This window comes from Pongo pygmaeus, chromosome 13 (assembly GCF_028885625.2).
Source record: "Pongo pygmaeus isolate AG05252 chromosome 13, NHGRI_mPonPyg2-v2.0_pri, whole genome shotgun sequence".
Lineage (NCBI taxonomy): Eukaryota > Metazoa > Chordata > Mammalia > Primates > Hominidae > Pongo > Pongo pygmaeus.
Window position 1 is genome coordinate 123723187 of NC_072386.2, and position 269023 is coordinate 123992209.

General features: G+C 51.8%; 7 protein-coding genes, 1 long non-coding RNA gene, 1 other non-coding gene and 2 pseudogenes across 19 annotated transcripts; 4 read left to right on the forward strand and 7 right to left on the reverse strand.

The window, feature by feature from the left end:
* Positions 1-26566: 26566 nt before the first annotated feature.
* Positions 26567-28885, reverse strand: LOC129044115 (uncharacterized). The gene is made up of 2 exons (XR_008504607.2): positions 28566-28885; positions 26567-26846 (listed from the first exon to the last, which is right to left on the reverse strand). It is a non-coding gene; the product is annotated as an uncharacterized LOC129044115 (long non-coding RNA).
* Positions 28886-29086: 201 nt separating this feature from the next.
* Positions 29087-57638, forward strand: GTF3C5 (general transcription factor IIIC subunit 5). Of its 2 annotated transcripts, none has more exons than XM_054501859.2 (11): positions 29087-29577; positions 40866-41085; positions 42506-42704; positions 49645-49840; positions 50926-51030; positions 52959-53073; positions 53539-53619; positions 53842-53939; positions 55149-55231; positions 55901-56043; positions 56949-57638. In XM_054501859.2, the coding sequence occupies exons 1-11, from the start codon at positions 29398-29400 to the stop codon at positions 57113-57115; spliced, it is 1587 nt and encodes a 528-aa protein (XP_054357834.1). In that variant the 5' UTR covers positions 29087-29397; the 3' UTR covers positions 57116-57638. The 2 variants fall into 2 exon arrangements, with proteins under 2 accessions (XP_054357834.1, XP_063506062.1); XM_063649992.1 differs by having other exon boundaries at positions 29121-29323.
* A 119-nt stretch (positions 57639-57757) lies between these two features.
* Positions 57758-71094, forward strand: LOC129044441 (bile salt-activated lipase). Of its 3 annotated transcripts, XM_063649991.1 has the most exons (12): positions 57758-60711; positions 60860-61209; positions 63568-63718; positions 63804-63926; positions 64204-64401; positions 65725-65855; positions 66033-66140; positions 66306-66423; positions 67881-68067; positions 68265-68468; positions 69670-69867; positions 70198-71094. In XM_063649991.1, exons 2-12 carry the CDS (start codon positions 61144-61146, stop codon positions 71003-71005), a joined length of 2292 nt encoding a protein of 763 aa, XP_063506061.1. In that variant the 5' UTR covers positions 57758-60711; positions 60860-61143; the 3' UTR covers positions 71006-71094. The 3 variants fall into 3 exon arrangements, with proteins under 3 accessions (XP_063506061.1, XP_063506060.1, XP_054358330.2); XM_054502355.2 differs by lacking the exon at positions 57758-60711 and having other exon boundaries at positions 60730-60966; XM_063649990.1 differs by lacking the exons at positions 57758-60711; positions 69670-69867 and having other exon boundaries at positions 60728-60966.
* LOC129043551 (uncharacterized) lies at positions 59646-60521 on the reverse strand (annotated as a pseudogene).
* A 9453-nt stretch (positions 71095-80547) lies between the features above and the next one.
* On the reverse strand, positions 80548-81414 carry LOC134737943 (uncharacterized). Its single transcript, XM_063650140.1, is given in 5 exon segments — positions 80548-80665; positions 80738-80766; positions 80768-80889; positions 80892-81193; positions 81392-81414. Coding segments are annotated over 5 exon segments (594 nt in total).
* LOC129043552 (bile salt-activated lipase-like) lies at positions 81413-86431 on the forward strand. Its single transcript, XM_054500202.1, has 7 exons — positions 81413-81437; positions 81590-81696; positions 81837-81939; positions 83785-83971; positions 84169-84372; positions 85571-85771; positions 86101-86431. The coding sequence occupies exons 1-7, from the start codon at positions 81413-81415 to the stop codon at positions 86429-86431; spliced, it is 1158 nt and encodes a 385-aa protein (XP_054356177.1).
* Positions 86432-92417: 5986 nt separating this feature from the next.
* Positions 92418-92518, forward strand: LOC129044810 (small nucleolar RNA U13). The gene has a single exon (XR_008504800.1). It is a non-coding gene; the product is annotated as a small nucleolar RNA U13 (small nucleolar RNA).
* Positions 92519-97159: 4641 nt separating this feature from the next.
* RALGDS (ral guanine nucleotide dissociation stimulator) lies at positions 97160-152409 on the reverse strand. Of its 7 annotated transcripts, none has more exons than XM_054501430.2 (18): positions 152161-152409; positions 115662-115772; positions 113934-114127; positions 113280-113375; positions 112309-112502; positions 111641-112053; positions 110702-110917; positions 110262-110365; positions 109549-109633; positions 107982-108050; positions 107465-107551; positions 106948-106980; positions 106501-106622; positions 106198-106293; positions 105661-105862; positions 105243-105485; positions 103286-103400; positions 97160-98215 (listed from the first exon to the last, which is right to left on the reverse strand). In XM_054501430.2, exons 1-18 carry the CDS (start codon positions 152176-152178, stop codon positions 98040-98042), a joined length of 2574 nt encoding a protein of 857 aa, XP_054357405.1. In that variant the 5' UTR covers positions 152179-152409; the 3' UTR covers positions 97160-98039. The 7 variants fall into 7 exon arrangements, 6 of the variants coding, with proteins under 6 accessions (XP_054357405.1, XP_063506063.1, XP_054357404.1 ...); XM_063649993.1 differs by having other exon boundaries at positions 113280-113339; positions 152161-152240; XM_054501429.2 differs by lacking the exon at positions 152161-152409 and adding an exon at positions 134287-134492 and having other exon boundaries at positions 113280-113339.
* Positions 152410-156387: 3978 nt separating this feature from the next.
* GBGT1 (globoside alpha-1,3-N-acetylgalactosaminyltransferase 1 (FORS blood group)) lies at positions 156388-165607 on the reverse strand. Of its 2 annotated transcripts, XM_054501432.1 has the most exons (6): positions 165512-165607; positions 164828-164893; positions 159235-159285; positions 159121-159156; positions 158398-158532; positions 156843-157448 (listed from the first exon to the last, which is right to left on the reverse strand). In XM_054501432.1, the coding sequence occupies exons 1-6, from the start codon at positions 165580-165582 to the stop codon at positions 156923-156925; spliced, it is 885 nt and encodes a 294-aa protein (XP_054357407.1). In that variant the 5' UTR covers positions 165583-165607; the 3' UTR covers positions 156843-156922. The 2 variants fall into 2 exon arrangements, with proteins under 2 accessions (XP_054357406.1, XP_054357407.1); XM_054501431.1 differs by lacking the exons at positions 164828-164893; positions 165512-165607 and having other exon boundaries at positions 156388-157467; positions 159235-159324.
* Positions 165608-212762: 47155 nt separating this feature from the next.
* OBP2B (odorant binding protein 2B) lies at positions 212763-239238 on the reverse strand. The gene is made up of 5 exons (XM_054501310.1): positions 239216-239238; positions 214706-214934; positions 214044-214177; positions 213707-213777; positions 212763-212875 (listed from the first exon to the last, which is right to left on the reverse strand). Exons 2-5 carry the CDS (start codon positions 214775-214777, stop codon positions 212763-212765), a joined length of 390 nt encoding a protein of 129 aa, XP_054357285.1. The 5' UTR covers positions 214778-214934; positions 239216-239238.
* On the reverse strand, positions 237994-244848 carry LOC129043936 (lipocalin-1-like; annotated as a pseudogene).
* Positions 244849-269023: the final 24175 nt, after the last annotated feature.

Genomic DNA, 269023 nt, shown 5'->3' on the forward strand with positions numbered 1-269023 from the left:
GTCTGAGAGTGAGCAGGAGAGCAGGCAGGGGGGCAAGGACCCAGGAGACCAGGAGGAAGAAGAGCAGGAGGAGAAGGGAAAGCTGGGAGGCCCCACGCCCACCGTGAGGTCTGGAGGTCCGACAAGTGCTTCGTGATGTTCAAGGAAAAGTTGCACATGAAGCGACGCCTCCCAGCCCTAAGCGCAGCCACAGGGCAGCCTGGGCCTCAGCCGTGCACAGCCACCTGGCGGGGGGAGGCAGGTGCTGGCATCCACAGGGTTATCTTTGGGGGGTGGATTTTTAAGTCCTTTTGTTTGTTTGTTTGTTTTTGTTTTGTTGAGATGGAGCCTCACTCTGTCACCCAGGCTGGAGTGCAATGGTGTGATCTTGGCTCACTGCAGCCTCCACCTCCTGGGTTCAAGCGATTCTCCTGCCTCAGCCTCCCTGAGTAGCTGGGATTACAGGTGCCCACTGACATGCCCGGCTAATTTTTATACTTTTAGTAGAGATGGGGTTTCACTGTGTTGGTCAGGCTGGTCTCAAACTCCTAACCTCAAGTGGTCCACCTGCCTCGGCCTCCCAAAGTGCTGGGATTACAGATATGAGCCACCGCACCCGCCTAAGTCCCTTTTATATACATATATACAGTTTTCCGTGGTTTCTATAACAACAATGTTTTGGGGGAGGGTGTGGGGAAAGAAAGGTGATTTGTTCATTTGTTTTAAGAGGCAGAGAAGGAAAAGGCATTCCTACCAAGGATCTCTGGCCTGGTGGGAACGGTCCCAGCCCAGGATCAGTCTGTAGGTGCCCACCTCTGCCAGCGTGGGGTGCAAACAGGGGGCCATGCCAGTGTCTGCAGAGCCAGCAGTGTGTCCCCTGGAGTCATGTATGAGAGACTGCACCCAGGACCCTCACAGAGGCACAAAGACCACCCTGACAGGTCAGAAATCTTTCATTCATCAACTCTTATATCTATCAAGTGCTTGCCACAGGTGGTGAGGATCGGGCCGAAGGGAAAACAGACAAAATCCCTGCCCTCTTGGAGCTCAGTGGGGATGCAGAGACTAAACAAAGCCAGGAGAAACAGAATGCAGAGAAGCCGGGCGTGGTGGCTCATGCCTGTAATCCCTGCACTTGGGAAGCAGAAGGGGGAGGATCACCTGAGGTCAGGAGTTCGAGACCAGCCTGACCAACATGGTGAAAACCCATATCTATTAAAAATACAAAAATTAGGCCAGGTGCGATGGCTCACACCTGTCATCCCAGCACTTTGGGAGGCTGAGGCAGGCGGATCACTTGAGGTAGGGAGTTCGAGACCAGCCTGACCAACATGGAGAAACCCTGTCTCTACTAAAAATACAAAATTAGCTGGGCATGGTGCTGCATGCCTGTAATCCCAGCTACTCAGGAGGCTGAGGCGGGAGAATCACTTGAACCCAGGAGGCAGAGGTTGCAGTGAGCTGAGATCGTGCCACTGCCATCCAGCCTGGGTGATAGAGTGAGACTCTGTCTCAAAAAAAAAAAAAAAAAAAAAAGAAGGGTGTGGGGGTGTTGATAACGTGGAGATCCCCAAGTTAGATGGGTGGCCAGAGAGACCTCATTAAGAAGCACTGAGTTTCCTCGCACAAGAGAGGGGGTTGTGGAAGGACAGCCCTGGATGGAGTCAGGAGACCGAGGGATGTCACTCTGCTTGGCTGGATGGCTTTGGTCAGACACTGCCCTCTGGGCCTCAGTTTCTTTTTCTTTTCTTTCTTTCTTTAAAATTTTTTGTTTGTTTGTTTGTTTGTTGAGAGAGGGTCTCACTCTGTCACCCAGGCTGGAGTGCAGGGGCATGATCACAGCTCACTGCAGCCTCAACCTCCTGGGCTCAAGTGATCCTCCCACCTCAGCCTCCCGAGTAACTGGGAGTACAGGCATGTGCCACAATAACCAGCTAATTTTTGTATTAGACGGGGTTTAGCCGTGTTGCCAGCCTGGGCTCATACTCCTGGGCTCAAGCAATCCACCCACTTCAGCCTCTCAAAGTGCTGGGATTACAGGTGTGAGCCACTTCGCTCAGCCAGTTTCTTTTTCTTTTTTTGTGCAGACAAAGTCTCACTGTGTTGCCCAGACTTGTCTTGAACTCCTGGCTTCAAGCCATCCTGCTGCCTTGGCTTCTGGAATAGCTGGGACCACAGGTACTCACCACCACTCCAGGCTAATTTTGTACTTTTTGTAGTGATGAGGTCTCACTCTGTTGCCTAGTTAGTCCTGGCTTCAAACGATCCTCCTGCCTTGGCCTCCTGTAGACACCTCTTGGCTCCCAACCTCTGCTCTTTCTGTCCCCTCTACCCAAGCGGCTCTTTTCCTCCTACCGCTTTGCTCAGCTCTCTCCTAACTGTCCTGGGCCCAGCTCAAGCCTCATCTCCTCCGGATGCCTTCCCAGGCAGTTCTCTTCCCTCTGACACGTCTGTGGCACGATCACAGCACTTTCCTGTGAATGCTGTGAATGGCTCAGGGTGCGGGGTAGGCACACAATAAATGTAGTTGTTATTTCATTGCCAAAAGCTCTGACCTTGGAGCCCAGGTTCTGGGCTGGACCTGCAGGGCCCCAGGTCCTCCCAGTCTGGGGTTAGGGAGCAGGTGGGGAGCAGGTGGGCCCCCCCATGCTGTGATGAGCTGAATCCTGCTGCACTCCTCGGCTGTCCCTGCCGACAGCTGGAGCTACAGACGCCAGGCTGAAGCCCAGAGCTATTTCTGCCAAGGGTGACTTGGAACTTCCTCCCGGATCTCTTAAAAATAGAGGGGTTATCGTGGCCGTCAGGCCCCTTCCTCCACATGGGGAACTCGAACATGATTTCTGGGGAAGGCCTAAGCCCCAGGCCTCTCTCAGCCCAGCAAGGACTTATCTCTGAGCTCAGCTGGGCAGCAGGAAGGGAGCAAAGCGACCACCGTGGGCAGCTCTTCCTGCCCCAGGAGCCCCTTTTGGGAGCAGCAAGGGATGTGGCCACTGACTCAGGGGTGTCAATCACCCCTCTTCCCCGGAGCTGCGGTTGCCCACCGGACTCTGAGGGGAATCAGAAATCAGTCGGGTAGAGAGCATCCTGAGGAAGCCTCAGGCACCGTCCGGCCTGGCCTTTGTGCTCCAAGCCCTCCCCCTGCGCCCAGCACGACCCCATCTCTGTACACTACCATGAGATCACTGGTGGACAGCTGTCTCTACCGTATGGCCAGCCCCAGCAGAGGCTGAGGGTCAGGCACCTGGAGGTCAGGCTGGGGTCTACCACTCCCAGCAGCTGGGTCCTCTCTGCAACAGAGGGCATTCCTGGGGGCCAGCCCAGCTCCTCTGGGGATTTCTTCCCACTTTGCAGACCCCAGACTTAGTGCCAATAGAAGACCACTTCTCGCAGGGTACAAAGTCTGTTCGACAAGTATTTGCTGGGCGTCCACTCTGGGCAGGGCCCTGGCAAGACCCAGGAGAGGAGACGCTGTGGGGGGTCTGGAGGCCCAAGGGGGTCACTAAGCCCAGCCCTGGGGGTAAGGGAAGTCTTATGAGGGAAGTCGGCATTTGCAAGACAAAAAGAATTGGATCTGTTGGAAGTGCAGAGGGCTGCCCCAAGCCAAGAAAACAGTGGGGCGCAAAGCCCTAGGGGAGACAAGAGGCCTCCCCTGCCCCCAGCTCTTGCCCAACGTGTGAGGGACCAGTGCTCTAGCCAGCGCCTTCTCAGGGCCTCAGGAGGCCAGTGTGCAAAGCAAGGGAGAACTAGTGGGGTCCTGGGGGCTATCCTGTTGGGGCTTGGCAGCCAGCCACATGCATCTTTGGTCATTGCCACGGTCACGGTCCCTGCCTTCCCATCCCTGCTGGCTCGTAGGATGCCTATGGGGCTTGCCTGGCACCCCCGGCCCTCCTCTGCACTCCTCAGGAAGGAAGGTTCAGGATCCTCCCCAGGGCAGCTCTTCAGAAGCCTACAATCTTAGCTGGAAACCGTCACGGTTAAGGGTTTCCTCCCGGCGGCTCCCCAGCACCCCTCAGCCCGGCCTGAGACTTATCACTGCCCCCCAGCTGGTGCCCCCCTCCTCCTCCAACCACCTCACCCCGGGTGATTCAGCAAATCTTCCCTCCATGAGGGGAAAAACAAGAGTGAAAAATCACAATGTCAGATTACAAAGCCCTAACTGTAGGGCAGGCCCCTGGCAGGGAGATAAGGGTCTCATTCTCCACCCTCAAAGCCTCTCTGGCAGATAAACCTCCTAGAGCAGTATGGGCTGCACTGCTGCAGGTGTGGGGTGGGGAGGCCTGGCCTCACGGAAGTCTGGTCAGGGGACACAGGGCCCTGCCAGGAGCTGAGGGCCCACAGCTCGGCCACTGTGCAGAGCTGGCCAAAGAGGAAGTGCCACGGCCAGCATTGATGTTGCCATCCCAACAACTGCCTTGGAGGGAAAAGGAGAAGGGCAGGGCCTTCTCAGAAAGTTCGATGACAGGATGCCCCACAAATGCCCTCCACCCTGGGGTGTCCCTCTGCCAGCTCAGCCTGCAAACCATGATCCCCCGTAGGACTGCAGCCCAGCTGTGTTGCAGAAGTAAAGGTGTCTGCCCCCGTGAAGCCAGCCCAGAGGAGGGAGGAGCTGGGATGCCATTCCTGGGAGGGGGGCCTCCTCTGGGGAGGCCTGGGTGGACTTGAAGGCAGCTCAGCCTCATCTGCCCTAGAGACCTTGCCAGGAGAAATCCTGGGTCTCCGGGCCAGGAGATCTGCTAGGCTGGGAGACCTGCCCTGGGAGCCACTTGTCAGAAGGGGACCCTGTGATCCTGGGGATGAGGCTGGCGGTAGGAGGGGGGGCGGTCACTAGGCTTCCTCTACTGGTGGAGGAGAATAAAATGATGGATTTGGAGCTGAACTCTGTGCTGGGCCCTGGTGCTCTAAGCAAGTCATTTCTCTACTTTTTAGCCCCGTATGCTGTCTGTAAAGTGAGATAAGAAAACCCACCCACAGGGCTGTCCTGGGGAGTCCAGGTGCATGCCAAGCAGGAGTGGCACAGGTCCTGGTCTCTGTTTCCCAAGGTTGGGGACCAGCATCTGGCTGGAATGGGGGTGGCTTTGGGATGAGTGCCTGCACAGCTCTTGGTGTCCAGGGCCAAGGGTCCAGCTGCCCAGCATTCTAAAGACTCTCCTTTGTCTGGGGAAGCTCTCTGAGGTCATTTCCCACAATACCATGGGATGGCTGCAGTGGGCTAGGGAAAGGAGGGTGTGCAGCAGGCACATAAACTTTCTAGAGTAGTGTGGGTTGCACCACTGCAGGCATGAGATGGGGCACCCCAGTGTCACAAAAGTCCAATCAGGGGACATATGGTCCTGCCAGGAGCTGAGGGCCCAGAGCTTGGCCACCGTGCAGAGAGCTGGGCGAAGAGGAAGCGCCGCAGCCAGTGGACTTGGTTCCACTCAGCTGCAAAAGGAAGAGAGCTGGTCAAGACGACGTCTGCAGTCCCTTCACTATAGAATTTTGCAAAATACAAACTGCTCAGTGGGTGTGTAGTTGGCCCAAGGTACTCCACCAAAGAGGTACCAAAAGCTGGTGGACTTCAAAGCAGCATCATCCCCAGCAGCCAAAAGGTGGGCACCCCAAGTGTCCATCCACAGATGATGGATAAACAAAACGTGGCCTGTCCATGCTAGGAAATATGACTTGGCCATCAAACGGAATGGAGCTCTGACACATGCCACACGTGGACCTTGAGGACATCATGCTGAATGAAACAGGTCAGTCACAAAAGGACAAGCACAGGATGATTCCACTTATATGAGGTCCCTAGAGTAGTCAAATTCATCGAAAGTAGAATGGTGGCTGGCAGGATCTGAGGGAGGGGAATGGGGAGTTAGTGTCTAATGGGTACAGAGCTTCAGTTTGGGAAAAGTTCTGGTGATGGCTGGTGGTGATGATTGCACAACAATGTGAATGTACCCAATGCCACTGAACTGTACACTTAGAAATAGTTAAGAAGGTAAAATTTATTAAGTATATTTTGGTAACCCCCCACCCCCACCCCCCGCCAAAAAATAAAAAGCCAGTGTGCACAGTGGTCTCTGCTGAATGAAGACTTGAAAACCAGAGCCCAGCCCTAAACAGCCCATGCATAGTCCAGGCAGAGAAACAGAGCAGGTAATGCCCCCTCAACTGATGGCAGACGGGCCAGGGAGCCCTGCTCTGGGCTGGAGCAGGGAGGCACCTTCAGGGTTGTGGGAGATCTGCAGGGAGAGCCACTTCTCCCTAGGGGTGGGTGTCTGAGCAACAGCACCAGAATCCCAGCGACCTTCTCTCCTTCCTCCTCCCAGACTGGCTTTGCCTGCCTCTGAGGCTCTGGGAATGCTGTTCCCTCCACTTGAAAGGCAGTTTCCTCACTTCACCAATTCTTTATCTTCGTCATCCCAAACCCAACCCACATGCACCCCACAAGAAAACCTCCCCTTGCCAGTTATAGACTCAAATCCCCCAGAAATTCTGCCCTCTGATGTTGGTCATAATTGTCATGAGATAGCTATTTGTGTCATTGTGTGACACGTTCTATGAAATTCTCCATTGCTTCCCCAGTACTCGTTAAGGAAATGCTTTTTGTCGGATGGATAGATGGATGGTTGGGTGAGTGGATGGATGGATGAAGGATGGATGGATGGATGGATGGATGGATAGATGGGTGGATGGGTGGATGGATGGATGGTGAATGTGTGGATGGATGGATGGATGGATGGATGAACAGATGGGTGGATGGATGGATGGTTGAATGGACAGATGGATGGACGGATGGAGAGATGGATGGATGGATGGATGGATGGTTGAATGGACAGATGGATGGACGGATGGACAGATGGATGGATGGATGGATGGATGGATGGATGGGTGGATGGATGGATGGATGGTGGGTGGGTGGGTGGATGGATGGTGGATGGGTGGATGGATGGACAATGGGTGGATGGATAGGCAAGCAAACTGAAGGTTCTACCCACCCAAAGGGGCCAATGCATGGAGTGCCTAGGCCTGGACAACAGGGTGCAAGTGTACGTGTGAATGGGTGCTTTCGAGTCTTTTGCCTAGAACCATGAATTACAGTTCAGGACCACTGTCAGTCCTACCTAATACTGTGTGGACTGTGGACCTGTCTGAGAACGGCTTCCTGGATCTAGAACTTTGGCTGAAGGACAGCACTCACCATATCCTGGGAGGACGAGCTCTCAATCTGATCTGATCTGATTGGCTTGGAGGACCCATCCCAGATGGCACCATCCATCTGTGCCTAGCACTTGCTGTGACCTGGGCTGGCACTAGCTGAGCACTTCCCATAGAATAGCAAGAGCTACTTTTCCCTGTTTTACAGACATGGAAACTGAGGCACACACTTGTCCAAGGTTTGACTGAACTTTAAAGGACCTCTTCCCCAAGGATCTTTAATGCCAAGGTAAATCCTTCCCAAGGAATCAAGGGGTCAGTGCTGGACCTGTGGCCCACTCTCCTCTGCAGACCCCCTAAAACAGATAGCAAGTTCCCCGTGTGGTGCTCTGGGCCGGCGTGGAGGGGCCAGGAAGGGATGGGCCTGGAGCAGGAGAGCAGTTTGGAGAATGCCAGCCCTGGGGCCCTTCCGTCCCTCTCCACCTCCCTCCTCCTGCTCCTTTGCTCCTCTTCCCTCCCTCTCCCTCCCCATCTCTTCCCTCCCCTCCTCTCTCTCCCTCCTTTTCTCCCCATCTCCCTTGCCTTCTCCTCCTCCCTCTCCCCTTTTCCGACTCTTCCTAGCTGCAGGTGGGGTTGTGGCCCTGGCTGAGACTCTTGAATGACTTAGTGATTCTTTCCTCCCAGTATCTTGCGTTCTTCCTGGACCTAGGGGTGGGGGGCACTGCCACTGGCCAGGGGAGGGGACTGCGGGGCACGCGTGGGACTCCCTGGCTCAGTCCTCGGTTCTCTCCTCCATTTACGGGTTAGCTCACTCAGCAGCATTGATTTGGTGCCAGGCGCTGGGGAAGCGGGGTCCAAAGAGACCCCCGACCCTGCTCAGCAATGAGGGCAGTAGGTGTGCTGCATGGAGGGGCCTCTTCAAGTGGGGGCAGAAACCCCTTCCCAGAGGTCACCCAGAACCAAAAGGGGAGCAGGAAGGAAAGGCATGGAGGTCCTGGGGAGGCCCTGGCATCGCAGGGCCAGGAATTTGGGGGTAGGGGCAAAGTGGGAGTGGTTGGGAGAAGACAGGGGTGGGAGCAGTGGGACCCACTCCCACAGTCTCTGTTAGAGCTTTGGGTTTCTGCCCCAGAGCAGTGGGATCCGATTTGCATTTTTGGAGGAGAAGCATCCCTGGTGTCCTGGTGGCCAGGGAAGTCAGGAGCCCTGCAAGGTGACTGGAGCCCTACAACTCAGGGGGTAGGGGTTGCAAAGGCCAGCCAGGCAGCCCCCTCAAGATGGAACTGCTCACGGGTCTAGGGAACCAAGGTGGGCCACCGCTGGAGGGTGGCCTGTGTCCTCTGAGGCCCCTGTGGTCCCAACACAGGCAGGTCTCCTGGTGGGAGAGACAGAAATGGTTGTGGCTCCAATGGGGAACAATGTAGTAATGTCTAACTAAATCACAGAGGCACACACCCTTTGGCCCAACAATACCTTACAGACGCCTAGCCCATGTGTACACACTACAGTGATTCACCACAAGCGTTTGTTTTTGGGAAAGGTTGGAAACAACCTAAGTACCCATTAAAGAGGGTTGCGTAAATAAATCATGGTCCAGCCACACAGGGGAATACTGTCCATCTGTTCAAAGAAATGAGGAAGTACTTTCTGAATTGATGGAGAGTAATTTCCATGATATATTGCCAAGTGAAAAAAGGAAGGTAGGAAGGGAATGTATAGCAAGGCACCACTGGTGGTCAACGAATTGATAGTTGGCTGTAATAGATGAAGGAGTCATATTATAATCTCTGGGGAAGCCAGTAAAAGCATGTGCAACAATTTATTACAGGGGAAGTTGAATAATAAAACCCATTTGTGAGTTAGTTGTTTGCTTTTTAAAAAGGGGATGGAGAATATATATATATATATATATATAATTTTGTTTATAACACTGTAGATTGTCTCCAGAGAGATAAACAAGAAACCGATGACATTGATCACCTCCAGAGAAAAGGTGATCTCAGTGTCTGGGGGAAAGGAGTGGGAGGGAGACTTTTCACTGAGTGCCTTTTTGTGTCCTTTGAATTTTGAACCACGTGCGTGTAGTTACCCATCCCCTTAATAGAGAAGTCTAAGTGGATGTGGGAGATGCCTTAGACGGCTGTTCCCAGTGGTGAAGTGGAGGCTGTTCCCAGTGGTGTGAGTTGAACTAGGGTGATGGATGGATGGGTGGAGAAGATGGATTTCTGATGAATTTAAGAGACAGAGTGAACTGATGTGGCAGCGGATGAATGAGGGGCAAGTGGGGAATCCAGGATGACACCCACGTTTCCGGTGCTGCCATTCCTGAGAAAGAGAATCCTGCAGGAGGGAGTCATGGGAAGAGATCTGCGAAGACACGGGAAGAGATCTGCGAAGATACAGGATGAGTTCAGTTTAAGCATCATTTGGTTTTTTTTTCCCCCTTTGACTGTCCAGGATTCTGCCATCTCCCCTTTGGATAAATTTCCCCGTGAGGATGTGGTCTTAGAGAATGGACAGTTCCCGGTGTGGCCCCTGCCTGTTGGAGTAAGTCCTGAGCTTAGATGCTTCCTTGGTCATGCTCTAGCAGGGAGTCCCATAACCTAAGCCCTACCCATTCTTGTCCATTCTAGGAGTTTCGATGTTCAATAAGTGATGCAAAGAACCCACTCACCCTCCAGAGCCCCTCAGGTCCCCCGTCTGCCCCATTGGTGGGGTGACTCACTAAAAAGGAACCTGGGAATTCTTTGGGGTGATTGAAATATTCTGTGTCATGATTGACATGGTGACTACGTTTATATAGTTGTAAAGTCATCAGACTATACACTTAAACTGGGTGTATTTTATTGCATATAAATTATACCTCAATAAAGCTGATTTAAAAGTATAACACAGGCTGCGTGTGGTAGCTCGCACCTGTAATCTCAGCACTTTGGGAAGCCAAGGTTGTAGGATCACTGGAGGCTAGAAGTTCAAGGCCAGCCTGGGCAACATAGTGAGACCCCATCTCTACAAAAAATAAAAATAAAAAATAAAATGGCCAAGTGTGGTGACATGTACCTGTAGTCTCAGCTACTCGGGAAGCTGAGGTGGGAGGTCGAAGGCTCAAAGCTTGAGACCAGGAGGTCGAGGCTGCAGTGAGTGCTACTGCACTCCAGACCTTGTCTCAAAAAAAAAAAAAAAAAAAAGGAAAAAGTAATAATAAATACACACATACATGTATGACGTGATAACAACAGAACAAAAGGCAAGAGGCAAAGAAGCATTCAAATGTGTCTTTACATTGTTATGGAAGTAGTAGAAGTACTAATTTGTATTTGACTTTACTAGATCAAGGATTCACATTGTAATCCCCAGGGTAACCAATAAAAGTATATACAACTATTTATTAGAGGAAAAATTAAATAACAAAATATAAGTATTATTGAAGAAGGAAAAGGAAGGAAAACCATATAGAACAGATAGAACAAATAGAAAACAGTAATGTGAAAGCTTTAAACACAAATATATTAGTATTACATTAAATATAAAAAGATTAAATATTCCAGCTAAAAGACAGAGGATCTTAGAAAGGAGAAACAACTATATGCTGCCTATAAGAGATAGACTTAAAATATAAGAATACAGTGACCGGGTGTGGTGGCTCACACCTGTAATCCCAGCACTTAGGGAGGTCAAGGAGGGTGGATCACCTAAGATCAGGAGTTCAACACAAGCCTGGCCAACATGGTAAAACCTCATCTCTACTAAAAATACAAAAATTAGCCAGGCATGGTGGCTCGCCTGTAGTCCCAGCTACTTTGGAGGCAGAGGCATGAGAATCACTTGAACCTGGGAGGCGGAGGTTGCAGTGAGCTGAGATCACGCCACTACACTCCAGCAACAGAGTGACACTCGGTCTCAAAAAAAAAAAAAGATAAAGAAAGATTCAAAGTGAAAAGATGGAAGATGGAAAAAGATATATACCACGAAAACACTAACCAAAATAAATGTCTTACAGCTATATTAACATCACACAATTTAGACTTTACTAGAGATAAAGAAGAACATTTCATAATGAGTAAAAGGCCACTTACCAGGAATATATAACATTTCTAAATTTATATGTGCATAATAACATGACCTCAAATATATACAAAACAAAACTGACAAAACTAAAAGGAGAAATAGGCAAATTCACAATCACAGTGGGAAATTTTAACACATCTCTCACAGAACAAGCAGACCGAAAAACAAAAGCAAACAAATAAAACAAATTAAGAAGAATATAGAACATTGTACCTGATGCTTTCAAAAGTACACAGAACACTTAACCAGATTGACCATCTGCTGGGCCACAAAGCAAACCCCAGTAAATTTCAAATAATGGAATCATGCAGAATAAGTTCTCTGATCATGGTGGAACTAAGCCAGAAGTCAACAACAAAAAGGTTATTTTAAAATCCCCAATTTTTGGACACTAAGCAATAGACTTTAAATAACCCATGGGTCCAGTGGCTCATGCCTATAATCCCAGCACTTTGGGAGGCCGAGGTAGGCAGATCATGAGGTCAGGAGTTTGAGATCAGCCTGACCAACACGGTGAAACCCCGTCTCTACTAAAAATACAAAAATTAGCCAGATGTGGTGGCATGTGCCTGTAATCCCAGCTACTCAGGAGGCTGAGGCAGGAGAATCGCTTGAATCCGGGAGGCGGATGTTGCAGTGAGCTGAAATTGAGCCACTGCACTCCAGCCTGGGCAACAGAGCGAGACTCTGTCTCAAAAAACAAAACAAAACAAAAAAACTGATGAGCGTGGCAGTGCACACCTGTAGTCCCAGCTACTCGAGAGACTGAGGTGGAAAGATTGCTTGAGCCCAAGAGGTTAAGGCTGCAGTGAGCCCTGACTGCACCGCTGCACTCCAGCCTGGGTGACAGAGTGAGACCCTGTCTCATTAAAAAAAAAAAAAAAAAAATTCCATGATAATGATAATCAGGCTGGGTGCGCCAGTGGCTCACGCCTATAATCGTAGCACTTTGGGAGGCCGAGGCGGGTGGAGTGCCTGAGCTCAGGAGTTCAAGAATCAGCCTGGGCAACATGGTGAAACCCCGTCTATACTAAAAATACACAAAAAATTAGCTGAGCATGGTGGCACACGCCTGTAGCCCCAGCTACTCGGGAGGCTGAGGCACGAGAGTCACTTGAACCCGGGAGGTAGAGGTTTCAGTGAGCTGGGATCACACCACTGCACTCCAGCCTGGGCAACAGAGTGAGACTCTATCTCAAAAAAATAAAAAAAAATTAACAAATAGTAATAATAATCAAAAATCACAATGGATTTCTCTTTATTTTCAACTGAAGAGAAGAGAGAGAAAGAGAGAGAATGAGGATATTGAAAATTGTGAAAGACAAATTCTCCCACTAAAACAATGAAAAAACTAAGAATGAACTAAAACTCTAAAGCTTCTAGAATAAAATGTCGACTATCTTTATGAATTTAGAGATAGGAAAATATTTTTAGTACAACATAAAAGGAACCATAAACCATAAAAGAAAAAAATATATGTTTAAGCTAAACATATTCTTAAGTATGTTTTAGCCATGTCAAAGCTAACAACTTCTACTCATCAGCAGGCAGCATTAAGAATGTGAACAGCCAAGCCACGTTCTGAGAAAACTTTCCCACTACATACAACTGACGAAGGACTTAAATCTAGAATACAGAAAGAACTCCTAAATTAAAATACAATAAACTTTATTTTACTAAAACACTAACTTGATTTAAAAATAGGCAAAAACTGACTGGACCCAGTGGCTCACGCCTGTAATCCCAGCACTTTGGGAGGCTGAGGCGGGTGGATCACTTGAGGTCAGGAGTTTGAGACCAGCCTGGCCAACATGGTGAAACCCCATCTCTACTAAAAATACAAAAATTAGTCGAGTGTGGTGTTGGGTGCCTGTAATCCTAGCTACTCGGGAGGCTGAGGCAGGAGAATTGCCTGAATTTAGGTGGAGGAGGTTGCAGTGAGCTGAGATCAAGCCATTGCACTCTAGCCTGGGTGACAGAGTGAGACTCAGTCTCAAAAAAAAAAAAAAAGCAAAAACCACTTTGGAAGCCTGAGGCAGGAGAATACCTTGAAGCCAGGAGTTTGAGACCAGCCTGGCCAACATGGTGAAACCCCATTTCTACTAAAAATACAAAAATTAGTCGAGCGTGGTGTTGGGTGCCTGTAATCCTAGCTACTCAGGAGGCTGAGGCAGGAGAATTGCCTGAATTTAGGTGGAGGAGGTTGCAGTGAGCTGAGATCAAGCCATTGCACTCTAGCCTGGGTGACAGAGTGAGACTCAGTCTCAAAAAAAAAAAAAAAAAAAAAAAAGCAAAAACCACTTTGGAAGCCTGAGGCAGGAGAATACCTTGAAGCCAGGAGTTTGAGACCAGCCTGGCCAACATGGTGAAACCCCATCTCTACTAAAAATACAAAAATTAGTCAAGCGTGGTGTTGGGTGCCTGTAATCCTAGCTACTCGGGAGGCTGAGGCAGGAGAATTGCCTGAATTTAGGTGGAGGAGGTTGCAGTGAGCCGAGATCAAGCCATTGCACTCTAGCCTGGGTGACAGAGTGAGACTCAGTCTCAAAAAAAAAAAAAAAAAAAAAAAAAGCAAAAACCACTTTGGAAGCCTGAGGCAGGAGAATACCTTGAAGCCAGGAGTCTGAGACCAGCCTGGGCAACATGGCAAGACCCTATCTCTAGAAAAAAAAATTTGAATTATCTGGGTGTGGTGGTGCATGCCTATGGTCCCAGCTACTTGAGAGGTTGAAGCTAGAGGATTGCTTGAGCCCAGGAGGTGGAGGCTGCTGTGAGTCATGATCGCACCACTGCAATCCATCCTGGGCAGCAGAGTGAGACCCTGTCTTAAATTTAAAAAAGCAAAAAGGCTTGAACAGACATTTCACAAAGCAAGTTATTTAAATGGCCAAAAAGCGTGTTAAAAGATGCTCAATAACATCATTAGTCAGGGAAAAATGTAAATTTAAGACACAATGAGATATGACTGCAACCTATTAGTACAGCTAACATAATACTAAGTGTTGTTGAAGATGTGGAGCAACTGGAAGTCTCAAACACTGTTGGGATGAATGTAAAATGGTACAACTGCTAAAGAAAAGAGGTCATCAGTTTCTTATACAGTTCAGCACACACTCTCCATGGGACTTAGCTGTTCCATCCCCAGGTGTCTAGCCAAGATGAACATTCATATCCATAGACATGGCTTGTACAGGAATGTTCATCACAGCTGTATTTGTCATGGTGGAAAACTAGAAACCACGTAATCTGGTTACACAGGCTGCGTTACAACTTATCCCCAAAATACAGTGGCTTGAAGCAATAGTGAATATTTATTCTCTCTCATAGTTTCTATAGATCAGATAATCAGACATGGCACAGAAGCAATAGCTTCTTTCTCTTCTGTAATGTCTGAGACCTCAGCTACAAGACTCAAAGGCAGGCAGTTGGAAGCATCTGAATGTCCTTTCATTCACATGTCTGGCATTGGATGTTGGCCCTTGGCTTGAGAGACTGGCTGTGGCTGTCATCTAGAACACTTGGTCTCTCCGTGTGGCCTAGGTTTTGTCACAAAATGGTGGCTGGGTTCCAAGGGCAAGCATCCCCAGAGAGGCCATGTTGCCTTTTATGATCCAGCCTTGAAAGTTGTGTAGCATCCTTTCTGCCACATTCTATTGGCTGAGGCAGTTGCAAAGGTTCACCCAGGTTCCAGGGGAGGGAATATAGACCACCACCTCAAAATGGAGGATTGTTGGACATCACATTGTAAAAAGACCATGGCAGATGGGATATTCATTGGGCAGCCACCGCTGGGAAATGCAATCCACCACACCACCAAATGGCCATCAATAGGAGAATGGATGTTATGGACTGCATGTTTACATCCCTCCAAAATTCATATGTTAAAACCGTAACTCCCAATAGGATGATAGTAGAAGGTGGGGCTTGGAAGGCGATTAGGTCATGAGGCTGGAGCCCTCATGATGAGATGAGTGTTGTTATAAGAAGACACCAGAGAGGCGGAGTGGCAGTGAGCTGATATCGGGCCACTGCACTCTGGCCTGGGCAACAGGGGGAGACCCTGTCTCAAAACAAACAAACAAACAAATAAATAAAAATAAGAAGATACCAGAGAGAGCTGGCCTCCTCTCTCTGCTCTCTGCCATGTGAGGATACAATGAGAAAATGGCTGTTTGCAAAGCATGAAAAGCACCCTCAATGGACACTGGATCTGCCAGCACTCTGATCTTACACTTGAAAAGTGTCTCCAGAACTATGAAAAGTAAATGTGACTGAAGCTGCCCAGTCTGTGGTGTTTTATTATAGCAGCCTGAACTAAGACAATGAAGAACCAAATGTTGGCATAGCACGTTTATCCAGCAGGATACTGGCCAATAATATGAAAGAACAACTCGATACACACCATATAAATGAATCTCAAAACCATTATGTTGAACAAAAGAAGCCAGACAGAACAGATATGGAGTATAATTCCAGCCAAACTGTCATATATGGTGATAGAAATCAAACAGTGGTTGGGTCTGACAGCAATGGAGATATTGATTGGAAAGAGGCATGAGATGTTCTGGAATGATAGCAGTGTTTTTCTTCTTGATCTGGGAAATGGCCCCACGTATATGTATTAATTCACAGGTAAAAATTCATGAAGGGCCGGGCGCAGTGGCTTATGCCTGTAATCCCAGCACTTTAGGAGGCCAAGGCGGGCAGATCACCTGAGGTCAGAAGTTTGAGACAAGCCTGGCCAACATGGTGAAACCCTGTCTCTACTAAAAATACAAAAATTAGTCAGGCGTGGTGGCATGTGCCTATAGTCCCAGCTACTCAGGAGGCTGAGACAGGAGAATCACTCGAACCCGGGAGGCAGAGGTTACAGTGAGCCGAGATCGCACTATTGCACTCCAGCCTGGGTGACCGAGCAAAACTCCGTCTCAAAACAAACAAACAAACAAAATTCATGAAGGTGTACATTTAAGATTTGTGCATTTTACTACAAATAAATTATACCTCAATGGAGTACTATAAAAAGGTCATAAGAGAATATTATGAATAACTTTATCTCAATAGATTTGCAAATTTAGATGAAATTGAATAATCCCTAATAAAACATAACTTACCAAAGCTGACACAATAAGAATTGGAAAATCTGAGTAGTCCTTGATCTGAATCTGTAATTTAAGACTTTCTCACAAACCTCCTTCCCATTCCCAACATTTAAAAAAAGAAATCATGTACAAAAACAAAAATTAAAAAAGACAAAATAAAAAAAGAAAAGAAAGATAACAAGTCATGTACAAATTTACACAAAGAGAATGGAAAAAGAGAGAACACTTTTCAATTTATTGTATAAAGCTAACATAAACCTTGCTATACAAAACTGGCAAGGACTTTACAAGAAAGAAAAATTATAGGCTAGTCTCTCTGGAAGACCTCTAAAGGTGAATATACTACACAGGCACACCTGGTTTTATGATGCTCTATTTTATGCAATTTTCAGATATTTCTTTTTTCTTTTTTTTTTTTGAGATGGAGTCTTGCTCTCTCGCCCAAGCTGGAGTGCAATGGCACGATCTCGGCTCACTGCAACTTCCGCCTCCTGGGTTCAAGTGATTCTCCTGCCTCAGCCACCTGAGTAGCTGGGATTACAGGTGTGCACCACCGTGCTTGGCTAATTTTTGTTGGCCAGGCTGGTCTCGAACTCCTGACCTCAGGTGATCTGCCTGCCTCGGCCTCCCAAAGTGCTGAAATTACAGGCGTGAGCCACCACACCCAGCCTGATTTTTTTTTTTTTTAAACAAATTGAAGGTTTGTGGCAACCCTGGGTCCAGCAAGACTATTGGCTTCATTTTCTTAACAGTGTATGTTCACTTCATGTCTCTGTGTCACAACATTTCAAATGTTTTCATTATTATATGTGTTATGGTGATCTGTGATCAGTGACCTTGGATGTTATCATGGTAATTGTTTTGGGGTACCTCAAACTGCACCCATATAACAGCAAACTTAATCAATAAATGTAGTGTGTGTTCTGACTGCTGCACTGACTGGCCATTTCCCCATCTCTCTCCCTCTCCACAGGCTTCCCTCCCACCTGAGACACAAAATACTGAAATTAGACTGATCAGTGACCCTACAATGGCCTCTAAGTGTCCAAGTGAAAGGAAGGGTCCCAGGTCTCTCCCTTTAAATCAAAATCCAGGAAGGATAGTGAGGAATGTTGGCATGAGGAAGGCAGGTTGGAAGCCAAGGCAACCCAAAGCTAGACCTCTTGTGCCAGTCAGGGTGTGAATGCAAAGGAAAAGTTCTTGAAAGAAATTAAAAGTGCTACTCCAGTGAACACACAAATGATAAGAAAGCAAAAAAGTCTTATTGCTGATATGGCTAAGGTTTGAGTGTTTCAGATAGAAGATCAAACCAGCCACAACATTCCCTTAAGCCAAAACCTAATCCAGAGCAAGGCCCTAACTCTCTTTAATTCTAGGAAGGATGAGAAAGGTGAGGAAGCTGCAGAAGAAAAGTTGGAACCTAGCAGAGATTGGTTCATGAGGTTTAAGGAAAGAAGCCATCTCCACAACACAAAAGTACAAGGTGAGCTGGGCGTGGTGGCTCGTGCCTGTAATTCCAGCACTTTGGGAGGCCGAGGCGGGCGGATCACCTGAGGTCGGGAGTTCGAGATCAGCCTAACATGGTGAAACTTCGTCTCTACTAAAAATACAAAATTAGCCTGGTGTGGTGGCACATGCCTGTAATCCCAGCTACCTGGGAGGTTGTGGCAGGAGAATCACTTGAACCTGGGAGGTGCAGGTTGCAGTGAGCCGAGATTGCACCATTATATTCCAGCCTGGGCAACAAGAGCGAGACTCCATCTCAAAAAAAAAAAGTACAAAGTGAAGCTACAAGTGCTGATGGAGAAGCTGCAGCAAGTTATCCAGAAGATCTAGCTAACAGCACCGATGAAAGCGGCTACACTAAACAACAGATTTTCAGTGTAGATGGAACAGCCTTCTATTGGAACAAGATGCCACCTAGGACTTTCCTAGCTAGAGAGAAAAGGTCAATGCCTGGCTTCAAAGCTTCAAACGACAGGCTGACTTTTGTTAGGGGTTCATGCAGCTGCTGACATTCGGTTGAAGCCAGTGCTCATTTACCATTCCAAAAATCCTAGGACCCTTAAGAATTATGCTAAATCAGCCGGGTGCGGTGGCTCATGCCTGTAATCCCAGCACTTTGGGAGGCTGAGTTGGGCAGACTGCTTGAGCCCAGGAGTTCAAGACCAGCCTGGGCAAGATGGCGAAACCCATCTCTACAAAAATTACAAAAATTAGCCAGGCATGGTGGTGCATGCCTGTGAAACTCCCAGCTACTCAGGAGAATGAGGTGGGAGGATCACCGGAGCCCGGGAGGTGGAGGGTGCAGTCTGTGCCACTGAACCCCAGCCTGGGCCACAGAGCAAGACCCTGTGAAAAAAACAAAAGAAAAGAATGATGCTAAATCTACTCTGCCCATGCTCTAGAAATGGAAGAACAAATCCTGGATGATAGTGTGTCTGTTTGTAGCATGGTTTACTGAATATTTTAAGCTCTTTGTTGAGAGCTGCTGCTCAGAAAAAAAAAAGATTTTTTTCAAAATATTACAGTACAGTTCAATGACACTGAATACATCCATATTGCTGTGCAACCATCACCATATGACTTTTTTTTTTTTTTGAGATGGAGTCTCGCTCTGTTGCCCAGGCTGGAGTGCAGTGGCGTGATCTTGGCTCACTGCAAACTCCGCCTCCCGGGTTCAAGCAATTCTCTTGCTCAGCCTCCTGAGTAGCTGGGATTACAGGTGTATGCCACCACGCCTGGCTAATTTTTGTATTTTTAGTAGAGATGGGGTTTCACCATGCTGGCCAGGCTGGTCTCAAACTCCTGACCTCAAGTGATCCACCTGCCTCGGCCTCCCAGAGTGCTGGGATTACAGGTGTGAGCCACTGCACGTGGCATGGCCCTATTTTTAAAAATTTTTAGAGACAAGATCTCTCTATGTTGCCCAGGCTGGTCTTGAACTCCTGGGCTCAAGCAACCCTCCTGTCTCAGCCTCCCAAAGTGTTGGGATTACAGGCATGAGCCACAATGCCTGACCAGGTAAATCTATTTTTAATATTTTGACGCTGGGCACGGTGGCTCACGCCTGTAATCCCAGCACTTTGGGAGGCTAAGTTAGGTGGATCACCTGAGGTCAGCAGTTGGAAACCAGCCTGGCCAACATGGTGAAACCCCATCTCTACTAAAAATACAAAAATTAGCCAGGCATGCAGCCTGTAGTCCCAGCTACTTGGGAGGCTGAGGCAGGAGAATCACTTGAACTTGGGAGGCAGAGGCTGCAGTGAGCCGAGCTCATGCCATTGTACTCCAGCCTGGGTGACAGAGGGAGACTCTGTCTCAAAAATAAATAAATAATAGTAATATTTTGAGAAACTGCCATACTGTTTCCACAGTGGCTGCACCATTTTACCATTTTACCATTCTTCTTTTCATGTTTTACACATCTGCTGTTTGGTGAAATTTTCTACAGAGTAGCTTTTAACTCTGAGCACTATACTTCCTTTGATCCTGGACTGCATGTCAAAACATTAGTAAACTGTCACAGAAAGTAGTAATAATGTGTATTCCTGGAAGCCATTTCTATATGGGATGACCGGTGATAACTACTAAATTGAAATGACTGCAAGTCACACATGCGATTCATTCAAACCAAACTAAATGCATTCCCAATTCAACTTCCCCTTAGTCAAATTCCCCAAATGCCTGTGACTGCTCCAGTGTCTCCCAACACCAGGGGACATGTGATAGAGGGCAGGTCCCATGGAAAGAGACAGCAGGCTGGGCGTGGTGGCTTATGCCTGTAACCCCAGAACTTTGGGAGACGGAGGTGGGCAGATCACCTGAGGTCAGGAGTTCGAGATGAGCCTGGCCAACATGGTGAAACCCCGTCTCTACTAAAAATACAAAAATTATCCAGATGTGTGTGGTGGTATGCCTGTAGTCCCAGCTACTAGGGAGGCTGAGTCAGGAGAATCACTTGAACTCAGGAGGTGGAGTTTGCAGTGAGCTGAGATGGCGCCACTGCACTCCAGCCTGGGCAACAGAGCAAGACTCTGTCTCACAAAAAAAAAAAAAAAAAAGAGAAAGAAAGAAAAGAAAAGAAAGAGACAGCGGTTTAAATTGCGGTTAAAATCTTGTGTTTTCAGTTTTTATAAAAACATGCCTATGTGAATACAATGATACGGGACCTACCAGGGCCTTCAAAAAGTGCATGCAGTTGAGGGAATCGGATGCTTAAATTGTATTAGCTTTATTATAAATTTCCCTCTGCCTGGTACATTTTTAAAAATATTTATTTTAGGAATATAACTCTTTATGAACAGACTTTGAAATTCAGTACTATATGTACGTAATTTAATTTTGCTTCAGAATGACAAGTTGGTTAAAAGGGAGAATATACTTTGGAACAGTTTGTCCCACTTGGAAATAAAAAGAAAATTGTGAAATATCTGCATAAACCCCATCCCCAGGTCCCCATCATTTGCCACCCAGTGTTGGAACCGTGTGGGAGTATTCTTGGACCTGGATGTGGGTGTGTGTATGGTCTCTGATCGGGAGCAGGCTGGTGAGCCCTGGCCCAGCATACAGCTTCCATGAGGCTCTAAGCTCCCCAAGCTGGGGCGTGGCTACTTCGCCCTTTCTTCCAGGTTGTCATGGGCACTGATGGTCACCAGGTGGCGATGTTGCCTAGGAGGACGCTCTGTTGCCATCTCGTGGCCAAAATTCAACACTACACCCTTCCTCCCGCTCAGGGTGCAGGTATCAGCTCCAGACCAGGGAATACTAAATAAATACCCACTGTGTGCTTCACAGACTGACCTCGCATCCCAGGAAGGAATATTCAGATTCTGGGACCCGAAGAAAACTTTTTTTTTGAGGTGGAGTCTCGCTCTGTTGCCCAGGCTAGAGTGCAGTGGCACAATCTCAGTTCACTGCAGCCTCCACCTCCCGAGTTCAAGCGATTCTCCTGCGCCTCAGCCTCTCCAGTAGCTGAGACTACAGGCGCCCGCCACCACGCCCGGCTAATTTTTTTTTTTTTTTTTAGTAGAGATGGGGTTTCACTAGGCTGGCCAGGCTGGTCTTGAACTCCTGGCCTCCAGTGATCCGCCTTCCTCAGCTTCCCAAAGGGCTGGGATTACAGGCGTGAGCCATTATGCTCCAGTGCAAAGAAAACATTTTTGAAAGCCCTCCTTGTCTTCAGTTAGTAGAGGATCAATATCCCCCCACCCAGGCCCCCCCATCACAGAAGGGCATCCCCAGACAGTATTAAGTATTCAAGGCCCCAGACAGAAGTCAGGTGTGGGGGTTGTGGGGTGGCCAGAGTGTCAGGCCCCCCACCGCACGGGATTTGGCCCTGTCAATCAGCCAGTAGCCCCTTTTTTGCCTTGGGACACCTCAGCAGACAGGACAGCTGTGTGATGTTCCCCATGTCTACAATCAGGGAGCAGGAGTGGGGCTTCAGCTGGATGCTGGGGCAACTGAGGGCTGGACCTGGCAAATCCTTAGTGCTTGAGCTGGGACCATAGGTGGCAGGGCACAGGGGCACCGGCCACCCCCTAACTTCCACACCACATGCCCCTGCTGCTCCCAGGGAGGATGTGAGCCTGTGTGGACCTAGTTGAGAACTCACTCTGTGACTTCCGGGGATCTGGAGGCAGCGGCTGGGGTCGGCAGGGCCCACTGCAGGGAAACGGTTAAAATGCACTGGGCTTCGTTTTTCCCGGAAGCCCTCATTACCTGGTATTACCTTAGGTGTGGATTTCCTTTATTCGCCTGCTGTCTGTCTCTGCCAATCAAATGTGAGCTCCGTGAGGGCGGAGGGTGGCGGTCCTCTCGGCTTCATCATCGGAGCCCAGCACAGGATCCAGCACATCGCCAGGAGCATTTGGTAAATGGATGTCTGAATGGCTGCTGTGAAGTGACCGTTCTTAGTTCAGACTACTAGAACAAAAATGTCATAGACTGGGGGGCTTAAACAACAGAAATTTATTTCTCACAGTTCTGGAGGCTGGGAAGTCTCAGGTCAAGGTGCGGGCAGATCCGGGGTCTGGCGACGGTCCTCTTCCTGGCTGGCAGGCAACCGCCTTCTTGCTGTGACCTCACACAGCAGAGTGGAGTGAGCATGCACTCTTGTCTCCTCTATGAAGGCACTAATCCTGCCATGAGGGCTGCACACTTGTGACCTCATCGCCTCCCAAGGCAGCAATTCCTAATACCAGCTCAGGGAGTTAAGAGTTTTAACATATAATCTGGAGAGTGGGTGGGGACAACACTTGCTGCAATTCAGCCACCCAGGCTGGGCTGCGACATTTACACCATGTGCCCCCAGCGATGGTCAGTACCTCAAAGAGGACCCCCAGCCTGGAAATGGGTGGTGGTCTCTGGCCCCATAGGAGGGGTAAGGAATGAAGCGGGGAGGCCTGATTTATAGTGTGAGCTCCAGTAACTTAAGAAGAAAACCTGACCTGCTTATGCCAGAAAATGTTATGACTCGGCCCAGCGCAGTGGCTCACGCCTGTAATCCCAGCATTTTGGGAGGCCGAGTTGGGTGGATCATGGGGTCAGGAGTTCGAGACCAGTCTGGCCAACATGGTGAAACCCTGTGTCTACTAAAAATACAAAAATTAGCCGGGTGAGGTGGCATGGTCCTGTAGTCCCAGCTACTTGGGAGGCTGAGGCAGGAGAATTGCTTGAACCTGGGAGGTGGTGGTTGCAGTGAGCCAAGATCATACCACTGTCCTCCAGCCTGGGCAACAGAGCAACTCCATCCCAAAAAGGAAAAAAAAAAAAAAAAGAAAATGTTATGACCCAAAAATGAATTCTGGAAATGCTCTGGAAATTCAAGGACTCCCTGATCTGTATTCATCTCCTAAGGTGGCTGTGAGAAATTGCCACACACTGGGTGGCTGAAAACACAACACAAATGTGATTTTCAGAGTTCTGGAGGCCAGCAGTCCGGTAGCAAGGTGACAGTAAGATCCCATTCCCCACCCCGCCCCCAACTCAGATCATGGGAAATTAAACATTTAAGCCGAAAAAATGTTCAAACCAAGCAGGGTAGTGCCCACGAACAGAAGTGAGGCCCAACGGGCGAAGCGGACTCATCCTCCCTCCTCGTGCCAACAGCAGCTCAGAGCTTCTCAATGGCAAAGCTTCTGCCAGGTCCTTGGCTAAGGCCAAGATTCAGCCTAAAACCCAAACCATCCCAGAGGGGGCCAGCTCCTCTGTCCCTTCAGCAGGAGGGTCCCTGAGTCTGGAAAGAGGAGCTCAGCTCCAAGGGGTGATGATGGAAGATGCACCCTTCTGTGTCTCATGCCAGGGGTCCCCACCTGTGGGCAGCAAGCCACCCAGGTGCCGAGGCAAGAGACCAAGGGCACAAGCTGTTCCAGTATAATAAAATATATAAAATAACAAGAGTTATACTACATATAGATCATAGATATGATTATATGTAAGTATCACTAATCATTAGTTTGTAGTAATTACACTTTATTCAACTATTATAATAATCCTCGCTCTACAATCATAACCTAGGAAAAGCCAGGCCATACAGAGATAGGAGCTGAAGGGACATGGGGAGAAGTGACCAGAAGACAAGAGTGTGAGCCTTCTGTCACACCTGGACAGGGCCACCAGAGGGCTCCTTGGTCTAGCGGTAACGCCAGCGTCTGGGAAGACGCCCGTTGCCAAGCAGACCGTGGTCTAGCGGTACCATCAGTGCCAAGCAAAAGCACCCGCTACTTAGCAGACCGGGAAAGGGAGTCTCCCTTTCCCTGGGGGAGTTTAGAGAAGACTCTACTCCATCACCTCTTGTTGAGGGCCTCACCCGCCCGCAGTTATCTGGAGGCCTAACCGTCTCCCTGTGATGCTGTGCTTCAGTGGTCACGCCCCTGGTCCGCTTTCATGTTTCATCCTGTATACCTGGCTCTGCCTTCTAGCTAGCAGTAGCAAAATTAGTGAAAGTACTAAAAGTATCTGATATGCAGAAATAATGGTGTAAGCTGTCTCCTCCCTCTCTCTCTCTCCACCTCAGCTGCCAAATAGGGAAGGGCCCCCTGTCCAGTGGACACATGACTCACGTGACCTTACCTATCATTGGAGATGACTCACACTCCTTACCCTGCCCCCTTGTCTTGTATGCAATAAATAACAGCGCAGGCTGGCATTCGGGGCCACTACCAGTCTCCATATCTTGGTGGTAGTGGTCCCCTGGGCCCAACTGTCTTTTCTTTTATCTCTCTGTCTTGTGTCTTTATTTCTACGATCTCTCGTCTCCGCACAAGGGGAGAAAAACCCACAGACCCTGTAGGGCTGGTCCCTACATCCACCCTTTCCCTGAGCAACAAACGCTGGTTGCAGCACCCAAGCATCCTTCAGGAGCTCCAAATCTCTCCCGTGTGGAAGTGGCACATAGAGGCTGCTCCCCACCCCCCAGTGTGCCCAATCCGCCCATAGGAGGTGGCTAGAGCTGTAGTGCCCTTCTGTCCAGTGGGATGAAATCTGCCACCCCACAGTGGGGCAAGATGCGAGAAGGATGCCGCGTTAGTCTGTTTTCTGCTGTTATAACAGAATATCCCAGACTGGGTAATTCCTACAGGAAAAACATTTATTTCTTGTAGTTCTGGAAGCTGGGAAGTTCAAGGACACGGTGCCAGCATCTGCTAAGGGTCTTTGCATTCTTGCTGTGCCATAACATGGTGGAGGGTACACATGCAAGAGGGCAGGAGAGAGAGAGCCGGAGAAAGCTTGCCTCTATAACAAAGAGATAAGCAACTCACTCCCACAACAGCGACACTAATCCATGCATGAGGGCAGAGCCAACATTAATTTATTCATGAGGGCAGACAAATTAAGTTTCCAACACATGAAATTTGGGGGACATTTTCAAACCATAGCATATGCCCTGAATCCAGGCAGAGAAAGTGTCCCCTCAGTGCACAAATATTGTCACAGCTGCCTGCTCTGAATGCTGCAAGGTTTTGGAGAACGTTAAAGCTACTTTTTTTTTTTTTTGAGTTGGAGTCTCACTCTGTCACTCAGGCTGGAGTGCAGTTGCATGATCTCCGCTCACTGCAACCTCCGCCTCCTGGGGTCGAGTCTCCTGCCTCAGCCTCCTGAGTAGCTGGGATTACAGGCATGTGCTAGCACACGTGGCTAATTTTTGTATTTTTAGTAGAGACAGGGTTTCACTATGTTGGCCAGGCTGGTCTTGAACTCCTGATCTCAAGTGATCCACCCGCCTCAGCCTCCCAAAGTGCTGGGATTACAGGCATGAGCCACCGCTCCCAGCCAAAGCTACTTTTTAACTGGGTTCCTGATCTTTCTTGGCCTGTCTCTGCTCCCAGCCTGGCATTACTGCTCCTGCCTCTGACCTCCTGCTTTGGCTCTCAGGCAAGACCAAGTCTAATCTCAAAAAGCTTGGTCTGATGCCCTGGGGTTAGTCCCTTGTCTTCCCCTCACACCCAGCCCCTCTCCTCACTTCCTGTGCACTAAGGGACACTCCTCGTCTGACAAGCCTTGGTTTAGTGTCCCCATGACCATGCCCTGACCTGGGGCTCGAATGAAGGCTCAAATAAGTCAAGTGGCCTCATTCAGTTGTTCAGTAAATACTTTCTGAGCACCTGCTCTGTGCTCAGCCCCATGCAAGGCAGTGGTGACAGTGGGAAGACACTGGTGAATGAGACAGACGTGGTCCCTGTCCTCAGAAAGTTGCCACTCGAGTGGAAAAGAAAAGAAGAAAAAAAATAATAGTGCTTCCGGCTCCATGACGCAGTGGGTTGGGGGCCCCGGGCAGCGAGGATGGCACCAAACTAGTGTTTTGGGGTCAGGGAGGATTTACCAGGCAAAGTGAAGTCTAAGGCAACAACCTAAAGGAAAGGAGTAGTTAGCCAGGTGGTGGGCCAGGGATGCTGGGGAGTCACTGGAGGCGGGGACAGACTGCGATCTCATTCTAGAAAGATCACTCTTGCTTCAGTAAGGAGGAAAAATAGAGCAGACAAACTAGAGGGTCACTGGATTGCAGGGTGGGCTCACTAAGGTTCCAGGTGGTTTGGAATCAGCTTTCCAAGTTCAGAAACTCAATCTCTTCAATACCCAGAGGTGGGAGTGCCATATTTAGCAAATTAAAAAATCACCTAGCTAAATATGAATCTCAGATAACACATATTTAGTATAAATATGCCCAAAATATTGCATGAATTCAAATTTAACTGTGTTCAATATTTTATTGGCCAACTCTACCAACAGTGACCAAGTCTTCATGACTGTCTTACGTGCACCAAACTCACAGGGATCTGATGTAAATACACCAATTTATTGATTTACAATTGCAGGCAAGGTTAAAATATACATGTTATTCAGATTCTCCTTTCTGGAAAATGAAACAATCAGAAGATTGGTGAACATGGAATGAGGACAAAAGGACACAAGGAAGTTTGAAAGGAAATTTCATCTCAAGGCATGGTAAATTCTTGAGAATCATCCTGGCCTCCCTACAGAGAATCCTCTTTGGTGGCAAAAAGTGCAGGTCCCTGCTGGAGAGGGCAGGTCAGGGACCACCGGGTCCTCGCGTGCAGCTCCCTGTGGAAATACGTGGTTCTTCTAGCTCAACCATCATCTGCTGGTGGTTGATTTCCCACCGTACTCTCAGGAGGCATTCTTTCAAAGCTTTGGGGCTCCTAACCCAGCCTTCCAATTACAATACAATTACAATACAATATATTTCACATTGAGGTTACACTTTAGAATGTATTCAGTGGGCTGAATTCATGCAGCTATTTATTCTGCCTTGTTAAACCCATCGAGAGCAATCAGGTACTCTTCTGATTAAGAAATCACTGGCTGGGCACGGTGGCTCACGCCTCTAATCCCAGCATTTTGGGAGGCCGAGGTGGGCAGATCATGTCAGGAGATCGAGACCATCCTGGCCAACATGGTGAAACCCCATCTCTACTAAAAATACAAAAATTAGCTGGGCGTGGTGGCGCATGCCTATAATCCCAGCTACTCGGGAGGCTGAGGCAGGAGAATCGCTTGTACCAGGGAGTTGGAGGTTGCAGTGAGCCGAGATTGTGCTGCTGCATTCTAGCCTGGTGACAGAGTGAGGCTCCGTCTCAAAACAACAAAAAGAAATGACTTTAGGCAACATAGTGAGACCCTGTTGCCACACACACACAAATACAAAATTAGTTGGGTATGGTGGTGCACGTCTGTAGTCCCAACTACTCAGGAGGCTGAGGCAGGAGGATCACTTGAGCCCAGGAGTTCGGGGCTGCAGTGAACCATGATCACACCACTACACTCCAGCCTGGGTGACAGAGGGAGATCGTGTCTTTCAAAAAAAAAAAAAAATCACTTCAGAAACTTGGGGTACCCATAAAGGGGTCACTTGCTCTTACTAATTTCTAGCTGTAATGCAAGTGGCATGATCATAGCTCACTGCAGCCTCCAACTTCAGGGCTCAAAGGATCCTCCTGCCTCAGCCTCTTCAGTAGTTGGGACTACTGGCATGAGCCACCATGGCCGGCTAATTTTGTATTTTTTGGTAGAAATGGGGTCTTCTCATGTTGCCCAGGCTGGCCTCCAACTCCTGGGCTCAAGTGATCCTCTCGCCTCAGCCTCCCAAAGTGCTGGGATTACAGGCGTGAGCCACTGTGCTGGGCCATGATTCTCATCTCCCAATATTCTCAAACCCAGTCCCTTCATCTCTCGACTGGATTATGCAGTCTCGGAGCTGGTTTATCTGAACTCACTTTCGCCCCCTTTGATCTATTCTCCACACAACAGCCAGAGAGGTCTTTTACATGCATGAATGGGATCACTGCTCCGCATAAAACCCTTCAAGGGGCCGGGCGCGGTGGCTCACGCCTGTAATCCCAGGACTTGGGGAGGCCGAGGCAGGCGGATCATTTGAGGTCAGGAGTTCGAGAACAGCCTGGCCAACATGGTGAAACCTCGTCTCTACTAAAAACACAAAAATTAACCGGGCATGGTGGCAGGCGCCTGTAATCCCAGCTACTCGGGAGGCTGAGGCACGAGAATAGCTTGAACCCGAGGCGGAGGTTGCAGTGAGCCGAGAAAGCGCCACTGCACTCTAGCCTGGGCGACACAGCGAGATTCCTTCTCAAAAAAAGAAACCTTCAGAGGCTCTCCACGGCACTGGGAAGCAGCCAGCCAGACGGGTGGACTCTTTTCGTGGGTGCGGGTCTCTGACCTCGGTCGGCCTCGGACCTCATCTCCTCCCTGTTTGAGGGGCCACACTCCTCGCTCCGGGGCTTCGCAGCAGCCCTGGACGCCTACCGGACAGACGCTGTTCTCCCCCACTGGGTCTTGAGTAGGGCTCAGCACACAGTAGGCGCTTAATGTCTGCCTGCCTAACAGACGAACGCCGGATGCCCGCGTTCGGCCCCGAGCCGGCGCTTCGGGGCTTTCTATGGAGGCGGGACGATGGTTACAGCACAGTTCCCCGGCGCTCGCCTTTTCCACATCCAGCTCCGCGAGGCCCCCCACAAGCGCCGTTAGAAACCTAGTCCCGAGGGGGCTGCAGGAGCTCGGGAGAAGAAGCGCCAACACCGACAGAATACCAGGCCGACCAGATCCGGAGATCAATTCTCAGCCGGGACCTTTTCCCACCCAAGCAGGCTGGCCGGAAGTCTGCCTCTGGCCCGCCCCCGAGCTATCATTGGGTGTAATACCCAGAAGAGGGCCGGGACGTGGTCAACTCTAGTTCTTTATTGGTTAAAACGTATGAAGCTGGAGGAGAAGGTGGGACCTAGCTTCCTCCGGACTTCTCATTGGCTCAAAAAATTCCCTCGGCCCTCGGATTCTCATTGGCTGAAGTCGAGGGAGGTTGGTGTCTTTTTATCCTCCGGATCCCTCGCTGGCTAGTAAGAGAGACTGGTGCTTGCCCCGCCCGGTGGACTAACCCGCTTCATTTTAAATAAAAAGTCGAGGACACGGCGGTCGTTTTCCCGAAGCCATGGGGCCTCCCATGGGCCATTTGCTCCCTGGAGGCCCTAGAGTCTTGCTGAGCCCGGGGAGTTAGGATGACGCGAGCGGTGAGGGAGCCCGGAACGATTTCTTCGCGGAACAATTGAGGCGAGGCCTTTAGGAGCACTTTGTGGGACGGACCATGGCGGGCCCTGCCAGACGCGCAGGGATGGCGGCGGAGGCGGCCGATCTGGGGCTGGGGGCCGCCGTCCCCGTGGAGCTGAGGCGGGAGCGACGCATGGTGTGCGTGGAGTACCCGGGCGTGGTGCGTGATGTGGCTAAGATGCTGCCGACTCTGGGCGGCGAGGAAGGCGTCTCCCGGGTAAGGGGCTGGGAATCTCCGTGTTGGAATAAGAGCTCGGAGTCGCAAAGAAAACCAGCACCCAAAGGATTTCTCAGCAAGGGAAATTTAGTAAATTTACTTATGCAGAAGGGTGTTGCTCGCTCTTCTGGCCGCTGCAAGAGAGCCAACAGAACAAAGGAGGGAAGGGTTTTTGTTTTTGTTTTTTCGTTTGTTTTTCAGGCGGAGTTTCGTTCTTGTTTCCCAGGCTGGAGTGCAGTGGCGCGATTTTGGCTCACCGCAACCTCCGCCTCCCGGGTTCAAGTGATTCTCCTGCCTCAGCCTCCAGAGTAGCTGGGATTACAGGCGCGTGCCACCACGCCCGGCTAATTTTGTATTTTTAGTAGAGACGGGGTTTCACCATGTTGGTCAGACTTGTTGGAAATAAATTTTGGTGCCGCAAAGAAGAATCAGCACTCTGGCAAAAAGTTTTCTCAGCAAAGCAAATTTGCTTCTATAGAAGGGTGCATCCTGCAGATGGAGCAATGGCGAGAGCACACCGACAAGGGAGGGGGAGGGGTTCTTATCTCTTACACAGCTAGTTTCTACTGCTGTGTCTTTCCCATATTGGCTAGGTTTGGACCGCACAGTCTAAGCTAATTCCGATTGGTTATTTCAAAGAGGACAGGGGCACAGGCCTGAGTGGCGGGGTGAGTAGTTTCGGTGGGAAAGATGGTTACAGAGCAGGTGACTCAGGATGACTAAGGACAGAGCAGGTGATAGAAGCTAGGAAGGGGTTGTTTACTGAAACTAGGGGCAAGGAGGCGCAGAGAACGAGGGGTTAAACTTTAAAATGGAGAACAAAGAACAGGGAAGCTGAACATACTGACATATTGGTTCTTTGAAATGGAACTCATAACTCATTGTATTTATTAATTTTCCCCCTCTTGAATTTAAAGGAAGGTAACAGGCTAAAATCTTTGAAGTGGAATTTACTGTGGCCTTCAGGCTGGTCTCGAACTCCTGAGCTCAGGTGATCCACCCGTCTTGGCCTCCCAAAGTGCTGCGATTATAGGCGTGAGCCACCGCACCCAGCCTGGAATGGGTTTTTATCCCTAACGCAGTCAGTCCGTTTTTGTGTCCTGTCCCTACTGGTTAGAGTTGGACCACACAATCCAAGCTCATCTCAATTGGCTATTTCAAACAGAACAGGGGTGTGGGACGAGCGGGAAGAGCGATTTCGGTGGGAAGAATAGTTTCGGCGGGAAGGGCAGTTAAACAGAGCGGGTAACTAAGGGCAAGGAGGCACAAAGAACAAGGAAGTTAGACTTTGAAGATGGAGAACAAAGAACAAGGGAGTTGAACAAGCTGAACCTTTGAAGAAGAATTCACTGTATCGAACAGTTTCCCCCTCTTGATTTTTATACTTCTTTCTCTTCAAACTTTTTTAGCATGTCTCGACTTTGCTGTTCTTGGTTTTCTGAAAGTAGAAGTTTGTCTGAATAAGGCGGGGGGAAATTGGAGGTTGTAGTGAGAGGTGTCTCCGTAAGTCTTTGTATTAACCCTCAGGCACAGGGTATGATACAACATCCTATGAGAATAAACACGTTTATTACAATGGCAAGGGACATAAGGATAGAGGATATAAGTCCTTTCCACCTGCCGAACAATCTTCCCATTAGATCAGTGAAGGGATCGTTTATCCCAGAATTTTAAGCTAGCTCATTGGATAAAGCAGTAAGACCTTGCAGTGCCTTTGTTATGGTTCCGTCAGGAGCAGTATTACTTGGGATAAAAGTACAACATTGGGTTCCAAGCATGACACAAACGCCACCCCTCTCTGCTAGTATCATTTCTAATGCTATTCTATTTTCCCAAGCCATTTGACTGGTGGGTCCTAGTTGTGTAGCTGTTCCTTTGATAGCATTCCTAGTATAATTAACAAATTGTTGCTGGTTGTAATTGATGTAATTTATCCAATCTACATTTTTATTTATAGTTAACCACCAGAAAAACATAGACTCAAATCCCGCAGCTATTTGATTACGAGCCTTTAAATTCATCAGGTACCCCTCGGGGAACTCCAATGGCATCTGTATAAACATGAGGGTCAAAGGAACCACAGGGGGCATCTCTTACTCTACGGTGCCTTGTTTTTACTTCTTCTGGTTGATGAAATGCCAGATTGAAAGGGATGGCCAATGGGATCAGAGCACAAGTACCACTCCCGTTACGTGGCAGAGTATCCAGTAATGGTCCACCACAATGCCACCATACATCTGCTCAGGATGAATGACTAGAGGCAGATTCATGGGTAAGCTCTTGGAAGGGCTTAAGCTCACTGCATCCTGTTAGGTCCCCAAGGAATGCCAAATTTTCCCTGTCACAAGAGACACAAAGTAAAATTGGCATTGGGAGATGGAAGCTGGATAGCCCTCGGGCTGACCCGCAGGGTGTTGAACCTCAGGGAACAGCAGAGAGAGAGCTTGGCACGATTTATCACCCCAGGCTGTGGGGTCCTGGAAAAGAGCTACCATATAGCCCATGCCCGCTCGGCTGGAGGACCATCCAAGTGGAAAGGGGACAGTCTGGGCCTGTGGTCTACCATGTGCGCAAGTGTAACAATCACTTTTCTTTAAAGTGCGGACGGAATATTTAATCCGTTCCATCCAGGCATTTGCATCTCAGTATCCTGTTTCAATTGCTAGAGTTTGCTTTAGGTCTCTTACTTCTACAACTGCTACTTTGGCTGGGTCGTTGTGGAGACGGGAGGGGAACACTGGGCCTGATATGTCTGGGGAGAGCGTTGGGTCCCATACGTTCCCTGGACTCTGGGTCTGGGTTTCTTCATTGTTTTTAACCGCCGATGGTCCAGTCAACCTTAGAGAGAGGGTTCCTGTGGGATCCCGTCCTGTAACATCTGCTCCTAACCCATACCGTCCGAACACAGAGGGTTCTTGGGCCATGGTTTGGGGATTATCTGTAATTAGCAATAAGGGGTTACACTGCGGTGGCTTACAATTTGGTGGAGTGGAACCATGGATAAGTTAGAGTTTTTGTTTGAGTTTCCACAACTTATTTAAAGGACGGAGGTTGGCTGTCCACCTCCCATGTTGATTGGTCCACCAAACATTTGCCCAGTCACCACAGGGGCCCTTTTAGGCTCCATACTTATACTTGTTTGACTGTCTGCAATATGGACATAGATACTTACCTACATTGGATAGCTGCCTTTGAGCTTGTTCGTATCTGCACGGGTAAGAACAAGGGTCGAACTGAAGGGTCAAGGGATGGTTAGCCTGAGTCACATTGATGACAAGATGACTTTCTGTTGGAAGGAAAAGGAAAAATAAACAAGTGATTGTTAAGCCCTTTTTAGGGTTAGTTTGGTAGGGGTGGGTCCCGGGGTGACAGCCCATTTTTCCCTGTCTGTGGACATTACTCCTTTCACCTGCGTGTAGTGTGCCCATCCCTTTTCAGCCGTTGGGATCGCTGTTTCAGTAGTTAAGAGTACCAGATAAGGCCCTTCCCAAGCTGGTTCAAGTTTTCCATCCTTCCAGCTTTTGATGAGAACGTGATCCCCAGGCTGATGCTGGTGTGCTGGAAACTCTAGGGCTGGCGTCTGTGTTAAGAGGCCTTTAGTCCTGAGGGAAGAAAAAGTGGAGGATAGACCAAGTTTATAGTTTTTAAGAAACTGATCTTTGTTTCAAACGTAGCAATGTCAGCAATGGAGTGTAGATAAGGCAACCCATATAGCATTTCATAAGGGGATAAGCCAACGTCTTTCCAAGGGGCAGTTCGGATTCTTAACAAGGCAATGGGAAGGCATTTAGTCCATGGCAACCGAGTCTCTAAGACTAATTTGGTTAAGTGACTCTTCAGAGTTTGGTTCATTCTCTCCACTCTTCCTGATGAAGGTGGGTGCCAGGGAGCATGGTATTCCCCTGCTATGTCTAGTACTTGGGCCAGTTTCTTGATGACATGTGCAGTGAAATGAGTCCCATTATCTGAATCAATATTTTCTACTAATCTATTAAAACTGGGTATAATATTCTCAGTCAATGTTTTAATTACATTATTAGCAGTTGCACTTGAAAAGGGAATAGGTTCCCTCCAGTGCGTAAGGTGATCTACTATCACTAATAAGTACTTTAGGCAGCCGATTGGGGGCATTTTGGTGTAATCAATTTGGACACTTTGGGACGGTCTTAACCCTGGACTCCTTTCCCCAAGGAGTGGTTTTCTTAGGGTCTGCTTATTAGTCTTTTTGCATATTAGACAACTATCTATAACTTGTCTTTCCAGAGTATAAATTCCTATACATCCCTAAACCCTGAGAACTGCATCACAAATGGCTTGGGGTCCCCAATGAATTCCTTGATGCAGCTGAGATAAGACTTCTCTCATGAGGGGTTTGGATAACATTTCTCTTTGGTCTGGTAACACCCATTTCCCTTCGGAATTCTCTTTGGCCCCTATTTTTATTAATTTCTCTTTTTCAGTGGAAGAGAAGATGGGAACTGCGGTCGGGGGAGGAAGACAAGGGGTTAGGTGAAAAGTGAGCGTTTTGGAGGAAATGGTAGCTTGTTTGGCTATTTGATCTGTGAGGTTATTCCCTCGACTTTCTGGTGTCCTGGGACATGGACAGTAGCTATTTCTTCTGGCAGCTGGAGGTTACCTAATACTTGGGTGATTAATTCCTTGTGGACAAGGTCTTGGCCTTTGCTATTAATGAGACCTTGTTCGGTCCAAATTTTTCCAAAGGTATGAGCTAGCCCGAAGGCATACTTGGAATCAGAATAAATAGTTCCTTCTTGGTTTTGCAAGTGCTTTAAGGCTTGATTCATTGCAAACAATTCACGTTTGGGCGGACCAATGATTGGGCAGCCTTCCTGACCGTCCTTCTGCAAGGGCTTCCCCGTGGACTACTGAATATCCGTAGACTACTGAATATCCGTAGACTACTGAATATCCGTGGACTACTGAATATCCGTGGACTACTGAATATCCGTAGACTACTGAATATCCGTAGACTACTGAATATCTGTGGACTACTGAATATCCGTGGACTACTGAATATCCGTAGACTACTGAATATCCGTAGACTACTGAATATCCGTGGACTACTGAATATCCGTGGACTGCTGAATATCCGTGGACTACTGAATATCCGTGGACTACTGAATATCCGTAGACTAGTGAATATCCGTAGACTACTGAATATCCGTAGACTACTGAATATCCGTTACGTCTTTTTCCTTCAGTTACCCGGGAAGAGCCATCTATAAATAAGTGCCGCCCTGTTGGAAAGGGGTCTCCCTTACATCGGCCTCAATCTAAACACTCATGCTCAGGTCCTTTTAGATTTGGATTCCCTGTTAGGAAACCTGCTGGGTTAAGTGAGTTATCAGTAATCATCTCTCTAATAGGATAGCTTCATACTTTAAAATTTTTGAGTCAGTGAGCCATCTCCCTGCTTTCTGGTTTAAGATAGTTCTAACTTGATGAGGCGTGCTCACAACTAACTTTAAAATTTTTGAGTCAGTAAGCCATCTCCCTGCTTTCTGGTTTAAGATAGTTCTAACTTGATGAGGCGTGCTCACAACTAAATCTCCCCCAAAGGTCAGCTTTCTGCTTTCTTCAGTTAACAAAGCGGTAGCCACGATGGATTGAATACATTCAAGCCATCCACAGGTTACTGGATCTAAAACTTTCGACAGGAAGGCCACAGGTTGCCGGTGACCCCCATGTTCTTGAGTAAGTACTCCTAAAGCTACCCCCTTGTTTACATTAATGAAAAGGATAGATGGCTTTTCTAGGGAAGGCAGGGCTAGGACGGGGCAGTTATAAGCATATGTTTTAGTTCTTCAACCTGGTGGATTTCTTCAGAGGTCCACAGAAGAGGGTCAGGCTTTTCTTGGGCAAGCTTTAGGTATAAAGGTTTTGTTTTTAGGGCATATGAGTCAATCCGTAAGCAGCAATATCCAACCAATCCTAGGAATGTTATGAGTTCCTGCTTAGTTTTAGGCAAAAGTAAGAAAGACACGATCCCTTCAACGCGTTCAGTCCCTATCCTTCGTTTGCCCTTACTTAACAAGTGTCCTAGGTATTTAACTTCTGGCTGTACGAATTGAAGCTTTCCATTTGAAACCCCGTAACCCTTTTCCTTGCAAATGGTTAAGGAGGTGGACGGAGAGGGCAGCTATCCGTTCTATAGCTTCACCAGATACCAGCAAGTCATCCACATATTGGAGCAGGCATGTGTTTTGGGGTAGAAATTTGTTCTAGAACTTGTTCTAGAATCTGACCGAAGAGGTTAGAGGAGTCTGTGAAGTCTTGGGGGAGAACTGTCGGTCGATACCGTTGCTTCCGTCCAGAATGGGGACCTTCCTATTCGAAAGCAAAAATGTCTCGGCTGTCCTCAGCCAAGGGGCATGCCCAAAAAGCATCCTTTAAATATATTACTGTAAACCACTGATGGTCATATGGAATTTTGCTGAGGAGGGTGTAAGGATTAGGGACAACAGGGTGAGTAGTCTGGAATATCTGGCTGATGGCCCAGAGGTCTTGCACTAGTCAGTATAACCCATCTGACTTTCTCACAGGCAGTATTGGGATAAGGGGACACACAGGGTTCAAGGAGCCCGTCCCTAATGAGACTCTCAATGATAGGTTTTAGGCCTATTCTGCCTTCTAAAGGGATGGGATATTGCTTCCTTCTTACTATTTCCCCCCGGGGTTTTTAACTTTATATGTATGGTAGGGGGGTGGGACTTGGAGTCTTCCCCGATTCCCTTCCCTTGACCAGAGATCGGGATGAATGTATTTTTCTTCATGGTGATAAGTAGGTTTAATGAGGTGAGGAATCCTTCTGGGCTAACATATAAACCTATACCTAACTTTAAGTCTCTTCCTAACAGGTTAGTTCCTGCTTCAGGGATTAGCAGAAATTTAACGTGGGCTGATCGATTTTTATATTTGACCTCTGTCTTCTAAGATTTTTGCTCTAAATCCTTCTCCCTTTACCCCTGAAACAAAAAGCTCTTCTGAGGAGCAGCTGATGCTAGATGGAAGGGAACAAACAGAAGAGCGAGCAGCACCCTTCTGCAGAAGTAAACTTAGCAAATTTACTTCTTCAGAAGAAGGGTGCTGCTCGCTCTTCTGGCCGCTAGAGCACACCGAACAAAGGAGGGAAGGTTTCTGTGTCTTGCCCCACTGGCTGGAGTTGGACCGCACAATCTAAGCTGATCTTGATTGGCTATTTCAAATAGAACAGGGATGTGGGTTACAGTGGCTGGACGAGCGGTTTCGCCAGGAAGAATAGTTTTGGCGGGAAGGGCAGTTACAGAGCAGGTAACTAAGGGCAAGGAGGCACAAAGAACAAGGAAGTTAGACTTTGAAGATGGAGAACAAGGAACAAGGGAGTTGAACCAAGCTGAACCTTTGAAGAGGAACTCACTATGTCTAATATCCAGGACACCAAGAGAGGGATGGAGTCGCTGGATGGCGGCCGAAGGGGCAAGTCTACCCGGGTGTGTGGTTTCCTTGGCAACGGAGAGTGTGGTGGACTCTGGGTGGCCAATGGGCAGGGGTTTGGTATTTGTAATTGCCAGGAATGGCCTTTTTTTCCCCAGGGAACAGAGGGGAAGGGACTGTGGGGGAGACCCCTGGGAGCTTTTTTTTTCTTTTTTTTTTCTTTTTTGAGATGGAGTCTGGCTCTGTCGCCCAGGCTGGAATGCAGTGGCGCAATCTCGGCTCACTGTAACCTCCGCCTCCCGAATTCAAGCAGTTCTCCTGCCTCAGCCTCCTGAGTAGCTGGGATTATAGACACCCGCCACCACGCCCGGCTAATTTTTGTTTTTTTTTTTTTTTAGTAGAGTCGGGGTTTTGCCATGTTGTCCAGGCTGGTCTCAAACTCCTGACCTCAGGTGATCTGCCCGGCTCGGCCTCCCAAAGTGCTGGGATTACAGGCGTGAGCCACTGCACCCAGCTCCTAGGGGCTTTTTTTCATTCCATCCACAAATGTGAGCCACGGCCTGGGCACTGGCGCCAGGAATGCAACTGCGCAGCCCCACAGGGTGTGTTGCGCTGCTGTATCCTCGTTACATGGGGTAGAAAACTGAGGCACGGGGAGATGAAGCTCTGTTGACTTACCTGAGAGGGATAGACTGTTATGTTGTTAGGGTTAGAGGTAATGATGGTTGACATCTTATTCTGTACCACGTGCGGCTCTAGGTGCCTTATTTACAGTCCGTTCTCTTTAGAACCCTACCAGCTAGGAACTGGCAGTGTCTATTTTACGAGGGAAGGAACTTGTTCAAGGTAACACAGCAAGTGGGGCAGCTGGAGGATGCTCTCTGTAAGTTCTTTACGTGTACCAGAACTTGAAGTGTCTCTTTAGAGAAGTTTTCCCTGATCGCCCTAACTAAAGTGGCCACTGGCAATTATCTGCCTACGCATCCTGTTAATTCCAATCTGAAAATGTCTTAAAATGTTTATTCTGACAAAGGCTTATAAATATAAAACATTTAGGAAAAAAAATTTACTGTCTCTCGACCTCTTGGCCCTAAGACTATCAACTCCATGAGAGTGGGGACTTCTTCTATTCACTTCTGTATTTCTTGATTTTTATTTTTTTATTTTTTGAGACAGGGTTTCATTCTGTCACCAAGGCTGCAGTGCAGTGGAGCAATCATGGCTCACTGCAGCCTCAGCCTCCTAGGCTTGGGTGATCTTCTCACCTCACCCTGCCAGGTAGCTGGGACTATAGGCATGCACCACCACGCCCAGCTAGTTTTTGGTATTTTTTGTAGAGACGAGGTCTCCCTAAGTTGCCCAGGATGGTCTCGAACTCCTGGGCTCAAGTGATCCACCCGCCTTGGCTTCCCAAAGGGCTGGAATACATGCATATGAATCTGCTGGGATCTTGCTAAATGAGCCACCATGCCTGGCCCAGTTCTCTGTTCCTAACATCCATAACAGTGCCTAGTTCTGTAAATACTTGTCAAATGCATGATTGAGTCTTTACAGCATTCTAGTGAGTTAGATGCCATTTTTATTCACATTTTTCAGATAAAGACACAAGAAAGTTTAGGTCAGACCTCTACATGGTACAAGGGGATTTGAACTCGTGCTTTGCTCTAGAGTCTGAACTTTTACCTGCTGCTTCCTCATCCTTTACGAATATGGAAAAGCCCTGAATTCATTAAGCACGGGCTGCCAGTATAGCCCCAGTTAATCACGTTTTCTTCTTTTTATTATTCACTTGATTTATGGCTTTGACAGAATCCTTACTCTCGCTAACCTCGGGGATTATCTGTACCAGCTACAGTGTGAGCACTTTGGGAAGGGACCTTCCTTACCCATTCACTCTACTCATGTTTCTTGAGCACCTCCCCTGTGCCAGGCCTACGTTTGCCTTCATTCCCACCCCATCAGGACTCAGAGGTGTGTGTTTCATGAGGAGGAGATTCCTGAGGACCAAGTCTTCTTCATTCTCTCCCGAGATAGTTCCTGATCACTTCCTAAGGGCCAGACCCTGTCTTGGGTGTTGGGAGCCAGCTCACCAGCACGTAGGTGACCTTGTCCCAGTTCACGTTGTTGGTGCTTTCATATGCACACATCCAATGCTCGTTGTGACCCAGCATCGGGCAAGTATTCATTCATATGTAAGTGGCACATATTGAATGTCTGCCATGAGTTAGGTACCAGGAGCTGTGCTTTATACATTTTTAATCATAACAATTGTATGACATAGATGCTATTCTTGGGGTTTTTAAGGAGAGGGGCCCAAAAGGGTGTTGGTATTCAGTTTCGTGTGCTTGGAAAGCTAGAGGTAACAGCAAGTCAGAGCCCAAATGGTTGTTACTGATTGATTTAATCTCATTTGGACCTCTAAAGATTTGCACATGAGACTGAATACCAAGATCCTTTATGGTGGGTAGTTGTTACAGTAGGTAGCCCTAGACAAGCCACTCCACCCCACACCAAGCCTGAGTTACCTCCAAGATTGTGGGCGGCAAGCCACCCAGGTGCCAAGGCAAGAGACCAAGGGCATGAGCTGTTCCAGTATAATAAAATATATGAAACAACAAGAGTTATACTAGATCTAGATCATAGACATGATTATATATGAATATCATTAATCACTAGTTTGTAGCAATTACTCTTTATTCCAGTATTATAATAATCCTCGCTCTATAATCATAACCTAAGAAAAACCAGGCCATACAGAGACAGGAGCTGAAGGGGCATGGTGAGGAGTGACCAGAAGACAAGAGTGTGAGCCTTCTGTTATGCCCGGACAGGGCCACCAGAGGGCTCCTTGGTCTAGTGGTAACGCCAGCATCTGGGAAGATGCCCGTTGCCAAGCGGACCGTTGGTCTAGTGGTAGCGTCAAGGAAAAACACCCGCTACTTAGCAGACCGGAAAAGGGAGTCTCCCTTTCCTTGGAGGAGTTTAGAGAAGACTCTACTCCTCCACCTCTTGTGGAGGGCCTGACATCAGTCAGGCCTGCCCGCAGTTATCCGGAGGCCTAACCGTCTCCCTGTGATGCTGTGCTTCAGTGGTCACGCTCCTAGTCCGCCTTCATGTTCCATCCTGTACACCTGACTCTGCCTTTTAGATAGCAGTAGTCAATTAGTGAAAGTACTGAAAGTCTCTGATATGCGGAAATAATGGCGTAAGCGGTCTCTCTCTCTCCCTCTCTCTCTCTGTCTTTGCCTCGGCTGCCAGGCAGGGAAGGGCCCCCTGTCCAGTGGACACGTGACCCACGTGACCTTACCTATCATTGGAGATGACTCACACTCTTTACCCTGCCCCTTTTGCTTTGTATCCAGTAAATAACAATGCAGCCAGACATTTGGGGCCACTACTGGTCTCCGTATCTTGGTGGTAGTGGTCCCCCGGGCCCAGCTGTCTTTTCTTTTATCTCTTTGTCTTGTGTCTTTATTTCTACAATCTCTTGTCTCCACACATGGGGAGAAAAACCCACCGACCCTGTGGGGCTGGTCTCTACAAAGATAAGGGTGATAGTATCTCCCCTCAAGTGTTGCCAGAAGGACCAACTAATGCCCCATACCGAGCAGGCACTTGATGGATGATGGCATTTACTTAGAAGGAAGGAGACGATTCTCATTTTTTCCACCAGATAAAAACTAAGATACACGGGTTTAAAAAATGGGCCTTTTGGGAATTAAGAGCCCAGAATGAAACGTGAGCCTCCTGGCCTTTCCTGGATCACCGTCAGGCTTTTATTGAGAGAGGAGCAGCTCCCCACTGGCTGCTTGGCTTGTCACTGCTTCACTCTGTCTCCTTTGGCCTTGCCACAGATCTACGCAGACCCCACCAAGAGGCTGGAGCTGTACTTCCGGCCCAAGGACCCATACTGCCACCCAGTGTGCGCCAACCGCTTCAGTACCAGCAGCCTGCTGCTCCGCATCAGGAAGAAAACGAGGCGGCAGAAAGGGGTGCTGGGCACTGAGGCCCACTCTGAGGTCACATTTGACATGGAGATCCTTGGCATCATCTCCACCATTTACAAATTTCAGGGTAACTGAAATCTACTCTTGCAATGTCTGGTTATTTCAGGGCCGGCCATCCCAGCTGCCTGCAGGAGCTGTGTGGGTCATCTGCACCAGTGGAGGGGGCCAGGATATGCCCAGGGGCTGTGGGGACACAGCAGGGCACAGGCCCCATCCAGGAGGCAGCCTTTCTTCCCTCCAGCCAACAGTTCCCCAGAGACTGCAGGTTCATTGCTGCCCAATCTTCAGCATTCTTAAGCTAGAAATCTCCTAATTTTTAATGAAACCATTGTGTGGGACCAAATAAAACTGGTCAATAGACCTCCAGTCTTTCCCCCACCACAGTGTTTTGAACCTTCTCTTGTCTCGGTTGCTGTTGGTCTTGCCCTCCTAGCTCCCGAAGCCCCTTGGGACCTCCTCCTCCTCTGAACTCTCAGCAGGTTGAACGTCCCTCGTGGAGCCCTCAATCAGGTTTGCCACCTACCAGGAACCCCAGTGAGGAAGCAATAAGGCAAGGGAGGGAGACGGGTGAGAAAGACAGACTCTGGCATTGTGCCTGCCTGAGCCCTGCCGGTTTCTTTGGGAGGTGGCTTGGCTTCCCTGAGTCTCAGTGTCCTTGTCTGTGCAGTGCGGGCTACAGAGCCTGTGTTCCTTAGGCCCTCATGAAGATTCCGGGAGGCAATGCCTGTGAATGGGCCAGCTTCTGGCCCACAGGAGGTGCCTGGCATATTACTAACAAGCCTTAGAGATGGCTGAGTTACAGCAGCAGTTCTAGGCAGAATCTGAAGAGTATAAAGATTGAGAAGGGCAAAGAGGAGTAGAAAGAAAAGAGGGGAAGAAGAAAGTGAAATGAAGGAGAAGCAGGACCTGGGGTCCCACGGGTTGGACATTTTTAATGGCAGTCATTCTGGTGGGTCATGGTATTCACCAAAGAGGGCTGTTCTTTCTGGGACAAGGTTTCCCGAGTGATTCATAAAACATAACACCTTGTATTTTTCATCGAATTGAACCAGCACCTTGCTGCTCAGTGTATGTCTCTGGACTGGCAGCATCAACCTCACCTGGGAGCTTGGTGGAAATGCACCATGTCAGAACCTGCATTTAGCAAGATCCTGGCAGATTCATATGCACGTTACTAGGTTGGTGCAAAGGTAATTGCAGTTTTTACCGTTAAAAGTAACATCCATCTAAGAAGCACTGACCTGGACTCCATCCTCACCTATAACGTAGCTCTCCACCTCCCCAAAATAATTTTTATGTAAGTGACTTAGACTGCATCGAGCCAACTTTGCAGAAGCATTTGGGAAGGGTGTGTTTTCCTGCCACCCTCACCCTGCACCCTCCCCCACATGGCCCACTCAGCACCTCCCCAAGCAGATGTGGGTGTCAGTGTGGCAGCTGCCCATTCCTGGACTCAATGTCTGCCATCTGCCCACCTCTCTTTCTAGGGATGTCTGACTTCCAGTACTTGGCTGTGCATACGGAAGCAGGCGGCAAGCATACGTCAATGTATGACAAGGTGCTCATGCTCCGGCCCGAGAAGGAGGCCTTTTTCCACCAGGAGCTGCCGCTCTACATCCCCCCGCCCATCTTCTCCCGGCTGGATGCCCCGGTGGACTACTACTACCGACCAGAGACCCAGCACCGGTAAGGTCCTCCTCCATGCAGCCTCGGTTCTCCATCCTGAAAATGGGATGGGCCAGGCACGGAGGCTCACGCACTGGGTGTGGTGGTGCACACCTGTAATTCCAGCTACTCGGGAGGCTGAGGCTGGAGAATCACTTGAACCCAGGAGGTGGAGGTTGCAGTGAGCCAAGATCGTGTCACTGCACTCCAGCCCGGGTGACAGAGTGAGACTTTGTCTCTAAAAAAAAAAAAAGAAAATGGGATGACAATAGTACCTACACAACAGAGGTATTGGGATTGAATTTAAAAAGCGTGTGCAGTTCTCAGCACAGGGTTGAGTACAGAACAGGGCCTTAGTAAGCGGTGGCCTGTGTGATCACCAGGTTGGCCTCACTCCCGAGGACAGTGCAAAGAACGTGACTGTGGGACACGTGGGTTCCTGCTGAGAAATGTCCTTTGGCTTAATCACCTGGTCATTGCTGACCAGCCAGTCTCTGGACCTTGCTGTCACTAGTAATGACACTACCTAAGCAAGCCGCCTGGGAATGTCCCACTCTCTGACCCCAGCTCCTTCCTACCTCCTTTGCTCCCCATGGCCTCACCGTCCCTGTCCCTGGCAGAGATTTCACAGCCTCTATCATCTGTCCCTGCCCTGCCCTCCTCTCTTTGCCACACTCACCTGCCAAGCCTTGGCCCTACTTCACCCCTGCTGTTTACCCTTTCCTGGTCTGCCCTGTGTGGCTGGAGGTCGCTTCAGAGAACCCCTGACCCTGCCCATCACCCAGTGCCATCCTTCTCAAGGCATCTGTGACTCTACACAGCTCTCGCCTACTCTGTACTTGGTTATGGACCACGTCCCCTCCGGAACACGGTGCCTCTCCTGAGGACAGGCGCTCACTCTCTCTCATCAGTAGTGGGTTTCTCCTACACCGAGAGCTATGAAAAGCCACATGGACGTGACTCATAGTGCACCCACCGCCACCCCCCGCCACCCACCACACCTCCGTGTGCACAGCCTGCCCAAGCCCACATGCAATTCAGATGAAATGAATTCTGTAACTCAGACGTTCTTGACATAATTAGAGACCTCAGCGGCTGTTGGAAAGGCAGGCCTAGGCATTGTCAGATGTAGTCAAATTGTCAAATGCCATACATTGACATTAAAGAATAGGATTTTCTTTATATAAAATCCAAGATTGAATACCGTGAAAACAAAATGAAGAAAACAACTTTGAAAATACCCAACTGGGGATGAATAACATTGACCAGCCACACTGCCAGTTATTTCACGTCCCTGTGCAGCAGCGCTGTGAGTGCATCTCACCCCAGCCTGGGAGCAATTCCCCAGGGTTCCTGACACCCCCATCGTACACATGAGGAAGCCGAGACATGGGGTCAGCGCCAGGTCCCACCGGCAGCACCACCCCGGGGTCTCCCACTCTGCAGGCTTTGCTCGTGGCCCAGTGCCACAGTGTCCTGATTTTTGTATGCTCTACTTTCTAAAATTACATACAAAAAGACAACATGGAAAAAAACTTTGCATTGTAATGGATGCTCCCCAGAAGTAGCGACTTGCCTGCTTCGGTCTGTCATAGCCCCGGTGCCCAGAACAGAGCCTGGCCTGTGAGAGGTACTCAGCAAGTGTCCATGGGCCCCACACAGATTTAGGGGAGCAAGATTACTGCGAACAGATTAGCAAAATGAAAAGGTCTTTTTTTTTTTTTTTTTTTTTCTTTTTGAAAGGCGGAGTCTTGCTCTGTCCACCCAGGCTGGAGTGCAGTGGCACGATCTTGGCTCACTGCAACCTCTGCTTCCTGGGTTAAAACAATTCTCCTACCTCAGCCTCCTGAGTAGTTGGGACTGCAGGCGCCCACCAGTACGCCCAGCTTATTTTTGTATTTTTAGTAGAAATGAGGTTTCACCATATTGGCCAGGCTGGTCTCGAACTCCTGGCCTCCAGTGATCCGCCCACCTCAGCCTCCCAAAGTGCTGGGATTACAGGCGTGAGCCACAGCGCCCAGCCCGAAAAGGACTTTGAAAACTGGGCCAGAGGTGATGGTGTTTGTCGAATAATTGTTCCATAGCATGTTTTAAGCTTCCAAAAATGCAGCCCTCAAGAGAATGGGCTTGGGCCTAGTGTAGTGGCTCACACCTGTAATTCCAGTGATTTGAGAAGCCAAACTAGGAGGATCACTTGAGGCCAAAAGTTTGAGACCAGCCTGGGCAATATAGCAAGACTCTGTCTCTACAAGAAAAACTAAAAAGGTTAGCTGGGCATGGTGGCGTGCCCCTGTATAGCCCTAGCTACTCGGGAGGCTGAGGTGGAAAGATGGGTTGAGCCCAGGATTTTGAGGCTGCAGTGAATATGATCACACCACTGCACTCCAGCCTGGGTGACAGAGCAAAACCCTGTCTCAATAAACAAAACAAAAAACAAACAGAAGAAAGAGCGGACTGTGTGGACTGATGGGACCCATGCCCAGATGCCTCCCTTGCTCTGTGAGAAAGGCAGGTGCAAGACCAGGTTCTGTGGAATAGAAGTAAATGGTGGTGTGATAACAGAAGCCTAGAAAAGTCTGGAAGATTTGGGGCTCAGAGCAGTTTTCTTTGAAGGGGTAGGAGGGCTTTCTCATTCCTCATTATGTGTTTCCTTTATGTCCTGACTGAGCAACCGTGGTGGCCCAGGGCACTCCCTGGAGCCTGGTGTCCATGGACAACACAGCAGCTGGGGTGCAGTGCAGGGGCAGGGAGCTAGACGGAGCATGAGTACATGGCTGGGAGCCTTAAAGGAGATCATGGGGAGTGGGCCACACTGGTGGAAGGCAGTGGGCCGGGGCTACAGGTGGCAGCGAGGGCCCTCAGAGGAGCTGACATCTGGAGCTGAGACAGAGCCAGCCAGGGGAAGATCCAGGGAGAACTTTCCAGACCAGGGGATTGGCGCATGCAAAGGAAGGCTGGGGAGGCTGCTGTGCCCCAGAGCAGGTGAGCCAGGGAATGGAGGTGGGGAGTGAAGACCAGTGCCTAGGCTTCATCCTCAAGAGAGAGCGTGTTATTCTCTGCCTCCAGAAAAGCATTGCAGAAAGGTTCAAACACACCTCAAAGTGGAGAGAATCGAATTGTCTAGTGGCCCCCACGTGCCCATCAGGAGTGTCCAGTGAGCAACATTCTGCTCCCCTCCACCCCCAGTGGCACAGTGCTGCCTTCAGAAACAAGCAGTGCGGATCTCCGACAGGGAAGACTCGTGTTTCAGACAGATCTGCAATACCAGTCTCCTACCCAACAGCATTAACAGCACTCCCCAACATCACCCACAGCCAGTCCTTGTTCACTTTTTCCCGATTGTCTCAAAAGCCACTCAGGAGCCAAACAGGGGCCACACATGTTGCTTTTGGTTGCTATCCCCTAGTCTGTAACATCCTCTACCACCACCACCCCCTACTTTTTTCTGATTGTAAGAATAAATTGTACCTGTTAGAAAAAAACAAAACATTGTGGGAATGTATTAACTAAAAAGAATCAAGTCACTTTGCCTCCCTGCAGAAAACTGTTGCACATAGAATGATACCATTTTCTGTAAGTATATTGTACTCATTTTTTTTTTATTTTTGGAGACGGAATTTCCCTCTTGTCGCCCAGGCTGGAATGCAGTGGCGCGATCTCGGCTCACTGCAACCTCTGCCTCCCAGGTTCAAGTGATTCTCCTGCCTCAGCCTCCCGAGTAGCTGGGATTACAGGTGCGCACCTTCATGCCCAGCTACCTTTTGTATTCTTAGTAGAGACGGGGTTTCACCATGTTGACCAGGCTGGTCTCAAACTCCTGACCTCAGATGATCCGCCTGCCTCAGCCTCCCAGAGTGCTGGGATTACAGGCGTGAGCCACCGCACCCAGCCTATTTTTTAAAGTTACTTATTGGCCAGGCATAGTGGCTCATGCCTGTAATTCCAGCACTTTGAGAGGCTGAGGTGGGAGGATTGCTTGAGCCCAGAAGTTTGAGAACAGCCTGAGCAACATAGTGAGACCCTGTGTCTACAAAAAATTTTTAAAAATTACCCGAGTGTGGTGGGATGTGTGCCTGTGGTCCCAGCTACTTGGGAAGTTGAGATGGGAGGATGGCCTGAGCCTGGGAGGTCAATGCTGCAGTGAGCTATCATTGTGCCACTGCACTCCAGCCTGGGTGACAGAGTGGGACCGTGTTTTAAAAAAAAAAAAAAAGTGGTTTTTTGGTTTGTTTTTTCTTCACCACAAGCAGCATACTCTTGTCAGAAACAAAAACACATAAAAGAAAACAGGCTGGGCACGGTGGCTTAGACCTATAATCCCAGCACTTTGGGAGGCCAACGCGGGTGGATCACCTGAGGTAAGATCAAGACCATCCTGGCTAACACAGTGAAACCCTGTCTCTACTAAAAATACAAAAAAATTAGCCGGGTGTGGTGGTGGGCGCCTGTAGTCCCAGCTATTCGGGAGGCTGAGGCAGGAGAATGGCGTGAACCTGCGAGGCGGAGCTTGCAGTGAGCCGAGATCGCGCCACCGTGCTCCAGCCTGAGCAACAGAGCAAGACTCCATCTCAAAAAATAATAATAATACAAAAAATTAGCTGCACGTGGTGGCGGGCGCCTGTAATCCCAGCTACTTGGGGGGCTGAGGCAGGAGAATCGCCTGAACCCAGGATGTGGAGGTTGAGGTGAGCTGAGATCGTGCCATTGCACTCCAGCCTGGCAACAAGAGTGAAACTCCATCTCAAAAAAAAGAAAACAGCACTTGTCAGCACTGCCGCCCCTGGCACTAGATGGCAGCAGCATCTGAGTCCCTGCTCTGCCCTGCAGGCCAGTGGGAAGCTGTTTCAAGCCCCTGGGGTAAAATGAGGGAGGAGGGCCAGCTGCCCTCGGGCCCCAAGGCCCCCCTCCCTCCCCAGGTGGTTTATCAGTTTCCAGCACCTGGAAAGAACCTGCATTTTCTCCCAGGGCTGCTGTCGATTCTCCTGCCCTGCTGACGTTGCTGGGTGCATGAGGACTGGCAGGGAGGAGACCTAGCCACTGCCTCCTTGGCCCCTTCCTGAGGAGATTGAGCTTCCCACAAACCAGGTGGGCAAGCAGAGGCTGCTGGGTGGCCTGACGGGGTCCTCCTAACTGGAGGATGGTGGGTTCCTCCTGTTCCTCAGGGACTCTCCAAGGTGGTCCTGTTGACTTTGCCATCAGCACCCTTCGACCCCTGCCAGCAGTTCCCCACCTACTTAGAATCATGGTGACACAGACCACAGCCTGAGGCTGCCATGGGGAGCGGGCTGGGGGTGCAGCCAAGGCTGCCGCAGCCTCTCCCTACAGGGTTGGGCACAGGTGGGCTGCTCTTGCAGCCAACCCCACAGCCAACAGAGAGGCTGGAGTCACCGGGGCCAGGCTCAGCGCAGGACTTGCCTTCCTCAGCTGATGGCCACCCGGTTTTCCTGGGGGACATCTTTGAAAACAGGATAGTGCTGACCTGTCCCGTGTGGTTTCTAACATAGGCACTTTAGAAAGAAGGCCCAGACTTGATCCCGTCTTTCTAGTTTTGTTTCACATTGTGAAAATTACCGTTATTCTTTGTAAGATGCAGATGCTATGTACTCATGTAGAAAACTAAGGTAAAATGGAAACAAATTTTGAAAGGTAATGATAACCCGAATGAATTCGATGATGTCCGAGACCTACTTTAAAATGTACTTCGAAATAGTGGGTTGGGTGGAGATTCAGATGAAATGCAGTTAACCACGTGGTGATCATTGTTGAAGCTGGTAACGGGCTCTTGGGGGTTCTTTACACTGGCCTGCCTGCTTTTGTGTAAGTTTGGTGTCCAACCTTAAAGATGTAACCACTACAAATATTTTGAGAAATACCTACCTAAGGGTGTTCTGTGCCAACACACAGAGATAGTTCTAGAATCTCTGCTTTGTAAGTGTGTGTATGTGTTTTAAGACTTTATTTTTTTAGAGCAATTTTAGAATCACAGCAAAATAAGAAGGCACAGCGATTTCTCATATGCCCCCTAGCCGCCCCCACACTCAGCCTCCCCCATTATCAACATCTCAGTAGAGTGGGGTGCTTGTTAACAGTGGATGAACCTATGCTGACACATTGTCACCCAGTGTCCATAGTTGACATTGGGGTTCCCTCTTGGTGTTGGACATTCTATGTGTTTGGACAAATGGAACCCTTGGCTTTAACCCCTGTGTTTCATGACAATGCCATTTGGTGAGGTTCTTTGTTCATTCACCTACATGTGGTCGAGATGCTTGTGAGCCAAAGAGTCATGCTCTGTTGGGTGGCAGGACAGGTGTGTGATGGGACCTTTGCAGCCAGGCTTCTAGATGGGAGTCCCAGCTCCTTCCCAGGAGCTCCGTCTCTGGGCAAATTTCCCAGTCCCTGTGGTTTCAGCTGCTTTATTAGAAAATGGTCCCTTCTCTGTAGGATTAGTTTGAGCGTTAAATAAGTGAATCGCATGTAAGCAGATGTGAGTTGAGTGCAGCTCTTGTCCCTGTTTTGACAGCAGATTGCGTTCTCTCATGCAGCTGTGCTGGGTGATTTCACCATTGCCAGCTGCTGGACATTAGACTCTGTCCAGTTTTTCACTGGCTGGACAGTGCTGCACCTGACTCAGTGCACTTTTGGGGCCACCAGCCCCATGACAGGTACCCTTTCCTGCACTCCAGCCTTTAGGACCTTTTGGCCTTTCCCCAGTTTGAAAGCCGCAGGCCCCAGGGTTTCTCTGAGTTGTCCTAGGCAGTTGTGGCTGCGTCTTTTCCTCTGTGAATACAGGTTCCTTTAGCAGCCGACTCTGGGGTCCTTTCCCAGCACACATGTCCAGAGAGAGGCACACGGTGGCTGCGGGCCTTGCCGGGCTTCTGGGCTCCCTGCCTGGTCTGGCCCAGTGGGTGCCTGGGATGGCCTTGGTGCTCCTGTTCTCACCTGTACTCTCTGCCCCCAGGGAAGGCTACAACAATCCCCCCATCTCAGGTGAGAATCTGATTGGCCTGAGCAGAGCCCGGCGCCCCCACAATGCCATCTTTGTCAACTTTGAGGATGAGGAGGTGCCCAAGCAGCCGCTGGAGGCTGCAGCCCAGACGTGGAGGAGAGTCTGCACTAACCCCGTGGACCGGAAGGTGGAGGAGGAGCTGAGGAAGGCAAGTCCTGCGCTGAGCCTGGTCCCGGTGACTCCAGCCTCTCTGTTGGCTTCCCATGTTTACCCAGCTGCTCCCTGTTCCTGGCTGTGGGGTTGGCTGCACTGACCTTTACCCATTCCTTAGTGCATGGGAACTTCTCACCTTCAGATGCCGTATCTAAAGGCTGTGTCGGTATAAGTTCTACATTCCCGAGGTTGAAAATGCTTCTTAGAGTTCTTAAGAAAAATATGCGTGCATTGTTCAAATGTGACATAAATGTGGAGCTCTGGGATCCACTGAGCTCTTATTCATCCATTCACTGATTGCAGCAAACCCAGTGGGGCACGCAGTGTGCCAGGCCCAGCACTTTCTTACTGTTAGAACTGGAACCGTGCTGCCAGGCAGCCCGCCTTCCCCGGGCTTGCGGGTGCCGTGGAGTCCTGCGTCCCCACTGGCATGAGCATCAGGTTCACAGTGAGGCCACTGCCACCTGGAGCCCGGCGCTTCCCTTACGCAGTGTGCCTGTGGGAGACCACGTGGATTTCTTATTGATTTCCAGCAGTCACTGGGGCACACTGTCAGTGGCTCCTTATTGCCCGCCAGGCACAGCCCACATTCCTGACCTGAATTGGCTTGTGAGGCCCGCTGCCCCGGCCTCCTGGCCCTCTACACTCCGGCCACACTGACCTTTGTAGTCCTCCCCAGGCCAGGCTGTCCCCTTCAGCCCTGATGATGTCCTACCTCAGGCACCTGTTCTGTAGATTGGGGCAGCATGGGGACCCTGGGACTCTAGCATGTGCGCCCTGAGCCCTGCTCCCCACCGCGCTGTGGGCTGTATGAGGACAGCGACCATGTCTCTTGTCGTTTGAGAGACCTAGCCCCACAACTGCACTTGGCACAGGCTGGGCACGCAGCCCAGGCTTCTGAGGAAAGGGATGAATTAGTGAGGGCAGCAGGTTCTAGGGCCATGCCCTGTGTGTCCAGCCCCTGTCCTCTACCAGCTCTTCTCTGGAGGGGCTGCTGGGGCCCAGAACATGTTGGGAGTTCAGGGCAGAAGGGTGGAAGCTGCTGGTGCTCATCTCAGCCTCTGCCCTTGGCCTCCCCAGCTGTTTGACATCCGTCCCATCTGGTCCCGGAACGCTGTCAAGGCCAACATCAGCGTCCACCCAGACAAGCTCAAGGTCTTGCTTCCCTTCATAGCCTATTACATGGTAAGTGTCAGCTGCCCACCCACCTGCCTTGATTCCCACCCATATGGTCCCTGGTCCCTGCTGTGATGTCTTACAGCCACAGTAAGAGCAGCCAACCCCCTATCCTGGCTCCCCATCCTTCCTGCCCCACCCCCATCCTGGCCCATCCTTCCTACCCACCCCTGGCCTGGCCCTCATCCTTCCTGCCCTACCCCCAACCTAGCACCTCCCCCATCCTGGCACCCCCATCCTTCCTCCCCCCCGTCCTGGCACCCCCATCCTTCCTCCCCCCCGTCCTGGCACCCCCATCCTTCCTTCCCTCCTGTCCTGGCACCCCCATCCTTCCTCCCCCCCGTCCTGGCACCCCCATCCTTCCTCCCCCTTGTCCTGGCACCCCCATCCTTCCTTCCCCCCCGTCCTGGCACCCCCATCCTTCCTCCCCCCTGTCCTGGCACCCCCATCCTTCCTTCCCCCCGTCCTGGCACCCCCATCCTTCCTCACCCCCATCCTTCCTCCCCCCTGTCCTGGCACCCGGATCCTAGCATCCCTAAGACAGCTTATTAAAGCCAGCTAGAAAAGTTTCAGCTCCCTGAGTCCAGGGCGCCCTCCACAGCCTGTTGGGCTGCAGAACCCAGCCCCTGACCACAGCGGCCCCATGTCGTCCTCTACCTGTGTTGAGTAGGGTTCAGTGGGAGGCAGATCCACCTTTGATCCACAAGCATGTAAAGATGGATGTCATTACTGAGGTTCGCAAAGGTGCTGGTGGGAAAGGGACCCTCCCCGCTGCCAGGCCTCACAGAGCATTAGGGGAAGCCAGTGTAGACATGACCGTGAGGGTCTGCGGCAGGCAGTGGGACACAAGAAAGACTCATTTCTTCTGTCTTGTTGGACTTCCGGCTCAGGAGAGCGACCTGTGCTGCTTGGCGTTGGCATTTTATTTTATTTTATTTATTTTATTTATTTTGAGATGGAGTCTCACTCTGTCTCCCAGGCTGGAGTGCAGTGGTGTGATCTCTGCTCACTGCAACCTCCGCCTCTGGGATTCAAGTGATTCTCCTGCCTCAGCCCCCTAAGTACCTGGGAGTACAGGCGCAAGCCGCCATGCCCAGCTAATTTTCTTTTTTTGCATTTTTAGTAGAGATGGGGTTTCGCTATGTTGGTCAGGCTGGTCTCGAACTCCTAACCTCAAGTGATCCGCCTGCCTCGGCCTCCCAAAGTGCTGGGATTATAGGCGAGAGCCACTGCGCCTGGCTGGCATTGGCTTTTTAGACATAAGCCATTCAAAAGCTCCGTTTGGGGACAGAAGATGTCTCATCGATCAGGCCAGTAGTAACACTGGGCACTTAATATGCGCCAGGAACCATGGCAAAGGCTCCATGGGCGCTATCTCATTTAATCCTCTGAAAAACCGTGGGAGGCCAGGCACGATGGCTCACACCTAGAATCCTGGTATTTTGGGAGGCTGAAGCGGGAGAATCGCTTGCATCCAGGAGTTCGAGACCAGCCTCGGCAACATAATGAGAACCCATCTCTACAAAAAAATCAAAAATTAGCTGGGTGTGGTGGCTCGTGCCTGTAGCTCCACCTACTTGGGAGGCTGAGGTAGGAGGATCGCTTGAGCCCAGAGGTTGAGGCTGCAGTGAACCGTGATTGTGCCACTGCACTCAAGCCTGGGCAACAGAATGAGACCCTCTCTCAAAAAAACAAAAACAAAAAAACCCACAGGAAAGGGTACTCCTGTTCCTTCCATCTGACAGGAAGACCAAGGTTTGGAAAGGCCACGTGCCCTCACCAAGGTGACAGGGCCTGCACGTGGCAGAGCAGGGCTGGGCATCCAGAGCCCTGTCCCCAGCTCCTGAGCTCTTCTGCTGCCTTGCTGTAGGCTCTGCCCCGTCCAGGGACCTGGGCCTTCACCTCACCTCACATTTTTCCCCCCTTTTCTGTCCCAGATAACAGGCCCCTGGCGCAGCCTATGGATTCGATTTGGGTATGACCCCCGAAAAAACCCAGATGCCAAGATTTATCAAGTCCTCGATTTCCGAATCCGTTGTGGAATGAAACACGGTAAAAATTCCTGAAAGCTTTGCTTCCTACCTTTCTCTCTATTTATCTTTCAGTTTCTAGCATTCTCTTTTGTAGTAAGAATCTTTTCATTTGGAAAGAATAAAAAAACCTTTTGCCCCCATTGCTGAGACTCTTTTGAATGCAGAATGGCGTGGAAACAAAAGTCCTAGTTCTGTGCTGGCCCCGCCGCTGACCGCCCGTTTCTGAACCACAGTCCCTCATTAAGTGACTCCATGTGCCCTATGGTCCTGTGATGCAGGCCAGGCACTTGTGAGAGCATCAGTGCCCGCCCCGCCTGGGAAGTGCTGAGATGTGTTGGTGACCGCAGTGGCGTGCTTGGCAGCCTGGGGTTGCCCTCTCAGGAGCTGGCCCCATGGACCCAAGTCCCATCTCCAGTGTGAAGCCAGTGTTGTGTGCCGACGGGCCCTGTGCCCGCCCACCTGACTTGCTTGTCCTCGCCTGCAGGTTACGCCCCCAGTGACTTGCCGGTCAAAGCAAAGCGCAGCACCTACAACTACAGCCTCCCCATCACCGTCAAGAAGACACGTAAGCGTGCCAGGTGCCTTTTGTGGGTCGTGAGTGATTTGCCAAGGAAGGCGGGGCACCGGGGCCCAGACGGGGAGGTGGTTCCTGGGGGTCACTCCAGGGCTCTGCCGGTCATTCCTCCCCAGAAGGGGGTGGACTGGCAGGAGGGCAGGACATGGTGGTTGGGAGAGACACCTCCTCCCCACCCTGCACCTGCCAAGCACTGCTGTTGTCCCCACGCAGCCAGCCAGCTTGTCACCATGCATGATCTGAAGCAGGGCCTGGGCCCATCGGGGACGAGTGGTGCTCGGAAACCAGCTTCCAGCAAGTACAAGCTCAAGGTGGGCGCCCCTGAGCCCCAGGAGGGAGTGGCTCCCAGGGGAGGCCGGGAATGGGGGGGAGGACTTCCCTCTTGGGGCCGGGCACCCTGTGGGTAGCTCTGCCCACCGGGGCCTCGGCACCTTGCCTACTTTTAGGTCAGCCTTCAGACACTGAGGGTGAGAACTCGGGTGCAAACCCCTGGGGCTGTGTGTGTTGGGGACATCTGGCGAAGAGGTGGTGACAAGTCTCAGACAGGGAAGCCTGGCACCAGCAGCTGCATGTGGCTGTCCTTCTCGAGCCCTTTGGGAGCCTGGGCCCCCACTGAGCCACGTGACCACTCCCGGAATGATCGGAATTGGGCACACACAGGAGGACAGAGCCAGAACAGGCCGTGTGGGCCGCAGCTGTGGCAGGAGCCTCCCCGGCTCACGTTTCCGTCAGTGCGGTTGCCCGGCGGGGTTTGGCAGTTTCCAGAGCTGTTCCCACATTCAGGCTCCCACAAGCCGCTCCACAGTCCCGGGGGAGGCCGAGAAGGGGGCATCCCGCACGGTGGAATCACCTGCCGAGGGAGTGGGTGGCAGAGATGAGTGCCGCAGAGACAGGTGATGCGAGGGACTCGCTGTCCCCCAGTGTCCAGGGCCCCTGCCTACTTCCTAGGTTTTTCAGACCTTTGCTGTCTTCCCAGTGAGGGACGATCATGCCACAGCCTGTGCGGCCTTCCTTCTCAAGGCCTCTCCTAGGAGGCCGTTATCCTTACCTCTAGAACTACATGGCTGGGTACGGAAAGGAGAGAGTAAACACTCACTAAGCCCTACTTTCCCCAGAAAAGATGTCAGGGAAGCCCATAGGGGGACACAGGGTGACAAATTAGCAGCAGTGGGTGAGGGATAAGGTCAGAGTGCAGGAGGGCACAGAGAGCAGAGCCTGGCACAAGGCTAGTGCCGGTCCCATGCCATGGGCGCCATGGCCTGCTGCATGGGCAGGCTCACCGTTTCCAGTGGCCCCGGGAGGGCCTGGGTGCTCCTCTGCCTCTCCCAGAGCCTCCTGGGGAGTTGGACCTTGTTTTTTCCCCACCTCCTCCGTGGCCTTCCAGCCTGTCTGCCCAACCTGCTCCTGGTGACCAGCCAGCTCCCTGGAGAGACCCCATGGGAGCCTACATGGAGTCTGCAACACTGGCAGCCCCAGGGCTCTGGCTGACCTTCCCTGTCTCTCTCCCTCTTTGTCACCAGGACTCTGTCTACATCTTCCGGGAAGGGGCCTTGCCACCCTATCGGCAGATGTTCTACCAGTTATGCGACTTGAATGTGGAAGAGTACGTATGGGAGGGTCCCTGAGACACTGAGGGGGGCCTGTGGGACCCAGGGACCAAAGTGGTCTCTGCAACTCTTCCACTTCACGTCGGCCTTCATCTCCGGCAAGAGCACTCGCCTGTCTGGGAGTTTGGTGCTGCCGAGAGCCCTGGCGTGCTGGTGGCCCTCATAGAGGCGGTGCCCTATAGAAAGCCATGGCTCCAAGCTGCGCAGAGATAGTTCTTACTGTTATGTCCTTGCTCCTCTTCCACTGTCCACATAAAGGCCCCATGAGGTGGTTCTCAATCCTAGGACACATCAGATCCCACAAACCTTTTATCGACTTGTTCTCAATGATGTTTAAAGAATTGCAGGGAAAGGGCACTCACTGGGATGGGAGGAGATGGGAACACATCAAATACATCTTGAAATCTGCTGAAAGCCATGGTTCACCAGAAGCATGTGCAGTGGTAACACGGCCAGCTTCACGTGTGTGAGGGGGTCCAGGGAGCACACAGGCTTAGGGCCCCAGCTGGGAGCACACAGCTTGTGTTTCCAGTTCCTCTCTATAGACTTCGCTCACGGGGCTGCCTTTCTCAGTACAGCTCTGCCTCTGGCAAAAACCAACACTGGCATCTCTTAGCAGAGACCCACCCTGGGACTTTATGTCCCAACCCTCTCCCCACCCCCAGGTTGCAGAAGATCATTCACCGCAATGATGGGGCAGAGAATTCCTGCACAGAACGGGATGGGTGGTGCCTCCCCAAGACCAGCGACGAGCTCAGGGACACCATGTCCCTCATGATCCGGCAGACCATCCGCTCCAAGAGGCCTGGTAAGAGCCGCTTGGGGTAAAGGGGGTCCAGGATGCCTGGGGATCTCCTTTGAGACAGAGGTGTCCCTAAGGGGACCCATTCCTGGGAAATGGCACCCAGGTGGCATCATCTTGCCCCTGGCCCTGGTGGGAGGAGGACATTGTGAGCCAGAGCCCAGCCCAGGTGCTGGCATCACCCGAGCTGCCCAGAGGCTGCCTCAGCCGAGGCCCTCAGCCCTGCGGTCTGGGGCAGGAGACAAGCCCAGAGGGGCCGGGTGCAGCAGCCTGGCACTGCCATCAGGGCCTCCACCTGACGCCCTCACACCAGCCCACGTCTTTCAGCTGTGCATGCGCAGCCTCTGCCTCTGTCTTCTTCATGTTCTGTGTGGCCCAGCCCCTTCCTGGAACCAGGCAGCCCTGGCAGGAGCAAGGGCCAGCTGCAGGGAAAGTGAAGGGGGCAACACCTGCCAGGCTGTGGGTCTGACGAGGGTGGGAGGAGTCATAAGAGGCCCCCTCTCTCAGGGAACTCCTCCCAGGCTTGGGGAGGACGCATCCTGGACCCAGCCACGCCCCACAGATCTGACCGAAGCAGGGGTTCTTGGTCTTGCTTGGAACCCAGATTCAGCTCCCTTTGGGAATCTAATCAAGGGTGTGGACCCTTTCCCAGAGAAAATGGCGTGTTGACTCTCGAGGGTCCATGGGCCCTTGAAGCTGCTCATGGCTCCCCTGCTGCAGGATTCCCCTGGGTGCTTGTCAAACTACAGCTTCCCTGGGGGGCCTCCACCCCATACTTACCCACCAGCTTTTTCAGAGCTCGAGCTCGGACCCTTATAGTAGTAAACAGGCTCCCCAGAGCTTGGTGGCCTTTCTGGGGCCACCCGGCAGCCTGCATGGGACCCCCATGGACTTGTCTCCTCCGGCCCCAGCTCTCTTTTCCAGCTCAGCCAAGGCTGACGGAGGGAAAGAGCAGCTGACGTACGAGTCTGGGGAAGACGAGGAGGAGGATGAGGAGGAGGAAGAGGAGGAGGAGGACTTCAAGCCATCCGACGGCAGTGAAAATGAGATGGAGACAGAGATTCTGGACTACGTGTGACAGGGCCCAAGGCTGGGCCTCCCTGACCCGGCCAGACTGGTGTCTGGCCTAATGAGGGAGCCAGGGCTCCCCGTTGCCACCCACAGTGCCTGGAATGGCCCTGGGAGGCCCTCTGAGGAGAGCTGGAGTCCCAGCAAAGGGTGCAGCTGACCCTAGCACTGGCTGTGACGTGCTGCTTGGTGCTGCCTCTGGTCCTGAGGGGTTAGGGACATCCCCAAAGGGTATGCCCTGGCTCTGCCACCCATGAACCAGCCCAGCATCCAGCCAGTGAGTGGGCACCCAGTGCCTCTCAGGATGAGACCAGTAAATGCCGGAAGTGGAGCTGGGCAGCTGCGGAGCCCCAGGCCACAGGCCAGTCTCGCTTGGCTCTCATGACTGTGGTGGTGGAGATAGCGTGGGGAGCCTGGCCCATGGTCTCAGGTGGCAAGAAGTGCCTTTAGCTCTGGATCCCAACTGTTTGGCGCAGCTTTGGCCACAGCCAGGCCCCTCTGGAATTGTCCTTATTAAACCAGTTTCCCGAGAAGTCTTGGTTTCTCAGTGTGAATGTTGGAGCTGCAGGGGAGTCTTGTTGCCTTGGGGCTTGGGCCCCGTTTGTCCCTTCATCTATTCCTTCATTCATTCCTTCATTCATTCAGTGACATGCTGGCAGTACTGGCCTGTGCCCCTCACATGTCGTCGGGTTGGGTGAGGGCAGCTAGGAGGACTCCAGGCCCAGGGTCAGTTCTTCTCTAAATGAATACCTTCTTGACAAAATCATGGGAAACGGGCCCTGCTGTCCCATGGCTGCCCAGTGTGAAACTAGTGGGTCCTGAGCCCACCGAGCCTGCCTGCCTGGCCCTGCTCCCCATGTTGCCCTTGGCTGAGGCATCTCTTGTGCCGAGTCGGCAGCAGCACTCCTTCCCAACCTGAGTGCGTGCCGAGTATTTGTTGAAGAAACAAAGTCATTTGTCCTAGAGAATGGGCCCGTTCTGGATTGGCTGGTTGCTTCTGTGTGGTGCTGAATCTGCTCCTCTCTCCCTTGTATTTCCTGGGGACAGGTGGAGGCTCAGCCAGATTCAGGTTCAAGGTCTCTTCCTAGGCTGCGTCAGTCTGCATGCATGGGATATCTGCTGGGCCCCTTTGTTGACACCAGGGTTGACCAGCAGGTTTAGGTGTTGTCAGCCTGATGCATTGGTCTTTTATCTAACGGTTTTTGGGTTTCTGTGGTTTTTTGTTTCATATGTGGGTCTTTTTTTTTTTTTTTTTTTGAGATGGTCTTGGTCTGTCGCCTAGGTTGGAGTCAGTGATGCAGTCAGGGCTCACTGCAGCCTTAACCTCCTGGGCTCAGGTGATCCTTCCACCTCAGCCTCCTGAGTAGCTGGAACTACAGGTTATGTACCGCCATGCCCAGATAATTTTTGAATTTTTTGTAGAGATGAGGTCACACTAACGTTGTCCAGGCTGGGCTCAAGGGATCCTCCCACCTCAGCCTTCCAAAGTACTGGGATTACAGGTGTGAGCCACTGTGTCCAGCCTATTTAATGGCTTTTGAACAGCTGTTGATAATTGCCTGGACCTACTACTTCCCTAAGGGTGCAAAATGGTGATTTTTTGAATTATATCATTCCCTCTGCATTTAGTAGCTGGAATCCTATAAAGGAATCTTCCTCATCGTCTATTTGATTACCCTGAAATACTGTTTTCACAGAAAAGAAGGGAAAATGCCTGTTTTCACCTCTAACAGTTTTCAGAACAATGAGTTAGTGCCCTGGCAAGGGCCAGTGACAGGGCAGGAGCGGGTAGAGAGTGTGTTTCCTGGGCTGCCCGGTGAACTCTCAGGTCTGTCAATTGCAGGCTTGCTTTTTCATGCCCAGTTTGTCTATCTTTGGCCAGAGGCGGCCTCAGGTTGACCTCTGTAGTCCTTTGACACAAGCCTTGAGTCTTGGGCACCTTCCTTACTTGCAGCTACCACGATGCTGCAGGCTCCAGCCCCTCCCTGGCATTTCCTACCATGGGCCCGGCCCAACCATCTCCCCAGGGTGCACTCCTTCGTCGGTGTGAATATGCTGTTTAGAGACCCCAATCTGGTCAGCAGGGGTGGTGCTTGCTCCTGGGATTTCTTTACTGCTAGGGCTTTGGAAGAGACAGAGCCAGGAAATAAGTTGTTTTTTTTTTGCCAATTTTAAAAAAATAAAGTACGAGGCTGGGCACGGTGGTTCATGCCTGTAATCCCAGCACTTTGGGAGGCTGAGGCGGGCAGATCACTTGAGCTCAGGAGTTCGAGACCAGCCTGGCCAACATGGTGAAACCCTGTCTCTACTAAAAATACAAAAATCGGCTGGGTGTGATGGCGCACGCCTGTAATCCCAGCTACTTCAGAGGCTAAAGCAGGAGGATCCCTCGAACCCAGGAGTTCAAGACTGCAGTGAGCTATGATTGTACCACTGCGCTGGGTGACAGAGTGAGACCCTGTCTCAAAAACAAAACAAAACAAAACAAAAAAAACACCTCTGTGGACTCCGGGTGATGATGACACGTCAGTGTGGGTTCATCAAGTGTAACAGCTGTACCCCTTGGTGGGGGATGTTGATAATGGGGGAGACTGGGGTGGGGCGAGGACATACGGGAAATCTCTGTAACCTTCCTCTAATTTTGCTGTGAACCTAAAGCTGCTCTAAAAACGTACATATATATAAACTGGGGCCTTCCTTTCCCTCTGCCCTGCCCCAGCCCTCTCCGCCACCTCTTTCCTCTCCCTGCTGCCTCCCCTCTTCCCTCCCCTTTCCTCCTTAGCCACTGTAAATAACACTGCAGCAAAGGCCTGAGGCAAATGCCTTTGTGCTCTGGGGCGCCCCAGCCGCCTGCAGGCCCCTTATTTCCTGTAGCCAAGCTCCTCCCACGCCCCAGTCCTTTCCCCAGCCTCCCTTGCCCACTAGGCCTGAATTGCTGGGCACTGGCTGTGGTCGACAGACAGAGGGACAGACGTGGCTCTGCAGGTCCACTTGGTCCCTGGCACCAGCCGCAAGGGTGGCAGAACGGGGGTGTGGTTGGTGTGGGAAGCACAGGCTCCAAGTCTCCTGGGGGGCTGTTGGGTGGGAAGGCTCTGGCTGCCCTCGTCCTGTCCCCATCACTGCAGTGGGCTGGGCGGTGGCTGGAGCTGCCACTGAGTCTCGGTGAGGCTGACCTCACACTGGCTGAGCTTACAGGCCCCATCTGTTCATGGTGTTCTTTCACGTCTCAGAGCCTTTCCTGGCTGCAGGAGTAATACCTGTTCACAGAAAATACGAGTGGCCTCCTCTTCCTCCACAACCTCACACGACCTTCTCCCTTCCCTCCCGCTGGCCTCTTTCCCTCCCCTTCTGTCACTCTGCCTGGGCGTGCCCCAGGGCCTTGGCTGGGCCCTTTCTTTCCTCAGGGAAACCCACATGGTTGGGCTAGATGCCTCCGCACCACCCCACCCACACCCCCTGAGCCTCTAGTCCTCCCTCCCAGGACATATCAGGCTGGATGGTGACACTTCCACACCCTTGAGTGGGACTGCCTTGTGCTCCTCTGGGATTCGCACCCAGCTTGGACTGCCCGCTCCACAGGCCCCAGGAAAAGCTCGTACAGATAAGGTCAGCCACATGGGTGGGGGGCCTGCAGCATGCTGCCCTCTCTGTCCCAGAAGTCACGTGCTTGGTCCCCTCTGAAGCCCCTTTGGGGACCTAGGGGACAAGCAGGGCATGGAGACATGGAGACAAAGTATGCCCTTTTCTCTGACAGTGACACCAAGCCCTGTGAACAAACCAGAAGGCAGGGCACTGTGCACCCTGCCCGGCCCCACCATCCCCCTTACCACCTGCCACCTTGCCACCTGCCTCTGCTCCCAGGTAAGTGGTAACCTGCACAGGTGCACTGTGGGTTTTGGGAAAACTGGATCTCCCTGCACCTGAGGGGGTAGAGGGGAGGGGGTGCCTGAGAGCTCATGAACAAGCATATAACCTTGGATCCAGCTCCATAAATACCCGAGGCCCAGAGGGAGGGCTACCCAGAGGCTGACGCACACCATGGGGCGCCTGCAACTGGTTGTCTTGGGCCTCACCTGCTGCTGGGCAGTGGCGAGTGCCGCGAAGGTAAGAGCCCAGCAGAGGGGCAGGTCCTGCTGCTCTCCCGCTCAATCAGATCTGGAAACTTCGGGCCAGGCTGAGAAAGACAGCCCAGCACAGCCCCGCAGCAGATCCCGGGCACTCACGCTCATTTCTATGGGGACAGATGCCAGGTAAAACACAGGATGCCCAATTCCATTTAAATTTCAGATAAACTGCCAAGAACTGCTGTGTAAGTATGTCCCATGCAATATTTGAAACAAATTTATATGGGCCGGGCGCAGTGGCTCACACCTGTAATCCCAGCACTTTGGGAGGCCCAGGTGGGTGGATCACTTGAGGTCAGGAGTTGGAGACCAGCCTGGCCAACATGGTGAAACCCCATCTCTACTAAAAATACAAATATTAATCAGGCGTGGTGGTGGGTGCCTGTAATCCCAGCTACTCGGGAGGCTGAGGCAGGAGAACTGCTTGAAGCTGGGAGGTGGAGGTTGCGGTGAGCTGAGATCACGCCACTGCACTCCAGCCTGGGTGACAGGGCGAGACTCTGTCTCAAAAAATATAAAAGAAAAAGAAAAAAATGAAACATACTAAACAATTCACTGTTTACCTGAAATTCAAATGTAATTGGGCCTCTTGAATTTGCGTTTGCTAAGCCTGGTGATCCCACCTACCAACCTCTCTGATGGCGACGTTGTTCCCATTTTACAGAAGGGGAAACGGGTCCAGGGGCAGGGAGTGTGGAGAGTAGGCAGACGGGTGGAGAGAGGCAGGCAGGCAGTTTGCCCAGCATCGCACAGCTGCTACCTCCTATTCCTGTGCAGAAGCCTGAAAGCCGGGCTACTCCACACCCAGGTCCACGTCCCTCCAGAAAGAGAGCCGGCAGGCAGGAGCTCTCTCGAGGCATCCATAAATTCCGCCCTCTCTGCCTGTGAAGGAGAAGCCACAGAAACCCCAAGCCCCACAGGAAGCCGGTGTCGGTGCCCGGCCCAGTCCCTGCCCCCAGCAGGAGTCACACAGGGGACCCCAGATCCCAACCACACTGTCGTGCCGCCTGCTGTGTCTCAGGCCCTGGGGACTCCTCTCTCCACCTCTGCTGCCTGCTCTCCACACTCCCTGGCCCTGGGACCTGTAGGTTTGGACAGTGGTCCTGGGCTCCTGACTCAAAGGAGAGGTCACCTTCTTCTTGGGCGAGCTCTTCTTGGGGTGCTGAGAGGCCTTCGGCAGGTCATCACGACTCCTCCCCATTTCCCCACCCTGAGGCCCTCAGGCCAGTTTCAATTGCACAGGGATCACGCCACTGGCACAAGGAGACACAGATGCCTCGCAGGGGATGCCCATGATGCCTGCATGTGTTCCTTCTGGTTCCTTCCCTCCAGTTCCAACCTCCGCACTCTCCCACACCAGTGTGACAGGGGGCCCATCACCCTAGACTTCAGAGGGCTGCTGGGACCCTGGCCGGGCCTGGGGGTGTAGGGCCACCCTGCCCTTCCCCACCTGGAACCTGGCATAGGTGACAGCCAGCAAGCAACGACCTGCTCCCACCATGCACCACGGGAAGGGGGAGCTGCTGCCCAAGATGGACAGGAGGTGGCACTGGGGCAGACAGCTGCCTCTCAACAGGGTGACTTCAAGCCCAAAAGCTGCCCAGCCTCAGTTCCGTCGGGGACAGAGGGTGGATGAGCATCAACCTCCAGGCCCCTCGTGGGGGTGGACAGCTTGGTGCACAGAGGCAGTTTTCATGGCACAGGGAAGCGTGGCGGGGGCGGGGGGGGGGTGGTCCCTAGGGGGTTCTTTACCAGCATGGGGCACAGGAACTGTGGGGACTTGGGCATGGGGCCATCGACTTTGTGCCCAGCCAGCTAGGCCCTGTGCAGGGAGATGGGAGGAGGGAAAAGCAGGCCCCACGCCTCAGAAAGGAGGAAGGTTGGTGTGAAACATCCTGGGTACACTGAGCATTGGGTGCGCTCCTGCCGGGAGCTGGACAGGCCTCGCATGTGATGACAAACAGGCCGACAGGAGACACGGCTGCCGCTCATCTTCCACATGGGGAAACTGAGGATCGGAGTCAAAGCTGGGCGGCCATAGCCAGAACCCAAACCTCCATCCCACCTCTTGGCTGGCTTCCCTAGTGGGAACACTGGTTGAACCAGTTTTCTCTAAGATTCTGGGAGCAGGACACCCCCAGGGATAAGGAGAGGAACAGGAATCCTAAAGCCCTGAGCATTGCGGGGCAGGGGGTGCTGTCTGGGTCTCCTGGGCAGAGCTGTCCTGCTTTGAAGCTGTCTTTGCCTCTGGGCACGCAGAGTCGGCTTGCCTTGCCCCCTCCGGATTCAGGCCGATGGGGCCTGAGCCCCCCTGACCCTGCCCATGTCTCGCTTGCAGCTGGGCGCCGTGTACACAGAAGGTGGGTTCGTGGAAGGTGTCAATAAGAAGCTTGGCCTCCTGGGTGACTCTGTGGACATCTTCAAGGGCATCCCCTTCGCGGCTCCCACCAAGGCCCTGGAAAATCCTCAGCCACACCCCGGCTGGCAAGGTGGGAGTGGGTGGTGCCAGACTGGCCCTGCAGTGGGGCGGGTGAGGGCGGCTGCCTTCCTCATGCCAACTCCTGCCACCTGCAGGGACCCTGAAGGCCAAGAACTTCAAGAAGAGGTGCCTGCAGGCCACCATCACCCAGGACAGCACCTATGGGGCTGAAGACTGCCTGTACCTCAACATCTGGGTGCCCCAGGGCAGGAAGCAAGGTCTGCCTCCCCCCTACTCCCCAAGGGAACCTCCCATGCAGCCAGAGCCCCAGATCTACTCCTGGCTTGAGTCTAGGGGCTGCAAAGCTGAACTGCCATGAAATCCCACAGAGGTGGGGAGGGGAGCACCCACTGCCGTTGCCCAGCCTGGGGCAGGGCAGCCCCTTGGAGCACCTCTCTGTCTTGGCCCCAGGCACCTGCTGCACAGGGACAGGGGACCAGCTGGGGAGAGGGCCAGGTGGGGCGTCTGGGGTCACCAGCCGCTCCCCCATCTCAGTCTCCCAAGACCTGCCCATTATGATCTGGATATATGGAGGTGGCTTCGTCATGGGGTCCGGCCACGGGGCCAACTTCCTCAACAACTACCTGTATGACGGCGAGGAGATCGCCACACGTGGAAACGTCATCGTGGTCACCTTCAACTACCGCGTCGGCCCCCTTGGGTTCCTCAGCACTGGGGACGCCAACCTGCCAGGTGCGTGGGTGCCTTCGGCCCTGAGATGGGGCAACCAGCATGCTGAGCCCAGCAGGGAGATTTTCCTCAGCGCCCCTCACCCCAGACAACCAGTGGCGGTCCACAGAAAGACCCGGAAGCTGGAGTAGAATCACGAGATGCAGGAGGCCCTTGGTAGCCGTAGTAAAATAAAAGATGCTGCAGAGGCCGGGAGAGGTGGCTCGTGCCTGTAATCCCAGCACTTTAGGAGGCCCACACAGGTGGGTCACTTGAGCACAGAAGTTCAAGACCAGCCTGAAAATCACAGGGAGACCCCCATCTCTACAAAAAAAATAAAAAATTAGCTGGGGACTGGGCGCGGTGGCTCACCCCTGTAATCCCAGCACGTTGGGAGCCCAAGGTGGGTAGATCACCTGAGGTCAGGAGTTTGAGACCAGCTTGACTAAAATGGAAAAACCTCTTCTCTACTAAAAATACAAAATTAGCCTGGCATGGTGGCGCTTGCCTGTAATCCCAGCTACTTGGGAGGCTGAGGCAGGAGAATCGCTTGAACTCAGGGGGCGGAGGTTGCGGTGAGCCGAGCTCATGCCACTGCACTCCAGCCTGGAGAACAAGAGCAAAACTCTGTCTCAAAAAAAAAAAAAAAAATTAGCCAGGCGTGGTATCTCATGCCTCTGTTCTCAGCTACCTGGGAGGCAGAGGCGGAAGGATCGCTTGAGCCCAGGGGTTCAAAGCTGCAGTGAGCCGTGGTCGTGCCAGTGCACTCCAGCCTGGGCGACAGAGTGAGGTCCCGTCTCAAAAATAAGAGGCTGTGGGACAGACAGACAGACAAGCTGAGGCTCAGAGAGAAACCAGGAGAGCAGAGCCAAGTGAGACAGAGAACAATACCTTGAGGCAGAGATAGCTGTGGACGCAGAAGTGGCAGGACACAGACAAGAGGGACTGGGGCAGGGGCAGGAGAGGTGCATGGGCCTGACCATCCTGCTCCCCACAAACACCACCCCCTCCAGCATTGCACCAACCCAACCTCCTGGGGACCTCCCCCTTTAGCACCCCACCCGACTGAACCTCCTGGGGACCCACCCGATACAGCACCGCACCCGACTCAGCCTCCTGGGGACCCACCCACTCCAGCAACCAACGAGACCTAGTCTCCTGGGGACCCACCCCCTCCAGCACCCTACCCGACCCAGCTTCTTAGGGACCCACCATTTGCCAACTGGGGCTCTGTCATGGCTCCAACTCTGTTGAGGGCATTTCCGCCCCACCCATGCTGATCTGCCCTCCTGGAGGCCAGGCCTGGGCCACTGGTCTCTAGCACCCCCTCCCCTGCCCTGCCCCCAGGTAACTATGGCCTTCGGGATCAGCACATGGCCATTGCTTGGGTGAAGAGGAATATCGCGGCCTTCGGGGGGGACCCCAACAACATCACGCTCTTTGGGGAGTCTGCTGGAGGTGCCAGTGTCTCTCTGCAGGTCTGGGGATCCCCGTGGGGAAGGCCTGCCCCAGAGGTTGGGAGGAAGCTCAAACGGGAAGGGGAGGGTGGCAGGAGGGGCATGGAGCTGGGGCTGTGGTGCTGGGGTGTCCTCGTCCCAGCGTGGGGTGGGCGGAGTGGGGAGCGGCCTTGGTGATGGGATTTCTGGGTCTCGTAGACCCTCTCCCCCTACAACAAGGGCCTCATCCGGCGAGCCATCAGCCAGAGCGGCGTGGCCCTGAGTCCCTGGGTCATCCAGAAAAACCCACTCTTCTGGGCCAAAAAGGTAAATGGAGGAGGGCAGGGCTGGGCAGCGTGGGGGCAGATTTCATACCCGGGTGGGGGCTGTCCACATTTCCATTCTTTATCCTGGACCCCGTCCTTGCCTTCAAATGGTTCTGAGCCCTGAGCTCTGGCCTCACCTACCTGCTGGCCTTGCTCCTGCCCCCAGGTGGCTGAGAAGGTGGGTTGCCCTGTGGAAGATACCGCCAGGATGGCCCAGTGTCTGAAGGTTACTGATCCCCGAGCCCTGACGCTGGCCTATAAGGTGCCGCTGGCAGGCCTGGAGTGTGAGTAGCTGCTCGGGTTGGCGCATGGGGTCTCGAGGTGGGGGTTGCGGGGGTACTGCCAGGAAGTACTCTGGAGAAGAGAGGAAGGTGCCAGAGCTGCGGTCTGGTCCTGTCACCAACTAGCTGGTGTCTCCCCTCGAAGGCCCCAGCTCTAAGGGAGAGGGGGAGCCATTTCTTCTTTTTTTTTGAGATAGAGTCTCACTGTTGCCCAGGCTGGAGTGCAGTGTCGTGATCTCAGCTCACTGCAACCTCCGCCTCCTGGGTTCAAGTGATTCTCCTGACTCAGCCTCCCATGTAGCTGGGACTACAGGCACATACCACCATTCCCAGATAATCTTTCTGTGTGTTTAGTAGGGGTGGAGTTTCACCGTGTTAGCTAGGATGGTCTCGGTCTCAGGACCTCGTGATCCGCCCACCTCGGCCTCCCAAAGTGCTGGAATTATAGGTGTGAGCCACTGCGCCCGGCCCCTTCTTTATTCTTATCTCCCATGAGTTACAGACTCCCCTTTGAGAAGCTGATGAACATTTGGGGCCCCCTGCCCCACCTCATGCATTCATATGCAGTCATTTGCATACAATTTTAGAGAGATTCATAGACCTCAGACCAAGAGCCTTTGTGCTAGGTGACCGTTCATTCATTCATTCATTCATTCAGCAAACATTTACTGAACTGTAGCACTGGGGCCTCCAGCTCCACTATTCCATACCCCGGGAAGGCCTGGGGACCACTTCCACAAACACCTCTGCATGTCAGCCTTACCAGCTTGCTAGGCTAAGGCTGTCACTCGCTCATTCTTCTGTGGCAACGTGCCATGAAGCCAAGTCATCTGCACGTTTACCTGACATGAGCTCAACTGCACGGGCTGGACAAGCCCAAACCAAGCCCCACGGCCCCACTGGAAGCAAAGCCTGCTGTGCTGGGCCCAGTGACAGCCGGGCCCCACCTGCCTTAGCAGCCACTGGGTCCTCTAGGGGCCCGTCCAGGGGTCTGGAGTACAATGCAGACCTCGCACCATTTTTGGCTGATGGACTGGAACCCAGCCCTGAGAGAGGGAGTTCCTTCTCCATCAGTTCCCTCAGTGGCTTCTAAGTTTCCTCCTTCTTGATTCAGGCCCAGCAGAGAGAGAGAGGAGAGGGAGGGGCTGCCGCTGAAGAGGACAGATCTGGCCCTAGACAGTGGCTGTCAGCCTGGGGACGTGTGGCAGGGCCTGGAGACATTTGTGATTGTCACAGCTGGGGAGGGGGTGCTCCTGGCACCTTGTGGGTCGAGGCCGGGGATGCTCTAAACATCCTACAGGGCACAGGATGCCCCCGATGGTGCAGAATCAACCCTGCCCCAAGTGTCCATAGATCAGAGAAAGGAGGACATAACCAATTCCAGCCCTGAGAGATAAGGGGCGGCTCAGGGGAAACTGGAAGGTACAAGAACCTGCTAACCTGCTGGCTCTCCCACCCAGACCCCACACTGCACTATCTGGGCTTCATCCCTGTCATTGATGGAGACTTCATCCCCGATGACCCCATCAACCTGTACGCCAACGCCGCCGACATCGACTATATAGCAGGCACCAACAACATGGACGGCCACATCTTCGCCAGCATCGACATGCCTGCCATCAACAAGGACAACAAGAAAGTCACCGAGTAAGCAGGGGGCACAGGACCCAGGGGCGACCCGTGCTGGAGGGCCGCCGGGAAAGCACTGGCGAGGGGGCCGGCCTGGAGGAGGAAGGCACTGGGTGGAGGATTGGGAGTAAGGGAGTTAGCACCAGTCGGGGTGGGTACGCACACACCCTCCTGTTGGCACAGGCTGAGTGTCAGTGCCTACTTGGTTCCCCCAGGGAGGACTTCTACAAGCTGGTCAGTGGGTTCACAATCACCAAGGGGCTCAGAGGTGCCAAGACTACCTTTGATGTCTACACTGAGTCCTGGGCCCAGGACCCATCCCAGGAGAACAAGAAGAAGACTGTGGTGGACTTTGAGACCGATGTCCTCTTCCTGGTGCCCACCGAGGTTGCCCTGGCTCAGCACAGAGCCAATGCCAAGTGAGGATCTGGGCAGCGGGTGGCTCCTGGGGGCCTTCCTGGGGTGCTGCACCTTCCAGCCAAGGCCTCGCTGTGGGTGGCTCTCAGGTGTCTGGGTTGTCTGGGAAAATGGTGTTGAGTCCCCACCTGTGCCTGCCTGATCCACTTTGCTGAGGCCAGGCAAGACTTGAGGGCCTCTTTTTATCTCCCAGACTACAGGGGGTTTACAAACCCTATGATCCTCTGTCCTGCTCAGCCCTGCACCCCATGGTCCTTCCCACTGGAGAGTTCTTGAGCTACCTTCCATTCCCCACACTGTGTGCATTGAGAGAACACTGGACAATGATTTCTATCCACTGACTCTTATGGGCCTCAACTTTGCCCATAATTTCAGCCCACCACCACATTAAAAATCTTCATGTAATGATAGCCAATTATAATTAAAAATAAGGCCAGACACAGTGGTTCATGCCTGTAATCCCAGCACTTCAGCAGGTCGAGGTGGAAGGATCACTTGAGGTCAGGAGTTTGAGACCAGTCTGGCCAACATGGCAAAACCCCATCTCTACTAAAAATACAAAAATTATCCAGGCATGGTGGTGCACGCCTGTGATCCCAGCTACTCAGGAGGCTGAGGCAGGAGAATCAGTTGAACCCGGGAGGTGGAGGCCGAAGTGAGCCGAGATTATGCCACTGCCCTCCAGCAGGGGCAACAGAGTGCGACTATGTCTCAAATAAAGAAGTAAATAAATAATAAAAATAAAAAATAAGTTAGGAATACGAAAAAGATAGGAAGATAAAAGTATACCTAGAAGTCTAGGATGAAAGCTTTGCAGCAACTAAGGAGTACATTTAGCTGTGAGCCTCCTTTCAGTCAAGACAAAAAGGGAAACAGTTGAGGGCCTATACCTTGTCCAATCTAATTGAAGAATGCACGTTCACTTGGAGAGCAAAATATTTCTTGATACCGAATTCTAGAAGGAAGGTGCCTCACAATGTTTTGTGGAGGTGAAGTATAAATTCAACTGAAATTGCGGAACCCATGAATCCATGAATTTGGTTCTCAGCTTTCCCTTCCCTGGGTGTAAGAAGCTCCATCTCTTCATGTGAATTTCCCAGACACTTCCCTGCCCACTGCCCGGGACCTCCCTCCAAGTCCGGTCTCTGGGCTGATCGGTCCCCAGTGAGCACCCTGCCTTCTTGGGTGGTCTCTCCCCTCCAGGAGTGCCAAGACCTACACCTACCTGTTTTCCCATCCCTCTCGGATGCCCATCTACCCCAAATGGGTGGGGGCCGACCATGCAGATGACATTCAGTACGTTTTCGGGAAGCCCTTCGCCACTCCCACAGGCTACCGGCCCCAAGACAGGACAGTCTCTAAGGCCATGATCGCCTACTGGACCAACTTTGCCAAAACAGGGTAAGGCGTGGGTTGAGTGCAGGGCGGAAGGCCACAGCCGAGAAGGGCCTCACACCACGAGGCCCTGTTCCCTCATTTGCCAGTGGAGGGACTTTGGGCAAGTCACTTAACCTCCCCCTGCATCGGAATCCTTGTGTGTTTAAGAGGATAAGAGTTACTGGCAGAGCCCCAAGCCCGTGCACATGCACAGCCGGTGCCCAGTATGCAGTGAGGGGCATGGTACCCAGGGCCAGCTCAGAGGGCGGGGAAGGCTCAGGCGTGCAGGTGCAGAGCAAGGCTTCAGCCCCCGGGGAGTCCCCAGCCCCTGGACAGCCTCTTCTCACTCTGCAGGGACCCCAACATGGGCCACTCGGCAGTGCCCACACACTGGGAACCCTACACTACGGAAAACGGCAGCTACCTGGAGATCACCAAGAAGATGGGCAGCAGCTCCATGAAGCGGAGCCTGAGAATCAACTTCCTGCGTTACTGGAGCCTCACCTATCTGGCGCTGCCCACGGTGACCGACCAGGAGGCCACTCCCGTGCCCCCCACGGGTGACTCCGGGGCCGCCCCCGTGCCCCCCACGGGTGACTCCGGGGCCGCCCCCGTGCCCCCCACGGGTGACTCCGGGGCCGCCCCCGTGCCCCCCACGGGTGACTCCGGGGCCGCCCCCGTGCCCCCCACGGGTGACTCCGGGGCCCCCCCCGTGCCCCCCACGGGTGACTCCGGGGCCCCCCCCGTGCCCCCCACGGGTGACTCCGGGGCCGCCCCCGTGCCCCCCACGGGTGACTCCGGGGCCGCCCCCGTGCCCCCCACGGGTGACTCCGGGGCCGCCCCCGTGCCCCCCACGGGTGACTCCGGGGCCCCCCCCGTGCCCCCCACGGGTGACTCCGGGGCCCCCCCCGTGCCCCCCACGGGTGACTCCGGGGCCCCCCCCGTGCCCCCCACGGGTGACTCCGGGGCCCCCCCCGTGCCCCCCACGGGTGACTCCGGGGCCCCCCCCGTGCCCCCCACGGGTGACTCCGGGGCCGCCCCCGTGCCCCCCACGGGTGACTCCGGGGCCGCCCCCGTGCCCCCCACGGGTGACTCCGGGGCCGCCCCCGTGCCTCCCACGGGTGACTCCGAGGAAGCTCAGATGCCTGCAGTCAGTTTCTAGTGTCCCATGAGCCTTGGTATCAAGAGGCCACAAGAGTGGGACCCCTGGGGCTCCCCTCCCATCTTGAGCTCTTCCTGAATAAAACCTCATTTCCCTGTCCGCGTCTGTCTTTGCTCTCAAGGCTAAGCTGCAGGATCTGCCTGTCAATTGCAGCCTTGCTTTTTCATGCCCAGCTCGTCTATCTTTGGCCAGAGGCGGCCTCAGGTTGACCTCTGTAGTCCTTTGACACAAGCCTTGGGTCTTGGGCACCTTCCTTACTTGCAGCTACCACGATGCTGCAGGCTCCAGCCCCTCCCTGGCATTTCCTGCCATGGGCCCGGCCCAACCATCTCCCCAGGGTGCACTCCTTCGTCGGTGTGAATATGGTGTTTAGAGACCCCAATCTGGTCACCAGGGGTGGTGCTTGCTCCTGGGATTTCTTTACTGCTAGGGCTGTGGAAGAGACAGAGCCAGGAAATAAGTATTTTTTTTTTAACCAGTAAAAAAAATAAATGAATAAAGTATGAGGCCGGGCACAGTGGCTCACACCTGTAGTCCCAGCACTTTGGGAGGCCGAGGCAGGAGGATCACTTGAGGTCAGGAGTTGGAGACTAGCCTGGCCAACATGGTGAAACCCCATCTCTACTAAAAATACAAAAAATTAGCCAGGTGTGGTGGTACGCACCTGAGGTCCCAGCTGAGGCAGGAGAATTGCTTGAGCCCAGGAGGTAGAGGCTGCAGTGAGCCGAGATCGCACCACTGCACTCGAGCCTGGGCAACAGAGCAAGGCACCATCTCAAATCATAATAAAAGTGTGAATTCATACAGGTATTTCCCAGTTGTAAGACTGTCAGGTTTTACTTCTCTGATTTTACACTTGTTTCTTTCTCTGCCTATGCTGAAAGTCTGGGTTCGACAGCACCAGCATAATTGTTTATGTTCTTTTTCCTATAACATACATATGCTAGTTTTGAAATATAAGATATAGGCCAGGCGCAGTGGCTCACGCCTGTAATCCCAGCACTTTGGGAGGCCAAGGCAGGCGGATCACGAGGTCAGGAGATCGAGACCATCCTGGCTAACACGATGAAACGCCGTCTCTACTAAAAAATACAAAAAAAGTTAGCCGGGCGCGGTGGCGGGCGCCTGTAGTCCCAGCTACTCGGGAGGCTGAGGCAGGAGAATGGCGGGAACCCAGGAGGCGGAGCTTGCAGTGAGCTGAGATTGCGCCACTGCACTCCAGGTTGGGCGACAGAGCAAGACTCCGTCTCAAAAAAAAAAAAAAAGATATTGCAATAAATCATATAAATTATATTTAAAGTACATGAATTTAAATAACAAATTATAAATTATATAAAGTAATACATGATAAAATATTAAGACTACTAAGGATCATTTAAGATCGGTTTGCTCATTCTCCTTAAATTATCCCACAGAATAAACAATTGTGCTTCCAGGTCCCTTAAGTAACTCTATGGTTAAGCCATCTACCGATACACAGTTAGAACTTTGGGGTTTTTTAATCATGCAGATGTAGACACTGACCTAAGACTTTTTGTTTTTTTCTTTGAGACTGAGTTTCACTGCAATGGCATGATCTTAGCTCACTGCAACCTCTGCCTCCTGGGTTCAAGCTATTCTCCTGCCTCAGATTCCTGAGTAGCTGGGCCTACAGGCATGCACCACTATGCTCGGCTGATTTTTTTTCCTTCTAGTAGAGACAGACTTTCACCATTTTGGCCAGGCTGGTCTTGAACTCCTGACCTCAGGTGATCCACCTGCCTTAGCCTCCCAATGCGTTGGGATTACAGGCGTGAGCCACTGTGCTCAGCCCCTACCTAGGACTTTTAAGCGGATGTTTCTCTGCCTGAAAACAAAGTTTAAATGTTCGTTTTAGAGCAACCTGTAAACAGTAACTGTAGACCCTGATATTTGTTGTGCCATGAACTTCTCATCCATAGTTTTGCTGAGTGAAGGTATTGATGGGAAATGTGAAATTCAGAGAGGCAGGCACGGGCCCAGGCCACACAGCTGGGGAGCGGCAGCATTGGTTGGGACCTGTGTTGGATTTGCAATTCTGCCTTGTGTGATGTAACCTGGACTTCATTAAAATTAAAAATTTCTGCTCTGCAAAGACACTGTTAGGAAAACAAAGACAAGCCACAGACTGGGAAAACATTAGCAAAAGACATCTGATAAAGCACTGTTATCCAAAAATATACAAAGAGCTTTTAACACTCAATAAATTTTAAAAACCTGATTCCACAATGGGTCAAAGGCAGACACCTCACCAGAGAAGCTATACAGGTGGCAAATAAGCATCTGAAAAGTTAACCTAGGTTGGGTGCAGTGGCTCACACCTGGAATCTCATCACGTGTGGAGGCCAAGGCAGGAGGATCTCTTGAGTCTAGTTAATTCAAGACCAGCCTGGACAGCATAGCAAGACCCCATCTTCATTTTTTTCAAAAAGATATCCACATCATATGTTGTCAGGAAAACGCAAATTTAAACAGTGAGCTACCACAGCATACCTGTAAGAATGGCCAAAATCCAGAAAATTGGCCAAACACCAAATGCTGACGAGGATGTGGAGCAACCAGAGCTCTCATTCAGTGCTGTTGGGAATAACAAATGGTACAGCCACTTTGGAAGACAGTTTGGCAGTTTCCCAAAAAATAATGCCTATTTCTTCCATGTGATCCAGCACTCAGATTCCTGAGGATTTACCCAACCTTCAAACAGATGTTTATAGCTGTAAACCAAAAATAAAACTCCAAGCCTGGCAACTGACTGAATGGAATGCCCTCTCGGCCAGGGGAACCCAAAGGGACCTGAAGGTTCAGGCCATGATGGGCAGTAGGGGTCGGACATGCCTCATTGTACTCTCTTCCCTTTGGAATTCAGGCACAGCTGACCAGCTTTAAAACAGATCTGAAGACTGACAGAACAGACTCTGTAGAAATAAGATATGAAATTCCAACCTGACTGTAGTACAGCATCACATGACAGATAGCAGGTCACGAAAGAAATTGAAATCTTTTACCCCAAAATGTATTTCTTTGACATATTTTGGAATGGCCCTGCACAGCTGTCTCTTGTGGAGGAAATTTGCATTCTGTAGAGAATCTCCTTCCCTTACCAGGTCATTTCTGAAGAGTCCAGCACCTTTTAGAGGTCTGAGAGGAAACAGTTGCCATCTATTGTCTCTAAGGGAAGCCATCTATGAGACTTCATCTACATAACAAAAATCTTGGGCCATGCACGGTGGCTCATGCCTGCAATCCCAGCACTTTGGGAGGCCGAGGTGGGCAGATCACCTGAGGTCAAGAGTTTGAGACCAGCCTGACCAACATGGAGAAACCCCAACTCTACTAAAAATACAAAAATTTAGCTGGGCGTGGTGGCGCATGCCTGTAATCCCAGCTATTCAGGGGGTGGAGGTAGGAGAATTGCTTGAACCCCGGAGGCGGAGATTGCAGTGAGCAGAGATCATGCCATTGCACTCCAGCCTGAGCAACAAGAGTGAAACTCTGTCTCAAAAAAAAAAAGAAAGAAAGAAAGAAGGAAAGAAAGAAAAAAGAAAGAGAGAGAAAGAAAGAAAGAAAAAAAGAAAGAAAGAAAGAAAAAGAAAAGAAAAGAAAGAGAACCTTGGTCTTCACAACCTTTTAACTTAACCAAGATCCTCCTTTCTATTGATTCCAGGGTTTTTGATAATAACTCTTTCAACCAATTGCTAATTAGAAAATCTTTGAATTCACCTATGATTTGTAAGCCATCCCAAACCCTCTCACATTACTGATTTATGTCTTATGTCTCCCTGAAATGTGTAAAACCAAGCTGTAACTCAACTGCCTTGGGCACATGTTCTCAGGAATTCTTGACACCGTGCCTCTGGTTATAGTCAATCATATTTGGCTCAGGATAAATCTCTTCAAATATTTTACAGTTTGGGTTTTTTGGTCAACATAGCAGATGTTTATAGTAGCTTTATCCATAATTGCCACAACCTGGAGGTAACCAAGATGTCCTTCAGCAGGTGAATGGATACAATACATCCAGACAATGGAATTTTTTTCAGGTCTAATGTTGCGGGACGCTGAGGACTAGAGACCAGTACAGATGAATACAGGAGGATATTTATTTTAAGGTATGCACCGGCTCAGTGGATTCACATCCAAAAAGGTGAGCCTTGAACAAAGACAGAGTGGGGTTTTTATAAGCAGGCTTACAAAAGTAAAACAAAGGCAGTCAATCATAGAGTGCATAACTTGTGGCCTTGCCTAGCTGGTGGCCTTGTAGCTGTGTCAAAAGAAAAATGAGAACTGGCTAAATACAAACATTTGTAAAACACAGTCATGCTTAAGAGGCCAGGGAAAGGAGTAACAGTAAAGGAATTTGTCTCTCTCTCTTTTTTTCCTCAACCTTGCTCTGGAGGTGGGGGGCTGTCTGGAGCTCATTCCTTTGGCCTTGGCTTTTTGGACAGCGTTATCTTATAACTGTCCTTGAAGTGAGCTGCTAAGCAGAGGAAAACTTATTTCTTTTTCGTTTTAACCCTCACTACATTTTTCCCCGCTTCGAGTCCTTTTATAAAAGAAGTTTAATAGAAGGCCTCACTGTTACTTAATTCTGCGTGAAGAGACAAGTTTTCTTCTTTGGACAAAGGTTGATATTTATGCAGAGCCATCAGCTGAGTGGCAGTTTGCCTAGCTACTATTGCCTCTATAGTTGATTGAATGCTTCTAGCAAGGAGAGGTAAGAGACAAAGGAGTATTAGGCAACTTCCTAGTACAGCCAGAACTACTCCTATTAAAGTCTTGAACCCTCCGAAAAATGAAAAACAGTCTCCAAAGAGAGAATCTGGAGACCACCCTTTCCAAGTTTGAACTGGAACATGGGCAAATTTTCTCATTCTTGCAGTTATTTCTATAATTGCCTTTCCATTGTCATCAATTTCCAGGCAGCAATTAGTTCGATTGAACTTCCCACATCCTCCTTCTTCCCGGGCATTAGTCTAAAGCTAATCTATTTTGATAGATAGCATTTCTCATTTTTGTAGATTGCTGGGCTAATAGATCTAAAGCCCTTGCTGTTTCATTAGTGATGATCTCAAGCACTATCTGTAACCTTATGATGTGGTTCAGTATGTAAATAGGAGAACAGTTACCCCATGAGCCATCTTCCCCCCAGGTAGCAGGCCCATAGTAGTGAATTATTCTACTATGGGGGCCATTCATCATCTTTCCAGTCCCCTATGGCTATGTCTTTCTTTGCGCTCCTTCTATATCTTTCTCTGTTCTCATCATAGACAGGATACTCTAAGGCTTCTCCTTGTCTTAGAGGAATTAAGAAGAAAGACGGCCTAATTGTTCCAAGTACACAGGCCCCTGTCCATTTGGCTGGTAACTGTCGGTAGGCCCGTGGCCCACAGATCCGATAGAGACCAGAGGGTGCTTGCCAGGTGTTTGGAGCTTCAAGGTGACACCAGGTGTGGCTCAGAAAAGAGAAACGGGAGAATGGATTTGGATGAGGTGGTTTAAGTCTATCTTTGCCTCGCCATAAAGTTTTTCCTAATTTTTTAACATGTTTGCTGTCCCAAACATGTTAATTCACCTAGTAGGTCTGTAGAAGTTTTTCCCTAGCGAGCAATACAGTATTTCTCGATAATAGAAGTTTTTAAGAGCCAGACGCTTGAACTTGTGGGACTCAGTTTGCGGGAAGAGTCAGTCAGAGTAAAGTTATCTTGAGGCATTAACTCTTTTGCTTCCCAAGGCCATTGGTCTCCCATGTTAGTCCCTCCACAAACATAACATGAGGAGATGCCTAGGCTGCCAGCAATGTTTTCAGCCATCTGAGCAAATAGGTTTTTGGCTAAAGGGGGAGGCTCAGCAACTTTTGATTTATATGCTCATAGAATGACTTAAAGACTCGGAATTGCTGCTGGGATTACTTCTTGGTTTGAGTCCTCTTTATAATATACAAATTTACTTTAGCTTTTTGACTGCTGCTTTGTAATGCCATGGAGTAACCTGGAGTCCATATAGGTAGATCTGGCTATAAGATAGTAAGATTTACAGGATTGCAAATGCTTGTCTTACAATCCGGTTTTGCTGGCGCTTTGATGAGCAAGATTGGCTTTAGCCTCAGTGATGATCGGTCAGTGAACTGTGTTGTACAGTTCCAGCAAGCTATTGCTAGGGCCTTGGAGGGGCAAACAGGGTATGCACATACAATTTTGTACTGGCAGTTTGTATAGTACCCTGTAGGACCAGAGATTGTGAGGTAGGTTGGGTTCATGGATGTTAACTGACAAATATCAAAGTATATGGCTATAGCCCCCCCTGGGGGTTAGAGGCTTGGGTTTGCCTTGTAAGACTTCCTTTCTTCGACTCAATGTGAACCTCAAACCAAGTCCTAGGTAAAGACTTAGGGTCATAGCATATATAAGGCTGGCCATTTCCTGGGTCACAAATTGAATAGGTGATCTGATTGTAAGTACAAGTTCCTAGGTGAGTCCCTGTACACTCCTAATAAGTATAGTATAATAGAGTCCTAGTTATACTGTTTCCCGACCCTGTAGTGTGTGTACAATGGGGACACCTTTCTAAGGGTACTTCTTTTAGCATGGTCAAGGGGGGTAATAACAGCAAAACAATGTACAACATATTCGTATCCAGCAAGGACAGAAGAGGGCCTTGCCTGGGTGGGGGAGATTGAGCACAGCGACAGAACAATAGTAAAACAGTTAGTATTATAAGGAAAACTACTAGTCCTAAGATTTCTAACCACATTTACTTGCTCGACGAGTCCTCAAGCTTCGGCTGTGCGTAGACTAGTCAGCTTCGAGTGTGTGACTAGAGCGGGGCTTGTCTCCTTAAGCTTCAGCCGTGCGTTGACTGGTCAGCCTCCTGAGTGACCAGATCAGGGCGGTTGTCCTCAGCAGCAGCTTGTTCTCTTCTCAGGATCAGCTGGGTTGGATGATCTGTGTCCTGCTGGCTGGTCCACTTGTCTTGAGCTGCTGGTTTCAGCCGACTGTGGTGGATCCAAGACATAACACCTGCAACTTTAACAGCAACGGGAGTGGACAAGATTACAGTATAGGGCCCATCCCATATGGGTCCTAGAGAAGTTGGATTCCACTTTTTAACCCAAACAGAGTCTCCAGGTTTGAAGGGGTGTACTGGGTCTCTCAGGCTTATAGGCATCCTTTCTTGTACCCAGCCATGGACCTCTTGCATGGCCATTCCTAAAGCCTGCATTTGCTTTCTTAAGGTTAATTCCTCTAGTTCCTGGAGATCACCTTTAATTTGACCTATGATTTGGGGTTGGCCAACTGAACAAAACCTCACAGGGTAAATACTCAGTTTGGTGGGGGTGCACCTGTCTCGGAGGAAGACCATAGGCAAAACCTGATCTTATCTCAGATGAGTTTCCTGGCAATATTTCTTCAGTAGCTGCTCGAGTGTCCACTTCATGCATTCCACTTTTCCTCAACTATGCAGCCGATAGGCTGAGTGTAACTTCCATTTTATTTTTAAGTCTTGTTAAATCTTGTACTATTTCAGCTACAAATGCCGGCCCATTGTCTGACTGTAAAGGTACAGGCAGTCCAAACCTGGGGATAATATCTTTTAACAGTATTTAGTCATTTGTCGTGCTTTTTCTGTCCTGGTGGGGAAAGCCTCAACCTATCCTGAAAAAGGTGCAAATAAACACTAGCATATACCCATAGCTTCCGGCACGGGGCATTTCGGTAAAGTCTATAAGCAAGTTTTCACAAGGCATGGCTCCTTCTCCTGTTCGGTTTCCCAGAGGAGGGGTTCCTTTTCTCCTCTTTTTGTAACTTCATGTAACAGCTTAGCCTTCAGTGAGAAATCTGGAATCCAGATACGGCAGAATCCTGCTGCCTTCACTTCTAATGTGACCATAGCCTCCTGGAGGCCCAGTGAGAAGGAGCCCGGTCTGTCCCAGTCCTCACGTCCTTCAGCTCCTGCCAGCCCAATCAGATTAGTATCTGGTTCCTCCAAGGTACAGCAGCCCTTGGCTGATGGCCTCTTTGTCTTGTGGTCTTGGCCATTTCCCTCATTGCCTTCTGGAATGCTCTAAAACCCCCCTGGGCTCCTTCCAGTGGCCTTTTTTTTTTTTTTTTTTTTTGCATCTCTCACATTGATCCCTCTCTAGCCTTGGTCAGCTCTCAAATCCTTGTCTAACTTGAACTCTTCCACATCCACATCTGTGTCCACATCCTCTCACATCGCTAATTTCTCTTTCTATAAGGGCTGCTGCCAACAGATCCGCCTTTTTCTTAAGCCTTTGATCTGCTTCCTTTTTCCTTCCTTAGTTCTCCTGCTCCTACAGTCGGCTGGCAGGGCTGGGCAAGGACAAACCTGAATATAAAATTCAGCGTGTCTGCTGCCCACCAGTCCTTTACGCTTGGAGAAGAGAGAGATGTTTCTCTTTTTCTTCTCTTCTGTCTATTAAACCTCCGCTCCTAAAGTCCTTGTGTTTGTCCCTGTCCTAAATTTTCCTGGTGCATGACGACAAAACCCCCGGGTATGTAGACCAGACAATGTAGCCGCTTCAAGGGATTTGAGTGAGGAAGGAATGAATCAATGGAGCCCAGGGGGGTTTTAGAGCATTCAAACTATTCAGGATGATACTGTGGGGACCAAGGGAGAGCTTTCCCCTTCTCCCTCTGAAGGACCACTGAAAAATCACTGACAGATTGTCTCATAGGAGAAAGGGCATACATATTTTGTTTAACGCGTATACACGGGAGCCTTTGAAATGAAGACCCAACTTCCCAACAGAGCACAGAGCTTAGATACCATCTTGAGGTTCCACAAAGAATGTGGGCTCAGAGCATGGCCAAAACTAGGTTAGGGGCTGGGCGCAGTGGCTCGCGCCTGTCATCCCAGCACTTTGGGAGGCTGAGGCAGGCAGATCACTTGAGCTCAGGAGTTCGAGACCAGCCTGGCCAACATGGCAAAACTCCATCTCTACTAAAAATACAAAAATTAGCTGGGTGTGATGGCACACACCTGTAATCCCAGCTACTTGAGAGGCTAAAGCAGGAGGATCCCTTGAGCCCAGGAGTTCAAGACTGCAGTGAGCTGTTATTGCGCCACTGTACTCTAGCCTGGGTGACAGCGAGACCCTGTCTCAAAACAAAACAAAAACCCCAAATCTGTGGACTCCAGGTGACTATGACATGTCAATGTGGTTTCATAAAGTGTAACAGCTGTACCTCCTGGTGGGGAATGTTGATAATGGGGGAGACTGGGATGGGGCGAAGACATATGGGAAATCTCTGTAACCTTCTTCTAATTTTGCTGTGAATCTAAATTTGCTCTAAAAATGTATATATATAAAAAGTGGGGCCTTCCTTTCCCTCTCTCCTGCCCCAGCCCTCTCCCCCACCTCCTTCCTCTCCCTGCAGCCTCCCCTCTGCCCTCCCGTTTCCTCCTTAGCCACTGTAAATAACCCTGCAGTGAATATCCTCCAGCACGAAGGGCCTGTCTCCCAGTTCAGAATTACCTCCTTTATTTAGAGCAGGTTCTCAGAACTAAAGTAGCCAGGCAAAGGCCTGAGGCAAATGCGTTTGCTCTGGGGCGCCCCAGCCGCCTGCAGGCCCCTTATTTCCTGTGGCCAAGTTCCTCCCACGCCCCAGTCCTTTCCCCAGCCTCCCTCCTTTCCCCATCCTCCCTCCTTTCCCCAGCCTCCCTCCTTTCCCCATCCTCCCTCCTTTCCCCAGCCTCCCTCGCCCACTAGGCCTGAATTGCTGGGCACTGGCTGTCGTCGACAGACAGAGGGACAGACGTGGCTCTGCAGGTCCACTTGGTCCCTGGCACCGGCCGCAAGGGTGGCAGAACAGGGGTGTGGTTGGTGTGGGAAGCACAGGCTCCAAGTCTCCTGGGGGGCTGGGGAAGGCTCTGGCTGCCCTCGCCCTGTCCCCATCACTGCAGAGGGCTGGGCGGTGGCTGGAGCTGCCACTGAGTGTCTTGGTGAGGCTGACCTCACACTGGCTGAGCTTACAGGCCCCATCTGAAGACTTTGTTCATGGTGTTCTTTCACGTCTCAGAGCCTTTCCTGGCTGCAGGAGTAATACCTGTTCACAGAAAATACGAGTGGCCTCCTCTTCCTCCACAACCTCACACGACCTTCTCCCTTCCCTCCCGCTGGCCTCTTTCCCTCCCCTTCTGTCACTCTGCCTGGGCGTGCCCCAGGGCCTTGGCTGGGCCTTTCTTTCCTCAGGGAAACCCACATGGTTGGGCTAGATGCCTCCCCATCCCCCACCCACACCATGTCCCCCTGAGCCTCTAGTCCTCCCTCTCAGGACACATCAGGCTGGATGGTGACATCTCCCCACCCTTGAATGAGACTGCTTTGTGCTGCTCTGGGACCTGCACCCAGCTTGGACTGCTCGCTCCATGGCCCCAGGAAAAGCTCATACAGGTAAGGTCAGCCACTTGAGTGGGGGCCCACAGCATGTCACCCTCTCTGTCCCAGAAGTCACGTGCTCGGTCCCCTCTGAAGCCCCTCTGGGGACCTAGGGGACAAGCAGGGCATGGAGACATAGAGACAAAGTATGCCCTTTTCTCTGACAGTGACACCAAGCCCTGTGAACAAACCAGAAGGCAGGGCACTGTGCACCCTGCCCGGCCCCACCATCCCCCTTACCACCTGCCACCTTGCCACCTGCCTCTGCTCCCAGGTAAGTGGTAACTTGCACAGGTGCACTGTGGGTTTTGGGAAAACTGGATCTCCCTGCACCTGAGGGGGTAGAGGGGAGGGGGTGCCTGAGAGCTCGTGAACAAGCATGTGACCTTGGATCCAGCTCCATAAATACCCGAGGCCCAGAGAGAGGGCTACCCAGAGGCTGACACACACCATGGGGCGCCTGCAACTGGTTGTCTTGGGCCTCACCTGCTCCTGGGCAGTGGCGAGTGCCGCGAAGGTAAGAGCCCAGCAGAGGGGCAGGTCCTGCTGCTCTCCCGCTCAATCAGATCTGGAAACTTTGGGCCAGGCTGAGAAAGAGAGCCCAGCACAGCCCCGCAGCAGATCCCGGGCACTCACGCTCATTTCTATGGGGATAGGTGCCAGGTAGAACGCAGGATGCCCAATTCCATTTAAATTTCAGATAAACTGCCAAGAACTGCTGTGTAAGTATGTCCCATGCAATATTTGTAACAAATTTATATGGGCCAGGCGCGGTGGCTCACACCTGTAATCCCAGCACTTTGGGAGGCCCAGGTGGGTGGATCACTTGAGGTCAGGAGTTGGAGACCAGCCTGGCCAACATGGTGAAACCCCATCTCTACTAAAAATACAAATATTAATCAGGCGTGGTGGTGGGTGCCTGTAATCCCAGCTACTCGGGAGGCTGAGGCAGGAGAACTGCTTGAAGCTGGGAGGTGGAGGTTGCGGTGAGCTGAGATCACGCCACTGCACTCCAGCCTGGGTGACAGGGCGAGACTCTGTCTCAAAAAATATAAAAGAAAAAGAAAAAAATGAAACATACTAAAAAACAATTCACCGTTTACCTGAAATTCAAATGTAATTGGGCCTCTTGAATTTGCGTTTGCTAAGCCTGGTGATCCCACCTACCAACCTCTCTGATGGCGACGTTGTTCCCATTTTACAGAAGGGGAAACGGGTCCAGGGGCAGGGAGTGTGGAGAGCAGGCAGACGGGTGGAGAGAGGCAGGCAGGCAGTTTGCCCAGCATCGCACAGCTGCTACCTCCTATTCCTGTGCAGAAGCCTGAAAGCCGGGCTACTCCATACCCGGGTCCACGTCCCTCCAGAAAGAGAGCCGGCAGGCAGGAGCTCTCTCGAGGCATCCATAAATTCCGCCCTCTCTGCCTGTGAAGAAGAAGCCACAGAAACCCCAAGCCCCACAGGAAGCCGGTGTCGGTGCCCGGCCCAGTCCCTGCCCCCAGCAGGAGTCACACAGGGGACCCCAGATCCCAACCACACTGTCGTGCCGCCTGCTGTGTCTCAGGCCCTGGGGACTCCTCTCTCCACTTCTGCTGCCTGCTCTCCACACTCCCTGGCCCTGGGACCTGTAGGTTTGGGCAGTGGTCCTGGGCTCCTGACTCAAAGGAGAGGTCACCTTCTTCTTGGGCGAGCTCTTCTTGGGGTGCTGAGAGGCCTTCGGCAGGTCATCACGACCCCTCCCCATTTCCCCACCCTGAGGCCCTCAGGCTGAACAAGCCCAAACAAAGCAAGCCTCATGGCCCCGCTGGAAGCAAAGCCTGCTGTGCTGGGCCCAGTGACAGCCAGGCCCCGTCTGCCTCAGCAGCAACTAGGTCCTTTAGGGGCCCGTCCAGGGATCTGGAGTACAATGCAGACCTCGCACCATTTTTGGCTGATGGACTGGAACCCAGCCCTGAGAGAGGGAGTTCCTTCTCCATCAGTTCCCTCAGTGGCTTCTAAGTTTCCTCCTTCTTGATTCAGGCCCAGCAGAGAGAGAGAGGAGAGGGAGGGGCTGCCGCTGAAGAGGACAGATCTGGCCCTAGACAGTGGCTCTCAGCCTGGGGACGTGTGGCAGGGCCTGGAGACATTTGTGATTGTCACGGCTGGGGAGGGGGTGCTCCTGGCACCTCGTGGGTTGAGGCCGAGGATGCTCTAAACATCCTACAGGGCACAGGATGCCCCCGATGGTGCAGAATCAACCCTGCCCCAAGTGTCCATAGATCAGAGAAGGGAGGACATAGCCAACTGCAGCCCCGAGAGGCAAGGGGTGGCTCAGGGGAAACTGGAAGGTACAAGAACCTGCTAACCTGCTGGCTCTCCCACCCAGATTCCATAATACACTATCTGGGCTTCGTCCCTGTCATTGATGGAGACTTCATCCCCGATGACCCCATCAACCTGTACGCCAACGCCGCTGACATCGACTATATAGCAGGCACCAACAACATGGACGGCCACATCTTCGCCAGCATCGACATGCCTGCCATCAACAAGGGCAACAAGAAAGTCACCGAGTAAGCAGGGGGCACAGGACCCAGGGGCGACCCGTGCTGGAGGGCCGCCGGGAAAGCACTGGCGAGGGGGCCGGCCTGGAGGAGGAAGGCACTGGGTGGAGGATTGGGAGTAAGGGAGTTAGCACCAGTCGGGGTGGGTACGCACACACCCTCCTGTTGGCACAGGCTGAGTGTCAGTGCCTACTTGGTTCCCCCAGGGAGGACTTCTACAAGCTGGTCAGTGGGTTCACAATCACCAAGGGGCTCAGAGGTGCCAAGACTACCTTTGATGTCTACACTGAGTCCTGGGCCCAGGACCCATCCCAGGAGAACAAGAAGAAGACTGTGGTGGACTTTGAGACCGATGTCCTCTTCCTGGTGCCCACCGAGGTTGCCCTGGCTCAGCACAGAGCCAATGCCAAGTGAGGATCTGGACAGCGGGTGGCTCCTGGGGGCCTTCCTGGGGTGCTGCACCTTCCAGCCGAGGCCTCGCTGTGGGTGGCTCTCAGGTGTCTGGGTTGTCTGGGAAAGTGGTGTTGAGTCCCCACCTGTGCCTGCCTGATCCACTTTGCTGAGGCCAGGCAAGACTTGAGGGCCTCTTTTTATCTCCCAGACTACAGGGGGTTTACAAACCCTATGATCCTCTGTCCTGCTCAGCCCTGCACCCCATGGTCCTTCCCACTGGAGAGTTCTTGAGCTACCTTCCATTCCCCACGCTGTGTGCATTGAGAGAACACTGGACAATGATTTCTATCCACTGACTCTTATGGGCCTCAACTTTGCCCATAATTTCAGCCCACCACCACATTAAAAATCTTCATGTAATGATAGCCAATTATAATTAAAAATAAGGCCAGACACAGTGGCTCATGCCTGTAATCCCAGCACTTCAGCAGGTCGAGGTGGAAGGATCACTTGAGGTCAGGAGTTTGAGACCAGTCTGGCCAACATGGCAAAACCCCATCTCTACTAAAAATACAAAAATTATCCAGGCATGGTGGTGCACGCCTGTGATCCCAGCTACTCAGGAGGCTGAGGCAGGAGAATCAGTTGAACCCGGGAGGTGGAGGCCGAAGTGAGCCGAGATTATGCCACTGCCCTCCAGCAGGGGCAACAGGGTGCGACTATGTCTCAAATAAAGAAGTAAATAAATAATAAAAATAAAAAATGTTAGGAATACGAAAAAGATAGGAAGATAAAAGTATACCTAGAAGTCTAGGATGAAAGCTTTGCAGCAACTAAGGAGTACATTTAGCTGTGAGCCTCCTTTCAGTCAAGACAAAAAGGGAAACAGTTGAGGACCTATACCTTGTCCAATCTAATTGAAGAATGCACATTCACTTGGAGAGCAAAATATTTCTTGATACCGAATTCTAGAAGGAAGGTGCCTCACAATGTTTTGTGGAGGTGAAGTATAAATTCAACTGAAATTGCGGAACCCATGAATCCATGAATTTGGTTCTCAGCTTTCCCTTCCCTGGGTGTAAGAAGCTCCATCTCTTCATGTGAATTTCCCAGACACTTCCCTGCCCACTGCCCGGGACCTCCCTCCAAGTCCGGTCTCTGGGCTGATCGGTCCCCAGTGAGCACCCTGCCTGCTTGGTTGTCTCTCCCCTCCAGGGGTGCCAAGACCTACACCTACCTGTTTTCCCATCCCTCTCAGATGCCCATCTACCCCAAATGGCTGGAGGCAGACCATAGGGATGAGATCCAGTACATCTTTGGGGAGCCCTTTGCCACCCCCCCCCCGGGCTACCAGCCCCAAGACAGGACAGTCTCTAAGGCCATGATCGCCTACTGGACCAACTTTGCCAAAACAGGGTAAAGCATGGGTTGAGTGCAGGGCGGAAGGCCACAGCCGAGAAAGGCCTCCCACAACAAGACCCTGTTCCCTCACTTGCCAGCGGAGGGACTTTGGGCGAGTCACTTAACCTCCCCCTGCATCGGAATCCATGTGTGTTTACGAGATAAGAGCTACTGGCAGAGCCCCAAGCCCGTGCACGTGCACAGCCAGTGCCCAGTATGGAGTGAGGGGCATGGTGCCCAGGGCCAGCTCAGAGGGCGGGGATGGCTCAGGCGTGCAGGTGCAGAGCAAGGCTTCAGCCCCCGGGGAGTCCCCAGCCCCTGCACAGCCTCTTCTCACTCTGCAGGGACCCCAACATGGGCCACTTGGCTGTGCCCACACACTGGGAACCCTACACTACAGAAAACGGCGGCTACCTGGAGATTACCAAGAAGATGAACAGCAGCTCCATGAAGCGGAGCCTGAGAACCAAATTCATGTGCTACTGGACCCTCACCTATCTAGTGCTGCCCACGGTGACTGACCAGGAGGCCACTTCCATGCCCCCCACAGGGGACTCCAAGGCCACTCCTGTCCCCCCCCCACAGGCAACTCCGAGTCTGCCCCCATCCCTGCAATGGGTGACTCTCAGGATGCCCCTGTGCCCCTCACAAGTGACTCCGAGGCTGCCCCCGTGACCCCCTCAGGTGACTCTGAGGCCTCCCCCGTGCCCCCTACGGGTGACTCTGAGGCCACCTCCGTGCCCACCTCGGGTGACTCTGAGGCTGCCCCCATCCCCCTATGGGTGACTCTGAGGCTGCCCCCATGCCCACCTCAGGTGACTCTGAGGCCGCCCCTGTGTCCCCCACAGATGACTCCAAGGAAGTTCAGATGCCTGCAGTCATTAGTTTCTAGCGTCCCATGAACCTTGGTCTCAAGTGGCTGAGAGAGTGTGACCCCAGGGGCTCCCCTCCCGTCTTGAGCTCTTCCTGAATAAAACCTCATTCCCCTGTCTGGCGTCTTTCTTTGCTCTCAAGGCTAAGCTGCAGGAAGGAGTGGACCTCAGTTACCCTTGCAGCACCAGGTGGGGGCCCAACCTGTGACCCCATCACCTGGCACAATCCCCAGTCTCTGGGGCATTGATGGTGCCATCCTCACTTTTGTGTGGAGGAGGTGGACCCGGGGAAGTTGATTGGCAGGCCCAGGAGTGGGAGTCAGGCACAGGTCACTCCAGAGCCTGCCCTTCCCTGAACGGAACCAGGCTGCTGGCTCCCAGGGGCTAGATTCTATCCCAAATGGTGGGAGGGGCTGGTGGCAGCTGCAGTCAGAGAGGGAGCTGGGGTCTGGCAGGCTGTGGCCGCCTCTGGACTAGGGGAGCCCAGCCACATCCACGTCCTCTGGGTTCAGGGAGTGAAGTCTGTGTTCTAACTGGGGTCTGGGGAACCCGCCTGGGAAAAGAAAGGGATTCTGCTCCTCCAGCCAGATGCAAGTAGAGGAAAGAATAACACATCACACCAGAAGGTTGGAAGCAGAGGATGGGGAGGGTGCTGGGCAGTGGGCGCTGGGTGGTGGGCCTCTGGGGGGTGCCCAATGGCTCTGGCAAAGTTGACGGGGCAGGGGGCAGAGGGCAGAAGGCAGAGTCAGGAGTACTCCTGCCTCTGCTGGGTCCAAGCCCAGGCACATCACCGAGCACTTGACCAGCCCGACCTCACCATGGCCTTGTGAGGTGGGTACGGTGCACACCCTCATTTTAGATATTTAGAGGAAAATGAGGCCCTGAGAGGGCATCACATGCCCAAGGTCACTCAGAGCAAGGATTTGAACCCAGGTCCCTGACTCCCAAGCCAGTGCTGGGACCAACGTTGGGGGTCTTCTTCCCCACTCCTCACCTACCTTCTAAACAGGCACTGTGGGGCAGGGTGGGGCTCAGATGAGAGAAAATTCTGGAATCCTGAGCAACTTTGCCTGGGGGGCTCCGCGGTGGAGGGCAGCAGCACCCAAGGACAAGCTAGCCACTCTCTCTGCCCCTCCAGCCTACAGGTGGGAGGATGAGGCTCAGGGCCAACAAGTCCTGTGGCCTCATGCAGCAGAGCTGAGACGGGACGAACCCTGTCCCCTGGAGAAGCAGGGGACATCCTGGTTGGCTGTGACCACTTTGGCCACCCTGGGCTTCCTGGGTTGGTTGAGGGGTCTCTGGTGTAAAAAGGGGACTCCCTGTCAGACTGAGTGAGATGGAGCTGCCCGGCAATGTAGGCCTCTCCCAGTGACTGTCCCTGTTCTCTAGGACAACGGAAGCCCGAGGATACAATGATGTGTCCCTTCCTTGGCCACACTGGTACCCACAGGGATTATTGTGTTTCTACCTGTGGAGTCAGCTCTCAGGCACCTCCAGCACTGTGGGAGAAACCCCTGGGACCCTAGTGCCTCTTCCCAACCCTTGGGACTGGCACCCATCTCTTGTTGAGAGAAAGCACAGTCATGCCTGTCATTCAGAAAATCACATCCCTGGATGGCCAAGCCACGTCAGAAGGGATGGGCTGTGGGGATCCAAGCGTGTTCTACCTCTGGGCTGCACCGGCCATCCCTCTGCTTTGGTTTGAATGCTTGTCCCCGCCAAAACTCATACTGAAATTTAATCCCCAATGTGGCAGTATTGAGAGGTGCTGCCTTTAAGAGGTGACTGGATCATGAGGGCCCTGTCCCCGTAGATGGATTCATCCATTCATGGATTCATGGGTTAGTGGGTTATCATGGGAGGGTAACTGGTGGCTTTGTAAGAGGAAGAGAGACGAGCTAGCATGTGAGCAGGCTCAGCGTCCTCACCACGTGATACCCAGTACCGCCTCGGGACACCAGAGTCCCCACCAGCAAGAAGGCCTCACCGGATACAGCCTCTCTGAGGCAGGAGGAGAAGGAATTAGGGAAGCCAAGGGTTGGGGCATAAGCAAAGGAACAGCAGGTGCAGCCAGTTCACATAAGCCAGAGAACAGCAGGTGCAGCCCGTTCTAGGCAGGATTGGGGAGCACACAGGCCACATCCTCACTCCTGTGATAACCAGTCAGGAGCTTCCACTTCAACCTCTGATTGACCCTGGGCCAATCCTCCACTTCAGCCTCTGATTGGTCCCAGGCTAATCCTTCATAGGGTGTAACCAATTGGAGGCCTCTAAAGGGCATCTAGGGTGTTCTTTATAAAACCCCTGAGAAGCATTGCAATTGGGAGGCCCTTGAGCCGTTTGCTCGGGCCCGCTCCCACCCTGTGGGTTGTACGTTCGCTTCTTCAATCTGTGCCTCTGGTACGTTGTTTCTTGTTGCTTTGTCTTTTTTTTTTTTTTGATGGAGTTTCACTCTCGTTGCCCAGGCTAGAGTGCAATGGCACAATCTGGGCTCACTCCAAACTCTGCCTCCTGGGTTCAAGCGATTCTCCTGCCTCTGCCTCTCAAGTAGCTGGGATTACAGGTACCCGCCACCACGCCCAGCTAATTTTTTTGTATTTTTAGTAGAGACGGGGTTTCACCACGTTGGCAAGGCTGGTCTCAGGTACCTCGGCCTCCCAAAGTGCTGGGATTACAGGCGTGAGCCACTGCGACTGGCCTGTTTTGTCTGTCATTGCTTCATTCTTTTGTTACTTTGTGAGTTTTGTTCACTTCTTTGTTCAATACACCAAGAACCTGGACAACTCAGTCAGGACCTTCCATCCTGTAACACCTCAACCTCGGACTTCTTAGCCTTCATAACTGTGAGAAATTCCTTTTCTTTATAAATTACCCAGTTTTAGGTATTCTGTTATAAGCAACAGAAAATCTACTTTAAAAGCCTCCATGGCACAGGTGAGCCCCGCAGCGTGTCTGGGTGATGCCTGCAGCTGTCGAGAGGGAGGAGACAGCTCAGAGTCACCTGCAATCCATCTGGCTCTTGCCATTACCGACTCCAGGTGATGAAGTTGAAAATACGGACAGGCTGGAGGCCATCTGGGGTCCTGCTGGCTCCCAATCCCAGGAAGACTGGAAGAGCACTGGGGTGAGCTCGGGCCAGCGCGTGTTTACTGTCACAGGGGACATGTTTCAGCACTTCATTGTAAGGCTGTGGCCTTCTGTGCTTGTGGATCCTCAGTCTCAGTGGCCTTCCTCTTCCCCCCACCCCAACTCCTGTGTTGCATGTTTAACACACCCACCCCCAACCAGGACATAATGAAATCCTAGACTGTGGACAAAGAATACAGTCACCCCAGGGGGCTGCAAGCTCTAAAGGCTCAGGGCCCAGCTACCCCTTTAGGATGGGTCAGTAACAACACGACTGACTCTGTAAATTGGTGATCACCTGAGACTGGACCTCAGCCCCACACGGACCTGTGCTTCACCTTGGCCATCAGCAGAGAGTATGGAGGTCTTCTGCTGGCAGGAATCAGCACCCTTATCCTGGCAATCAGCACTCACTGGCCATTCATGAGGCTCCAGCAGGACGAGTGGCCACGGTGTGCAGGGCACAGGGGCTGGGGCTTTCCAAGGTGTTTGTGGATGACATCAATCACACAAGGAGTTGTAGGAATGCTGGTGTCCTGGTTCACGGGTAGATGCTAGAATACCACATCACTCTGGGAGGTCAGAAGCAGAGGATGCCAAGGGTGCTGGGTGACAGGTGCTGGGTGGTGGGCCCCTTGGGGGGGTGCCCAATGGCTCTGGCAGAGTTGTTGGGGCAGAGTCGGGACCACCCCCACCTCTTCCGGGTCCAAGCCCAGGCACTGCACTGAGCACTTGATCAGCCTGACCTCACCATGGCCTTGTGACGTGGGCACTGTGAGCAGGAATCTTATGGAATGAGGCCCACTGTAGCCCTAACACAGCATCACAAGTCTTTCCCCAGAAGGAAAACGCACAGGCGATGGAAATCTATGCTTAGGAACAAGGATTCCCGTCTAAGAAAAAGGGTGGACCACGGGCCTCTAGAGGGGACTGAGGGGGCAAAGTCCTGCCCGTGCACTGGCTAACACTCTTCCTTTAGCTTTTCCCCCCCTTTCCATATTGTACATTTTATCTGTTTATAATTTTTCTTAGTGCTGACTAAATTCCAGAGTTAGACCTTGAAATCCACAAGTTCCTAGTTGGTGGTTAACAGAAACCTCAGCAAGACAAGCAGAAAATGCTCCTCTTCCCCTAAAGCTGCAGAAAGGCAGCCACCAACCTGGGCTAGGAAATGGTCCTTACAGATACTATTTTTTTTTAATTGTGGTGAAACATATATAACAAAACAGATGCTAATTTAACTGTTTTTAAGAGTAGAATTGAGTGGCATTATTTCGATTCACTGTTGGGCAACCATCACCACTCTCTATTTCCATAATTTTTTCATCACCCCAAATAGAAGCTCTATATCCATTAGCTAACTCCTCATTTCCCCTCCCTCTAAACCCTGGTAACCTCTATCCTTTCTGTCTCCATGAATTTGCCTATTGGAGATATTTCTCATAAGTGGAATTGTAATGTTTTCAAAGTTCATCCATGTTGTAGCATGTGTCAGCACGCCATACCTTTTTTTTTTTTTTTTTTTTTTTTTTATTTTAGAAGTGGAGTTTCCCTTTTGTTGCCCAGGCTGGAGTGTAGTGGCACAATCTCGGCTCACTGCAACCTCTGCCTCCCGGGTTTAAGCAATACTCCTGCCTCAGCCTCCCAAGTAGCTGGGATTACAGGTGCTCACCACCATACCCGGCTAATTTTGTATTTTTAGCAGAGATGGGGTTTTACCATGTTGGTCAGACTGGTCTTGAACTCCTGACCTCAAGTGATCCACCCACCTTGGCCTCCCAAAGTGCTGGGATTACAGGCATGAGCCATTGCACCTGGACTTTTTATGACTGAATAATATTCCATTGTATGTTGCTGGCATGCAATGGTGCATTCTCTTATAAAGCATTCTCTTCTCATCCTTTTTATTTCTGTAAAGTTGGTAGGAATGTTCCCCCTTTCATTCCAAATTTTAGTAATTTGAGTCTGTCTCTTCTTTGTTGATCTAAAGTATTGTCAATTTTGTTTTTTAGAAATAACCAGTTTTTGGTTTTGCTGATTTTCTCTATCTTTCTGTTCTCTATTTTGTTTATCTCTGCTGTAATCTTTATTATTTCCTTCATTCTGCTAGCCTTGGGTTTAGTTCGCTCTTTTTCTAATTCCTTAATGTGTGCAGATAAATTGTTGATTTGAGATCTTTCTGCTTTTTTAATGTAGTCGTTTATAGCTATAAATTTTCCCCAAGCACTGCTTTCGATTTCACTGCATGCTGTAAGTTTTGGTATGTTGTGTTTTTGTTTTCATTGTCTCAAGGTGTCTTCTAATTTCCCTTGTGACTTCTTTTTAGACCCATTGGTTGTTTAAGAGTGTGTTAAGGCTGGGCGCGGTGGCTCACGCCTGTAATCCCAGCACTTTGGGAGGCCGAGGCAGGTGGATCATGAGGTCAGGAGTTCAAGACCAGGCTGGCCAACATGGTGAAACCCCATCTCTACTAAAAAAAATATAAAAATTAACCAGGCGTGGTGGTGCACACCTGTAATCCTAGCTACTCAGGAGACTGAGACAGGAGAATTGCTTGAACCTTGGAGGTGGAGGTTGCAGTGAGCTGAGATCGCGCCACTGCACCCCAGCCTGGGCGATGGAGCAAGACTCCGTCTGGAGTTGGGGAGGGGAAGAGTGTTAAGATCCTTTTGTAGTTGATGAACATGATGATTGGGTGTTCACGCACATGTGTGAGATGTGTCACCCTCAAACCCTGTTACGTCGGCACGTTACCCATCTGACGTGAAAAAGAAGAGAGTGCGTTAACTTCCACATATTCATGAGTGTTCCAGTTTTTCTGCTATGGATTTATAATTTTATCCTGTTGTAATTGGAATGATACTTTGTATAATTTCAAGTTTTAAAAATTTATTGCTGGGCGCGGTAGCTCATGCCTGTAATCCCAGCGCTTTGGGAAGCCGAGGCAGGGAGATCACCTGAGGTCAGGAGTTCGAGACCAACCTGCTTAACATGGTAAAACCCCATCTCTACTAAAAATACAAAAATTAGCCGGGTGTGGTGGCGGGTGCTGTAATCCCACCTACTCGGGAAGCTGACGCAGGAGAAGCACTTGAACCTGGGAGGTGGAGGTTGCAGTGAACCAAGACTGCACCACTGCACTCCAGCCTGGGCAACAAGAGCAAAACTCCGTCTTAAAAAAAAAAAAATTAAGACTTACTTTATGGCCTAACATACGGTCTATCCTGGAAAATGTTCCATGTACACTTGACAAGAATGTGTAGTCTGTTGTTGCTGGTTTGTGTGTTGTGTATATGTCTGCTCAGTCTAATTGGTTTATAGAGTTGCTCAAATCCTCTTTCCTTATAGATCTTCTGTTTGGTTGTTCTTATCCATTATTGGAAATGAGGTATTGAAATCTCCAATTGTGTATTTCTCATTTAATTATGTCAATTTTTGCTTCATATATTTTGGGTGTTTTAAGTGTGTGTATGTACACAATTGTTGTATCTTGATAAGTTGAAGCTTTTGTCAGTGTATACTGGCCTTGTCTTGTTACTGTTTTGACTTAAAATCTATTTTGTCTGATAATACTATAGCCATTGTTAAAATATACAATTTTCATGGAATAACTTTTTCCAACCTTTTACTTCCAACCTTTTTGTATCTTTGTACTCAAAATTTGTCTCAGCCGGGTGCAGTGGCTCACGCCTGTAATCCTAGCACTTTGGGAGGCCAAAGCGGGTGGGTCACTTGAGGTCAGGAGTTCAAAACCAGCCTGGCCAACATGGTAAAACCCTGTCTCTACCAAAAATACAAAAAAAAATTAGCCAGGTGTGGTGGTAGACACCTGTAATCCCAGCTACTCAGGAGGCTGAGGCAGGACAATTGCTTGAACCTGGGAGGCGGAGGTTGCAGTGAGCTGAGATTGCATCACTGCACTCCAGCCTAAGCGACAGAGATTCCACCTCAAAATAAAATAAAATTTGTCTGTACAGGCTGGGCATAGTGGCTCACACCTGTAATCCTAGCACTTTGGAAGGCCAAGGCAGATGGGTCACCTGAGGTCAGGAGTTTGAGACCAGCCTGGCCAATGTGGCAAAACCCTGTCTCTACTAAAAATACAAAAATTAGCTGGGTGTGATAGCGGGTGCCTATAATCCCAGCTACTTGGGAGACTGAGGCAGGAGAATTGCTTGAACCCAGGGGGTGGAGGCTGCAGTGAGCCAAGATCGTGCCACTTCACTCCAGCCTGGGTGAAGAGTGAAACTCCATCTCAAAAAAAAAAAAAAAATTGTCTATACAGCATATAGATAGACAAAGTTCTAAAAAATCCATTCTGCCAATCTTTTTTTTTTTTTTTTTTTTTTTCCTGAGACAGGGTCTTGCTCTTGCTCTGTTGTCCAGCCTGGAGTGCATTGGCAGGATCACAGCTCACTACAACCTTGACCTCCCGGGCTTAAGCGATCTTCCCACATCAGCCTCTTGAGAGCTGAGACCACAGATGCACACCACCATGCCTGGCTAATTTTAAAATTTTTTTGTAGAAATAGAATCTCACCATGTTGCCCATGCTGGTCTCAAACTCCGGGGCTCAAGCCATCTCCAACCTCAGCCTCCCAAAGTGCTGGGATTACAGGTGTAAGCCACTGCATCTGGCCCAATCTCTGCTTTTTAATTGGAGAATTTAACCCATTTATATTTATAGTAATTAATGAGAAAACCTTTACTTCTGCCATTTAGCTGTTTGTTTTCTGTATGTCTTACGATTTTCGTTCCTCAATTCCTCCACTACTGCTTTTTATGGATTTACTTTTATACAATTTTGATCCTTTCTTTGCTTTCCTATATACTTTTTAGTTATTTTTTTACTTGTTACTTTTGGTATTACAAGTAACATCTTAAAGATATAACAATCTAGTTTCAATAATACCAACTGAATTTAAGTAGTATACACTGCTATTACACATCTTCCCTCTGTCAGTCACAGATTATATCTTTATACATTGTTTCCATTAATGTGGATTTATAGCTTTATGAATTTTACCTTTAAATCATAAGAAAAAAGGATGAGTTACACAAACCCAAAGTGAAATAACACTGGCTTTGCTAACTACCAGTGTTCTTTAGTTTTTCATATGGCTTCAAGTTACTGTCTAGTGTTTATTTTAGCTGGAAGGACTCCCTTTACCATTTATTGTAGGGTAGGTCTACTAATAAAACTCCCTTAGCTTTTATCTGAGAATGTCTTAATTTCTCCTTCATCCTTAAAGGATGTTTTGCTTCTTCTTTCAGCACTTTGAGAATATTTTTTGAGATGGAGTCTTCCTCTGTCGCCCAGGCTGGAGTGCAGTGGTGCGATCTTGGCTCACTGCAACCTCCGTCTCCCGGGTTCAAGCGATTCTCCTGGCTCAGCCTCCAAATAGTTGGGACTATAGGCATGTGCCACCATGCCTGGCTAATTTTTGTATTTTTAGTAGAGACAAGGTTTCACCATGTTGGCCAGGTTGATCTCGAACTCCTGACTTCAGATGATCTGCCCACCTTGGCCTCCCAAAGTGCTGGGATTACAGGTGTGAGCCACCATGCTCAGCCTTCTTTCAGCACTTTAAATATGTCATCCTATTACCTTCTAGACTCCATGGTTTCTGATGAGAAATCAGCTGTTAATCCTGAGGATCTCTTGTATATGATGAATCTCTTCTTGCTGCTTTCAAGATTTTCTGTCTTTTGACAATTTGACTAATAAATTTGGGTATGGATCTGAGTTTATCCTGTTTGAAACTCATTGAGCTTCTTGGATATGGAGATTTATGTCTTTCATCAAATTTGGGAAGTTCTGGACCATTATTCAAATAATCTCTGCCTTTTCTGAACTCTCATTAAATGTATGTTGGTACATTTAATGGTGTCCCACAAGAACCTCTAGTTCTGTTCATTCTTCTTCCTTTTCCTTTCTGTTCCCTAGACAGAATAATTTCTATTGCTTTATCTTCCAGTACACTGATTCTTTCTTCTGCCTGCTCAAATCTGCTGTTGAATCTCGCTAGTATATTTTTCTTCTCAGTTATACTTTTCAGCTCCAGAACTTCTAGTTGGTTTTTATAATTTCTGTCCCTTTATTGCTAATCACCCATTTGCTCATACATTACTTTCCATGGTTTCCTTTAGCTCATCAAGCATATTTAGGACAAGTGATTTAATGTCTCTGACTAGTAATTTTAATGTCTGAGCTTCCTCAAGGATAGTTTTTGTCAAATCCTCTTTTCCCCTGTGAAGGAGCCATATTTTTGTTTCTTTGTAATTTTTTGAGAACTGAATATTGAGTATTATAATGCAGTGACTCTGGAAATCAGATTGTCTCCCTCAGGAATTGCTTTTTTGCTTATTGAAGGATGCAGTCTTCTGGGTCCATAGTGACTTTTCCAGGCTTATAGTTGTTAGGCTTATATTTGTATTTTTGCCAGGCTTATATTTGTATTTTTGCCAGGCTTATATTTGTATTTTTGCCAGGCTTATATTTGTATTTTTGCCAGGCTTATATTTGTATTCCTCGTTGTGTACAGTCACGAAGTTTCTGTTCTGTTGTCTCTTGGTCAGCCTGTGACTTGATGGAGATCCCCTTAACTGTTGGAGTTCAGCAGCATCTCCCTTCACCAAGTGTTCCCCTGGTGACTATGTCCGACCAGGTTCCAGAGTCCCAAAACAGTTTATTCTGATAGTTTTCTTTATTCCAGCTTAATCGTTGTTTCTGTGGAGAGACTGAACCCTGGGGACTCCTACTCTGCCATCTTTTGTCACAAATATTACTTTATTATTATTATTTTTTGAGACAGAGTCTCACACTGTTGCCCGGGCTGGAGGGCAGTGGCGTGATCTCGGCTCACTGCAACCTCCGCCTCCCAGGTTCAAGCGATTCTCTTGCATCAGCCTCCCGAGTAGCTGGGATTAAAGGTGCCTGGCACCATGCCTAGCTAACTTTATTTTTAGTAGAGATGGGGTTTCACTATGTTGGCCAGGCTGGTCTCAAACGCCTGACCTCATGATCCACCTGCCTTGGCCTCCCAAAGTGCTGGGATTACAGGCATGAGCCACCATGCCTGGCCACAAATGTTACTTTTAAAGACAGCTAAATTTCAGAAATTCTTGCTATGCCTTGTGAAAGTACCTCCAAACTCTAGTCCCAGGAGTTCTGAGGGCTGTCTCAGCACATTTCCCAGTTTAATGGTGCCGAAATGAACATCTGCTGTATGAAAGGTAAACTTTTGTGTTTCCTTCAGTGTGCTGAGAAGGGTGGCTGGCTTTTCCTGTGCATAAAATAACTAGATAACCCTGCAAGGGTCCTTATTTAAACATGGAATGTGAGAGTCTCTATCTCATTTTAATTAAGACAGGTAATGAAAGAACAAAACTGCAATGACCAGGCTATAGTAGAAACAGGATTTTAATATAATATTCAAGTCTAACATTTGCTATTTACAACAAATAAATATTGCCCCTCCCCAATCAGTAAACATTTTTTTTCTTTTTGCTTTTTATACAAATATTCAGTCACCCCACCCCCACCCCAAATCCTCCTTCCTCACTAACCCCCATCTTGCATGGTCTCGTAAAGCCCAGGATGCAGTGGTGAATGGCACTTGCAGTGGCATGAGATTCAACATCTATGGGACTCAGCTGGGACCGTCCTCACTCACCGGGTGCAGAGTCTGGTCCATGAAGAGGGTTTCTCTCTCTGCTCCCAGGGGAGGGCTGGGGTAAGTGGTGGGTGAGACTCCCTCACTCTCAGTCGGCCCTGATGATGGAATCTTTGGTACAGCCTGAGAAAGGCTAGAGTGGTGGGAGGGGCCGGGACCCCTGCAAAGGTCACAGGCCAGTGCCCGTGGGCATGAGGAGAGAACTGCAGCGGTCAGACACGGTGGGTGAGTGGGTGGGTGTTGTGGGGTGCCCATGGGCACAGGTGGCAGTGACCCACACCTGGGAAGGTGTCAGGGAAGTGTACAGAGGTGGTGCCTGGGGGCAGGCAGGGCACCATGCCATGCCCGTTGGCACTGCTCCTTGGCAAAAGTCAGCTAGTCCTCTGGTTCCAGAGAGCAGAAGGCACCTAAGGCAGCGAGTGGTCCACGGGAGGCCAGGTCAGCCTGACCAATGGCAGGCGTCAATCCCAGCAGCAGGAGAGGTTCAGGATGAAACTGGAGTCTGGGGTACCCTGGGCTGGCAGGTGGTAGGAAGGTGCCCAGCTGGCCTGGGCCACTCTGGTCCATAAGTGCTTGGCTACCAGCCAGCCAGACCCTGGGAAGATGCCCTCAGAAGATGCCCTTGGCAATCTTGAGTCCCTTCTGCTTCATGCGAGGGAGGGTTGAGCTGGCTCCATGCTTGACCTTCACTCCCTTGGTGAAGGTCCGCTTCTTCAGGACAAAGTCATAATTGGCGGTAGAGTTCATGGCATAGAAGACGTTGGCGTTTTCAGGGATCTTCAGCTCTGGTGGGGGAGGGGCAGAGGGGTGATCAGTGATGCTCCTGGGGGCCCTGCAGGATACCCCTACCGCTTGAGAGCCCATACAAGGACTGTCTTGAGCCACAGACCTCAGATCCCCTCCAATACAGCTCCAGGACTCCAAGGACCCCTCTCAATGACTCCTGCCTGAGGACAGACTCTGCTGAGGTCCTCACAAAACCTGATGACTCTTGTTTAAACAGGGACTGATGCCAGAACCCCCCCGGCTTGGCCTGAGCTGGCAGAGGGTCACCCCGTCCTGCCCATACTGCAGTGCTGGCTGCCCAGCTGGAACAGGCTTTCTAGAATCCAGGTCACCTCCCAGAATCCTGCCCTACTCAGGACAAGGGCTCCAAGGACCAGGAAAGGACAGGCTTGCCCCAGGGCTCTGGTGTCCGTTCCAGGGAGGCCTGTACTCCTTGAACCCTGGCACCCAGCAAGCACTTCCTCTTGGCTCCATTTCCCACCATCTCCTCTGGCCCACAGCCTGCTATAAGCCAGAGCTGGGTTCGATTTGTGCTCCTGCCGACATCGTGTGGCTTTTCATCATCTTCTTTAATCTCTCTAGGCCTCAGTCTTCCTTCTCTGTAAGATGGGGTTCCCACCTACCCTGCTCACCTAACCAAAATGGTGCCAAGAAGCTGCCAGAGGATTTAGACTATAACTTCTAGGGATCGTAGGAGTCATTGCTTACTGTCTGGGCTAATGGTGGGGGATGGTGTTCAGCTCACTGGAAAGAAAGCAGCGATGATAGTATTTGTGGTTAACTTTTATGGTGCACATAGATGCTTTATATATACACACACGTATGCATGCATATATATATACACATATATATACACACACGTATGCATGCATATATATACACATATATATACACACACGTATGCATGCATATATATACACACACGTATGCATGCATATATATATACACATATACACACACGTATGCATGCATATACATATATACACATATATATACACACACGTATGCATGCATATATATATATACACACATGTATGCATGCATATATATATACACATATATACACACACATATGCATGCATACATATATACACATATATATACACACACGTATGCATGCATACATATATACACATATATATACACACACGTATGCATGCATACATATATACACATATATATACACACACGTATGCATGCATATATATACACATATATATACACACACGTATGCATGCATATATATATATACACATATATATACACACACGTATGCATGCATATATATATACACATATATATACACACACGTATGCATGCATATACATATATACACATATATACACACACGTATGCATGCATATATATATACACATATATACACACACACGTATGCATGCATATATATATACACATATATACACACACACGTATGCATGCATATATATATACACATATATATACACACGTATGCATGCATATATATATACACATATATATACACACACGTATGCATGCATATATATACACATATATATACACACACGTATGCATGCATATATATATACACATATATATACACACACGTATGCATGCATATATATATACACATATATACACACACGTATGCATATATATATACACATATATACACACACACGTATGCATGCATATATATACACATATATATACACACACGTATGCATGCACATATATATACACACACGTATGCATGCATATATATATACACATATATACACATATATATACACACACGTATGCATGCATATATATATATACACATATATACACACACGTATGCATGCATATATATACACACATATATATACACACACGTATGCATGCATATATATATACACATATATACACACACGTATGCATGCATATATATACACACATATATATACACACACGTATGCATGCATATATATACACACATATATATACACACACGTATGCATGCATATATATATATACACATATATACACACACACGTATGCATACATATATACACATATATATACACACACGTATGCATGCATATATATATACACACATATATATACACATATATATACACACACGTATGCATGCATATATATATACACATATATATACACACACGTATGCATGCATATATATATACACATATATATACACACACGTATGCATGCATATATATATACACATATATATACACACACGTATGCATGCATATATATATATATACACATATATATACACACACGTATGCATGCATATATATATACACATATATATACACACACGTATGCATGCATATATATATACACATATATACACACACGTATGCATGCATATATATACACATATATATACACACGTATGCATGCATATATATATACACATATATACACACACGTATGCATGCATATATATACACACATATATATACACACACGTATGCATGCATATATATATACACATATATACACACACGTATGCATGCATATATATACACACATATATATACACACACGTATGCATGCATATATATATATACACATATATACACATACATATGCATACATATATACACATATATATACACACACGTATGCATGCATATATATATATACACATATATACACATACATATGCATACATATATACACATATATATACACACACGTATGCATGCATATATATATACACATATATACACATACATATGCATACATATATACACATATATATACACACACGTATGCATGCATATATATATATACACATATATACACATACATATGCATACATATATACACATATATATACACACACGTATGCATGCATATATATATACACACATATATATACACACACGTATGCATGCATATATATATACACATATATATACACACACATATGCATGCATATATATATACACATATATACACACACGTATGCATGCATATATATACACATATATATACACACACGTATGCATGCATATATATATACACATATATACACACACGTATGCATGCATATATATACACACATATATATACACACACGTATGCATGCATATATATATACACATATATACACACACGTATGCATGCATATATATACACACATATATATACACACACGTATGCATGCATATATATATATACACATATATACACATACATATGCATACATATATACACATATATATACACACACGTATGCATGCATATATATATACACATATATACACATACATATGCATACATATATACACATATATATACACACACGTATGCATGCATATATATATATACACATATATACACATACATATGCATACATATATACACATATATATACACACACGTATGCATGCATATATATATACACATATATACACATACATATGCATACATATATACACATATATATACACACACGTATGCATGCATATATATATACACATATATATACACACACGTATGCATGCATATATATATACACATATATATACACACACGTATGCATGCATATATATATACACATATATATACACACACGTATGCATGCATATATATATACACATATATACACACACGTATGCATGCATATATATACACATATATATACACACACGTATGCATGCATATATATATACACATATATACACACACGTATGCATGCATATATATACACACATATATACACACACGTATGCATGCATATATATACACACATATATATACACACACGTATGCATGCATATATATATATACACATATATACACATACATATGCATACATATATACACATATATATACACACACGTATGCATGCATATATATATATACACATATATACACATACATATGCATACATATATACACATATATACACACACGTATGCATGCATATATATATACACATATATACACACACGTATGCATGCATATATATATATACACATATATACACACACGTATGCATGCATATATATATATACACATATATACACATACATATGCATACATATATACACATATATACACACACGTATGCATGCATATATATATACACATATATACACACACGTATGCATGCATATATATATACACATATATACACACACGTATGCATGCATATATATACACATATATATACACACACGTATGCATGCATATATATATACACATATATACACACACGTATGCATGCATATATATACACACATATATATACACACACGTATGCATGCATATATATATACACATATATACACACACGTATGCATGCATATATATACACATATATACACATACATATGCATACATATATACACATATATATACACACACGTATGCATGCATATATATATATACACATATATACACATACATATGCATACATATATACACATATATACACACACGTATGCATACATATATACACATATATACTTACATACAGATTTTTATATATACGGTGAACACACTGGCTACTTTCATTTCCATTTGGGGGATGAGAACACGAGCACAGAGGGCTTAAGGAGCTTGCACAGCGTCTCCAGGCCCAGCACACCCCACTCTGAGCCTGCACTGGTTCTTGACACTTTCCCAGTTTCTAGAATACTGAGTTGGCCTCCTAGCAGCCTGTTCTGCTTTTAGAATCATACACTCATGGATTTTAACACTCGACACTTTGGTCCACAGCAGTCACCATTCTTTGTAGAGCACATGTTTTATCTTAGCCAGAAAGCGTCCCTTCCAGTGGGCCACCTGGCTAACCTGTCCCAGTGAAAATGCCTTTTCTCTTTGCTCCTCACTGATGTGAGCTTTGAACTGCCTGTTCACGCCTAGGGAAGGGCACACACTGGGGAGGTCCAGTGGTGGCTGCGGACAGCAAGCAGACAATGGGGGCAGCCAGGGCTGCCCTGTCCACAGTGTCTACCCACACTCTGCTGGTGAATTTTCTGGGGCCAAAGCCTTCCAACCTGGGGAGGGGAGTGGTGCGGACCTGCCCCCTCCGCCATCGCCCTCTGGTCTTCTGACTTACTCCGGTCATCTGAGAGAATCTGCAGCAGCTCATAGTCCTCCGGCTCCTCCTCCTCCAGGTTGTGTTTGTCCATGGCCTTGCGGATTACGGCTGGAGCCTTATCTTGGCTGGTCACCTGCATCGCGGCGGGGGATGGACCATCAGGGAGAAGACCCTGGAGCGGCTCCCCCAGAGTGCAGTGGCCAAGGACCCTCTGGAGTCCCCTCAGCACTAAGCACAGGCACTCACAGCCTCTGGCCAGGTGCTGGGTCCGGAGAGGGCCTTGTCACATTCTCCTGCTCCCCAAGTGAGGCCTCCGTCCTTCTCCTGCTCCCCATGTGAGGCCTCCGTGGAATGAGGAGGGGTCTGTCCCAGCAGTGCCTACCCTGCTTCTCCTATAAGAGCCTGTTCCCTCCTCCCACGCCTCCTTGGGCAGCACTTGCCTCTCCAGGATAACAGCATCATTGAGCCTGGGGAACAGACAGTCCCTAGTCTAAGCCCTGGAGATAAGAAAGGAGGGGCCAGCCAGGATGCTCAGTGTGGTGAGCACAGGCCAGGCCCCTGCTACCTTGACCCTGAGGGCCAGAGCACAGGCGGAACTTGGACATAGGGCCACAAGTGACTGCTTAATGACAACCATGCTAGCTCCTGGCAACGAGGGGTTGGGAGGGTGTGTGAATAATGGGGTACCTGACCCAGGGCTGGGGTACAGAGGGTGGGGGTTACAAATGGTTCATCTGTCGCAGGACACCTGGAGGATGAAGAAAGAGCCCCCAGGCAAACCCATTCTGTGAGCAATTCCCATCGGCTGTCTCCAAATCCTATCCAGACTCTGACCCTGCTGGCCCCTTCCAGGGCTCCCAGCCTGGTTGCCACAGCGGCCTCCTAACCAACACCCCTGTGGCTGTGGTACCAGCCCGCGCCAGACAGAGAAGCCAGCCATCATTGCTCCTGTCTTCCTCCCCGAGAGGAAGCCAGCCATCATTGCTCCTGTCTTCCTCCCCGAGAGGAAGCCAGCCATCATTGCTCCTGTCTTCCTCCCCGAGAGGAAGCCAGCCATCATTGCTCCTGTCTTCCTCCCCGAGAGGAAGCCAGCCATCATTGCTCCTGTCTTCCTCCCCGAGAGGAAGCCAGCCATCATTGCTCCTGTCTTCCTCCCCGAGAGGAAGCCAGCCATCATTGCTCCTGTCTTCCTCCCCGAGAGGAAGCCAGCCATCATTGCTCCTGTCTTCCTCCCCGAGAGGAAGCCAGCCATCATTGCTCCTGTCTTCCTCCCCGAGAGGAAGCCAGCCATCATTGCTCCCGTCTTCCTCCCCGAGAGGAAGCCAGCCATCATTGCTCCCGTCTTCCTCCCCGAGAGGAAGCCAGCCATCATTGCTCCCGTCTTCCTCCCCGAGAGGAAGCCAGCCATCATTGCTCCTGTCTTCCTCCCCGAGAGGAAGCCAGCCATCATTGCTCCTGTCTTCCTCCCCGAGAGGAAGCCAGCCATCATTGCTCCTGTCTTCCTCCCCGAGAGGAAGCCAGCCATCATTGCTCCTGTCTTCCTCCCCGAGAGGAAGCCAGCCATCATTGCTCCTGTCTTCCTCCCCGAGAGGAAGCCAGCCATCATTGCTCCTGTCTTCCTCCCCGAGAGGAAGCCAGCCATCATTGCTCCTGTCTTCCTCCCCGAGAAAGTCGAGGTCCTGGCAGTGCTCAGGGCCTACGTGGCCAGGCCCCAGATACTTCCTGGACCTCATCTCCCCCGCGGCACCGCCCCTTCGCCTCCTGGGAGCTCTGCACGGCCACTCCTTCCCTCCCCCTCTGCCCTCAGGCCAGCCTTGTCCCTGATCACTACCTTCTTCATTTCTGTACCTGGCTGACATCTGTCCTTCCCCCCTCAACTACAAGGTGGGCCCCGGGAGGGCAGAGATGGTGCACTGTGTTCAAGGTGCATTTGCCGCCAGTGGAGGGAGGGACCCAGGCCGCCCACCTGGCTTACCAGGATGCTCTTGTACATGTTGCCGTTGTCCACGTCCAGGCTGACGCGGATGATACAGCAGTCGCCCACCTGCTGGTTGTAGAGCGGCAGCGCAGAGCTGGAGTTGCAGAGCCCTGAGACGGAGCGCTTGTGGGTGCGCGTGGCAGCCACGGGTGTGGTGGAGGCTGAGGAGGACGAGGTGCTGCTGGAGGCCGAGCTGATGCCGGAGGTCTCCGGAGATGACTGTGAGGCTGATTCCCAGAACTGAGGGAGACGGTATGATCAGCAGATCCCCCTGCCCTGTGGGGGCACCCCAGGCCAGCTGCCAGATGGGGAACCTTCTAGAAGCTGTGTTCAGGATCCAGGGCTTCCTGGCCGCGTGCATGGATTTGGAGTGGGGAGATGGGAAAGGATACTGGGGAGAAGGGCAGGCAGTCACCTTCTTTTCCTGGCCATCAGGAGACTCCGGGACGAAGCTGATGTTGATCTCCTCCACATCGGAGCTAGAGGAGCCGGCCGAGTGCACGCTGAGTGCATCAGCAATGTCCCCGCTGCTGAGGTAGGGGCCACACCTGAGCTGGTCACAGGACTTGGAGTGGGAGCTGCCACTGGTACTGAGCTCAGTGCTGGGGGTCTGGCGGCTGGTTGAAGGGTTGGCTTAGTTAAGAGGGCGCCCCAAGGACACATCCCAACCCCATACCCCTGCACTCTGCGCCCGAGGACTGTGCAAAGTGCTGGGACAGTTGCCAGTACTCCATTCACCACAGCCATCTGGGAGAGCATTTAGTATCACCCCATTTCACAGAGGAGGAAACTGAGGCCCAAAAAGGTGAGGGGACTCATCCAGGTCTCAGGGCCAGTCAGCAGCAGGGTAGGAGTCCAGGGCTAGCCTCCCTGACTCCCTGAGCCCAGGCCCAGCCCTGAAGCTTCTGAGTCCCAAGGCAGTTGCCCCTACCACCCTTGGCCAGGCCCTTACTCGCTCCAGCGCTTGACAATGGCTGTGTTCTTCTTGGTCCTGAGAGTGTTGCTGGCTGACTCGGATGGGGGCTCCAGCTCACACGACAGGTTGTAGCTATGAGCAGAGGGGCAGTGGTGTGACGACCAGGGGCCATGCTCCAGCCTTCCCCCAGCACCTGTCCAGAAGCTGGAGTCGGGGTGCCCCGGCTATCCTCAGGCAACAGGGGCTGACACTGACCATGGGTCATAGCTGCTGGCCCTCTGGAGCTGGCCCCCCAGGACAGCCTGCCCCCACTGTCCCCATTTGCCACCCTGGCCTCACCTCTCAGTCTCGCTGAGCCGCTCCACGGCCCGGAACCAGGCCCCAAATTGCTCATCTGGCACGATGCTGTAGTTGTTGCAGGCCGACTGCAGCAGCTTGATCTGGGCGATCACCTCGAACTCCTGGGGCCAGAGGGAAGCACAGGGCGGTGATAAGGCCCCCCGGGCAGGACTGGGGCCAGTCTCTGGGTCTTTGCTCTTGGGGTCCCTTCCTCCCCTCTACTCCCATCCAGGCCTTCCTGTTCTCAAAGCTGGGCTCAAACAGCCATTCCCCAGGAGGTGGTCCTGGATTATAACCTCCTACCCTCACCTTCCAGTAGGAGGGGACCCCCTTCTCTCTGTGTCCAAATGTCCCATGAATCTAAGGAGAGGGTAGGGGTCAAATGTCCTACCCTGGTGGGTCTGTTTTCCACCCCTCCCCAAGTCAGGGCTGCCTGCAGCTGCTTACCTTCCTCCTCTTCTCGAAGTTGATGAGTCTGCCCTGGAAGGTGGACACCCAATGGCCGTCAGAAAGTGACCCCTTGACCATTACAGCCTCCCCACCTCATGCTGCACTATCAAGAGCGCCCACCAGGGGGCAGGGCACGCACACCCCTGGACTGAAGCCGGTGCTGGGCACCAGGGCAAGGGGACATGCGGGCAGAGGCCTGGGGACTTCTTGTCCAGCCCTCTCCGAGGACAATGGACTGAGGCCTCAGGCCAGAAGGCCCTGCTCAGCCACCACGTGCCACCTGACCTTTGAAGGCCTGGCTTCCCTCTGTGCTCAGGGTCACTGCCTGAGGGACGGGCTGTGTCTCACTTGGCCAAACCCTGCTGCAGCTCTGTGTTTGGGCAGCCCTGGGGTGTCACCAGCAGGGCACTGAGCTGTTTACTCATTGCTGGGACAGGTGTGGCAGCCCAGCCCCCAGGGCTCAGGAAAGGTCTCTCATCCCCAGCCCTACTCCAGCCCCGCCCGGCACACTCACATACAGATAGTCCTTCATGGCGGTGTCCAGCATCACCAGGTCGGTGAGGAATGTGCCCAGGTAGGGAACGGTGCCCTGGATGATGCCCTGTGACATTGGGGTAGGAGAATGAGCAAGGCCCCTCCCCTGAAGGCTTTCTCAGCCCCCAGCCCCAACCGGCCTCACTTGGAGCAGCTGGGGGACCTCTGGGGGCCTCCTGGGGCCCGCTGCCTCCCTGGACCCCAGACTCCCTCTAGCCATCTCCCTGGCGGGCATCTGGGAAATGCCAGGTTCCCGAGTCGTGTGGCCCCTGGCCCTCCCCAGCCCCACACCCGCCTGAGCCAGCTCTGCCAGGCCTGTCCTTTTGTGGCTGCAGCTGGTCTTCCCAGATACCAGCTGATCCAGGCATGGCTCTGCCAGGGTCCAGAGGAGGCCACCTCTAATGGGGCCCATAAGGCACGGTGGCTACAGAGGAAAGGGCTGTCCTCCCTACCCCCAGGCCAGCCCCCTGCCCCTCCGTGGCCTTGGGCACTCTCACCGTCTCCTTTGGCCGTTTCTGGGCTCTCTTGGGGTTCATCTCCAGGGTGGCAAACTTGGAGGTCCCCTCCTGCCAGGGTAGAAGACAGGGTCAGCGAGGCCTTATCCCCTCAGCCCTTAGCCCTCAGGCACCCTGACCTGGGGTGCTGCCAGTGTGCTCGGGTTCCAGGGCTGATCCTGTATCAATACTCACTAGTGTGGGGTCCCTGGGCCGGTGGCCTGGCCTTCCTGAGCCTGCCTCCCGCTCTGGAAAGTGCGGATGAGAACTCCGCCTGCTGCATGGTGCGGCGGCTCACGCCTGTAATCCCAGCATTTTGGAAGGCCAAGGCAGGTGGATCACTTGAGGTCAGGAGTTCAAGATCAGCCTGGCCAACACAGTGAAACCCCATCTCTACTAAAAAATACAAAAATTACCTGGGTTGGCGGTGCACACCTGTAATCCCAGCTACTTGGGAAGCTGAGGCAGTGGGGACTGCAGTGAGCCGAGATCATGCCATTGCACTCCAGCCTGGGAGACAGAGCGAGACTCCTTCTCTAAAAAAAAAAAAACCTCCGCCTGCCTTGCAGGGCCTCAGAGACCCTGCGCTACAGTCCTGTTATGGCTGTACACTCCTTTCTCCCTTGAGCCTTCCATGAGGTCAGCACCCCAGGGCTGGCATTCCTCCATTTTCCACATGAGGAAACTATGGCCCTGAGAGGGGCAGCGACTTGCCCTGGGCGCCCCAGGGACTCAGAACAGGCTCTTCTGTCCTAGCCAGAGGCTCTGCCCCGTCTGCCTTTACCCCTGTTTGGCCACTGATCAGGGTACCATCCTCTGGGGTGCTCGTGCGTGCTAGGGCCCCCGGTGGAGCTGTACAATGGAGGGAGAGGGACAGGTGTCCCAGGAGCCCCCTGCGATGCTCCCCTGTGGGGAACTCTGTGTTTGTCCACGCAGGAGGGGGGCCCTAGATGCCATTTCACTGACCGGGTACGCCAGGGGCACCAGGCAGTGACACTTGACTCCCTCTGAGGCCTCGTGAATCCATTAGTCACTGAAAGTTCTCCTCAGTCATCTGGGGTATCTGCCACAGCTAATGGGGTGCCATGGGAAGAATTCTACAGGGTTCTCTGGTCAGTGTCTCTTCTCAGGGCAGGGCAGGGAAGCCACACAGGGCCTCCAAATCTGCCTCCCAGGTCTGGCCACCTGGCCCCTGGCATCCCCTGCAGCTCCTGTCCCTGGGGTAGGCAGGCTGCCTTCTCCTTGGGTGTGTAGAGCAGACAGAGGTTAGTGTCAGGAGCCTGGCCTCCTGGGGACAGACTGGGCCGGTGTGGGGGCAGGAGCCGCGTCCCCTTCCCACCCAGCAGGAGGGACCAGCGAGGAAGCCAGAGACCTGCTGGTCCTGAAGCCCATCTACTCCTCCTGGAACCTCCACTGCCACCCTCACTGTGTCCAATTAACTGGGGGCCTGTCCCTCAAACGCCCAGGGGCCAAACAGATCCCTCTTCCCCCTTCATACACATGGGAAAGGAACTTTCCCAGCAAGAAGCGAATGATACAGCCCCCAGCCCCCAGCCCGCCGCCACTCCACCTTGATGAGCAGCTCCCGGCTCAATGAGTAGTTGTTCTCATCTGAGAAGATCTCCGACAGCTTCTGAAAGATCCGGAAACTGTCCCTGTCAGAAGGGCAAAGAAGGAAGGAGAAAGCTGGGAATGGCAGGGAGGAGTGTGAGTGCAAATCCATTTTATTTTAGAGCTGAAAGACCCCAGACTGCCTGAATGCAGCACACAGGGTTCCCCAGAGCACTAATGCTCTGCAGGTCTGGGGAGGGGGCCTTCATGTTGGTGCAACAGGACCCCTATTCCCGTTTCCACTGAGCAGCTATTTCCAAAGGGGTTTTTTTCTTTTTTTTTGAGACAGTTTCAGTCACCCAGGCTGGAGTGCAGTGGCCAGATCTCAACTCATTGCAACCTCCACCTCCCGGGTCCAAGAGATTCTCCTGCCTCAGTCTCCCAAGTAGTTGGGATTACAGGCGTTAGCCATTGCGCCTGGCACAAAGGTTTTGATTTCAATTGGATGAGGGTTCTGTGGCTACAACACGAATACCTGAAAATCTCTGATGTGGCTCAGCCCACCATCTGACAGCTTAGGAAGCTGAGCTCTTGAGGCAGAGCTGCCAACTCAGGTCAGTGGAGGGTCCCTGCCCTCAGGGTTTGTGGCCTCCCATGGGCTCACTAAGGGGGCAATGCCAGCCCTGTGGAAGGTCCCTGGTGCACCAGGAGCTCCTACAGAGGTATGCCCACCTGGAAACGTCTTCCCACGTCTTCTTCAGACGGTGGATAGAGTTGCTCTGCAGGGCAGAGAGGATGGCATACAGTGACGAGAAGTTCTTGAGGATCCGGCACTCCTGGGGCGGGAAGAGCGGGAGGCATGAGGTGGGGCTGGAGCTCCCAGCTTGCCGGGCCTCAGTCCCCCTTGGCTGAGCCTCCCCTCCTAATGAGACAGACACCCAGGGAGTCCCCAGAGGGCACGCCTGCAACCCGGGGGTGACAGGAGGATTTTAGCTCAACCCAAGGAAAGAGTGTAAGGAAGACGTGAGCGTCCAGGCAGTGGGCTGGGAGAGTCAAGGCCAGCGTGCCCCTGGGAAGAGTAGACTGGGGCCTGTACAGGGCCTTGGACTGCAGACCACAACCTGAGAACAGATGAAGGCAAAGTGGGGGCCCAGGCCCCTCCTGTGGCATACCCTGGCCACCTCGATCCAGTGCTCCACCACCCTGGCCCTGTCTGGGGCTTTCGTGCTTCGGTCCCCGAGGCAGGTGGTGATGACGCAGTTGGCCACACTGTTGAACTGGGTGACGGTGGCGCGGATGGTGGGCGCCAGGTGCTCCTTGCCCTTCTTGTCCCGCTGGGACCAGATGGAGCCCAGGCAGTGGTAGGGCACCACCTTCTTGAACAGTTCCTGGGGAGGAGACTAAGTGTCACCTGGTCCTGCCCCAGCAGTCTGGGCTGGCGCTCGGGAAGCTGAGGATGCAGCTTGAGCCTTGCGGGGGTCTCTGGGTTTTATCCCGTGTCCATGCAGGGTGCCCAGCACACAAGTGACCCAGGACAAAATGCTGGTGGGAAGAAGAGGAGCACTGCCTTGCGCAGCCTCACCAAGCCCCAGTGCCAACAGGCGGCTCACGCCTGCATGGACCAAACGGCACCGCCGGCCCACCCCCCCGTGCCACACTCCCCCATCCCCCCACCTCAGTCTGCTCCCCATCCAGATGTACATCTGCTGTGGGTGCTACAACTAGGGGCTTTGTCCAGTGTCTGCCATGGGCTCTAGGACACACCAAGTGCCTACTGAGTGCTAAGGCTGGTGAGCCTCCTAAACAGATGGGGGTGACCCATGGGTGCACCTTGGTGAGCACCCTCCACTCCCACAGGCCAGGCCTGCTGAGCTTCCTGTCTGTTCCATCTGGAATCTGCATAGTCACTCTGGAGGACGGGTGACCTCATCTCTACTGTCTAGAGGAAAACTCAGGACTTGGGGGTTAAGAAACTTGCCCTGGTTACTTGGTGTGTAGCAGCAGAGCTGGGATTCGACCAGAACATCAGCTACGGACAGGAAATGGTAGTTCTGGGACAGCAGATGCCAGAAGGCAGGCCCACCCCTGCCCTGCCAAGCTGAGCTGCTCACCGCATCCATCAGTGTAAACTGCTCTGCCACCAGATCGGGAGGGAACGCCAAGAGGTGAGGCTTCTCTTCACTCAGCCCGTTCTCTGCAACCACAGGTGAAGGCCACGAAGGCTCTGATGATGGAACTGGCGCTGGAGCTGGCTCCAGCTCTAGAGTTTGTGAGGGAGCTGGATCCTGTTCTGGAGCTGGCTCTAGTTCCAGAGCTGGCGCTGGAGCCAGTTCCAGTCCCACAGCTGGCTCTGGAGCCTGCTGGAGCTCTGGAGCTGGTGCTGGAGCTACTTCTAGCTCTGAACCTGGAGCTGGTGTTGGAGCTGGCTCTGGGGCTGGAGCTGGCACTGGGCTGGGTGCTCGAGCTGGTGTTAGAGCTAGCTCGAGCTCTGGAGTTGGTTTTAGAGCTGGCACTGGTGACAGAGCTGCAAGAGGAGAAAAGTTCAACAACATGCCAGCCTTTCCAAAGACACAGAACAGCCCCGGCTTCCAGAGAAGCCTCTCCCCCCGAACCCACAAAATGTGTACCAGGCCGCCCTCCCGCCTGTGGTCCCTGCCTGTGTGGTCTGAGGCTCATCTGTGCCCCTGGCCCAGCCCCAGACCCTGGAGCCGCCTCTTCGTGTGGCCCAGCACCGACCCCTCCTCATTCACCCTCTGGCATCCACCCCAGTCCTCCTCACCCTCAGGCTCTGCCTCAGTGGGTTCCGAGTGCTCCAGCTGGGCCAGGAGAAGGTGGGCACGGCGCTCCAGGTCTGAGCCTGGCATGTTGAGCTGCACGTAGGCCACCAGCTGCTTGAGGCAGGGGAAGTCCGGAGGTTGACAGAAATCCTCCGAGTACTGGTCCAGCCAGGTGCCCAGGATGGAGGAGATGGCACTGGGGACAGGTGGGTGGCAGCAGAGTCAGAGGCCTGGGCTCCCCTTCCCCATGGCCCTCCCAGGGCTCCCCTGAGCCAGGCTGGGCTCCTGCACTGGCCCCTGTCCATCTGAAGGCCACCCGCCCCCGCCCAAGCCCCCTTGGCTGTCCAGGCAAAAGAACCAAGGAGGCCCCGGTCAGTGGCGACCACCTCTCCCCTTCTCCAGGGAAGCCCCGCCCACGCCTCTGCATGTCTCCCAGCCCCACTCCTCGCTGGAACGTAAACTCCATGAGGGATCGGTCCTCTTGCCCGGCATCTGCAGGTCCCTGGCGGCTCCTTAACTTGTAGCTCAGTGCTGGTGCGCTGCCTTACTCTCTCAGAGCTGTGTGGGTTTCATCTTCCCACTAATCCCGTTATCCCAGAGGGTGGGGTGCAGCCTGCCTGCTGAGCACTCACTATTGAGGGGCGAGGCAATGTGAGAGCAGAGGCTCACCCCACCTCCTGCCCTGGGCCCCTAGATCAGGGCACACTGAGCCAAGCCCAGCTGGGATAAGGCTGTGGTGGGATGGGTTCCCACCGGGGGCTGCTTTTAGCCCCAGCCACCCCAGGACCCCTCCCCACAGCTCTCAGTTGTCTTTCCTCCTGCAGGCGAAGCCCCCAGCCCCAGCCCTCTAGCAGGAACGACAAGAGGTGTGGGAGCCAGGGTTCTGCCCAGCCAGCTCCAGCCCCAGCCCCATGTACTCTCCCACTGTTCGGTGGAGACAGGGTCCCTTCCTCTTGGCTCAAAGCTCACTCACTTTTTAAGTTGGTCCTGGGGTCCGCCATCTTCGTCGGAATAGGGGAGGACGCAGCCGTATCTAGAGGAGGCCGTGAGGGCGTCACATCTACCGTACCTGCTTACGACGTCTAGTGTTACTGTCTGACTCTCCGACTAGAACGGAGGCCCAGGAGGGCAGGGATTTTGTTTTTTGCTTTTTTTCATCAAATTATACTAAATGCCTAGAAAAGGGCCAGCACACAGTAGGTGCTTCATATATATTTGTTCAATGAATAAGCCCCAACCAGCTCCTTCCCAGCTATCTGGGCGCCCCTTGGGCCCCTCCAACAGCCCCCAGATAGAATCCCCTTGACAAGTGGGAAAACTGCTTCACCCAAGGCCACATACAAGAGAGGCTTGGGGCAGAGAGCTTCCCCATGGGGGACGGGAAAATCATAAAAACGACCACCACAGCCCCGCAGCCCATTCCCTATAGGGCCAGGCGTTGGGGGAGCACTTTCCACGCCTCATCCCGCCCAGGCCTGACGACAACCCCATGAGGTCCTCTTAGCACTGTTTTTCTTTCATATGAGCAAAGCGAGGCTCAGAGAGGTGAATCAGCATTGCCAAGACCCGCAGCCGGGTGGGGGTGGGGGCCCCTGTGTGCCCTGTGCAGTGGAGGGCTCTTGCTCACCTTTTGAACAGCAGGTCCAGGACTTGTTGGGTGGTGGTGAAAGCTCTGTAGGTACACAGGAAGATGGTGACGTAGGAGAGGTCGCTGCCCTGGAAGGCGGGCACCAGGTGCTCCACCAGCTTCTCCAGTGTGCCAGCCTTCACGGTCCGCACCTTGCAAGTCTCATAAAGGTTCAGGGCCGACTCATTCTCATACTGGGGAGGGACAGGCAGTCAGTGGTAGCACACGAATCTCCTGGAGCTCAGATGGAACCCCGAGCCCTCAGCAGCTTGTGGCAAGAGGCAGGACTGAGTGTCTCTAGCAGAAAAAGGTTATCAGCTTTAAAAGTAGAATTTCAGGCCAGGTGTGGTGGCTCACACCGGTAATCCCAGCACTTTGGGAGGCTTGAAGCCAGGAGTTCGAGACCAGCCTGGGCAACAAAGTGAAATCCCCCAGCTCTACAAAAAATTGTTTACCAAACTTAAAAATTAGCCAGGGCCAGGCACGGTAGCTTACACCTATCATCCCAGCATTTTGGGAGGCTGAGGTGGGCAAATTGCTTGAGCCCAGGAGTTTGAGACCAGCCTGGGCAACATGGCAAAACCCCATCTCTACAAAAAATATAAAATTAGCCGGGTGTGGTGGCGCACGCCTGTGGTCCCAACTACCTGGGGAACTGAGGTAGGAAGATCACTTGAGCCCAGGGGGTCAAGGCTGCTGTGAGCTATGATCATACCTCCGCATGGCAGCCTGGGTGACAGAGTGAGACCCTGTCTCTAAAAGAGTGAAAAAATTTTTAAAGTAGAATTTGAGGTGCAGGAATGATTTAAATACTAACAGCTTCAGGTCAGTTGTTAGCTGACTAATGGTAGCTGCCCTGTGGGAAGAGCGTCATCTGAGAGTTCTAACAAAATATCCCCACTCTAGAGATGAGGAAATAGAGGCTTATCCAGGGGCTGGGAGGGACTGGCCCGTTAGGATGCACAGCATCTTCCCTGTGGCACTGTTTTGTTTTGTTTTGAGACAGTCACCTAGGCTAGAGTGCAGTGGTGTGATCTCAGCTCAATGCAACCTCAGCCTCCTGGGCTCAAGCAGTTCTCATGTCTCAGCCTTCCAAGCAGTTGGGATTACAGGCACACACCACCATGCTTGGCTAATTTTTGTATTTTTAGTAGAGATGGGGTTTCACCATGTGGGCCAAGCTGGTCTCAAACTCCTGACCTTAGGCGATCCTCCATGCTGGGATTACAGGCATGAGCCACCGCACCTGGCTCCTGCAGCACTGTTGAAGTGTCCTCAGAGGACTCACAGCGGCCCCACAGCCATGAGGAGCTGAACTGGGGCAGTGGCTCCAGCCTCCCTTCTGGAATATTACGCAGCTGAGTCAGGCCCCGACTCTCAACTTGGAGGAACCCCAGGGATGTGTTCTGGGAGATGGCAACTTGCAGAGACCTAACAGCCTGAAGCCTTTTTGTTCTTGGGTGAAGACAGCCCCACTACTCCAGATGGTGTGCACACCTGGGAGAAGGCATGGCGGATGGTGAGGCTGATGGCTGCACACCCGGGGAAGGGAGGTCAAACATGAAAACTTGCTGCAGAAAACCTGATTAAGTCTGGGCTGGACAGTGCGGGTCGGGAAGGGAGTGAGGGCCATTTCCTTTGGGATCAGAACTGTGGGGCCCTCAAGTGAAAAAGCCCTGGGAGGGATCCCCAGCTGCGTCTCCTAGTGGAGACCCAGAGTGCACTCACCCCGAGCCAGCGCTGGCCCTTGTTGGCTCCGTGGTGCAGCTGCACCTTGCGCAGGGAGATGGAGTAGATGACTCCGTTAATCAGCTCCTCACCGATCTCCTGCGTGGAGCTCTGTGAAGACAACGCCCAGCAGCCGGGCGTGGGGACGTCAAGGGCCTGCCTGGCCACCGTGGAGGGGATGCACCTGTGCAACCTGTTTCCCAGATAGGGCACAGACCGGCGGCTGCACAGACCTACAGCCTGGGGTGGAATGAGATCACAGCTCGAGGGCCACTGTCCCGGCACTCCACTTCCCCAACCCGGCTAGCCACAACCTGGGACATGAGCATGATGAGTCCACCAGGCTTCCAATCCCCGAGTAACTGGCTTCTGCTCCTGCCCACGACAGACCCACCCTCAAGCCATCCCCTTCCACACAGAGGACTGTTATTCAGCCATTGCACAGATGGGTAAATGGGGGCTGAGAGAGGAACAACTGGTCCAAGGTCATGCTGCCTTGGGTAAGTGGTGAGGCAGGGATCCCAGGGCTCTGACATGGCTGGCTGCATCCAGGCAGCTATGCCCCGAGAGAAGGTCCCCCTACCTCCCCAGGGCCAGAGGCCCGTGGGCGTCCTTACACTCACCCCTCCTCTACCCAGCCTGGGGGGACCTGGCTGACCCAGCAGGAATGGGCAGCTCCTCTGGGCCCAGCCCTGGTGTGTCGGCAGCCCAGGTCTGGGCAGGTGTGGGGCACCCCCGACAGCCACATCCCAGCCACTTCCTTCCCCTCTGCTCATTCATGCCCTCATGCCTGCTTGGGCAATGGGAGTTCCCAGCTCCCCGACCATCATCACGTGAGGGGACGGGTGTGAGAGGTGACGGTGCTGGTATCCAGGCAGATGCTGGGGCTCCACAGAGCCCTAAACCACAGGCCTGGGCTGGAACAGGAAGGGGGCATCTGGCCCCAGGCAGTAAGGAAAGGCCGTTGTCTTAGGAGACAGACTTCCCCCACCTGGCAGGCTGGCCTTAGCCACAATAACGCCCGGCCTCACAGCCCCCTATGCCACCTGCTCTGTCCAGGGACGGAATGAGCTTGCAGCGCGTAGAGGAGCCGGGCGGCGGGGGGGTAGGGACACCAACCTCAGAGGTTAGGCAGGAGCAGGGAGGTAATGGCCTGGCCCAGGGTCATTAACCGCGCAGTCAATGCCCCAACCCAGGTGGGCGTGGAGCTCAGAGAAGGCCTGGCAGACAGTGCTGACTCAGACCTTTCCCTCAACCCCAGCAGGAGCCAGGTAGACTGTCCAGCACGCTGTGGATGGGACCCTGGCCTCCTGCGCACCCTCAGAGGCCCAGGAGCCATCCTGGAAGTCCACTTCCTCCGACCTGAGGTCGCCTCCCACGCTGGGCTTTGTACGACAGGAAAGCTGCGGGCATTGTGCCGGGCTCCTGACCGCCACCGCCTCTGGACAGAGAGCCAGCCCCATTTCTTGGAAGTTAGCAGGGAACCCACAGGCACACTCACACTCACACCCACACTCCACAAACAGCCCCGCCAGGGGAGGTCTGGCCCTTCCACTGACAGGAAAAGAGACATACGCTCACCCTCCTTTTCCTGACTCACACGTCTCTCCCCTGCCTAGAAAATTGTTCCTTTGAAAAGAAAAGCATTAGAGGTTACAGCGACCAGGGCCCCCAACCACCCGGGCCTCCTCAGGGGTCCCAGACTGCCTCCTGTGAAGGCCGTTGGCTCAGCTGGGAGTCTCTCTCTCTCTCCCAGGGATTTTAGCCACATCTGGACCAGCTGGGAGGCAGACAGTATCCTGAGTGTCCAAGTCACCAACAGTGGCTCTGAGATCTCGTGTAGGACAAGCCCGCCACAGGGGACTAAACATTAACCCTGGGGGAGCCCGGCACAGCACCCAGGTCCTGGCTGAGCACCATCAGTGCCTGCTGGACAGAGGTGTCCCCAGGCAGGCCAATCCCCAGGAGGGGCTGAAGCCAGGTGGCCTTGGCTGTCCCTGAGCAGGTCTAGAGAGCAGCTCCTCCGTGAGCTGGGAGGCCAGCAGCTGGCCCAGCCCTGCTTGGTGTCCTTGGTGTCATGTGATCCCTGCACCCTTCCCCCACCCCCGGCGGGCCCTCTTCTGCCAGCCGGGTGGTGGGGAGGGATGCAGGCCCAACGCTGAGAGCCACGCATGCTTGGGGTAAGGGAGTTGCCACCCTGTCACACAGTCGGGGAGACGCTCTAGCCCGCGTGGAGCTGGCCTGTCTTCTCTGGCCGCTTCCCGTCACAGCAGCAGCAGGCATGGAACCAGACCATAGAGCTACGTGGAGCACAGGGGCCGTTTAAACCGCCTGCTCAGATGGTGGAGGTGCAGGCTGCAGAGAGAGCTGCCCTGGGGTCTGGGAACAAAGTGGCAGAGTAAGGCCTCTATCCCTTGCTCTGAGCCCCCTCACAGAACAGAGAAACAAAGCAGCCAACAGCCCTGGCAGCTGCCCCAGGACCCTCTGCAGCAAGAAAGGCAGGGTTCCAGCACCCACAGGCCACCCTAGGTCACTCTGTTAGCAGACAGCCCATCTGGGCAGCGCCTGGGCCCCAGGGCACTCTGGCCGGGCTGGGAGTTCAGAGCGGGAGGAGCAGGAACGGCCTAGTGAACAGCTGATGCAGAGAAAACGCTTTCCCCCGAGGGCAGGTGCCCAGGCAGCCACTATGAGCTGACTGCTAGGAGGAGAAAAGAACACCACATGCTTGGCTGTGTCCTCAAGGGACACTCCTGTCCCACCCCCCAGCAGGCATGCTGATGTCCCTGGGCTCTGGGGGACCCAGTCGGCAGCTGTGCCTGTGAACACACTGTCTGGCCTTCTAACATTTGGGTCAGTGCAGTGAGGGTGGCATGTGGTCCCCGGTGAGCAGGGGCCCCCACACCCCAATGTCTCCAGGGACACAGCCCAGAGCCCTGAAGATGAGGAGGCCAAACAGGGCCTGGTGGTGTCTGGTGAGTGTGTCACCTGATCAGCCTTCTCAGAGTGACAGGCCAGCAGGATGCCGTGTCCCTGGCTGACAGAAGGAGGAAGCCACAGGCCAAACCCAGACTCCCTCTGGGTAGAATAGTGAGGGTCTTGAGGAACCCTACGGGGCCTGCCCCAGCCCTGCCATCTCCCCGCCCAGGCCAACGGCACCTCCTCCCAGCATCAGCCTTCTGGTGCAGCTCCGGACTCAGACGCCTTTCCTTGGAAACCGTAGCTAGTGGCCCCCTGCCCCATGGATGGCTCCAGGAACTCACTGGCCCCTCCCAAGGAGACCTGGCTGAGGGCTGAAGCGGAGTGAGGAGAGGGCTCCAGCCTGCACCGCGGCCTGCTCCGCCCCTGGTCCTCCCAGGGCCTGTGCGTGGAAAGGCTCATGGCAGAGCCTCCGTGTGCGTGAGATCGTCCTGGGTGACCTCCCAAGCCCCTCTGAGCTGCTGCTCAGGTCCCAGTCACCAGAGGTCACCCCGGGGTGCTTGCCGCCCCCCTGCCAGCATCTCACAGTTCTGGCCCACCAGACGGCAGCTGTCTCTCGCTGGCTCCGCCCAGCCCCTGGCCCTTGGCCTTGGTGTGTCATCTGGGGAGGGCAGCACCACCTGTCACAGGCAACAGTGGGGGTCAAGAGAGACTGCACACAGCTCGGCGACCCGCACTGGGACCTGATGGAGTGGTACCGGATGACACCTGACATCACATCCCCCCGGGGCCGGCGACGGACGCTGGGCCATAAAAACCTGAGGGAAACTTGTCTGAGGCTTGCCTAAGGCTCAGGGACCTAGCCGAGGGACACTGTAAAGATAGGCTGAGTCACCCTGAAACCCAGTGGGTGGGAGCAGCTTTCTGACTTCAGCTTACCGCTCCAATACAGCAGCCAAACGTAAAACGCATGAGAAGGCTGCTCGCTCTCTACAGAGCCCAGGCTCCTGTGACAGTGCAGGGCCCACGCTGCTGTGCCCTTCTCCGTCCTACAGAGGTGGGGAACCAGGCCCGAGGAGGGAAGCCAGTGGGGTGTGTGCTGGCTGAGACAGAGGTGAGAGCCCAGGACTTCTCAAGTCATGAGCTCGGACCATGAGCCCCACCAAGGGAGGTGGAACGCAAGGGCCTGGTGTCCGTGACCCTCCTGCCCTTGGGCTTGCCCTCCAGCTCTGGGTGGGTGGACCCAACCCTGATCCCCAGCGCACGGACAAGGCATCAAGCTGACAGGAGGCCAGCCCGGGGTGTGGGTGGGCCACACTCCTGATCCTGGGCACGGCAGCCCACAGAGGTGGCCTCAGACCGGGACGACACGTGGTGCCTGCCCACCAGGATGCTCCCTGGCCTCAGAAAGTGGAGGCTGGGAACCAACCTGTGCTGAGCCCTGCAAAAGCCGGCCCATCTCTCCAGAAACCCTCCCTGCCGGCCTGTGCCCTGCTACTCACTGATGGGAAAATCGTGCCTCAAGCAGGAGGAGGGAGAACCAGACCTCCAGGTCAGCCGCAAGCCTTGGGCATCCAGGGTCCCTGTCCACACCCAGCCCCTGACAGTCAGGTGAACACAGGGCCAGGCCCGGGAGGGGCGTGGCTGGTGGCAGCTGAGGAGGAAGGTGGGCTGGTCCCAAGGGGGTGCAGGGCAGGGCCAGCTGAAGGTCCAGACCCAACTTTAACCAGCCACGGTGCCCAGCACATGCGGGCACTTCCTGGGTGCAAGGCCCTTTGGACACCCATCACGTTTAATCCTCCTAACGCCCTGCCTGATGGATAAGGAAACAGCCTGAGAGGAACTTGCCCAGGCCGGGAGCCAGGAAGTGGCAGCTAGAACAGGGATTTGAACCCTGGCCTGTTGGGACCCACCCAGGCCTGGCGCTGCCTCTGTCACAGTCTCAGGCTTGGAGCTGAGTCCAGCCCCTTGTGGCACAGATGTGGAAGAGGGGCCAGAGACAGGAAGGATTTCCTCAGGTCACACAGCAAATTTGCAGGGGAGGGTGGCAGGGCCAGCTTTCCAGCACCTGCAGCTCCGAGAGGTTTGTGGATGCGCCCTGGGCAAAAGGCCTGCAAGACACCAGGCCAGGGAAGTGCCATGCTGAAGGTGCCAGGTGACGCACCCCAGGAGCCCAGGGCACTTGGAAGGCTCAGGCCACTCCCTGGCACCTAATCAGAAAACCTCATTGTGGCAGCTGCCACCTGTCCACTGTGCCAAGTGCTGTGCAGGCTGCTCCTCAGGCCTCTTGTTTAACTCGAGGGTCCTCACCAGAACCCTAAGAGGAGAGCTGGCATCATGTCCATTTTATAGATGAGGAAACTGAGGCTCAGGAGCACGTCTACAGCTGCTAGGGGGCTGAGCTGGCATCCCAACATAGCTCTCTTCTCTCCAGAGCCCAGGCTCCCTGCCCCTCGGTTGAGATGGACAAAAGTCTCCAGGAATGATGGCAGGGGAGGCTGCCAAAGCATGCAAGCTTCCCCATGGAGGAAGACGCCAAAACCCTCCGACGCAGGTGTCCTGCCCCGCCCGCCAAGCCACCGTTTGGCTGTCATCCCACTGCCTCCCCGGCCCGTGGGCAGCCAAGGTGTGCGGAACTGGGAGAACTGGGTCTGCTCAAAGCTCAGCTTGTCCCGCATGAGGCTGCAGACATCAGTGTCTGCCCCTTGACAATCAAATGGGGAGCACTGCTCTGCTGGTGCTGTGTATCTGGGAACACAGTGACTCTGGGCCTGCAACGCTGGAAGTCCAACCCTGGGACTGGGTGGCCACAGCATGGTGGCACGACGCCATGGGAGCCATCTGGGCGGCCAACCAGCAGCCCTTGGGAACCAGTCCTTGACTGCCTGGGCGCAGCTTCCTGAAACCGCTCCACTGGCTCGTTCAGAGCCTGCCTGCAGAGGGCCAGTGATAAATCACCCTACTCTTTTCTCATTGGTAACGCAGACAGGTCCTGGAAATGCCCAACTTCCAGGTTAAGAATCAGACCCCAGCCCTGCCAATGAGCAGCTTAATATCTCCCAGGGCCATTCCTGAGCCTCCCAGGAAACAGGCCAGCATGCCTGAGCATCCCCCACCTGGAGAAGGAACAAAGACCCAGGACCAGCCAGCCTGGTCCCCCTCTTCTCCTGGGGGACCCTCCCGAGTAGAGCAAGTGGGGAACCTGAGGGTCCCGGGGACTGCCCCTTCAGAGTCACCTAGGAAGCTCTCCTGGAAGACCACAGTCTGCACACATGCACGCGGGGACACACACCCACACAGGGACAGGCCCCGTGTCTTGGGGTCTTCAGTGTCAAAGTGCTCATGAGCCCTGGGGATTAAACCGAAGACCTGCACACAGTGTGATCAAGAGATCAAACAGTGGAAAGACATGGGAGGCTGAAGGGAGATGCTCCCTGTGAATACAGAGAGGCCCTCTTCACTGCAGCCCACCTACAACTGCCCTCAGGCCTTGGGTCAGAATCCTGCCCCTGCCACTGACCAGCTTGGTCACTCTGTGCAATCTAATTAACCTCTGTTGCCTCAATGACTTTATCTGTCAAGTGAGCTCTTAACAGTCTTGACCCCAAAAGGAACTGATGCAAATTACTCAGCCGAGGACCTCCCCAAAATCTGCTGGCTCTTATTAGCTGTTATTTTAAACCTGCGGGATCCAGTTCTGGGCTTGCTTCCTCCGGGTAGCTCTCCCCAGTGTCCTGTGGCCCAAAGCGCTTTTGCCTTCCTCTGAGCCATAAGCTTCCCTACTGCTCACCTGACCTCAGGGCTTCTGGGCTGCCTGGGCCTTCTCCGATTCCTGACGGCTCCTGCACACAGTAGGTGCCACAGAGAACATAGCCCATGCTTAAATCCTGGCTGCGGCCCTTGCTGGCTACACGGGTGTTTAGGTCAGAGACTTCCCTTCTCTGACCCCCTAGCTTCCTAGAAGGTGGTGTTGGCACCTACTCTGTAGGGTTGGTCTAAGGCAGATGAAGTGAGGGGGTAGCCCACAACCTGCACTTTTTGCCTGGCCAAAGCAACAGCCTGTCCAGAGATGGGGGCACGGACCAGGTCACCTCCAGAAAGCAAGAACTGTGCAGGCCAAGCTGGGTTGGTGGTGGCTTGGCTTAGAATCGGGAAGATAAGCGGAAGCCCAGACGTGAGGACATCTGGCAGCCCAGAGGGAAGCACCGGGTGGAAGCTAGGTAGGGAAACGGGGATGCGGGGGAAGGCAGAAACTGTCTGGTGGTTTCCAGAGAGGACAGGGACCAAGTGCGCAGCGTCAGCTCCGGCAGGCCACAGAGCCACCAGGAAACCAGCCCCAGGATGGGGGGTGTTGGCAGGAGGGACAGGGACTTCCCCGCCCCCTCCCTTGGGCCCTTGGTAAATGGTCATTGTGTTCAGTTTCCGGCAGTGGCCTCCTCTCCTGCCAGGATCCTGGTTTTCCTGACCCAGCCAGAAGCTTCCCCTTTGATTTCTAAATAGCAGCTGCGGTCTGGATCTCAGTGCTGAAGCTGGGTGAGGAGCACCAGGGCCAGAGGGAGGGAAGACAAGACCCCCAGGCGGGGTGAGGCTCAGCTCTGCCTCTCCCTCGGTTCCTCAGGGACGGAGAGAGGGAACCTGCACGGCCCCTGTGAGCGCTCACCCGGACCCTCCCAGCACACAAAGCCCGAGCTGCTGCCAGAGGTAATGAAAGCCAGATGAGTGCTGGGCTGGTGTCAGCCTCCCACCCCCACCCTCCCAGGGGTCCCTCTCCAGCTGCCAATGAGGACCAGAGCCCTGGATAGATGAGGGTTGAGGGAACACGTCTGGTCCGGCCATCTGCCAAGCTCAGGAGGAAAGGGTCTCTCAGGCGTGGGGTGTTCCCCCACCAAGAGCTCTGCCCAACACTGGGCAGAGAAACAGGTCTCATCCAGGCCCTGTCTAGGTACCAGGACACCAAGAGGCATGAGACTCAGGCTAACAACCTCCAGCAATCACAACCCGCCAGTCTAAAGCCATGAAGCGACTGGAGATGCACCAAGGCGACACGATGCAGCACGGGGACTCAGGAGGTTCCCTGTGAAGGCTGCAGCCCAGCCAAAGCTCTGATGGGCCCTGAGCCCCCGATCCAGGGATGGCCTCTGTGCAGGCCCTGTGCCCAGGCAGAGCAGGGCGAGGGGGGGCGTCTCTGGATTCCACTCCCTCTGCTGTGTAGTCAGGAGCAGTCAGGTGAGAGCAGATGGCACCACCCACAGACCCAGGGCACACGAGAAACAAGCCCCCGCCCTCACCTAGTCACCCTCCCCTCCATCCATCACAGGTACACCATTCCCTTCTCTGAATCCTACCCCGTCCTTACCGATTCAGGGTGTTGGCACTCTTTCCAGTTAAGCAGAAACAAGTCTTGCCCGCCCCGAGCCTGGGCCACCCTCCTCCCCTCACCACCAGGACATCTGGTCCCACGTGTTGGAGGCCTGCTGCTCCGCCCCATCCCTCGACACCCCCCCTATCTGAGCAGCCCCGATGCCCCTGGTCACCAGAGCCACATCTGCCCCAAGTAGGGTCTGTATGGAAGGCCCCTATGGTCTCATCACCTCTGAGGATTCTAGGATTTGGCATTCCCGACCACTTGTTCCACACCTGCATTGTAAAGGCTAACGATGCGCTGCAGGCCCTGGGTGGGCAACTGAGTGAAATAAGGCCCAGGCCACCGATGTACACAGTGACAGTGCCGCAGGAAAAGGTCCACCTGGGCTGCAGGGGCTCGGTGACAGCAGGCCCTGGGACGGTATTGAGGGGGGCAAAACCCCAGCCGTGGTCCCTATTGTTGGACGGGGCGCGGCGGCAGCCCCCCTGCCCACGCTGCTGGCTGATTTCTGCAGAAGGCCCCGACCCCCACCTATGGAGGAGAGAGGAGGGAGGCGGCCCGCTGGGATCGCCCGGCCCCGTCCGGGGCTCGCCTCGGCCTGCCCAGCTCTGCCGCGGGTGGGGAGGCTCCGACGCACCCCCCTCCCCTACCGCCCCAGCTCACCCACCTCCGGGCGCGGCAGGTCAGGGTCTAGCTGCGTGAAGCTGTGCAGCACCACCGGGCAGCTGTCGGGGACGCCCACCTCCAGGCGCACGGCGTCCCACACTCTGCGGCTCCGCCGGGAGCCCGGAAACAGCGGCTCGGCGCCGCCAGCAGGCCCGGCAGCCTCGGCCCACATGCGCTGCACCATGGAAGGCTCGCGGCGGGGGCCGGGCCGCGGGACCCGGGGCTGCGCGGGCGCGGGGCCGGCCCGGCGCGCGGCGGGGGCGGCGGCGCGGCCCGCGCGACTGGGCTTTGCCTCCGCTGTGAGCCAGCGGCCCGGCCCCGCTGATGTCAGGCTGGGGGCGGGGCCGGAGTGGGAGGAGGGTGGGGCCAGGGAGGGGCGGAACCGGAGAGTCCGAGGGACGCGTGCGCGCGCCCGCGGCCCCGCCCTCGCCGAGGTCAGACCTGGGGCGGGACCGGGAGCCTGGAGGGGCGGGGTCTGAGCAAAGAGGGCGGGGCCGGGGGAGGTCGAGGGGCGCGCGTTGGCTGGGTCTCCCGCAGGACCGGCCGTCACGTGTGTCGTGGGGCCTTGGGTACCCCGGTTAGGCACCGTTTGCGTGTCACGCTGCTGCAGTGCGTGTGTTGTGTAGGGCTGAAATGTGTACGTGCTGATGATGTGTGGGGAAGCCGCCCTGGAGTCAGCTACCCCGAATTCCAGTGAAGCCTCTCCCCAACTCTGTGGCCTTCCACAAGTTGCTTAACCCCTCTGAGCCTCACTGTTTCTTCATCTGGAAAATCTGGGTAGTGAAAATGACTTCCTCAGTTGCGGGGAGGATGACATTACGTAATGGACATAAAGCACTCAGCACTCAGCACCTGACTACAGGCTCATGCGGAGTTTGGAGAGGCTGACCATGCGTTCAGTGACCCTGTCAGTGCAGTTGGAAATCCTGAGTGTGGGGCTGTGTGTGCAGTGGGGGAAAGGGTCAGAGAGTGGGGCCCTACCATTTTTGGGGCAAAGCCCCACACGATCCCCTTTCAGCCTTACAGACACCCGCAGAGGAGGGGAAGACGCCTCTGAGACGCCTTACAGACGCCTCAGAGGAGGCGGGGGAGAGCGGGAGGCACCAAGGTTGGGGCTGAGAGGCATCTGACAAGGAGGAAGGCATCAAGAGTGACAACGCTGGGCAGAGCACATGGCTGTGTGGCCTGTCAGCTGGGGCTGCTTGTCGCTTGGACATCCCTGGTCTCAGGGTGGAAGTGGGGCTGCTGTGGCTGAAGGGGAAGCAGGGACAGGGAGATCTTCAACTACTCTTTCTGGAAGCCAGTGAGGAAGGAAGACAGCCTGGGGGTTAACAGCAGGGCCAGGAGAATGGATGAATGAATGGGACCCTTCCTCATGCCTCACCCATCACTGGGCCTGCCCTGGTCTCAGCCTTCAGTCCTCACGGAGGCCAGCAATTGCTGCCAGCAGCCCTGGCCATGCCAACCTCCCCAGGTCTGGTCCGTACCATTGGGCCTCAGTTTCTCCATCTGTAAACTGAGAGGGCGGGACCAGACAGCACATTCCACAAGCACATCTTGCCCCCTTCCCAAGTGCCAATCCTCAGACACCCACGAAACACTTCTACTGTGACTGGAGTGAGGCGGCAGGTCATCCTTTCAGAACCAGACCCTCAATGTGCACACGACTAGAAGGGCCTACTTCACAAAAATTATGGTGGTAAGTTGCAGCTGGGTGGAAGCTATGCTGGTTTTCATTTTACTTCTCTGAATTTCTAATTTCTAAAATCAGTATTTTAATAATCAGCTGTATGTGATAAATGCTGTTTTTGATTTTGTTTTTGAGACAGTCTCACTCTGTCACCCAGGCTGGAGTGCAGTGGTGTGATCTCAGCTCACTGCAGCCTCCGCCTGTTGGGTTCAAGTGATTCTCCTGCCTCAGCCTCTCGAGGAGATGGGACTACAGGCACCCGCCACCATGCCCAGCTAGTTCTGTATTTTTCATAGAGACAGGGTTTTACCATGTTGGCCAGGCTGGTCTTGAACTCCTGACCTCAAGTGAACTGCTTGCCTCGGCCTCCCAAAGAGCTGGGATTACAGGCATGAGCACTACGCCCTGCCTGTTTTTGTTTTTTTTTTTTAAGAAGCAAGATGGGTAGATTTGATTTGGGATGGAGATCCCTAGAGGCTGTTTAGGAAGCCTCCAAGCCATTTGGCCAGGGAGGGTAATGTGGGTGAGGCACATTTAGAGGCAGGAGGTCCCCACAGGGCCACAAAGAGGTGACCTAGACATTGCCCTCTGGCCCTAAGCTCCTCCTTCCATCCCTTTCTTCTGGGGCCAAGCTCCCAACGCCTCCAGAAACTGAAAGTCCAGAAGCTGCCTGCCATTGACTTTATCTCCTCTGCTCTCTTTATCTCCCTCGCTGAGTGATGGGCCTGGGAACAAGCGCCCACCCATTTTATAGCCCAGAAGGACAAGTGACTCATGAGGACATACAGGAGTCACCACTATTCTGGCCTTGAAGGTCCTGGGTGCTGGGGCGAGGGGTGGCCCCAAGGAGGCTGGAGAGATGAAGAGTAAAGAATTCATCACACTAAACCCCCCAACACGGCTGGCCTGGCTCCCTCCCATCTGACTATATCATCTACAGGAGCCAGGGCGGGGGAGGACATTACTTAGCCAGTCCCTCTGGCTGGTGTCTGTTTTTACAAAGTTCCTCTTCCTGCCTTGTTCCCCTGCCTTTGGGACTCCCCTACCAACTTCTGGGAAGCCTGATCACTGCTCTGGCTGCACATGAGACACACACACACAGACATAGAGAGACACAAAGATACACAGAGATGCACACACAGAGACACATACATAGAGACAGAGACACAGACACACACACACAGACCCACATAGAGACAGAGACACAGACACAGAGACATAGACTCACACACACAGACACATAGAGACAGACACAGAGACACAGACGCACAAAGACAGACACAGGCACACACATTTAGAGACGGAGACACACACACAGAGACATTGGAACAGAGACACACACAGAGAAAGAGACACACAGACAGAGACATACCTACTCAGAGACATAGAGACAGACAGAGGCTGGGCGTGGTGGCTCATGCCTGTAACCCAGAGCTTAGGGAGGCAGAGGCAGGATTTCTTGAGCCCAGAAATTGGAGACCAGCCTGGGCAACATAGCAAGACCCCATTCTCCACAAAAAGGGAAAAAACAAGTTTGAGATAGACACAGACACACACACACACACACACACACACAGATATAGAGACATAGACACAGATACACACACACAGAGACAGAGACACAGATACACACGCCCCCCAAATGAATGCACAGATAAAGTTCCCTGCACAGGATGTGTTGTGCAATGCCCTCAGATCGGGCGGGCCTGACTCTGCCCCACACTGTTAGCAACTGGGGTTGGCATTCATGGGACGCCTCCTGCATGCAAGACCCTCTCCTGAGGCCTCCTGTGCCTCCTGCAAGCTGTGGGGACACCCTAACCAAGGGCAAGGCCATCCTGGGACAGCACGTTTCACCAGTGGAGGAACACAGCGCCACTCACAGTGTTCTCCTCAAAACCCAAACCTAAATCAAAGCAAGCCTCTGCGTATAACTGCCATTTGTGGGATTACAGGGGACAGAGGAACATGTTCAACACACCACAAGGGTGCAATCCACAAATCCAGGCTGTGGGAACCTCTATGGGACAAACAACCCAGTTTCTTCAACAAATACATTTCAGAAAAAAAGAAAGGGGAAACTAGATTAAAAGAAGGGTAAGAGACATCTAACAAATGCATTGTGTGGATTTTGGATCATGATGTCAGCAAGACAACGGTTTTAAAAAAAACAACTACAAGACACGTGGATTGTCTGAACACTGCTGCACATTGGATGACATTAGACATCTTTTTAGGTGTGACAATGGTGTTGCGGTCACTAGTAGAGTTACATCTTGGGCTATCTGTGGATGGCATCACATGCCTGGGATTCATGTAAACATCTCCAGGGGCGGGCAGAGAATGGGGCAGTGAGAGGTGAACAAGAGTGGCCCCGCACCGATGGTCATGAAAGCTGGGGGTCTTTATGCCATTTTCTCTATTTTTGTGTCTATTTGGAATTATCCATAATAAAAGTTATAAGAAGAAAAATGGCCGGACGCAGTGGCTCATGCCCGTAATCCCAGCACTTTGGGAGGTTGAGCTGGGTGGGTCACTTGAGGTCAGGAGTTCAAGACCAGCCTGGCCAACGTGGTGAAACCTCGTCTCTACTAAAAATACAAAAAAATTAGCCGGGCATGGTGACGCGTGCCTGTAATCCCAGCTACTTGGGAGGCTGAGGCAGGAGAACTGCTTGAACCTGGGAGGTGGAGGTTGCAGTGAGCCGAGATTGCACCACCACACTCCAGCCTGGGCGACACAGTGAGGCTCCGTCTCAAAAAAAGAGAAGAAAAAGGACACAGCTTGAGACTCACCCTCTGATGCCTCTGAGGCTCCCAGCAGTCCTCCAGAGAGGGCTACAAACTTCTGACCCTGGGCAGTGACTCCTGCCAGGCTCACCATTTCCTGTATTACTCTCTGTGGGCACAGGGGTCACTGATGGCATCTTCACTACAAAAGGGGTTGGGGGCTCTGCTGTGGGGACTGAGGCCGTGGGCAGCTAGAACCCGAGTCCAGATGCCCAGATGGGGCTGTCAGAGGTGGCTGGGGGCAGTCCAGGTGAACTTGGGTGGGTTTGACACTCAAGGCCAATGACAACCCTGTGCTTGGCAGTTGGAGCCTCTGCTGGGAGGAACTAAGGACTCTCGAGAGCACTAAGCACCGCCCGGAAGTGGGGGGTTCTTAGGAATCGGCGTCGCTCACGCTCCCCCCCCCACTCCCACCTATAGCCTTCCCAGGTTCCCAACCTCCCCCCGGGACATGCACCTGCCTTTCCTTGGGGGCTACAACCACAAGCCCCTGGAGAGCACGGCTGCACAGACCTTTCGGAAGTCGGGACGCTGCTCGCAGAGGAACTTTAAAAGACAGGCTGTGAACTGACAGCTGGCAGCCAGATCCCGCCCACGCATGTGTTTTGTTTGGCTTGCGAAGTGTTTTTAAAATTTTAAGCCAACAGTAAAAGGTCAGGTGACTTCACATAAAAATCCACATTTCCCTTTTCTCCTGTAACTCTGGCTGACCTGACCACACCGGGTCTGTGTTCCCGAGTGCCGCCGGAAGCTGACTGCAGCTGCCCCCTGTAGCCAGGGCATGTGTGGGGATCGCTCTGACAACTATCCCCCACTCCCGCAGTGCCCAGTGCCCGACATCCTGGGGAATCACTGCCACCCCAGCGGGGCCACCAATTCAACGTGTGACAACCCAAAGTGGAGGGAAGCAGAGGAGGAAGAGACAGAGGGGGACACACAGATGGACACTGAGCCCAAGAACCAAGAGTGAGCCTGAGGACCACAGCGAGGGACAGCGGGAGAGGGAGGCTGCAGGCAGACGGAGGCGAAGAGAGATTCCCTGAGCATCTTACATCACTCTCCGGCCCCTGAGCAGCTGTCTCGTTTAAGGAAAAGGTGTGTTCAGGCTGAATCTCTGTGGTCCCTCTTCTCCCTGCTCCCATACCCAGACACCGCGGCCAGTGGGGTCTGGATCCCGCAAAGCCCCCCACTGCCCTCAGGCAGAAGACCGCTGGCTCGGTGTGGCCCCCGCTCCCCACTCCAGGTTCCCTCTCAGCAGAACTGCTGCAGCTCCTTCTTCATGCCGCCCCTTCTGTCTGGCTGGTGTGTCCCTCCTTCCATCCACTCCTTGGCCAGTACATCCTTGGCCGGTACCTGAGAGGCGGATCATAAAAGCTGCCCCTGTGGACCTTCAAGTCGGGACCCAGGCCTGCCTTTACGCAGGGCCCCGGGCAATGGGGTTTGGGCCTGGGGTGCAGTTCTGGGGGCTGCCGGACACACAGCAGTTCAGAGCGGGAACTGGGCACAGGGCAGTGTCTGGGTGACTGTGGCCTTTGGCTATCACGTTTTCCAACCTGGGCTTGGCCAAGGCCGGGAGGAATGGCAGCCAGGTACCCTGACTCAGGTCAGGCCCTGGTGGAAAACCTGTCACCTCCTCTTGGGCAGGTAGAGGTCACTGATCCCTTTCTGTCTCTTGTGATCTATATTTAGAGCCTGGGGAGGACATGAAAAGGGTGAGGCCTGGACACGCTCCTCGGTCATTTCCCAACACTGATGTCACCATTCCTAGCCTGCCTAGGTCCTGGGGTGGCCCTCTGTGGGCGGGTGAGCACACACCTTGGCAGGAGGTGACGCAGCTGGACCACGCGTGGGAACTCCCGGCACAGCGGGTGGGCCTGGCTCAGCCCCACCTCCCCTGCCACTGGGTTCCTGGCAACCTCTGGTGGCTTCTTCCTCCTCCTTCTGCCCCCAGGATGCAGGGGTCCCCACAGGCGAGAGGCTGAACTCAGAGCTGGCCAGGTGAGAAGCGAAGCACCGAACCACTGAAATCTCCAGGAGACCACACTGGGTGGTGGATGTGTCAGCAACCCTCTGACCTCACAGGGCGCTGCTATCCCAGCACAACCAGAACAAGGTGTGCCGATGCCAGGAGCAGTGGAAACGGTCCTGGACAGGGATGCAGAGGGCTCCGGATCAGCCTGGGGCTCGCTGTGGGGCCCTGCTGTCATCCCCTGGAAATGGGTACACCCCCGGCATATTGAGGGGGAGGCACGCAGAGGAACAATCGTGATAAATGCATCCATGGGCTGCAAACCAGGGGCCGCTCGGACAGCTGTCCCCCACTCCTGCAGTGCTCGCTGCCTGGCACCGTGAGGAGTCACTGCCACCCCCGAGGGGCTACCAATTCAACATGTGACAGGCCGAAGTAGAGGGAAGCAGAGGAGAGAGGAAGACATAGAGGGAAACTGAACCCAAGACCCAAAAGTGAGCCTGAGGACCACAGCGGGAGAGGGAGGCAGCAGGCAAATGGAAGCGAGGAGACAGGGCGCAGAGGGGCTGCGGGGGGCGCTGGGCACACCTGGCTGAGGAAGGGACCAAAGGCCCAGAGGGTCCCATAGTCTCAGCCTACTACCTGTCCCCAAGCCCAGGGGCCCTGATCACAAGGCAGCGACGTCTATCCCACAGCTGTGATAGGTGGGGCACATCACACCCCGAGGGGCCCCGGCATCCATGATCTCCCCTCCTGGAGGGTGGTCAGCCGCCATCCTGGCCCCGGACTCCTTGGAAATGTTCCACAAAGTGCCAGCTGGAAATGTCACAGCACTTGGGATGAGCCTTGGGATGTCACAGCCTTGGGATGAGCCAGCCCCAAGGGGCCATTCTTTCCTGTGGGTTTGGGGAACTCTTTTAAGATCTGGAGCGCAGATTCAGGTTCCAGTGCCTGCTCTGTGTCTTCCTAGCTTTAGTTTCACCTCCTGGGGCCTCAGTTTCTCCATCAGTAAAATGGGGACGGTAACTGTCATAGCACCAGGCTCTCAGGCTTCTCAGGGGAGCAGACAGTGAAGCAGTGCACAGAAGTCCTTGGTAATCCAAGAAGCACCCTCTGGACGGAGCTGCCAGGACAGTCCGCAGCCACCCTGGACTGACCCGTGGGGCTGGGGGCAGCTGGGGAGGCCAAGTGTGTGCACACGGGCACCAGCAGCAGAGCAGACCCCCAGTCTCCTCTCTCATACCCGAGATGGGAGATGAAGACTCCCCTGTGAGTTCCAAACTCCTCCAACCAGTTCTGGCAGGGAAGAAAGGGAGTCCTGGGAAAGCAACTCCCGCGCCTGGGGCTCGGCGGTGACCCACCCAGCCCTTCCCCAGCAGAAGCACTGGTTGCCCTGGAAACTCACCTCGGTGGTGGCCGGTGCTGGCAGAGGTGCCAGCCAAGGTGTCGGGCTTTGGAGAGCGGCACGACGGGCGATGGCCCTTCTCCTGGCAGTCACCACAGAGGCACAGGCAAAGAACACAGAGCCCTTCCTCCCCCTGGGCACGGCAGGCCTGGCACAAACCTGGCCTCCTTCCCCGGCCATGGTGGGGCGAGAGCCAGGTGGGGAGTGGGCCCTGCGGGAGGCCCTCTGCCAGTGTGCTCATCGCCTGTGTGCCCTAGTGGAGTGGAGCACCCGAGTGCCTAGGCCTGGTGTCACCCGCGTGGCTGTCATACCTGCTCCTGTGACAGGCAGGGCCAGGAATTCCCGCTTGTACCAGGCCATGGGCCAGCTGAGGACGAGTGGAGAGGCTGCCCCAAGCTAGCCTAGCTTTCTCCCTTAATTCTCCAAGTCCCCACTCTCATTCCCCCTGTGTCGGGGGCCTGGGAACCACCATATAGAGCCAGAAAGGTGACAGATACAAGTAACCAAATCAAAACAGGGCTCGGTCAGCAGAGTCACCAGGTGGATGTGAGTCTAGCCAGAGGCACTGGGAGGTAGGCAGGAGACCCCCACTCACTTGTTCTGGAAGGCTTCCCTGCCTCCTAGACCTGAGCTCCTCCATCCCTGGCACCCAGGCACGAGATTTCCTTTCTTCTTCCTCTTTTTTTTTTTTTTTTTTCCTGAGATAGAATCTCGCTCTGTCGCGCAGGCTGGAGTGCAGTGGTGCGACCTTGGCTCACTATAACCTCTGCCTCCCAGTTCAAGTGATTCTCCTGCCTCAGCCTCCCAGGTATCTGGGATTACAGGCACACGCCACCATGCTTGGCTAATTTTTTCTTTTGAGACATCGTCTCACTCTGTCACCCAGGCTGGAGTGTAGTGGCATGGTCCCGGCTCACTGCATCTCTGCCTCCCAGGTTTAAGCGATTCTCCTGCCTCAGCCTCCCGAGTAGCTGGGACTACAGGCGTGTGCCACCACAGCCGGCTAATTTTTGTATTTTTAGTAGAGGTGGGGCTTCACTACATTGGCCAGGCTGGTCTCGAACTCCTGACCTCATGATATGCCTGCCTCAGCCTCCCAAAGTGCTGGGATTACAGACGTGAGCCACCACACTCAGCCACTTGGCTAATTTTTTTGTATTTTTATTAGAGATGGGGTTTTGCCATGTTGGCCAGGCTGGTCTCGAACTCTTGACCTCAGGTGATCCACCTGCCTTGGCCTCCCAAAGTGGTGAGATTACAGGCGTGAGCCACCGCACCCGGCCACAAGATTTCATTTTAACTGGGCGCAGGGGTGGGGGTTGCCAACGGTTTGTTTCATTAAGTAGGGTGGTAAAAAATAATAATATTACCATCACTACTCCCGCTATTCAGAAAAACCACCACCAAAGGTGACAAGAAAGGGCTGCCATCAGAAAGAAGGGCAGGCATGAAATGAGTACATTTGGCTTTTAGAATAATTTACTAGAGTGACTACTGGGGTTGTAAACAACAACCACCACCACTACAACAACACAACAACTTACTACCTTGTCCCTGTCCCTGTTTTTCTCATTTTGCTGCAAACCAGACATTGGAAGCCATCGGACGCATCTAACACACCCATCTGACAAGTGGAAAGACAGCCCTAGAGCGAGCAGGGACTTGCCCAAGATCTCACAGGAAAAGTGTCTGTCCAGCTGCTCTGCAAAGCTTGCAGACGCTCCTTCCATCCTGACCTGGGGGTCAGAACACTCAGAGCCCCAACCCCAAAGCCCAGAGATGCCAGGGCGAAGTCAGAGGCCAAGAGTCTCAGCTACTTCCTTACCTTCCTGGGACCCTGGCCAGGTGGATGCCCAGTCCCTGGCTGCAAGTGGAGGGCACAGGGCAGGGAGCAGAACAGCAGAGGCAGGGAGGAGAGGGTGTGGGCAGGGGCTGTGGAGTGCCCCCACAGGCACATCAGGCCCCGGGGCCCAGCTTCCCGCCCAGACACTGCCCCAGCAGCACCTCGCTCCCAGCCCTGCTCCTCTGAGCATCTCACATCCTCTTCCGGTGGCTTTGTGGGCCTCAGGGGACCCAGCTGAGCAGACAGTTCAGGGCCTGGGAGCTCTGCCACCCTCAGGGTGGGGACTCTCAGGGGATGTGGGTGGGCATCTGGGGGTGGGGGCCAGGCTGGGCTGGGGGAGCATCAGAGAAATGGAGCTAGAGAGTTTCAGGGGGGCCCTGAAACCTACCTCCCTGTACTCACCCTATGGCCAGAACAAGTCACCTCCACTAAAATCCCTCCACCATTTCTATCCCACCCAGAAGAGAATCCCAAGTCCTCACCTGCCCACAGCCCCCTCCTACTAACTCCAGCTGCCAGTGTCCTCTGCTGGGAACCATGTTCTTCCCCCTTGGTCTCAGGACTCGGCCCCCAGTCAGAGCAGCCTTCTCCAACACCCCTGTCTTAATGCAGCAACACCATCCCTGCCCCAGCCACCCATTCCCTGTCCTTTTTCATCTGGCACACTTCCTCCTCTGTGCCAGGCTCCAAGGCCCTGTCCCCTGGGAAAGTCAGGCATCACCGCTGGCCTTTCTTGCACACAGTGACTCAACCTTGACCTTCGAGAAACAGCAGAGCCAACCAGGCTGTGAATTGGTCAGCCCAGGACTGAAATTCTGATCCCCAGGGACTCTGGAACCCTGGGCCAATGATTTAGCATCTCTGGGCCTCAGTTTGCTCCTCTATAAAATGGGCACAAGGGCGCTGGAGGATTCCACAAGAACTCAGCATGGGCTCAGCTCATGGCCGTGCTTGGCAGATGTGCAATGATCATCTCCAGCGGGGACTGAGGAGTTCAGGTGCCACAGGGTCACATGCCTGCCCCGGTGCCAGGCACATAACAGACATTTGATCAATGTTGGTGGATGCTGCCCCTGCGCCAGGAGTGCCATAGCCTGACTCTATCCCTGAGAGCAAGGTCCAGATGGCAGTCCGGGGTCTGCCCAGTGCTCAGAGTGTGGCTTGTAACTGGATCCTAGCAGATAGCTTGGAAATGTTTGCTGATGTAGAAGCACACACAGATGGGTACTGCAAGGCAGGCCCGGTCCTGGGAGAGGGGACCAGTGAAGAGGACACTGTCTGGGTACACACTATTAACGGGAGAGAAGCCCAGTGCAGACAGGCAGGATCTGGGTGAGGCAGGCGGCAGGGGTTGGTATCCGAGCAGGGATCTGAGGCTGTCCCCAGCCTCGGCCTCTCACCCCGGTGTTGCCAACTGTCTGGCCATGTGACTGTGGGCATTGTGTGGTGTGGTTCAGCTGCCACTCCAGGTTTAACAGGGAGCTTACCACGTGGTTTGAGGGGGTGGGGAGGGCTTTCCCTGAGCCTTGGTTTCCTTGTCTGCAAAGTGTGATTTCTCAGCCCAGCCCCGTAGGAGGGCTCAGTGGCCGAGACGGTGTTTCCTACAGTGTGCGCGTGTTTGGTTGGGTGGGGGGCTTAAAGAGCCCTGGAAAGAAGCGCTCAACTTTCTTTTTTTCGAGACGGAGTCTCGCTGTGTCACCCAGGCTGGAGTGCAGTGGCGCCATCCCAGCTCACTGCAACCTCCGACTCCTGGGTTCAAGCGAGTCTCTTGCCTCAGCCTCCCGAGTAGCTGGGATAACAGGCACGCGGCACCACGCCCAGCTAATTTTTGTATTTTTAGTAGAGATGGGGTTTTACATGTTGGCCAGGATGGTCTCAAACTCCTGACGTCAAGATCCGCCCGCCTCAGCCTCCCAAAGTGCTGGGATTACAGGCGTGAGCCACAGTGCCTGGCCAGAAGCGCTCAACTTTCATGGTGGGGATGGGGGACCAGTAGGGAAGTGGCAGCAAACCAGGCCACCCTGCTAGGTGTGTTTGTGAGCTAATGCCTTTGCTTGGACAAGCAGCTCCCGGGTACCAGGCCCTCTGCAGGGCACTGCATCTCTCACGCAAGCTTTCTGTGCTATTCTTGAATAGCCCACTCTAGCCCAGCTTCCCAAGCCTGTTACCCCCATATCTCCCCTGCCCCCACCTCCAGCACAGGTCAGCCTGGCCTCAGGGTCTAATCCTGGGGCTCCTCCTTTCGGAGCCAGGGTGGGCAGGGCTACCCAGGGCAGTGGTCACTGAGCTTGCTAGAAATGCCATCGAGGGACTGCTGACACAGTCAGGCCGCAGGAGGAGCAGCACCAGCTGCCACGCAGAAATGCAGGAGCCCCGAGGAGGTGGTGCTGGCGGGAGGGTAGCAGCAGGGCCACGCACCCCTCCTCCTACCCACGTGGTCCCTGGCCCTGCCTCTGCCGCCAGCCTGGGGGAGAGCAGGGTCTTTGTTCCCTGCCGGCCAGGCCGCCACGTGATGCGCCACATCACTGTCACTGCCTGGAACGAAGACCGCCATGGACAGCCCAGGCGCTGGGGCCTGCGGGTGAGGCCAGTTGGAGGAGCTCCACCTGCAGCCTCCCCACCCCAACTCTGGCTGCCTTCAGGAGCTGGGCCTAGTGAGGGCCATATATGGCACAAACATTTCCAGCTACTGTGCATGAAGCTCACGACGACCCTGACCCCAGGCTTCTCCCAGGACACACGACCTGCCAGTGGTCCCACGATGCTCTGCCCAGCACTCCGGGTGGCCTGGGATAACGCACCTGGCCACACACAAGCCCAGGCTAGCAAAACCCAATCCACAGGCACCTTTCTAGGTAGGGGCAGGCCCTGGCCGGGTGCGAGGCCCATTGTTTACAAACACTGTGCAGCTGTCGCTAGGAGCTGTGACTCAGAGCCAGAGCAGTGACTCCTAGCGAAGTTGTTTACTCAGCACCACATCCTGTCCAGGAAGCAGATAGCAGAGGCCGAGGCCTGGCTTTTGCTCCTCTTTCCTGCTGCTAACTTGACTCAGGGACCTGCTGACCAGACTCGGTGTCCAGCTGGGGGGACACTCCAGCTCCCCTCCCTCTGGCTTCTGGGAACCTGAGGCCCCGTCAAGTCGCTCAACACACATTCAGGCCCAGCCGGCTCTGCTAGGTAGTGATGGTGCTGTGGCCGTGCACGAGACAGATCCTGCCCCCGGAGGCTGCACCTATGCCTGGCATCCCCTCCCTCTTTGGCTCTGACTAGGAGACTCCCAGGGATGGGGGCACCACTGACACCTGTCATCGTGCAGCCCAGAGGCAAATTCTTGCCACGTTCAGAAGCCTGGGAGGCAGGATCAACTCCTGACACCCCTTCGTACCCTAGAGCCTAGTCTGGCGCTGCCTTTAGCATACCTCAGTGGGGACAAAGCACTTTTCCAGACAGCCTCTGCCAGAAAGATGAAGCCACAGTCATCATCTCTGTTGTAAAACTGAGAAAACTGAGGCCCAGAGAGGGCGAACAACTTGCCTGATGTCACACAGCGTGTTAGTGCCAAGGCAGGGTGTAAGTCCGGCCCCCTTTCCTCTACTCTGTTCCAAATTAAGGATCACAAGTAGATTTGTTCCAGGCAGCACACAGACTTGACGCTGCTGGGACCCTGTCCCTGGGGTGGGTGGTCTGTCCCCTGTAGGAGGCCTAGGCTGGGGACTCTGACTTCCATTTCTGCTGATCACTGCTGCCTCCAACCTGGCGCCTAAACCAGAGTCAACAACCCTCTCATAATTTCTACTACGCACTGCCATGCCAATGCGGGTATCATTTCACCATCATGATATGTGAGGCAGGTTTTGCAGGTGAGTTTGAGGACGAAGCTCAGAGATAGCACAAAACTCACCCAAAGCCACACAGCAGAGCAGGGCTTCCAATCCTGTCTGGCTCTGAGGTTTGCGCTCCCAGTCACTCCTTCCTGCAAACTCCTAGCGGGAAGACTCTTTATGACTCTTCATAAAGAGTCAAAGGTGATTTTATCCTCACGGTGCCCTTCTAAGTTCAGGGTGCAAGTACCTCAATAACCTCCAGTTCACAGGAGGGCCCCTGTGTGTGGTGGGGAGGCAGAGCCTCAGAATGACTTGTGGAAGGCTACACACCCCAGTGGGGAGGCCCTTTCTCCTGCTCCAGGCTAGGGAGACCCAGGGACTCCCAGGAGCAGCAGAGCCACGGGACACATCTGCCAAGGCATGTGTGGAAGGTGGAACACCCTGGAGTGGGGAGAGAAAGGCAAAGAGGGGCTGTGCTTATTTTGGCAGTTGGGGCTTGGCACCACCCCAGGCAGGACAGTAATTCAGCAACTGGCTGATTCACCCACCGCAGGGCTCCCCTGCACTGGCTGCCTGCCCGCCGGCCCCTGTTACCAGCCCACTGAGTCACGCAGGTTGCCAAGAAGCTGAGGATCCAAGAATCCAGGCCCTGCCCCAGCCGCTCCCATTGGCTTTGAGCCCAGCAGGACCCAGCCCTGCCAAGGGCACCGCAGCTCCCCTCCCCAACCCTGCCTGCCCCCAGGTCCAGCTCCAGGAGGAACCCAACGTCTAACTGTAAGGATCCAAGCAGTGGCTTGGAGCTGGGGCCTACAGTACCAGGAGTCTGGGGCCAAGCCCTCGTCCTGTCACTTCTTGGCTGGGTGGAGCTGGGTGAGCCAGGCAGGTTCCTTTCCCTTGCTGAGCCTTGGTTCTGGCCCATAAACAGGGATCATCTCTGCCTCAAAAAGACTGCATTCTGAAATGAAACACTGGATGGGAAGCACTCAAGATAGGGCCTGGCACATGCTCTGTGTCAAAAAATGGCACCCCAAGGTGGCATCCTCTGCAGGGAAGAACCAGAGTTCTTATTTTGAATTCAAGGCCAGCTGATACTTCCATAAAATGCAACTGAAATGTTGCAGCAATGTCAACTGCCATAGAGTTTCTAAACAATGTCCATTTCTCTACTGAAGGAGATGAGGATCAGTAACAGAGTTTGTAGCCTGCACTGTCTGCAGACTACAGAGAGGGCCCGGGGCACAACTATATTCACACAGCCAGACCACGCGAATTTACTGAACACTTACTAGGTGCCAAGCACTATTCAAGTGCCAGTGATAGACCAGGGAAAAAACACAAAATATAAAAATCACCTTTGGCCTGGGTCATAATAAGTAAAATGCATTTTTGAAAATAAGAATGCTCCAGAAGGCAAAAACAGAACAGGGAAGGCTGATGGTGACCATGGGGCAGGAGCAGGTGCTACAACTGCAGACAGGCCAGGAGAGCTGAGCGGGCAGCGTGGGTACGGATGGAAGGAGGGACATTAAAACATTTCACCTAGGCTGGGCGCGGTGGCTCATGCCTGTAATCTCAGCACTTTAGGAGGCCAAGGCAAGTGAATCACTTGGGCTCAGGAGTTCGAGACCAGCCTGGTCAACGTGGTGAAACCCTGCATCTACTAAAAATACAAAAAAACTAGGTCGGGTGCGGTGGCTCACGCCTGTAATCCCAACACTTTGGGAGGCCGAGGCTGGTGGATCATGAGGTCAGGAGTTCAAGACCAGCCTGGCCAACATAGTGAAACCCCGTTTCTACTAAAAATACAAAAATTAGCCAGGCGTGGTGGCGGGTGCCTGTAACCCCAGCTACTCGGGAGGCTGAGGCAGAGAATTGCTTGAATCTGGGAGGCTGAGGTTGCAGTGACCAAGATCGTGCCACTGCACTCCAGCCTGGGCGACAGAGCAAGATTCCATCTCAAAAACAAACAAACAAAAAAACTAGCTGCGCATGATGGTGCGTGCCTGTAATCCCAGCTACTCAGGAGGCTGAGGCAGGAGAATGGCCTAAATCCAGGAGGTGGAGGTTGCAGCGAGCTGAGATAGCACCACTGCATACTCCAGCCTAGGCGACAGAGCAAGACTCTGTCTCAAAAAACAAAACAAGGCTGGGTGTGGTGGCTTACGCCTGTAATCCCAGCACTTTGGGAGGCCGAGGCAGGCGGATCACTTGAGCTCAGGAGTTTGAGACCAGCCTGGCCAACACGGTAAAACCCCATCTCTACTAAAAATACAAAAAACAGATGGGTGTGGTGGTGTGCCTGTAGTCCCAGCTACTCAGGAGGCTGAAGCGGGAGAACCGCTTGAACCCGGGAGGTAAAGTTTGCAGTGAGCTGAGATCGTGCCACTGCACTCCAGCCTGGGCGACAGAGCAAGACTCCATCTCAAAACAAAACAAAACAAAACAACACAATTCACCTACCACGGGGTCCTTTCATGCCCCCCATGGCGGGGAGTTTGTAAACTCCTTGAGAGCAGGGACTGTGTTCCCCAGGGTCCTGATGCCTGGAACAGCATCTAGCACACAGCAGGCTCTCCATAAATGCCTAGATGAACAAGTGAGCTCGACGGGCCAGACTCTAAAATATATGGAGGTTCTTGTGGGAAGATCACCAGGAGAGCTCCTTGGTGGAGGTGATGAGGCTGGAGAGGAGACTGAGGGAGGGCACGGGGGTGGACGGCCAGGAAAGGGCGGGGCCGCCTCTGCTCACCTGGCTCCCTCCCATTAAAGTGCTTTCCCCCCAGGAGCCAGACTGAGAAGAGAGGCAGAGGCAAGCCCAGGCGGGGGAAGAGCCAGGAGGAAGGCAGCCAGGCTTTCTGGGAAGCAAGAGCCCTTTTTCTTAGAAGCAGGGCCCTGGAGTTTCCCAGAAGACAGCCTGCCCTGGGATGGTGGAGGTGGTGGTAGGTGGTCAGGTTGGCCCTGGTTTAACCTAGGGGATTTTCCCTTCCTAAATTCCTGGCCCAGGAACAATTCTTGGGGAATGGGTCTCTGTTCACAGGTAAGTAGAAGTTGCTCTGGTGTGGGCAAAGAGACCCCTCCCCAAGGCATAGCCATGGCTGGTGAGGATGGGGGATGGGGGCTGAGCCCATAGTCAGGCCCCTGTGTCCAGCAAGCCCTGGTCACCCAGTGCACTCGGGCCAGGGGAACCAGGACAAACGGGCCCTTGTGGTTGGGAGGCTGCCTGCCGTGCCAGGGACACTGTGTGCCCGGTGCCGCCACCAGCCTGCCGCCTGCCTGAAGGGGCCGAGGGCCTGGGAAGTGGGGCTACCGTTTCCGAAGGGGACCTCCTGAGCTGCCCTGGCCTCCGGAGGGGGCACAGGGCCTTGGCTGGCTGCCACGAGGTGGCAGGGCTGGTGCCCGCTGCCCTCTTTCTCAGAGTCCTTTGCCTGCAAGAAGTTCCCCAGGGCTAGAGAAGAGCAATCCCTTGGGACTCTAGGGCCCTGGGTCTGAGGGACACTGCTGTGTCCCACCCTCCTGCCACCCACTGTCCCGTTAACCCCTGGGCTTGGCTCCTTCCCTGGCTTTTCCCCTGTAAGGTGAGGCTCAAGGGCCTCTCCTGTCTGCCTCACCTGGGATGCCTGACACAGGACAGCAAGGTACCACTGCCCTCCTCTGCCTAGGGACCCACCAAGAGCACCAAGAGCAGTTCAGGTCTCCATGCCAGCATCACGGTGGGCAGCTGGGTGTGCCAGGCAGTGGCTGAGCAGTTTCCAGCCACCACAACCCTGTGAGCTGGGCCCGGCTGTCAACCCAGTAACACATGAGAAAACTGACACTCAGCCCTCCTCATGGTCACGGCTCCGGCCTGGGCCTGGTGCTTTGTTTGTTTGTTTGTTTATTTGAGGCACAGCCTTGTTCTGTCACCCAGGCTGGAGTGATCTCGGCTCGCTGCAACCTCTGCCTCCTAGGTTCAAGCAATTCTCCTGCCTCAGCCTCCCGAGTAGCTGGAATTACAGGTGTGCACCACCACGCCCGGCTAATTTTTATATTTTTAGTACAGATGGGGTTTCACCGTGTTGGCCAGGCTGGCCTCAAACTCCTGACCTCAGGTGATCCACCCGCCTCGACTTCCAAAGTGCTGGGAGTACAGGCATGAGCCAACGCACCTGTCCAGGTCTAGTGCTTTAAAAAGGCAAAATGCAAACCCCCACTCCCTCCCGCACTCACTGAGGCAACGTGCTCTCCCTCCCCAGGCACCAGCCATGTGTCCCCACAAGCAGCCACACGTACCCCTTCATATATGTGCTCCTTCAGCCACTGTCAAGGTTGTCACATCTGAGCACATGCATGCTGCAGACATATGGGGTCACCCAAAGGCAGAGAGGTGCCCCTGCCCCCGCCACACGTGCTAGAATGCACATGTACCCCATGGCATCCCACAGCACACAGCCGCTGCCCCTGCAGGCCCAGAGGCCCCGGATACACACCCTGCTCCCTGCATATCTGCCAGACAGCAATGGGTACCCCGGCGTCCCCAGACCCCTGAGCACCCTCCCTCAGGGCTGCAGAGAGGGGAGAAGGCAGGGCTCCATGCAGGGACTCCCCGGCCCCAGCGGCTGGGAAGGAAACACCTTATGGAGTCTTGAAGAACGGCAAGCAGCTGTTTCGAGGGGGCAGGGGGACCAGGCACGTGGTGCTGCCAGCTGAGACCTTCCACACTGGGCACTACCCACCTGCCCACTACCCCCAGCTGTCACCTCCGCAGCCACCCAGGGCCTGAGGCCAGGTGGACTGCTTCACCCTTGAACTCCAGTGCTGTCAACTGGGCAGCAGGGCCTGGAACTTGGCCTCAGGGAAGAAGGGGGTGGGGGGAAAGTGGGACGCGTGGCCTGGGCAACTTATTCGCCTCCTTGGGGCCGTAGTTCCCCTACCTGAAAAAACCTGTGGATTCAACTTAGGGCCTGCAAGTGTCCCTGCCCTCTACCCACACCCTGGCTCCCCAAGGGCAGCGGGAGCTGGTGGGCCACCAGACATCTCCCTTCTGTGAAGCGGAGCAGACATTGGCTGCCATCTGCGGAGGGCCTGTCCATGCGGTGCCAGGGGCCTCAGGAACATCTCACACTCCCCCACATCTGTAGGCCCACAGAGGAGGCAATGGGGGTGCAGAGGAGTTAGGGAACCCACTTGTCTGGGTCCCCTGAGGCCAAGCCAGGGCTCCCATCCCGCCTCCCAGGCTTCTCTCCCCCTGACCTCTAGACAGCCCGAACTTCCCTGTGGCTGCTGTTCCTGGTGACCATCATGACAGATGACAGCACTAGTCAGGTGATTAATCAGCTGATCACTTGATCATCGGGACAGATTAGTGCTGCTGCAGCTATAGCCCAGCAGGGGTGGGGTGGGAGCTGGAATCCCTTTGGAATGGATTCAGGTCAGGTAGTGGCAGCCCCCAGGACTTAAATACCTTCCACCACCCTCCCCACAGTCTCACCCTCCCCACGGTCCCACCCTCCCAGTTTTGAACTTACATTACAGGCAAAGGGCACCCCCCCCCCCACACACACACACATCTGGGATCAGGACAATGTCCCAAGAGGGGCGGGTGCCAGAGGTGGGGGAAGTTCCTGGACTCAGGGCCTCTGGTTGGCCAAGGGTGCTTTCTTCTTCCTCTCCACTGGACAAGCCCACCCCTCCCTGCCTTCCTCCCTCGGAACACAAAGGTCAGATGGGCACACCTGACCTCTCAGGTGGTGTCCAGCAGAGAGATCCTGCACCCTTCCCATGGGAGCCCTTTCTGGACCCCAACCTAGAAAGAGAGAAGGACTGGGGTGCCCTCCAGCAGGCAGTGGGTCCCGGCCAATGTGGGGGAGGGGGTGGGAGGGTCCTTGGTGCAGCACCCACGCAGGGTGGGTGGGGCTGTGTGCCTGAATCTTCCCTCCCACCAGCTGAAGTGGCCTCCTGCCGCCTGTTCCTTGGTGCTGGGCTGGGGGCTCGCCTCGTCCGCCCGCCTTCTTGGCGTGGCATCCGGCATGAACTCGGGCCAGGGCTGCACGCACCTTGGGCTGTGGGCCGGCAGCTCCCTGCCACTGTCTGTGCTGCCCTCTGCCCTGCCTCTCCTCCTGTGGCACTCCAACTGGGGGCGGCTGGGCAGAGTCCCCATGGGATCACCCTGAGCCCAGCCGACGACCCCCAAGTGAACATACAAGCCCAGCACCCAACTCCGGAGGTGGGCAAGCCCCTTGCCCATTTGACAGATGGGGCAAGGGAGGCTCAGAGGGGTGAGATCATGACCCAGGGTCACCCAGTGAGCAAATGATCAGGGTCAGACTGGCATCCTGGCTCCGTGAGAGCAGCGGGAGGCTCCGGGGAGTGGTCACCAACAGTCCTACCCTCACTGCCATCCCCAGAGAGAACATCTGAGGCAACTGGGTCTCACAGCCTTCCCATCCCCAAAGTCCAACCCACTGGGCAGTGTGGCCCCAGCTGCCCTCTCCCACCATTCTGTTGCCCCACCTTCTCCCAGGGTCTGGGGCTCCAACTCGCTCCTTCCAGGCTGGACACCCCTCATCCATGTTCTCACCTTGGCTCTGACAGTGCCCAGGTCTGGGTGCAGGTTGGGTGCCCACAAACGAAGGCAGCCCCTATGGGAGCCCAGAGGGCAGGGCTTCCTTACACCCTCACAGCAACTGCGGGGGCCTCAGGGCAGACAGGGAGGCTCAGAGGGGTCCTGTGCTTCTTCTAGGATGCCCAGCAATAAGCGCTGAGCTGGAATTCGGACCCAGGTGTCCTGCTCCAAAGCCACCTGCCTCATCTGAGGACCAGGGGCCTGATGGTCAAGGTGGATGCCGATATGTGAGGAGGAAGGGCAGTGGCGGCCTGGTCCTGGTACCCTCACTCTCCTGCCCCAAGGCCCCAGTAGGTGACATAATTCACAGGGCAATGTTTATGCACTGAACGGTGAACACACAGGCAGAGGGGTAGATGGGCCACCAATGGGGAAACTGAGGCCAGTAAGAAAGGACACACTAAGGTCACATAGTCAGTCAGTATCAAAGTTGGCCCAGAACCACAGTCCCCTGTTCCAAGGGCTCTACCCAGCCCAACCACAACCTGGCATGCCATCCTGCCCCAGGCCAGGGAGCCCACGGCTGCAGGGCGGCAAAGCACACGGTACCACACATGGTACCCCATGGCCCCACACACTCTGGCTGGCACCAAGCCATCGCTGTGCCTTCTGACCTTGCGTTTTCTGACATTCTGCCACTGTCAACTCTCACTCAGGTATCCAGGAAGTGGCCTCTGTTGCTAGGGGACTGGCTTGATGCCGGGTGGCTGGCAGAGTGGGGAGATGGGGAGGGGGGAGTGGACTGGGGTGTCCCTCAGGAAGGATCCAGGGGCAGAGGCTACTGGGTCCTGTGTCAGGGTGGAGGGCCATGAGAAGTATCCAAGGAAACTCAGCAGGTCAGGCCCCTTCCTCCCCAGGCTCTAATGAAGGTCCTGGACCCTGGTCTCTGCATTTTCTCTTTCAGCCTCAGAGTCTTCTTTTCAGGCCAGGGGTGGGTGTGCGCTGGTGGGGGTTGGAGGTGAGCCATCGGAAAGCCCATCGGAAAGCCCCAGCCCTGAGCCTTCCTGCAGGCAAGTATTTTGGGGGCCAGCAGTTGCCAAACAACTGCTCTGGGTTGCCATGGGAACACTCCCTTTTTTCTGGGGCTTGTCATTTTTAGGGGGATGCCACGATACTTCCCATTCCCTTTCCTCTCCACTTCCTCACCCTGGCTTGGCTGCCCTGGGAGGGGACACTGGGAGTCCATAAGCTCACACCCTGCCCCTGTGGGGGGCCCACATACCCCTGGCCCTAAGACTCTTTGAGGCTCCAGAATCAAGAACCCCCAAAATGCAGAGCCCAGAGTCCAAGGCCTTCATTAGAGCAGGGAGACTATGAAAGGGGCTCATTAGCTCTGTTTACGTCTCCTTGCCGCCATTAACCACCGCTTGGGGCCTGGGGCCTCCCAGCCCCGCCCTGCCCAGCAGCCGGGCCCAGCCCTGACCGTTGGAAGGCCACTGTAATTGGAAGGAATGTGGTTCTGGTGCCCGGCCCTTCCCAGGCTTGTGTGCGTATAGGGAGGTGCCATTGCCAAACTGCCACTACCTAGCTGTGGGAGTCCCTTCACCTTCCAGTGCCTCAGTTTCCCCACCTGGAAGTGAGGATGGCAGTGACACTTATCTTGCAGAGTGCTGAGCAGATACAAGGGACACTTTAGCACAAGGCCTACGGGCTGGCTGTCATCAATCACCAGGCACCTCTGCAGCAGGGGACAGAGGGAAGGACTCTGTGGAGAGCAGCCCTGTGGCTAGTGTGCAGTGGTGACTGACCACGCCGCTGATGGCAGAGTGGCCACTGAATCCAGGTCTCCAGGCTCCCGGCCCATGCCTTCTCCACAAGATCTGTCTGCCCCATACCCCTGACCCTTCCGCAGAAGCCGGGTGCTCCCCACGGGCCAGGCACCCAGTGCCAGCCAGGTGTACAGAGGCCAGTATCTGCTGTGCGAATCAATCAGTGAACCAACTGTCAAGGACCAGCAGCCTCAGAGGCGGGCCTGGTAGCTCGGTGAGCGAGGAGGTGGTGGGAGGGCCTTGTGCGGGTAGGGAGGTGACAGCAAGAAATGGCCTCTGGCTGGATGCAGTGTCTCATGCCTTTAATCCTAGCACTTTGGGAGGCCGAGGCAGGGGGATTGCTTGAGCCCAGGTGTTTGAGACCAGCCTGGGCAACATGGTGAAACTCTGTTTCTACACAAAAATCCAAAAATTGGCTGGGAGTGTTGGCGTGAACCTGCCGCCCCAGCTACTCTGGAGGTCTGAGCCCAGAGGTCGAGGCTGCAGTGAGCCGAGATCCAGCCCCTGCACTGCAGCCTGGGCCACAGAGCAAGACCCTGCCTCAAAAAAAAAAAAAAAAAAAAAAAAAAAAAAAAGGAATGGCTTCCACTCATTCCACTCCTGGGCCAGCGGCCCGCTGTGCACTCTGCTCCCTTTCGCTGATGCCATGTGAGCAGCTCCATGGCGGGGACCTGACCCCTGCTCCTCAGCCCCACACTGCCTCGCCCCTTTGTATATCAAAGGGGCCTTTGAGGGGCCGTGCTGACCCCCATCAGGAGTAGCAGGACCACCTCAGGCATCCCAACTCCCCTGAGGCAGGGTCTGGGGCTGGGGTTGGGGGGAATGACCCCTCAAGTCTCTATCTGCACAGACAGCCCACCTGTGCCCAGGGCTGCCTTCCCAGCACACGCGGACCTGGGCCTGCAGTAACAGGGGAGCTATTCGCAAACCGCAGGTGTAATCAGCCGCAGGGCCTCTGGAGAGGCCTGAGAAAGGCCGGCTCAGCTTGTAGGTGAGGAACCAAACGAAAGGCAAACTCCTGGCCCCTGTGGGCCCGGCCTCTGCAGCCTCGCAGGTCCCCTATCCCTCCTCCCTGCCTTCCTTTTCGCCCCGCTGACACCACGGTCTGCAAACCATGGTCCTCCTCCACACCCCTGTCACCTCCTCCTCGGCCCCCCGCCGGCCTCCGACGCAAAGTCGCCACCCAGTCACCCCGCCTCGGCCCCGCCTGGTTTGATTTCCTCCCGTGTGTGTCACCCATGAGGTGGCCGTGCCCCTGGCCTGTTTACAGCTGTGCGCAGGCTCCTCGCAACCCGAAAGCGAGACCTTTGTCTGCGGCAGCTCCGCGCCGGGCTGGGCGGCCGCACGGGAGGACACAGCGCCACCTGCTGGTGCTGCCGCCAGAACGCGCCAAGCTGGCGAGCGGGCTGCCTCCGTTCACGCCCCCACACCCCCTAGCTGGGGGCTGGGTTCCTGCGATGTCCTCCGACTCCCCGCTGCTCCCCTAGTCCCCGTAGGCACGCGCGTACCTGGCCTTTGGGAGGGGGATCATTCCCAATAATCCTGTTACGGGTTGAACTGTGTCCCCCAAAAAGATCCCTGGTACCCGTGAATGAGATCTTATTTGGAAATAGGGTCTGTGCGGATAGAATCCGGATGAGGTCATACTGGATTAGGGTGGGACTTAATCCAATGACTGCTATCCTTATGATAACAGGGAAAATTGGACAGACACGCACAGGCGGCCATGTGATGATGAAGGCACCGTTTGGAGTCACACGTCTACAAAACCAGGAACGAATGCCAAGGAAACTGGCAGCCACCAGAGGTTGGAACATGCAAGAAAGGATCCTCTTCTAGAGCCTTCAGAGACAGCAGGGCCTTGCTCACCCCTGGGTTTTGGACTTCTGGCCTTTAGAACTGTGAGAGAATAAATTTCTGTTGTATTGAGCCACCCAGCACTTTGTGACAGCAGCCCGGGAAACTGACCCGATAGACACTGGTCCCAGTCATCACCCTCTGTACCATCACTACACCACCCCTCCGAGAATCAACCACGACCACAGGACACCTCCTTCTGGAATCTCTCTGTGCCTACCCACTCCCCCAGATGAGCACTTCCCCTTCCCCTGGCAACTCCCCGGACTCTGTTACCCCTCCCCCCCTCCGGCATGGCCTGGGCCCAGGAGGCAGATAAGAAATGAATGAGCGAATATCCACCTTTGCTACTTCGTCATATTCAGATGTTCGTAAAAATCAAGTGGCAGCAGTGCTGGGGGTTAAGGAAATGGGGAGAGTGATGGCAGGTGTGTAAGGGGAGACAAGGGGCACTTCCAGGTACTCACAGCCACCCTGGGAGCTGGGACAGCCAACCAGTGTGTTCTCATGCTCCCAGCCCCTGTGGCTCAGAGAGGGAAAGCCATCTGGGTCACCGAGCTCCTGCCTCTTGCCAGTTCTGTGACCCCAACTAGTCATTGTGCCTTTCAGGGCCTCCCCAATCTCCTGACCTGTACAATGGGGATGGTTCTAACATCTACTTCCTGGTGACATCACCAGGCTAATGTGAGACAATACTACAAAACCTGTTAGCTACCTCAGAGACTTAGAGATGGAAGGATTAGGAAGGGAAGGGGCCTTCAGAGACAGTAGGGCCGTGCTGACCCCTGGATTTTGGACCTCTGGCCTTTACAACTGTGAGGAAAGAAACTTCTCACAGGGGCGGGACACAGCCCAGAATGCAAGTCGGACAGGCTGGGCACTGGTGCTGTGATCTAGGGAAAGTCACTCCCTTCTTGGTCTGGTTTCCTCGTCTGCATAATGAAAGGGTTGAAAATTAAGCAAAAATCAGATATCGGCCCCCTGTGGCATACGGGAGCATCTTCCAATGGGAACACCTTCCAATGGCTCCCGCGATGTTTGTTTGTTTGTTCGTTTGTTTATTGAGACAGGGTCTGGCTCTGTCGCCCAGGCTGGAGTGCAGTGGCATGATCTTGACTCACTGCAATCTCCACCTCCCAGGTTCAAGTGATTCTCCTCCCTCAGCCTCCGGAGTAGCTGGGATTATAGGCACCTGCCAAGACGCCCAACTAATTTTTGTATTTCTTTTTTGTAGAGACGGGGTTTCACCATGTTGGCCAGGCTGGTGTTGAACTCCAGACCTCAGGTGATCCACCCGCCTCGGCCTCCCAAAGTGCTGAGATTACAGGTGTGAGCCACCGCGCCTGGCCTCCATTATGTTTAGAATCAGGCCTGACTGCTTCCTCTCAGACACTGTCCCAGGCAGCCTCTACACTGGCTCCAGAGATCCCTGCTTCCTGGTACATAAGTTGCTGAGTGATCCCCTTCCTCCGAGGGTGACTGGATTTAGTGACTGGCTTCTCACCAAAAGAACACAGTACAGGTGACGTGAGGTCACTTCCAAGATTTACAAAAAACTATGACTTCTGTCTTGCTTGTTTGCTCTTGTTTTCCTCCCCACCTTCACCCCTCACTCTGGGGAAGTGAGTTCTGATGCCGTGAGCTGCCTGCCCTACAGAGAGACCCACATGGCAGTGAACCAAGGGAGGGCCCCCACCAACAGTCACAGAGGAACTGACACCCTCAGTCAAAACTGAATCCTGCCAATAACATGAGAATGGCCTGGGGGCGGGTCCTGCCCAGTCCAGCCATGGATGAGACCCCAGTCCCAGCCTCCCTTGAGACCTAGGGGCAGAGGCACCCAGCTGAGCTGCCCTGGATCTGGGTCCACAGAAACTGTGTGATGATCAATGTCTGTTGCTGGAAGCTGTACATTAGGGTAGTGTTGTCATACAGCTGTCTCCAGGCCCCTGGGCTGCCCCTCCCACCCCCAGCTCACTTGGGCCACACTGGCCTCCTTTCTCACTCCTCTCTGGCCAAACTCATTTCTGCCTCCCAGTCCTGCCTGCTGAGCCTTCTCCATCACACTGTCCAGACTCGTGCAGGGCTGGCCCATGCTTTGTCTTCTGGTCACAGCACAGATGTCCCCTTAGAGAGACCTCTCAGACCCCCACCCAGCAGGCCCCAGCCCTCCCTGGCAGCCCCGGCATTATTTTCGCTGCAGCACTTGCTTTTTCCTTTCTGTGCCTGTTTGCTTTTGTGCCCTGTCCATCGGCCCCTCCGGACTGCCAGCTCCGGAGGGCAGGCCCCCCTGGGTCATTTTCAGAGCCACGCCCAAGCCCAACACTGCCCCCCCACAACCCAGGGTGAGTGCTTGGGCACACCTGCTGAAGGGAAACAGGAGGCTCTCGGAGCCCCCTCCCGCCTCTGAGCAGCTAACATTGTGGAGAGGGATGCTAGTAATGGGGGGTGTGCATTGGGTGGAGGCCGGGGTCCCCTAGAGGGACCCTGCCGGGCTCTCCCTGACTCCAGTTGCTCCAAGGAGCACAGTGGACACTGCCTCCCCCTGGTGGCCGGCAATAGCACAGCAGCAGCCTCAGGCAGAAAACCCAGAAAACAAAACACACACTTTTGTTTGGGTGTTGTCAAGGTAGTAGCTCTCCTGAGTCCCAGGAGGTCAAAGGAGCAGAACCTGCAGGCTCCAGGAGTAATTCAAGGAGCCTCAGAAGCTTCATTTGCTCCCCTTTTTCCCTCTGCTGGCCCTGGGGTGTCCAGTTCACTCGTGAGGCCTCCTCACTCCAACCAGGGCAACGGCTCCGGCCCCACTTCCAAGTAAGAACCCTGAGACTCCAACAAGGACAGTCTTGTCCCACAAGAGTGGTCCAGTGCTTGGCCACGCTCTGCACCACCCCAGGCCCTCAGCCCTTCAGCCCCCCAGGCTTCTCTTGCTCAGAAAGACCTCCAATAAGGCATTTTCCACAGACCTCGGTGGGTAGTGGGGGCATCCCCAGTGGTGACCTAAGGCCGACAGACACGTCTACGAGCCTGTGGGACCCTTGGGGTCACCCAGGCCAAACATTCCAATTTATAGAGCAGGAATTTGAGACTTCCTTTCCTACAGCCCTGTCCACACTGAAGGGGTCTTTTCCTGCTTCCAGGTGATCACAGTGGCGAACACAGAACCCCACAATCTGTCCTCTCCAGGCTGCCCCAGCCCAGACAGATCCTGGGAACCTTGGAGAATCCCCGCCCATCAAGCTGGCGTGTCCTCCCCTTGCCCCTCACCCCGTGCCATGGCCCCAGGCATGTTGCTGGGTACTGGATGCCTCTGCCATGCCCCCGCCCTCTTTCTTCTTTCCCCCAATCACTTCCCCAGCGTCCCGTCCTACTCTGAGCCCCAGGAAGTGTGTGGTGTGTGTGTCTGCGTGTGTGTGAGCATGTATGCGCAGGCCTGCGCCTGTACGTGCGCGGAGAAGCCCAGGCAAAAGACCCCACATCGGAGATGGGCAGGGGTCCCCAGGATCTTAGAGGCTGTCATTCCCAAAGCAAACCCCACGGGAAGGGTGAGCCGAGCCCTTCCTGGCCTAAGAGGCCGGAACCCTCCCTTCATCTCTGGACTCCGCCAACTTCGTGTGCCCCGGGCCAGTCCCTGCCCCTCTCCTGTCCTCAGTTTCCCTACTGTCCCGGGCGGGGTTGGACGCGGAGCTGCGTAAGCGCACGCTCAGCGTGGACGCGGCGCCGGGCTCCCTCCCCGCGGTGGGTGTGGGCGGGGGCATGTGGTCCTCCCTCCACCCGCGACGCGGGGCTGGGGACGGCGCGCACTCACCTGGCAATCTACCATCATCCTCAGCCTCGGTGGCTCATCGCCGGCCCCAGGGCGGGGCCCGGGGCTCGCAGAGGCCGCTCGCCTCGGCCCGCGCGCGGCGCAGGGGTGCGCCCGGCTGCGGGGCTCATGGCGCGGCCTCCGGTCCCTGCCGGGCCCGGGACTCTGCGGCCCTCGGGACCGCCCCGGCCGCCGCCAGCGCCGCTCCCATTGTCTGCGCCGCGCCGCGCTCCGGCCGCTTGGGCCCCGCCGCTCGGTTCCGCCCCGGCTCCCGGGGCTCGGGCCCGGGTGGGCGTGGACAGCCGCGGCCCCGCCCCAGCCCGCCCGCAGGTGCGAGGGGCGCGCCCCGCCGCGCGAGCTCGGGGACGCGCTCGGGGGCGCGCTCAGGCCTCCCTCCCGCGGGCCGACGCGAGTGTTCCCCCCGCGGGGCAGCCAGGCCTGGTGTCCAAGGCCGGGCGCGCACACGGGGCCTGCGCGGGACCGCAGACAGCGCGTGCACGTCACTCCGCCTCGCCGCGCGCACGCGCCACGCGCCACGCTCCCAGCGCTGTGTGCGGCCGATCTCACGTGTTCCTCCGCCCCAGCCGCCTGCTCAGTACTCCCCACCCCGCTGGGACCTAGGGCCAACCTCGCCCCAGCCAGGCGGGGGCCGCTGAGTCGGCGCGCCGGCGTCACCAGATATACATGTTCACCTTGTCGCCCAGCACCCCATGCCACCTGCTAGACTCGGCTCGGCGGATGGCTGGGAGCTGGGGGACCCGAGGTGACAGCGAACTCAGCCTGGGCAGGGAAAAAGTCAGGTCTCCCCTTCCTCTTCTCTTCCCCACTTCCCTCCTTGTCTTCCCTGACAGCACCCGGGACCACAAGGTCCAGCTGCAGCTTCAGCTGGTGTAAGATGGGGCTCGAGGGAGCCTGGGGGAAGGAGACCTCACACTGGGGTTGAGCGACTGTTGGGGGTAGTCAGTGTTATTAGGGCTCACTGATTTCGTCCCTTTTTATTTTTTATTTATTTTTGTTTTTGAGATGGAGTCTCATTTGTTTGTTTGTTTTTTGAGACGAAGTCTCACTCTTGTCCCCCAAGCTGTAGTGCAAGGGCGCGATCTCGGCTCACTGCAACCTCCGCCTCCCAGGTTCAAGCAATTCTCCTGCCTCAGCCTCCTGAGTAGCTGGGATTACAGGCACCTGCCACCACACCCGGCTAATTTTGTATTTTTAGTAGAGACGGGGTTTCACCGTGTTGGCCAGGCTGGTCTCGAACTCCAGACGTCAGGTGATCCGCCCACCTTGGCCTCCCAAAGTGCTGGGATTACAGGCATGAGCCACTTTACCAGCCGCAGTCTCCTTCTTGTCGACCAGGCTGGAGTGCAGTGGCTAAATCACGGCTCACTGCAACCTCTGCCTCCTGGGTTCAAGCAATTCTCCTGCCTCAGCCTCCCAAGTAGCTGGGATTACAGGTGCATGCTGCCACCACCACGCCCTACTAATTTTTGTGTTTTTAGTAGAGACAGAGTTTCACCATATTGGCCAGGCTGGTCTCGAACTTCTGACCTCAGGTGATCTGCCCTCCTCGGCCTCCCAAAGTGTTGGGATTACAGGCGTGAGCCACTGTGCCTGGCCATCCCTTTTGATTTATTTATTTATTTGATTTATTTTATTTTTTTGAGACAGAGTCTCACTCTGTCACCCAGACTGGAGTGCAATGGCACAGTCTTGGCTCACTGCAACCTCTGCCTCCCAGGTTCAAGTGATTCTGCCGTCTCAGCCTCCCGAGTAGCTGGGACTACAGGCATGTGCCATCACACCCAGCTAATTTTTGTATTTCCGGTAGAGACGGGGTTTCACTATGTTGGCCAGGCTGGTCTGGAACTTCTGACCTCGTAATCTGCCCACCTTGGCCTCCCAAAGTGCTGGGATTACAGGTGTGAGCCACTGTGCCCGGCCCTTTTTATTTTTAAAAAAAACTATGTAGAGACGAAGTCTCACTATGTTGCCCAGGCTGGTTTGGAACTCTTGGGCTCCAGAGATCCTCCTGCCTTGGCCTCCCAGAGTGCCACAATTACAGGCGTGAGCCACTGTGCCCGGCTTCATTCAATTTTATACCAGAGCCAAGGCACCAGCACTGCAGGCCACTCAGCTGTAAGTGGCCAGGCCCTGCTGTGCGTGGTGACCCCACTTCATGACTCTTCCCTGTCACTCATCGCCGAGCTGGTCATCAGAGGCCTCATCCTGTGTTGGGGCCTCGCTGGCCAGGTATCCCCTGAGTCCAGCACTTGGGCCCCATTTATATTGATCCCCCTGCTGGGACAGACCTGCAGTGAGACCCCTGCCTCCTTGCTTGGCATTCAGAACCCTGTGTGACCTGGTCCCTATACCCCAACTCTAGCCTCCTGGGGCCATCCTGACCCAGGGATCCCATCAAGCCCCTGCCCCTCTCAGAGCCCCCTGCCAGCCCTGCCCCTCCCTGTATCCTCCTTCACAATGCACTCGCCTTCAGAGCTGCACTCCTCCTACCCCGTGCAGAGCACAGTCTTGAACCCAGATGACCTGGGTTCAAACCTGCAGCTGGGCCACATCATGGGCAAGCTCATGGTGACCTCTCAGAGTCTCAGTTTCCTCTACTGAAAATGGGTCAGGGACTCCTTGTGCCAGGGGTAAAGCTGGGTGTAAGTGGGGTGAGGGGGGTATGGGGGATTTCTCCCCTGCTAGGCGGAGCTGCCCAGGCCTCAGAGTCTGCTGTCACCTCGGGTCCCCCATCTCCCAGCCATCCACCCAGCTGAGTCCAGTGCTTCCATGTTCCTCTCTGTGCTTTCAACAGAAGCTCCTTGGAGGCAGGGCCTGCTCCTTCAGCACAGAACCCCTCCCCTGGAGCAGGTGCTCCCCATGAGGGACACAGAAGCCATGGTTCCATTCCTGCCCCTCTGCCCAGGAGGCACCCAGAGCCCCTTCAAGACTCCAGGCTTCTCCAGCCCAGTCTGTCTCCTCCAACTGGTCACTCCATCTGTCCACACTCTTGGAATCTGTCCCTGCTCACCGGCCAAACCACAGGTGAAGGAAGAATGAACTCAGGGCTGGCCCCAGCTTTTCCACGGGTGACCAAGTGGGTGGGTGCCTGCCTGTTCCTGTATGACCAGTCTATCCCACCCTCCTCTCTGTCTTCTCCTTCCATGAAAAAGATGCTGCTGTCTCCAGGGCAGTGAGCACCAGGCCGCCAAGCCCTGAACCCATACCCCACCCCATCTCTGTGTGGCCAGGCAGACAGAACTACACTGTAGGCCTCTGAAGTCCTTCTGGGTCCAGACTGGAGAGGTCATCTTCCCATGCCCTCTAATCCTGGCCTGCACCATTGGCTCAGAGTCCCACGCCCACTGGTGACTTCACAGGGCTGCAGTGACCCTGGATACAGGCGCTCCCAGGGTTGTCCGGCTGCTGGGCTCCATACCCCTCTGCACAGTTGGGAGTGTGGTGGATCTGCCAGCATGCTCTGCTTCACCCAGTCTCCCTGGAGAACTGGAATGAAATCCTGTCCGTTGCAGCCTCCAGCTTTAGCTCCAATTTTCTGGAGTAACTATATCCCTATTCGATTGTGTTTGACATCCAGTCTGCCTGTGTCCCCACTGCCTGATAGAAGAGACACTGGGGACACAGGGAGGCTGGATGTGCAGGTAAAAACCACCTTAGTGGCTGGGCACAGTGGCTGTAATCCCAGCACTTTGGGAGGTCAAGGCAGGTGGATCACTTGAGGCCAGGAGTTTGAGACCAGCCTGGCCAACATGGTGAAACCCCGTCTCTACTAAAAATACAAAAATTAAGTGGGTGTGGCGGGCGCCTGTAATCCCAGCTACTCGGGAGTCTGAGGCAGGAGAATCGCTTGAACCTGGGAGGCAGAGGTTGCAGTGAGCCAAGATCATGCCACTGAACTCCAGCTTGGGTGACAAGAGCGAAACTCGGTCTCAAAAAAAACAAAACAAAACAAACAAAAAAATCGACCCTAGCTAGGGTCGAGCTCACACCCCCTTTATTATAAACTGCCCCCAAACCCTCTTAAGAAGGAGGTGGCTAGTTCCCTGAGAGTGCGGCTCACTTTGGGGTGCAGGAAACCAGAGGGAGCCTAGACCTGCTCCATTTCAAAAGCTCGCTCTGGGGGCCTGAGTGAGGAATTGGCTACATGTGGTTGGGAGACATCAAGGGACCCAGGACCCCTGTGACCAGAGAAAAGGGGTCTAGGGCGCCTTCACACTAGGGTATTAGAAATGCTACATTAAGGGCAATATGTAATAAACGGGGGACTGGCGCGGCAGGGCTCAGGCACTCTGAGTCGGGCTGAGGCTTCAGAGCCTGCCCCGCAAAGGCACGGCTGCAGAATGTGGCAAGCCTGCCGGGCCCTGCCTTTGTAACTGCGCCTCCCCTCCCCCTGTCTCACCGTTCCTATGCCGCATTACTGTGAGATCTTGTGTGCTACTGTGTGCACAGCCCTCTGCAGTTCACAGTGGCCTTTCCACGTCCCTTTTCCGGTTGAATTCGCCTGACTGACAGAGGGAGGCGGGACAGGGCTGGTCTGCACGCTAGTGAAGCACTGGTGGCTGCAGGTCTTTGGGTCCCCATCCATGGCAGCCCCCAGCTCCGTGGTCAGCTCCTCAGGCAGCTGATATCCTTGTCCAGTGTAGAAAAGCGGATCAGCTTCAGCTGGGTGGCTGGGGCTTCCTGTCGTCCCAGATGTACTCGGGGGACAGCACCTTGGACGGCTTGTTTGAGATGAAGCGACGGTTCAGGTGGCTTTCCTCCCGCCAGGCTGCCATGATGCCATTGGCCTTGTCCGCCAGGATGGCCATGTGGCAGCCCCTGGTAAACTCATATACCCTGGCCACCTGCCCCCCGAAGACTGCCCCACCATAATAGAAGTCCCCTTCGCTGTCTGCCACAAAGGCAGTGGAAACACGCCTGCGCTCATACGGGAACTGCTGGCGGGGAACGGCGTAGTAGCTTGGGTGAATGGCAGCCACCAGGTCTCCCAAGGTCTCAGGGCCCCCCGGGTTCCGAAACACCATGTCCACATCAAGGCAGAAGAGGTAGTCCACCTCCTGGTGAGCCCTCTTAGCAATGTGCTGGCTGATGGTCTCCATCCGGCGCATGGATGTCTCCTCCCAGTGGGAGTGACCCTGGATGGGGATGGTGCTGAGGAGCCGGTGGGGACCCAGCGGGACCCCGGGAACGGCTGCAGGGTTGTCAGTGAAGATGTAGTAGTGGACGCGGTACCCACGCATGAAGAACTCCTCGGCTGACTCCAGGAAGGACTGGATGAAGTGAGTGTACCTAGTGATGATCACCCGGTAAACCCACTGCTACACCAGCAGCCTGCCTGGGTCCCCACTGTGTGCTGGGGTCAGCCAGGCTGGGGTCCACTTACCAGCTCCCCATGTCAAGATGTCACTCTGCTCTGGCCCTCTGGGTCCTCATTTGTCCAATTCCCAAAATGCTAGTACCAGCCTCTTACGGCTGTTGTAAGCATGTTCCTGGTAGAGATTCTTATGCTCCTAGACCAGGTGAACTTTTACTGAGCAATTTCTAAGTGCCCAGCAACGTTCTAAGAATTCTTATGATCTTTGATCTTCATAAGCTGTCTTAAAGCGTGCCCATTTTATAGGCAGGAACATTGAGGATCACAGAGAAGAAAGTAGCGAAGAAGCAGGTAAGTGGACGAATCAAGGGAAGGCAAGCTGAGCTAGATGCTGGGGACATGGAGGGGGGTGTGGTTGACACAGCCCTGCCCCCGGGCCAAAACTCACTGGACAAGGGGGTCACCTGACCCTAGGTGGGCCATTCATCGTCAGGCCATGCTTTAGGGCTTGGGGTCCCGGGAAGTTCCAGGAAGGAGTCCCAGAGGCCCAGAGGGAGGCTGCCAAGCGGCAGCTCCTAAAGGAAGGCCAGGTGGGGTTATGGGAGAGACGAGGGCAGAGGAGGGGTCTAGATGAAACAGGGACGGGCAAGGAGGCCTCCTGACAAAGGCTCTTGCTGTCTCCTCACCTGGACTCTGCCTCCTGCCTATGCTAGAGCCAGATCCCCTACCCCAGGAAGCCCCCATCCCACTATTGCACCCTATACTGCACTTTCTATCTGCCCGGCACCTGGTTCCGAGCCTCCCGGGTGCCCAGCAGGGTCCTGTGTGCACATCTGGTCTCTTCCCAACTATAAACTCCTGCGGCTCAGGGAGACCTCCCTCCCCTTCCCCAGCCCGCTACTCACTTCCCCACGGCAAACACTGTGACCCCAATGGTCAGGTTCAGTGGCTGGTAGATGTGCTGCAAAAGCTCTGGGTTGAAGGTTCCCTCGGAGACGATGGGCGCCAACCAAGGTGTGAGTGTCAGCAGCTGTGTGGGCCTGGCAGCAGGGGGGCCATGGGCAGTAAGACCCTCCCCTGTGAAAGCCTAAGTCTCATCCCGGCCCTGGCTCTCACACTGTGTGACCTGGGGCAGCCTCGTCCCCATCTCTGGGCCTCCCTTTCCTCATATGGAAAGTGGGGATAATGATGGCCATCTCCCAGCAGGGTTGGGAGGACCAGGAGTTAACGCACACCAAGGAGAAGCCTGGCATTGTTCATGTGTGCCAAGCCCCTAATAAATGAGGGTCATTAAAAAGGGCAAGACCACATTGTTATGAACAACGGCCTGAGCACCTCCTGAGTGCAAGCACGGTGCAGATGTTACAATACCTCTCATCTGCTCCTCCAGCCTCCAGTGAGCTAGGCACTATTATCCACCTGCACAGAAAAAGCTCAGAGCAGTTGGGTACACTGCCCAGGGTCACACAGCCCAGGTCCCTGACTCCCAGCCCTGTGTCTTTCCACAGTCCCTAACTCTCTGGGCCCCAAGGCCACCCTGATGTTAGCACCCCCACTACCCCAACTTATAAATCAGAGCTCTTTTGGCCCTTCCCCCTGCCCCCGTCAGGCCTCTCCATGACACCTACCTGTGCTCCAGCAGCTTGGGCTGGGGGTACTGTGACCTGCAACCAAGAAGGACCAGTGGTGGAGGGGAGCCACCACCCTCAGGGCCACAAAAGAGGAAATGCCAGTCTCCTTACCATACCACGGGCTGGAGTGGCTTCTCCCTCTTGTAGTGCAGCTTCATGTTGCTGGTGGCAGAGGCAAGAAAGAGTCATCATCATGGGGCTGGTGACAGAGATACTCAGCACAGGAAGAAGGAGGAGTCAGAGGCCCCTGCGGGCGGGCACCCAGGGTCCATGCAGGCTCCCTCTGACCTTCCCCCGCAGCCCCACCCGACTCCACAGAGGAGCTGGGGACCCCTACAGAAGTGATCTGTCCAGGGTCATTGGGAGAGTAAGTGGCAGGGCAGTGATTCGAACCCAGTGCCGCTTGCTCCCAAGGCTGATGCTTTTCCAACAATGTCGCTCTTGTTGTTGGAAAGAAGATTTGAAAACCTGCAAAGGGCCAGGCGCGGTGGCTCACGCCTGTAATCCCAGCACTTTGGGAGGCTGAGGCAGGTGGATCACGAGGCCAGGAGTTCAAGACCAGCCTGGCCAAGATGGTGAAACCCCGTCTCTACTAAAAACACAAAAATTAGCTGGGCGTGGTGGCGGGCGCCTGTAATCCCAGCTACTCGGGAGGCTGAGGCAGGAGAATTGCTTGAACCCAGGAGGCAGACGTTGCAGTGAGCCAAGATCGCACCATTGCACTCCAGCCTGTGTGACAGAGCGAGATTCCGTCTCAAAAAAAAAAAAGGAAGAAAAGCTGCAAAGGCCTGGTGACTGGGACCTCGGGGGAGCTAATTAACCTGAGCCCACTGTAATGGTCAGTTGTATGTGTTAACTTGGTTAGGCTGTAGTATCCGGTTTCTCAAACACAAGTCAAAGTGTTGCTGTGAAACTTTTTTTTTTTTTTAAGAGACAGGGTCTTGCTCTGTTGCCCAGGCTGGAGTGCAGTGGTGCAATCATAGCTCACTGTAGCCTCAACCTCCTGGGTTCAAGCAATCCTCCTGCCTTAGCCTGCTGAGTAGCTGGGCCTGCCAGGCACTCATTACCACCCCTGGCTGATTTTTTAAAATTTTGTAGAGATGGGGTCTTGCTATGTTGCCCAGGCTGGTCTGTGAAAGTATTTTGTAGATGTGATTAACATTCTATATCAGTTGATTTTACGTAAAAGAGAGTATCCTAGACAACCTGGGTGGAACCGATCCAATTGGTTGAAAGGCCTTAAGAACAGAACTGGTGGCCAGCCCAGGTGGCTCACATCTGTAGTCCCAGCACTTTGGGAGGCCGACACGGGCAAAGCACTTGAGCCCAGTAGTTCAAGACCAGCCTGGGCAACATGGCAAAACCTCATCTCTACAAAAACAACAAAAATTAGCTGGGTGTGGTGGTGTGCACCTGTGATCCTGGCTACTTGGGAGGCTGAAGCAGGAGGATGGTTTGAGCCCAGGAGGTGGAGGTTGTAGTGAGCTATAATCACACTACTGCACTCCCAGCCTGGGCCACCCACAAAGTGAGACCCTGTCTCAAAAAAAAAAAAAAAAAAAAGAAGAACTTCACCTGTGGGCTGTGGTGTCCGCTCCTATCTGAGTTTCAGCTGCCTAGCCAGCCTCACCATCACATAAGTCAATTTTCCTAGGTACATTGGCCGTCTGTCTACCTTCCTATCTCTTACTGATTCGGTTTCTCTAGTGGAACCCTGACTGCCATTTCTCTGCATCTGCAAAATGGGCAAAACCATCCTTAGCCTTAGCGATGTGGTGAGAATTACACAAGGTGTGTGAGGGGCTCTTGACCCATGTCCAGCATGGAGCGAGTGCTCAGTAAGGTGAGGGATCCTGGGCAAGTCTTGGCAGGCAGCCTGCATGGTCAGTTTCAAGGTCAAACTGGATGGAGAAGAAAGAAGGGGGTCCATGAAGGAGGTGCCAGGGCTGCAGGGTCAGACCCCTGGGCTCACCTCTGGCTCTGCCACTAACTGGCCCAGGGACCTGGAGCCAGACATTTGACCGTGTGAACTTTAGTTTCCTCATCCACAAAATGGGGACAATAAAACCTTCCACTTAGAGTGTTTCCAGCAGGTGGAAGCGAGGTGCAGAGAAGGGAAAGACCAGCCGGGCGTGGCGGCTCTTGCCTGTAATCCCAGCACTTTGGGAGGCCAAGGCGGGCGGATCACAAGGTCAAGAGATTGAGACCATCCTGGGCAACATGGTGAAACCCCATTTCTATTAAAAATACCAAAATTAGCTGGGCGTGGTGGTGGGCACCTGTAGTCCCAGCTACTCGGGAGGCTGAGGGAGGAGAATCGCTTGAACCCGGAAGGCGGAGGGTGCAGTGAGCTGAGATCTTGCCACTGCACTCCAGCCCGGTGACAGAGCGAGACTCCGTCTCAAAAAAAAGGGAAAGGCCACCCAGCCAGCAGCAGCAACAAAAGGCCCGAGGCCGACTGTCCCCAGGCAGAAGCTCATAAGGATCCCACCCACTGATGACACAGTAGTCTGCCAGGTCCTTGTAAGTTTCTTTTCTTTCTTTCTTTTCTTTTTTGAGGTAGGGTCTATCTGTGTTGCTCAGGCTGGAGTGCAGTGGCACAATCTTGGCTAACTGCAGCCTTGACCACCTGAGCTCAAGTGATCGTCCCACACCAGCCCCCTGAGGAGCTGGGACCACAGGTGCCCACCACCACACCCAGCTGTTTTTGTATTAATATTTTTGGTACAGACTGGGTTTCACCATGTTGCCCAGGCTGGTCTTGAACTCCTGAGCTCAAGTGATCTGCCTGTCTCGGCTTCCCAAAGTGCTGGGATTACAGGCATGAGCTGCCTTGTCTGGCCCCCTGTGAGTTTCAATATGTCACGTATGATGGGGTGGCTGAAGCCTCCTTGAACTCTTCCACCTCTAGGCTATGGTCTTGTATTTGTAGTAAAGTATACAAAACACAAGATTTACTACTTTAGCCATCTTTAAGTGTACAATTCAGTGGCATTAGGTACATTCACATTGTCATGCAACCATCCAACATTTGTGTCCAGAACTTTTTCATCATCCCAAAAGGAAGCTTGGTCCTCATTAAACAACAGCTTGCCATTGCCCCTCCCCCAGCCCCTGGGAACCATAATTCTGCTTCTGCGTCTATGAACTTGAGTATGGAAGGGACTTCCTATAAGTGGAATAAGAAAGTTTTTGTCCTTTTGTGATTAGTAGCTACTTTTTTTTCTCTTTTTTTAGATGGAGTCTCAGTAACCTTGTCATCCCAGCTGGAGTGCAGTGGTATGATCTTGGCTCACTGTAACCTCAGCCTCCCGGATTCAAGTGATTCTCCTGCCTCAGCCTCCCAAGTAGCTGGGACTACAGGTGTGCGCCACCACACCCCGCCAATTTTTGTATTTTTATTAGAGACGGGGTTTCATCATGTTGGCCAGGCTGGTCTCGAACTCCTGAGCTCAAGTGATCCACCAGCCTCGGCCTCCCAAAGTGCTGGGATTACAGGCATAAGCCGCTACACCCAGCCAAGTTGCTACTCTTGAATCAACAATTTTTTAAAGTCAGTTCGTCAAATTGGCCCTCTGCCCTAGTTTCCTACAAGCAAGCATGTTTCAGGGCCCTGCTCAGAAAGCGCTAGGATTCCAAGAAGCGGTCAGGAGTTAGACGGGTACCAAACAGCCCAGCATTCTGTGTTTCCCTGGCAGCGAGCTCCTCTTTTCTCTGCACAAGCCCAGACACACTTCAGCTGCAGTGAAGAGTTACACACAAGAATACAAAAGCAGGCTGGTGTGGTGGCTCATGCCTGCAATCCCGGCAGGGGCGAGTTGGGAGGACCCCTTGAGGCCAGGAGTTCCAGATCAGCCTGGGCAACGTAGTGAGACCCTGTCTCTACAAACAAATAAAAAAAATTAGCTAGGAGGTGTGGTGGTGAGTACCTGTGGTCCTAGCTACTCAGGAGGCTAAAGTGTGAGGATCACTTGAGCCCAGGAGGTCAAGGCTGTAGTAAGCTGTGATCGTGCCACTGCACTCCAGCCTGGGCAACAGAGCCAGACCTTATCTCCCCCAACCACACACGCACACAAGATAGACAAACTGGAAAGAAAAAAACAAGTTGTAGGTATACTCAGCCAAGAGTGATGATAGAGAACCCACAAACGGACCGAACAGAGAAGGTGGGGAAGAAGCACTTCACACAAGAAAAAATTCAATTAATGGGAAGATGTAGGGAAATGAGAGTCTCACTAGTAACAGTAAAAAAAAAAAAAAAAAATTAAGGCTAGGGGTGGTGGTTCACGCCTTTAATCCCAGCACCTTGGGAGGCCAATGGGGGGGCGAAGCCTGGCTGAGGGGGGCAAAGACCAACCTGGCCAACATGATTAAACGCTGTTTCTACTAAAAATACAAAAATTAGCTGGTGCACCTGTAATCCCAGCTATTCAGGTGGCTGAGGCATGACAATTGCTTGAACCTGGGAGGCGGAGGATGCAATGAGCTGAGATCATGCCACTGTACTCCAGCCTGGACGGCAGAGCAAGACTCTGTCTCAATATAATAATAATAATAAATAAATAAAATTTATACCAAAGAGGATAGCATTTTCCCTCTCCCAATCAGCAAGGTAGGTTCATTTTTGTTTTCATAACCCCTGGTATTCCCAGCAGTAGCCCAGGTGTACTACACGGTGGCTTTGCTGGGAACCGCTTGGGCAGGGCACATGAATGAGTGACCGATGTGCTGTGGTCCTTCTGGAAATAACCCAATGAGTTGGATCAGAACCTATCCACATCCTCCGGCCGCTAAGGGAACGTATCTGAACAAAATGATCTTTGAAATGGAGAAGGGGTTATGCTGCTCATCACAAACTAACTTAGAGCCCTGGGAAATTGGGAGCAACCTAAATCCCGAGAGCAATTGGTGGTGGGAAAGAGAGAGGGGCTCAAAAATTATGTGCCAGCCCCTGGGTGGAATAAGATGATGGTGACCGGACCGATGCAGTAGCTCATGCCTGTAATAGCACTTTGGGAGGCTGAGGCAGGTGGATAACTTGAGGTCAGGAGTTTGAGACCAGCCTGGACAACATGGTGAAACGCCGTCTCTACTAAAAATACAAAAATTAGCTGGGTGTGGTGGCGGGTGCCTGTAATCCCAGCTACTTGGGAGGCTGAGACAGGAGAATCTCTTGAACTGGGGAGGCGGAGGTTGCTATGAACCAAGATCGCGCCACTGCACTCCAGCCAGGGCAACAGAGTGAGACTCTGACTCAAAAAAAAAAAGACTCCTTAGGTGAGGAGGGCTTTGGTCACATGTTCATTTGTTCCTTGAATCCATGGAACACAAAACTGAGCAACAAGGTCAAGTCCTAAAAGCACTGAACCCCTGCTGGTCACCGGGAGCAACAGCAGGCTGTTTATGGGCATCGTTGCACTCTGTGTTCTCTCAGTGGCCAGACACAGCAAGCGGGGCTCACAGCTGTGCAACATGTGGACAGTCAGACAATGCAGGGGGCTGCAAGGATGCTGGAAGACCGAAATGGGAATTTCGCTTCACGCTTGTCACAGCCCTTAAATTACATAAATACTATTGCGTTTATCAGAAACATGAACTTAGGACTCAGGAACCGGCAGATGAAGTGAACTTAAATACTCTCCTGTCTCCCCAACTGTGAGCAGCCCACAGGGCCCCCAGTTCTCCTAGCTGCACCCATACTTACAAGATCTCTGGGCAGGGGAGATAATAGGGGACATAGAAGACTGGCAACCAGTTCTCAAGATACACCCTGTGAACAAAAAAAAAAAAAAAAAAAAAATCTGTTGATCCACTCTGCACCAGAGGCTGAAAACACACCTCATGCACATCATTGGGAGTACAGGTCTCCCACAGTGCGTTAGGAGGCCAGATCCCCTGTCATTCTGTAGGTCTGGCTGACCTTGGAGGACAAAGCCTGCTGGTATTCCCGGCATGTATCTCAGGGCCTGCCATGCAGTCATTCATTCACCCATGGAGTCATTCATTCCTAGGGAGTGTATATTCTTGATGCCAGGCCCCCCACACAAATAGCAGGGTGAGGGGCAGCACCAGGAGCTTCATGGAAGGACAGAAACAGAGGGTGAATTTGGGAACATGAACAGGGATTCCCCATCAACATTGGTTGAAGGATGGTCCAGGCAGAGAAAAGAGCAAGTCAAAGGCCAGGAGGCCAGTACAAGGCAGAATTCAGAAGCCAGAGACACTAGTTGGGTCTTGTTGGGGCTGGGGTTGGAGAACAGGTGAGTCAGGAGGGGTTGGTGGGATCTGGAATCCTATGAGGAGATCAAGGTTTTGGGGTTGACCTGCAGAGACAAGGGGAGTCCTGGGTGGGGATAGAGACAGGGAGACCTCCGTGGGGCAGACTCACCACAGGACACTGAGGCTTGTGCCCGCCAACAGGCAGAACCCCAGACCCAGGGCCAGTCTCCGGCGATGCATTGCTGGGGGCTGCACCTGAGCCTGGGCACTTGCAAAGACCCCACCAGCCTGGGCGGATGAGGCTGTCCCCTCGCAGGGATGTCAGGCTCTGAGCCTGGTCTCTGAGGTCCCAGGAACACCTGCAAAGGAACACTTTTGTTTTTTTGAGATGGAGTTTCACTCTTGTCACCCGGGCTGGAGTGCAGTGGCACAATCTCCATTCACTGCAACCTCTTCTCTTGGGTTCAAGCGATCCTCTTGTCTCAGCCTCCCGAGTAGCTGGGATTACAGGCATAAGCCACCATGCCCAGCTAATTTTTGTATTTTTAGTAGAGACGAGGTTTCTCCATGTTGGTCAGGCTGGTCTCCTGACCTCAGGTGATCCACCCGCCTCGGCCTCCCAGAGTGCTGGGATTACAGGCTTGAGCCACTGCACCGGGCCAGGAACGCTCTTTATCGGGAGACGGTGACCCCAGTCCTGCAGCCCTGCCCTCCCCTCGGTCACCCACTGGGGTCATGTGGACTCTAGGTCCCGCTGGACCCCGGGCTCAGCTCTGGCAGCTCTGGGAGGCGCACGGTGGCAGTGACTCGGTGCTCAGCTGTTGCTTCCAGCTGTCCTTTGGGAGAGGGGCTGGGACCGACTTCGCGGAGGCGGCGGGCCCCTGCTTTGGCTCCCGCGTCTCCCTCACTAGGTCCATTCTCGGAGGTGAGCCGAGGCCGCTGGGAGGGGCGCATGGGCCAGTCCACCCTCCGCTGGAAATCAAGCCCCGACGCACAGCGAGGACACACGCAGTCCTAGCGCAGGATGCGCGGGAAGGGGCGCCCAGGATTCCCCAAGGGGAGCGAGGTGGCCGCTGTCCACCTCTCCGGGAGGCAGGGCCCGGGTTCTCCACGGAACGATGAGAAGGCGCCTCAACTCGCTGACCTTGGGCCAGTCATCCCCTGCTCCCGGCCTCAGTGGATGGAGGCGACACGCGGCGCCCGGGGGGAGGACACGCGGGAACGGCTGTAAAACGCTGGGCGCAGCCCGGACCACAGTGAGCGGAAAGCCGGGGTCCTGGGGATTAGGCCGCTGCCACTCGGGAGTGTCCGGCAAGCCCTCTCCCTCTCTCTTCCTCTGCGGCCTCAGTTTCCCCACCCGGGCCTCCAAGCCCCGTCTCGCCCCCGCCTCCCGCGAACGCAGAGCCCAGCCCCGAGGGCCGCCGGCCCCAGTCCGTGGTCGGGACCCGGGACCCTGGGTCCGAGATGCGCACCTCCTGGGCTCAGGGCCCTCCTCCTTGGCCCCCTGCGTGGCAGGGACTGGGTGGGGCCGAGGGAGCGCGACTGTCCCTACGGGGTGCAGACTTACTCCTTGCTGCCGGACCGGCGTTAGGACGGATGGAGGGGCGCCACCCCGGCGCGGAAAATGGACTCAGCTGGCCTGGGCCCCCGCGATACACGGGCGATCGGAGGCGCAGGTGGAGCCTTGAGCAGGGCAGGCAGCGGGGCCGCGGGCGAGGCTGGAGAAGCCGGACAGGAAAGAGGGAGCCGCAGCCCCGCCCACCTACCGCAGGCCCCGCCCCTGCGGTCCGAGAGCCCCTTCCCTGCGGCCTGGGAGCAAGATCCCGGGGGACCGAGCGCCTGAGCTGACCCCTGGGCCTGGCTTCCGCTAGCCGCCTAGAACTCTGCCTAGGATGCAGCAGGCCCAGCTCGGGGGGCCAAGAAGCGCAGGTCCGGGACCAGGGAAGGGTGCGGATGGAGAAATGAAGCGATTTGTGGGGAAAACCTTACCTTGTTTATAAGAGCTTTGAAGCAGTCACGGAAAGGGAGAACCAGCTGGACGCAGCTTGCTGTCCGGTTTAGGATCTGCCCTCCTTTGCTCGGAGCCTCTGAGCCAGGCGCCCCTGCCCAGCGAGGGGACACAAGTGAGTGGCTCCCAGAATTACCCGGAGCCTCCGTGTCCTCTTCTGTGAGATGGGACTGGCCGCACTTTCTTCCCGAGGCCTGTTGGGGTTGCATTATCCCTTCCACGAAGGGCTACTCTTTTCCACCCCAGGGACTCTGGGACCCCAGGAGAGACCCTCTTGCAGCTCACCAGAGATCGGCCAGTGCATGGGGTAGAAGGTTTTCGTAGCAGAAACCTCTCCTAGGCTGGGTGCGGGAGGGGTGCAGGAAGGAGAAATGAAGGGGCCCTAAGGGAAAATAGAGAGTAACCACAGGGGTGAGGGGTGGGACCCAGCCAGAGACGGGCTCAGAGAGGTTACGGGTGTGCTCCAGGTCACAGTGCAGCTGGAAGTTGGAAACCCAGCCCTGCCTGGTGCCTGGGCACAGCCTCCCAGGCCCCTCAGGGGTGTGATGATTACCTGTGTCCTTGGGGTTCCTCTAGAGCACCTTGGGGTTCCTGTAAGGCAGGGCCTGTTTTCTCAGTCTGCGGGAGCCTGGCACCGGCCCTGGGAGCTGGTGAGTGCTGTTCAAAAGGTCATGCTTCCACCTTTTCACTGCAAACACTAGCTCCCTGGGACCTGGTCTGGGATCTGCTGATTCATTTTCCTTACTCAGTTTATGTTTGCAAAGTTCCCTGGTCTGCCTTCCAGACACTGATGCCTCTCTGGGAATTGTTTTCTAATACAGCTTTAAGGTGAGCAAGACAGGGCCGACCTAGCCCTGTGGCTGTGCCTACTGGCCGCAGCCCTCCCTTGGCCCAACCAGCAGTCTCTCCATCCCTCCCCACTGCACCCCCAGAGGAGAAAAAATGTGGCCTAAAGACAGCACTGGCCTGGAGGGGGCTGGGTGCAAAGGTAAAGAAAGACAAGAGAGACCTCCATGACTTAAAAATATAATAATCAAAGGCAAGGGAGGTAAAAGGAAGATGGGAGAAAACATTGTAGGTGCATGTGGGCATCTTTCTCATCGGGGAGTTAAATGGGCTGAAATAGGAATGTAGGCAGAGACTTGCAGTGTTCAAGGGAAGCAGAAAGAACAAATCCAAGCCAGGCAGAGTAGGAGAAGAGCAGTGGGGAGAAGAGTCACTGCTAGCCTTCCAGTTCTGTCTCTCTCTGTCTCTGTTTTTCTGTCTGTCTCTCTATATATGACTTCAAGAAAACTCTTATTAAATATTACTTAAGGCTGAGCACGGTGGCTCAAGCCTGTAATCTCAGCACTTTGGGAGGCCAGGGTGAGAGGATCACGTGAGCCCAGGAGTTCAAGAGCAGCCTGGGCAACATAGAAGCTATGAGCCTGGAGCAAGGGTGCCAGAGTGAGACTATGTCTCAAAAATAAGTAAATAAATAAGATTTTTGTTTTACTTAGCTATTTTATTTTATTTTATTTTATTTCAGATGGAGTCTCACTCTGTCACCCAGGCTGGAGTGCAGTGGCGTGATCTTTTGAGATGGAGTCTTGCTCTGTCGCCGAGGCTGGACTGCAGTGGCGCAATCTCGGCTCACTGCAACCTCTGCCTCCCAGTTCAAGCAATTCTCCTGCCTCAGTCTCCTGAGTAGCTGGGATTACAACACCTGGCTGATTTTTATATTTTTTTAAGTAGAGATGGGGTTCCACCATGTTGGCTAGGCTGGTCTCGAACTCCAGACCTCAGGTGATCCACCCACCTCGGCCTCCCAAAGTGCTGGGATTACAGGTGTGAGCTACCATGCCTGGCCTTACTTAACTATCTTTTGAGGAGGTGGTGGGCCACTGAAGCTGGGACTCATATCGGTGCTTCCACTGCTGGCTGTGGGTGAGACGCTGTCCCTGCTTTTGGGCTGTGAGCTCTCAGGACAGGGATGGTGTCTGGGGTTCACTGTCATATTCCAGGTGGCTGCACACAACAGGGGTGCTGGATGCATGAATGAGTGAAGGAATGAGTGAACCCAAGACTTCTTTGTGTCTCAGGTTCCTCCTCTGTCAAATAAGAGTACCTGCTTCAAGGGGCTGTTGGGAGGATGACACTGACTCATTCATCTATTTATTCAATAAATGTGAAGTGCCTCCTGTGCCTGAGGCTCTGTTCTAGAGGCTAAGAACACACGGTGAACAAGCACATTCCCCGCTGGTGTGGAGCACCCCCCCGAGCAGGGTTTAAATGAGGAAAGACGGGTCTCAGGCACGTGGTCCAAGCTCAGCGAGAGCAGCTGCTGGGATCGGGAGGTCACACGCAAGTTCTTGTGCAGCAGCTCAGGGCCAGCCTGGGTGGGGTCGGCGGTGGAGGGGATGTAGGATTCTTGGTCCGAACTCCCAGGCTATCCAGTGTCCCTCTGTGACCATTCCCCTTACTGGGCCTCAGCTTTTCATCTGGAAAATGGGCTTGTGAGGACATTCATCTCTCGGTTTCTCCATAAATTGGTTTTGATCTTCTGAAGCAGACAAAGAAGTGACCTTCTTCCCACTGGTAATCCTGGAGGGCTGAGGTTTGCATTCATGAAGGGAACGGGGAAATGTCCTCTCGTAGGGGACTGGCTGAAGTCCCCCTTCTGGTTAGCGGCAGAGCTGGGCTGAGACCCCTTGGCTCAGAGAAGAGAGACCTCCATGACTTAAAAATATAATAATCAAAGGCAAGGGAGGCCTTTGGGCTCCCCACCATGCACAGACCCTCCGTAATTGATCCCCAGCTGGGACCTACCTCTGGGATGCCAGAGAATGCTCCAGAGTGTTTCCCAGAAATAAGGGAGTTCATGGTCAAGTTTGGGAACTCAGATGAGCAGGGGTGGCAGAACGCCCCAGACCTTTAATCTCTAAGGGGAGGTGGGGAGAGTCTGCAGAGCTTCCCTGGCGGTGAAGCTGGGGTGGAGGGACTGGGCGGGGTGGAGGCAGGCCCCATGGTCCCCCTTGTGGGCCTCACTCTCCTCAATTTAGGAGAAGCTTCTGTCTGGAACAAAAGCCAGTGCTCTCCTGAGTGGTCGGCAGGCATCTCTGCAAAGCTCAATTTGGATCCAGACATTGATTTTGGCTCCCCTTGGCCTTGGAACCCCGGGGGTAGGCAGCAGCAGGAGGGTCCTGAGGACAGACCCCAAGTCTCAGCCCATCACCCAAGGTTCTGCCCCTGCTTTGCTGGGTGATCTTGGACAAAGCCTCAGTTTTTCCCACTATGCATCGCAGTGACAGTTTCCTTTAGTGCTTGTCAAGCTGTGCCTCTCAGAGGCCTAGGAATGGGGTGTCAGGGAGGAGGCTCCTGAAGTGTGTCTGGGTTGGGGGTAGGGAGTCCAGACCTCATCCCAGCTCCACCCTGAGCAGCTCTGTCCTGGGTTTGATACATTGGGGTTCTACATCTGTATTATCAGAACAATGTATCACTGCCCCAAAAAGGTGGGGTTTAAAGACTACAGGGCTGGGTGGACTCTGGGCCGGCCCTGCTCCTCTGGGGCTCCCTGCACTGTGTTCCTCTTTGACCTGGTGGTTCACGAGGACAAGTGCATTCACATCCATACAGCTGGCCCACCCAGAACACAGCGGCATGCAGGAGCCAGTCTCTGATCCAAGCCCATCATCCTGCACTAGCTAAGGCCTGGCCTGGATACAAGCAGAACCCACCGCACCCTGTCCCAGGGGAGCCAGTCCAAGCACTATCTGAAACCAGCCAGCTAGGCCTGGTGGAGGGATCCCAGGGCTTGTTCCCGGGCCCCCAGCACCTGGGAGAGGAGCTTCTTGGCTGTGCTGGAAGTCACACCTAGACCTTGACCCCAGGGATGCCCAGAGAACACATGTTCAGCAGGCTCCCCTGAGAGCAGAAGGGGCCATGCTTCAGAAGTGGTGGAAAGATGAAAATCCAGCCTCTGCCTGCATCAGGACAATAAAATAAGACAATGAGTTAGATAGCATATCTCACCTACGAAGTGTGCAGCCATTTCCCCCAAAGCTCCTTGAGTGGAAAACACACACACACACACACACACTCTCTCTCTCTCTCCTTCTCTTTCTCTCTCTCTCTCTCTCAAAGGGCTTTTTCTCTTCCCTCATTCAACAGTCAACACAAAAGACTTCTGTGGTCCAATGTGTGGGGGTTTCCCACATACCAGGCAGCAGACACCAGTTGGGTGTCCTCTAATTCAATTTGATTTTGACACTGTCTACCTGGAGGTAGCATCAGATCCCCCGGGTTGAGATCTCAGTCCCACAAGACTGCCCCCTCCCCCACTTCCCACTGACACCATCACAAATCTGGGTTTCCAAGAAGAATCGCTTGAACCTGGGAGGCAGAGGTTGCAGTGAGCTGAGATCACGCCATTGCACTCCAGCCTGGGCGATAGAGTGAGACTCCATCTCCAAAACAAACAAAAAACACAAACAAACATATCTGGGCTTCCAGAGATTCTGACTCACCAGCTGCAAACTGGGGTTCCCACAGCCTCCTCTTTGGGTTCAATTAATTTGCTACAGCAGCTCACAGAACTCAGGGAAACATGTTTACCGGTTTATTATAAAAGATATTACAAAGGATACAGATGAATGGATGTGTAGGGCGAGGTATGGGGGAAGGCGTGCGAAGCTTCCGGCCATCCCTGGACACCCACCCTCTGGGAGCCTCTATGTGTTCAGCCATCCGGAAGCTCCCTAAACCCTGTCCTCTTGGGCCTTTTATGGAGGCTTCATTGGATAATCGGATAACATGACTGAAGCATGGACAACTGTGTAGGAAAATGGTTGGACAAAAAGGCCATGGTCTAGCATTAGTGCACAATCTAGCATTAGCACATGATCTAGCATTAGCACAGGGTCTAGCATTAGCACACGATCTAGCATTAGCACACTATCTAGCATTAGCGCACGATCTAGCATTAGTACATGATCTAGCATTAGCACATGGTCTAGCATTGGCGCACGGTCTAGCATTGGCGCACAGTGTAGCATTAGCATACGGTCTAGCATTAGCGCACGGTCTAGCATTAGCACATGATCTAGCATTAGCACATGGTCTAGCATTAGCACACGGTCTAGCATTGGCACACAGTCTAGCATTAGTGCACGATCTAGCATTAGCGCACGGTCTAACATTAGCGCACGGTCTAACATTAGTGCACGGTCTAGCATTAGTGCACGGTCTAGCATTAGTGCATGGTCTAGCATTAGTGGAGTGGGAAACTCACAAGGCCTGTCTGTGCAGATTCTTCTTGGCTTCTCCCTGCAGCATTCCTTCCTCCAGGGTATGGGGCAGGACTCCTAAAATGGGGATCTTGTGAGCTACAATTAGACAAGGTAGGTCAGAGAATTTACGGCCAGACAGAAAGGCAGAGGAAGATTCTTGCCTTGGGGAGAAAAAGGAGCAGGTGAAAGGAGGGCAGGAGAAGGTCAGAGAGAGAGAGAGAGAGAGAGAGACATTCTGTTTTCTGAGGCCTGCTCCTGAGGCCTAAAACACCCCAACATTATAACAAGCGCTATGGGAGTTCTGAGCCAGGAATCATGGATGGAAATATATATATTTGGCAGGATATCACACCCCTGAAATTCGAAACCCTTGGAGTGGCTGAGGGGGATGGACACTTTCCGCCTGGCAGTGGGAGAGGGGTCTGGACTCTCCTCCTGGAGGGTGAGTTGGCACTAAGACCCCAGCACACCCACCCTTGGATTCAGTTTATCTACTTCTAGAAAACAGGAAAGGTTTAGAGACATGAACAAAGGGTTCAAGTTTGAGGATATTCATCTCTGCCCATCTCACAGCCCCGAGTGGCACACTCGCCCCCTAGCCTTGAGCAGGGGGATCTGGTGTCCCTAGAGGAAGAAACACGCCCCACAGCCATTAAAGGTGCTGCTGTTGGCCAGGCATGGTGCTCACACCAGTAATCCCAGCACTTTTGGAGGCCAAAGTGGGCAGATCACGAGGTCAGGAGTTTGAGACCAGCCTGGCCACATAGTGAGACCCCATCTCTACTAAAAATACAAAAAAAAAAAAAAATTAGCCAGGCATGGTGGCATGTTCCTGTCGTCCCAGCTACTTGGGAGGCTGAGGCAGGAGAATTGCTTGAACTCGGGAGGCAGAGATTGCAGTGAGCCGAGACTGCGCCACTGCACTCCAGACTGGGCGATAGAGTGAGACTCCGTCTCAAAAAAAAAAAAATGCTGGTGTCAGATCAGGCACAGTGGCTCACACCTGTAATCCCAGAACTTTGGGAGGCCAAGGCAGGTGGATCGCTTGAGCCCAGGATTTCACGACAAGCCTGGGTAACATAGGGAGACCCCATCTCTACAAAAAAATTAGCTGAGTGTGGTGGCATGCACCTGTGGTCCCAGCTACTTGGGAGGCAGAGGCAGGAGGATGGCTTCAGCCCAAGAAGCTGAGGCTGAAGTGAGCCATGATCGTGCCACTGCTCTCCAGCCTGGGCGACAGAGCAAGACCCTGTCTCAAAGAAACAAAAAATGCTGGTGTCAAACAGAGGTCAGCACACCCCTCAGTGGACCATGAGCCGAGTTAATGGGGTACGCTGGGATTTTATTTATTTATTTATTTTTGAGATGGAGTTTCACTCTTGTTGCCCAGGCTGGAGTGCAATGGTGCAATCTCAGCTCACTGGAACCTCCGCCTCCCAGGTTCAAGCAATTCTCTTGCCTCAGCTTCCCAAGTAGCTGGGATTACAGGTGCCTGCCACCATGCCCAGCTAACTTTTTGTATTTTCAGTAGAGGCGGGGTTTCACCATGTTGGTCAGGCTGGTTTCAAACTCCTGACCTCAGGAGATCCACCCGCCTCGGCCTCCCAAAGTGCTGGAATTACAGGTGTGAGCCACCGCGCCTGGCCTGGATTTTAAACAAAATAGAAAATATTAGAGAGTGGCCTCCCAGGAAGGGCTAGGGTTTCGTGGACTGCTGGTCTCAGGTGTGTGTGTGTGGACACCATCAGACATGAAGTGTTCCAGATGGGGGACAGGCCAGGTGTGGCAAGTGTGGGAGGGGGTTGGGGTAGCCCAGGACACCTGTACAGGAGAGGCCTCCTAGCCTCTGACATCCTCGCTCAGGGCTCCCCGTTCCCAGGAGAGTGGGAAGCCTTGTCTTTGAGCCAGACAGACCCGCTAAATCCTCAGCACTGCTACTTACTGGCCAGGAGGTGCTTCCATTTCCCACTTAGAGCATGGGGGAACCGCGTTCTCCACCTCAGACGCTTGGTTGCAGATGACACGGTTTGCTCTCTAGCCCCTGGCGCACACTGATGGCAGCTGGTAGATGACTGCACCCGCATCTGGCCTGGCTGTACTAGGCAGCTCCCTCACCCAGCCTGCTGCTCCGAGCTTGACCAGGCACTATGGTTACCTCTCAGGCACCAGGTGCCCTCCCAGCTGAGCTGTCCTGGTCTGAGGAGGCCACTTACTCCTGCCTGTCACAAGGGGGGATGCGTGCGGAGACCCCAGGGAGGCAGAGAGGATGCAGCCCCTGGCTGTGCCGGGAGTTTTCTACTTACAAAGCTCCTGGTGCATTTGCTTCAGGCTCTGTGCCAAGGCAGCCCGAGCTGGGCAGGAACCACAGCTGCACTGCTCTCTGGCTGAGAGACTTTAGTCATGACCATCTCCCTCTCTGAGCACTGGCTTCCTTGTTTAGAACAGAACAGGGATCCACGGTGAAGACCCCTGCTCCCAGGTGGGATGGCATCACGTACCTCAAACCCCATGAGAGTGTCCTCTTTTGCAGACCAGCACCAGCCAGCAGAGCAAGAGCATTAATGCCCCAGGGATGACCCTCTACCACAGAGACGGAGCCCATCCAGGTGGGACAGCGGGAGGCTGAGCCAAAACTGAGCCCAGGCGCCCACTGCGGAGCTCGCTCATCAGGGCCACTCTCTGGCTCCCCTCTTCCGGGCTCACCTTTCCATGTCCTCACTCAGGTGTCCTGGGATCATCTGTAACAAATGACGTGTCCCCAAGTCCTTGTCTGCTTTCAGGGACCCAAACTCTGCCAGGGTTCCACACTGGCTGCAGGACTTTAGCAGGTGGTCTCCACCTTCTGGACTTGAGTGTCTTAATCTGTAAAATGGGGACAAAAGTCCTAACTCATGAAGTCATTAAAGGAGACACGGCATGTGCACATGCAAAGTGATGCACAGTCAAATGCCAATCAATTGCAAAGGGAAATGCAAATCGTGGGAAGAAACCGGAGCTTGCCTGGCTGAGGAAGGGCTGCTGGCAGCCTGTCCAGACATAGCAAGCCACTGCCAAGGGAGACCCTGGCGGAGTCGGATCGCTTAGCGATGGAAGAAGAGACAACTGACAAAAAAGATAATGCGACAGAGGTTTTCAAAGAGAACAATGTAAGCACTAGAAGATTTAAGAACTCTTAGGAAAATTAATGAGGCCCTAGAAGATTTCTGCTGATAAGCTATAGTTTTGTCATAAAAATTGTGTCACACATACCTAATCTACAGTGGACTTATTTATTCATCGTTGTTTCTAAAACTCAGTGTATACTTGCTATTATAGCTTCCTTTTCGGTGGGGGGGTTGGGACAGAGTCTTGCTCTGTCACCCAGGCTGGAGTGCAGGGGCGTGATCTCAGCTCACTGCAACCTCTGCCTGTGAGGTTCAAGCGGTTCTCAGCCTCAGGCTCCCCAGTAGCTGGGATTACAGGTGCCCGCCACCACGCCCAGCTAATTTTCGTATTTTCAGTAGAGACGGAGTTTCTCCATGTTGGCCAGGCTGGTCTCAAACTCCTGACCTCAGGTCATCCGCCCGCCACAGCCTCCCAAAGTGCTGTGATTACATGCGCGAGCCACTGCACTGGGCCACATTTTGTTAAATATACATTTGGCTGGACATGGTGGCTCACACTTGTAATCCCAGCACGTTGGGAGGCCGAAGTGGGCGGATTCCTTGAAGCCAGGAGTTCAAGACCAGCCTGGGCAACATGCAGAAACCCCATTTCTACAAAAAATACAAAAATACAAAAATTAACTGGGTGTGGGGGTGTGTGCCTGTGGTCCCAGCTGCTTGGGAGTCTGAGGTGGGAGGATTGCTTGAGCCAGGGAGGGAGAGATTGCAGTGAGATTGCACCATTGCACTTCAGCCTGGACGACAGAGTGAGACGCTGTCTTACAGCAAACAAGCAAACAAAAAAGGCTACATTTATTTTTCATATTTTTATTTCATTTTTCAAGATCAAGTGCCAAGTAGGCCTTTTCTCCATTACTTCTTTCAAATGCAGGATTCTCTTTTAATAAAGTGGCCAATTCCCGGTGCCCATCATCCCCGCTAACCCCATGGACCGTCCCTGCACATCACAGAGTGGGCGTGAGCTCCACAGAGTGGGGAGTGACCTCGTCGGATCACGCTCACTGAGGCACACAGCTGGGCACACAGCAGGACCAGAGAATATTTGCTGAATGAGTGAATGCATCAGGAAGCTACGGTACTGGTGTTACCAGCTGTTAAAATAAAACTTCAGACAAGTTAAATTTGATGGAGTTTAATTGGAAAAAAATAAAAAAGAAATGATTCACAAATCGGGCAGCCTCCAGAATCACAGCAGATTCAGAGAGACTCTGGGGGCTCCTCGTGGTCAGAACAAATTTATAGACAAAAAAGTAAAGTGATGTACAGGAATTGGAAGTGAGGTACAGAAACAGTGAGATTGGTTGCAGCTCGGTATTTGCCTTAGTTGAACACAGTTTGAACACTCAGCAGTCTATGAGTGGTTGAAGTATGGCCACTGGGGTTGGCCAACACTCAGCCATTGTTATAGATGCATACTACTAAGTTGGGTTTTCCATTTTGTCTGCCTATTAAGCCAGCTTATGGTTCATCCACAAGGACTCAAATACAGAGGTAGGGAGTCCCTTCTTAGGCCATATTTAGTTTGCTTTAACAATTCCCCTCTTTTGGTCAGCCTCTCAATTTAGAGAGATTGACCGAAACTTTAGGCATTGATGCCACTCTCTGTCACCATCCTAAAGACTTATTTGGTCTCAATGTGGAATTCACAAGTCTTCTTTAGTTTTAGTATGGAGTCTCACACGTCTTCTTTGGTGTTAATATAGAATTCACAAGTTGCACCTTTGTACCAGCTAAATGATTCTTTATGTTCTTTTTGACCTGGTTGGAATGAGACCATTCAACTTTTTTTTTTTTTTTTTTTTTTGAGACGGAGTCTTGCTCTGTCGCCCAGGCTGGAGTACAGTGGCGCGATCTCAGCTCACTGCAAGCTCCGCCTCCCGGGTTCACGCCATCCTTCTGCCTCAGCCTCCCGAGCAGCTGGGACTACAGGCCCCCGCCACCACGCCCGGCTAATTTTTTGTATTTTTAGTAGAGACGGGGTTTCACCGTGTTAGCCAGGATGGTCTCGATCTCCTGACCTTGTGATCCGCCCGCCTCGGCCTCCCAAAGTGCTGGGATGACAGGCTTGAGCCACCGCGCCCGGCCAGAGACCATTCAACTCTTAATGGATGGCTGCATACAAAACATTTAAGACTTGAGAGGATACAGTGTATCAGGGTGACAATTATTATGACTATCAAGAGGATACTATCAAATGCCAAGGCATACTCCTTAATAAGAGTGCTTATGAAACGAACCGAACCAAATCAGCCAAGTGAGGGTTCAGACAATACAGCCAGTTCAACAGTGTTAGGGTCTAATTGGTCATTATCCTCATTTAGAGTATGATAGCGATTAAGGACCATGGTTTGCTGTAAAGTGGCCTGACTTAAAGAGTTACTCATTTTCATTGTTACACTGGTAATACAAGTCATAATAACTTGGAAACCTACTAGAAGAATTATAAAGATTAGAAGCCCTTGGAAAACCCAAGCTTGCCATCCACCCTTAGGATGCCTGCAAACCGTTAGTTGCTCTTGTAAACATGTCATGGGCTCCTTTCTCTTGAGAGACGTCTTTAATGTATTTGGTGGCAGTGTCTAAGGAAACAGCAGTATCAGCACCTTTTAAATTAAGCTTCCTGTAGTAACAAAATCAGGTAAGAGATAAGTACAACATTCAGTTTTGTTTAACACCAAACCTAGGCATCCAGCTTGAGCAAAAAGATCTGAGGTTGCACGATGTTCCAGTAAGTGTTTTTGTTGAATACGTGTGTTGTCATCTACCTTTTTTTTTTTTTTTTTTTTTGGGATGGAGTCTCACTCTGTTGCCCAGGCTGGAGTGCAATGGCATTATCTTGGCTCACTGCAACCACCACTTCCTGGGTTCAAGCGATTCTACTGCCTCAGCCTCCCAAGTAGCTGGGATTACAGGCATGAGCCTCCACGCCCGGCTAATTTTTTTTTTAGTAGAGATGGGGTTTCACCATGTTGGCCAGGCTGGTCTCAAACTTCTGACCTCAAGAGATCTGCCCGCCTCAGCCTCCCAAAATGCTGGGATTACAGGCGTGAGCCACCACGCCCAGCCCTATCATCTACTTTTCTGAGAGTAGCTTCTACCCATCTGAAACCCTGGGAGGTCTGATTGATTACAAAATCCAAGATTTTTCCCAATTTACAAATTAGCTTTAAATTCCATACAACTGGTATCTCACTATCACCAAGAGTGCACCCCCAGGAACCCCACTGGAATCTTTCCTCAGTAGAAACTAGCTTATCCTCGAATATTCCAAGGCTAGTGCTAATTTCATTTATTGATCATTTTGGCCTCCAATCATAAGGGCCATCATGAGAATTTTCAGGGGAAGCTATTTGAAAGGCAGGAGCAAGCCAGGCCACATAACAAGAACTGAACCAACGAGGAGGCCGAACAGGATATGCAGACTCTTCACAGACCCAGTATAGGCCCTTGGGGATTGGAAAAGAGGGCCACCTAGTTGCATTTGAGCAGAGATCAGTCAGGTTTGTTCGACCATAAATCTGCATACCTCCTGAACAACGTCCAGTGGGAAATTTACTTTTCTGTGGCCCCTTTATAGCATGTTGTAAGGGTATATAACCATATCTAGTAAAAAAAAGACCCTACTGGATTTAATCCAGTTACATTATACAAGCAATCACTTGTATCAACATAAGTAATTCCCAAATCTTGAGTGTGTGATGTCTGGAAGCACAATATATCTTTTGCTGGCATCACTTGGATTTTTTTTTTTTTTTTTGAGACGAAGTTTCACTCTTGTTGCCCGGGCTGGAGTGGAGTGTAATGGCACGATCTTGGCTCACTTTAACCTCTGCCTCCCAGGTTCAAGTGATTCTCCTACCTCAGCCTCCCCAGTAGCTAGGATTATAGGCGCCTACTACCATGCCTGGCTAATTTTTGTATTTTTAGTAGAGATGGGGTTTCACCATGTTGGCCAGGCTAGTCTCGAACCCCTGACCTCAGTTGATCCACCTGCCTCGGCCTCCCAAAGTGCTGGGATTACAGACGTGAGCCACTGCACCCAGCCTAGGATTGGTTTTTTATATTTGGTAATGATCGAGTTATCAATTGAAAGAGTTAGAGTGTTGTTTTTAGTGAGTGTAGGAAGCAAGTAGCAGTGATGTTTAGAATATCAAGAGTAAATTTCTGTTCTTCCCTTGGAGTTTCAGGTAACTCTCATTGGGAACGTGGAGGGACACTGGCACCAGGGGAATCATTTCCTGATTTTTTTGGCATTAGACCACAAACCCAACAATTACTCTGGTTTTGTGCTAGAGCATAAACTTGAGCTAAAGCCATCCACTGATTATGGTGTCATGGCTTTGCCTGTAGGGAAAAGGACAAGATTAGGGCAGAAGATGAGGAAAACAGAAAAACACATAAGGCTTTCCTGATGATAGAGAAGTCTTGATCCATGATCTTGGGAAAGCTGTCCAAAACTAGGATGCTGTCTGCTTCTGAGGAGAGATTTCCTGGGTCAGCTTCACTTTAAAGTCTCCAACAGGTGTACAGTTCCAGGAGTCTGAAGGGGCCCTTTTGTTTGTTTGTTTTTTGTTGCCCAGGCTGGAGTGCAGTGGTGCGATCTTGGCTCATTGCAAGTTCTGCCTCCCGGGTTCACACAATTCTCCTGCCTCAGCCTCCCGAGTAGCTGGTACTACAGGTGCCCGCCACCACGCCCAGCTAATTTTTTGTATTTTTAGTAGAGACGGGGTTTCACCGTGTTAGCCAGGATGGTCTCGATCTCCTGACCTCGTGATCCACCCGCCTCAGCCTCTCAAAGTGCTGGGATTACAGGCATGAGCCACCGTGCCCTGCCTGAAGGGGCCCTTTTGAGTCATGAGACGTGGACCCAAGGTTCAAGGCCCTAAAGCTTCACTGCAGTGTGGGTGGTGAGAAGAACTTGGTATGGTCCCTTCCAATGAGGTTCAAGAGTGGTCTTCCTCTGATGTCGTTTCCAGAAGACCCAGTCTCCAGGTTCCAGATCATGGAGGATTTGATTGTCCTCAGTTGGTGGATCTGGAAAAGCTTCCTATACCTGGTGGAAGTATACTTTGGTATAATACATTAAAGCCTTGCAGTATTTAGTCATATCAGAGCTTAAGAGATCGGAGAAGCAAGAAGTGCTATTATTAGGGACATAGACCGCCCAGTGACTATTTTGTAAGGGGTCAATTTATGTTTTCCAATGGGAGTGCATCTGATTGCAATTCAAGTTATTACCTTTGGCCAAGGCAACCCAATTGATTCAGCTAACTTTGCCAGTTTCGGTTTTAATATGCCATTTGTTCTTTCAGCCTTTCCTGAAGACTGAGGGTGATAGGGATAATGGTAATTGCACCCTGTCAGTAACACCTTATTGAACTGCTTTATAACTTGTGCAGTAAAATGAGCTCCTCTGTTGCTGGAGATTTTTAGAGGGATCCCCCATAAAGAAAAGACATTTTAAAATAATTTCTTAGCTATAGTCACAGCATCAGCTTTCCTATATGGGAAGGCCTCTGTCCAACCAGAAAACATGCAAACGATTACAAGAACATACTGATACCCCACTGCGGGTCACAACTGAATTAAGTCCATCTGTAAATGCGCAAATGGTTCATCAGGTGGTGGAAATATACGACCTGAAGTTTTGATTGTTTTTCCAGGATTATGAGTTTGACAAGTCAAACATTGATTATAAACCATTTTAGCAATTTTGGAACAGTCACCCCACCAGTATTTTTTCATAATTTGGATCATTTTGTCTGTTCCATGAAGAGTGGTGGAGTGCAGAGTTTTCAACAATAGAAGCTTCAAAGACTCAGGAAGGACCAGGCGGCCATCTGGGCCCTCTGTGAGTCTGTGCATCACATTAAATTTACATCCTTTTAGATACCAATTTTGCTTTTCCAAATCAGGTGCACCGCACTGTTTACTAAACAGGTCATCAAAAGGAAGTTGGCTCGGCTTAATCCAATGGCGTTCATTCAGATTGCATTTCTTACAGCTTCAGCACTAGCTGATTTAGCATAAAAATTTGCTAAAGCATTTCCCTGATATTTGGGTTCAGTTCTACAAGTATGAGCTTCAATCTTAGTAACAACAATCTACAATGGTAACAAGATAGCAGAAAGGGGCTCATTTACTTGGGGTCCATTTTTGATGGAGGTCCCACTAGGGGTGAGAAACCCTCGTAGTTTCTATATCATGCCAAAATCATGTACTACTCCAAAAGCATATCTACTAGCTGTATAAATATTGACTGACTATTCCTTAGCTATATGACAAACTTGGGTAAGGACAAAAAGCTCTGCAGGTTGGGCTGACTTAAATTGAGGAAGAGTTTCCTTCTCTATTAACTCATTTTGGGTGGTAACAGCATATTCTGCCTGGTATTTTCCTCCTGAGATTTTAGGATAGGACCCATCAACAAAAAGCATTAATTCAGGATTATCCAGTGGAGTATCTTGTAAATCAACATGAGGGGCCACTATTTCTGACACTACACTTACACAATTGTGGTCTTCACCATCATCAGGCAGAGGTAACAGAGTAGCAGGGTTAAGTAGATTACAGCATTTTAGATGAAGATTAGGAGATAGCAGTAATTCATAAGATGTTAGTTTACTTACTGAAAAATTCTGGGTTTGGTTGGAATTTAACAGACTTTCCACAGCATGTGAGATTTGCAAATTAAGTTCGCTTCCTAAAACCAGATCTGATGAAGCTTATACCAGCTTGGCAGCTGCTTTTAAACAGTTAGAATATGCCTTAGAGTCTGGGCCTAATTGCAGGCTATCATATGCAATGGACCTATGTTTAGCACCATGTTCTTGTGTAAGGACTCCTAATGCCTGATTGTCACACTCATGAATAAACAAGGTGAAAGGCTTAGGGTAATTTGGAAGTCCTAAAGCTGGGGGCTGTTGTAAGGCCAACTTCATTTGGGTAAAAGCCTGCTCATGACTATCTTCCCAAGGTAAAGGTTCTGGTACAGCATTTTTAGTGAGTTCATACAATGGTGAAGCTATTAAGGAAAAATTTGGAACCCAGGAGCTGCAATATCCTGTAAGTCCAAGAAAGGCTCTTAATTGTCTTTTGGTTTCAGGTCAAGGAAAACTTTGAATAGTTTTTATCCTCTCAGGTGAGAGGAAATCCCTTCGGCAGTCAAGTCATGTCCCAAATAGTGGACTTTTTCTTTTGAAAACTGAAGTTTTTCCATTTAAGCCTTGTGATCTTTATATGCAAGTTGTTGTAAAAGGTAAACTGAGTCCATTTCAGAGCACTCCTTAGTGGGAGAGCATAACAATAAGTCATCTACATATTGAATGAGAGTAGAATTTTGAGGAAATTGTAGTGTTATTAAGCCCTGATGCAATGCCTGGGAAAAATGTGAAGTGGCTTTGGTAAACCCTAGTGGCATTACAGCCCAGGTGTGTTGCCTATTTTTTCAAGTAAAGGCAAACAAGTTTTGACTTTTTTTTTTTTTTTTTAAGACGGAGTTTCGCTCTTGTCACCCAGGCTGAAGTGCAATGGCATGGTCTTGGCTCATTGCAACCTCTGCCTCCTGGGTTCAAGCAATTCTCCTGCCTCAGCCTCCCGAGTAGCTGGGATTAACAGGTGCCCACCACCATGCCTGACTACTTTTTGTATTTTTAGTAGAGATGGGGTTTCACCATGTTGGTCAGGCTGGTCTTGAGCTCCTGACCTCAGGTGATTCGCCCGCCTCAGCCTTCAAAAGTGCTGGGATTACAGGCATGAGCCACCAAGCTTTCTTTATGAATTGGAATGCTAAAGAAGGCTGAGCAGAGATCTATTACTGTGGACCACTTGGAACTAATTGGTACATTAGATAATAAAGTATCAGGATTTGGAACTACAGGAATCTTGGTATTACAATTTTATTAATTGCCCATAAATCTTGAACAAATCTCCAGCCTCGTCCATTTGGTTTTTTAACTGGGGGATTGGAGTGTTACAAGGGCTGGTGCATGGGATTATGAGTCCTTGTTTAATTAAATCCTCTACAATTGGTGAGAGCCCTTGAACTGCTTCAGGTTTTAGAGGATATTGGGGTAATTTCGGCAAAGGTTTAGAATGATCTGTACTTTTATAGGTTCCAAACTTTTAATTCTTACCATATCAGTTGGGGAAGAGGCCCAAAAACATTTAGATATTTTTGAAAGATCAGGGTATTACAGGCCTGAGTTTCAATCTTATAAATTTCTGTCTGTAGATAGCATAACAATTCTAGTCCAGGAGAATCAGGAAACTCTAAGATTATTTCTCCTGAGAAAAATTTTATGTGCCCTTTTAGCTTCGAAAGTAAATATCACCCTAACAAGTTTACTGGAGCAGTATAACGTAGTAAAAAAGTGTTTTTCTGAAAAGGGGCCCAAAGTTAATTGGATTGGTTCAGATACAGGAATCTCTTAAACTTGATTTAAAACCCCCACCACAGAAATGACCTTTTTACTCCAAGGGATTTGTTGGCTTATGAAAGTGCGGTTTATGGTAGACAGAGTAGCCCCCATATCCCCGAGGACTGTACACAACTCCCCATTTATTTTAACCTGTTTCTCCACGTTGATTTAAAGGTATGGAGAGCAATCTACTGGAGAATCCCTTGGAACCTCATCAAGGTTGATTATTATCAGGAGGACTAAGGTCTCTTGGGCTCCCTCTAGTGGTGAAACAGTTTGGCCAAAAGGGAGGCTCATTGGTGGACTGATATAAAAGCAGACAATCCCTTTTCCAGTGCCCTGGTTGTTTGCAATACAGGCAGACATCTGGGGGTAAAGAACTTCTTGTTCTAGGACCTCTTGATTGTGATTTAAAATGAGAAGGAGGCAGAGCGCGGTGGCTCATCCCTGTAATCCCAGCAATTTGGGAGGCCAAGGCGGGTGGATCTTTTGAGGTCAGGAGTTTGAGACCAGCCTGGCCAACATGGTGAAAACCTGTCTCTACTAAAAATGCAAAAATTAGCTGGGCACGGTGGCATGCACCTGTAATCCCAGCTACCTGGGAGGCTGAGGCATGAGAATCGCTTGAACCTGGGAGGTGGAGGTTGCAGTGAGCCGAGATCTTGCCACTGCACTCCAGCCTGGGTGACAGAGCGAAACTCCATCTCTAAATAAATAAATAAAATGATTGATCCCTTAGGTCCCAGTCCCTGTAACTGCTGTAATTGAAGGGCCATAAGCTTGTTAACCTTTTGAGTTTTTTCTTGCTCTAGAGTCCTCTCAAAATGTCCAGCTAAGGCCAACAATTTAGTCATATCTGTAACTTCCTATCCCAACTTACGTATTTTAATTAAATTGTTGAGTTTAGGATGGAGTCCATTTACAAATAGAACACTTAATGCCGTTTCAGTCCTTGCAGGAAATACTTCTTGCTGTACTTGGATCCCAGAATTTTTCACAAACCGCATTTCTAAGTGAGTTCTGTAATGTGAAACTGAAATCTTTTTTTTGTTTGTTTGTTTACAAGATTGTATGATGGACCAGTCCATTTTTTGCGGAAAAATTTTAGGAATTGAATTTAAAAGGTTTTCAGCAATTTTTCCAGCGACTTTTGGTCCTTCTTGTGAGGAGCTTTTGGAGGGGTCTTTAACATCCTCCTCAGGTTTGCCCCATTCTGCTGTTGCCGTCCATTTCTGAGCTTTACCAGGCCCCAATATCACGGGGATACATAAGTCAAGGTCAAGAAGTCCTGGATCATAAGCTCCTATGAGGATTCTAAATTCCTCAGCACATTTTTGAGGATTTTCTCTTGGATCAGGCAAGTCCTTCACAATGGCTCTAAGCTCAGTTTTAGACCATGGAGTGAAAGTCATTACAGCAGGCAGGCCTGACTGATCAGAAGGTCTCACTTTGTAAGGTGCCTGTCTAACTTACTTTTTCTTTTTTTTTAATCATCTTCAGGGTGAAAGGGTAATTTATTTATTTTTTATTTTTTTGAGACAGAGTCTCACTCTGTCACCCAAGCTGGAGTGCAGTGGTATGATCTCAGCCCACTGCAACCTCTGCCTCCTGGGTTCAAGCAATTCTCCTGCCTCAGCCTCCCAAGTAGCTGGGATTACAGGCGCGCAGCACCACACCTGGCTAATTTTGTATTTTTAGTAGAGACGAGGTTTCACCATATTGGCCAGGCTGGTCTCAAACCCCTGATCTCAGGTGATCCACCCACCTTGGCCTCCCAAAGTGCTGGGATTATAGGCATGAGCCACCATGCCTGGCCTGAAAGGGTAATTTAGCAAAAAGGTTAGTGGACTCAGAGTACGTAGGTAGAGAAGGATAAAGAGAAGGAACAGTCGGGATGAGGTCAGTCACAGTACAGTCCTCTTTCATCATATCCTTAGTCTGTTGCTTAAGCTTTTTGTTTGCTTTTTGCAAAGAATCTTTTAAGGAGTCAATTTTTGATTCATTTACTCTTTTAGGGACCTCTGCATACCAATAAAAGAATACACATCCCACTGCTTTATGGGGTTTTTCATTCCCCCTTTTCTAATATGCCTCATAAATAAACAATTTTATCCAAATTAAAACTTCCCCATTGCAGCCATCTTCATTCTAAGTTTTCTTTAGTTAGGTTAACCCATTTTTCTAAAAATGCACAAGTTCTGGGCCCATAATTTTTATGCATAAAATTAGCTGGAGTCCCAGAATGTGGAGTCCCAGACTCCTTGGATTGAGAGGGTTGCATCTGAGCTGGTTCCAGCCTTGGAGTAGGGCCTGCTGCTGGTCCCAGGCTCCATGTTGGGGGCCTGGCGGCCAGATGGAAGGTTCAGCTTTGCAGCGGTCACACCTGCTGGGTGAATGGGTGTTCTAAGGGTGCTCATTGGCACAGGTGGCTGTGACTCATATCTGGGTAGGTGTGAGGGAAGTGCACAGAGGGCAGCCATTCCTTTGGTGTCAGGGCTCCATCCCCATGGGCAGTGCTTCTTGGAAAAAGTCAGTGACTCCTTTGGATCCTGGGGAGCAAAAGGCACCTAAGGCAGTGAGTAGTCCGCAGAGGCCAGGTCAACCTGGTGACCAGGAGGTGTCCTGCCCAGCAGCAGGACAGGTTCAGTGTGAAACTGGAATCTGGAGGTGGCCTGGGCTGACAGGTGGGTGCAGGTTGTCTGGATGGCTTTGTCCACTCAAGTCTGTAAGTGCTTAGCCGCTCTGCAAGTGAGATCCTAGGAAGGGAAGCCCTGGTTGGTGCCAGGGGTTGATTAGAAGATGCCCTTGCAGGCACGGAGGCTCATGCCTGTAATCCCAGCACTTTGGGAGGCTGGGGCAGAAGGATTGCTTGAGCTCAGAAGTTCAAGACCAGCTTGGGCAAGATGGTGAAACCCTGTCTCTACAAAAAATTTAAAAAATTAGCATGTGCTTGTGGTCCAGCTACTTGAGAGGCTGAGGTGGCATGATCGCTTGAGTCCATGACGTCAAGGCTGCAGTGAGCCAAGATGACGCCACTGCACTCCAGCCTGGGTGACAGAGTGAGACCCTGTCGTAAAGCAAGCAAACAAACAAACAAACAAACAAAAAAACCCCAAAACCCCATAAAGTTAGCAGATGGAAGGAAATAATAAAAATTAGAGCAGAGATAAATGGGATAGAGGAGAGAGGAGCACTAGAGGAAATCAGTGAAAACATGTTCCTTCTATGAAAGGTTAACAAAATTGAGAAATCTTTAGCTAGTTGACTAAGAAAAAAGAGAGAAGACTCAAATTACTAAAATCAGAAATGACAGGGTGACATCACCAATGACCCCACAGAAATAAAAAGGATTTATAAAGCGAAAGCTAGGAACAATTGTAGGCCAACTAGTTGGTTAACACGAATGAAATGGACACATTCCTAGAAACATACAAACTACCACACCTGAGTCAAGAAACGGAAAATCTAAACAGACCTGTCAAGAACGAAGAGATTGAGTCAGTGATCAGAAACTTCCCCACAAAGAAAAGCCCAGAACCAGGTGACTTCACTGGTGAATCCTCCCAAACATTTAACAGGTAACACCAATCCTTCTCAGAATTCTCCAAATCTTCAATATGACACACCATCTCCCTAGAATGAAGGGAAAGACCCACCATCTCAATTCATGGAGAAAAAGCGTTTGACAAAATCCAACACTGTCATGATAAGAGTACTCAATAAAAGAGAAATAGAAGGGAACTTCCTTGACAGGATAAAGAGTACTTACGAAGAATTTACACCTACTGTCACTCAGTGGTGAAAGACTGAGAGCTCTCTGCCTAAGATGAAGAAGAAGATGAGGATGCCTGCTTTCACCACTTCACTCCAACATCGTGATGGACGTTTGGTCAGAGCAATTAGGCAAGACAAAGAAACAAAGGCACTGAAATTGGAAAGGAAGAAGTAAAAATATCTGGGTTTTTTTTGTTTTTTTTTTGTTTTTTTTTTTGTGATGGAGTCTCTCCCTGTCGCCCAGGCTGGAGTGCAGTGGTCCAATCTCGGCTCACTGCAATCTCTGCCTCCCAGGTTCAAGTGACTGTCCTGCCTCAGCCTCCCGAGTAGCTGGGATTACAGGTGCACACCACCACACCCAGCTAATTTTTGTATTTTTAGTAGAGACGGGGTTTCACCATGTTGGCCAGGCTGGTCTTGAACTCCTGACCTTGTGGTCCACCCACCTTGGCCTCCCAAAGTGTTGGGATTACAGGCGTGAGCCACTGCGCCCGGCCAAGTATCTCTATTTATTGATGACATGAACTTATGTGTAGAAAATTCTATGGAATAAAAATAGTGTTAGAGTTAATGAATAATTTCAGCAAAGTTTCAGCAGAGATGAGGAACATACATACAGATCAGTGAATACAGTTGAGAATCAGGTGATAAATCCATACATGTATGTCAATTGATTTTCAACATGGCTATCAGGATCATTCAATGAGGCAGAAACAGTCTCTTCCACAAATGGTGCCAGCAGAACTGGATATCCTCAGGCAAAAGAGGGAAGTTAGAGCCTTACCTAATACCATATAAAATATCGACTTAAAAGGAATTAAAGACCCAAATTTGAGAAATGAAACTTTAACACTCAGCCGGGTGTGGTGGCTCATGCCTGTAATCTCAGCACTTTGGGAGGCTGAGGCGTGTGGAATGCCTGTGGCCAGGAGTTCGAGACCAGCCTGGCCAACATGGCAAAATCTGTCTCTATTAAAAATACAAAAAAATTAACCAGATATGGTGGGAAATGGCTGTAATCCCAGCTACTCGGGTGGCTGAGGCAAGAGAATTGTTTGAACACAGGAGGCGGAGGCTGCAGTGAGCCGAGGTCGCACCACTGCACTCACTCCAGCCTAGGCGGGGGGAAGAAAAATGACACTCTTAGAGAAAATATGGGAGCAAATCTTTATGCCCTTTGATTTGGAAATGGTTTCTTAAATATACAAAAAGCACAAATAACAGAAGAAAAAAACAGGTAAACTGGACTTCATTGAAATTAAAACCCCTTAAGTACACCCTGAAAAGAATGAAAAGCGAACCCACGGGATGGTAGAAAATATTTGCAAATTATAAATCTGACAATGGTTTTTTTTTTTTTTTTTTTTTACTCCTTTTTACTATTCGTTTTTAATTTTGCCGGTTTCTACATGATTCATGTTCTCCTGTTAGTGACTGAAGAAGACCAAGTTCCCTTAAATCACTCCCCATTGTCCAGTCTCCCCTCCTTATCAATCAGTTCATCAGGAATTTTAATTCCTCTTTTGGTTACAGTGTCACTTTAGAAATGCTTATTTCTGGTTATATCTAAGTGTAGACAGCATCACTTTGGCAGTTTCAGACAGAAGGAAGAATTTCCTAGTAGTGAATTTAGATTATTCTACAATCAACTTCTCCAACTTGAAAAAAATATTTAACTACTACACACCTATTAGAATGGACAAAATCTAGAACACTGACAACTCCAAATGCTGGTGAGGATGTGAAGCAGAAACTCTGTCATTGCTGGTGGGAATGCAACATGGTGCGGCCACTTTGGAAGACGGTTGTTTTCTTACAAATTTAAACCTGCTCTTACTGTACGATCCAGTAATTGCACTCCTTGGTGTTTACCCAAAGGAGTTGAAAACTCATGTGCACACAAAAACCTGCACACAAAAAAAGCTTATGGATATTTACAGCAGCTTCATTCACAACTGCCAAAATTTGGAAGCAACCAAGAGGTCCTTCGGGAGCTGAATAAATAAACAGTGGTACATCCAGACAATGGAAATACAGGATTATTCAGCGTTAAAAAGAAATGCACTGTCAAGCCATGAAAAGACATGGAAGAAACTTAAATGCATATCACTAAGTGAAAGAAGCCAATCTGAAGAAGCTGCATATGGTATCACTCCAACTATATGACATTCTGGCAAAGGCAAAACTATGGAGATAGTAAAAAGATCAGTGTTGTCTAAGGGCTGGGAGGAGGGAGGGATGAATAGGCAGAACAGGGAGGATTTTTAGGGCAGTGAAAATACTATGTACCTTACTACAATGATGGATACCATCATTATACATTTGTCCAAATTCACAGAATGTACAACACCAAGCGTGAACCCTTATCCCTTATGTAAACTATGGAATTTGGATGCTGCTGCTGATGTGTCAATGTAGGTTCATCAACTGTAACAAATGCACCACTCTGGTGGGGGAGGTTGATGGTGGGGCAGGCTGTGCATGTGGGAATAGGGGGTATATAGGAACTCTCTCTACCTTTCTCTCAATTTTGCTGTGAATCTAAAACTGCTTAAAAAATAAAATCTTAAGGCTGCAACCCTTTACTGGGCAGTGAAATCAATTTGCCAACTGGGACTAGCGTTAAAAATAAACGAAACAGGGTTGGGTGTGTTGGCTCACTCCTGTAATCTTTGGGATTACAGGACTTTGGGAGCACTTTGGGAGGCTGAGGCGGGTGGATCACCTGAGGTCAAGAGTTCGAGACCAAGCCTGGCTATCATGGTGAAACCCAGTCTCTACTAAAAATACAAAAATTAGCAGCGCATGGTGTTGGGCACCTGTAATTCCAGCTACCTGGTAGGCTGAGGCAGGAGAATCGCTTGAACCCAACAGGCATAGGTTGCCATGAGCTGAGACCGCACCACTGCACTCCAGCCTGGGCAACAGAGAGAGGCTCCGTCTCAAAAACAAAACAAAACAAAACAAAAAACAGCCTATCTCAACCCCCCCCTGCTCTCAGGCACTAATGTATAATGTTCCTTTTGTCAGAAACCAACCCCCCAGGTATAATTTCTCCCTAGATTAACAATTTCTCATTCTTTAGGTCTTAGCTCAATGGCTACCCCTCCTCAGACTGGAACAGACAGCACTTTACAACCTGTGGAAACTCTCTCACCTTTCCTGCATAGTACTAATCACACGTGTAATTTTTTTTTTACAGCTCTACTGAGGTGTAATTTACATTACCATAAAATTCACCCATTGTAAGTGTAAAACTCAGTGACTATTTTTGTAAATGTATCTGAAGTTGCCACATCACTACAATCCAGTTTTAGAACATTTCTATCACTCCCCCAAATTCCCATGAGCTAATCTGCAAACAATCTCTGTTTCCACTCACATTTTTTGTTGTGGCTGTTTTTTTTTGAAACTGAGTCTCGCTCTGTCACCCAGGCTGGAGTGCAGTGGCGCAATCTTAATCTGACAACGGTTTTATATCCAGAATATATACAGAATTTTTACTGCTCAACATCAAAACACAAATAACCTAATTAAAAATGGGTAAAAGACTTGCATAGACATTTCTCCAAATCAGATGTACAAGTAAGTGGCCATTAGCACAGGAAAAGATGATTCGCATCCTGAGATATTGGAGAAATGTAAACCAAAACCACAATGAGATCCCACTCCACACCCACTAGGTGGCTACATTTTAAAAAAATGAAAGTAACGACTGCTGGAGAGGATGTTGAGGAAACCAAAGCCTCATATTTTGCTGGAGTAAGTGTAAAATGGTGCAGTGGCTGGAAAGCAGTTTGGTAGTTCCCCAGAAAATTCAGCATAGTGCTACCATTTGACTCCGTGATTTCTTTCCTAGGTATATACCTAAAAGAATTGAATACAAACTGGGTGTGGTGGCTCATGCCTATAATTTCAGCACTTTGGGAGGATGAGGTAGGAGGATCACTTGAGGCCAGGAGTAGTTCAAGATCAGTCCAGGCAACACAGTAAGACCTCATCTCTACAAAAAAAAAAAAAAAAAAGAAAAAAAAAAAAATTAGTCGGATGTGATGACGTGTCCCTGTAATCCCAACTACTCAGGAGGCTGAGGTGAGAGGATTGCTTGGACCTGGGTTGTCGAGGCTGCAGTGAGCCATGATTGTGCCATTGCACTCCAGCCTGGGCAGGCAACAGAGTGAGACCCTGTCTCAAAAAAAAAACTGTGGTCTGTCCCTACAGTGGAATATTATTCAGCCATAAGGAGAGATGAGGTATTGATATATGCTACAAAGTGGATGAACCCTGCAAACATCTTACTAAGTGCAAGAAACCCTTCAGCGAAGGCCACACGTGATATGATTTCACTTGTATGAAAAATCCGGAGAAGGTAGACGAATAGACATGGGTGGCAGATTCGAGGCTGACAGCAGGGGGAGCTCTAATGCCAGCTCAGGGGCCAGCTCTGGTGCTAGAGGCGTGGAGTGGGAGATGGGGCGTGACTACTTACCAGGGGCCGGGTTTCCGTTTGGGGTGATGGAAGGGTTTAGAACTAGAGAGTGGTGATGGTGCCCAGGATGGTGAATGTAGTGAATACCACTCAGTTGTACAATTGAATATGTTTTAAAAGTAAACTTTAGACTGGGCGCGGTGGCTCACGCCTGTAATCCCAGCACTTTGGGAGGCCGAGGCGTGCGGATCACGAGGTCAGGAGGTCGAGACCATCCTGACCAACATGGTGAACCGCACCCCCCACCCCACCCCGTCTCTACTAAAAATACAAAAATTAGCCGGGCATGGTGGCGAGCGCCTGTAATCCCAGCTACGCGGGAGCTGAGGCAGGAGAATCGCTTGAACTCCGGAGGCGGAGGTTGCAGTGAGCTGAGATCATGCCATTGCACTCCAGCCTGACGACAGAGCAATACTCCGTGTCAAAAAAAAAAAAAAGGTAACCTTTATTTTATATGAATTTTATAACATAAAATACAGGTAACTATAAAGTATATGAATAAAACAAAACCAGGCAGGAAAAAAAAATGCCTTGACAGGTGAGGGTCATGAAGGTTCTGGTTCTGGGGCTGGCACTGGCTGTATCTTGGGAGCTGGGACTGGAGCTGGTGCCAGAGCTGATTCTAGCTGTGGTTCTGGGCCAGCGACCTGCTCTCCCTCTGGAGGTGATGGCAGAGTCGGGTCTTGACGTGTAGCCGGCACTAGCCTTAGCTGTGAGGTGGATGCTGGAGTGGCTCTAGGTCAGGAGGTGATGCTACAGGAGGTTCTGGAGCTGTATCTGAAATGAAAACTCTCACTGGTTGTCTTCTTGAATTGGTGCTGGGGCAGGTCATAGCTCTAGAGATGGCACCAGAGTTGGGGTTAGAGCTGCCTCTATCCCTGGAGTTGCTGGGAGTGGTGGTGCTTGAGTGATTTCTAGATTGGTGTTGGAGCTAGAGCTCTTGTTGCAGCTGGGGTTAGCTGTAGAGATGGTATCCGAGTTGAGAGAGCTGCCTCTATCTCTGGGGTTGCTTTGGTGTTGGAGCTAGAGCTCTTGTTTAGGCTCTGGAGGCAGCACAGGCTCTAGCTTGGAGCTAGTCCTAGAGTTGGCCCTGGACCTGACTCTTCCTCTGAATCTGGTGCTGGCTATAGTATGAGCCTGGCATTGACTCTAATTCTGTAATCAGTTTGGAGCCGGTTCAAGCTCTAGAGCTGGTGCTAGAACTACCATTGCAGCAATTTGTGATAAAGGTGCCCAAACTCTGGATTTGATGTTCAAGTTCGTACTGGAGCTAGATCTACCTCTGCTGATGGTGCTAGAGCTGTTTCTGGAGCTGCTTGTAGCTCTGAAGCTAGTGCTGGGGCCGTCTGTAGCTCTGCAGCTGGTACAGGAGCTGGTGCTGGCCTGGGCTCTACCTCTGGAGCTGATGCGAGAGCCAGTGCTGCCACTGGCTCTTCCTCTGAACTTGGCACTGGGTCTAGCTCTGTGTCTGGTGCTGGCTCCAATTCTAAATTGGTTTGGGAGCTGGTTCTGGCTCTAGATGAGGCCTGTGGGAACCATCTGCCTTCTCTCAGGCTGCGCATGCTGCCTGAATGGCCCAGAACTGGTTACTTGTCAAAACAGTCCTGCAGGAGAGGTCTGTCTGTACCCAGAGAGGCCTGAGTGAGGGGACCAGGGACTGCCCGCCCGCCTGGCACCCCAGGACGCTCTTGTACCTGTTGCCTTGTCCTTGTCCAGGCCGATGTGGATGACGTGGCGTCGCCTACCTGCAGGTTGTAGAGCAGCATGAGGAGCTGTGGCTGCAGAGCCCTGAGACTGAGAATTTGAAGGTGGGTTTAGCAGCCGTGGTGTGCTGGATGCTGAAGAGGAGGAGGTGCTGCTGGAGTCGGAGTTGATGCCGGAGGTCCCTGGGGATGACAGCAAGGTCGATTCCCGGAACTGAGGGGAATAGCAAGATCAGCAGAAGCCTGGACCCTGCAGGGCTTCTGAGGCCAGCGTTCCCCTCTGGGGCTTCTTAGCAGCTCCATTCGGGAGTCAGGGGTTTGTTGCTTCTTTTGTGGGTGCAGAGTGGGGAACGCAGGCACCGGCTGGGAGGGGACATAGAATGAAAGAGCTGTCAGGGAGAAGGGCAAGCAGTCGCCTTCTTTCCCTGCCATTGAGGGCTCCAGGACAAAGCTGACATTGATCTCCTCCACTTTGCAGCTGGAGGAGCCGGCTGAGTGCACGCTGAGTGCATTGGCAATGTCCCGGCTGCTGAGGGAGGAGCCTCACCTGAGCTGGTCTCAGGGCTTGAGTGGAAGCTGCCTCCGGTCCTGAGCTCCCTGCTGGGGGCCTGGCGGCTGGAAGGGCAGCTTTACCATGGTCAGATCTGCTGGGTGAGTGGGTGCTCTAGGATGCCCCGGGCATGGATGGCAGTGACCTGTACTAGAAGGGTGTCAGGGACATGCTGCCGGGGGGCAGCACCTGGGGCCAACAGGGCTCGGAGCATGGTGGCAGCACCCGCTGGAAAGGGTTAGCTGGTCCTCTGGTTCCCAGGGCACTTATGGCGGTCCACTGAGGCCAGGTCAGCCTGGTGGCCAGCAGGTGTTTTATCCAACAGAAGGACAGAGCCACTGGAGTCTGGGGTGGCCTGGGCTTGCAGGTGGGTTGAAGGTGCCTGACTGGCCTGGTCCCCTCCAGTCTGTAAGCGCCTAGCCACCAGCCAGATCCTGGGGAGGGCAGCCCTGTGGTGAGTCAGCACAGGAGATGGCTGAGAGGCTGCTCTTGGGAAACTCCAGTCCCTTCTGCTTCATGCAAGGAGGGCCGAGCTTGGCTCCACACCTGACCTGTGTTCCCTTGGTAAGCGTTGCTTCTTTTGGACAAAGTCATAGTCAGTGGTAGAGTTCATGGTTGAAAATGTGTTGGCGTTGTCAGGGGTCTTCAGCTTGGTGGGGAAGGGCAGAAGGATGGTCAGCTGTGCTCAAGAGGGGGCCACAGGCCAGACACAGAACTCCATAGAGACAGAAAGTGGATGAGTGTTTGTCAGGGGTGAGGGGTGGAGAGTGACTGCTTAATGGGTACAGGGTGTCTGTTAGTGGTGATGAAAAAATTCTAGAACTAGATAGTGGTGATGGTTATACCACATAGTAAATGCATTTAATATCCATGAATTGTACAGTTTACAATGATTAAAGTTTAAATTTCATTTCATTGTGTATAATTTGTTTTAGGTTTTTGAGACAGAGTATTGCTCTGTCACCCAGGCTGGAGTGCAGTGACGTGATCTCGGCTCACTGCAACCTCAACCTCCCAGGCTCAAGGGATCCTCCCACCTCAGCCTCCCGAGGAGCTGGGACTACCGCTTGGCTAATTTTTTTTTTTTTTTTTTTTTTTTTTTTGGTAGAAACAGGGTTTCACCATGTTTCCCAGGCTGGTCTCAAACTCCTGAACTCCAGCGATCCACCTGCCTCGGCCTCCCAAAGAGCTGGAATTATAGGCATGAGCCACTGCACCTGATCTGTATATAAAATTTAAATCACAAAATATAATAAACCATAAAGAATATGAAATATAAACATACTATAAAAATGAAATGTTGCCATCCCAGGGAGGGGCAGTAAAGCTCTGGCACAGGAGCTGTAGCTGAAGGTGGTGCCCCCGAGGCTCCTGCACTGGAGCTGGAGTGGTGGCCAATGCTCGTTCTGGCTGTGGAACTGGCTCAGTAGCTGGGGCCTGAGCTGGGGCTGGAGCTGCCTCTATCCTGGGCAGTGGTGCTGGAGCTGAATCTAGAACTGGCTCTTGTTCTGGAGCTGATTCTAACTCTAGCCTGGTGCCAGAAGGGGTGCAAGAACTGACACTGAAGATGGCTTTAGCCCTGGAGCTGGCCCGAGTGTTGGAGCTGGAGGTGGCTCTAGCTCTGTGGCTGGCACAAGACCTTATGCTAGAGCAGGCTCTAGCTTTGTAGCCTCCACTGCTGGCTGTGGGTGAGATGCTGTCCCCTCTGTTGGGCTGTGAGCTCTCAGGACACGGATGGTGTATAGGTTCACTGTCATATTCCAGGGGGCTGGGGTTCACCGTCATATTCCAGGTGTCTGGCGTTCACTGTCGTATTCCAGGTGTCTGGGGTTCATCGTTGTATTCCAAGTGTCTAGGGTTCACCATCGTATTCCAGGTGTCTGGGGTTCACTGTCATATTCCAGGTGTCTAGGGTTCATCGTCATATTCCAGGTGTCTAGGGTTCACCATCGTATTCCAGGTGTCTGGGGTTCACTGTCATATTCCAGGTGTCTGGGGTTCACTGTCATATTCCAGGGGCCTGGGGTTCACCACCATATTCCAGGTGTCTGGGGTTCACTGTCGTATTCCAGGTTTCTGGGGTTCACTGGCATATTCCAGGTGTCTGGGGTTCACTGTCCTATTCCACGTTTCTGGGGTTCACTGGCATATTCCAGGTGTCTGGGGTTCATTGTCATATTCCAGGGGCCTGGGGTTCACCACCATATTCCAGGTGTCTGGGGTTCACTGTCATATTCCAGGGGCCTGGGGTTCACCACCATATTCCAGGTGTCTGGGGTTCACTGTCGTATTCTAGGTTTCTGGGGTTCACTGGCATATTCCAGGTGCCTGGGTTCACTGTTATATTCCAGGTGTCTGGGATTCGCCATCGCATTCCAGGTGTCTGGGATTCACCGTCGTATTCCAGGTGTCTGGGGTTCACTGCTGTATTCCAGGTGTCTGGGTTCACCATCATATTCCAGGGGCCTGGGGTTCACCATCATATTCCAGGTGTCTGGCATTCACCATCATATTCCAGGGGTGTGGGGGTTCACTGTTATATTCCAGGTGTCTGAGGCTCACTGTCATATTCCAGGTGTCTGCATACAACAGGGAGCAGCACACAGGTGCTGAATGCATGAATGAATGAATGAATGAACCCAAGACTTCTTTGTGTCACAGGATTCTTTAGAGCACCCCCTCCAAGGGCTGTTGGGAGGATTACACTGATTCATTCATCTATTTATTCAGTAAACACTAAGCACCTCCTGTGTCAGGCTCTGTTCTAGAGGCTTGAGAGAGTTGCTGTGAACAAGCATGGTCCCCACTGGTGTGAGGCTGCCCGAGCAGGGTTTCAATGAGGGGAGGCGGGTCTCAAGCATGTAGTCCAAGCTCAGTGGGAGCAGCTGCCAGGATCGGTAGGTCAGGCACAAGTTCCTGTCCAGCAGCTCAGGGCCAGCCTGGGTAGGGCCTGTGGTGGAGGGGATGTGGGATCCTTGCTCCAAACGGCCATGCCATGCTATCCATGATTCCCAATGGCTTTCCCCTCACTGGGCCTCAGTTTTCCCATCTGTAAAATGGGCATGTGAGGATATCCATTTCCTGGTTCCATAATGAAGTTGGCTTTGATTCTTTAAGACAAGCAAAGAAGAGATCCCTGCGGTTTGTCTGTCTTCATGTGACCTGGAGGCCCAGGGTTAGAGTTCACTGCAGGACCTGGGCTATGTGCCCCCACGGGAGGACTAGCCAATATCTCTCTTCTGGTCAGTGGTTGAGCAGGGCCAAGAGCTCCGGCCTGGCCCCTAGTGACCATGATGACCCAGGTGTTGGGGACATGCTGGTAAAGCAATCTCCCAAGGTGCTGGTAAAATCCAACTGGGTGCCTCAGGCACAGAGCAGTAAGTGCTAGCCCTGGTAGCAAATGGGTTTAGCCAGAGATCTTTCCAGAGTGATACATAAAAGGCTCCCTCCTTTCACTCTTTCTTATTTTCTTTCCCAACTACATTGTATTTTGTCATGTGGATGGTCATCATTTATTTAACCGGACCCTTGCTGGAGGAAATTGGGTTGTTTCTAATCTTTTGCTCTTGCGAGGAAAGCCGCAATCAATAACTGTGAACACATGTCAAGTGTAGAAGTGTTAAGTGGGATGAATTCCCTGTACTGGTACTGATAAACGAAAGGGTAAATACATTTGTAATTTTGTGGGGTTTTTGTTGTTGTTGTTATTGTTTTGAGACAGAGCCTCTCTCTGTTGCCCAGGCTGGAGTGCAGTGGTGCGATCTCAGCTCACTGCAACCTCCATCTCCTGGGTTCAAGTGCCTCAGCCTCCCAAGTAGCTGGGATTACAGAAGCATCATCATGCCCAGCTAATTTTTGTATTTTTTTGTAGAGATGGGGTTTCACCATGTTGGCCAGGTTGGTCTCGAACTCCTGACCTCAAGTGATCCACCTGCTTTGGCCTCCCAAAGTGCTAGTATTACAAGTGTGAGCCACTGCTTGTAATATTTGACACATTTGATAGATATGGTCAAACTGCATCCATTGGCAGGTAACTTATATTTCTGTTGGCAATGAATAAAAGTTCCTATTTCTACACAGCTTCGGAGTATATTTTCAAACCTTTGGATTAGACAATTTTGTATATTATCATTGAGAATGAACATATGTTCATATGCTTAAAGCCTTTTGTATTTCTTTTTGTAAAGGGTCTCATACTCTCTTTTGCTGATCTTTTTCTTATCAATTTCTAGTAGCTCTTTACATATTGGGGATGTGAGTCATTTTCCTGAGATGAGTTGCAGGTATTTGTTCCCAGCTTATTCCTTCCTTTTCACATTGTGGGGCTCCTCCTACCACGCATTATTGAGTTCTCTCCAAATTGATCTATAGATGCAATACATTCTTTATGAAATACAACAGTAGATATTGCTATGTGGAATCTGAGGAACCAATTTAAAAATTTATGTAGAAATACAAAGGACTAAAATAGAATCAGAAGAATCTTGAATAAGAACAAATTTGGAGGACTTATGCTCGAGATATTCAGACTTATGACGCTACAGGAGTCAAGGCAGTGAGGTTGTAGTGCACAAAACAGACACACAGAGCAACAGAATGAATGGAGGCTCACGGGGTGGGGTGGCTCACGCTTGTAATCTCAGCACTTTGGGAGGCTGAGGCAAGCAGATCTCTTGAGGCCAGGAGTTCTAGACCAGCCTGGCCAACACAGTGAAACCCAGTCTCTGCTAAAAACACAAAAGTTAGCCCGGCATGGTGGTGCATGCCTATATTCCCAGCTGCTTGGGAGGCTGAGGCAGGAGAATCACTTGAACCTGGGAGGCGGAGGTTGCAGTGAGCCAAGATCGTGCCACTGCACTCCAGCCTGGGGAACAGAGTGAGACTCTGTCTCAAAAAAAAAAAGAAAGAAAGAAAGAAAAAGAAAGAAGGAAAGAAGGAAGGAAAGAAAAAAAAAGAAAGAAGGAAAGAAAGAGAAAGAAAGAAAGAGAAAGAAAGAAAGAAAGAAAGGAAAGAAAGAAAGAAAGAAAGAAAGAAAGAAAGAAAGAAAGAAAGAAAGAAAGAAAGAAAGAAAGAAAAGAGAGAGAGAGAATGGAGGCAACCCAGACTGAAACATAGACATTTATGAATCCCATGAGCTGAATGCAGGAAGCCAGACACATGAGAGTATATTCCGAGGATGAAGCAACATATGAACCATGCAGACACATTAGCAGAACGAAGGACAAACTCCATAGTAATGCCAACTGATGCAGAAACAGCATGTGGCAAGATTCAACATCCTTTCACAGTAAAAAAAATAAAAACACTCCACACATAGGAAGAGGACAAAACTGCCTCAACACAATGAAGGTTGCTTATGAAAAGCTCACTTCTAACATCATACTCAATGGTGACAGGCTGAACGCTTTTCCTCCAAGAGTGGGAACAAGCAAGGGTGCTGGCTCTTGTCTTTTCTATTCAAGTTAGTATTGAAATTCATAACCAGATGAGTTAGGCGAGAAAAAGAAAGCAAAGGCATCAAATTGGAAAGGAAGAAGTAAAATCATCCCTGTATGCAGATGACATGATCTTATATTTAGCAAACCCTAAAGTTACCAAAAAAGTTAGAAATGTAAATGAATTCAGCCAAGTTGCTGATACAAAATCAGCATTCAAAAATCAGTTGCCTTTCCATACACTAACAATCAACAATCCAAAAGGAATTAAGAAAACAATTTCAATACAATGGCATCAAAAAGAATAAAATACTAATGGATAAACCTATCCTACAAGCTCAAAGACTTGTACACTGAAAACTATAAAATGTTGCTGAAAGAAATTAGAGAAGACACAAATAAATGGAAAGATATCTTGTGTTCTTGAATTCAAAGACTTTAATATTGTCAAATTTCCCTACCACTTGAAGTGATTCAGTGCAATTTCTATCAAAATCCAAATGGTATTTGTTTCATAAATATAAAAATTCACCCCAAAATTCACATGGAATCTCAAAGGACCCCAAACAGCCAAGACAATTTGGAAAAAGAACAAAGTGGAGGACTCACACTTCCTGAATTCAAAACATATTACTAAACTACCGTAATCAAAACAGTGTGGTACTGGCCAAAGGCAAAGATATAGACCAATGAAATAAAACAGAGAACCCTTGTGTATATGTTCAAGCGATCCTCAACAATGGTGCTGAGACCTGTCACTGGGGAAAGGACAGTTTCTCCAACAAATGGTGCTGGGAAAAATGATATTCATGTGCAGAAGCATAAAGGAAGACCCTTGCCTTACACCACATCCAAAAATTAACTAGAAATGAAATAAGGACCTAATGGTAATACCTGTAACTGCACAACCTCTAGGAGAAAATACAGGAAAATTTGAAATTGTATATCTGACTTTTCAGATATGATACCAAAAACACAGGCAAACCAAAGCAAAAACAGACAGACAGAAGTACATCAATCATAAATACTTTCAGGCATCAAAAAGCACTAACAGCAAAGTGAAAAGGTAACCTACAAGCTGAGAGAAAATATTTGCAAATCATATCTCTGATACGGATTTTTATCTAGAATAAATAAACCCTACAACTCAACAAGAAAACAATTAAATTTTTAAAAATGAGTAAAAAAGGTGCTGAAGAAAAAAAAAAAGAAAAATATAGTAAAGGACTTGAGTAGACATTTTTCTAAAGATGGTTTTCTTTTCTTTCTTTTTTTTTTTTTGAGACGGAGTTTTACTCTTGTCGCCCAGGATAGAGTGCAATAGCGCGATCTCGGCTCACTGCAACCTCTGCCTCGTGGGTTCAAGTGATTCTCCTGCCTCAGCCTTCCAAGTAGCTGAGATTACAGGCGTCTGCCACCACACCTGGCTAATTTTTGTATTTTTAGTAGAGACAGGGTTTCACCATGTTCCCAGGCTGGTCTTGAACTCCTGACCTCAGGTGATCCGCCTGCCTTGGCTCCCCAAAGTGCTGGGATTACAGGCGTGAGCCACCGCACCCGGCCTTAAAGATGGTTTTCAAATGACCAGCAAGCACACACAAACATGCTTCACGTCACTAATTATCAAAGAATGCAAACCAAGTCCACAATGAGATAATATCCTCACATCCATTAGGACGGCAACTATCAATAACAAGTGTTGGCAAGGATGTGGAGAAGTTGGAACACTTGTGCTCCATTGGTGGGAATGTAAATGGTGCAGCCTGTGTGGAAAAAAGTGTGGAGGTTCCTCACATCATTAAAAATACGAGTACCATATCATCCAGCAATCCCACTCCTGCATGTATTGCCAAAACAATTGAAAACTGGGTCTGGAAAAGATACTTCCACATCCATACTCACAGCAGGACTATTCACTGTAGCCAAACGTGGAAGCATCCTAAATGTCCATCAAAAGATGAACAGATAAACAAATATGGTATGTGGTATATATGTATAAGGAAATATTGGCTGGGTGCGGTGGCTCACGCCTGTAATCCCAGCACTTTGGGAGGCCGAGGTGGGCGGATCACGAGGTCAGGAGATCCAGACCATCCTGGCTAACACGGTGAAACCCCGTCTCTACTAAAAATACAAAAAATTAGCCGGGCGTGGTGGCAGCCACCTGTAGTCCCAGCTACTCAGGAGGCTGAGGCCGGAGAATGGCGTGAACCCGGGAGGACAAGCTTGCAGTGAGCCCAGATGGCACCACTGCACTCCAGCCTGGGCAACAGAGTGAGACTCCATCTCAAAAACAAAAACAAAACAAAACAAAAAAACAAAAACAAAACTTGTACAAAAACAAATGTGTGTAGCAGCTCCATTCATAATTGCTAGAAACTGGAAACAACTCAAACACCTTCACCATCAATAGGGCAAACTGTTGTACATCCACACAATGAAATACTTCTCAGCAATTAAAAGAAGCTGTTGATATGCTTAACAGCATAGATTAATATCAAAGGCAGTATGCTGAATGAGTGAAGCCAGTCTAAAAAGGCTGCATACTATGCAATTCCATTTATGTGATATTCTAGAGAAGACACAACTACAGAGATGCAAGAAAGATTGAGGTCCCCAGAGGTGAGGGGCTGGGGGAGGATTTGACTGTGGAGGGTAAGCAGGAGGGGGTGCTGGGGGTGGCAGATCTGCTCTGAGTGCTGATGACAGTGGTGGTTACACAAATCCATCCATGTGGCTATGTGTGGTGGCTCACGCCTGTAATCCGAGCACTTTGGGAGGCCGAGGAGGGCAAATCACCTGAGGTCAGGTGTTTGAGACCAGCTTGGCCAATATGGTGAAACCCTGTCTCTAGTAAAAATACAAAAATTAGCCAGGCATGGTGGCGGGCACCTGTAATCCCAGCTACTTGGGAGGCTGAGGCAGGAGAATCGCTTGAACCCTCGAGGCGGAGGTTGCAGTGAACAGGGATTGCGCCACTGCACTCCAGCTTGGGCGACAGGATGAGACTCTGTTTAAAAAAAAAATCTATACACGTGCTAAAATCCACAGAACTGTCCATGAAAGAAACACTTTTTTTCTGTGTGAATTTCAAAATAAAATAATTTAAAAAATCAGAAAGAGACTCACGTTAGAAAACAAAGAATGAAAAGGAAAATATATTTTCCAAAAGAAGTTGCTGTGAAATATGAGGAGAAACATCAAATGTGAACACACAAAGATGCTTGGTACTGATAACAGGAATGATCATCCTTAGGGAAAAGAAAATCACCACCATTGAGCTGGCCACACCAAAACGATTATAAATTCTAAATATATGGAGCAAAAACTAATTGAATTTAAGGAGAACATGAGAAATCAACAACTGAAGCGGGATTATTTAACAGAGATATTCAGAAACAAATGGATGAAGTAGAGAAAATATTTGAGAGTGTAAGATGTAAGTAATGTGATCAGTTAAGTTCATCTAATAGGTGTTTGTGGAAATATGCAACTACCAAAACCCACAAATTAAATTCAAGCACATGAGAAATGTTTGCAAAAACTTTTCAGCCATATATCATAAAGGAAGTATCAATAGATTCCCATAATTGACAGTGTATACTCTTAGGATTACAAAGGAATTTATGAACTACTGAGAAATGAATAACAGTGACAGCAATCTCTATCAACATTTGTTGGATGCAGCTAAAGGTGTCCTTTGTTGCACTCAGAGAAAATTACAGACATAAGCATTAGAAACATAAAACATGGAAATATGGCCGGGTGCGCGGTGGCTCACGCCTGTAATCTCAGCACTTTGGGAGGCCGAGGCAGGTGGATCACTTCAGGCCAGGAGTTCAAGACCAGCCTGGCTAACATGGTGAAATCCTGCCTCTACTAAAAAAAAAATACAAAAATTAGCCGGGCATGGTGGTGGGTACCTGTAATCCCAGCTACTCAGGAGGCTGATGCAGGAGAATCGCTTGAACCCAGGAGGCGGAGGTTGCAGTGAGCCAAGATCACGCCACTGCACTTCAGCCTGGGGCGACAGAGCAAGACCCTGTCTCATAAAAAAAAAAAAAAAAAGAAAGAAACATACATAAATAAATGAACCAAGTGTTCAAATCAATATTAAAAATAATAACAGAGCAGGCCAGGAGCAGTGGCTTATGCCTGTAATCCCAGCACTTTGGGGGGCTGAGGCGGGTGGATCACTCGAGTTCAGGAGTTCAAGACCAGCCTGGCCAACATGGTGAAACTCCGTCTCTACTAAAGATACAAAAATTAGGCCGGGTGCGGTGGCTCACGCCTGTAATCCCAGCACTTTGGGAGGCTGAGGCAGGCGGATCACAAGGTCAGGAGTTCCCGACCAGCCTGGCCAACATGGTGAAACCCCATCTCTACTTAAAATACAAAATAAATAAATAAATAAATAAATAAATAAATAAATAAATAAATAAATAAGCAAGCCGGGCGTGGTGGTGGGCACCTGTAATTCCGGTTACTCAGGAGGCTGAGGCAGGAGAATCGCTTGAACCTGGGAGGCGGAGGTTGCAGTGAGCGAGATGGCCCCACTATATTCCAGCCCGGGCGACAGCGTGAGACTCTGTCTCAAAAAAAACCCCAAGAAAACAAAAATTAGCCAAGCGTGGTGGCCCTCTCCTGTAGTCCCAGCTACTTGGGAGGCTGAGGGAGGAGAATCACTTGAACCCGGGAGGCGGAGGTTGCAGTGAGCTGAGATGGCGCCACCGCACTCCAGCCTGGGGGACAGAGTGAGACTCCGTCTCAATAAACAAACAAACAAACAAATAACAGAGCAAAACCAAAACGCCAAGGGAACGTGAGACAGGAGTGCGAGCTGGGAGTCGGGACAGGGCGAGTCAGAGACACTCCTCGGAGGCAGAAGCCGGTTCCTTACCGAGATGGAAAGAAAGAAGCGGACTCTGGGGAGACTGGAGAAGAACAGAAACACAGGAGGCAGAAATAAATACTGCGGATGGAAGCAGAGACAAAACAAAATGCAAGCTGCTCCAAATCGGCGGCGGAGTGAGTTCTGGAAGAGCGGCGGTGTGGGAACCTCTGTCCGGTGACTTCCTCTCCCAGCTGCAGCTGCGTTCCCAGGCAGGCCTCCCGGGAGCCAGGGACGGAGGCCCAGGACTCCGCCAGGGGTGGGTCCGTTCCCCTTCTTGGAGGGAGTGTGACCCACAGGCCCCACGGAAAGGCAGTGCCACTCCCGTGACATTCCACAAGGCCCCGCTGGCCGGCCCCTGGCCTGCCCCCAGAGAACTGCTCGCAGGCAATGATGCCCCGCAGCCTGAGACCCGGGCACCCCGGCCTTTGCCCCACGGAGGCTGGGGACAGAAAGGCTTCCTCCAGAATTCTCTGCAGGAGGTGAGCAAAACGTCCGCAGAGCCAGTGACTGCGGGACCCACGACAATCTCAGGTCACGTCTGCCGGGAGGAGCAGCACCTGGACCTGAGCCCGGGGACGGGCAAAGGAACGCAGCTCGCGAGTGGCCCAGAGAGCGGGAACCAGAGCGCCCCGACGGCAGCGGAGGCCACCGCGGGCGCCAAACTAGTAACGCGCCCCTTGAGGACAGGAGGCCACGGCGCAAAAGCAGACTGGGCTCGGAAACACGTGCTTTACAGATGGAGAAATGAGTGAGAAGATGCAGGAAAGACCGCAGCCAGACGTAGAAGGTGAAGACCACCGCGAAGAGGAAGCTCGCAGCCGGAGCTGAGTGACAGCCCGCGGGCGGGAGGGCGCCGGGCGCGCGGGAGCCTTCCCTGCAAACTCCGGGCGTTCCAGGAGCAGCGAGGCGCACGGGTGGAGGACAGGAGACCAAGAATGGCATAAAATTTCTCCGAGCAGAGGGAACGCCGCTGAGTGTGAGCGTGAGATTGCTAGCGCTCACAAATTCAGGCAAGGCAGGTGAGGAGAGACACAGGCCTGCGCATCCTGGAAAGCTCTTGGACTTGAAAGATGAAAATAAATGATCCTGGAAAGATCTCGAAAGATCAAGAATATAAAGCGCTTTTGTTTGTTTTTAATAAAACGAACCCCTAAACGCTGACAGAAAGGAAGAACAAGCATCCATGGATTGTTCGGAGAAAAAGGTTGATGTCCAAGAATGCGGTACCAGGCCAGGAACAGAAGAAAGTGAAATGACCTGGGGGGAGACGAGCGCCGATCCCAGGAGAGGAGCCAATGAGAGGCGTTCACCAGGCAAGCGGGCGGGCGGGGGCCTGGCGCTGAGCACAGTCAAGTCCAAGGGAAGATGTATAGGAGTTGATCGTGCAGAGATGGCAGCAAGTGGCAACGGAATCCCCCTGTATTGAGAGAATAAACCTCCGTGAATCCCCCTGCGTTGAGAGAATAAACCTCCCGGAATCCCCCTGCAATGACAATAAACCTCCAGGAATCCCCCTGCATTGAGAGAATAAACCTCCAGGAATCCCCCTGCAATGAGAGAATAAACCTCCCGGCTCTGGTTCTGTTCCGTGTCTGTTAGTGGGGTTTAGGGGTGAGTTAGGGGGAGGACACTGCCACCAGCCCTCGGATATATTTCTCCTGCTGTTCACTATGTGTAATAGACAAACACCAACAAGAAGAGAAGAGGCCAGGCACAGTCGGTGGCTCATGACTGGAATTCAGGCACTTTGGGAGGCCAAGGCGGGAGGATCATCTGAGCCTAGGAGTTTGAGACCAGCCTGAGCAACGTTGGGAGTTTCTGTCTCTAAGAAAAAAAAAATTACCTGGGCATGGTGGTACACACCTGTAGTGGCAGCTACTCAGGAGGCTGAGGTAGGATTGCCTGAGGCTGAGATATCAAGGCTACAGTGAGCTGTGATTGTACTACTGCACTCCAGCCTAGGCAACAGAGAAGGACAGCGTCTCATAAAATTAAAAAAAAAAAAGAGGAGAAAAGCTTCCCAGACCTGCCCACACGATGGTGTCCAACAGGTGGCTGGGACCCCATGTCCTCCAGTCAGCTCTCACCAGGGCCTCATGGGACTTTCCTGCTGGGGCCTGATCTGAAACGCGCCGCTTCTTCAGACGGCTGAGAGTTTCTGCCCACCCAACCTTTGGCAATGCCAGGCGAGACGGGCAGCTCCAGCCCCACCGTCACTGGCATCCTCTGGGCAGGTGCTCAGCGTTCCTCAGGGCCCAGGAGCAAGCCAGATGCCGCCTTTACTTTTGCAGGCAAAACAGAACTTTTTAAACTTCTGACCATCTCTCTTTTGCACATACAGTATGATAGTCTTGCTAACCTACTGCCAGATGAGTGAATCTGCCTATCACCAAGCAACAGGTGCACCGTCCCATGAGAGGGATAGAGGGTGGACGTACAGAACTCCAGGGTTCTCTGGGCACCCTCTGGTGCTTCCAGGCCTGTGAATTGGCACAGCAGGACCACAGACCTCCAAGGTGCCCACCCGGGGGCTCAGAACCCCAGGGGTGAAGATCAGTGCTATCCCACCAGAGAAGCGACCTAGTCCAGCTGAGCCCCTGGCCAGCGGCGAGGAGGCAAGGATGAACATCAGCCATGCCTGGCACTGACTGCCGCAGCCGGAGCCTCGCCCAACCCAAGAATGTTTCTGTTCTAAGACTTTTTTCTTTTTTGTTTTTTAGAAATTATCACAGGCAAATGTCACCTTGAAGACACGGTGGCAGCAAAGTGTGAGCTCAGTGTGGGGCATGAGTGTTCTGAAGCTGCCAGGGGTGGACTGCAGTGGGTGCCATGGGGGCCATCATAGCCCCTTGGGTCTTGCCATTGCAGGCCACGCTGGCCATGTTTCCACCGCAGTGTCCTCAGTTCCTCTCTGGAGGAGTCGTCTTTCCACCAAAGCCGCCCTGCCCTGCAGCAACGGGAAGTGCCAGGAATAAGTGCCCCATGGAAGCATCCCCATCCAGTGACCAGCTGGAGCTGGTCTAAAACATGGCAGCGCCAGGGACTGAGCCCCAGTTGGTCGCAAGTGGTCACCTTGATGCTGGACCCTTCACCAGTGGCCTTCCCTGCTAACGTCACCTCCCCAACCCTACCAGGGTCTCCTGGGACCACCTCCTAAGTAAACCACTTGAGCTTCCATCTGCCTCATCTGCTTCTGGGGGACTCACACTAGAAAAACGAAATTAATTTTTTTTTGTTATATGGAGTGGTGTGATTTGAAATCCTTCTATGGATAATGAATGCTTGCTTATGTCTTTAAAAACTTTTTTTTTTTTTGAGACAGAGTTTTGCTATGTTGCCCAGGCTGGTCTCAAACTCCTAGGCTCAAGTGATCCTCCCATGTCAGCATCCTGAGGAGCTGGGACTACAGGTGCGCGCCACCACACCTGACTCCAGCATCTTTGTTCTCTGAATATTGAGTCCAGACATGGAGTTAGGCAACCGCAGGCATGCGGATTACACTCCCCAGCAAGAAGGCTCATCATTGACACACATGCAGACTTAGGCTGTACCAGGCATGTATACCAGGGGGGTGCATCGTGAGTAGGTAGGTGTGTGTGCGGGTGTGAGACTGTGTGTATGTGTGAGAGAGAGCATGTGGCAGTGTGTGTAGGTGTGTGTGCATGTGTGAGAGCATGTATAGGTGTGTGTAGGGGTGTGTGTGTGTGCGCATATGTGTGTTCATGTGTGAGACTGTGTGTAGATGTGTGCCCATTCCTCACAGCAACCCTGCTGGTGAGTGCTCCTGTGGTCCTCGTTTTACGAACAAAGAAACAGAGGTTAAGCACTTTCCAGAAGGCTGGTGACCCACAGGCCTCGTGTCACACTTCTCGGTCTGCGTGGGGCCCTCGCTCTCAGCCTGGACACTCGGCCCCTGGTGAACAAGTCATGTCAGAGAGAACCTGTCCTGGTGCCCCGTCTCCAGGATACGTGTGTCCCTTTGTACATATATTTAAAAATTCATTTTGAAAGAACAAAAGCTCCACTGCCCTCCTTCACTTCTGTGATTTCTTGATTTTCAAACACTGAAAGGCTTGTTTTGCTCCCGGGGAGTTTCTAGTCGGTGCCTCTGCCATGCTTGGGTTGGGAGTGAAAGTTTTCCTGACTTATTCGGGACACTGTCCTCAAATATTTCGGATGTTGGGTGTCTGTGAGGGTCCCATGGTTATGAGCCATGGGAAGAGGCTTCATGTGACTCAGTGATCAGAGAGTTTGTGGGTGGAATTGGGGGGTGCTGAGCTTGGAAGGGGAAGCTGCATGGGGCCGGGGCTCTTGGGAGCAGAAATGGATGATGGTTGGGGCCTACGTCTGCCAGGACAGAGCCTCCCACCTCAAGGGCTACATTCCCGGGGCTACAGGTCCCTGGTCCACCCATCACGAGGTGGCCAGGACATTGGATGGATAGGGCAGATGAGTGGACAAACAGCCCAGGCAGGGATGCAGGGAAACCCACAGCCGCCCATGCCAGGCCCTCTGAGTGGGCAGGAACAGGCTTCGCAGCTTCTCATGTGCCCACCTCCTGTTCCTGCCAGCATCTCCCTGCACCCACGCTCAGCGCTCTGCAGTCCAATCTCTGTCTTTCCCAAGGACACTCTCCCCACTGCTTAGATGTGTCAAAAATCCTTTTCCACCAGGTAAATATTTTTACTATTTACTATTTTTTCTTCTTTTTACAAACAAAGATGAAGTATCGCTATGTTTCCCAGGCTGGTCTCGAACACCTGGCCTCAAGTGTCCTTTCTCCTTGGCCTCCCAAAATGCTTACAGATGTGAGCCACTGCACCCGGCCAATTTCATATATATGTATTTTTTTTAACTTTTTAAGTTTTCTATCCAATAGCAAATAACCAACCAATCTTGAATTTTTACACACATCCTAACCTTTCTGGAATCTGCATGGTAGCACAGGGTGAGGGAGATGGCTTACTGCTCACCCATCTTTGTAGGGTGAGGTCTGCCCTGCCCTCCACATGTGGCCTGTGGACACCCAAGCTGGCTCCACCTCGGCTCTCCTGGGCCCTGCTGGCCTGGCTCACTTCAGGACCACCCCGTAGCCTCAGCCAAGAATCATGTCCAGGTGGGAGAGGAGGAGATGAGGATGCTGGTCTGGCGGGAGGCAGGCAGTGGTTACTTGGTGTGGCCTGGGGGAGAGGTGGTCGCTTTGAAGGCTCAACCCCCAGGAGGCCTGTCCAGCTTGGGTTTGTGGTTCTTGGGGCATGTTTCTCACTGCGGTGCAGTGGCCTCTCATCCCTCACTCGGCTCCTCATGTCCCAGAAGCCCCAGTGTCTGTGCAGACCATGGCCCCTGGACAAGCCATGGGAAGGCCAGGGTGGGGCCGAGGATCTCGGAGACTCGGCTCTGCCTTGCTCTGGGGGGTGATGATGGAGGCACCAGTGCCCCTCTCTCCAGTGCTCCTCTCTCCAGTGCTGCCACTGAGCCCAGGCTGCTAAAATGGGGCCACTTGGAGGATCCCTCTGAGACCCCTGGGGCGGGAGCCCTGCAGTGGCCCCACTGCTGCAACCCTGACACCGTGTCCCTGCTCCTGTCTTCCCCAGTGGCTTTCCAAATGCTCCTGCCCAGACCCCTGCCTGTCCTAAGCTGAACATGAGACCTGAGGGCGGCTCTGCAGGAAGCCCCTCCAGGACATCACGCAGCCCCGCAGGCCTGTTGGACATCATGCCTCTTGTGGTTTGGCCCTTGCTAGGTCCAGCATCTCCCCAGCTTCCCTTGTGGCTCCCCCTCCCAGCAGGCCTCCCAGGGAGCCGGTGCAAGCCCCTCCATCCCCACAGATCGGCCTGCCCAGAGCTGGGGGAGAAGCTCTTGATTTGGAGTCAGGTGGGCGGGAGCAGGGAAGGGTCATGGCTGGACGGTAGGTCCAGGTGGTCCGGGCTCCGTGTCTGGCAGTAGGGTGGGCTCTGGAGGTGCGGACCCGGGGGCTGCTGTGCTGGGAAGAGGGGCAGACGTCAGGGAGGCTGCAGGGTAGGGCAGAGGCCAGGCCCAGAGCTCCCTCCCCAGGCTCTGCAGCCCCCACATCAGCCACTGCTGGGCGGCCTCAGGGCTCCAGAGCGACCTCAGCTCCTCCAATGACTGGGCAGGCCTCTGAGCATCCTCGGTGGGTGGATGGCAGGGAGTGGACCAAGTGGGGACAGGTGCAGGGGGCGATGGGCCGAGCTGACACCTGAGAGAGCCTGAGGGAGGCCTCGCTGTGGAAGGGCTGAGGAGGACCCTCACTCGGGCTGGCAGGTGCAGGAATAGTAAAACAAAGGACTTCCCGAATGTCCCAGAATTGTGGGTGGGCAGACTCTGAGGTGCCAACCTCGTGCCTGACCCTGGGGGGGTCTCCCTGCCTGTGTGGGATGGGAGGGGCCAGAGCAGATGGACCCTTGAACCCCAGGAACCCAGGACTCTGGGCTTGTCCAGTGTCCTTCCAAAGCCTCACTCACCCTAGTGTTCGGGAACGCAGCTTCCTGCAAGACCCAAAAAAAACCCCAGGGATGAGAAGGTGCCCTAGACCAGGGCCCAGACCCCATCACAGCCCAGAGCGCAGAGCCCCAGACCCCATCACAGCCCAGAGCGCAGAGCCCCAGACCCCATCACAACCTAGAGCGCAGAGCCTCCAACGACTAGGACGCTAAGCAGGGCCCGGGAGCCCCTGCGAGGAGACTCGGGGCACACAGGGAATGCGGGGGACATGGGAGGACACAGGGGTCATGGGACACTGGAGATCGCAGACAGACACGGGGGAACACGGGGTACTGGGCACAGCCATCCTCTCACCCATCTGCAGGGGCGTGAAAATGTCCACCTCCGAGAGTCCCTTGCACTGCACCAATTTCTTAAATTCTTCCAGGGCCTCCAGGTTGGTATCAGGATTCCTACCTGCAGGCGAGGTGGCCAGGTGAGCCGAGATGGGGACAGCGGCACGGCCCTGCAGGGAGCAGATGCCGAAAGGAGACGACCACGGCCCAGCACCAGGACAGGGGGAGAGGCCCGAGAGTGGATCAGAGCTCGGGGGTGGGGCTGGGGACAGAGGAGACGGCTACTGCCCAGCACCAGGACAAGGGGAGAGGCCCAAGAGTGGACCAGAGCTCTGGGGTGGGGCTGGGGACAGAAAAGATGGCCACAGCCCAGCACCGGACAAGCAGGAGAGGAGGCTTGAGAATGGATGAGAGCTCAGGGGTGGGACTGGGGACAGAGGAGACGGTCACTGCCCAGATGAGAGGTCCCCAGGAAGGGGGACAGTGGCGGGGACTCTCCAAGCCACTCAGCAACCCCAGGGGACATGGGCAGCTCCCAAAGCCACCCTGCAGGGTCACAACCCTCACCTGGAGGGACCTTGTGTCCCAGAGGCACTGGCCACCCTCCTGCCCTGGAGGGTCCCTGCCCCATGAAGAGCTCTGTTAGGATGCTACCTCCCCCTTAAGGTGACCCTCCTACACCCGAGACCCCAGAAGCGGCCCTTGGCAGGTTCATGTCACCAAGGACCATGTCTGTCCCTGCCTGGCCCAACCCATTCCCACTTCAGGTACTTGGACTGGCTGCCCAGCGGTGCCCGGCACACAAAAGCCAGCACAGGGGCTTCCTTTTCCCCCCCGTGCCAGGGCATGGTGATGCTGGTTCCACTGGCTTCTGGAGGCAGAGACCGTGAGGCAGAACACGCAGACCCTAGCGGGCCTCTCACCCACAAGCTTTCCCATGTAGAGCAGGCCCCCACGGTGCTGGTCTTTGCAGTAAAAGACATAGTGGTCCCTCCTGGGCAGCTCCTGCAGGTACATGAGCTTCCTGCCCATCTGTAGATGATGGAGAAGATGGGTCATTCCCAGAGAGAGCACTCGGGACCACATGAAGAAACACTCAGGAATGTTTCAGCAGTCACCCGGGTACCCTGGACAGCCTGAGCCAGGCCTGGCTGCTCCACACAGTGTGGACCCGGACACGGAGGCAGGAGCCTCCTCTCAGGAAGGTCCCAGCGCAAGTAATGGAGCCACAAGGCCAGAGCAGGTCCAGGACTAGAGCCCGGCCTCCCCAGCTCCAGGACTAGAGCCCAGCCTTCCCAGCTCCAGGACTAGAGCCCGGCCTTCCCAGCTCCAGCGGCTGCTCCTGCCCCACTTCCCTGTCCCTAACCCTCATCTTCTCCCTCAGCCTCCCTATCTCTAATCCTCAGCTTCCACAGCCCTAACCCTCGGCCTCCCCATCCCTAACCCTCGGCCTCCTCATCCCTAACCCTCAGCTTCCCAATCCCTAACCCTTGGCCCCCGTCCCTAACCCTCCGCCTCCCCATCCCTAACCTTCAGCTTCCCCATCCCTAACCCTTGGCCTCCCCGTCCCTAATCCCTGGCCTCCTTGTCCCAATCCTCAGCTTCTTCAATGTGTCAATGGCTAGCGCCTCCCAGAGGGCAGGTGTGATCTGGTCCATCTCCACTGTGGACAAGCCTGTCACACCCGGTGTCTGATGTCAGGGCCACCAGCCCCCCAGGAAGGAGAGGCTAGCCCCTCCTTGGAGGTGGGCAGAGCTGGGACCCTGGCAAAAGGGCAGCCTGGGCACTCTCTACCTGTGGTGGGGCTGGTACGCTGGGGTTGGCGGTGGGGGAGGGTGGGGGTGGGGTGGGGGAGGGGCTCACAGGCGCTGAATTTGCCAGGCTCCTCCGTTTTCCGCATCAGGATTTTCTTCTGAACGCACCGATCCTCCCTCCTGGAAAACAGGAGACACGTGGGCAGCAGCTCCCGGGACACACCTGGCCCATCCTCAGCTCACCCGGTGCATGGCCCTGACCCGGCAACCTGAAAATTCCACTGCCCCCCAACCCCACCGAGCTTTAGGATGCCCAGGCTGTTTCCCTCCAAGGCAGGGGGTGATTCTTACCAACACCCGAAACGTGGGTGGGGCAATGGGCACCAGGTGGGTCTGGGGAGGGGAGCGAAAGTGGCCTGAGGGGCCCCGCAGTGGGCGACACTCACATGAAGGTGAACGTGGCTTCCAAGTCCCCACCGCCCAGGGCTGTCACCTTCACTGGGGACACCTTCCTGGGCCTCCTGTCCTCCGGAAAGTCCTTATCGACCGCCATGGCCCTCACATACCAGGTCCCTGTGATCTGGAGCAGGCTGAGGCCGTGAGCCCACCATGGGCTGGGCCAGATTCTACTCTGACCCTGGTACTCAGGCCTGGAGCTATAACCAGACACCCATGCTGCCCGGCTGCTACCCCTAAAGGCAGGCTGGGTTCCTGCACCTTAGTTAGAGCTCAGCTGGAGTGAGTTAGAGCCAGCCCCCTGCTCAGGGCTCCCAGCCCCCAGTGGAAGGAGAGCGTGTCTGCACCCCATGGACCCCCAGGCCCCAGCACCAGGTGAGCCCTCACTCCACAGGGCCCAACCCTGCGAGACCTTCGGGCTTCAGGCGTCAGTGCAGCAGAAACCCCTGAGCTGAGCCTGCTCCGGCCCTGGACCCCAGGCAGGGCCGTGTCTGCTGAAGGAACAATAGGAACCCCCCACCACCACCCCAGGCTGGGAGCACGGAGTCAGAACCCAGCCTTAAGTGACACCTCCTAAAACAGGGCCCCTGGCACTGCCCCCCGCCCAGGAATCCGCCTGGCTCCTCCATCCACCCACGCCAGGCCAGCTCACATCTTCCTCCTCCAGGGCGAAGGACAGGGCAGCGGCCAGGCCGAGCGTGACACCCGGGAACAGGGTCTTCATCTCCAGAGCTCTGTGCTGCCCGACTTTGGCAGGTCACTGGGCGTCTGAACAAGGCTGTGCTGCCTCCTCTCGAGATGTTCTTTATAGCCCCCTGGCCAGTGTCCTGGGAGCACGTGGCACGGTGCCCCCCTCCCAGCGGTGGCAACCAGTCCTGCATCTGGGAGGGAGAGTGTCCCCATTGCTGGCATCTGGTGAACAGCAATTCAGTGCCAGCCAGAGAAGAAAAGACACACGATGCCATCCAGAGTTTGCACCACCCGAACGTGCCCACTCAGATGAGCCCAGAGGACTTGAGAGGACAGGGCAGGGTGGTGCACATCTGCACCCCAAGCCACAGAGGGAGGGCCCACAGCCTCGGGATACTCCCTCCCCAACCCCTGAGCCCTCCCAGGGCCACGGCTGGGACCCTGGGCAAGTTCTCTGGGGAACTGGCCGTCTCCCTGCTGAGCAGAAACGGATTGGGCTTTAGAACCACAGAGACGTGGGGCTGCTGCCAGCTGAGTCCCACACGCCCTAGAGCCCAAGCTTCCGCCCACTCTGGGACCCACTCTGCATTAATCTTCCCTGCCCAGACCCTGCACTCGAGCATCCTAGGGGCAGAGGAGGGCACTATTGTGTGGCTCAGGGTCAGTTTATATACGGCCTCCTCGGGCCATACGAAGGACCACGCCACTTTCCCCACCCCACTTCACTCTGTACCGGAGCCTGGCTGTGCTGTCCTCAGAACACACGATCTCTCTGGATTGTCCTGTCCATTTCTTCCTGCACGTGTTCATTGACCATCTCCCTGTTAGAATATACATTCCCCTCTCTCGTCAGCTTTGACGGCCCTCAGCCCCCAGGACAGGCCTTGAATCTCATCCCTTTAGATAAACAAGGTCGCATGAGGCACCAAGAGCCACCTGCCAGCCTGTGCTCAGAGTTCGTGGCTGAGGTCCCTTGGGCACCTGGCTCTGCTGGCCTCATCCCCAGCCAACCTGAGTCAGAACTTTGATTTCTCCCTCCCGGACCCTGTAGTTCCCGGGCGTGTGTCATCTTCCCTGGGACCCACGGCTGACCCACGCTCTGCAGACAGGTGCTGGACCCACACAATGGCATCTTTGTGCCTCTCTGGCCCAAGATCAGACACCCTCAAGTACTTAATAATACTAATGTACACTCTAATAAACCCTGGGGGCTCTAACGAACGGGCTGGCGTGACCCAGTCCCTCACCCCTCCCATGGCAAGTGCTGTCGAGCAGAAACCCCCCCACCCTCATCCCGCCAGGCAGGAAAGGATAGGGCCTGGGCTCTTCAGGACTAGAGATGAGCAAACAGGCTGGAGTCTCTATATCAACGGGAAAGTTTCTCTGTTCTCTGTGTTTGTTGACTGTACTCCAGGCACCTCGTATTTCCTTGGTTGTTTGTGAATCATTGATCTAAGCACCTTACAACACTGGTGCTGCTGGCTCAATCCTTGAAGAAAATGCTGGAACAACATGCACAGATGCTTCAGAGAACAGGGCTCTCCCATGAGGTCCACGCTTAGTGCAACGGGTGCTCTCCAGGAGTCTCCCATCGTCCACCCATCTTGCCCTGTGTCCCAGTCTCATTCGCCAACTGTGTTCTTTTAGATACTGGTTGGGTTCAACTGGTGCAGACGCTGTCAGGAGATGGTAGGGCTGGAGGTTGGAGGTCAACCCATGGCAGACATGAGGGGCGAGATCTCTGGCCCCCAGTGCTTTGTGGCCTGGGGCACTTCTCTGGATGGCTGTGTTCCTTCTGACGGTGGCTCCTGTTAGGCTGCCGCTACCACACAGCTTTCTCTCTCACCACTTCCCGCACGACCCTTTTCTTTGAATCTCAGGGTGATCACAGCTTTTCAGGGCTGCTAATTCCTAGGTGCTTCACTGAAGTGGACAGTGTCTGGGCTTTACTCGACATCTGGGCATAAGAAGGTTTAGATGGCACCACCAAACAAGCACCCAGACCAAAGCATGTGCTGGCTGGGACTGAGGCACACCAAGAAGGAGCGGGTGGGGGAGCTTACGATGAATCTCAGTTAAGGCTACAAGACCAACTGCACAGTAGGGACCATCGCCTGTGCCACTAACCACCTATTTTAATTATTTCAGAGACTGTGGCTGGCCACCATGCTGAAGCATCAGTTATAAAATGGACTTGATTTGCTGTGTGAGTGGGTCAGTGCAGTGCAAGGGGTGGCTGAAGGCACTGGTGACCCACCCTCTCGGCCCACCTGCAGCAGTTGCAGATCGTTTCTGGCACACGGACGTATTCACAGCTTCCCACCTTAAGTGCCTGCACCTTCTCTTCTTCTGTGCTTCCCCTGACACCAATGAAACCCAGATGTGCAAATGAATCAGCACCCTCAGTCCATAGGGATAGTAACTAATGGGATAAATGGCCTGGACTCTTCCTTCGGAGTGGGACAATCTAATATGGTTCCACCCCATTTCTCAGATGGTCCTCAGAAGGACTGAGTCCCAGTTGCCTACAATGGTAACCTTCTCATTAACATATTTTGTTGGTTTTTCTACCTTCCAAATCTCACTTGATCTCAGACTTCTGGTCACCAGAATGTGAGAAAATAAATTTTTGTTCTAAGACACCCAGTTTGTAGTATTTTGTTATAGCAGCCCTATAAAAATAATACAAACTCTAGCATATTAATAATTATATTAAATGTAAATGGTTTAAATATTAAATGACAGTGATTGGCAAAGTGAATTAAAAGCCATTATACAACTATATGCTGTCTAGAAGAAACTTACTTCAAATATAACAATAGAGGCAGGTTGAAAGTAAAAACATGAAAAAAGATATATAAATATTACTCGAAAGAAAGCAGAAGCATTATTTCAATAACAGATAAAATAGACTTTAGAACAAAGACTAATTAACAGAGAGGGAAATTATACAATAATAAGTGGGCCATTCTGCAAAGAAGACATAGTAATCCTAAATGTGTGTGCACCAAACATTAGCTGCACAATATGTGAAGGAAAACAGAACTGAAAGGAGAAATTTTAAAAGCCACAATTATAGTTGCAGACTTCAACACCCTTCTCTCAGAGCAACTAGACAGAAAACCAGCAGGGACATCAAAGAACTTGGCCACCCATCAATTAACATAATCGAATTGACATTTGTAGAACACACCACCTGGCAACAGCACTATACACATTCTTTTCAAGTACACACAGAATATATACCAAGATAGACCATATCCTGGATCAGAAAATGAGCCTCAAGAAATTTTTAAAAATTTAAATGATATGGAGGGTGGTCTCTGACCACATGGAATCAAACTATAAATCAATGCCAGAAAGATAATGGAAAATCTTTCTTCAGATGCTTGGAAACAACACACCTGTAAACAATCCACAGGTCAAAGAGGAAGTCTGAAGGTAAATTTAAAAATATACTAGGCTGGATGAAAATGAAAATACAACATATCAGCTGGGCATAGTGGCTTGCGCCTATAATTCCAGCACTTTGGGAGGCCTAGGTGGGTGGATCACTTGTGATCAGGAATTCGAGACCAGCCTGGCCAACATGGCAAAAACCCATCTCTACCAAAAATGCAAAAACTAGCTGAGTGTGGTGGTGCACGCCTGTAATCCCAGCTAATCGGGAGGCTGAGGCAGGAGAATCGCTTGAACCCGGGAGGCGGAGGTTGCAGTGGGCTATCATTGCCACTGCACTCCAGCCTGGGTGACAGAGCAAGACTCCATCTCAAAAAAAACAAAAACAGGCTGGGCACAGTGGCTCATGCCTATAATCTCAGTGCTTTGGAGGCCCACGTGGGCAGATCACTTGAGGTCAGGAGTTCGAGACCATCCTGGCCTGCATGACAAAACCTCATCTCTACCAAAAATACAAAAATAAATAAATAAATAAATAAATTGCTGGGCATGGTGGCATATGCCTGTAATCCCAGCTACTTGAGGGGCTGAGGCAGGAGAATTACTTGAACCCAGGAGGTGGAGGTTGCAGTGAGCCAAGATAGTGCCACTGCACTCCAGCCTGGGATACAGAGCGAGACTCCGCCTCAAAAACAAACAAACAAAAACATATCAAAATTTGTGAGACACAGCTAAATCAGTGCTGAGAGGCACTAAATGCATATATTAGAAAAGAGAAGTCCAAAATCAATCATCTAAGCTCCCACTTCAAGAACCTAGAAAAAGAAGAGCAAAATAAACCCAAAGCAAGAAGAAAAGAAATAACAAAGATAAGAGCAACAATTAATAAAATCGAAAGCAGAAAAACAACAGAGAAAAACAATGAAACAAGGGCTAGTTCTCTGGAAAAATTAATACAATTGAGGCAGTTCTAGAAAGACTGACAAAGAAAAAAAGAAAGAAAGACACAAATAACCAACATCTGGAACAAAACAGGGACTATCACTACAGACCCTGGAGACATCAAAGGATAATAAGGGAATGCTACGAAGAGACCTTCCCACATATATTTGACAACATAGGTGAAATGAACGAATTTCTCAAAAAACACAACCCCAATATAAGATAGATAACTTTAATAGCTCTATGACAATTAAAGTTAACATTTTAATTTTAAAAGCTTCCAAAAAGAATTCTTCATGCCCACATGGTTTCACTAGAAAATTCTACCAACCATTTAAAGAATAAATAACACCAACTCTACATAATCTCAGAAGATGAGAGAATATCTCCCAACCAAAACCAGACAACACAAAAAGGAAACCTGCAGAACAATATACCTCATGAATATAGATACAAAAATACTTTACAAAATATTAGCAAATAATAATATATAAAAATAATTCTACACCATGACCAAAAGCAGTTTATTCCAGGGATGGAAACCTGGTACAATACTCAAAAATCAACCATATTAATATGTTAAGAAGAAAAATTACACGATCATATCGATCAATGCAGAAAAAGTATTTGACTAAATTCAACACCCATTCAGGAAAACAACTCTCAGAAAAGTAGGAATAGAAGAGAACATCCTTAACTTGACAAAGAGCATCTACAAAAAACCTATGGCTAACATTATTTCTAATGGTGAAAGACTGATGTGTAACTGGCTCAAGTCCAGCTGCTCGCTGCTCAGAAGTCAAGGCATGAGAAGTGATGTGTGGTTAAAGGAAAGCAGCTTTATTCAAATGCTAGCAGTTGAGGAATGGCCAGGCCCATGCCTTTAAAAGACCATTCAAACTTTCTGGACTGAGTGAAGGGGTTTAAGGAGGAAAAGGTGTGGGAAATATGTGGGAATGGTGCAGGAGGATGTTGGTCTGCATCTTGTTCTGATGGTTATCGTGAGTCAGCAATCGCCTGTCCAGAGGTCTTGTTTGCATCATCCTGATTTCAGCCGGGAAGTGGAAGGCTACCTGTAACTCCCCCTAAGAGGGAGGATTCTGCAGCTGGGTCTCTCTGCCTGGTTTATTTCAAAATTGGCCCCTGAAATTTCTAAGTAGGCACATAATTAGATAAGTGAGCACTGCTCACGGAAGTGCCTGGTGGGAAAGGGACAAATAAAGAGTTTCAAAGTATGTTTCAAGGCTGAAAGCAAGAAAGGAAAAAGGTTTTTAAGCACATTTTGAGGCTGGGATACTCAGTTACAAATGCTTTCTCTTTAACATCAGGGACAAGGCAAGGATGTCCACTCTACCACTTGTATTTAAGATGGTACAGAAAGTTCTAGCCAGAGCAATATAGGTTTTTTAAAAAGGAAATTAAAGACATGTGAATTGGAAAGGAGGGAAGAAAACTGTTTGCATCTGCAGATGACATGATCGTCTCTGTAGAAAATCCCAAGAAACTGAAAAACAAAACAAAAGAAAACAATACACCTCCTAGAACTATTAAGCGAGTTCAGCAAGGTTGCAGGACACAAGATAAATATACAAAGATCAATTGTGTGTCTACATACTAGTAATGGACCCCAAACTTAAAAACACAATACTATTTATAATGGCTAAAAAAATGAGATACCTAGGCATAAGTTTAACAACCCATATGCTGGATTTGTATGCTGAAAATAATGCAATGATTATAAAATAAATCAAAGAAGATCTAAACAAATGGAGAGATGTGCTATATCCATGGATTAGGAGACTCAACATAATAAAAATGTCATTTCTCTCAAATAATATAAAGATTTAACACAATTTCTATCAAAATTCCAGAAGGAATTTTTGTAGACATAGACAAGATTATTCTAACATTTATATGGAAAGGCAAAGGAACTAAAATAACTGAAACTTTTTTTTTTTTTTTAAGAATAAAGTGGGAGGAATCAGGCTACCTTTTCTTTCTTTCTCTTCTTCTTCTTCTCCTTTTTTTTTTTTTTTTTTTTGACAGAGTCTTGCTCTGTCGCCCAGGCTGGAGTGCAGTAGCACAATCTCCACTCATTGCAACCTCCACCTCCCAGGTTCAAGTGATTCTCCTGCCTCTGCCTCCCGAGTAGCTAGGATTACAGGTGTGCACCACCACACCCAGCTACAGGCTACCCTTTGAAGACTCATTATATAGCTAGCAGATGGACAGATACATAGATCAATGGGACAGACGATAAAGAATCCTCAAACAGACCTGCACACATATACCCAATTAAGTTTTTACAAAGATGCAAAAGCAATTCAATGGAAGATAACTTTTGCAGCAAACGGGCTGGAGCAACTGGACATCCACAGACAAAACCACCAAACAAAAAGAACCACAACCTAGGTCTCACGCCCTGCATGAAAATTAACTCAAAATGGATCATAGGCTTAAACATAAAACTTAAAACTATAAAAGCTTTAGAAAACAGAAAGAAAATCTTTGGGATATGGAGCTGGGTCAGGAGATTTTAGACGTGTCACCAAAAATATGATCCATAAAAGGAAAAATTATTAAAATAGACTTCATCAAAATAAAAACCTTTTGCTCTGTAAGAGACCCTGTTAAGAAAATAAAAAGACAAGCCAAAGACTGAAAGAAAATATTGACAAACTACTTATTCAACAAAGAATTCGTTTCTATACTTTATAAAGAATTTTTCAAAACTCAACAGTTTCAAAAATAGAACGTAAACAAAAGACATGAAGGGACACTTGACTAGAGAGGATATACAGATGGCAAATAAACACATGAAAAGATGCTCAACGCCATTAGTCATCAGTGAAATGCAAATAAAAGCTATAATATATCAGTACATACCTATCAAGGTGGCTGAGATAAGATCATAGTGATCACACTGAAGCCTGGTAAGGATGCATGGAAACTGGATGGCTTCTGGAAAACGGCTTGACAGGTTTAAAAAAAAACAACAACCCTGCAACAAGCATAGAACCCAACAATAGAACCCCTGGGCCTTTGTCCCAGAGAAATGAAAACTGATGTCCATGCAAAAACCTGTACATGTGTCATAGCCCAAATCTATAAACACAGACATCCTCCAACAGGTCAATGATTAAACAGACTGTGGTACATCCATACCATAGAGCACTACTCAGAAGTAAAATGGAATAAACTACTGATAAATGCGACAATGGGATGAATCTCCAGAGAATGATGCTGCACAGGGAAAAAAAAGCCAATCCCACAATTTTATGATTGCAATAGATGACATTCTTGCAATTAGCAGATTGCAGGAGTGGAGAACAGGTCTGTCATTGCTGGGGTTGGGGCGAGAGCAAGCCAGGTGAAGATACACATGATAGCCCTGTGTGGCTTTTTACAACTGCATGGGAATCTACAATGTCTCAGGGTTAAATATTTAATTTAAAAACCGCAATGAGCTTAAATGCTTAAAAAAAAAACAAAAAACTAGAGCCAAAGACTCAGCAACTCCACTCAGCAGCATCATTTCAACAGATACACTCCCACACACGAACCAATGGAAGGGTTCAATTGTTACTTACAAATCTTGGAAATGCCTCAAATATCCATCAAAATAACAATGACTGAATAAAGGTTCATTTTTATGTTTGATTTTTGCGGACTTTCTAGGTGCCTCTCATTCTTTGGGGCACAAGGAATACATCGACCAATAAAACAAATGTCCTGTGCTCGTGGGGCTTATATTCTAGATGCAGGGGACATAAAATGAACAAAATAAATAAGTGAATTGCAGTGCCAGCTATCAATGTCTTGCCTCCAGCTCCACACGCACCCTTCATGGCTGGTTCTGAGGCAATGGAGCTGGAGCCAGCAGGCGCTTCTCTTGTGCACCTGGCGCAATGCTAAGCTTTGTTGATTGAGGCGTAGGGGGAGCGCCTCCCAGCCTGGGTCCAGGATGCCCGGTTCCAGGATGCTTCCATTTCTTTCTTTTTCTTTCTCTTCCTGTACAAATGGCAGTGGCACAAGTCGGGGACGTCTGGCAGCACTCACCACATTGAATTCAGGGGACCCCCCCCAGATGGCTTCCTATTAAGATTCAGTGGCATCTGCACATGTGGGTTCCCAGTGACACTTGTAGGCTTCCTAGCCCCAGCCCACCTGCCTTGGGAGGGAAGAGAGGCTTCCTGCTTGCCAGACCCAGCCTGCATTTCCCTGCCTGCTGGCCTCTGCCCTGACCATGGACCAGCTCTGGCCGGGGCAACCCAGCAAACTTCTCCAGCATCCCTTGGGAGAACCACACCTTCTCCCATGAGGTCTAAACCCAGACTTGTGGAAAGGATCCCCGCCCCCGTTTATTTCTTCCTTAACTGCCCTCGTGCAATCCTGAGCCATTCTTTGTGGTTCTCTTTAAATCTCTAGAGCTGATTGTTCACTGTGCAAGCAATCCCTGTTCAATCTATTGTCTCTGGATCCTGATAGGTCACTGGTTCATATAATTATATATTATTTTAAATGGTGATCTGTGCTATGGAAAAAGCAAAGTGGACAAGTTGGACGGGGTGTCTGGACAAGGGGTTATTTGTCCTTTAAATGAAATGATGCGGCACAGCCTTGCCACAGTGGCATTCAAACACCGAATTTAAGACATGAAGGAAGCAAGCCATGAGCTCGTCAGCTGGAAGAGGAGTCCAGGTGGCAGCAGCATCCAGTGCCAGCCTGGAGGTGGAGAATGCTGGCAGTTTCCGGGAACACACGGCAGAGCAGCCGCAGCAAATGATCCAGGGAGACCGGCCACATGTGAGGCTGGGGAGTGGGTGGAACTGCTATGTAGGGATTAAGGACACCACAAGGACTTCAGCTTCTGCTCTGAGTGAAAGACCCTGGAGAGCTCTGACAAACGCAAGCTGTGACCTACGTATTTAAGGGGTCACTCCAGTTGCTGCATTGAGCACAGATTTGGGGGCCAAATATAGAAGCAGAGAAAGCAGTTAGAAAAGACACAGCAATAACCCAGGGTGGTGCATTGATTTCTACCTGGGCATCCAGGAGAACAGGGGATGGACCTAACTGTCCCACCACAAACAGAGGGAAACTGGCCCCCAGGTGCAAAACGCCTGTGTTTAGACACTGGACACAGACAGCGCAGGCTGTGATCCCCGAGAGTGGGAGCTAACGAGCTCAGCTAGATCATGACAGCTTTACACCTGGAGGGAATTTCAACCCACCACAGAGAGAGGAACCCAACAGAGCAAGGAGTCAGATGGCGTGGACGGGACACAGATTGGACTCTGGGCATCGCAGACGACTAGAATGTGGGAGACAAGGAAGCAGAGGAAGAGCTCCAGAAATGTGCAGAGGGGTCCTCAAGACCATAGCTAAATACCGGTCCACGCAGGCAGAGGGTAGAACTCCACAGGGCCAGAGAAAATGACATTTGGGTAAAGAAGGATTCCAAGGAACTGAAGAAAATCGACACCCCACAAACACAGGTGCAAGAACGAGTTGAGACGCCAAGACAAGAACTGTCTTCAACAAATGGCTTTGGGACAACTGGATGTCCACATGCAAAAGACTGAGGTGGGACCTCATGCCACACACAAGCTTTCATCCAAAATGGATCAAAGACCTCAGCGTAAGAGCTAAAACTGTACAACTCGAAGAAGATGCGTAAATCTCTGTGACTTTGGCTTTGACAATGAATTCTTCTCTATACACCCAAATAGCATGCAACCAAAGGAATAGACAAATTGGACTTCATCAAAATTAAAAACTTTTGTACATCAATGGACACTATCAAGGAAATGAAAAGACAAGATACAGAGCATGAGAAAATACTTGTAAATCACATATCTGATAAGAGTCTAGTATCAACAATATAAAAAATACACTTATAACTCAATATAAAAACACAAATAGCCCGATTTTAAAAAGGGAAACGACTTGAATAGATTTTCTTCAGAGAAGATACAGAAATGACCAACAAGCACCTGAAAATATGCTCAATGTCATTAGTCATTAGGGAAATGCAAATCAAAATTACAGCGAAATACCACTTCACACTCATTAGGATGGCTAGAATCACAAAGCCAGATAATAACAAGGGTTGGCAAGGATGTGGAGCAATTAGAACCCTCATGCGCTGCTGGTGGGAATGTAAAATGGCACAGCTGCTCAGAAAAACATAGTTTGGCAGTTTATCCAACAGTTACACATAGAATTATTTAATACCCTATGACCCAGCAATTCCACTCCCAGGTTTACACCCAGGAGAAATGAAAACATATGTTCCCACGAAAACATTTATGCACAAATGTCCCTAACAACATTACAAAACCCAAGAAGTAGAAACAACTCAAATGTCTACCAATGGTTGAATGGATAAAAAAGGTAGTATTATCCACACAATGAAATATTATTCTGTCATAAAAAGAAAATACCGACACATGCTACCACATGGGCAAACGTTGAAACATTATGCTAAGGGAAAGAAACCAGTCATGAGAAACACATATATATGATTCCATTTCTATGAAATGTCCAGAGCAGGCAAGTTCATGCAGATGGGAAGTAGATGAGAGGTTCCGGGGCAGGGAGGGAAGAATGGGGGTGAGAGCTAATGGGCGTGGGGACCTTTGTAAGATGATGGAGATCTCCTGGAATTAGATAGTGGTGATGGTTTCACAGCCTTGTGAATTTATTGAAACCCATTGAATTGGGCACTTTTAAAGAGTGAGTATGATGGCATGTGAAATATATATCAATTAAAAATTTCAAAAACCACCTCCCCAGAGAAGCTTCTCCAGGCTACACAATGGAAGATGCAGCCCCTCCTCTCTCTGTCACTTCCCTGAGCTGTGTTCCATTTAGGACACATCACTCCCCGGAGACACCCTGTTCATTTACTTGCAGTCCTATTGATTGTCAATTTCCCCCATGGGTAGACTGAATAATGGTCCCCTAAAGATGTCCACATCCTCATCCCTGGCCCTGTGGGTGTGTGTATGGTAAAAGGGACTTTGCAGATATAATTCAGTGAAGGATCTGAGATGAGCAATTACCCTGGATTATCTGGGTGGGCCCACTGTTATCACAGGGGCCCTTATAGGAGAGAGGCTGGGGAGCGAGGGAGGGAGAGAGAGGAGGGTGGGGAGAGAGAATATTTATGAAGAGAAGTAGAAGAGGCTGTGCTGCTGGCTTTGAAGGTGGAGGAGGGGCCACAAGCCAAGGCATGTGGAGGCCTCTGGAAGTTGGAAATGGCAGGGACAGATTCCTCCCCAAGAGCCTCCAGAAGGAACCAGCCCTGCCAAACTTCGTTTTAGCCCCGTGAAACATACTGAAAAGAAGAGCTGGAATGAAGCATCTGAAGCTGTCTCAGCAAAACCCGCATGCTCGGTTGTGGTTGTGGGTTTTTTGACCAACAAATGAAAGTGTTCTAAGACCCCATGCACCATCGACTGAAGGGGAGTGTGAATATCTATTCCCAGTCCCAGCCCCAGCCCCACAACCAGAGGATGGGTTTCCTCACGGCTTTCTCCTGCAGCTCAAGGAGGGAAAGCACTTGGAATTATTTGACTTCTCTGCCTCACTCAATGGAACTTTGGAGTCGTTCTTCCCACCCTTGCCAGCCACAGGGCTTTCTCACGTCTACGGGCGTGTGTGCAGATTGCTTGGGTGTGTGCAGATGCAGGGAGGGCATCTCGTCGATGGAAAATAGGATACTCATGGGCATGGCATGAAGTGTCACCACAATTCCCTAAATTGTTTGCTGCAGTTGCTCACTGGGACATGGCACCCACCGGAACCAAGGCTTTGGGAAGCCAACTGGCTGCTGTGCTTGGCCACAAACGTGGTAATGATGACTGCAAGGAGAATGGGGCGGGGGCTGCCCTGACTGATCTGGGGCTTTCAGAAAGGAAATGCCAAGGTCTGAGCTTGAGCTGGAGACGTTCCATCCTGGCCTTAGAATAATATTTCATTCTTGCAGCCACAGAGCAGAAATGGCTGAAAATCAGACTCCATATTTAATAGTGTGGGTTGCACGGTGAGTTGGATTCAAAAGTCGCCAAGCGTTTTATGTGAAAGTTGGGTCACTGCTTAAGGAGTGGGACCGTGACACACAGAACTGGGACATTTATGTGATCTCAGATGGAAGTGAGAATCTTGATCCCCTCCCCAATCCCCCTGAACCTGCCTAGGCAGAATCACCCCCTCCTCCCCTTCCCAATCCCCCTGAACCTGTCTGGGCAGAGTTACCCCCTCCTCCTTTGCGTGAGGAGAGAAGACTTCCCTTTCTCAGACATCTTCCCCCAAGGCAGTTGTGTAGGGATGGATTCTAGGGGCTTTACACCAGGAGAACCACACTCCAGTGTGGACCCAAGCTGAGTGTGTCAGCGTGTATGTACTGAGCACGGCAGAGCTCTCGGCATGGATCGGCTCTGCCCAAGCCCCTGCACCAGGAGACAGGAGACCGCCAAGCTCTCATGGCATCCAGCAGCAGGAGGTGCATCCCTAAATGCTTGCCTGAGAGCTCAGCACTGCAGGTGAATTTGCTGTGTGTCCTGGCCAGCACCCAGCTGCCCCTTCTTAGAGCTTTTGCTAAAAAGGGCTTACACTTGTGACTCCTTCCTCTGCCCCTTTGAGAAGTCTGTGTTTCTCCTACAATGCAGAAGTGTCTTTCTCAGGTTGGGTGCAGTGGCTCACATCCATCATCCCAGCACTTTGGGAGGCATAGGTGGATGGATCAATTGAGGTTAGCAGTTCAAGATCAGCCTGGCCAACATGGTGAAACCCTGTCTTTACTAAAAGTACAAAATTAGCCGGGCATGGAGGCATGTGCCTGTAATCCCAGCTACTCGGGAGGCTGAGGCAGGAGAATTGCTTGAACCTGGGAAGCAGAAGAGGTTGCAGTAAGCCAAGATTGTGCCACTGTGCTCCAGCCTGCATGACAGAGCAAGACTCAAAAAAAAAAAAGTGTCATTCTCAAGGACCTGAGAGCCATTCCTTAGAAATGTGACCTTCGGGAAGAATGGGCCTCCTTCTTTGAGACTCTGTTGGGGCACACAGTCCTCCTTCTGTAACTGCCACACAGCTGGCCCCACTGCACTGACCCTGACCAGCCCTCTGTAACTCTTCACTGGAGCCCCCACTCCCTCCCACACCCCCTCCCACTCTCCCTTCACAATGCCCTTTCACCCCTGCACAAAGTGGCATGGAACCAGTCTGTCCCGGGCTCTGAGAAGTTGCTGAATAAAACCTGTCCTCACCGCTTTAACTAGCGTCCAGCTTGGCTCACTGGTGATGATGTATCCAAAATGCCGTATTTCACACATCGGCTTGAGCGGGAGAGCAGCTCTCACGATGGCTTCTAGGTCTGGCTGAGCTGGCGTCGTGGCCTCATTCACAGGGGCTGGGACACCAGAGTGGCCCCACATAACATGGAGAAAGGACTCTGCACTGCAGGTGTTTGAAGGGTTCCCAGGGTTTGCTTTAGGCTGGTGGGGGAGACACAGCCATAGGAATGACTGTGGGACGGAGGCGTATTACACTCAGGCCCCTAGAAGCAGGAGGGGCGGGGCCTCACAGAAGCACCAGGGCCTGTCTGGAGGCACCGGGAGCTGGAGGAGAGTGCGGGCGGAGCCTGCACTGCGGTTCCCACGTTTCCCACGGGAAGGAACGGAGGAAGCAGGGTAAACAGGCTCAGGGCGGGCTGGTTTCAATAATGTCCCGGGCCCTGGGGTGTGGGGGCTGGCTGTCCCTAGCTGTCTGGTCCCTGCCCTGGGGAGGGTGTGGGCTCTGGACTGGTTGGTTTGCATATGGAAGGCACACTTACAGACAAGTCATCTGCTATTTCTAGAAATTAGCCAACTCCAGGAGAAGCACTTCCCCCAGGGTTAGCAAGGCCCCAGATGTCAAAGCGCCCAAATTCAGAAAGTAAAGGCCATGGTTCCCACAGAGAAGGTGTCAGAGACAGGTCACGCAGTCATTTGAAAAGCAAATTACTGTAAAGAATCCCCAACTGGTAACAGGAGAGGGGCTACCAACGGGTAAAGAGGACTCTCAAACCACAGAAATAACAGAAATGGGAGCCAGCTCTACCCCAGGGCTGAGGCTGCGCACCGGGGCAGGAACAACCTGGAAGGTGCTCAGGCCTCCCTGGAGACGGTGTGTCTGTGGCCCCGGGGATGGCACAGAAGTTCGCTGACTTTGGGTACCCAAGAACTCACCGAAAGCCACCCGTGGGGCTACTGCTGACTTCACTGGGGCCGAGCTCCACCTGGCATCCCTCTTGCCAGCCAAGCCCCTCACGACAGAGAATGAAGAAGACCTCTGAATCCAAAGGGAAGCCCCTTCCTCCAGCGACCCCCGTGCCCTCTGTGCACGGGGCCCAACAGTGCACCAGCTATGAAGGAGAAACGTCGACAGGGTCCAGATCCAGTCACACGCAGGATAATTGAGAGCAAATTTGAAACTGAGGGGCAATAAACCCATAGCTGGCATAGAACCCCAATGGCAAAGGATTCAGAATGTGGGGGTACACACTCGCCCACCCCATCTGCTTCCCCCATTGTCAATTTCTTCTGTTTATTATTTCCTTTCTTCTACTTTCTTTAGGCATAATTTGGCCATTTCTTCTTAAGGTGGAGGCTTGGGCCATTGACTTAAGCGTTTATTTTTCCTACTAGAACCGTTTAAAGCTATAAACTTGCCACCCCTGCAGCCTTAGGTTATGTAAGATTAGAGCTTTAGGTTACCAAGAGGGAAAGCTCTGCTACCAGGAAGCACAGTGAGCGCTCCAGGAAACCTGCTGTGTTGGCTCCACCAGGCCATGCTGGGATTCTCATGCCCCCAGATGAGCAGGTAAAGGACAGAGTTACTGTATACTAGTGGGTATTTTATACTGATTATGTATATTGGTGGGAGTTGACCCTGATTATGTGTATTGGTGGGTAATTATTGACCCTGATTAGGCGTATTGGTGGGTAATTGACCCTGATTATGTATATTTGTGGGTAATTATTGACCCTGATTATGTATATTGGTGGATAGCTGACCATAATCATGTATATTAGTGGGTAATTGACGCTGATTATGCCTATTGGTGGGTAATTGGCCCTGATTATGTATATTGGTGGGTAATTGACCCTGATTATGTATATTGGTGGGTAATTGACTCTGATTATGTATATTGATGGGTAATTGACCCTGATTATGAATATTGGTGGATATTTTATCCTGATTATGTATTTTGGTGGGTAGTTGACCATGATTATGTATATTGGTAGGTAATTGACCCTGATTATGTCCATTGGTGGGTAATTATTAACCCTGATTAAGCACATTGGTGGGTAATTATTGACCCTGATTATGTATATAGGTGTGTAGTTGACCTTGATTATGTACATTGGTGGGTAATTGACCCTGATTATGTGTATTGATCGGTAGTTGACCCTGATTACGTATATTGATGGGTAATTGACCATGATTATGTATATTTATGGGTAGTTGACTCTGATTATGTATATTGGTGGGTAATTATTGGCTCTGAGTATGTATATTGGTGGGTAATTATTGACCCTGAGTATGTATATTGGTGGGTAATTATTGACCCTGATTGTGTATATTGGGGGGTAGTTGACCCTGATTATTGTGAGCTGGTGAAGTGGCTGCTACTTAGGATGAGCAGAGAGGAGTGAGTCTAAAATTCAGGAGATTCAGGGAAGCACCCACGGGTGCCTTCCTGCCCAGTGGTGACCATGACAAAGCCACTACAATGACCAGAGCCTGATGAGAGCTCTGACCCAGGGCTCAGACACCTTGGAGATGAATGTGCAGCTTCCCCACTGGGCAAACAACCCAGAGGGTGAAGGGAGCCCAGAAATGCAATGGCCGATGAAGCTTCAGTGACGATCCCATGGGGCTGCTTGTATCTGTGTGGCTTGAGGGGTGGAGGACAGACAGTCATGTGAGACCCCAACCGTGTCCTCCCAGACGCATCCTCCTTGTGTACACAGGCAGCTCCCGGCCGCATGCCCCATGACTCCTCGCTCGAAGGTTTTCTCTGGATGCTAAAGCGTGCCCAGCCCACACCAGGCAGATTGCATCGCAGGCTGGTAATGTCCCTGTTGTGGCCGTCAACCCAGCACAGCCAGATTGGAGGGCAGAGCAATCTGAGTGTGCTCTACACAGGGCCGAGGGAGACCCCACCTGAGACCCTCACCTCCTGTGTTCTCTTTATAGTGACTCTACACCTGATGGTACCTTTTTCCAGTCAAGATAAGCTGGATAAAATTTTCCTGCATCAGTAGTAACAAGTGGCTCTACCTGCAGAGTGGGAGACATCGGTGACTTGGGCCATTTCTTAGCTCAAGCGTGCCCTCTCCTATTGGGATTGTGAAGTGCATTTTGCTAAATGGTGAGTTCCACTTCCCATTGTGGTCTAGGAGCTCCCGTGTGACCAAGCCTCCCTCAAGTAGCAATGATTAACTCTGGACAAAATGCAGAAACCACTCTCCCAGGGCAAACAGACGCTGCAGGTTGGTCAGCACCTGGAAGAAGGTGATGGCACTGGATGAGTTTCCCATTCTCACTGCTTTTATCTGGAGGGCAGTCCCTGTCTGCACCACATGGAGCAGATCAAGCTCTGGTAGACACCCTGCAATTTTGCTGGCTTGAAGAACCAGAGGACAGAGTCCTAGGCAATGATAGCTGCTGGAAAGTGAAGAGAGAAATTCAAGAAAGAAGAGAGCCCCAAGTTCTATGCAGAAACCGTCCAAATCTCAGGCTAACCCCTAAAAAATGAACACACAGGAAAGACACGAAGCACCCCAGCAAAGGCTAGAAGAACTGACTGAAATGTGAACTGAATTGCTGTGCACCACAAAAGAGGCGGAGCTTACAGCTGGAGGTCAAATAACTTCCTGCTTCAAAACAAAAACCAGGCCAGGTGCGGTGGCTCACTTTGGGAGGCCCAGCACTTTGGGAGGCCGAGGCAGGCGGATCACCTGAGGTCAGGAGTTTGAGACCTGAAGGGGGCCAGCCCCTCCACACCTGCAAGTGTTTCTCATCAAGTAGGACGAGAGACTGAGAAAACAAGACACAGAGACAAAGTATAGAGAAAGAACAGTGGGCCCAGGGGACCGGCGCTCAGCATATGGAGGACCCGCGCCAGCACTGGTCTCTGAGTTCCCTCAGTATTTATTGATCACTAGCTCTACTATCTCAGTGAGGAGGATGTGGCAGGACTATAGGATAATGGTGAGGAGAGGGTCAGCAGGAAAACATGTGAGCAAAGATCTCTGTGTCATAAATAGGTTTAAGGAAAGGTGCTGTGCCTTGATGTGCACGTAGGCCAGATTTATGTTTGACTTTATACAAACCTCTCAGTGCAGTAAAAAGCAGTATTGCTGCCAGCATGTCTCACCTCCAGCCATAAGGCGGTTTTCTCCCATCTCAGTAAATAGAGCATACGATCGGGTTTTACACTGAGACATTCCATTCCCAGGGATGAGCAGGAGACAGATGCCTTCCTCTTATCTCAGTGAGGCCTTCCTCTTTTACTAATCCTCCTCAGCACAGACCCTTTACGGGTGTTGGGCTGGGGGACGGTCAGGTCTTTCCCTTCCCACGAGGCCATATCTCAGGCTGTCTCAATGGGGAGAAACCTTGGACAATACCCAGGCTTTCTTGGGCAGAGATTCCTGTGGCCTTCAGCAGTGCATTGTGTCCCTGGTTAATCGAGAATAGAGAATGGCGATGACTTTTACCAAGCATACTGCCTACAAACACTTTTTTAACAAAGCACATCCTGCACAGCCCTAAATCCCTCAAACCTTGAGTCAACACAGCACATGTTTCTTCGAGCACAGGGTTGGGGCTAGGGTTACAGATTAACAGCATCTCAAGGCAGAAGAATTTTTCTTAGTACGGAACAAAATGGAGTTTCTTATGTCTTCTTCTTTATACATAGACACAATAACAGTCTGATCTTTCTTTCTTTCCCCCACAGAGACCAGCCTGGCCAACATGGCAAAACCCCGTCTCTACTAAACATACAAAATTTAGCCAGGCCTGGTGGTGGATGCCTGTAATCCCAGCTACTCGGGAGGCTGAGGCAGGAGAATCGTTTGAACTCGGGAGGTGGAGCTTGCAGTGAGCCAAGTTCGTGCCACTGCACTCCAGCCTGGGCGACAAGAGCGAAACTCTGTCTAAAAAAAAAACCAAAAACCAAAAACCAAAACCAGCACTCTTTACAGGAACATAACAAAACCCAGAATTTATACATCATTCAAACTGTTTAGGATACAATCCAAAATTATTATACACATGAAGAAAGGAAAATGTGACCGTTCTCAAGAGAGAGGACTGACTCTGAGCCAACATGGAGGCAGCTGACTGGGACGCCAAACAAGCGACCACAATACTGAAGCATGTGGGGGAAATAAATGTGCTTGGAATGAACGAAAAGACAGGTGCTCTCAGCAGAGAAACAGCAACTGCAAACAGCAACCAAATGGAAATTCCAAAACTAAAAATCACAACATATGGAATGAAAATTCACCAGATACAGCTAAGAGAAAACTTGAGACACCTCCATCAAAATGAAGATGTGTTAATAGAAATAATCCAGCCCTATGCATAAAGAGAACAAATATTGAAAACGAAAAGAGCTCGAGCCCAGGAGTTCGAGGCTGTAGTGAGCTACGATTGTGCCACTGCACTCTGGCCTGGGCAACAGAGCAAGACCCTGTCTCAAAAAAAAAGAGAGCCTCAGAGACTAAGAGACAATATTCAAGGGGCTAACACCTACGTAATTGAGTCCCAGAGGAGTGGAGAACAATCATGGGCAGAAGAACCACTGAATCATTTGAGGATATAATGGATAGAAATCTACCAAGTTTTATGAAATGACAGATACAGAAAGCTTAGAAAACTCCATGCAGGATAAACAGAAAGAAAACACATTAGGTACATCAAAGTCAAAGTACCAAAAACCAGATTTAAAGACAGAATTTTCAAGCAACCAGAGAAAAAAGACACATTACATACAGTAGAAGAATGAGCTGACTAAGCATTGAGATCTCACCGGAAACCATGCAGGCCAGAGACAGGGAAACCACATCTGTAAAGTGTGGAAGGAAGAGAACTGCAGTTGAGAATTATTATTATTATTATTATTTATTTTATTTATTTATTTTTTTTGAGACAGCGTCTCGCACTGTCACCCAGGCTGGAGTGCATTGGCACAATCTCAGCTCACTACAGCCTCTGCCTCCCGGGTTCAAGTGATTCTCCTGCTTCAGCCTCCCAAGTAGCTGAGATTACAGGCACACGCCACCACACCTGGCTAATTTTTGTATTTTTAGTAGAGATGGGGTTTCACCATGTTGGCCTGGCTGGTCTCTAACTCCTGAGCTCAGTGATCCACCCTCCTTGGCCTTCCAAAGTGCTGCAATTACATGTGTCAGCCCGGCCGAGAATTCTGTGTCTGCTGAAAATACCCTTCAAGAGTAAAAGCAAAGTGAAACACATGCGGATAAAACAAAATGGAAACAATCTGTGGGCAGCAGCCAGCAGTATAAAAAATGCTATTAGGTTGTGTTGGTGCAAAAGTAATTGTGTTTTTTCTCATTACTTTTAATGGCCAAAGCTGCAATTACTTTTGCATAAAAGTATATATACACATATATATATATATACAAAAGTACATATACTTTTGTATAAAAGTATAAAAGAATGCATAAAAGCCATTCTTCAGGTTGGAGGGACGTGATCAGCATGGAAACAGGACACTCAGGATCAAAGAGCACTCAGCACAGAAGGTCTGTGGGTAAAGAGAAAACACCCTCTCCGTTCCTTTATCACATGTGGGACTGCTTCAAGCAAGCTCTGCAGTGCTGTGTTGCGGCGTCTCCAGCATATGTAGATGTGATGCGCGTCAGCAATGACATGAGGGAGAGCACCTGTGCTGTCACAAGGTCTGTGACATGAGGCAGAGCGGGGAGGACGCACCTGTGCGGTCACAAGGCCTGTGACATGAGGTAGAGCGCACAAGGCCTGTGACATGAGGCAGAGCGGGGAGGACGCACCTGTGCTGTCACAAGGCCTGTGACATGAGGCAGAGCGGGGAGGACGCACCTGTGCCATCACAAGGTCTTCATGTTTTAAGTAAATGACGCAGTGCTCGCTCCAAGTCCACTGTGAATAAGGATGCCATTGTCACCCCTAGAGCAGACACTTTTAAAATAATGCAGAGAGGGATAATGAAAAAGCTGACACATGAATTGAGATGAAATTGAGAGGAACAGAGCCGTTAGGGCTGATGGGTTGCCCTCTGACCTTCCGTAACATCTTCCAAGGCGCTCTCCGGTCCTCTTTCTTCACCACTTTCTTCACAGCCCACTTTCTTCCCCACCAGTCCTCCAGGGACACCTCCTCTGCAGATGGCCCGTCCGCACCAGACCCTGTGCCTCCCTAAGAGGTTGATTATAGTCCAGCGCCTTCCAAACTCCCTTTCCAGCTCCCGTGCAGTCACGCTCTGGTCCACATGAGAGTTCTCATTATCGCTGCACGTAGCGAGGGGTGCTCCCTTCTGGGGTGCATGCAGGTGGGGTGTCTGTCTTCTTCTATCACTGCTGCCCCATCATCCTCTCCTCTCTGCACAGTCGCCCAGTCTGTCCCTGGGCCTGGGCTCTGGCACTGGCCCTGCGGGAGAGGGGGTTCTGGCTTCCTCGTGGAGGTTGTGTGGAGCACGCGGAACTTTATGAGCTACGGGTGCTCGTATGGGCTCTTTGCACTCATCTGTGTGGCGTCTGAAGACTGGTACAGAGACTCGCGCACCTGAGATGGGCGTGCTGGCCGGCATGGTCACATCTGCCTGCTGCAGGTGACACCCTCTACAGCCGTGTCACCCCTGGAGCCCAGCAGATGGGAGATGGAGCTGGGCTTGGGTGGCATCTGCTATGAGTGAGAACCTCAGACACCTCATAAGAACCAAGATTCATCTTGAGATGCAGAAAGTGGAGCCCAAGTGGAATCGGGTTTCTTTTATTTTTTATCGTATTTTTTGATACAGGGTCTTGCTCTGTCCCCCAGGCTGGAGTGACATGATCATAGCTCATTGCAGCCTCGACCTCCTGGGCTCAAGCAATCCTCCCACCTCAGCTTCCTGAGTATCTGGGATTATAGGTGTGCACCAGCAAGCCTGGCTAATTTTTTTTTTTTTTGGTAGAGATGGGGTCTCGCTATGTTGCCCAGACTGGTCTCCAACTCCTGGCTTCAAGTGATTCTCTCACCTCAGCCTCCCAAAGTGCTGGAACACAGGCATGAGCCACCATGCCTGGCCAGAATCGAGTTTTTTGTTTTGTTTTGTTTTATTATACTTTAAGTTCTAGGGTACATGTGCACAACGTGCAGGTTTGTTACATATGTATACATGTGCCATGTTGGTGTGCTGCACCCATTAACTCGTCATTTACATTAGGTATAGCTCCTAATGCTATCCCTCCCCCATCCCCCCACGCCACAACAGGCCCTGGTGTGTGATGTTCCACACCCTGTGTCCAAGTGTTCTCATTGTTCAATTCCCACCTATGAGTGAGAACATGCGGTGTTTGATTTTCTGTCCTTGCGATAGTTTGCTGAGAATGATGGTTTCCAGCTTCATCCATGTCCCTGCAAAAGACATGAACTCATCCTTTTTTATGGCTGCAGAGTATTCCATGGTGTATATGTGCCACATTTTCTTAATCCAGTCTATCATTGTTGGACATTTGGGTTGGTTCCAAATCTTTGCTATTGTGAGTAGTGCCGCAATAAACATATGTGTGCATGTGTCTTTATAGTTTTTTTTTAAATGCAGTCTTGACCCATCGCTGAGGCCCTCGTTAGGGGCCGGCCCCTTCCTGAGCAGCTGATTGGTCCACACAGCAGCCCTGCCCTAATCAGACGGCCCCACTGGAGGGCCACTCCCCACCAGCCCTCATTGCCCCAAGGCCAGGTACCAGACAACCAGGGACAGCCCCTATGCCCTGGAGCAGAGAAATGACTCATGTTAGCTGTCTACAGGCAGCCGGTCACCTGCTAGCCTTTCCACTCCCTCCCCTGAGCTCCGCAGGCTACTGTCCTGTCCCGGGCGCAAGCCACCCCGTGTGGCCCTGCTGGGCAGCCGCCCTCTCCTGCGGAGCAGCAAGTCACTAAGAGTCTGCCTCTCCTCGCTCCCAGCATCACTGTGCAATGCTGCGCCATCAAAAGAAACTTTAAATCCTACAAACCGCCAGCGTCAGGAAAGGCGCCTGCGCCAGGTGGGACCTCTGGTGGCTGTCCCCAAGCTGGGAACTTGCTGTCCCAAACCTACCCAGGCACAGAGAGGGACAGCGTGGAGCCAGGCTCTGGGGGCAGTGCTGGTGTGGTTCCCCGGGGGACAGGACTGGCTTCCCCAGGGAGCTCAAGCCCGAGCCACACCCTGCCTGGAGCTGCTGTCCCCTCCCCCCACGTCCAGCCTCACGGACTCAGCATCAGTGCTGAGGGCACTGGTGGCCCTGCCCAATCCACTCTGGGTGGCAGCTGCACTTGGTCCCAGGCCTTCCGGTCTTACTTGTGCAGGACCGAGGAGCAGAGCCCTGCCGCCCCCCCCCCCTGCCAAAGCCTGAGCTCAGTGGGTAGCTGACCTGCAGGAAGCACCCCGGGACCTTCAGGCCGAGCCACCAGCACACACACCCCTGCCAGGCCCCTCCCACCATTGGCCTGCGGCACCCACAACGGAGAACTGGGTCCAGGCTGGTTCCCTGTCCTTCCTCCCATTTCCCACCCCTCCCTGCACCCAAGGGGGCACCCAGCCAGCACCAGCCCCCCATCGAGGGACCCCACAGACAGGTGGAGTCAATGGGAACTGCTGAAGCTCTTTATGGAGAACCAGGAGAGGGGGTGCAGAACGGGGGAAAGACAGGGGGTGGTAGGAATGGGTGCGGCCGGCAGGGTTCTGCAGGGGTGGGGAGCTTTTTCCATGTCCCTGTGAATGACGGAGGTGCTGGATGGTGCTGTCCTTGGGCTCCTGAGGAGCCAAGGTGTCCCCTGCCCTGGAAAGGGGGGGAGGGTAAGGCCACAACAGAGAGGGTGGGAGGGGGATGCGACGTGGGGGTGCATGCGGGCTCTCAGGTGCTGCAGTGTGGGGGCACATGTAAGCTCTCAGGGGCTATGGTGTGGGGGTGCATGCGGGCTCTCAGGTGCTGCAGTGTGGGGGCACATGTGAGCTCTCAGGGGCTATGGTGTGGGGGGCACATGTGGGCTCTAGGGGGCTGTAGGGTGGAGGCACATGCTGGCTCTCAGGGGCTATGGTGTGGGGGGCACACGCTGGGCCAGGCTCTCGGGGGCTGTGGGGTGGGCGCACATGCAGGTTCTGAGGGACTAGGGTGTGGGGGCACGTGTGGGCTCTCAGGGGCTATGATGGGGGGGGGTCACACACTGAGCTCTCTGGCTGCAGGTGCGGGCTCCAGCCTCCAGATTGGAGTAGATGGAGCAGGGATCCCCCACACAGGCTGCCCACAGAGCTCCCTGCTGAGTGAAGAGGCATTGGGGCGACTGCAGGCCAAGGGGAGGGTACGGGAAGGACAGCGATGCTGTCCGGGATTCTGGCTCTACCCACACCTGGGCAGGTGACCTAGGGTGAGTCTCCAAACTCTGGTCCCCTCGTGCAGCCAGCAAGGGGCCCATCTAACACAGCGAGCACAGGCACGCCTGCCACTTTGCTGAATCTTTGAGCAGCTCCTTGGGTAAGCAGAGTCACAAGGATGGCTAAGGGTGAGGGGTGCTGAGGAGGAACCTGAATCTCCCGCCTGCTCCTGCCCACGGGGCTGCAGGGTAGACACCGTCTCCGCCGGCAGCCAGCAAAGGTGGGCTCAGCACTGTGGGCTTCTCAGCTTCCCAGGAGTCACGCCCAGGGCAAGAGTGCAGGCTGATGCCCAAGTGTGGGCAGCTCAGGAGCAGAGCTCCCACCTGCTTGGCTTAGGTGGGGCGTCTCCTACCCAGGTAGGAGTGCGGTGGGTGGGAGAGACCCCATGGCCTCTTGAAGTGCCACTGAGCCCCAGGGCTGGATTTTCTCAGATGTCCTCTAAAGTTGTTCACTCACCCTAATCGCTCCATGGAGAGCAGGTTTCTGCAGGAAAAGGAAGCACAGGCGAGTCAGGAGACCCCAGGAATGAAGTCAGGACCGGGGCCCCTCATCAGCCACCAGCTCCACCACCCCAGGAAGGACAAAGCCAGAATTAGACACAGCGCAGTTACACGCCTGTGCAATGCGGCTCTGCTGACGTCCCCATGCGGGGACATGGGGGGCTCTGCAGGGCCATGCGTCCTACCGCTCTGCCTGGGGATGAGGATGCTCTCCGTGCTGAATCCGCGGGCTCCTGCAGCTATCTCAGAGTCCTCCAAGGCTTCCAGGTTGTTCTCGGGGTCTCTGCCTGTGGGTGCCAGGATGAGATGTGGGTGCTCGAGGCAGCACTGGGCAGACGGCACCCCGTCCCAGTCTGGAGGCCTGAGCTGGGCTGGGGAAGGGGACCTCACCCACCGTGGGGGGACTTGAACCCAGAGGCCCTCAGGTTGGCAAAGTGGGACCAGGGTGCCGTGCACGGCTGAGAAGGCTCCCGCGGCAGCAGAACTGGGAGAACGGGAAGGGCTCTCCGTCCATCCCCGAGCATCTCCCTGAGTGAGGATGGACGGCGGGACAGGCCCGCCCTGGAGGAAGCGCCTCTCCCCTCGGGGGCACCAGGGCACTGCCTGTCCCATTCCTCTGTCATTCGCACATCGCTGGCTCCACGGAGAACTCAGGAGCCTTCACGGGCCTCGTCCTCCGACGGGGATGGCACTGATGCGCCACTGTCTGTGGGAGCCACCGCGTCCAGAATTCAACCCCGGGAGCTGGAACGTTCTTTCCATGCAGACTCCTGCTCACATCCCCATTCCTCTCCCCGGCTGGACACCCCACAGGAACGCGCTCAAGGATGACACTGCAGGGAGCGGCCCCGGGGGAGGGCCTGGCCCACTCTGGGACACGTGTGACCTTTGAGCCCCTGTGCTGACAGCCGTGGCTCCTTCCTGCCTCTGCTGCAGAGACCGAGGCCGGGGCATCCCAAATCCTGAACTCCAGGGTGGGAACTGGGGCCTTTATCAGGAAAACTCATGCTAAAGAAACTGCAGTGGGTTCCTGGGTCCCAGTGGCTTCTCCCACGGGGAAGAGGGTGCAGAGGCCAAGGGAGGAGGGAGGACGGGTGGAGGCATGGGTTGCAGAGTGGGGGTGCGGGACCCACCCAAGAGCTTCACCCCTCGGACCGGCTTCCCGTGCAGCTCTCCCTCACAGTAAAAGATGTAGTGGTCCTTCACGTGTGACCTGATGATGTATGCCACGTGCTTGCCCCCGTCTGCAGAAAGACAGCAGCACAGTCCTGAATTAGCCACTGGGGCCTTCAGAGAGGATCCCAGGACAGCGTGCGTTGCCAGGCCCAGCAAGCCCCGCAGCTCCTGCACCCTCCCAGCCTCCCAGAGCTCCCTGACCCAGGTGCCCCACCGGGCCTGAGCCCCAGGCCATGGGACCCCCACTTCCCAGGAACCTGATGCACCTGAGAGGCGGCCACATCCCAAACCAGTGAGTCACGGGGGGTTCCTCTGGGTATGAAGTCTGCGGAGGTGGGAGTTGGGGTGCAGTCCCCCGCAGCCAAATACGACTCTGCTCCTGGCCCTGCCAGAGCCACAGCCAGGGCTACAGGGAAAGCCCAGAGGGTCCGCCCAGGGACAAACCCGTCACACCTGGTGTTTGGGGTCAGGTGTTCACATTTCTAATGCAAATTGACCAGTGGGAGAGGAGAGTGGGCTTTTAGTGGAGTCGGGGCAGCAGGCCAAAAGGCCACCCCAAAAAGGCACTGGCTGCCCCCCCACATCCAGCGTGTGTTTGAGTTCAGGCTCTGGCTCAGGCTCCGGGACTCACTGGCTGTGTATTTCCCAGCTCGCCAGTTTTCTCCAGGACGACCTTCACCTCCTGGCACCGGCCACTTATCCTGGAAAACAGAAGCCGCCTGGCAAAGCGGCCCTGGCCTGTGCCTCCCCCGGCCCTGGAGCAGCCACGCTGCAATGCCCTACAAAGGTGGCCCTGAGTCTGCCACAGGCCCATGGAGGAAGGTGCTTCTCTGCATCTCAGACCCAGGCACCAGCGGCCCCTCCGGGTCACACGTGGCAGTTCCCGGGATCTCCCAAGGTGGCCAGAAGCTCTGCACCGCTCCTCCTGGTGGCTGCCTTCCCAACCCCCCTGCCCCCAACACATTTCCTGCCAGAGGCACCCGGGCTGCCTGGTTTGCAGGCAGTGTCTGTGGCATGGGCCTGAGCCTCATCCCGCCAGCTGCATTTTTCCTTTTGGAGACATTCAGGGGCAAGCCCCATATCCATCATCATCTGGCCCAGAGAGGGAAAGGTTCAGTGAGGGGCTTTTGGGGAAAAAAAAAAAAAATCAGGGTCATTGACAGGGTCAGTGACTTCCTAAGATTCAGCCCCCAGGACCGGAGCACAGGCACTGCATGCCACTCAGGAGGGAGCCACGCGGGTGAAATCACACAGGTGAAAAGTCAAGACGTGAGCCACGCGGGTGAACTCACACAGGTGGGAAGTCACAGACGTGAGCCACGCGGGTGAACTCACACAGGTGGGAAGTCACAGACGTGAGCCACGCGGGTGAACTCACACAGGTGGGAAGTCACAGACGTGAGCCACGCGGGTGAACTCACACAGGTGGGAAGTCACAGACGTGAGCCACGCGGGTGGAACTCACACAGGTGGGAAGTCACAGACGTGAGCCACGCGGGTGAACTCACACGGGTGGGAAGTCACAGACGTGAGCCACGCGGGTGGAACTCACACGGGTGGGAAGTCACAGACGTGAGCCACGCGGGTGAACTCACACGGGTGGGAAGTCACAGACGTGAGCCACGCGGGTGGAACTCACACGGGTGGGAAGTCACAGACGTGAGCCACGCGGGTGGAACTCACACGGGTGGGAAGTCACAGACGTGAGCCACGCGGGTGAACTCACACGGGTGGGAAGTCACAGACGTGAGCCACGCGGGTGGAACTCACACGGGTGGGAAGTCACAGACGTGAGCCACGCGGGTGGAACTCACACGGGTGGGAAGTCACAGACGTGAGCCACGCGGGTGGAACTCACACGGGTGGGAAGTCACAGACGTGAGCCACGCGGGTGGAACTCACACGGGTGGGAAGTCACAGACGTGAGCCACGCGGGTGGAACTCACACGGGTGGGAAGTCACAGACGTGAGCCACGCGGGTGGAACTCACACGGGTGGGAAGTCACAGACGTGAGCCACGCGGGTGGAACTCACACGGGTGGGAAGTCACAGACGTGAGCCACGCGGGTGAACTCACACGGGTGGGAAGTCACAGACGTGAGCCACGCGGGTGAACTCACACGGGTGGGAAGTCACAGACGTGAGCCACGCGGGTGAACTCACACGGGTGGGAAGGCACAGACGTGAGCCACGCGGGTGAACTCACACGGGTGGGAAGGCACAGACGTGAGCCATGCGGGTGAACTCACACAGGTGGGAAGGCACAGACGTGAGCCACGTGGGTGAAATCACACAGGTGGGAGCCGCACAGGTGAGCGCTACACAGGGACTTCAAGGGGGTCTTCTCCATGGTGTCCTATGTCCCCTCTTGGTCATTCTGCAAGCCCCATCCCTGCACTTCTCCAAAGCAGAAATTTACTGCCAGGACTACAAGTCCAGAGTCTGCAAGCCCTGCCTGCTGGCTCTGACTCTGATGGGGGGTAAACACCTTTTCCCAAAGGGGCCTGCACAGCACCAGACATTTCCTAGTCGGAGGAGGTGGTGGGCGGTGCCCAGCACTGCCCCTGATAGCCCACAGGGGCCTCTACTCCCTCAGGCCCCCTCCAGCCGAGGCACCTCACTGGCACAGTTTGCCCTCAAGCATTGCCTGAGCAGGCGGGGCTGAGAGAGGCCTCCCAGTAGGTCTGCCCACCTCCCCAGCACCAGAGCTCTCCTGGGTGGGGAAAGGGAAGGCCCTAGACCAGGTTGCAGGCTGCCCAGCGGCTGGCAGACACTCACGGCATGGTGACCTTGGCTTCCAGTTTGCCCCCTTCCAGGGTCGTGAGGGTCATGGGTGTCACCGATTCCAGATTCATCTCAGGGAACTCCCTGTCCACCGTCATGGCCTTCAGATACCACGTCCCTGACACCTAGAGAAAGTTCCTCTCTATCAGGCTCAGGCCGACAGCTCCAGAGCCTCCCCCTTCCCTGGCCTGCAGCCCCCAGACTCTACCGCACCCCAAGGGCTGGAGACGGGGAACATTCCCCAATCTAATCCACCCAGAAAACACCTAGCACCCTCGCCAGGTCCACCCGAAGGTGGCTCCAGCCCTCGCAAGTTGGCCAGGACCACAGGAGCCCTCACCCCCAGGAGAGAAGTGAAATCAGCCAGACCCCCACCCTCCCAGCCCTGCCCTTCTGCACCCTGGCCCCCCCAGACCAGACCCCTGCTGCCCCATCTCACCATCCTTCAGGGCAGGGCTTTAATGCCCAACCTGAAAATGAGGGTCTCCTTGGATGGGGGAGGGATGGGGTCTCCATCCAGCAGTCTCAGCCTCGCTCTGTGGCCCCCTCCAGCCCACCCTCCCCATCCAAGCCTCACATCCTGAATCTCCTTGTCTGAGGCCAGGAGGTGGTGGGCCTGTAGGACAGCAATGAGGCCGAGGCTGACAGCCAGGAGCAGGGGCTTCATCTCTGGGGTCTGAGTCCACGGCTGCTTGACAGGTCGCTTGCTGGGGCTGGGAGAGGCTGTGCCAGTCCTCCCACAGCCGCCCTTTATACCTCTGGGCTCAGGATCCCCCAGGCACGTGGCACAGGTGACTGACCAATCCCTTCCTGGTTGTAAACCATGGCGAGTTCTGCAATGGAGCAGGTAACGTGCCATTGTTATTGGAGGCTGGTGAATAACAGCTTGTTAATCCCAGAGGATCACCTGGACAGGACTAGGTCCAGAGGAGTGGGTTTGCAGATTTCACCTGAAGGAAAACTGAAGGGAGTGAAGGGCGTGCAGGCCACCTGGGGACGTGTGCGGCAGTAACAGGCGCCCTCCAGCCATCCCACACGCGCTGACGTGCACACCACCAAGGGGGTTTGGGTTGGAGTCCGAGGGCCGTGGGCTTGGGGCTCGGCTGAGCTTCCTGAATCTCGGGGCAGGTTACTTGGCCTAAGATTCATCACGGAAAAAAAGGGACCCTCCTGTGTGAACACGATACCATGTGCATTTAAAGAGGGTGTCCACACTCCTGAGCAAGGCGTGCAATAAGGACCCTCTCTGCTCCACACACAGAGCAGCAATAGGTCAGACAGACAGAAGACCAAGACAGGTGTGTGTGTGCGTATGCATGTGTGTACATCTATACATGCACACACACACACAAACACACACACACTCACACAAACACACACACACTCACATAAAACCAGGAATGGACGAGAACCGCAGGCTGGTGATGGGGCAGAGGCAGGGGCCTGTCAGCTCCAGGTCCCAAGGCAGGCAGAGAGGGCCTGTGTCCAGCTCCTGGGAGTGATGGGAGGGGCTTCCCTGACTCCAGAAAGGAGGCTGAGAAACCCTCCCTGACACATCCCAGGGCTGTAACTTCGTATAACTTAGTGGAGCACTGTGGGCATAGGAAGGCAGGAGGACATCGACACAGCCTCGAGAGCAGAAGCTGAGACAAGCCGTCCTCGGAAAGGATGACTTTATCTGTGACATGCTCTGCATCACTGCAGAACAGAAGCCTGGGACCCGGGGCAGAGGCTACGAAACACTGCTAGACAGAGAACAGTGACAACAAGATGGAGGAGAAAGGCAGAAATGCAGAGACACAATATCCTCACCTTGAAATGAGCAAGGCCAGGTTCCAAATTACCCAAGGAAACACCACACCAAGAAAGGCAGGCTAAAAATGAGCAATTGGTACAGGAATTTACACCAGCTAAGGAAAGTCTGATATACACTATAAAACTGCAGGAGTATGATCAAGATGCCTAGTGATTTAAAAATATATAAAGTATAAAATTAGAACTGGCCAGAATATAAGAAACAAGGAGAGATGAAATAGAAATAATTACAAATCTTGAAGATGAATAATAAAGTGAATAAAAAACTCAATAGACAGGTTAAATTCCAGACTTGACGTAGTAGAAAAGAGACTTAGTGTCATGGAAGATAGTACTAACAAAATCAATGAAGACAGAAAAATTAGAAAGAGAAATTGAGGTGTTACAGGTAGATTCACTCTCCAGCCTGGAGCTAGTAATAAAATGAGTGAAGGAAACCAACCAGAGTGCAGCGGCTCTGAAAACACAACACACACACACATACACACACACGCACACACACATGCACACACACACACGCATACATACACAAATGCACACATACAAGCATACACACATACACACACATACACACATATGCACACACACACACACAAAGTTAACACACATGAAGAATAGATCGAGAGACTCTAATATAAATGGAATAGGAGTTCCCAAAGAAAAACATTTTTAAAATGGCAGCAAAGCAACAGAATAGCTCAGAATTCTCCAGAATTGAAAAGACATGAGATCCCAGACCTAAATTACAAACCAAGAGAAATCCACTTCTAGAATATTACAGTGAAGTGCAGATCATCCAGGAGAGGAGAAAAAAGTCAAAACAACCAGAAAGAAGAGCCACAGTACCTACCAAAAACGCAGATGTCAGCTGACAGCAGACTTTTCAACAGCAGTGCTACCTCCCGGAGACAATGGAGTAATGTCTTTAACAGACCCAGGGGAAAATAATATTTACCTTTGAATGTTATTCTCAGCGCAACTTTCATAAAATATTGAAGGCAAAATAAAGACATCTCAGACGTTAAAAAACAACTGAGAGCGTCTACCACTCACTGGCCTCCATCAAAGGAAGTTTCAAACGGAGAATTTTAGCAAGTCTGTAGCAGACCAGGGGTGGGGGATAAACGTCAGCAAAGAAAACTACCTGCTGGCTGTACAAACACAAATCGTGCAGACTTTGATGCTGGAGGAAGGTTCTGTTTTAGCGGATATTTAAAGAGTGCTAAATGCACACAAAACACACTTGTGCCCACATGCATGGGTTCATACGAACAAAAATTCACACAAAACACACTTGTGCCTACATGCATGGGTTCATACGAACAAAAAGACACACTTTAAGCACAGGAGAATAGTGATCCATGGCGAGAGGGAAGTGGAAAGGGGTGGGCAGGGATAATACATTTTCAAAACAAATAAAGGGCCAGGTGCAGCGGTGGCTCATACCCGCAATCCCCACACTTTGGGAGGCCAAGGCAGGCAGATCACCTGAGGTCAGGGGTTCAAGACCAGCCTGGCCAACATGGCAGAACCCTGTCTCAACTAAAAATACAAAAATTAGCCAGGCGTGGTGGCACGTGCCTGTAATCCCAGCTACTTGGGAGGCTGAGGCAGGAGAATCTCTTGAACCCAGGAGGCAGAAGTTGCAGTGATCCGAGATCGCATCATTGCAGTGACAGATTTTTATTTAAAAAAAAATAAAAATTTATTTTAAAAAAATTTTTTTAAATTTATTTTTAAAAAATAATAAATAATAAATAAATAAAGAAGCCTGTTAGACACAAGCATGACTTATTTTAAAAATTTATTTAAAAAATATTTTTTAAATAAATTTTAAAAATAAATAAATAAAATAAAATAAAATAAAATAAATAATAAATATAAAATAAATAAATATAAAATAATAAAAATAAAATAAAATAAAATAAATAAAAAATAAATTTTTAAAAAAATGTATTTTAAAAAAATAAAATAAATAAATAAATAAAGAAGCCTGTTAGACGCAAGCATGACTTATTTTTCATCAATATAGATGAAAAGGGGGCCAACATGAAAACAATTAAAAGCACAATCACAAGAAGATGAATGTTCATGAATTTGAAGGCATACTGCATCGAAATGCAAGAAGCCAAAACAGACTGAAGAACAAAGGGGTCAAATCCACAGTTGGAACAGGAAACACCAGTACTTCTCCATTAGAAACAGAGGGCAAAGATTTTAAAAGTTCACACCAATGTCGAAGATTTGGAACCAAAATTGTAAAGTATACAAAGACACTGCTCCAACAGCCAAACAATTATATTGTTACAGTTGTTACAATGAAGAATCCTTAATTGTTAATTGTAATTAATACTTCATTCTTATTAGGTACACAGAGAATAGTTTTAAAAATAGGCCACATACCGCGCAATGTGGGGAATTTCACAGAATCAACACAGCAGAGCCTGCCCTTTTTAGCTATAAGGCAATAAACTAGAATCAACAATGAACAGAGTGTTACATAAAGAGAAATATAAACTTCAAGTCTACAGCCTTAAATGCATCTATTATACAGTAAAAAAAAGTAAGTTAGGCATTCAATTAAAAAACAATAACATATAACCTAAAGAAATTAGAAGACAGAAATAATAAAGAGAAATCCGTGGACCAGAAAATAAAGAAAAACTGCACCTACAAATGCAAAACTGGCTCTTAGAGGAAAATGCAATAAAATGGGTAGACCTCTGGCAAGACTGATGAAGAAAATAATGAGAAAAGCAGCAATTCAACGCCATTAGGAAAGGCGAGGTGACAGACACTACAGATGGAGGCCAAAGAGAAGCTCACGTGACTCAGGGAAGTGGAGCGGGGGCACACGGCTGGCGGGGCTGGGCGTCCTTTGCCACTGTCATTAAGCCTGCGGTGTTGTCACGAGGCTGCACGGATGGATCACCAGAACAGGAGAGAGTCCAGAAACAGACCAGAAATTGAATCGGAAAATAAGGGCATAGCAAAAACACTGGAGGGGAAAATATTTAATAAATGAAGCTTTTATCCGTATGAAAAGGACGTATCCGTTTAGGACGTATTCCGGACAGATTAAAAGGATTCAAATGAAAAGCAAAACTTTAAAAACCTATGGTAGAAATGATGGGACAATCCCTTTGTGACCTAGAGGCAAGTTCAAAAGCTGCTGAAGAGTCATGTCTTTAACAGAGGCAGGAGGCAAGCCAGACGGGAGAGAAAGCCCTGCCATGTGTCCAGCTGCACGGTTTCAGCATGCAGAGTGCACAAGGAACTCCTGCCAATGATGTAGACAAAGACGGACAACTGGAGGGAGGAGCAGGCAGAGGATGGGAAAAGGCAGTTGGGGGAAGAGGCGACCCGGACACCGCAAGGACGGAAAGAGAGGCTGAGTAAGGAGAGGACAATCTCAGGGCCCAAGGCTGAGTGCATTCCTCACTCTGACAGTAATGTGGGTAGGATGAGGTGCATCAGGAAGCACCTGTGGGCGCTGGCGTTGGAGAGCAATGGCCCAGCTGGTGAAGCTGGAGAGACAGTGTGCCCTGGGACTCCGCAGTTCCGCTGCCTCCCACGGACCCTAAGATGCCCCTGTGTGGTCCTTGCCATGAGCAAGCGGGGAGCTCCCCTGGGCATGAGTTTGTGAAATCTGTCACAGCTTTCTCTTTCCACAGCACTGGGGGGCCCCGGGTTGGTTCAGGTGCAGCAAGGCCTGTTGAAGCTGACAGTCACTCTAGCTTAGAAGCTCCTGCCTTCCGGGGTAGTCTTCGTTTTCAGGAGTATTCCCACCATTCCCTGTGCCAGTGCACCTGGTGTCATGACCCAAGGATGCTGGACTGCACATCACAGCAGGACATGAAGGGAAGTCGGTGAGTCTGGAAGGAGAGGCAAGTTTTGTCCTTGGGGGAAGCCGGAAGCAAGTCATGGTGAGCTCTTCCGAGCCCCTAGTGTGCACGCCTGTAAGCTGGGATCAGTCCTCAGGGATGTTCATCAGCCCCCGATGTGCACACCTGTAAGTGGGGATTCAGTCCTCACCGACGTCTATCAAGACAGAAGTCTGTCAGCCCCCGACGTCTATCAAGACAGAAGTCTGTCAGTGTGCATGCCTGTGAGCTGGGATCAGTCCTCATCAACATTCATCAGTCCCAATCTGCGCACCTGTGAGCTGGGATCAGTCTTTATCAATGTCTGTCAGCCCCCAGTGTGCACGCCTGTAAGCTGGGATCAATTCTCACTGATGTCTGTCAGCCCCTGACTGGGAACGCCTGTAAACTGGGATCAGTCCTTATCAATGTCGATCAGTCCCCGATGTGCATGCCTGTAAGCTGGGATCAGTTCTCACCGATGTCCGTCAGCCCCGGATATGCACACCTATAAGCTGGGATCAGTGCTCACCGACATCTATCAGGACAGATGTCCTCTCTGTGTGAAAAGTTCTCGGTTGTGAACACGCACAAATGCCCCGGCCAGCTGTGCTCTCCTTCATCAGGACAGAAGTCCTCTCTCTCTGTGTGAAAAGTTCTCGGTCATGAACACGCACGAATGCCCGGCCAGCTCTGCGATCCTTTGATGGTCACCTCGCAAAGGAGAACTGATCAGAGCTGCTGCTTACAGGGTGACACCCGTGGCAGCATCACCAACGCACATCATGATGGCGGCCGCGTGTGTCACTCAGCCCCCAACCGCTGATGAGAAACGAACCTGAACCCCACGTCAGAGGGAAGGCTGAGTTATCTTTCCATTCTCTTCATGAAAAATTATTTTCATAGGAAGCAATAATCAAGGGGTAGCAGCCAAGAGATATAGAAATAATCAGTTTGATAGAGGTAGGCCTGGGAGTAACTAATCAAATTTTGTTTTTTTCTTCCATTTGATGATGTTTAGTGCACCTATCAGCTTTTTCATGCGTGAGCCTTGTGATTTTTTATCACTTCAAATAAATATTTATTTTCATATCTAATTTGGATTCATAATGTCTATTACTACTTAAAGTAACCCCTAAATTTTACATATATTTTAAGCCCCACAAAATCCATCTACTCCTCGCTATATCTGTGAGTTTAATTTCCTTTTAAAATAATCTGAATATATACCAATGAGATTTTCTTTTTTAAAATTTTTATTTTTTTTTATTATACTTTAAGTTCTAGGGTACATGTGCACAACGTGCAGGTTTGTTACATATGTATACATGTGCATGTTGGTGTGCTGCACCCATTAACTCCTCATTTACATTAGGTATATCTCCTAATACTATCCCTCCCCCCTCCCCACACCCCATGACAGGCCCCAATGTGTGATGTTCCCCTTCCTGTGTCCAAGTGTTCTCATTGTTCAGTTCCCACCTATGAGTGAGAACATGCGGTGTTTGGTTTTTTGTCCTTGCAATAGTTTGCTGAACTAGAAATACCATTTGATCCAGCAATCCCATTACTGGGTATATACCCAAAGGATTATAAATCATGCTGCTATAAAGACACATGCACATGTATGTTTATTGTGGCACTATTCACAATAGCAAAGACTGGGAACCAACCCAAATGTCCATCAACGATAGACTGGATTAAGAAAATGTGGCACATATACACCATGGAATACTATGCAGCCATAAAAAATGATGAGTTCATGTCCTTTGTAGGGACGTGGATGAAGCTGGAAACCATCATTCTCACCACCAATGAGATTTCCTAATGCTGGGCATGGGTGATGGGTGTTTTTATTCTCAGCTTGTTCTCTGGGCACTGAAATAGTCAAGATTAGGACAGCGGACCATGGAGAAAGTGCCCGGATGTGCTGGTACCCGCAACTCATGAGAAAGGGAGGCAGTGTGAATTACACATTCTTTTATTTGGGTTCTTGCTGCTCCCATGTCACTGTCACAATATTTTCCGTGGAGTTGAAAAGCAAATGCCCCAAGACAAGCACAGAGGGTGCAGGGGTTGGGGTGTCCCGAGGGTGGGGCTGTGGGCAGGGCCTGGACTCACCGCACTGTGGCTCCTTCTCTGTCCCCGGGGTTCCGTCATCCTCGGTGGCCTGCAGGGCCTCTGTCCACTTCCGGGCCACCGACTAGACTACAGAGACACAGTGACGGTCAGTTTTCTCGGGTCCCCCGGGCTAGAGGAACACGTGAGCCTTTCAGCCACCCCGTTGACCACACATGAGACAAAGGCAGAGCGGCTGCCTGGTCACGGAGGATGAGCAGCCCCTTGTCCCGTCTCCTGGAGGCTGGCACTCAAACAAGTAAAGCAGGGAATCCTGAGATTCTTCCTGCCCAGACACAATGCCCTAGTGAGGTCGCTTCCTGACACAAGTTTAAAGGACGCGCACGTGTTATAAATCTCAGAAAGCTGGAAGAGGGGAGAAAATCACTCCAATCCCACCTCCGCAGTGACTCACTCGTGAGTTGGAACAGTTTCCTTCCTGTCTTTTTTCTAACAGAGCGTCTTGCGTGGATGCAGTGACACAGATGTGTCACCCGCCTGTGACCGAAGGAAGCTTCAGGAAGAACACCCAAGGGCCTTGTGGCGTCTCTCCTGCACGCTGCACTTCCCCGGGGCCAATGCCAAGGGCAAGGCCAGCCGTGGCGGGCAGCAGCCCCTCTGCTGGGCACGGCCCCCGCCCCAAGGCCGAGGCTCCAAACTCGGCTCCCCACTGAGCATCCAGTTTCCTGAGTCCCCAACCCAGGGCTCCGGGATTTGACCTTGAAGTTCCCGCCCACCTGAGTCTGTGTGTTTTAGGCCTGTGTGGCCTTCCCTGTCCGTGCCCTGAGTCCACCAGGGCTCTGCCATCCTTCAAAACCCAGCCCAGTCCCACCTTCTGGAGGAGGAAGGGGCCCTGCCCACCTGGCCTCCGGGGCGTCTTGGGCCAGGGCAGCCGCAGTGGTCCCTGCACGTCCCCGTCACACATGGGTGCCTGTTCTGAAGGAGCCCAGTCATCCTGACAGGCCTCGGCCCTCTCTGGCCACCCAGGCTCCTTCGTCCTTCTAGGCTGAGCTCAGCAGAGGCTCTTGAGGCTCAGTTGGGCTGAGCAGAGTCGCGGGTTGTGGAAGTGATGGGCACTTGGCCATGGAGGCCCAGGGCGCGGCAGGGGGGCCCAGGGCGCATTCGTGGAGGGGCTCTTCCTGGGAAAGGTCGCACTGTGTTTGTGTTCAGGCTCTTTCCTCCGCCTGAGTTCCTCTGAGGCCCTGGCTTATCTGAACACAGGACCCTGTGTGCCACAGCATGCACCGGTCACGGTGAATGTCACACAAACAAGAACGTGCCTGGAGGCCGCCTGGACCTGTCCTCCTGCCCATCAGCTGCCAAGGTAATGCTGTGGGCATGGCCGTCCCCACTTGCTTCCCCACTCATGGAGCTCCTCATGGGCTCAACACCCCCCTTCCAGAAGGCTGGTCCCTAGAGGGGAGTCGCTGGCACCTGGAAGCCTGGCAGGCCTCCGCAGCGTGGCCAGCATGGGGTCCATGAGTCAGGGGGTGGAAGAGGCCCCGTGACACAGGGAACACACTAAGCTCCTAGCCCAGCTCTTCTCCTGGAGGACCGGATGCCCTCACTCTGCCGCTGGGGAAGGAGTGCGCAGGGGGCTTGAGGCCAGCGCAGGAACTGCCCCCCAAATCTTACTCCGGGATCGGCACTTTCCTGGAAGACCCCAGGAGTAAGGAGAAGGAAGAGCAGCGGGGAGGGAGGGAGAGAGTCCCAAGCCAGGTGCCACAGAGAGGGGGCAGCATGACCCTGTCCAGGTCACCTCCTGGGAAACTGAGGCCCAGCCAGGCAGAACCGGGTCTCCTGGTTCCAGCCACCACCCGCCACTCAGGCAGCTGCCACCTGGCAGGCAGGAGATGTCTGAGGTGAGGTCTTCATACCACGAGCCACGTGGAGGGAGGCCACGATCTCCGTCCTCCTACCTGCACACACACCCTCCCCCAGGTGAGCACTAGGAAGCCCCCTCTGGGGTGGGGGTGGATGCTAATGTTCTGTGCAGCTCTTTGGTTCAGTGAGTCCTTTTTGGTGAAAGGACTCAGAGATGTGGCTAAAGCCCGTACCAGCCTTGCACTCCCACGAGGGAGCTGTTACCCTCATGCCCCTTTCTTGGGAGAGGAAGGTGGCACTGGAAATGGTGAGTAAGGGGCCGCGCTCACTTGGAGGCTAGCACGACCCCAGGCTCACGCCTGCCAGCAATGTTAAGAGGCAAAGAGGCACCGGGAGCTGAGAAGGGCTGAGGGTGCCACGCCGGGGTTGGCCGGGTCCGACCTGCCCCCTCCTCTGAGGCCCTCTCCTTCCCTCCTGTGCTGGCCTTTGGAGCCCACGGTTTCAGCGTCCGTCACGGACCCCACCGCACACCCAAGCGCTATTGAGGACTTTAACTCCTGCTTTTGAATTTTCAGTGCTTCTGATTATTCATAGACTCAAAATCAGAAGAGGCTACTTGCCCTAAACAGAACATGGTATATTTGCGTTGCAGATCATTTTACATTTTTAAGAAAAAATGCAGTTTCTCTACAAAGTCATCCCCCTCCAAAAACAAAACAAAACAAAAAACCTCCCTAGGGATTTTGACAGGGCTGCCATCAGGTGTGTAACTGATTTGGGGATAATTCCCCCATCCCTTTGCTTTCCATTACCCTGTGGCCCCCGCGTCCTTCAGGGCAGGTGGCCTTTGCCTTGTGAGCATCATGCCCTTTTGGGGGCATTTCCTGGGCATCTGGTAGAGCCGTAGGTGAGAATGGCCCCAGTGGTACTGGGCAGATGTGAGCACAGGGACAATGTTAGTGCAGGAAGTCAGGGGCCCGTCAGGGCTGTTGGTGGCTGACGCGGCATCCATTCCCCTCCCTGCATCCCCCCAACACACCGGCACCCTCATGGATGGTGACTGTGCTCCCCACTCCAGGGCTTGTCTGATTGATCTAATGGGGTGCCGTCCCTCTGGTCTGTGATTGCTCTGGAATGGGCCAGGGAGCCCAGAGAAGAAACACACAGAGGGCATCTGAGAACCGCAGCAGGGGACCCAGTTGGGATGAGGCAGCGCTGGGGTCCTCGAGGAGAGAGGCAGGAAGCGCCCAATCCTTGACACCATCCCAGAAGACTGCCCCATGCCTGGACTCCAGCCATGTAGGCATGTAGGGCCAGGTGGACTCAGCAGCGGGAGGCAAAGCACGGTGCCCGGCATGGATGCCACATGTGTTGAGCTAGCTGTGCTGTGGACAGGGCACTGTGGACAGGGCACAGCGGACAGGCGGGGGATGTGAGCATCGGGAGGGGAAGTCATGGCTGGTGTGAGCGCCCCTGGAGCGGGGAGTGCTGGGCAGTGAGAGGTCAGGGAGGCGTGGGGGCTTGGGACGGCCACCGGCCACATCAGAGCAACACCGCTGCTGATTCCCAGCAACATGGAATGAGGCCCCTTGGCAAAGTAACAGGACGTATCTTTGAAATGGCAGCAGCTGATCTTTAAAATAGAGGCAGGCTATTCCTGTCTCAAAACGTTTAAATCCTCACCCCAAACCATTATGCAGCTCACTGCACCCGTGGAAAGCCAACATCAATACCTGCACGCACACTGGCCTCCCTGGCATGGCCTTTCTTTGAGGTCGCTGGCTCAAAACCCCCAGCACTGCCAGACGGGGAAACTGGCAAACCCAGGAACTCCAAGGCTCAGCTCAACAGCCACACCCTTCCGTAGGCCAAAGAAAGCAAGAGCTTTTTCTTTCTCACTGTTCTCAGGGATTCATTGTCTTTGTTTCTGTTTTTTGTTTTGTTTTGTGTTTTGGGAAGGGGACCATGTCACAGGTTACTATAGAAACAACCCCTGAACTAGATGGGTGACGAAGCTGTTATTCCTCAGGGAGGCTCTTCAACTTGAACCAATTGTAGGGTCATTCTTTAGAAAACAGCTGTTTTTGCTCTGGGAACATTTTTAAATTATTTCTTCTTCCTTTGCCTCAGATGGGAGGAGCATCGCGCTACTGGATCACCTCTGATCACTTTTTCCTTTTTTTCTTTTTTTTATCCAAAGCCCAGCCAGCCCATCACAGGGTCATATGTGAAAAGAGGGCTCCACGCAGGTGTTCAGAAGAATGTTTTCAGTTTGTACTCATCTCAGAAAATGCTTCTGAAATGATGTTAATACAGAAAACAAGATGCCAACGTGCACATTCAGCCTGGGCCTCACGCAGCCTGGGGAAAATGTGCCAAAATGTCGGCATGGAAAGGATTCACAGTGATCTCTAATTTCTTTCTCAGACCTTTATCAAGTTCTTACTATTTGTTTGTTTATGGAGATGGGGTCTCACTTTGTTACCCAGGCTGGTCTTGAACTCCTGGGCTCAAGCGATCCTTCCGCCTCCACCTCCTAAAGCGTTGGGATTAAAGGTGTGAGCCTCCATGCCGGGCATTACTTTTTAAGAGCATATATAACTTAGCCATGAGAAAAACAGCAGCATTTTTCAGCAACAACAAAAGGGAGAGAGATGAGAGAAAGGCCCCCCCAGCAGAGCTGGGCCAGGGTTGGGGGAAGAACCGTGGGCAGTGGGAGCAGCGACCCCAAATTCAGCCCCGGGGCCCGCCTCCAGGCCAGCTCCTGGCAGGGTGGCCCCACCAGGGTGAAGGGCGGCTGTCCGCGGCCTCCAGGTCACCAGCAGGGCCTGGCTTATGATCTATGAACCCCCGCCCCATCCAGAGGTTAGGGCTCTAGATGGGGCGGGGATTCGGTTATAGAGGGCAGGGTGGAGCGGAGGATAGAAAGGGACCAGGGAGGTCCAGGCCCAATAGGGGCTGAGCTGAGCGGGGGAGGCGGGGCCGAGATGGGCGGGGCAGAGGAGTGGGATGAGCGTGGTTGGGGCAGGGCCAGTGGAGCAGGGTCAAGGCTGTGTTGAGGGGTGGAGTGGGCGTGGTCGGGGCGGAGCCGGTGGGCGGGACCCGGCGGTGCGGAGCTGCACCCAGAGTTTGTTAAGGATCAGGGAAGCTGCCTGGAGCTGGGCAGAGAGGCTGACCCAGGGACCCTGACCACCTAGCTGAGCTTCCACCCAGCTTCAAGGCTGTGGGGATCGTTTCTTAGCCAAGGTGAAAGGCCCTGAGTCCTCCGGTGGGCTCTGAGGGTTTGAATGTTTATTCTAAATGGGCTCCAACACGGAGTGCGCGTGCGCTCAAGGACCAGCTGGCTAGGAGCGCCTTCTCTCAGCAGTGAGGAGATCTGGAATGTTCATCCGCGGTCTTCCCAGTGGTCCTCTCCTGAGCACCCTGGGCATGGGGTTGGGAAGTGGGCACACTTCTTCAGTGCGTGGTACTTTCTGTCCCTCCCAATGACATTGGTCTCTCCCAAATTCCCCAGGCATAGGAACAGCCACAGGAGCCAACTCACATTTCCCAAAGCCGTCTGGGGGCACGGCAGCGCCCTGGGCGGAGGAGAGACCTGCCCAGCTCAGCGGGGAGAAATCCCAGTGGTGCTTTCCGTTCCCCCAGGCTCGATGACTGCCATACTTACCAGCTGGGGGCGCTGGTGAGCACTGCCAGTCTCCAGCGCCCGCCCTTACCCCGGGGCAGTGCTGCTTACAGCACGGGGACTCTGAAAGGCAAGGAGTTAAAGGCACACGGATCCTAGCACTTTGGGAGGCTGAGGTGGGCAGATCATTTGAGGTCAGGAGTTCGAGATCAGCCTGACCAACATGGTGAAACCTCGTCTCTACTAAAAACACAAAAAATTAGTTGGGTGTGGTGGCTGGCGCCTGTAATCCCAGCTACATGGGAGGCTGAGGCAGGAGAATCGCTTGAACCCGGGAGGCGGAGGTTGCAGTGAGCCGAGATAGCACCACTGCACTCCAGCCTGGCAACAGGGCGAGACTCCCTCAAAACAACAACAACAACAACAAACAAAACCAGGCACACAGAGCAAGCAGCGGGAAAGCCAGATGGAAGCGAAATGGGACTTTGCCCCTCTGAACCTCCTGTGGATAAAATGTCAAAGCTGGGCACTCCCCCTTGACTCAACGGGGCTGCCGCCCCGAGCCCCTTTCATCATCCTCCCCACAGCCCTGAAAGTTCTGTAACTCCACTTTAGGGATCAGGGATTCCCGACTCAGGCCCTGAGCTGTTTCTGGAGCTTTCACTCTGGGCGGTGTGCGGAGGGGGCCCCTGCGGCCTTCAGGTCTGGGCACTGTCCGGGACACCAGGGCTAGCCCCGAGTCCGGTCGCCTGAGATCCTGACTGGGGGGTCCCTCGTCTGGCAAACTCAACCATGGGCACAAAGTCCGGACAACAAAATGGTGTGCACAGAATGACTCATTTCATGTTTTTAAAAACCTTTTGGCCGGGTGCGGTGGCTCATGCCTGTAATCCCAGCACTGTGGGAGGCCGAGGCGGGTGGATCACGAGATCAGGAGACTGAAACCATCCTGGCTAACACGGTGAAATCCCGTCTCTACTAAACACACACAGACACACACACACACACACAAAATTAGCTGTGCGTGGTGGTGGGTGTCTGTAGTCCCAGCTACTCCGGAGGCTAAGGCAGGAGAATGGCGTGAACCTGGGAGGCGGAGCTTGCAGTGAGCCGAGATCGCACCACTGCACTAGGCGACAGGGCGAGACTCTGTCAAAAAAAAAAACAAAAACCCGTTTTACAGCTGCGCATGTGTGTAAAAACAGGACACAGCACTTCTGCCGCCCCACGTGCGGGTAATGCTCCGACTCCTTTACTCCTCATTCCCATGCCCAGGGGCAGGCTCTGCTGTCCTCTCCATTTTACAGGCAAGGAAACTCAGGCTTGGGGTTAGAGAGCAGAGATGGCCTGTAGTGAGTGGGACAGGAGCCTGGGACCTTTGGCTCCAGGGTGCCACACTCCCCCAACCTACTGTCCCAGGTAGGGGAGCTTTTGGGGGTGGGTGGTTACTTTCTGCTCTTCTTCCTATTTTATTTTAATTTTATTTATTTTATTTATTTTTTATTTTATTTTATTTTATTTTTTTTATTTTGGGACATGGTTTGGCTGGGTCCCCCAGGCTGGAATGCAGTGGCCTGATCACAGCTCATTGTAGCCTCGAACTCCCAGGCTCAAGTGAACCTCCCACCTCACTCTCCCGAGTAGTTGGGACTACAGGAGAGCGCCATCATGCCTGTCTAATTTTTTTTTTTTTTTTTTTTTTTTTGCATTATTTGTAGAGATGGGGTTTGGCCATGTTCCCCAGGCTGGTCTCAAACTCCTGAGCTCCAGTGATCCACCCACCTCGGCCTCCCAAAGTGCTGAGATTACAGGCATGAGCCACCGCACCCAGCCTGTCTGCTTCTATATGACTTTATTTTTCTCCCATGAGCACTTATTACTCTTTTAATCATGAAGAAAAAGAGCCTTCCTTGTTGGAGTCCAGTCAAGCCAGGAGAAGGAAGCATGAAGGAGGAAAGCGTAGCTGGGAAGCAGTGTGTGAAATTCACTGACCACCCAGTGAGCAGGGGCGCCCCAGCCAGGCAGTTGCTCAGAAGCAGCTCCAGACACAGGGACTCATTCTTTCTAGAACCTTCCCAGAGGCCTGCTGCTTCCACCGGGAAGTACTTGTGATTTGTATGAGACATGAATTGTCCATTTCCTATTCCTCATGACCAAATGCGTCTTTCCAATTACAGTCATTGTAAAAATGAAATGTGAGTGAAGACGATGATTCCAGGGCAATGGTTGTCAACTGTGGCTGATCTGTAGAATCATTGGGGGAACTTCAAAAGATACTGATGGCAGCCGGGTGCAGTGGCTCACGCCTATATTCCCAGCACTTTGGGAGGCTGAGGCAGGAGATCACTTGAGCCTAGAAGTTAGAGACCAACCTGGGCAACATAGTGAGACTCCATCTCTACAAAAACTTTTTAAAAATTAACCAGGCATGGTGGCACGTGTCCGTAGTCCCAGCTACTTAAGAGGTTGAGGTGGAAGGATCTCTTGAGCCCGGGAGTTCAAGGCTACAGTGCGCTATGATTACGCCACTGCATTCTAGCCTGGGCAACAGAGAAAGACCTCCATCTCTTAAAAAATATATTGACGCCTGGGCCAGGCAACTAAATCACAATGTTCAAGTGTGGCGCCTGGCAAAGGGAATTTTAGAAGCACCCCAGGCGACTCTAATGTGCAGCCCAGATTAAAACCGTTGTTTTCTAGAGAGAGGGGGGCTGGGGGAGAGGGTAGCAGGAAAGAGAACAGATTTGTTTTGCTTGTTCTTTCACTATTTCTTTAGGCTCATTAATCAGAAATGCTTGGACACAAAGAAGGGAACAACAGATAACGGGGCCTACTTGAGAGTGAAGCATGGGAGTAGGGAAAGGATAAAAAAAAATACCTATCGGGTACTATAAGGTGACTAAATAACCTGTACAACAAATCCCCAAGACACGGAGTTTACCTATATAACAATCCCGCACACACTCCCCTAAACCTAAGATAAAAGTTTTTTTTTAAATCAGGAATACTTAGCCTAGTCCATTTTCATCCCGAATATTGCAGTTCATTTTTCATATTCAACATTTCCACAGATCTTTAAATAAAAACAGAGCAAGAAACAGGCACCTCAAAGGATGGTCACTGTTACAGCGTTCGCCTGAGACAGCCACTTCTGTTGAGAAGTCACAGAAACCTCCACCCAGGGAGGTATGGAGAACAGCAGACCCAGTGATGATGCACTGAGGGGCAGCTCCAGAGGCTGCAGAATCTCTTTCAACCCCTGAGCGGGAGCCCAAGTCACCACCCTCAGTTGACACAGGAGGAAAACGATGCCTAGAAGGTCCAGTGGCCCAGGCAGCAGTAAAGCTGCAATTTCAAGGCCGACTTGGTTCCAAAGCCCAAGCTTTTAACCATCGTGCTATAGGACACCATGCAGTCCTCCAGATTTGTTATATTTTTATTATTTATTTATTTATATTTTTTCAGAATTGAATAATTTTATTTTTGCCTTAAGAATCTCTAAGAATGGCAGTGGCTCACACGTGTAATCCCAGCACTTTGGGAGGCCGAGGCGGGCAGATCACGAAGTCAAGAGATTGAGACCATCCTGTCCAACATGGTGAAACCCCACCTCTACTAAAAATACAAAAATTAGCTGGGCGTGGTGGTGCACGCCTGTAGTCCCAGCTACTTGGGAGGCTGAGGCAGGAGAATCGCTTGAACCCGGGAGGCGGAGGTTGCAGTGAGCCAAGATCGGGCCACTGCACTCCAGCCTGGGCAACAGGGTGAGACTCCATCTCAAAAAAAAAAAAAAAAAAAAGAAGCTCTAAGAACTAACATCAGAAATGGTTAATGAAATGTAGAAGTTAAAGTCATGACTGGGAAGATTGTAGAAGTATGAACACCACAGCACTGGGAGAAATGAACAAGGTTTCATTATCATTGACCAGCCAGGAAGCCAGTGCTGCTGAGTTGGCATTTAACTCTTTAGAATATGCACGCCTTGACAATACAAAATACCTTGATCAATGTTTACCATCTTTATCTTTTGGGTACAATAGGGGAAAATGTGGTGTTATTTCTTCATAGTGGTTGTGTGTGGGGGATCGTTACCACCAAAATCATAATCATTTATAGTATATTTTAAAGTTAGTCTTGCAAGATCGTTATGGCATTTTTAAATCCCTGTAGTTTGAGCATTTTCATTTTATCATTTCTTTTAACAAATTGCTATTTCAAATAGTTCCTATCCAGAATATTTACAGGTAATTTAACATAGGAGCAAATTTGAAGCTAAGTTCAAAGAAGAAAAAAAGTTCAATAGCCAGAGAGCTAAGTATAAGATAGAAAAACCACATAGTAATTTTAAACAGCATCTTGCTACAGATTTCCAATCCAATGAATACCAGGAATGAAGGATTTTTTTCTCCCAAAGAAGTATTTCACATGAACTCTGAACCTTGGATATGGAAACTTCTAGAAAAACTGAAGACCCTGAGACACATGCAAATAAGAGTCTTCTGGCAAAAATACAATTTAATTTTCCAGTTTCCCTCCTCTCAAAAAACTCCAGAGGATACCTTTAGTAGGCACAGAGTTTATATGTCATGTTCAAAATTTACAAAGCACAGCAGCAGCAAATAATTATGTCCCTATCATTCAGAATGGATAGTTTTTCATTACAGAATTAGCTCCTGGTTTGTCATAATAGGCTTGTAGAAACTGCCAAGTTTTATTATGCAAACTAATTGACCTAGTAGTTGAGTCTGAAAGATCTGCAAGCTCTGCGGGCATCAGTGTCATTTACATTGGTAGAAGTAATTATGTCTAACTGGTGAAATAGCATTAATGAAACTCAAACAAATTTCCACTGATAACATTTCAGAGTGCACACTATAGTCAAACAGCAATGTTATAAATACCTACACAGGAAAGAAACAGATAGGGTGATTCCAGAGACCACAGAGTCCTAAGTTATAAGGTAATTTCAAATTTCCCAAGGGTTGCTTTACAAAACGGTTTGAAAGTCTAGACTTACAGAACAGAAAACAGATAAATGCACATCACTCTACCCCTTGGCAAGCAAAGGATATATGTATTTTTGTATTATTGCATGAACTGATGCCTGATACCCTCAGCTACCAACTTAAGAAATGCTGAAACCACTACCTTCAAATCCAGCTTACCATCAGAAGAACTATGTATACATGAGAAATTATGATTAAAGCTTTAAGTTCAAAGTCAAGTAATAGAGTATTTTTAAAAATACATGGTAAGGAGAAAAAAATGTCTATGTTGAACTAAGAAATACTTAAGCGAGCTTACAAATGACTAATAACTATGCACAACAATCTTTTCCAGTATCATTTTTTTCCTTTGCAAAAAAGAAAAAAATCATTTACAGACATTGAACAAGTTAATTTTGTTATAAATGATAGGCAATATATATGTTCCAACCTGCTTCCTTTTAGTACTAGCAGAGCGTAGTACCAGGACTTCAGTAAGTGTTAACTTTATTTTCTATGTGTTTAAATATGTTTTGTTTTGTTTTTGAGACGGAGTCTCGCTCTGTCGCCCAGGCTGGAGTGCAGTGGCACGATCTCGGCTCACTGCAAACTCCGCCTCCCGGGTTCACGCCATTCTCCTGCCTCAGCCTCCCGAGTAGCTGGGACTACAGGCGCCTGCCACCATGCCCGGCTATTTTTTTGTATTTTTAGTAGAGACGGGGTTTCACCATGTTACCCAGGATGGTCTCGATCTCCTGACCTTGTGATCGATCCACCCACCTCGGCCTCCCAAAGTGCTGGGATTACAGGCGTGAGCCACCGCGCCCCACCTTGTTTTGTTTTATGAGACGGAGTCTTGCTCTGTTGCCCAGGCTGGAGTGCAGTGGCGCGATCTCCGCTCACTGCAAGCTCCACCTCCCAGGTTCACACCATTCTCCTGCCTCACCCTCCCGAGTAGCTGGGATTACAGGCACCTGCCACCATGCCCTGCTAATTTTTTTGTATTTATAATAGAGACAGGGTTTCACCATGTTAGCCAGATGGTCTGGATCTTCTGACCTTGTGATCCGCTTGCCTCGGCCTCCCAAAGGGCTGGGATCACAGGCCTAAGCCACCATGCCCGGCCTAAATATGTGTCATTTTAAAAAGAAGAAAGGTGATATTTATTGTTGTTAAGAGAAATGGGAACTGACAAGCCTATATAACATTCCTTACGTAGTTTCTGATCGCTATAATATTGCCGCAATTTGCAGATGAACTAAAACTTATTTTTGAAGGGGTAAAAACCTAACAGATCTTGCTGAAAGGAAAATACTAGAACACTGATTCAACTATTTCCAATAAAGACTTCCTATTGGAGATTCTAAGTAATATGAACATTTAAAAACATATGCCAGTAGGCTCCCACCCGAAATACATAAAAGTCTCACCTATGCAATCTATCATTTACAAGGATTTATACATAAAGATTCATTTGGCGGCTTTCAAATTCCAAATTTGAACATTTTCATGGGAATATTTCCAACCCTAAGAAGCAAAAGGGAAATCTCCATTCAATTCCATTCTCTATCAGGTGACAGCCAGAGAATTAAAAATACGTGCAACCGGTGAAACCCCGTCTCTACTAAAAATACAAAAAAATTAGCCGGGCGCAGTGGCCGGCGCCTGTAATCCCAGCTACTTGGGAGGCTGAGGCAGGAGAATGGCGGGAACCCGGGAGGCGGAGCTTGCAGTGAGCTGAGATCGCGCCACTGCACTCCAGCCTGGGGGACAGAGTGAGACTCCGTCTCAAAAAAAAAAAAAAACAAACGTGCAACAGAACTTTTCCCATCCTCCTGTCTGCATTACAGATATTTGTTTTTTGCCCACAGAGACCGTATTGCAAAGGTATAAAGTGGTCTGTCCACCAAAGTATTTGACAGATGATGGCAATGAAAGCAAGGATTAATTCTAATTAGCTAAATCTAATTGGTTCTTCAGGTGAGAGACTTGTCTGCATGGCTGTTTTCATGGAGGGAGGATAGCAGGAAGTTGCTGTCCACTTGGACTAGCAGAATACACAACTCAAGTGGAGATTTAGTCTGACATTTTCCAGAACAACTCTAAAACTTCTTACTTACTCTTTATGCCATCTACAAGACACAACACGCATTTATTGTCTCAATGTTAAGAAAACTGAGAAGCCAGCACTAAAGTGCTAACATGGAAGGGAAAGTTGTAAGATGTACTAGGGTATGCTAATAACTCCAGTTTTCTACTCTCCATGCCTGCTTCACAGAGCCACTGCTTCTCCTTCTGGGGCCACAGGGAAGGCTGGGAGTCCCCCAGCAACAACAAGGGCACTTCCCGGGGATTCCATCCCTTCCTTAAACGTCGCTCCAGTCTTGGTCAACGTGGACGCAGCTGCAGCCTCATTATGTTTTTTAAAACACACGAAAAGTCATGTCATATTCTAGCCATATAACAAATGAACTGTTTTGGATCACAAATCCCAAACCCAGTCAAAAGCATGTAGCCATTGTCTTAAATTCCAAGTCATTGGTTCAGATGAAACCTGGGAAGCTAAAAATCTACTAAATCCATTTTTAGGAAGAAGAAAAAACCACCCTGCCACAAACCAGCAAACTAATCACACCTGTACGTTCACAGGGATGTGATGTGCAAAGCAAACCCTGCCGTGTGAAGGCAGCTGAGACAAAGAGCTGGCCAGGTCCCTGCCCGGCCATCCCCCGTCACAGTACCTGCTGAGGCTGCAGAGCAGGGACCCAACACGCAGACACCCAACGTGCAGGCCACGGGCGGGGCTTCTGCCCAAAACCAGCTGTACCAGCCACCATCCTGACACCTGCCCACCCGGGAGAGCAGAACACAGTGGGAGATCCAGGGGCTTCTTCGGAAGAGCACCGAGAGATCCCCCGTCTCCTCCGCAGGTTCCCTCTCTCCGGGCCAAATTTCCCGGCCCCTGTGATCCAGAGGCTCTTCCAAGACCCTGGGACTGGAGAGGAGTGGGGGGCCTAAATGGGGGTGGGCACAAGAGGCTGGTGATGGCTTCTTTTTCAAGAGGGGAGGGGCACACTTGCCAGGAAGAGGCTGAGTGCAGCAGAGAGCAGCGGGAGTGACATTTGAGGCAAGGTTCCTGTGGAGGGAGGAGGGAAGAAGTTGGAGAGTGATGCCTGGAGGCCAAGGTGGCACCACTGGGCCCTTCCGCAGCTCCTGGGGGGAACCTGGGATGGGCCCAGGTGAGCAGGAGGGAAGGGAGGGTTCACCCTGGGAGTGCAGGGTGGGTGCTGGTTTGGGGTGAGGACCTGGGGAAGCAGGAGAGGTTAGAAGAACGACCACGCTGAAAGTGAAACCGCCTTTGCAAAAACTCTATCAATTAGAAAAATTGTAAGAGTGAGCTGAGCTAACCCGCCCCTCGTCTTTCCTTTCCCTTAATGATTCCTGGGCTTTTGGGCTGAGCTAACCTTGGGAGACATTTAATTTATAGTTTAAATAACAACAGGCCTCCCCCAAAACTCTTCTGCCTGTGTTAAAGCTAATGAAAAGCTATGAGGCTAGAGGGAGGAGCTAAGGTATAGACCTCTCTAGCAAAATACACAATTTCCCCAACTGTAGATTGGTCTTTTGAGATATCTTTTCAGGTTTTTTGCAGGTCTGATACCCATGGCTCTACCTGGAATCCCCAACCTCACTCCTGTGGCACCCCCGTAAGAAGCGATTTAGCCTGCAGGAGGACAGCTTTGACCCTCTATGAGTTCATGTATGCCCCAGCCAATCAGTACCTGTTACTTGGCCACCCCTGACCCCCCAAACTGCCTTGAGAAACCCCTACCTATGAGCCTTTGATGAGATGATTTGAGTACAAACTCTCTCTACCATGTGGTGTGGTCGGCCTCATGTCTATTAAACTCTTTTCTTTACTGGAACGCATGGTCTTTATTTAGAAAGGGAGCAGGAGGAACCCCTTGGGTGGTTACAAAGGGCAGGATGAAATCCCTTTGAAATGAGCAGCACAGAACTCCAAAGGAAGAGGTGGGGTCTGTGTGTTTCTTCTGCCACCTGAAATAATTGAAAGGTTCAAAATCCAATGTTATAGAGTTTATTCTAACTCTAAGTTTGAGGACCACCACTCAGAAAACACAGACTCTAAAGGAATGGGCTCAGTGCTCTGAGGCGGAGGGATTAGGGCTTCACTTAAATGGGAAAATACAAGGAGGTTTAGCATGATTACATTTTCCACGTAAGATTGGCTTATGAGCTGCAGCAATTTGTTTGCTTATATCTTGTTCCCTTTGGGAAAAGTATATTTAACATACTGTCTTATGGAATTTGATAGGCGTGGGGTCTTTTGTACCATCTGGTCTGAGTTGGGTGCAAGAAAAGAAAGAAGTTAATTCGTAACAAAAGGTCAGTAACTAAGAAAGGGAAGGGGTCTTACATCTGGTGCCATTTAGTCTTTCATAACATTTTACAAATCAAGAAAGGAAGAGCATTAATCTATAATTGAAGAAGCAAAGTTCACAGCGAATTACTGCTTGACTAGGGTCTCAGAATCCCAGTCCTTCAAGGCTCAAAGTAATTTAAAGTTCCAACAGCTTTAATCTGATGAGCTTATTGTCGACAAAAAGTCAAACTCTGAAAAATATTTGAAGAGATTTATTCTGAGCCGAATCTGAGTGACCAATGGCCTGAGACAGAAACCTCAGGAGGGCCTGAGAACATGTGCCCAGGGTGATCTTGGCACAGCCTAATTGTATACATTTTAGGGAGACATGAGACATCAATCAAATACATGCAAGATCCACATTGCTTCTGTCCAGAAAAGTGGGACAACTCGAAGGTGGAGCGGGGAGGTTCCAGGTTATGGGTAGATTCAAAATTTTTTTATTGGCAATTGGTTGAAAGAGTTATTATCACTAGAAAGGAATGTCTAGGTTATGATAAGGGGTTGTGGAGACCAAAGTTTTATCATGCAAAGGAAGCCTCCAAGTAGCACGCTTTAGAGAGAATAGATTGTAATGCCTCTAATCAGACTTAAGGTCTGTGTTAATGTTTATGCTGGTCAGCTTTGCTGAATTCCAAAAGGGAGGAGGACATAAATGAGGCATGTCCACCCCACCTTCTCTTCACAGCCTGAACCAGTTTTTCAGGTTAACTTTGGAGTGCCCTGGCCAAGAGGAGGGGTCCATTCCGATGGCTGGGGGAGTGGGCTTAGAATTTTATCTTTGGTTTACACTACTTTCAAGCTGCTAACATCATAAGCCATCTTCTGCCAGATGTGGCCCTGGGGAAGGGTCCCTTAACATGTGATAGGAGGTGCTACCACGGCTAGGCAGCTACTCCTCATCAGGCCACAGAAGAGCCTCTTGGCTCCTTCCGGACCTGTGAGACTGTGAAGAGGAAATGTCAGTTTTGAATCAAATCCATTTTATAAATACGAAAAATTACAAAACACTTCTCAGAAGGCGGCGGGGTGGGGGGCAGTGAGGAGGGGGACCCAGGGCACCTAAAGGCTAATGCTTGCTAGAGTCATTTAAATTTTAACTTAAATTTTCTAATGTTGCGAATAGGCTTAATTATCTGTTCACAACTTTTAAAAATGGCCACACATGGCTGCGCGTGGTGGCTCATGCCAAAATCCCAGCACTTTGGGAGGACGAGGAGGGTGGATCACTTGAGGATATGAGTTTGAGACCAGCCTGGCTGACATGGTGAAACTCCATCTGTACTAAAAAATACAAAAATTTCAGGTGTGGTGGCAGGCGCTTGTAATCCTAACTACTCAGGAGGCTGAGGCAGGAGAATCACTTGAACCTGGGAGGTGGAGGTTGCAGTGAGCCCAGATTTCACTACTGCACTCCAGCCTGGGTGACACAGTGAGACCCGTCTCAAAAAAGAAAAAAAAAAAAAGGAATAGCTAAACATTACTTTTACAATCAAAACCATTTCAAAGCCCTTACTCCACTGGATTCTCAGCCAGGGCTGCCCCCAGAGCAGAAGGCAGCAGTGGGAAGCAGAGGGGTGGCCCCACCTCCACCTGGAAGATTCCTGCTCAGATCCTGGGTCACCTGCCCCACTGACAATGCCCCAGCTGCTCCTGCTGCAAAGCTGAACCCAGAACCCACTCAGGTCTGGTCCCCACTCCGCCCCCAGCACCCCTAGTGCGGCCACGCGGGAGGATGGGGCCCGAGGCTGCAGGGGCGGAAGCTGGCGGGTCAAGGCTTGCCTCGCCTCGCCTCGCCCGCGGGTGTTGGTTTTTGTGTTTTAAACCAAACAGAGCAGAGAGGGGCAAGGAAGCAAAAATGACTCAAGCCCGTGGAGGCAGCAGCTCTCCCTGTGCTGGGCACATGCCCAAGGCTGGCTTTGGGGACAAAGAATAATCAAAGATGACACTTTGGGGCTGCCCTCTCCCCAGCCCTCCTGGGCAAAGTCGGTGCGTCCGAGGGGTCAGCCTGGACTTGAATCTCTGACACCCGACTGCTGCTGGCCTGGTGCAGGGACCCGAGGGGCCCGAGGACACAGGAAGGGGCCTGGAGGGGGAGGGCAGCCAGACTCCGCACAAGCAATTTAGGCGCCTGCCTCATCTGTGGTCCCCCACACCCCCAGCTCACCAAGCAGTGGGACAGCCCCTGGAAATCCCCCAGGGAGGCGGGGCTCAGGGATTGTGGCGAGGCCCTGTGCCCAGGCCGGCTTCGCCCCACCTGTGGGAAGAGTCACTCCAGTCCCTCTGGGCTGGTCCACGTGCAACCACAGTAGGACACAGGTCATCTCCAGTGAAACGCAGAGGGAGGAAGGGTGCGCCTCCCTGCTCCTTCCCCTCCCTTGCAGGGAGGGGCTGTTGACCTCAGCAACGGGATGCCCACGTGGGATACTGGAAACCTCAGCCTACCCCCCCCGCCCCTCCAGGCCCGGTTTCTCCTGGGCACAAGGGGCTACTTCAGAGCTGCTGGGCCTCCACAGCAACACATTAAATGTTCTGGAAACTAGGAGATGTGGCACTGCTGTACAACGGTCAGGAATAGCCATCCTGTCCTCCTGACCCGGTGAAAACCAGCTTCTGCTGGGAAGGAGCATGGGGTGGCGCCTGGCTTTTGGAGTCAGGAAGAACCAGGCTTAAGTAATAGAACTGCCTGACCTCCAGCTTGTCTCTTCAGCTCCCAGGTCCGTGCTTGACTTGGGATTATTGGGTGGGGCACATAAGAAGCTGCGTTCATTCTTTCCTGCCCCTCAGACTTCCTGTGCTCTCAGGGTGCTGGGCGCCGTTTCAGGTCCCAGTACACAGCACAGAGGGAAGAGAGTGCCCGATGGCATGGTGATTGATTTTAGTGGGGACAGCTAGACACTAAACCAGGAGTTCTGTCAGGCCAGTTGGTGATAAATTGACTTCTTGAAGATTTTTCCACTTCCAGACAAGGTAGAATAGATGCACCTGTCCCCATGTCCTACACTAAGGACAGTTAAAAACCCTGTATATTTCCCTGGATATTACACATACATATATAACTACACACATAAATGTATGTATCTCAAACACTAAAAGATGGAGAAAAGAAGGCAGACCAGGTAGGGACCTT

Coding starts and splice junctions, on each gene's coding strand:
- LOC129044441 (XM_054502355.2), top strand. CDS start 60,820: ATGGAGACATGGAGACAAAGTATGCCCTTTTCTCTGACAGTGACACCA. Junction 63,927..64,203: donor GCCCCAGGGCAGGAAGCAAG/GTCTGCCTCCCC, acceptor CCCCCATCTCAG/TCTCCCAAGACCTGCCCATT. Junction 66,424..67,880: donor GCCGCTGGCAGGCCTGGAGT/GTGAGTAGCTGC, acceptor TCTCCCACCCAG/ACCCCACACTGCACTATCTG.
- GTF3C5 (XM_054501859.2), top strand. CDS start 29,398: ATGGCGGGCCCTGCCAGACGCGCAGGGATGGCGGCGGAGGCGGCCGAT. Junction 49,841..50,925: donor TGGAGGAGGAGCTGAGGAAG/GCAAGTCCTGCG, acceptor TGGCCTCCCCAG/CTGTTTGACATCCGTCCCAT. Junction 53,620..53,841: donor CATCACCGTCAAGAAGACAC/GTAAGCGTGCCA, acceptor GTCCCCACGCAG/CCAGCCAGCTTGTCACCATG.
- LOC129043552 (XM_054500202.1), top strand. CDS start 81,413: ATGGCCCCAGGAAAAGCTCATACAG. Junction 81,940..83,784: donor CAGTGGCGAGTGCCGCGAAG/GTAAGAGCCCAG, acceptor TCTCCCACCCAG/ATTCCATAATACACTATCTG. Junction 85,772..86,100: donor ACCAACTTTGCCAAAACAGG/GTAAAGCATGGG, acceptor CTCACTCTGCAG/GGACCCCAACATGGGCCACT.
- GBGT1 (XM_054501432.1), bottom strand. CDS start 165,582: ATGCATCGCCGGAGACTGGCCCTGGGTCTGGGGTTCTGCCTGTTGGCG. Junction 159,286..164,827: donor CTCCCCTGCCCAGAGATCTT/GTAAGTATGGGT, acceptor CTCTGCCACCAG/CAACATGAAGCTGCACTACA. Junction 159,157..159,234: donor CCACTCCAGCCCGTGGTATG/GTAAGGAGACTG, acceptor TCTTGGTTGCAG/GTCACAGTACCCCCAGCCCA.
- RALGDS (XM_054501425.2), bottom strand. CDS start 124,792: ATGGTGCAGCGCATGTGGGCCGAGGCTGCCGGGCCTGCTGGCGGCGCC. Junction 110,366..110,701: donor ACTGGATCGAGGTGGCCAGG/GTATGCCACAGG, acceptor TTCCCGCCCCAG/GAGTGCCGGATCCTCAAGAA. Junction 105,863..106,197: donor ATTGTCAAGCGCTGGAGCGA/GTAAGGGCCTGG, acceptor CCCTTCAACCAG/CCGCCAGACCCCCAGCACTG.
- OBP2B (XM_054501310.1), bottom strand. CDS start 214,777: ATGAAGACCCTGTTCCCGGGTGTCACGCTCGGCCTGGCCGCTGCCCTG. Junction 214,178..214,705: donor TCGCCCTGGAGGAGGAAGAT/GTGAGCTGGCCT, acceptor AGCCTGCTCCAG/ATCACAGGGACCTGGTATGT. Junction 212,876..213,706: donor GCCTGGCAAATTCAGCGCCT/GTGAGCCCCTCC, acceptor CATCATCTACAG/ATGGGCAGGAAGCTCATGTA.